The sequence below is a fragment of the Bufo gargarizans genome, chromosome 1, assembly GCF_014858855.1.
Source record: "Bufo gargarizans isolate SCDJY-AF-19 chromosome 1, ASM1485885v1, whole genome shotgun sequence".
Classification (NCBI taxonomy): Eukaryota; Metazoa; Chordata; class Amphibia; order Anura; family Bufonidae; genus Bufo; species Bufo gargarizans.
This window is the reverse complement of record NC_058080.1, coordinates 278,232,310-278,520,667: the sequence shown is the minus strand read 5'-3', so window position 1 is coordinate 278,520,667 and position 288,358 is coordinate 278,232,310. Positions and strand designations below refer to the sequence as shown.

The 288,358-nt window shown below is 50.2% G+C and overlaps 5 protein-coding genes and 1 long non-coding RNA gene across 11 annotated transcripts; 3 read left to right on the top strand and 3 right to left on the bottom strand.

The window, feature by feature from the left end:
• Positions 1–11,038: 11,038 nt before the first annotated feature.
• Positions 11,039–49,495, bottom strand: RHOG (ras homolog family member G). The gene is made up of 3 exons (XM_044303964.1): positions 49,290–49,495; positions 48,755–48,890; positions 11,039–12,326 (listed from the first exon to the last, which is right to left on the bottom strand). Exon 3 carries the CDS (start codon positions 12,296–12,298, stop codon positions 11,723–11,725), a length of 576 nt encoding a protein of 191 aa, XP_044159899.1. The 5' UTR covers positions 12,299–12,326; positions 48,755–48,890; positions 49,290–49,495; the 3' UTR covers positions 11,039–11,722.
• A 69,401-nt stretch (positions 49,496–118,896) lies between these two features.
• STIM1 (stromal interaction molecule 1) lies at positions 118,897–158,661 on the top strand. 5 transcript variants are annotated; one of them, XM_044303871.1, is made up of 13 exons: positions 118,897–119,275; positions 134,728–134,858; positions 136,768–136,882; positions 137,671–137,782; positions 138,784–138,899; positions 141,131–141,308; positions 143,671–143,848; positions 148,837–149,004; positions 149,089–149,189; positions 149,275–149,510; positions 149,645–149,725; positions 150,223–150,559; positions 157,707–158,661. In XM_044303871.1, exons 1-13 carry the CDS (start codon positions 119,167–119,169, stop codon positions 158,194–158,196), a joined length of 2,352 nt encoding a protein of 783 aa, XP_044159806.1. In that variant the 5' UTR covers positions 118,897–119,166; the 3' UTR covers positions 158,197–158,661. The 5 variants fall into 5 exon arrangements, with proteins under 5 accessions (XP_044159806.1, XP_044159816.1, XP_044159824.1 ...); XM_044303881.1 differs by having other exon boundaries at positions 118,898–119,275; positions 150,223–150,550; XM_044303897.1 differs by having other exon boundaries at positions 118,899–119,275; positions 150,223–150,280.
• Positions 158,662–160,821: 2,160 nt separating this feature from the next.
• On the bottom strand, positions 160,822–188,649 carry LOC122945073 (sodium-dependent proline transporter-like). Of its 2 annotated transcripts, none has more exons than XM_044303915.1 (15): positions 188,516–188,649; positions 179,819–180,035; positions 177,236–177,367; positions 177,018–177,166; positions 176,889–176,938; positions 172,602–172,740; positions 172,354–172,527; positions 168,762–168,865; positions 168,433–168,557; positions 168,244–168,356; positions 165,210–165,344; positions 164,954–165,053; positions 163,626–163,744; positions 162,497–162,670; positions 160,822–160,980 (listed from the first exon to the last, which is right to left on the bottom strand). In XM_044303915.1, the coding sequence occupies exons 1-15, from the start codon at positions 188,615–188,617 to the stop codon at positions 160,822–160,824; spliced, it is 1,992 nt and encodes a 663-aa protein (XP_044159850.1). In that variant the 5' UTR covers positions 188,618–188,649. The 2 variants fall into 2 exon arrangements, with proteins under 2 accessions (XP_044159850.1, XP_044159859.1); XM_044303924.1 differs by having other exon boundaries at positions 172,393–172,527.
• A 1,580-nt stretch (positions 188,650–190,229) lies between these two features.
• On the top strand, positions 190,230–195,092 carry LOC122926333 (zygote arrest protein 1-like). Its single transcript, XM_044277711.1, has 4 exons — positions 190,230–190,757; positions 192,536–192,628; positions 193,644–193,718; positions 194,760–195,092. The coding sequence occupies exons 1-4, from the start codon at positions 190,230–190,232 to the stop codon at positions 194,898–194,900; spliced, it is 837 nt and encodes a 278-aa protein (XP_044133646.1). The 3' UTR covers positions 194,901–195,092.
• Positions 195,093–207,034: 11,942 nt separating this feature from the next.
• Positions 207,035–240,279, top strand: RRM1 (ribonucleotide reductase catalytic subunit M1). The gene is made up of 19 exons (XM_044303851.1): positions 207,035–207,260; positions 212,538–212,626; positions 212,734–212,911; positions 220,250–220,350; positions 220,993–221,052; positions 221,144–221,183; positions 221,636–221,798; positions 232,704–232,845; positions 233,399–233,482; positions 233,581–233,742; positions 233,867–233,946; positions 234,024–234,225; positions 234,537–234,686; positions 234,794–235,015; positions 235,330–235,406; positions 237,913–238,048; positions 238,158–238,253; positions 239,373–239,561; positions 239,888–240,279. Exons 1-19 carry the CDS (start codon positions 207,242–207,244, stop codon positions 240,077–240,079), a joined length of 2,382 nt encoding a protein of 793 aa, XP_044159786.1. The 5' UTR covers positions 207,035–207,241; the 3' UTR covers positions 240,080–240,279.
• LOC122945043 lies at positions 212,921–280,384 on the bottom strand. The gene is made up of 3 exons (XR_006391082.1): positions 280,344–280,384; positions 279,783–279,827; positions 212,921–213,755 (listed from the first exon to the last, which is right to left on the bottom strand). It is a non-coding gene; the product is annotated as an uncharacterized LOC122945043 (long non-coding RNA).
• Positions 280,385–288,358: the final 7,974 nt, after the last annotated feature.

The following is a 288,358-nucleotide window of genomic DNA, read 5'->3' as shown; positions in this document are numbered from 1 at the left end:
TGTTATAGAGAGATATCTGAGTGTACGCAGTGTTATAGAGAGATATCTGAGTGTACGCAGTGTTATAGAGAGATATCCGGGTGTACACAGTGTTATAGAGAGATGTGTGAGTGTACGCAGTGTTATAGAGAGATATCCGGGTGTACACAGTGTTATGGAGAGATATCCGGGTGTACACAGTGTTATAGAGAGATTTCTGGGTGTACACAGTGTTATAGAGAGATATCCGGGTGTACTAAGTGTTATAGAGAGATATCTGGGTGTACACAGTGTTATAGAGAGATATATGGGTGTACAGAGTGTTATAGAGAAATATCTGAGTGTACACAGTGTTATAGAGAGATATCAAGGTGTACACAGTGTTATAGAGGGATATCCGGGTGTACGTAGTGTTATAGAGAGATATCCAGGTGTACACAGTGTTATAGAGAGATACCCGGGTGTACGCAGTGTTATAGAGAGATATCCAGGTGTACACAGTGGTATGGAGAGATATCCGGGGGTACGCAGTGTTATAGAGAGATATCCGGGTGTACCCAGTGTTATAGAGAGATATCTGGGTGTACACAGTGTTATAGAGAGATATCCGGGTGTACTCAGTCTTATAGAGAGATATCTGAGTGTACACAGTGTTATAGAGAGATATCCGGGTGTACCCAGTGTTATAGAGAGATATCCGGGTGTACACAGTGGTATGGAGAGATATCCGGGGGTACACAGTGTTATAGAGAGATATCCAGGTGTACACAGTGTTATAGAGAGATATCCGGGGGTACACAGTGTTATAGAGAGATATCCAGGTGTACACAGTGTTATATAGAGATATCTTAGTGTACGCAGTGTTATAGTGAGATATCCGAGTGTACGCAGTGTTATAGAGAGATATCCGGGTGTACACAGTGTTATAGAGAGATATCTAAGTGTACGCAGTGTTATAGAGAGATATCTGAGTGTACGCAGTGTTATAGAGAGATATCCAGGTGTACACAGTGTTATAGAGAGATGTGTGAGTGTACGCAGTGTTATAGAGAGATTTCCGGGTGTACACAGCGTTATAGAGAGATATCTAGGTGTACGCAGTGTTATAGAGAGATATCTGAGTGTGCACAGTCTTAGAGAGATATTTGTGTGTACGCAGTGTTATAGAGAGATATCCGGGTGTACACAGTGTTATAGAGAGATATCCGGGTGTACACAGTGTTATAGATAGATATCCGGGTGTACTCAGTGTTATAGAGAGATATCCGGGTGTACAAAGTGTTATAAAGAGATATCCGGGTGTACGCATCGTTATAGAGAGATATCTAGGTGTACGCAGTGTTATAGAGAGATATCTGAGTGTACGCAGTGTTATAGAGAGATATCTGAGTGTACACAGTCTTAGAGAGATATTTGTGTGTACGCAGTGTTATAGAGAGATATCCGTGTGTACGCAGTGTTATAGAGAGATATTCAGGTGTACACAGTGTTATATAGAGATATCTGAGTGTACACAGTGTTATAGAGAGATATCTGAGTGTACGCAGTGTTATAGAGAGATATCTGGGTGTACACAGTGTTATAGAGAGATATCTGAGTGTACGCAGTGTTATAGAGAGATATCCGGGTGTACGCAGTGTTATAGAGAGATATGCGGGTGTACTCAGTGTTATAGAGAGATATCCAGGTGTACACAGTGTTATAGAGAGATATCTGAGTGTACACAGTGTTATAGAGAGATATCTGAGTGTACGCAGTGTTATAGAGAGATATCTGAGTGTACGCAGTGTTATAGAGAGATATCTGAGTGTACGCAGTGTTATAGAGAGATATCCGGGTGTACACAGTGTTATAGAGAGATGTGTGAGTGTACGCAGTGTTATAGAGAGATATCCGGGTGTACACAGTGTTATAAAGAGATATCCGGGTGTACACAGTGTTATAAAGAGATATCCGGGTGTACACAGTGTTATAGAGAGATATCTGGGTGTACGCAGTGTTATAGAGAGATATCTGAGTGTACACAGTCTTAGAGAGATATCCGGGTGTACACAGTGTTATAGAGAGATATCTGGGTGTACTCAGTGTTATAGAGAGATATCCGGGTGTACTCAGTGTTATAGAGAGATATCCGGGTGTACTCAGTGTTATAGAGAGATATCCGGGTGTACTCAGTGTTATAGAGAGATATCCGTGTGTACTCAGTGTTATAGAGAGATATCCGGGTGTACTCAGTGTTATAGAGAGATATCCGGGTGTACTCAGTGTTATAGAGAGATATCTGAGTGTACACAGTGTTATAGAGAGATATCTGAGTGTACACAGTGTTATAGAGAGATATCTGAGTGTACGCAGTGTTGTAGAGAGATATCCGGGTGTACTCAGTGTTATAGAGAGATATCCAGGTGTACTCAGTGTTATAGAGAGATATCCGGGTGTACTCAGTGTTATAGAGAGATATCCGTGTGTACTCAGTGTTATAGAGAGATATCCGGGTGTACTCAGTGTTATAGAGAGATATCCGGGTGTACTCAGTGTTATAGAGAGATATCTGAGTGTACACAGTGTTATAGAGAGATATCTGAGTGTACACAGTGTTATAGAGAGATATCTGAGTGTACGCAGTGTTGTAGAGAGATATCCGGGTGTACTCAGTGTTATAGAGAGATATCCGGGTGTACTCAGTGTTATAGAGAGATATCCGGGTGTACTCAGTGTTATAGAGAGATATCCGGGTGTACTCAGTGTTATAGAGAGATATCCGTGTGTACTCAGTGTTATAGAGAGATATCCGGGTGTACTCAGTGTTATAGAGAGATATCCGGTTGTACTCAGTGTTATAGAGAGATATCTGAGTGTACACAGTGTTATAGAGAGATATCTGAGTGTACACAGTGTTATAGAGAGATATCTGAGTGTACGCAGTGTTGTAGAGAGATATCCGGGTGTACTCAGTGTTATAGAGAGATATCCAGGTGTACACAGTGTTATAGAGAGATATCTGAGTGTACGCAGTGTTATAGAGAGATATCCGGGTGTACGCAGTGTTATAGAGAGATATCCAGGTGTACACAGTGTTATATAGAGATATCCAGGGGTACACAGTGTTATAGAGAGATATCTAGGTGTACACAGTGTTATATAGAGATATCTGAGTGTACGCAGTGTTATATAGAGATATCTGGGTGTACACAGTGTTATAGAGAGATATCTGAGTGTACGCAGTGTTATAGAGAGATATCTGGGTGTACACAGTGTTATAGAGAGATATCTGGGTGTACACAGTGTTATAGAGAGATATCTGGGTGTACACAGTTTTATAGAGATATATCCGGGTGTACACAGTGTTATAGAGAGATATCCGGGTGTACACAGTGTTATAGAGAGATATCCGGGTGTACACAGTGTTATAGAGAGATATCCGGGTGTACACAGTGTTATAGAGATATATCCGGGTGTACACAGTGTTATAGAGAGATATCCGGGTGTACACAGTGTTATAGAGAGATATCCGGGTGTACACAGTGTTATAGAGAGATATCCGGGTGTACACAGTGTTATAGAGAGATATCTGGGTGTACGCAGTGTTATAGAGAGATATCTGGGTGTACACAGTGTTATAGAGATATATCTGGGTGTACGCAGTGTTATAGAGAGATATCCGGGTGTACGCAGTGTTATAGAGAGATATCCGGGTGTACACAGTGTTATAGAGAGATATCCGGGTGTACACAGTGTTATAGATAGATATCCGGGTGTACTCAGTGTTATAGAGAGATATCCGGGTGTACACAGTGTTATAGAGAGATATCCGGGTGTACACAGTGTTATAGAGAGATATCCGGGTGTACACAGTGTTATAGAGAGATATCCGGGTGTACACAGTGTTATAGAGAGATATCCGGGTGTACGCAGTGTTATAGAGAGATATCCGGGTGTACGCAGTGTTATAGAGAGATATGCGGGTGTACACAGTGTTATAGAGAGATATCCAGGTGTACTCAGTGTTATAGAGAGATATCCGGGTGTACTCAGTGTTATAGAGAGATATCCGGGTGTACACAGCGTTATGGAGAGATATCTGAGTGTACACAGTGTTATATAGAGATATTTTGTTGTCATATGTCAGGATCCAGAGGATATATTGCTGCATCTGAGTCTAAAGGACTTGTGCTCACTGGAGGTTCTCTGCTTTGCTCTGCCCCCTATCTCTTCTCACACTGTCCATGGATCTCTGATTGCTCAGACATTGTATCGCCCCCAGCAGCCAATCACAGATCAAGTTGTATAGGCTGAGCTGCTCTGTGATTGGCTGATACCTGATGATGGGGTGTCTTTGTGATTGAATAGTCTACAGCCACGTCCTGGGATTTAGAAGTAAAGGAAAGACAGAAGCTAAAGAGTGAGTCCTGCAGCCTTCAGTACACGTTTCTCAGTATACTAGACCACCAGGGACACTAGCATTACCCTTTCAATACACTAGACCACCAGGGACACTAGCATTACCCTTTCAATACACTAGACCACCAGGGACACTAGCATTACCCTTTCAATACACTAAACCACCAGGGACACTTGCATTACTGTTTCAATACACTAGACCACCAGGGACACTAGCATTACCCTTTCAATACACTAGACCACCAGGGACACTAGCATTACCCTTTCAATACACTAGACCACCAGGGACACCAGCATTACCCATTCAATACACTAGACCACCAGGGACACTAGCATTACCCTTTCAATACACTAGACCACCAGGGACACTAGCATTACCCTTTCAATACACTAAACCACCAGGGACACTTGCATTACCGTTTCAATACACTAGACCACCAAGGACACTGGCATTACCCTTTCAATACACTAGACCACCAGGGACACTAGCATTACCCCTTCAGTACACTAGACCACCGGGGACACTGGTATTACCCCTTCAGTACACTAGACCACCGGGGACACTAGCATTACCCCTTCAGTACACTAGACCACCGGGGACACTAGCATTACCCCTTCAGTACACTAGACCACCGGGGACACTGGCATTACCCTTTTAATACACTAGACCACTTGTCATTAACACCTTGCCTGCACTTGACCACCAGGGATGTTATAATGCTCCTCTTCAATATCCTAGACCACTAGGAACATTCTGATCTCTGCAGCGCTAGCTGATGCTGATTCGTTCCGTTTATCGTCAGGGACTGTTCGCAGATCACAATGGGAATATATTTTGTCGTCCATTGATCTGACTGCGTTTCTTCTCTTGTGTCAGGGGAAGGGTCAGCACGTGACGTCTTGTGGGCTTCTCCTGAGGTTAATGAGACACCAACCCATCCACCAAGATCACAACCGGCCACATGACTTCCAGCCGCATCTATAAGATGTTTGTTATTGAGGTCATATGAGGTGGCGGCGCAGACAATGGGGCCAGTGTCAGCGGTGGGGACAGAACCGTCACATCAGGGACACCATGACATGGCGCGGGCGGGGAGGGAGGCACATTTGCATCTGATTTGACCGGTGCAGATGGCAGCGACGATGAGGCCGGACTTATTCCTGTTGGCAGCGAGCCCGGGAAAGACACAATGAGAGGTTTCTTTCCACCGTTGTGGTGAACTTCTCCCATGACAAAGCCACCGCTCTACTGGAGTAGAGTCCTTACCGTGACATCAGAGGGAACTAGAGAGGAGCGAATTTCTGCTTATGAGATTCGTTATACAGGCCATAGACTTCTATTACTACGGAATGAATAGCGGAAGGCCTCTAAAGGCGTTCCGTCATAGAACTGCGTCATGGTCCGTGGTAACCGAATCCATGACGCTTTTACCAACAAACGAAGTGTGAAGGAATCTCATAAGCGGAGATTCGCTCCTCTCTAGAGGGAACCTGTCACCAGGACAATGACCCCCAAAGTGCCAATCAGGGGTCCGAAAAAGTGAGCACTGCCCCCGACTCCTGACAGAAGGCGTCATGTGACTCTAATATGATCTCATAGTGCACACCACAGCTGCTGCAGAACCTCCTAATACACACCTCAGCTGCTGCAGAACCTCCTAATACATACCTCAGCTGCTGCAGAACATTATAATACACACCTCAGCTGCTGCAGAACCTCCTAATACACACCTCAGCTGCTGCAGAACCTCCTAATACATACCTCAGCTGCTGCAGAACATTATAATACACACCTCAGCTGCTGCAGAACCTCCTAATACACACCTCAGCTGCTGCAGAACCTCCTAATACACACCTCAGCTGCTGCAGAACCTCCTAATACATACCTCAGCTGCTGCAGAACATTATAATACACACCTCAGCTGCTGCAGAACCTCCTAATACACACCTCGGCTGCTGCAGAACCTCCTAATACACACCTCAGCTGCTGCAGAACCTCCTAATACACACCTCAGCTGCTGCAGAACCTCCTAATACATACCTCAGCTGCTGCAGAACATTATAATACACACCTCAGCTGCTGCAGAACAATATAATACACACCTCAGCTGCTGCAGAACATTATAATACACACCTCAGCTGCTGCAGAACATTATAATACACACCTCAGCTGCTGCAGAACCTTCTAATACACACCTCAGCTGCTGCAGAACATTATAATACACACCTCAGCTGCTGCAGAACATTATAATACACACCTCAGCTGCTGCAGAACATTATAATACACACCTCAGCTGCTACAGAACATTATAATACACACCTCAGCTGCTGCAGAACATTATAATACATACCTCAGCTGCTGCAGAACATTATAATACACACCTCAGCTGCTACAGAACATTATAATACATACCTCAGCTGCTGCAGAACATTATAATACACACCTCAGCTGCTGCAGAACCTCATAACACACACCTCAGCTGCTGCAGAACCTCCTAAAAACACACCTACGCTGCTGCAGAACATTATAATACACACCTCAGCTGCTGCAGAACCTTCTAATACACACCTCAGCTGCTGCAGAACCTCCTAATACACACCTCAGCTGCTGCAGAACCTTCTAATACACACCTCAGCTGCTGCAGAACATTATAATACACACCTCAGCTGCTGCAGAACCTTCTAATACACACCTCAGCTGCTGCAGAACCTCCTAATACACACCTCAGCTGCTGCAGAACCTCCTAATACACACCTCAGCTGCTGCAGAACCTCCTAATACACCTCATCTGCTGCAGAACCTCCTAATACACACCTCAGCTGCTGCAGAACCTCCTAATACACACCTCAGCTGCCGCAGAACCTTCTAATACACACCACAGCTGCTGCAGAACCTCCTAATACACACCTCAGCTGCTGCAGAACCTCCTAATACACACCTCAGCTGCTGCAGAACCTCCTAATACACACCTCAGCTGCTGCAGAACATCATAATACATACCTCAGCTGCTGCAGAACTATATAATACACACCTCAGCTGCTGCAGAACTATATAATACACACCTCAGCTGCTGCAGAACCTCCTAATACACACCACAGCTGCTGCAGAACCTCCTAATACACACCTCAGCTGCTGCAGAACTATATAATACACACCTCAGCTGCTGCAGAGCCTCCTAATACACACCTCAGCTGCTGCAGAACCTCCTAATACACACCTCAGCTGCTGCAGAACTATATAATACACACCTCAGCTGCTGCAGAACCTCATAATACACACCTCAGCTGCTGCAGAACATTATAATACACACCTCAGCTGCTGCAGAACCTTCTAATACACACCTCAGCTGCTGCAGAACCTCCTAATACACACCTCAGCTGCTGCAGAACTATATAATACACACCTCAGCTGCTGCAGAACATTCTAATACACACCTCAGCTGCTGCAGAACATTCTAATACACACCTCAGCTGCTGCAGAACCTCCTAACACACACCTCAGCTGCTGCAAAACTATATAATACACACCTCAGCTGCTGCAGAACCTCATAATACACACCTCAGCTGCTGCAGAACCTCATAATACACACCTCAGCTGCTGCAGAACATTATAATACACACCTCAGCTGCTGCAGAACCTTCTAATACACACCTCAGCTGCTGCAGAACCTCCTAATACACACCTCAGCTGCTGCAGAACTATATAATACACACCTCAGCTGCTGCAGAACCTTCTAATACACACCTCAGCTGCTGCAGAACCTCCTAATACACACCTCAGCTGCTGCAGAACATTATAATACACACCTCAGCTGCTGCAGAACATTATAATACACACCTCAGCTGCTGCAGAACATTATAATACACACCTCAGCTGCTGCAGAACATTCTAATACACACCTCAGCTGCTGCAGAACTATATAATACACACCTCAGCTGCTGCAGAACATCATAATACATACCTCAGCTGCTGCAGAACCATATAATACACACCTCAGCTGCTGAAGAACATCATAATACATACCTCAGCTGCTGCAGAACCTCCTAATACACACCTCAGCTGCTGCAGAACATCATAATACACACCTCAGCCGCTGCAGAACCTCCTAATACACACCTCAGCTGCTGCAGAACCTCCCAATACACACCTCAGCTGCTGCAGAACATCATAATACACACCTCAGCTGCTGCAGAACATCATAATACATACCTCAGCTGCTGCAGAACCTCCTAATACACACCACAGGGGAGGGGAGCAGTGAATGAGGACATGAGCCAAGATGTTTTATATATTTTTTTATTCAGTAAAAAGCAGAAATAACAGAAAATCCGGCAGAGAAGTGAATGTTCTACTATAATGGGGAGTGCGCTGAGTATCATCCTATATAAAAGAGCTGGGGGTGCAGGGAGGAGGACTCCTAAATACCAGGACATGTGGAGGGAATGAGGGGTCCAGACCGGGGTTTAACATTGAAGATGTCTCCACCAGGATTACCAGTGCGGTCTGGCTGCAGATCAGGGTCTCTTGTCATGGCTCTGAACAGGCCAGACATTGACTTACAAGGTAGCTACCTATAGGTGGCAGTAGAGCGACAGCTTTCTTCCTCCAGGAGGAGAGCTCATTTGCATATTTTTCCCAGGGAGCATTCTCTGTAAGACTCCATAAAGCTGGATCTCCTCAAGGGAAACCATTACCAAGAACCAATGAACAATTCATTATTGTTATTACAATTAGGTACTGGGAGATTTCTGTATCGAGGCCTCTGCAACTGGTTTTACTGGAATGGTTGGCAGCCAGTTATTGTGGAGCTACAACTGCAAACATGGTCTTACAATTCCAGGCATGCTGAACATTCTTTTGCCACCACAGGAGGCGAGCCCCGGGTGGCAGACTACCAGCCTTCATACAGTCACTACATAACTGCCTTATGGGTTCCATCCAGGACTCGGGGAAAGCTGGGTGACAACCCCTGTGGGAGCTGTAATGGTGATGAGGGGTTATTGCGGTGGTTGGAGCTGGAAGATGCTCACTTCTCTAGGACATCACATCATGGTCAACTGAGCTTACTGGAACCGGCTGAGATGTCGTGACGGGTCATCTATGATGCATAATCCAGCTCCAGCCTTGTGACCACTGTGCTCATGTCACTAATCAAGTCCTCACATTCAATATCTGGCCTATTGGGGGCGCTCACACTCTGTATGTACTGAGTAACATAGTAACATAGTTTATAAGGCTGAAAAAAGACTTCTGTAGATCCAGTTCAGCCTGTTATCATGCGAATACCTAACTATTCGCATGAGTGATCCTATGTGGTAGGAGACAAGGAGGCAACATCTTCCATATCTTCTGTTCTTCTCTGCCCAATAATCATGGTTGGATGAAAGGAATATGACTTCTTGTCTTGGTTTTACATTTCCAGCCTTTGTTGGCCATGATATCTCTACAGTAGTGCCGATCGAGCACCAAAGTGCTCAGGTAGAACACTTTGCGATGCTCGGGTGCACCCGAGCACAATGGAAGTGAATGGAAAAACCGAAAACCTGCTCTGAAGAGGGGAGGGTGCCGGGTCCCACTGAGGTCTATGCAGAAGATCGCTGTACAGTAAGGGAATCCCCCAGTGTGAGTCCCTGCTCTGACTCCATATATATAGCTTTGTCCATATATTGAGTCAGTGTTTGGGGACACCCAGTGTATTTAATTCTAATTTAGCCTCTATTTCTGAAAAGTTTCTGCCAGGATTTGAACTCACAACCTTCTACATTAAATGCAAGGACTTTAACCACTCAGCTATAAAGGTGGATGATAAACTATGTCAGAAAAACCTCATAGTAGTTTGTCATGTAATAAGTATTCCTATACAGCAGAAGTATCATTTCATATTTCAGTGCAGGTTAACATGTAGCTGTATAGCGTAGTGGTTAAAGGGGTTCTGCAGTTTTTTTTAAACTGATGATCTATCCTCAAATGAACAGAGCTTAGCCCCGCCCAGGCCATTGATACTAGTCGTCACGTTACTGGGCCTGTGGTAAACAGCGAGAAGTCCACGGCGCTGCTGCCTTCTCAAACAGGTGATTGGCGGGGGTCCAGTGGATAGATCATCAGTTTAAAAAAAACTACAGAACCCCTTTAAAGTTCTTGGCTCTAATGTAGAAGGTTCTGAGTTAAAATCCCGGCAGAAATATTTCAGAAATAGAGGCTAAATTAAATTTAGATATTTTATATTTTTTTTAGTAATTGTAAAAATGTAATTACAAAAAAAAAAAAATATATATATATATATATGTATATAGATAAAATCATACTTCTGATATATATGAATGCATAATATGTGGGAAACTACTACTGATGTTTTTAGCCATAATATATTTACATATATTATAATATATCATATATTCTAAATATATAATAATAGCCTCTATTACTGAAAAGTTTCTGCTGGGATTTGAACTCACAACCTTCTACATTAGAGGCAAGAACCTTAACCACTACACTATAGAGCTGCATGTTAACCTGTAGTGAAATATGAAATGATACTTCTGCTGTATAGGAATACTTACTATATGACAAACTACTATGAGGTTTTTCTGACATAGTTTATCCTTCAGCTTTATAGCTGAGTGGTTAAAGTCCTTCCCTTTAATGCTGACGGTTGTGGGTTCAAATCCCAGCCAAAACTTTTCAGAAATAGAGGCTAAATTGGATTTAAACACACTGACTCGAGTATTGCGCTCGAGCACACAAGGTGTTCGGCCGAGCATGCTCGCTCAACACTAGTTTACAGTCTAATCTTCCATAAGAGAAGATGGTGGGTGAAGAAATGTTTTCCATTTGCAGAAATTCTCACTTCAGATCAGAAATTTCATCTTCTTTAATCATCTCTTGTCATCGTGTGGATACTGGTCCATGGAGGTCCATCATGTCTTCAGAAAAAGTTAAGATGGAGGAAGACATTGCAGAATTCATTATGTATATAGAAAGTACAGGTCAGTGGTGGACTTGGAGTTCCAGAAGGATTAGCATGTAGAGTACAGGATCCAGTGGTGAAGTCTTCATCTCAAAAAATTTTTGTTTATAAAGAAAAATTACTGCTGTGTACAGTCACTGATCCCAGGAAAGGAAGCTCTCAGTTCTTCATAGCCACAACTGATACTTATAAGAAGCAAAACGTCTCATTAAAAACTCAAAGAGGAACGTTGCCAACCAAAAATCCAATGTTCTGCATTCAGGTTCACAGTATTGCGCACGACATTGAATGAGTTGTCTTCACCCAACAGATATAAGATGTCTGCAAGTCTGTGAATGGGGAAAATCTCACTGATGGGGGGAAGGAGGATGACATCACAGTATGAAGCACGGGCTCTTCTTTTTGACTGGGCTTGGGTTTAGGACAGCTCTCACTGACTCACTGAAGACTTCTTTGATACCTTCATGGTTTAAGGCTGAGCACTCCATGTACTTCACGGCATGGATGTGCTTGGACAGGCTGACCCCTTGTTGGTAAGTGATTGGCACCTGGTTCTGCTCCTTCATCTTTTTGATGAACTCTTGGTTGCCCCTGAGATCCTTCTTAGTTCCTACCAGGAGGATTGGCACATTGGGGCAGTGGTGCCCCACCTCTGGATACCACTTATGCTTGACATTCTCATAAGATGGGGGGCTAGCGATGGAGAAGCAAATGATGAAGACGTTAGTCTGTGGGTAGGACAGTGTCCGTAGACGGTCGTATTCCTCTTGTCCCGCCGTGTCCCATAGATTTAAGCAAACAGTTCTTCCATCCACTGTACTTTGAGCACTGTAGTTGTCAAAGACGGTGGGGATGTACTCCTTGGGGAAGGCATTGGTTGTGTAGCAGATGAGGAGGCAGGTCTTCCCAACAGCTCCATCACCGACTACCACGCACTTAATGGTCTGCATCCTGGAGGTTGTGTTCTTTGTTAGCAATCTGAAAGACAAAAGTGGACAATGTCAGCAGTTTGGCACCAGCGTGTCATCTTTGTCATGTCATTTAAGAGGAGATGGAACTCAATGCACTCTATAGACATGGAGCATGGCGCCCAGTATATTTGGCCTGATCCTTGTTCAACATGGATTTGGTGAACACAGGCAGCACCTCCACACTACACCCTACCCATAGGAAACCGAGGGGCATATGGACCATATCACTCCAAAGAAGGGTGCAAGCAAACCTACCTGTCTGGGGATAGGATGGGAGCATGAACGAGCTCTAGGGGCCCCTGCTGTATGTTTGCTATTTCCAGTGATGGTGGTCATGACAGTGAGAATGGACACCTTCCTTTGGGGACTTTAGATCTGCAGACACTGGAGAGGAAATCATTCTTGTGGGTCAGACCCTACTCTTAGACATGGAATGGGTGAGGAGAGAAGCACCAGACCCTCTTCCCTACCAGTACAGGGTGGGGGTTGGGTTTTGGGGGGGAATCTACGTGCTTTTTTTCTATTTGTGAATGAAGAATTGCAGGTGAAGACTATATAGTGATATAACACAACGGTACGGCTACTGTGTCACCCAGCGTGAGAGACCTCCTACCACCACGTTCTCTGGTTTCATCACCTTCCAGTAATGTCCTGTCAGTAACGAGAATGAGGAAACTGACTGCAAAAGGAGAAGTTTCATATGAAATCCTCAGACCTCAACCTTCTCCTTTTCTATGTTAGTGACTGGTGGTGATCACTAATGAGCTGTCAGTGATGGTGGTGACTGGTGGTGATCACTAATGAGCTGTCAGTGATGGTGGTGACTGGTGGTGATCACTGGTGAGCTGTCAGTGATGATGGTGAGTGCTGGTGATCACTGGTGAGCTGTCAGTGATGGTGGTGACTGGTGGTGATCACTGGTGAGCTGTCAGTGATGATGGTGACTGCTGGTGATCACTGGTGAGCTGTCAGTGATGATGGTGACTGCTGGTGATCACTGGTGAGCTGTCAGTGATGATGGTGACTGCTGGTGATCACTGGTGAGCTGTCAGTGATGATGGTGACTGCTGGTGATCACTGGTGAGCTGTCAGTGATGATGGTGACTGCTGGTGATCACTGGTGAGCTGTCAGTGATGATGGTGACTGCTGGTGATCACTGGTGAGCTGTCAGTGATGGTGACTGCTGGTGATCACTGGTGAGCTGTCAGTGATGATGGTGACTGCTGGTGATCACTGGTGAGCTGTCAGTGATGATGGTGACTGCTGGTGATCACTGGTGAGCTGTCAGTGATGGTGACTGCTGGTGATCACTGGTGAGCTGTCAGTGATGATGGTGACTGCTGGTGATCACTGGTGAGCTGTCAGTGATGGTGACTGCTGGTGATCACTGGTGAGCTGTCAGTGATGGTGACTGCTGGTGATCACTGGTGAGCTGTCAGTGATGGTGACTGCTGGTGATCACTGGTGAGCTGTCAGTGATGGTGACTGCTGGTGATCACTGGTGAGCTGTCAGTGATGATGGTGACTGCTGGTGATCACTGGTGAGCTGTCAGTGATGGTGACTGCTGGTGATCACTGGTGAGCTGTCAGTGATGGTGACTGCTGGTGATCACTGGTGAGCTGTCAGTGATGGTGACTGCTGGTGATCACTGGTGAGCTGTCAGTGATGGTGACTGCTGGTGATCACTGGTGAGCTGTCAGTGATGATGGTGACTGCTGGTGATCACTGGTGAGCTGTCAGTGATGGTGACTGCTGGTGATCACTGGTGAGCTGTCAGTGATGGTGACTGCTGGTGATCACTGGTGAGCTGTCAGTGATGATGGTGACTGCTGGTGATCACTGGTGAGCTGTCAGTGATGATGGTGACTGCTGGTGACCACTGGTGAGCTGTCAGTGATGATGGTGACTGCTGGTGATCACTGGTGAGCTGTCAGTGATGGTGACTGCTGGTGATCACTGGTGAGCTGTCAGTGATGATGGTGACTGCTGGTGATCACTGGTGAGCTGTCAGTGATGGTGACTGCTGGTGATCACTGGTGAGCTGTCAGTGATGGTGACTGCTGGTGATCACTGGTGAGCTGTCAGTGATGGTGACTGCTGGTGATCACTGGTGAGCTGTCAGTGATGGTGACTGCTGGTGATCACTGGTGAGCTGTCAGTGATGGTGACTGCTGGTGATCACTGGTGAGCTGTCAGTGATGGTGACTGCTGGTGATCACTGGTGAGCTGTCAGTGATGGTGACTGCTGGTGATCACTGGTGAGCTGTCAGTGATGGTGACTGCTGGTGATCACTGGTGAGCTGTCAGTGATGGTGACTGCTGGTGATCACTGGTGAGCTGTCAGTGATGGTGACTGCTGGTGATCACTGGTGAGCTGTCAGTGATGGTGACTGCTGGTGATCACTGGTGAGCTGTCAGTGATGGTGACTGCTGGTGATCACTGGTGAGCTGTCAGTGATGGTGACTGCTGGTGATCACTGGTGAGCTGTCAGTGATGATGGTGACTGCTGGTGATCACTGGTGAGCTGTCAGTGATGGTGACTGCTGGTGATTACTGGTGAGCTGTGAATTTAGGAGGGAGTCTCTGGTAAGGAGGCCACAGACGCCACATTTGGTGATGGTGTATTAGAGCGGCCATCTTGGAGTCTGGTATGGTGAGAGAATGTGATGTCAGGATGGTGTGTGACTAGAGGGTTTCAGCGCTGAGGACAATGTACAGACCCCTGTGGATTATATCTTATGAAGCAGTGGAGGGAGGACGTCCTGAGAGTCTGCGCTGGTCTACAGGCCTGGAAGGAGAAGGAGATTCCTCGTCTTCCAGGAAGGACACGAACTTCCCAAAGTATTTCCCACAGGAAATCCGAGTTCCCTAAAGACACTGAGTGCAGCGTCCCGGGGGGCAAAAGAGCCAGGAAAGTGTCAGCTCCGCAGAAGGAGACGTTCTGCAACTTATCAATCACTCATCACTTTCAAAATCTTTGCTTGCTGTCAATGAATATGAACATTCACAGAACATTCACTCACCCTGACTTAAAGGGGTTTTCCAGACTTTTAATATTGATGACCTATCCTCAGGGTAGGTAATCAATATCAGATTGGCGGGGGTGTGACACCTAGCACCCCGCCGATCCTGAGGATAAGTCATCAATAGAAAAGCCTGGAAAACCCCTTAAATAAATCTCACAGCTGAGGTTTTGTTACAACTGTATCTAGTCTGGAAAATCTTCAGTGGTCTCCTGACTGATATAAGTTGATACACTGTAACAAAGTCCCAGCACAGGAGAGATTTATGGTCCTCATTTGTGTAGCCTCCTGGTGTACTCAATAATGTTTCCACTCACTAACTGTAAGCAGGGATCTTACAAATATTGAGGTGTAAAGCCCGAGTTCATTAGAAAGTTGTAGAAGTGAGGGCTATATAAACCTGGGAAATGCTTCATAAAGCTGAACCCTAAATATATTCACCATTTATTTTACAAATCATCACTTACATTGTGCTTTATACTCTAGTCACATCCAGAGCTGCATCAGACTGATACACACTCCCCCAACTCCATGGGAGTACCCCTATCAAATTACACTGGACAGCAGATATAATGGATAAAACCACGGCGCACGGTCTGCTGCAAACACTACATCTCCCAGAATACAGTGCAGTACAGATACATCACCAGCAGGGGGCAACAAAGTGACAAGGGGACTAGCAGCTATCAGAAAATCTGCAGCTTTGAATGTGACTGGAGTATAATACAGGATGGAACTCAGGATCACTACTCACGGGGGTGAGGCCAACCTCTGTGAGGAAGGCTGGGGACTGCGGAGGCCCAGGAAGTTAATTACCACCTATGGCTCTCGTGTCATCAGCCACCTCCGTGAGTACAAAGAAGCGAGTAAGACCACGAGGAGTCTCCAGGAGGAGCTGCATTGTGCCCATGCCAGGGCTAAGGGGGCCACAAAAAGAAGAGGCCAGAAATCCTCACCGAAATAAAGAGACTGGAGTTGGAGAGCAGCGGTCCTTTCAAGGAGAAACTATTAAACAAGGACAGATTTCACAATATGGCGGAGAAAAGGTTGATGGGGCTGAAACCTGAGAGCCAGGTGGTGGAGGATGGTGACCCGCAGCAGGAGCCACCTGGCAGCCTGCAGTCCCAACAGCAGGCCACGTGCAGGGGGCTCCCTGCAGGACAGGCACCAGTAACATCCCAGTGCGGTTCTGTCAACTTGGGGGAGGACATTGACACCAGTGCCCAGGGAGCGGCGCTAGTGGCACAGATAGAGCTGCTCAAGTCCCTAGTGTGCCTCCAGGACTTTTCCTTTGGAGATAAACTCCCGGAGGAGGCACCTGGGGGCAGCCGCAAGCTGAAGGCGAAGAAGACTGGGCCAAAGCTGCAGGAGGTGGTAAGCTATGTCTATGGTGCCCTTCCTGTGTCCCCTGAGTCGGCCACAGGGCTGGCCCGTTGAGCTAGCCCCGTTGTTCAGCCCAGCCCGGGTTCTGTTGTGGATACTGTTTGATATTGTTTTCTCTGGAATCCCCCGGATGGGGCAAGGCTTTTGGAGGCTCAATTCATCTCTCTTGAAAGAAACGGTGGTAAGACAATCCTTTGAGGACTTTCATCAGAGCCAAGTACCATTGCTGGATCTGTAGCAGTAAGTCAGAGTGGTGGGAGATGTCCAAGGAAGGGTGGTGAGATTCTTCCTCCAGCTCTTGAGCCTCAGAAGCCTTGACAAGTGCCGCTTGTATCAGGGGCTGATGAGGAAACTCAAGCATCTTCTCTCGACTGGGAGTAGCCGGTGGGAGATCTCCAGAGTGAAGTCTTTGCTCATAAGGTGTCAGTATGACAGACACGCATCTTTAGTTTTTGAGAGGGATTATGGGAAATACCGCTCGCCCGACCCTCACAGGAACTATAAGATGTCAGTTAGATCGTCTCAGGACTGATAGTACGAAATCCTTGAACAAGTCCAGATCAGGGATTCTGGAGGTCAGCAGATCCTTCTACTCACACCTCCTAGATGTGATGTTGGTTTTCCTGGCTGAAACGATCTCTGAACCAGGAGTAGATCTCTCTCTTGATGTTTTGGCAGAGATGATCAATGAAGAGGAAGTCAGACTGGTGATCGAAGGGCTTGCCCTCAAGAAAACACTAGGCCGGATGGCTTAACATCTGAGTTTTATAAGACCTTTGAGAACGCCTTGTTTCCCCTCTTGATGGAGGTATTTCATGAGTGTCTGTCCTCAGGCACTCTGCCAAAGTCAATAAAGAGGTATGGCCTGTTGGGGCGGTTTGTCGATTGGTTTAAGACCTTGTACGCAGGGGCAGAGAGTTTCCTGCTTGTAAACTGTTGGATTGGCCACTCTTTTAAGGGTTGTTCGTTGAGCCCACTGCTATATGTGATCGCTATTGACCCCTTCCTTAGAAGGGTAGATCGTGGGCCGTTGGCGAGGGTCAGGATCAGGATGGACCTGGTGGAGCTGGACTCCACTCTGAGAGTGGTAGCGTATGCCGATGATGTCACAGTCTTTGTGGCCTCGAGAGGGGAGGCAGAGTGGGTCATGTCTGAGGTGGATCGCTACTCAGAGGCCTCCGGGTCCAAGATCAACCGGGATAAGTGTTAGAGTCTCTGGCTGGAAGGGGGTCATCCTGGTTTTGATCTCCCAGACACCCTTCCACAGCCCCAGGAGTCCGCAAAAGTCCCCGACATTGAATTCAGCCAAGGGGATTACCCCAAACAAAATTGGGACTGCAGACTAAAGATCATTGCTCAGAAGGTGGACCATGGAAGGGGTGGTCTTTGACCCTCAGGAAAAGGGTTAACTTGATTAAAATATACCTGCTCCCTTTGATGATATATCTGGGCAGTGTTTGCATCTTGCCGGAGTCTCTCTGGACTCGGGTCTACAGTCTGTTCTTCCAACTGTTATGGGGGAATAGGCTGAACCTAGTCAGGAGGGAGGTTACTTAAGGCATGAGGAGGCTAGGGGGGTTGGTATGGTCAACCCCGTGGTGTTCCTGGTGAACACCTTCATTAAGGTTAACATTGCTGACCTCTGGAAAGAGAGGGAGGCTACTTGGGCATTCTCCTGTTGGAGATGGTTTCGGCCTTTCTTCCAGTAATGGGAGATAGGAGGGCAAGTGAAGGATTGTCGTACACTGCATGGGCATCTTCCGGCTTATGTTACCCCGGTTCTGAAGGTGATTAGCCTTGACCGAAGGGTTCTCTTAACCTATTTCCAGAAACCTCTGGCCTTCATGGATATATATTAAATATTTATACACAAACAATATAAACTGAACTACTGTATAAACACTATATACACCCATGCCCACCTACCCCCCACTAGCCAATGATCTGGTCCCGCCTCTTATGCTCGCAGTCCATAGACCAGTCTCCCCAAGTCCACAAAATCCCCACAATCACAAAATCCCGAAAGTCCCATGAACACACTCCTCCCCCCTTCCCCCTTGAATTACCACCCCACCTAACACCAAACCCCATATATACAATATAAACATAATAAACGAAAACTTAATTAAAACAATACAGAAACAAAATACACAAAAACCCAACGAAGCCCAAGTTCGGTGCCTGCAAGCCCTACATCCTATATACTGACCAAAACAAAACAAAAATCGACCGTGTCAAGATTAGCCCACCACCAGGGAAGGAGATGACAAGACTAGGGCACCCGAAAGGAAAAGCCCCTCCAGAGGAGGGAGGCCCTCCCTGCCCGCAGTCTGTCATATTCTAGAGAGCGCGCCTTTAGAGGCATTCTGTAATGGAATGGCGTTATAGTCCGTGGTAACGGAATCCATAACGCAATTCAGATTCTACCACAACACGAACCTGACTTCGAATTTCAAAATATGAAATTCTGTCATCCCGAGTTGTGATGATATAGGTGGTTTATTGGGCAACTTGACTAGTTAGTTTTTTTTGTGTGATCATTTGTATATAATTGGTGTAGAGTGATATTATGTATATAATATGATGGGTGTCCTGGGTGGGCATTGTGTATTAGAGTATTGGGGGGAAAAAATATGTTGTGGTGTAGGGTCGGTGTATATATGTATGTGTGTGGTAGGGGTATGCCTATAGTGCCATATCATGTACGATTGTATATATGTGTGTAAGTCTGATAATAGTATTAGTATTGGAGTGAGTGGCTGGACCTGCGTTAGTTTTATTCATTGTTCGGTTGTGTTTGTTATTACTAATATTGTTACATTGTGTTATTGTTATATATTATAATAACATAAATACAGGATGTAACTCAGGATCAGTACAGGATAAGTAATGTACGTACACAGTGACTGCACCAGCAGAATAGTGAGTGCCGCTCTGGAGTATAATACAGGATGTAACTCAGGATCAGTACAGGATAAGTAATGTACGTACACAGTGACTGCACCAGCAGAATAGTGAGTGCCGCTCTGGAGTATAATACAGGATGTAACTCAGGATCAGTACAGGATAAGTAATGTATGTACACAGTGACTGCACCAGCAGAATAGTGAGTGCAGCTCTGGACCAGCTGTTCCTGAGCTGCGATTACCTGTGGGTGTGGTCGCCTGTGGCTGTGTGTAGCTGCTGCTGCTGCTGCTGCTCCTGAGCGTTTGGAGGAAAATCTATCCACCTGAGGCCGGCTCTCTCCTCCCCAGGGGGAGAGTGGGTTCTCAGGCATGAGCGAGGGAAGCAAGCCCCAGGCTCCTGTTCCCAGCGGCAGGCCTTCAGGGGACAGGAGAAGCCAGCGTTTGGCCTGCATGGAGGACTCAGGGGTAAGAAGATCTGGCAGGAGTCGCAGTAATGTGGCTTCTGTCTCCCCTGAGTCTGAGGGTAGTCGGAAGAGCCGCAAGGCTGGATCCGCTAAGGAGGACCCGAATGCCAGCATGGATGAGAGTGGCCCTTCCGGGGCCCAGCAAAAGCCGAGTGTTCACGGAGGTGAAGCAGATCTTGAGGAGGAAGGCTGGGGCGTACTGAGGGCCCGGGAGTCCATTTCCACCTACGGATCCCGGGTCATGAGCCACCTCCGTGAGTACGAAGACGCGACTAAGACCCTGAGGAGGCTCCGGGAGGAGCTGCGCGGCTTGAGGTCTTGTGTTGGAGTGGCCCCAAAGAGGAAGAAGCAGGGGCTGGAGAGCCAAATAAAGCAGCTACAAGCTGACATTGGTGAGATTGAGCAAAGGCGGACTGTACTCCGAGATAAAAGCGGCCCGTTTAAGGAAAAACTCCTAAACGAGGAACGTTTTCGGAAGATGGCGGAGGAGAAGGGGCAGATGGGGCAGCAGCCTGACAGCCAGGTGGAGAAGGAACCAGTCGTGCAGGAGGAGGATGATGATGATGACCAGCAAGATCCACCTGGCAGCCTGCAGGAGCAGATTCCGTACAGTGGGCCCCCTGCACGCCAAATAGCAAGGTCACCCAGCTGCGGCTCGGGGGATGAGTATGAGACCTGCGGCCCGGGAGGGGCCCTAGTGGAGGAGATCCAGCTCCTGGAGTCCCCAGTGCGTTTCCAGGACTTATGCTTTGGTGATGAGTTGCCACCGGAGACGCCTGGGGAAGGAAAGAAAAAGGCTAAGAAGACCAAGCTCCAGGAGCAGGTAAGATATGTATACACCCCCCCTCCCTGGGACCCCCGGGTCGACCGCAGGGCCGGCTCACTGTATTAGCCCCTCTTCTCAGCCCAGCCCGTGTCCTGCAGTGGACTCGGTGCAGGAGAGAGGGGAGAGCGAGGTATCCGATATGGTGGTGAGCTCCGTCTCTGTTTGCAGTAACGGGGATGGAGCTGGTGCGACACCGGCTGAAAAGCCGGACAGGAAGGTTACTGCGGAAGATGAGAGAAAAATCTCTGGCGCTGGAGTTTGCTCCCTGATGGGAGGAGGGGGTGGCTCCACGCCACAGATGGCTGCAGGAGCTCCGATGGCTCCAACCGCTGATGACGCTGTTCCCTCGGGCCAGCAGAGGCATGAAGGAGCTGTCGGAGCTATGACGATTGCGCCTCCCAATGAAGGTCAAGAACTGAGGCCAAAGCCTTTGTTTTGTATTGGCGCTGCTGGTCCAGATGAGTGGCGCCATGAAAGAACAGATCAGCAGCGTTTGGATCAGCGGCGCCCGGTAATGGATCAGCGGCGCCCAAAAGTTGTAAATGGTAGTACTGAGGAAGCGGAGGGCAATGATAAAAGTGGGGTTGGGGCTGTGGCCTGTCTTTTGGGGGCAGCTCCGACCCCAGGGCCCAGTGATGCTGAGGTACCAATAATTACACCAAAACACACCGGTTCAGCCAGTATGAGTGAGGGAGCAGGTGGGGGGCAGAAAATTATTTTTAATAAAAATATGTCTGGGGGTTTGGATGGTGGAGTGAATGGTGTTAGGAGGGAAGGAAGGGAGGTCGCAGAATCTGTTGTAAGTAAGGCTGGTTTGGGGATGGAAGATATGGAAGTGGGTGGTGGAGGGTCTTTGGTAAGCGGGGAGGGTGTGGAACCTGGTCCGGTTGCCCCCCCGGCTGTGGCAGCCCCTGTGCGCAGTTTTGCTACTGTCACAGCCGGGGTGAGTAGGGGACCCTCCTTGTCCTCTGGCTCTGGGGACGGCGTTTTGCAGCGGCGTCTTCTGGAGGCTCTAAAGAGAGGGGAGAGCACAATCAATGTAGAGGGGAGGGAGGTTGATCTATCCTTTTGGATAGATAGGCATGGCCTCTCAGCCTTCCGAGAGCAAAGGAGCGGGGAGACCACGTGGTCCCTCCCGACAGCTGGGCAGGGTGCTCTCCGTAGGAATGTGGTCCGTCTGAGGTGGAGGGGCAGTGATACATGTCCTTCAAGATCAGAAGTTGTTGAGCTCCTTCTAAAGATGGGCTTCAAGGCGACAGACATCTACGCCTTGATACATCCCTATGGGACCCCTGAGTTCGATGTCAGCTTTGTTCGGCCGGAGGGACTTGAGCTCTTCTGGTCGAACTATGAGATGGCAAAGGACGAGCCCAGCTGGCGAGATTTTGCCGTCCAGGCAGTGTCTCGTCAGAACAATGTGAAGAGGGTGACCGTTCTAACCCGTAACGAGTCACTCTCGTGTATTGACATCATGACGTGGCTCGGCCGATATGGGGAGGTGGTGGAGGTTCCCAAGAAGAACAGGGATGAACATGGCATCTGGTCTGGGGCCTGGACGTTCATGGTAAAACTTAGGCTTTTAGGAAACACAGTTACTCACATACCATCTGCCACCTTCCTTGGAAGGGATCGCATCCAGATTTTCTACCAGGGTCAGCCGAAGCTCTGTCACAGATGCGGCAGCCCCACACACTTCAGTGCTAACTGCACTGTACAGAAGTGCGCGCTGTGTGGGGAGATTGGCCACCTCGCTGCATCATGTGCAGAGATTAGGTGTCACCTGTGTGGTGACTTAGGTCACCCATTCAGTCGCTGCCCTCATTCCTTTGCCAATGCGGTCAATGCCCCGGCGGGAGGAAGCCGTGAGGCCAATTCTACTGGGGCAGGGGCTGGCAGAAGTGAAGGAACAGAGGGGCCAGGGAAGAAAAGTAAGCAAAAGACGCCTGCCCAACTGAGGCGTCAGGAAAATCGCCGAAGGGAGAGGGAGATGGGTGAATCCCGGGAACCTCAGGCAACTGGGGAAGCTGGGATGACCCCTGATCTCACCCCTGAGACTGCTGCTACTGCTGAGGCCCAAAGGGACAGTGAGCTGGATGAGGAAATTAGGAGGATCCAGGAAGAGGAAGGTGCCATCTCCTCATTATCCCCCCATGACGGGGGAAGTGGGGGATGGCAAAAGCAGGGTAATAAACGTACAGGGAAAAAGGGAGATTTAAGATCTTCTCCCACCCGCCAGATGCCAAAGGAAGGTACAACCAACCCCCCTCTGATTAGTCTCTCAAACCGGTTCCAAGCCATTGGTGACACCTCCCCCTCCTCAGGGGAGGGAGCCGGTGGGGAGGTTTCGGGAGTCGCGGTGACACCTGGGCCTGCGGGGGACGCCGAGCCTCCTTCTACTGGGGAAAACATGTCCTCAGGGGTGGGGGCTGGCTTGGAGTCAGAGCACAAGGGCAGAGGTGAAATGGACACATCTGTTTGTTTGAAGAGGGGTAAGCCATCATCTGATGAAAAAGTTGGTGGGGGCAGTGGGAAAAGAAAGCCATCTAATTCAATCACCCATGATGGCGGCACTCACTCCGTTGACGCTGGCGTCCATTAATGTCGCCAGCATTAAGTCAGATACGGCTAGATTTGCGGCCTTTGATTTTTTCAGCCGGGTTGAAGCTGACATTTTGTTTTTGCAGGAGACCAGGCTGCCAGATTTGGCATCTGTATTTAAAGCTAAAAGGGAGTGGCGACGCGGATCCTCCTACTGGTCTCTTGCGGCCGAGCCGTATAGCGGGGTGGCAGTCCTTTTTACTGCACCGGTAGAATGCCGACGGGTTATTGAATTAGAAATGGGGAGGTGCCTGATCCTGGATGTCCTCATGAGGGGACAAGAACTTCGTCTAATTAACATCTATGGTCCCCAGTCCAAGTGGGACCGTAAGTGTCTCTTCATGAGGATCAAGCCCTATCTTTTTACAAGTCGGCAGGTGGTCTTTGGAGGGGACTTCAATACTGTCACGAGGCCCCAGGATAGGGGAGGTTCCAGGGACAAGCTGACTTACGACAGCATTGCGCTTAATAAAATAGCTAGTGAGGCTCGTCTGGTGGATGTCCACATCCGGCACACCCCAGGCCACCCGGGGTTCACCTATCATAGGGCTAGTTGTAGGTCTAGAATAGACAGGTTTTATTTAAAGGAGGAAGCCGTCTCTTCAGCCGTGTCCGCTGTGGAGGTGGAGTTCTCCGACCACTGTATGATTTTGTTTTCTCTGAATGTTGCAGAGACCCCCCGAATGGGAAGGGGCTACTGGAGGCTCAATTCGTCTCTCTTGGAAGAAGCGGAGATAAGACAGTCCTTTGAGGATTTCGTTCAGAGCCAGGTACCATTGCTGGATCTCTGCGGCAGTAAGTCTGAGTGGTGGGAGATCTTCAAGGAAAGGGTGGGGAGATTCTTCCGCCAGCTCTCGAGCCTCAGGAGTCTGAGTAAGTATCGCCTGTATCAGGGCCTGAGGAGGAAACTCGAACGTCTTGTCTCGACTGGGGGTAGCCGTGAGGAGATCTCCAGAGTGAAGTCTTTGCTTATGAGGTGTCAGTACGATAGGCACGCATCTTTGGTTTTTGAGAGGGATTACGGGAAATACCGCTCGCCCGACCCTTACAAAAACTGCAGGATGTCAGTGAGTAGTAAGATTGTGTCAGGACTGATTGATAGTACGGGTTCTCTGAGAAGGTCCAGATCAGGGATCCTGGAGGTTGTCAGATCCTTTTACTCACATCTCATGGCAAGGAGGGATCTTGATCGTGATAAGATATCGGCTTTCCTGACTGAAACTGTCCCTGAACCAGGGGTAGACCCCTCTCTTGACGGTTTGACGGAAATGATCAGTGAAGAGGAAGTCAGTCTGGTGATTGAGGGGCTTGCTCCCAAAAAATCACCTGGTCCGGATGGCTTAACATCTGAGTTTTACAAGACCTTTAAGGACACCTTAGTTCCCCTCTTGACTGAGGTATTAAATGAGTGTCTCTCCTCGGGTACTCTACCAAAGTCAATGAGGAGGTCGGCCCTGATCATCCTGTCAAAGGGTAAAGATCCTTTCCACATTGAGAATTGGCGTCCCATAGCGCTCCTCGGTGTGGACAGAAAGATTTTGGCAAAGGTGCTATTTAATCGGCTGGTGAAGTTTGCACCCCAGCTCCTTTCTGGGGCCCAGCATTGCTCTGTTCCCGGCCACAGTACTTTTAGTGCTGTGCTCAGTGTCCGGGAGGCCGTGGAGCAGGGCAGGGCAGGTCACTGGAAGGGGTACATGCTGTCCTTGGATCAGGCAAAAGCATTTGATCGTGTTAACCACGAGTACCTCTGGTCTGTCCTTCTGAGATATGGCCTGCCCGGGGGGTTTGTTGATTGGCTTAAGACCTTGTATGCAGGGGCAGAGAGTTTCCCGCTTGTGAATGGTTGGATTGGGCGTCCTTTTGGGGTGGGATCTGGGGTTCGCCAGGGTTGTCCTCTGAGCCCGCTTTTGTACGTGTTCGCGATCGATCCCTTCCTTAGAGGGGTTGATCGTGGGCCGTTGGCGGGCATCGGGATGGACCGGGCGGCTCCGGAGACTACACTGAGGGTGGTGGCGTATGCTGATGACGTAACTATCTTTGTGTCTTCGAGAGGGGAGGCAGAGTGGGTACTGTCTGAGGTAGAGCGCTACTCAGAGTCATCTGGGTCCAAGATCAACCGAGATAAGTGTGAGAGTCTCTGGCTGGGAGGTGGAGATCCTGGTTTTGATCTCCCGGACACCCTTCCAGAGCCCCAGGAATCTACAAAAGTCCTCGGCATTGAATTTGGCCAGGGGGATTACCCCCATCAAAATTGGGATAGCAGGCTTAAGATTGCCGCTCAGAAGGTGGACCAGTGGAAGGGTTGGTCTTTAACCCTCAGGGAAAGGGTGAACATTATCAAAACCTACCTGATCCCTTTGCTGTTATATCTGGGCAGTGTGTGCGTCTTGCCGGAACCTTTCTGGACTCGGGTCTACAGTCTGTTCTTCCAGATGTTATGGGGAAACAGACTGAACCTTGTCAAGAGGGAGGTTACTTACCGTACGAGGAGACTAGGAGGGTTGGGTATGGTCAACCCTGTGGTGTTCCTGGTGAACACCTTTATTAAGATTAATCTCTCGAACCTCTGGCAAGAGAGGGCTCCTCTGTGGGTAGCCTCCTGTCGGGGATGGTTTCGGCCTTTCTTCCAGGAATGGGAGACAGGGGGGCAAGTGAAGGATCTCCGCACACCACATGGGCATCTCCCGGCTTATGCTGCCCTGGTTCTGAAGGTATTACGTCGGTGGGGTCTGGGGATGTGGGAAATCAGGACTCAGTCAAGGAGACTCCTTGACCAGAGGGTTCTGTTGACCCATTTCCAGAAACCTCTGGCCCTCAGGGACTGCCCAGGTCGGGATCTGAGGGTTGGGTTACGGCTTTTAAATTCCAATAGGATCCCCTTGAAGTTCTTTGACTTGACTTGGCGCTGCTTCCATGGGAAACTGTGTGTGAGGGACAATCTGAAGTGTAGGAGCTCTGAGGACAGGGGGTGTCCCCGTGAGGAGTGCGGTGGTGTGCTGGAAAGCATGGACCACTTCCTGCTTCATTGTCCCTTTAACACAGAGGTTTACACCAGGGTGGGGACCTCCATTGGCTGGCCTAGGCTGGTCACTCTCTCCTATGCGGAATGGGCCTATGGAGCATTCAGACACCTGGGTGGTAGGGACCTTTGCACTTTATTCCTAGTCAGCTCAGTGGTCAGGTACTACACGTGGCATGCACGGTGTTTAGTTTCGACGCAACGCAAAATCCTCCCCGAGGATGAGGTGGTTAGGAACATTCTCGGAGACCTGGTGAAGGTGCGCTCTCTGGAGTACGAGAGGTTGGGGGCGGGTAGAGCCTCTCTCCTCTGGAGGGGTTTTGCCTTTAGGGTACCCTAGCCTGTTGTCTCCCCTCCCGGTGGTGGGCTGAAGCTGACACTGTAGATTTTTGTTTTGTTTTGGTGGCTGTATGAGGACATAGGGCTTGCAGGCGCCAAACTTGGGCTTTAATGGGTTGTGTGTGGCTGAAAAGCCTCACGGTGGGTGGTGAGGTTAAGGTCTACTATGTAATGTACTATGTAATGTAGTTTATATGTCTTTATGTCTATATATATATTTGTATATTTGTATAGGTTGAGTTGTCGGGTGTAGTGTTAGGTTGGGTGGTGGGTAAATGGGGGGAGGGTTCCATGGAACATTGGGGACTTTGGGACATATAAGAAAATCCTGGGCTGGTTCATGGACGTCTGTTATCATGTACTGGGGGCATGGGATGCGGGACCAGCTCAGGGACCCAAAAAAAAAAATAAATAAATAAATAAAATAAAAAAAATATATATATATAATATAAAAAAATAAATTGTGTGTTGCATTGGGGTGGTGGTGGGTGGGCTTTTTGTAAGTTTAACTTCTGTATTTGTTAAGTGTAGGTAGATGCAACCGGATCAGGAAGGTTAGTACATGTACATAGATATTGTAAATATTGTACATAGCTGGTGTTCTGTGGCGAGTGGGCTGGACCGGTGCTGTCTGCGCCGCGCTGAGGAGCATCATGTCCTGTATGGTTGGTTTGGTCTCTGTTTTATATATTTATTTATCTGTTTGTTTTAAAATTTTAATAAAAGAAATACAGGATGTAACTCAGGATCAGTACAGAATAAGTAATGTATGTACACAGTGACTGCACCAGCAGAATAGTGAGTGCAGCTCTGGAGTATAATACAGGATGTAACCCAGGATCAGTACAGGATAAGTAATGTATGTACACAGTGATTGCACCAGCAGAATAGTGAGTGCAGCTCTGGAGTACAATACAGGGTGTAACTCAGGATCAGTACAGGATAAGTAATGTATGTACACAGTGACTGCACCAGCAGAATAGTGAGTGCAGCTCTGGAGTATAATACAGGATGTAACTCAGGATCAGTACAGGATAAGTAATGTATGTACACAGTGACTGCACCAGGAGAATAGTGAGTGCAGCTCTGGAGTATAATACAGGATGTAACTCAGGATCAGTACAGGATAAGTAATGTATGTACACAGTGACTCCACCGGCAGAATAGTGAGTGCAGCTCTGGAGTATAGTACAGGATGTAACTCGGGATCAGTACAGGATAAGTAATGTATGTACACAGTGACTGCACCGGCAGAATAGTGAGTGCAGCTCTGGAGTATAGTACAGGATGTAACTTGGGATCAGTACAGGATAAGTAATGTATGTACACAGTGACTCCACCGGCAGAATAGTGAGTGCAGCTCTGGAGTATTATACAGGATGTAACTCAGTATCAGTACAGGATAAGTAATGTATGTACACAGTGACTGCACCAGCAGAATAGTGAGTGCAGCTCTGGAGTATATTACAGGATGTAACTCAGGATCAGTACAGGATAAGTAATGTATGTACACAGTGACTGCACCAGCAGAATAGTAAGTGCAGCTCTGGAGTATAACACAGGATGTAACTCGGGATCAGTACAGGATAAGTAATGTACGTACACAGTGACTGCACCAGCAGAATAGTGAGTGCAGCTCTGGAGTATAATACAGGATGTAACTCAGGATCAGTACAGGATAAGTAATGTATGTACACAGTGACTGCAGCAGCAGAATAGTGAGTGCAGCTCTGGAGTATAATACAGAATGTAACTCAGGATCAGTACCGGATAAGTAATGTATGTACACAGTGACTCCACCAGCAGAATAGTGAGTGCAGCTCTGGATGGGAAAAGGATGCTGAGACTTTCCACCACTCCAGTGTAATGAGTTGGGATTAGAGACCCACAAATAGAGAACACTTCCCAGGTGGTCAGTGGTGGGGTGTATGGACCACAGCTGACCTGATCATGGCCAGTGTCCTCCACAACTGAAGTTTTACTATTAAAGTTTAATTACACAAGTGCCACCGCCCTGTCCCCTCCAGTGCACTTCCTCATCATCACTTGCACCATGCATTAACCCCTCCCTTACCACAGTGTAGAGGAAACATTACATACAATAACAGCAGATAAAATAGAAACCACACTAAATGCACCTACCTAAAGCCCCAACTATTCTTGGCCCAACTATCTATGATTCCCAACTAAACTCAACCCCAACTACAACCGACCCCTCAAACTATAACCTCTGGCTATAGCTAGCCAAACTACCTACAACCCCAAGCCAAAACTAACCAACCTACCTATAACCAACAGCTATAAGGAATGACCTACCTATAACCTGCTGTTATAAAGAACCCAGCTGCATTCTGTATATTTCCATTAAGCAACCAACCTACTCATATCCCAGAACTGTACCAAACCACTTACCTATAACCTGCAACTAAATTAACCCACATTTCCATAACCCCAACTACAACCAACCTGCCTACCTACATATATCTCTCATATCTGTAAATCACCAACCTACCTGTATTCTTAGCTACACCCAAACCCTCTGCTATACCATTTCCAACCCCAGTTATTCTCAACTTATCTGTTCTGCCATTTCCAACCACAACTATGCCCATCTCCAGCTGTAACTATGCTAAACCACTCTACCATGCCACCTCTAACCCCACCATCATCTAACTTCTCTCCCATGCCACCTCTAACGCCACCTACAACCAACTTCTCTCCCATGCCACCTCTAACCCCACCATCATCTAACTTCTCTCCCATGCCACCTCTAACGCCACCTACATCCAACTTCTCTCCCATGCCACCTCTAACGTCACCTACATCCAGCTTCTCTACCATGCCACCTCTAACCCCACCTTCATCCAACCTCTCTCCCATGCCACCTCTAACCCCACCTTCATCCAACCTCTCTCCCATGCCACCTCTAACCCCACCTACATCCAACCTCTCTCCCATGCCACCTCTAACCCCACCTACATCCAACTTCTCTACCATGCCACCTCTAACACCACCTTCATCCAGCTTCTCTACCATGCCACCTCTAACGCCACCTACATCCAGCTTCTCTACCATGCCACCTCTAACGCCACCTACATCCAGCTTCTCTACCATACCATCTCTAACTACATCCATGCTCTACAGTGCCATCTCCAACCCCAACTATGCCAAACCACCCTACCGTGAGACATCCAACTTCTCTACCATGCCACCTCCAACCACATCTATGCGAAACCACTCTACCTCAGTGCCACCTCCAACCCCAACTACATCCAAATTCTCTACCGCGCCATCTCTAACCACAACTATACCCAACCACTCTACAGCACCATCCCCAACTCTAAGGCTAATTTCACACTCACGTTGTCAGAGAATCTCAATACCAGAAATAAACGGATCTGTTTTGATTTTGCACATCAGGATGCATCCGTTCAGTTAGGATACAGCTGTGTGAAATCAAAACGCAAGAAAACGGATCCGTTGAAAGTCAATAGGTGACGGATCAGTTTTTTTAAACTCCTAAAAAACCGTATCCGTGCCCATTGAGTTACATTGTTTTCAGTGACAGATCCGTTTTTTTTTTCCTATTTTATGACCGGACACAAAATGGCATCTAACTTGTCTACTGAGCAATATCCAACCACAACTACGCCCAACCATTCTACTGAGCCACCTTCAACCTCAGCTATACCCAACCACTCTACTGTGCCACCTCCAACCTCAGCTATACCCAACCACTCTACTGTGTCACCTCCAACGTCAGCTATACCCAACCACTCTACTGTGCCACCTCCAACCTCAGCTATACCCAACCACTCTACTGTGCCACCTCCAACCTCAGCTATACCCAACCACTCTACTGTGCCACCTCCAACCTCAGCTATACCCAACCACTCTACTGTGCCACCTCCTACCTCAGCTATACCCAACCACTCTACTGTGCCACCTCCAACCTCAGCTATACCCAACCACTGTACTGTGCCACCTCCAACCTCAGCTATACCCAACCACTCTACCGTGAGACATCCAACTTCTCTACCATGCCACCTCCAACCACATCTATGCGAAACCACTCTACCTCAGTGCCACCTCCAACCCCAACTACATCCAAATTCTCTACCGCGCCATCTCTAACCACAACTATACCCAACCACTCTACAGCGCCATCCCCAACTCTAAGGCTAATTTCACACTCACGTTGTCAGAGAATCTCAATACCAGAAATAAACGGATCTGTTTTGATTTTGCACATCAGGATGCATCCGTTCAGTTAGGATACAGCTGTGTGAAATCAAAACGCAAGAAAACGGATCCGTTGAAAGTCAATAGGTGACGGATCAGTTTTTTTAAACTCCTAAAAAACCGTATCCGTGCCCATTGAGTTACATTGTTTTCAGTGACAGATACGTTTTTTTTTTCCTATTTTATGACCGGACACAAAATGGCATCTAACTTGTCTACTGAGCAATATCCAACCACAACTACGCCCAACCATTCTACTGAGCCACCTTCAACCTCAGCTATACCCAACCACTCTACTGTGCCACCTCCAACCTCAGCTATACCCAACCACTCTACTGTGTCACCTCCAACGTCAGCTATACCCAACCACTCTACTGTGCCACCTCCAACCTCAGCTATACCCAACCACTCTACTGTGCCACCTCCAACCTCAGCTATACCCAACCACTCTACTGTGCCACCTCCAACCTCAGCTATACCCAACCACTCTACTGTGCCACCTCCAACCTCAGCTATACCCAACCACTCTACTGTGCCACCTCCAACCTCAGCTATACCCAACCACTGTACTGTGCCACCTCCAACCTCAGCTATACCCAACCACTGTACTGTGCCACCTCCAACCTCAGCTATACCCAACCACTCTACTGTGCCACCTCCAACCTCAGCTATGCCCAACCACTCTACTATGCCACCTCCAACCTCAGCTATGCCCAACCATTCTACTGTGCCACCTCTTACCTCAACTATACCCAACCACTCTACTGTGCCACCTCCAACCTCAGCTATGCCCAACCACTCTACTGTGCCACCTCCAACCTCAGCTATGCCCAACCACTCTACTGTGCCAACTCCAACCTCAGCTATGCCCAACCACTCTACTGTGCCACCTCCTACCTCAACTATACCCAACCACTCTACTGTGTAACCTCCAACCTCAGCTATACCCAACCACTCTACTGTGCAACCTCCAACCTCAGCTATACCCAACCACTCTACTGTGCCACCTCCTACCTCAACTATACCTAACCACTCTACTGTGCAACCTCCAACCTCAGCTATACCCAACCACTCTACTGTGCCAACTCCAACCTCATCTATGCCCAACCACTCTACTGTGCCACCTCCAACCTCAGCTATACCCAACTACTCTACTGTGCCACCTCCAACCTCAGCTATACCCAACCACTCTACTGTGCCACCTCCAACCTCAGCTATACCCAACCACTCTACCATGTCATCTCCAACCACAACTACGCCCAACCCCTGGACCCTGCCATTTATAACTATAACCAACTCTCTAATCTGCCATCTCCAACCCCATATATCCTTAACCTGTGTTCTTTTCCATCTCCAAACCCAAATTAAACCAACCCATCTGTTCTGCCATCTCCAGTGCATATATACCTAACCTATTTACCTTGCCATTTCCAACCCAACTATACCTAACCCCTCCAGCTCTCAATCTCCAATTATTACTTTGCCATCTTTAACCCCAACCTTGTCTCTAGAGCACCATCTGTAATCAACTATAATCAAGTTCTTCACCTCTAACTCAATCCTTACAAGACTCTGCATTCTGCCACCTCTAAGACCAAGTATGCCTTACCACCAACCTGGCCATCAGTAGTCAAGATCTGTTCTCATCTCCAGCTCATTATACCTGACCCATTGTCTGTGTCCTTCATCCTGACCTATATGACACCTCTACCACATCTATCCTCAGACTTTCTACACATGATGGATATAAAGTGGGAAACCTCTGCTTGTGAAATGTTCTCCAACTGGTAGAGAAGGAACCTAAGGAGGAGAACAGAGACCATCTTTAGGAAACAGATTGTACAAGGAGGAAACCCCAGCGGACACATGATATCAGAGAGAGATAATCCTCAGTGACATTGTTCTCACCCTGGATCTGTTTTACATGGACTTCATCCGCAGCCTGCAATGGACGCTCGGATGTGCTAGTGTCACAAAAGAGATGGACGAAGCTGAACCCAAAGCGATCCTCCTGAATGAACCCACATTCCCAGACTCATAAATTACAGAATTTGTTACAATGTATCAGCAGCACAAATCTCTCTGGCAAGTCTATGTCCTGGAACTCAGGCTGATACAATATTATCAAATGCAAGACTTCAGTGCAGGCGGAATGAATGTCCTGATCAGGACAATGGTCACAGTCAGACATGTTCCAGGAGGAAGATGGTCGGTCTGTAAATATTCTGCAGGGGAAGGCAACGTATGGTAGAGTCAATTTCTGACATTATGGCATCAACATAGAGGACATCAGCATTGGAAATAGTACATGACAAATAAGGGCCCCATCACAGAGCCGCTCTTCTTCAGGCTTCACCTCTACCCTTTTGATTGCAATAGAATGTTCCAGTAAGTTAATCAATAAAATTAGCATGTGAACCCCCAGATCTTCACATTAGAGGAGTTGCAGCTGCTGGGACCCCAACAATGTGACCCTTAATAATCAGAATAATCATCACTGACTCCTAAGAAGCTGAGGACAATGATAGGAGTATACCGTCTACAGCGGGGGTCTCAGGAAGGAATGTGGCAATCCCTCTGTCTGTGAGACCTCTCAGCGTCTGTATATACAGTACATTCTTTCCTGAATTGAACACCAAACAGACAAATATAGAAACCAGGCTACGGTGGCGATAACCTCAGACAAATATAATCACAGCAATATATAGTATAGAGGAAGGAGGCCCCAAGACCAGGAGCTTCCCCCTCAGACTAAACAAGATACAGGAAAATCCAGATATAGATGATATCCCAGAAACAGATATTCCTCATCCACATAGAATGTCAATTATCAACACTGCCCCTATGTACAAGAATATAACTACTATAATACTGCCCCTATGTACAAGAATATAACTACTATAATACTGCCCCTATGTACAAGAATATAACTACTATAATACTGCTCCTATGTACAAGAATATAACTACTATAATACTGCCTCCTATGTACAAGAATATAAGTACTATAATACTGCCTCCTATGTACAAGAATATAACTACTATAATACTGCCCCTATGTACAAGAATATAACTACTATAATACTGCCCCTATGTACAAGAATATAACTACTATAATACTGCTCCTATGTACAAGAATATAACTACTATAATACTGCCTCCTATGCACAAGAATATAACTAATATAATACTGCCTCCTATGTACAAGAATATAACTGCTATAATACTGCTTCTATGTACAAGAATATACCTACTATAATACTGCCTCCTATGTACAAGAATATAAGTACTATAATACTGCCTCCTATGTACAAGAATATAACTAATATAATACTGCCTCCTATGTACAAGAATATAACTGCTATAATACTGCTTCTATGTACAAGAATATACCTACTATAATACTGCCTCCTATGTACAAGAATATAACTACTATAATACTGCCTCCTATGTACAAGAATATAACTACTATAATACTGCCTCCTATGTACAAGAATATAACTGCTATAATACTGCTCCTATGTACAGGAATATAACTACTATAATACTGCTCCTATGTACAAGAATATAACTACTATAATACTGCTCCTATGTACAAGGATATAACTACTATAATACTGCCTCCTATGTACAAGAATATAACTACTATAATACTGCTCCTATGTACAAGAATATAACTACTATAATACTGCTCCTATGTACAAGAATATAACTACTATAATACTGCTCCTATGTACAAGAATATAGCTACTATAATACTGCTCCTATGTACAAGAATATAACTGCTATAATACTGCTCCTATGTACAGATACTGTATATAACCTATATATGTTATATTGTCACCTCAGTCACGATGAATTGGTTTATCTTACATGGACCTCTCTGTAGATCTACAGCTCCTGTCCTGGTAACTCATCCTGCATTTATCTATGGTTCTTCCTTACTGCCTCGCGATGTAGGAGTACAGTATAATAAATGTCCATCCTCGGTGATTAGACATCTCATCTAGGATGGAGGTCTTTCTTCAATTACTGACCTTGTACTGATCCGATAACATCACTGGTCCGTGTTGTGGTCCCATCTCCCTAAGCCTTCTAGGGACTCACGTTACATATGATAGAACATGTGGTTGTATGTTCTGGAGAACTTTATAGTGTGGAGCCAGGAGTCATTTCTGGTACAAGTCACACAATATACAGTGAGGAACAGAAGTATTTCAACACCTTGCGATTTTGCAAGTTCTCCCACTTAGAAATCATGGAGGGGTCTGAAATTGACATTGTTGGTGCATTCCCACTCTGAGAGACAGAATAAATAAAAAATTCAAGAAATCACATTGTATGATTTTTTAGGAATTTCTTTGTCTTGCACTGCTGAACATAAGTATTTGAACACCTGAGAAAATCCATGTTAATATTTGGTCCAGAAGCCTTTGGTCAAACGTTTCCTGCTGTTCTTGACAAGGTTTGCAGACACTGCAGCAGGAATTGTGGCCAACTCCTCCACACCGATCTCCTCTAGATCTGTCAGCATTCGGGGCTGTTGCTGAGCAACACAGAGTTTCAGCTCCCTCCAAAGATGTTGGATTTAGGTCTGGAAACTGGCTAGGCCACTCCAGAACCTTGATATGCTTCTTACGGAGCCACTCCTTGGTTATCCTGGCTGCTTGCTTCAGGTTGTTGTCATGTTGGAAGACCTAGCCACGACCCATCTTCAATGCTCTGACTGAGGGAAGGAGGTTGTTGCTCAAAAACCGTAAATGGCCCTATTCATCCTCTCCTTAATACAGTAAAAGCCCCCCCAAAGCATGATGTTACCCCCCTTCATGCTTCACAGTAGGGATGGTGTTCTTGGGATGCAACTCATCCTTCTTTTTCCTCCAAGCACGACGAGTGAAGTTTAGACAAAAAGTTTTACTTTGGTCTCATCTGACCACATGACTTTCTCCCCGGCCTCCTCTGGATCATCCAGATGGTCATTGGCAAACTTCAGACGGGCCTGGACATGTGATGACTTGAGCAGGGGAACCTTCCGTGCAATGCATGATTTGAAACCAAGACAGCGTAGTGTTCTACCGACAGTGACCTTTGAAACTGTGGCCCCAGCTCTCTCCATGTCATTGACCAGCTCCTCCCTTGTAGTTCTGGGCTGATTTCTCACCTTTCTTATCATCAGTGATACCCCACGAGGTGAGATCTTGCATGGAGCCCCAGTCCGAGGGAGACTGACAGTCATCTTTAACCTCTTCCATTTTCTAACAATTGCTCCAACAGTTGATCTATTTTCACCAAGCTGCTTGGCAATTGCCCCGTAGCCCTCTCCAGCCTTGTGGAGGTCCAGAATGTTGTCTTTGGTGTCTTTTGACAGCTCTTTGGTCTTGCCCATGGTAGTAGTTGGCGTCTGACTGACTGTGCGGTGGACAGGGGTCTTTGAAGAGCTCAGACAGGTGCTACTAAGTTAGATTAATTAGTGGAGTAGAGGTAGACTTTATAAAGGCGCAGTAACAGGTCTCAGGTGTTCAAATACTTCTGTTCAGCAGTGCAGGACCAATAAATTCTTTAAAAATCATACAATGTGATTTCCTGATTTAATTTTTTTTATTCTGTCTCTCAGAGTGGGAATGCACCTACAATGTGAATTTCAGACCCTCCATGGTTTCTAAGTGGGAGAACTTGCAAAATCGCAGGGTGTTCAACTACTTCTGTTCCCTCTCAGCACATACAGTGAGGAACTGATGGCTGGGTGAAACATCAGTAAGTAACATGGTGCCATCACTGACTGCACCCCATTCTATAAGGGCATTTAGGAGGAGCAGTACAAAGCTGTATCTGGTAGCCCCATGCATTTTTCAGCATTAAGAATGGTGGGGTCCATTGACTGGAGGTCTCTGAAATGCCACCACCAACACACTGAACACACGGGCTGAACAAGAGGGGGATTCTCAGCAGGGCTGCAGATGGTAGAGGCCGGGGGTTTATGAACAGGACGGATGTGTTTGTCCAAGGGGTACAGAAGCCAATGGTGCACTCCAGGATGGAGGACTTTGGACTTCAGTTGGTTGTATTAATTCAGGGATAAGGACCTTCTTGACGATTTAATGATTTATTTGCTCTGCAAAAACCTCTGGTGACTTCATCGCCTGACAGTCTGTATATTGTGTGGGCCTTGCACCTAGAAGGACGGCGAGGGGACAGCCATCACTTTATGATGGTGATGAAGGTGATCATGATGATAATGATGAAGATGGTAATCAGGGTGGTGATGATGATGAAGGTGATCCTGGTGATGATGATGATGAAGATGGTGATCATGGTGATGATGATGAAGATGATCATGGTTGTTATGATGACGAAGATAAAGATGATTATGCGGATAAAGATGAAGGTGTTCATGGTGATAATAGAAATGATGGTGATAATGAAGAAGATAATGATGACCTTGGTTATGATCATATTAATAATGGTGGTGGTGATGTTGAGGATAGTGATGATGATGATGATGATGATTATGGGGATGGTACTAGATGGATGTTGTTTTTCAACCTTTCTAAGTTATTGTGATGATGATGACGATGGAGGTGCAGATGGAACTAAATGGACTTATGTTATCTTTTAACCTCATTATGTTACAGTGGTGGTGATGATGATGGTCAGTCATAGTGTGTCCTGGTTGAATACATTGGGCCACAGAACATATGCCCCCCCTCGTGTGCTCAGGCAGCACACACCTCACTGATAAGAGAACAGGAAGCGCAGCGAGTAACGGAACTGCTAAGGGATTGTGTCTCGTCTCTTTGTTCTCTTGCTTCTGCGGTTCCTTCACGTCAAAAAGGAAAACAGAAAACAAAAGCCGCTCGGGGCCGCGTTATGTCACTAGCATCCTGCATGGCCCACGGGGGTATACACGTACAGCATGCAGAAGGTGACTGCCTGGAAATGAATGCCTTCTAGAAGATAATATTTATCCTTCTCTGCTGAATAAAGTCTCTGTTCTGTTGCTATGGGTTACAGCTGACACTGTTCCTATATGTTACCGCTGATCCTGTTCCTATCTGTTACCACTGACCCTGTTCCTATGGGTTACCGCTGACCCTGTTCCTATGGGTTACCGCTGACCCTGTTCTTATAGGTTACCGCTGACCCTGTTCTGATGGGTTGCAGCTGACCCTGATCTTATGGGTTACAGCTGACCCTGTTCCTATGGGTTACCGCTGAACCTGTTCCTATGGGTTACCGCTGACACTGTTCCTATGGGTTACCGCTGACACTGTTCCTATGGGTTACAGCCTACCCTGATCTTATGGGTTACAGCCTACCATGATCTTATGGGTTACAGCCTACCCTAATCTTATGGGTTACAGCTGACCCTGTTCCTATGGGTTACCGCTGACACTGTTCCTATGGGTTACAGCCTACCCTGATCTTATGGGTTACAGCTGACCCTGATCTTATGGGTTACCGCTGAACCTGTTCCTATGGGTTACTGCTGACCCTGTTCCTATGGGTTACCGCTGAACCTGTTCCTATGGGTTACAGCCTACCCTAATCTTATGGGTTACAGCTGACCCTGATCTTATGGGTTACAGCTGGCCCTGTTTCTATGGGTTACTGCTGAGTCTGTTCTTATGTGTTACCGCTGAACCTGTTCCTATGGGTTACTGCTGAGTCTGTTCCTATGGATTACTGCTGACCCTGTTCTTATGTGTTAACGCTGACCCTGTTATGTGGTGATACCACCCAAATCGTATGCTCTTAAACTCTGCAGAATAAACCAGAATGCAGATAATTGTGGTTATTATAATGACCTGCTGCCATGTTATAGCTCTGCACTTAAGAGTGTGATATGTATGCTACTCCAGAAAGGAATCGTATGTATACAGGTCCTTCTAAAAAAATTAGCATATTGTGATAAAGTTCATTATTTTCTGTAATGTACTGATAAACATTAGACTTTCATATATCTTAGATTCATTACACACAACTGAAGTAGTTCAAGCCTTTTATTGTTTTAATATTGATGATTTTGGCTACAGCTCATGAAAACCCCAAATTCCTATCTAAAAAAATTAGCATATCATGAAAAGGTTCTGTAAACGAGCTATTAACCTAATCATCTGAATCAACTAATTAACTCTAAACACCTGCAAAAGATTCCTGAGGCTTTTACAAACTCCCAGCCTGGTTCATTACTCAAAACCGCAATCATGGGTAAGACTGCCGACCTGACTGCTGTCCAGAAGGCCATCATTGACACCTCAAGCAAGAGGGTAAGACACAGAAAGAAATGTCTGAAGGAATAGGCTGTTCCCAGAGCGCTGTATCAAGGCCCCTCAGTGGGAAGTCTGTGGGAAGGAAAAAGTGTGGCAGAAAACGCTGCACAACGAGAAGAGGTGACCGGACCCTGAGGAAGATTGTGGAGATGGACCGATTCCAGACCTTGGGGGACCTGCGGAAGCAGTGGACTGAGTCTGGAGTAGAAACATCCAGAGCCACCGTGTACAGGCGTGTGCAGGAAATGGGCTACAGGTGCCGCATTCCCCAGAAACAGCGGCAGAAGCGCCTGACCTGGGCTACAGAGAAGCAGCACTGGACTGTTGCATGTCATTCGGAAATCAAGGTGCCAGAGTCTGGAGGAAGACTGGGGAGAGGGAAATGCCAAAATGCCTGAAGTCCAGTGTCAAGTACCCACAGTCAGTGATGGTCTGGGGTGCCATGTCAGCTGCTGGTGTTGGTCCACTGTGTTTTATCAAGGGCAGGGTCAATGCAGCCGCTATCAGGAGATTTTGGAGCACTTCATGCTTCCATCTGCTGAAAAGCTTTATGGAGATGAAGATTTCATTTTTCAGCACGACCTGGCACCTGCTCACAGCACCAACACCACTGGTAACTGGTTTACTGACCATGGTATTACTGGGCTCAATTGGCCTGCCAACTCTCCTGACCTGAACCCCATAGAGAATCTGTGGGATATTGGGAAGAGAAAGTTGAGAGACGCAAGACCCAACACTCTGGATGAGCTTAAGGCCGCTATCGAAGCATCCTGGGCCTCCATAACACCTCAGCAGTGCCACAGGCTGATTGCCTCCATGCCACGCCGCATTGCAGCCTCCTGGGCCTCCATAACACCTCAGTAGTGCCACAGGCTGATTGCCTCCATGCCACACCGCATTGAAGCATCCTGGGCCTCCATAACACCTCAGCAGTGCCACAGGCTGATTGCCTCCATGCCACGCCGCATTGAAGCCTCCTGGGCCTCCATAACACCTCAGCAGTGCCACAGGCTGATTGCCTCCATGCCACGCCGCATTGAAGCCTCCTGGGCCTCCATAACCCCTCAGCAGTGCCACAGGCTGATTGCCTCCATGCCACGCCGCATTGAAGCATCCTGGGCCTCCATAACACCTCAGCAGTGCCACAGGCTGATTGCCTCCATGCCACGCCGCATTGAAGCATCCTGGGCCTCCATAACACCTCAGCAGTGCCACAGGCTGATTGCCTCCATGCCACGCCGCATTGAAGCATCCTGGGCCTCCATAACACCTCAGCAGTGCCACAGGCTGATTGCCTCCATGCCACGCCGCATTGAAGCATCCTGGGCCTCCATAACACCTCAGCAGTGCCACAGGCTGATTGCCTCCATGCCACGCCGCATTGAAGCCTCCTGGGCCTCCATAACACCTCAGCAGTGCCACAGGCTGATGGCCTCCATGCCACGCCGCATTGAAGCCTCCTGGGCCTCCATAACACCTCAGCAGTGCCACAGGCTGATTGCCTCCATGCCACGCCGCATTGAAGCATCCTGGGCCTCCATAACACCTCAGCAGTGCCACAGGCTGATTGCCTCCATGCCACGCCGCATTGAAGCCTCCTGGTCCTCCATAACACCTCAGCAGTGCCACAGGCTGATTGCCTCCATGCCACGCCGCATTGAAGCCTCCTGGGCCTCCATAACACCTCAGCAGTGCCACAGGCTGATTGCCTCCATGCCACGCCGCATTGAAGCATCCTGGGCCTCCATAACACCTCAGCAGTGCCACAGGCTGATTGCCTCCATGCCACGCCGCATTGAAGCATCCTGGGCCTCCATAACACCTCAGCAGTGCCACAGGCTGATTGCCTCCATGCCACGCCGCATTGAAGCCTCCTGGGCCTCCATAACACCTCAGCAGTGCCACAGGCTGATTGCCTCCATGCCACGCCGCATTGAAGCCTCCTGGTCCTCCATAACACCTCAGCAGTGCCACAGGCTGATTGCCTCCATGCCACGCCGCATTGAAGCGGTCATTTCTGCAAAAGGATTCCCGACCAAGTATTGAGTGCAGAACTGAACAGAATTATTTGAAGGTTGAATTTTTTTGTATTAAAAACACTTTTCTTTTATTGGTCGGATGAAATATGCTAATTTTTTTAGATAGGAAATTTGGGTTTTCATGAGCTGTATGCCAAAATCATCAATATTAAAACAATAAAAGGCTTGAACTACTTCAGTTGTGTGTAATGAATCTAAAATATATGACAGTCTAATGTTTATCAGCACATTACAGAAAATAATGAACTTTATCTCAATATGCTAATTTTTTTAGAAGGACCTGTATGTCATGTATGTATTGCCATGTGCACAGCTGTATACTGTACTAGTGATGTCACAGGTGGCTTATTACAGGGGAGTGACGCCCCGGAAGTCAGGCACTCTGAGGCAGGATGTCGATGGATGCAGAAACTAGATGTGAACCATGCTGTTTATTGTAAGACTTGCACTGAAGCTGTGGCAGAAACGCCCTGTGAACACCCAGATACATGGCAATGCTGGGCTGTTAGAGGTCAGCGGAGAAGTTCTGCCTGATTGCTGGGAGTACGTTTATGAGAGCCAATAGTTTAAAGAGACAAACAGGACCTCATGGTCAGAGCATGTAGTGAGCAAGAGAGAGCTGGGAAATTGCTGCAGATGGTGCGACAGAGAGCCAGCCAACTCCTGCCTGATAGCTAGCTAGCAAGTGGAGGTGGGTGATGCGTGCAAATAGGTGTATCACCCAAAAGCCTAGAGAGGGTCCAACAGCTGAGCACCCATGACGAAGGAGGGAAAATACACTGCATTTGGAAAGTATTCAGACCCTTTTATGTTTTCTACATTTCACACTTCAACTTTTCAATCCCCACTAGTGACAAAGTGAAACTAAAATTTTAGAAATTAAATAAAAAGGAAAAACTAAAATTTGTTATAGACATAAGAATTCAACCTCTTTGCTATGACACTTGACATTTCTCTTGATCATCTTTAAGATGTTTCTACGCCCTGATTGTAGTCACCATTGGTAAACTCGGGCTACTGGACATGATTTGGAAAGACACAGCCCTTTCTATATAACCCCTCACAGCTAATAATCCTTATCAGAGCAAAAGTTAAGCCATGAGGTGGAAAGAACTGCCTGTAGAGATAAGAGACAGGATTGTGTGGAGGCACAGATCTGAAGAAGGGGACAGAAAATGTCTGCTGCACTGAAAGTTCCCAAGAACACAGTGGTCTCCATAATTCTTACACGGAAGAAGTTTGGAACAACCAGGACTCTTCCTGGAGCTGTTGCCCCTCCAAACTAAGAAAATGGGGGAGAAGTACTTTGGTGGGAGAGGTGACCAAGAACCCAATGGTCACTATGGCTGAGCTCCAAAGATCCTGTGTGCAGAAGGTTGACCATTACTGCAGCCTCCACCAATCTGGGCTTTACAGGAGAGCAGCCAGAGAGAAGCTTCTCCTCAGTCGCCTGAAGTTTACAGAAAATAGCACCTAAAGGACTCTGACTGTGAGAAACAAGATTCCCTGCTTCAATGGAACCAAGATGGAACTTTTTGGTCTCAATTCTAAGCAACATATCTGGAGGAAACCAGGTGCCGCTCATCACCTGCCCAGAAACATCCCTACAGTGAAGCATGGTGGTGGCAGCATCATGTCTGGAGGAAACAAGGTGACTCTCATCACCTTCCCAATACTGTCTCTACAGTGAAGAATGGTGTTGGCAGCATCATGTTTGGAGGAAACCAGGCAACGCTCATCACCTGCCAAATACCATCCCTACAGTGAAGCACGAAGGTGGCAGCATCATGTCTGGAGGAAACCAGGCCTGCTCATCACCTGCCCAAAACCATCCCTACAGTGAAGCATGGTGCTGGCAGCATCATGTCTGGAGGAAACCAGGTGCTGCTCATCACCTGCCCACCTGCTTAATGGATCAAAGAACAGAGATTTCTTAATGAAAGCCTGATCCAGAGATCTGGACCTCAGACTGGGTCAAAGGTTCACCTTCCAACAAGACAATGACCCTAAGCACACAGCCAGGACACCACAGGAGTGGCATAGTGACAACTCTGGCAATGTCCATGAGTGGCCCAGTCAGAGCCCTGAATGCAATGGAACATCTCTGGAGAGACCTGAAAATGGCCTTCCACTGACGACCCCCATCCAACCTGACAGAGCTTGACAGGAGGAGCAAAAAAGAATGGCCTTAAGACTTATGTCCTGTCTCCTGAGTACAGGGACTGAAGACTTATGTCAATGTGAAAGGGGCTGAAGACTCATGTCCCGAGTGAAGGAGCTGAAGACTCGTGCCCCAAGTGAAGGAGCTGAAGACTCATGCCCCGAGTGAAGGAGCTGAAGACTCATGCCACGAGTGAAGGGGCTGAAGACTCGTGCCACAAGTGAAGGAGCTGAAGACTCATGCCACGAGTGAAGGAGCTGAAGACTTATGCCACGAGTGAAGGAGCTGAAGACTCATGCCACGAGTGAAGGAGCTGAAGACTCATGCCACGAGTGAAGGAGCTGAAGACTCATGCCACGAGTGAAGGAGCTGAAGACTCATGCCCCTAGTGATAGCACAAGGAGCGAGAGAACAAAATGTGAGGACAGTGAGAGGGTGTGAAGACTTTTTGGATGCATTGTATATCCAGACAGCAGCTGGGACCTTCAGTCTACAGACAGCACCTCATTAAATAATTCCCACCACCAGCCGCTGAGTACAGGCTACCACTTGTTAACTCATGTTTAGCTGTAAAACTTAGTTTAACTGGAGGTAAGTGCTGAGAAGGACATTATTAAAGGACGTGAAGGGGGGGTCCCAAGGACATATCCCTGCCCTCTCTATGAGACCCTACACGTATGGGGTCACTTCCTGCTCTGTGTTTTAGCTTTACTTGATTCTGTGGAAGGGATTAGTGATGGTCTTGCTCTCCTATAGGAAATACCTCCGTAACATCACCCAAGTTACTGACATCAGGTCTGGACTAGGCAGTGACATATGGGGCAGTGATGTCATCCCGCCTGATGTGATGTCACTGAATGTGCTGATCAGTCAGTACAGTCATCCCCATCATTGACTGATGAAGTCCATAATCTACATGGGGTGTAAATGTAGCCTCTGCTTTCCCCAGCTAATTTCCCGATCCAGCCCAGATCGAGGTGAGAGAAGACAGTACAAGCTGTGGGTGTCATCACAAGGAGGAGCTCTGCAGTACTTCTTCTTTTGTACCTCAATCACAAGCGAAGTGTGGACTTGTGTCAACCACAAAGCAGAGTACAACCACCAGACGCTATGCACAGTACAATAACCATATGCCATATACAGTAAAATCAGTACACACAGTACTACTGCCACACACACTGTCTGAGTGTTGGATATAATGGTTTGATTCACATAAGAACCTGGCCAGTGAACTGAATGTGAAGTAGATATGGTCAATACAATGTAATAAGTATAAATAACAGGAAGGCACAGTGTAATTAATGTAGATGACAGATGGATACAGTTTAATAATAGTAGATGACAGATCGATTCAGTGTAACAAGTGTAGATGACAGGCGGATAAGGTGTAACAAGTGTAGATGACAGGCAGATAAGGTGTAACAAGTGTAGATGACAGACGGATAAGGTGTAACAAGTGTAGATGACAGGCGGATAAGGTGTAACAAGTCTAGATGACAGGCGGATAAGGTGTAACAAGTGTAGATGACAGGCGGATAAGGTGTAACAAGTCTAGATGACAGGCGGATAAGGTGTAACAAGTGTAGATGACAGGCAGATAAGGTGTAACAAGTGTAGATGACAGACGGATAAGGTGTAACAACTGTTGATGACAGGCGGATAAAGTGTAACAATTGTAGATGACAGGCAGATAAGGTGTAACAAGTGTAGATGACAGGCGGATAAAGTGTAACAATTGTAGATGACAGGCAGATACAGTGTAACAAGTGTAGAAGACAGGCGGATAAGGTGTAACAAGTGTAGATGACAGGCGGATAAGGTGTAACAAGTGTAGATGACAGGCGGATAAGGTGTAACAATTGTAGATGACAGGCGGATACAGTGTAACGAGTGTAGATGACAGGTTGACACAGTGTAACAAGTATAGATGACAGGCTGAAACAGTGTAACAAATGTAGATGAAAGGCAGATACAGTGTAACAAGTGTAGATGACAGGCGGATACGGTGTAACAACTGTAGATGACAGGCTGACACAGTGTAACAAGTGTAGATGACAGGCTGACACAGTGTAACAAGTGTAGATGACAGGTTGACACAGTGTAACAAGTATAGATGACAGGCTGAAACAGTGTAACAAATGTAGATGAAAGGCAGATACAGTGTAACAAGTGTAGATGACAGGCAGACAAGGTGTAACAAGTGTAGATAACAGGCTGATAAGGTGTAACAACTATAGATGACAGGCAGATATAGTGTAACAAGTGTAGATGACAGGCAGATACAGTGTAACAAGTGTAGATGACAGGCGGATAAGGTGTAACAAGTCTAAATGACAGGCGGATAAGGTGTAACAAGTGTAGATGACAGGCGGATAAGGTGTAACAAGTGTAGATGACAGGCGGATAAAGTGTAACAATTGTAGATGACAGGCGGATACAGTGTAACAAGTGTAGATGACAGGCGGATACAGTGTAACGAGTGTAGATAACAGGCGGATATGGTGTAACAAGTGTAGATGACAGGCTGACACAGTGTAACAAGTGTAGATGACAGGTTGACACAGCGTAACAAGTATAGATGACAGGCTGCAACAGTGTAACAAATGTAGATGAAAGGCAGCTACAGTGTAACAAATGTAGATGACAGGCGGATACGGTGTAACAAGTGTTGATGACAGGCTGACACAGTGTAACAAGTGTAGATGACAGGCTGACACAGTGTAACAAGTGTAGATGACAGGTTGACGTTGACACAGTGTAACAAGTATAGATGACAGGCTGAAACAGTGTAACAAATGTAGATGAAAGGCAGATACAGTGTAACAAGTGTAGATGACAGGCAGACAAGGTGTAACAAGTGTAGATGACAGGCGGATACAGTGTAACAAGTGTAGATGACAGGCAGATACAGTGTAACAAGTGTAGATGACAGGCGGATAAGGTGTAACAAATCTAGATGACAGGCGGATAAGGTGTAACAAGTCTAGATGACAGGCGGATAAGGTGTAACAAGTCTAGATGACAGGCAGATAAGGTGTAACAAGTGTAGATGACAGGCGGATAAGGTGTAACAAGTGTAGATGACAGGCGGATAAAGTGTAACAATTGTAGATGACAGGCGGATACAGTGTAACAAGTGTAGATGACAGGCGGATACGGTGTAACGAGTGTAGATGACAGGCGGATATGGTGTAACAAGTGTAGATGACAGGCTGACACAGTGTAACAAGTGTAGATGACAGGTTGACACAGTGTAACAAGTATAGATGACAGGCTGCAACAGTGTAACAAATGTAGATGAAAGGCAGATACAGTGTAACAAATGTAGATGACAGGCTGACACAGTGGAATAAGTGTAGATGACAGGCTGACACAGTGTAACAAGTATAGATGAAAGGCTGACACAGTGTAACAAGTATAGATGACAGGCTGACGCAGTGTAACAAGTATAGATGACAGGCTGACACAGTGTAACAAGTATAGATGACAGGCAGATACAGTGTAACAAGGGTAGATGACAGGGGGATACAGTGTAATAGATGACAGGTGGATATAGTGTAATAATGACAGGGGGATACAGTGTAATAAGTGTAGATACCAGGCGGATGCAGTGTAACAAGTGTAGATGACAGGCGGATAAGGTGTAACAAGTATAGATGACAGGCGGATACGATGTAACAAGTGTAGATGACAGGTGGATACAGTGTAATAATAATAGATTACAGGGGGATACAGTGTAATAATAGATGACAGGTGGATACAGTGTAATAATGACAGGGGGATACAGTGTAATAAGTGTAGATACCAGGTGGATACAGTGTAACAAGTGTATTTGACAAGTGAGTGCTGTGTGATAAGTGTATATGACAGGTGGATAGAATGTAATAATGACAGGTGGATACAGTGTAATAAGTGTATGTGACAGGTGGATACAGTGTAATAATAATAGATGACAGGTGGATACAGTGTAATATTGACAGGTGGATACGGTGTAATAATGACAGGGGGATACAGTGTAATAATAATAGATGACAGGTGAATACAGTGTAATAATGACAGGGGGTACAGTGTAATAATTGTAGATTTTAGGTGGATACAATGTCATTGTGGATACACTGTCATATACACAGACACTGTAAGTCTGTCTGTGCTGTTCTGTATATGAGGTCCTCTTGTAGCTCTGGTTAGTGTATGGGAAGGGGCAGCATACTGCTGTCATTGTGGAGACCCCCGGGGCAGTTTTTCCAGAGAAGAATGAGCTGATTTTCTTGAGTAACTTCCTGTCTGCTCTGGATCCGTTACATGTGAACGCAGGGCGGGCCGGGTTGGGTTCCTCATTCTGTATGTGTGAACTATGTCAGCAAAACTCTCACCATCCCCCTTCATGTCAGGCTTTCTTACAGGGAGACTCCAGATTTCTGCAATTTCTTCTGCTTCCCTCCCTGTGTCCCATGGGTAAACGCCCACAGTTTTATAGTCATTGGTTTCCACATTTACATCTGCTCTCAGCTCCTAACCATCAAACTAGCTAAGTTCATCTTTTTCTTGATACCCTTGGTTTTTTCTTTGCACACAATATCTCTCAATGTTCTATTGACACTAACTCCCAATAGTACCATCCACCCTCTTCATGGGTGCTTTTTGGGTGACCTCCCCAAGTCTTCATACTAGTTCACAAAATGTTCTAACCCCCACATACTATGGTTGCCCTCATGGGCTCAGTTGATGAGCCTCCCCCCCCCCCCCCCCCCCCACCTGATAACATTCATCATTTTTATCATTATTGGTGTCATTTGTGAGCTCCCTACACCCCTGTCCCCGTCCTCCACTCTCACACTTTTTGAGCTGGATGCACTGGCATTGCTGGGATTAGACTGCACATTTTTTGGACAGGACTTCTTGTTGATGGACATTGAAGTGGTTTGCATTTTCTTTTGCAGCCTGTGACTAATAGGACAAGCTGGAAGTTCTAATTTTACAAGGCTGGAGAGTTACAGGTTTGAGAGTACTGCTCTATAGGGTCGCTCTTCACATACCACTGTCCTCTGTTATGTTCCCATAGAAGAGGACCCTAAGAACATTTGCCCCCCTAAAGAACAGTCTTTATCTGGAAAGGTTCTAGGTTATCTCCATCATGTTTCCAAGCATCACACAAACACTTACCTCTCATATCTGTGGGCAAGATGTCTTCTGGATGACTTCAGATATCTTGCAGGTATGGACCACAGGGGTTATAGTAGATCTCAAGAAGAAGGTTGATAGTGTACAGTGGATGATCCCTTGGTGGTTTGATTGGCTTCTACAGATAGAAGAAGATAGTCTTAGGTCTGTTGACTACAATAGTCCACTGCACATCAGGAATGATCTCTGGTAGCATAAGCTGGTCTTGAGCACAGGTAATAGTCTCTCAGGAGATAATCTTTGGGTTTAGGGGCTGGTCTGTTGGCAAGTGACGGATATAGACAGGAGGATCGGGTTTATCATGGGAAAAAAATGATCTTGGCCGCAGAGGAGATGGTCTGTGAAGGAGCCTTTTGGATTCTGGTGGCAAGAGATTGTCTTTGTGGATTGAAATTGGTGAGGAGGGCTGGATATGGTCCCAGACTAACTAGAAGGACCTTAGAGATGCCCTCTGGATAACTTGAGGGGGACTCTATGTGGTGACTAGAAGAGTCTTCTGGACCTTAAGTGTCAGCACCTTTTCTCTGGTGTCAGCAGATGTTCTCGGGTGTCAGCAAGCGGTATATGCAGTGCTCAGCTGTGGAGATGCTGCTAAGAAGTGTCCAGGGCGTTCCGGGCTGGGAGAGTCATGGTGAAATACTCTGCAGAGCAGGAGGAAGTGAGTGAGAGGAGGAAGTTAAGAAAGAGAAGTAGTTGAGAGCCGCCTGCAGCCTCCGCTGGGTCTCTGCTCCCCTTCCTCCCTGTACATTACATCTGGAAGAGTCCAGTCTGCTGTGATGATTAACCCCTTCTTTAGTGACATTCCACAGGGCAGGGAATTTCAGGCAGGGTGGGGGTGGTTGGGGGGTCACATCTGGAGGGGATCAGAGGTCATGAAGTAGGCTGCTCTTCTGATCTCCAGTAGCCATCACATTTAACTCCTTCACCCCTGAACCAGCATCAGATAAAAAGACCTGTCTCGATTCTACAGGAATGTCTAAATTACTTAGCGGAAGTGCAGATTGAGCAATTTCCAAATGTAATTATCAGAAATGGTAAAATGTACCCGCATGAGCTGGCCATAGACTGCCCCAGGACTGTACATTAGGGAATGGTCCTTCATGTACACTCATGGCCGGTAACATTATCATTTCAGAGGGTCTTGGCGATCAATGAGGTCAATTTGTAGGGTTGAAGGATGGCGCAGTGAATGTTTAGTGGGGTTGTCTGATGTTCGGCCATGCTTTACCGTCCCTGGATATATCTACGTTATTCCCCAGATCTGCCATCCAGGAATCTACTAAAGCCGTGAGCAAAACTAGTGGACAAAGAGGTGGTCACCCAGCTTTCCCAGATTCCTGAACTGAATATTTACTTGGCTGTGCAGCTCAGCAGGATCCGGAGGGTGTCCGTATATGCTCTTATTCTGTATATATGGACTCTTTTAATTTGTAAATAAATAAACAAAAGGCCATAACATTATCTATACACAGAAACAGAACACATGACTAAACCCACCCCGACCAGTCCACCACCCCACTAGAACCTACAATACTATTCACACTTAAAACACTTTCGTAACCCCATACTATATATATTTACATATTTGCATCTTACACGTATATATATAAAATCCATAAAATATATACACAATATACATAAACTATATACCAACTATATACACAAACTGTATACAAATTATATAAAAATTATATACAATTTATAGATCTAAATCTAACTAACCCACCACCAGTCCACAGCAAATATGCAAACTGATAACCCCCAAAGTTCCAAGGGGATAAACCCCGAGCTTTGAGAAGTCCTAGTCTTTCCCCAGTCGGACTGGGGTCAGTCAGTTTGCAAAAAAAACACCCTTTTTTTTAAATAATTTAAAAAAAAATATACCTATATAATACAATATAGTACAATATAAATACACTATAAATACAATATAGACACCATAAACCAATACTATTACACCTAAACCAGCTATGGTTCGGTACCCATAAGCTTTTCCATACTTACATTACTACAAAACAAAAACCTATGAGCAGGGCCGGCCTTTGGGGTGTGCGGGCTGTGCGGCCGCACAGGGCGCCATAGCAACAGGGGCGCTGGGCGGCCGACAGCTCGCAATGTAATATGCGGCAGGCGAGGCTGCACTTGTGTTCTCCCTCGGGGCGCTCCCTCCATCTCGCCCTCCCCTGTCTGACCTGATTCGTTCCTCCTCCCCTGTGTCTGACCTGCCTGCTGCCCCCGCCGCTGCCAATAAGAAGAGAGATGGGAGGAGGAGGGGAGGGGCTGAGGCCACTGCGCCACCAATGAAGATAACTGACCTGTAATACAAATACAGGAGGCGGGTGCCGGAATCAAATAGCCGGCACCCGACCTCTGTGACAGGGAGCTGAAATCAGCTGCAGTTGAGTTAACCCTTCAGGTGCGGTACCTGAGGGGTTAACTGCCGCTGATCGCAGCTCCCTGTCACAGAGGTCGGGTGCCGGCTATTTGATTCCGGCACCCGCCTCCTGTATTTGTATAAGAAACGTTGGTGGCACAGATGCGCCCCCCCCCCCTCAACACCCCAGTATAAGAAACATTGGTGGCACAGTGCGGCCCACTCCCCCCCAACACCCCAGTATAAGAAACGTTGGTGGCACAGTGGGAAGTGCCAATGAGGGTTAAAAAATAATAAAAAAAATTAACTCACCTCCTCCAGTTGATCGGGTAGCTGCCGGTCTCCTGTTTCTTCAGGACCTGTGGTGACGTCACTGAGCTCATCACATGGCCCATTACCATGGTGATGGATCATGTGATGGATCATGTGATGCATCATGTGATGAGCACAGTGATGTCACCACAGGTCCTTTGACAGGTTCTGAAGAAAGAACAGGAGACGATCAATTGGAGGAGGTGAGTTAATTATTTTTTTATTTTTTAACCCTCATTGGCACTGCCCACTGCGCCACCAATGTTTATTATACTGGGGTGTTGGGGGGGCACACTGAACCACCAATGTTTATTATATTGGGGGGCGCACTGCGCTCATGTTTGTTATATTGGGGGGGCGCACTGCGCTCATGTTTGTTATATTGGGGGGCGCACTGCGCTCATGTTTGCTATATTGGGGGGCGCACTGCGCCAATGTTTATTATATTGGGGGGGGGCGCACTGCGCCACCAATGTTTGTTATACTGGGGTGTTGGGGGGGGGCGCACTGCGCCACCAATGTTTATTATACTGGGGTGTTGGGGTGGCGCACTGCGCCACCAATGTTTATCATACTGGGGTGTTGGGAGGGGCGCACTGCGCCACCAATGTTTATTATATTGGGGGGGGGCGCACTGCGCACAACGACGGGTTAGGGAAATTTCACAGTAGAGTGCGCATGCGCTGGGAGCCTCGCCGGTGGTTAGGGTAGGGAAAAATTATGGGCCAGTGCACAGGTGCGGTGATCGGATGGATGTTCTCAGCTGGACACCGGCCGACACTGCGCATGCGCTGGGAGCCTCACCAGCGGTTAGGGTAGGGAAAAAGCACTGGCCCGTACGTAATTTTTCCCTTCCCTAACCGCTGGTGAGGCTCCCGGTGCATGCGCAGTGTCGGCCGGTGTCCAGCTGAGAACATCCATCCGATCACTGCGCCTGCGCACTGGCCCATAGTTTTTCCCTACCCTAACCGCCGGCGAGGCTCCTGGCGCATGCGCACTCTGCTGTGAAATTTCCCTAACCTGTCGTTGTGCGCCTGTGTGGCGCTGCACACCTCCTCACGTCATGTCCGGTGCGACCGGAAGTGACGAGGGTAGGGAGATCTCACGAAGTAGGGAAGTATAACATTACACCGGCCTTTGGGGTGTGTGGGCTGGTAACTACTTGGTTGGATAGTCAGCCAGCCTATGCCATGATGCCAGCAACAAGCAGTGTTTTTTTTTTTTTGGGGGGGGGGGGGCGCCACAAGGTTAGCTCGCACAGGGCGCCTGAACACCTAAGGCCGGCCCTGCCTATGAGTGTGCTATATCAGCCCACCACCAGGAAAAGAGTACTACTCAGCTAAGGAACCCCAAAACAGAAGCCCCTCCACAGACGAGAGGCCTTGGGGTCCCCCCACCTTTCGTACTCAAGAGAGCGTACCTTCACCAGGTCACCCATAATGTTCCTATATACCGTCTCCATCAGAAGGATTTTGTGACTCTTTGTTGACACTAGACACCGTGCACACCAGATGTGATGCCTAACCACTGCACTAACTACGAATAAAGTGCGACGGTCCCTCCCACCAAGGTCTTTGAAAGCCCCATAGGCCCACTCCGTATAGGACAGGGCGGCCAGCCTAGGCCAACCGATGGAAGCCCCCACCCTTTTGTATACCTTTATATTAAAGAGACAATGAAGTAAGAAGTGGTCCATGGTTTCCAGCAGGTTTCCACACTCCTCCCGGGGACAACACCTTTCCTCAGAGTTTCTACACTTCACATTGTCCCTTACATATAGCTTACCGTGGAAGCAGTGCCAAGTCACATCCCAAACTTTCTTAGGGATCCTTTCTAAATTCAACAAAGACAGCCCACCCAACAGATCCTGACTTGGGCAGTCCCTCAAGGCCAGTCGGGCCTGAAAAAGGTAAGATAGAACCTTCCCGTCGAGGAAAAACCTCGACATGGTCTCCACCTCACCTCTCTCCAGACGCCACCGTCTCAGGATTCTCAGAACCGGGGCAACATAAGCCGGAAGATATCCATGTGACGCACGTAGGTCTTTCACTCGCCCTCCTGTCTCCCATTCCTGGAAGAAAGGCCGAAACCATTCCCTACAGGAAATTACCCACAAAGGAGCCCTCTCTTTCCAGAGGTTTGCAATGTTAATTTTCAAAAAGGTATTTGTTAAGAATACCACCGGGTTGACCATATCCAACCCGCCTAGTATCATTGTGCGGTAAGTAACCTCTCTCCTGATTAGGTTCAGCCTGTTTCCCCACAACATCTGGAAGAAGAGGCTGGAGACTGTACCCCAGAGAGACCCTGGCAAAACACAAACACTGCTTAGATACAAAAGCACGGGAATCAGGTAGGCTTTGCACAGGTGAACCCTTTCCCTGAGGGATAAAGACCATCCCTTCCAACGGTCCACCTTTTGGGCGACATCTTTTAGTCTACTCTCCTAATTTTTCTGATGATAATCTCCATCCTGGCCAAAATTGATGCCTAAGATCTTTACAGACTTCTGGGGTTCTGGAAGAGTGCCCTGGAGATCGAAGACAGAATCCCCTTCCCCCATCCAGAGAATCTTACATTTGTCCCGGTTGATCTGAGACCCAGAAACCTCTGAATAGCGGTCCACCTCCGACATCCCCCAGCTCACCTCCTCTTCTGAAGAGGCAAGAATGGAGACATCATCGGCGTACACCACCACCTTCAGAGATGGCCCCCGCACCGCCAGTTCCATCCCCACCACCGCCAACGGTCCACGATCTACCCTTCTAATGAAGGGATCAATCGCAAACACATACAGCAAAGGGCTTAAAGGACATCCCTGGCGGACACCAGAAGCCACCTCAAAAAGTCGACCCGACCAACCGTTAATCAACGGGAAACTCTCCGCCCCTTTGTACAAAGTTTTTAACCAGTCTACAAACCTCCTGGCTAGACAATACCACAAGAGAACGGACCACAGGTACTCATGGTTCACCCGGTCAAAAGCCTTAGTCTGGTCCAAAGATAACAGAATCCCTTTCCAAAGGCCCACCCTGCCCCGCTCCACGGCTTCTTGGACACTGAGAACGGTGCTAAAAGCGCTCCGACCGGGAACAGAGCAGTGCTGAGCCTCAGAAAGATGTCTCGGTGCAAACTTCACCAATCTGCAGAAAAGTATTTTTGCCAGAATCTTCCTGTCCACATTGAGAAGCGATATGGGTCTCCAGTTCTCAATGCGGGATGGATCTTTACCCTTTGACAGAATAATCAGGGCTGACTTACCCATTGACTTTGGCAGAGTGCCCGAGGAAAGACACTCGTTAAACACCTCGGTCAAGAGAGGAACTAATTGTTCCTTGAAAGCCTTGTACCACTCGGATGTTAAGCCATCCGGACCTGGCGATTTCTTGGGCCTAAGCCCATCAATAGCCAGTCCCACTTCCTCTTGCCTTATAGGTTCTGCCAAAACATCAAGAAGGGTCTATTCCTGCCCTGGGAATAGCTTCAGCCAAGAAAGCTGAAAAACTTTCCCGATTTAGTTCTTTCCTACCCAAGAGGTGAGAGTAGAAAGACCTTACGACCTCCAGGATCCCCGATTTGGACCTATTCAGGGAACCCGTACTGTCGACCAGGCCTACAACAAATTTACTTTTTACTGCCATCTTACAGTTTCCAAAGGGGTCGGGTGAGCGGTACTTCCCGAAATCCCTTTCAGCAACCAAAGAGGCGTATCTATCGTAGTGACACCTCTTGAGCAAGGATTTCACATGAGAGATATCCTCACGGCTACCCCCTGTCGAAACCGGCCTTTCAAGTTCATGGTACAGACAGTATCTGTCCCAGCTCCTGAGGTTAGAAAGCTCACGGAAAAACCTCGCCGTCCTTTTTTTGAATATCTCTCACCACTCCAACTTACTGTTGCAGAGGTCCACCAAGGGTTCCTGGATCTGAAGGAGATCGTCAAAAGACTGTCTTATTGTCACTTCATCCAGGAGAGACGAATCCAGCTTCCACATTCCTCTGCCCATACAGGGAGTCTCTGCAACATTCAAAGAGAAGATAATCAAACAGTGGTCGGAGAATTCCACTTCCACGGCTTCTAAAGCCGAGAAAACAGCCTCCTCCTTTAAATAAAACCTATCTATTCTAGACCTACGATTTCCATGATGAAAGATGAAAGGTGAAATCCACGTGGTCTGACTTATGCCGTAAATGGGCGTCCACCAGATGAGTATCCTCAACTATCCTAGACAACACAACGCTATCAGCATCCAGCCCACCTTTGGAGCCTCCCCTATTACAGGCCCTCGTCACATTGTTGAAGTTCCCTCCAAAGATCACTTGCCGGCTGGTAAAAAGACAATTGCGGTCCCACGTACTCTGATGGGTCCCACTCCAGAGAGGGCTTACGACCCTCTCCTTTCTTCTTCTTCTTACTCCGCTTGTTCCTCCTACGCTCCAACCACGCTCTGCCACCCTCGTCCAAGCTTTCGCCGTACGAGGAGACAGGGTTGGCGGATGGGTTAGCCTCCACAGGTTGGGCCTCTGATTCCCCATCGTCGCTGTACCCTGGGTCACTACAACCGGGATCCTCAGCCAGACCAGCCAAAAGACCAGCTGAAGGGTCAGCTGCCACTTGTTCCCTATCCTTGCAGCGTTGTTCTAGCCGCCTGATCTTGGATGGCCTTTGCTTCTTCGGATCCTGCCTGCTTCTTCCAGTGCTAGTAGTTACAGCGCTCATCCCCTCACCAACTGATTCAGTCCCGGCAGCAGGCTCCTCCCCAACCAAAGACCAGCCAGGCGGCTAGTGCCTGCCTGATCTTGAGTCCGGCCCTGAACCCTGTTGGCGAAGGCAAGCGGACAGCGACTAAATGGGTGACCTAGGACCCCACAGAAGTTGCACCGGATCCGCCTACAAGATGCGGCAAGATGACCAGTGTCCCCACACTTCGCACACTTGAGAACATGCAACAGAATTGCCCCGATCAAACAGCTCCACGCTGAAGGTCCAGACACCTGACCAGATGCCATGTTCATCGAGCACCTTGACGGGGAACTGCCCCACCCTACCATATCGACTAAGCCAAGTCATGATGTCGACACGAGACAGTGATTCATTACAGGTCAAAACAGTCACTGTCTTGACAGTCGATTAGCGGGTGATGGCCTAGACGGTAAAACCTCGCCACTCCGGGGTGTTCTTCATCAGCTCATATTTAGACCAGAAGAGCTCCAAACCCTCCGGCCTAACAAAGCTGATGTCGAACATAGAGGTGCCGTAGGGATGTATGAATGCAATGATATCATTCGCAACAAACCCCGCCCCCAGGAGAAGTTCCATAACAGTCTTCCTAGAAGGAACTGCTGCTTCCTTACTCCACCAATAGAGACGGGCCACATTCCTACGGTCCCTCCCCAGTGTGGGGTGAGTCCATACGATCTCACCCCTCCTTTGTTCTCGGAAGGCCCTAAAACCATGCCTTTCTGTCCAAAAAGCCAGGTCAACCGACCCTGTGTCTTCCTGTATGGAAGTCCGCGGTCCTTTTTTTAGGGCCTCCAGGAGGCAACGTTGCAAGTCACCCCCGCCCGAAACCTTGGGCAAAGAGTCACCTGAAACAACACCCGCATACGTCTTTGTTTTTGTTTTTGCCTTCCTCTCTCTCACATCCTTATTGCTTCCTTTCGCATAACTTCCTCCTCTTCATCCACTTCCATATCCGCAATATACTCCTCAATCAAAGCTTCCTCATCCACCATCTCAATTTCTTCCTCATCCACAATCCCATTCACCAGTTTTCATTTGTATCCTCATTTATAACCTCGTTCACGTACTCATTCACCCCCATAGCTACCTGCACATCATTACCCACAATTCCATTCACAACCACATTTGTATCCATATTTGTTTTTGCATCACCTTTCACTCCCCCTGGACTGGTCGGGTTCCCTAAAAAGACCGCAGTATCACTGGGGGCGGGCCCTGAGGAGCCCCCCGCAAAACCCGCAGGGGACTCCCCACCTCCCGCACCCTCCACGGCCCGTACAGTCCTGGGATACTCAACCATAGTGTTCTCCCCATGTTCCAAAGTCTTTACACCTTCCACTGATTTTAATGGTCTTTCCCAATTTTGACAGTTTTATCAGTTTCTAATGTTTTCTTTTCCTCTTTCACAGCACCACCACCTTGAACCTTGTCCACAATCATCGCATCCTTGTCCGCCACACTGTTTGGGGTTTTACCCCCTGCGCTTCTTGTGACCACCCTACCACTACAGGAAGGGGGGGGGGGCACCTCCCGTCACCATCTTAGAATCAATCTCCCGCACTGTTTGACCTGATTCCACTACAGGAACCGGGCTGGACACAGCAGCGGATTCAAAAGGCACAAATCGAAACACTTTTTCTATTACAGTTTTATTTTTCTCCTTTCTGATTTTCACCAGCTTATCCTCAGGGACCTCCTCATCCCCAAATTACAGTCTGCCCACCGGGGACTCCAGCTGCCTGACTTCCACCATTAGCCTTCCCCCAGCCCTGCTTTCATCCCCGGAGGCGGACGCAATCAGGTCTGAGGGGTCCCCCTGGCCACAAGGCAGAGAATCCGCCTCCGAATCCTGTTTTCCAGGTACCACCTTCCCCTGGGGCCAGGCGTACCGGATAGTCCAGACATACACTGAAACCTGCAGTCATTCCTGAATTTTTCCAAGAATGGGCCGCCATTTTCCTCAATGTCTGCCCTCTTCTCCTCCAAAACCGCGATTACCTCCTCCAACTTCACCAGTCTGGAGGATAGGATTGCCTTCTTTGTCTTAGGCGCCATTTTCTCTTGCATTTGTAAATTTTTATACTCCACATTAAGTCTTTTTAATTCCTTCCTGACCTCCTCATGCATGTTCAGAAAATATGCTACTCAGGAGGAAAAGGTTTTTGAAGACTCCTTAGGGCCCAAAATACCCCAATTATGCAGTCTCTCAACCGCTGGGCAGTAAGAACCCCCCACACCAGGCTTCTTTACAGTAACTTTGTCGCCGGGCTGAGGTACCGACACAGACACACCACATGCTGAATCACCTACCTCAGCCTCTGGCCTTGTCACCTTCTCCGCGGCCTTCCCTGTATCCCGTCCCACGGTCCGTCCGGCAGCTTGTCCAGCCACTGTACTTTTCATTTTTTCAAATTGTCCAGAGAGGGTCCCAAGCTGGCTGCTCTCCTGGGACCCCTCCGGACCTCACCTGGTACTCCATTGGGCTCACTGCAGGGATCACAGCTGCTCCTAGTAGCGGGGCCCCTCCTGCCCGCGGCACTTGCGGGGCTGCCCTCCATTACTTGCGACCTTGCGGCTGCTTGCAGCAGAGTCTTCATTTCCGCATTGTCGTCGGCCTCCAGTAGCGCCGAGGTATCTAAGCCCAGGTCTCTAGTTCTGGAGGCCCTCCTCTCCACTCGCGCATCTCCGCTGTCGACACGTGGTGAAGAACGCCGGCTGCCGGAGGCCTGGGGATCCATACCGGGAGAAACCGCCACCCCCTGGGGAAAGGGTAGCGATTCACCCGGCAAACAAAGCGCTGGTAAGCCTCCCGGACCTCACACACCCACACACAACAGGAAACAGGAACAGGAAGGAACAGCAGCTCCTCCCACCACTTCTCCTGTCCTGTATACTGGGTGTAATCCTCAGTATCTGCTCTTATTCTGTATATATGGACTTTTTATTAGAAAACTTAACAGAGATCTTACAGAAATCATACAAAAAAACATTTCCAATAAAATAACTTAGCCAAACCAGTCACCCTCCCCCCTTTCCCCTACATATATTCACTCATACTCATCTATACACTTTTTACATATTTGCAAAAGCGCAAAATAAACAAACATAAATATAAACATAAACATATTTACATATATTTACATACCCTTCACCCCCCCACATATTGCACAAAAAGCCGATCTCCCAACGGAAGTTGAAAAGAGGAAACCTCAAGCTTCTTCAGTCCCAAAGTTCAATTCCCCAGTAGGACTTGGTTAATCGACTTGATAAACATACATAACAAAAAAAAAAAAATTTCCTCCTCCCTTTTACCCTCCACCCAACCTAACTAGCCCCCAAAACCACTAAACCATAAAACAAACTATCTATACACAATTTATAATACTATATAATACTATAATATATATATATATATTTTTTTTATATATACATATACATATCATACACATTTCATTCCATTATCTTATAATTCATTATCTTATAATTCATTGCCAAAACATAGACAATACCTAAAGCCAAAACCAACTTTACAGCTATGGTTCGGTGCCTGTAAACCAAACCATCATGTTTCATCTCAAAACAAAACAAAAGGCTAAGAAAGTGTCAAACTAGCCCACCAGCGGGATTGAGGACTACTGAGTTAGGGTACCCCAAAACAAAAGCCCCTCCACAGTCGAGAGGCCTTGGGGGGACCCAACCTTTCGTTCTCAAGAGAGAGTACCTTATCCAGGTCACCCCTGATGCTCCTATACACCGTCTCCACTGGGAGGACTTTATGACCCGTCGATACTAAGCACTTTGCGCACCAAGTGTGATACCTGACCACTGCGCTGACTAGGATCAAAGTGCAACGGTCCCGACCACCTAAGTCTTTAAACGCACCATAGGCCCACTCTGCATAGGACAGGGTAGCCAGCCTAGGCCAAGCGATGGAAGATCCCACCCTTTTGTAGACTTCTATATTGAAAGGACAGTGAAGTAAGAAATGGTCCATGCTTTCCAGCACAGCACTGCACTCCTCCCGGGGACAACCCCTTTCCTCAGAGTTTCTACACTTCATATTATCCCTTACATATAGCTTACCATGGAAGCAACGCCAAGCCACATTCCAAACTTTCAAGGGGATCCTTGCCGAATTTAATAAGGTCAACCCACCATCTAGATCCTGACTTGCGCAATCCCTCAAGGCCAATGGAGGTTGAAAGAAAGTAGATAGAACCTTAAAATCAAGTGTGAACCTCAACCTGGTCTCTATCTCCCGTCTGCCAAGCCCCCATCGCCTTATAATTCTCAGAACTGGGGCAACATAAGCCGGGAGATATCCCTGCCTTGACAAGCGTAGGTCTTTCACACACCCTCCTGTCTCCCATTCCTAGAAGAAGGGCCTAAACCATTCCCTACAGGAATTTACCCAAGGAGTCCTCTCCATCCAGAGGTTTGCAATGTTGGCTTTCAAAAAAGTATTCGTTAAGAGTACTACTGGGTTGACCATATCCAACCCACCTAGTCTCCTTGGTCTGTAAGTGACCTCTTTCTTGACTAGGTTCAGCCTGTTTCCCCATAACATCTGGAAAAAGAGGCTGTAGACCGTTCCCCAGAGAGAGCCTGGCAGGACACAAACAGTGCCCAAGTACAATAGCACCGGGATCAGATAAGCTTTACACAGGTGAACCCTTTCCCTGAGGGTCAAAGTCCAACCCTTCCAGCGGTCCACCTTTTGACCGACATATTTCAGTCTGCCTTCCCAATTTTTTTGATGATAGTCCACATCCTGGCCAAAATTGATGCCTAAAACCTTTACCATTTTATGAGGCTCTGGGAGAGTGCCCTGTAGATCAAAATCAGGATCTCCTTCTCCCAGCCATAGAGTCTCACATTTATAACGGTTGATCCGAGACTCAGAAACCTCTGAATAGCGGTCCACTTCCGACATCACCCACCTCACCTCGTCACTAGAAGAGGCGAAAATGGTGACATCATCCGCGTACGCAATCACCCTCAGAGGCGGCCCCCTTGCCGCCGCCAGTTCCATCCCCACCCCCGCCAATGGTCCGCGACCTACCCTTCTAATGAAGGGATCGATCGCAAACACATATAACAAGGGGCTTAAGGGACATCTCTAACGGACGCCGGAAGCCACCTCGAAAGGCTGCCCCAACCAACAATTGACCAACGGGAAACTCTCAGCCCCCTTCTACAAACCTTTCAGTCAATTTCCGAAACTCCCCAGCAGACCATACCACAAGAGGACGGACCACAGGTACTCGTAATTCACCCGGTCAAAGGCTTCAGCCTGATCTAAAGACAAAAGAAACCCCTTCCAAAGGCCCGTCCTGCCCCTCTCCACAGCCTCTCGGACACTGAGAACGGCGCTAGGAACTGTGCAGTGCTGAGCCCCCGAAAGAAGCTTTGGTGCAAACTTCACCAATCTATTGAAAAGTATTTTCGCCAGGATCTTTCTGTCCATATTGAGAAGCGATATGGATCTCCAATTCTCAATACGGGATGGGTCTTTACTCTTTGACAGAATAATCAGAGCTGACTTACCCATTGACTTTGGTAAAGTGCCCGAGGAAAGACATTCATTAAAGACCTCAGAACAGAGGAACTAACTGTTCCTTGAAAGTCTTGTACCACTCAGATGTTAAGCCATCCGGACCTGGCGATTTCTTGGGCCTAAGCCCTTCAATAGCCAGTCTTACTTCATCTTCCCTGATTGGTTCAGACAAAACAGCAAGAGAGGGGTCTATTCCTGCCCTGGGAACCGCCTCAGCCAAGAAAGCTGAAAATTGTCCCGATCTAGTTCTTTCCTACCCAAGAGGTGATAGTAGAAAGACCTAACAACCTCCAGGATCCCTGATTTGGACTTGTTCAGGGATCCTGTGCTATCAATCAGGCCTGTCACCAACTTACTTCTTACTGACATCCTGCAGTTGCCATAAGGGTCGGGCGAGTGGTATTTCCCGAAATCCCTCTCAGCAACCAAAGATGCATACCTATCGTACTGCCACCTCTTAAGCAAGGACTTCACATGGGAGATATCCTCGCGGCTACCTCCCGTTGAGACAAGACTTTCAAGTTTCTTCCTCAGTTCCTGGTACAGATAATTTCTGTCCTGGCTCCTGAGGTACGAGAGCTCTCGGAAAAACCTTGCCGTCCTTGTTTTGAACATCGCCCACCACTTTGACTTACTGTTACAGAGGTCCACCAATGGTTCCTGGTCCTGAAAGAACTCCTCAAAGGATTGTCTTATTGCCGCATCTTCCAGGAGAGATGAATTCAGCTTCCATAAACCCTTACCCATACAGGGGGTCTCTGCAACATTCAAAGAAAAACTAATTAAACAGTGATCGGAGAAAACCACTTCCTCAGTTTTTAAGACAGAAAAAATAGCTTCCCCCTTCAAATAAAACCTATCTATCCTAGACCTTTTACTACCTTGATGAAAGGTGAAGTCCACGTGGTCTGGCTTATGCCTCAAATGAGTATCCACCAGACTAGCTTCCTCAACTATCTTACTCAGTGCGACGCCATCAGAATCCAGCCTGACTTTGGAGCCTCCCCTGTCACAGACTCTTGTCACATTGTTGAAGTCTCCATCAAAGATCACCTGAGGTTTAATCCTCATGAGAAGACATTTGCGGTCCCATATGGTTTGTGGACCATAGATGTTAATGAGCCTCAGCTCTTGAACTCTCATGAGCACATCCAGGATCAGGCACCTTCTCATTTCTAGTTTGAATACTTTCCTGCATTCTACTCTCCTAGCAGTTTTAAAAAGTACCGCTACCCCGCTACGTGGCTCGGTCGCAAAAGGATGGACCATGGCGCCACTCACTCCTCACTTTCTCTATTAACTCTGTGGTAGTCAACCAGGTCTCTTGCAAAAATAAAACATCAGCATCAAGACGGCTGAAAAAATCAAAGGCCACATAACCAGCCAAGTCTCACTTAATGCTAGCAACGTTAATGCTTGCTAGCGCCAACGGGGTGAGTTCTGCCATAATAAGTGATTGAACTAGATAGCTTTCTTCTTACCCCTCCCGCCACCCTCACCATCACCATCATCAGACCCCTCGCTTTCCTTTTGTCTTTTGGCAATGTGAAACATCCATTTCGCACTTTGCCCGCAGGATCTGACTTTGCCCTCCAGAAGATGGAATATCCACTGAAGGGTTGGACCCGGCAGCCTGCGAAGAAACCTCATCGCCCCCCGGCACTGCATCCCTCGCACCCTCCTTAGACAAGTTAGCCGTAGAGGTGTCACTCAGGACACAGTACCGGTTGGAGACCTCCACAAGAGGGGCCCCGGCCAAAACCTCTCTCGGTATCTGGTAAAGGGAGAGTGGGATGGACGGATCCCACTCAAGAGAGGCCTTCCTGCCCTCTCCCTTCTTGTTTTTATTCTTACCCCGCTTGTTCCTCCTCCTCTACAACCATTCACTGCTCTGATCGTCCACATTGTCCCCACCTGAGGAGGCAGAAACAGCGGAGAGGTCAGCCGTTTCAGATTGAACTCCCGGGTCCCCATCATCACCGCTGTCACCCGAGTCACTATTGATCAGATCCTCAGCCAAGGGACCAGTTGAGGGATCAGCTGCCTCCTGCTCCCTCATCTTACGGCGTTGTTCCCGCCGCCTGGCCTTAGCTGCTGTAACTCGCTTATTCTTACTAACCGGATCCTTTTTGCTTCCTCCAGTGCCAGAAGCCCTAGCACTTGTCCCCTCGCCAGCCTGCCCAGTCCTGGCAGCAGACTCTTCCCCAACTACAGGCTCAGCCTCGCGGCTAGTACCTGCCTGGTTCTGAGTCTGTCCCTGAGCCTGGTTGGCAAAGGCAAGCGGACAGCGACTAAACAGATGACCCAGGTCACCACACAGATTACACCTGATCCGCTGACAGGTTGCGGCAAAATGGTCATTCCCCCGAGCACTTCACGCACTTCTAGGTCTTACACTGTGCACTATAATGCGTGAGGTCGCCGTACCTGTGGCAGACGTCTGGCTGCCCCTGGTAGAAGACCATTATCTGATCCCTCCCTATAAAGGCCGAGGAGGAGACATTTCTTCTGGGTGTTTGCCATTTACTTTTTAGCATAAGATTGGCTAAGTACTCTTTTCTCCATCTATTACAAAACTGATCTGATAGATATTGAACTCTTCGCCATCTCTTTCTGACATATAAATCCTCTTTGGTGAACTTGCCAGGTGGTGGCTCTATGTAATCAAACTTAAGGTGAAGTAGATGGTTGGGAGTTAAAGCGTCCAAACTTGTTGGATCTTGTTAGATCTGACCAAGGATCTGACCAAATTAGATCCTTGGACAGATCTAAGCTCTCTGACAGTACCTCTAATGGCTATGAAATATCTCAAGGCATTGATAAATGTGTCAGTTGACATATCTTCTAACATTTCCAGGTGAATTTCTCTGGAGCTCAGACATGTATATATTAGTCCATATCTCTTGTACTCCTTGCGGTTCTGTTTGGGCCAAAACAATCCATTCCGCTATAAAGAAATTGTGGTGATAAGTTTACACGATCTGCCGGTAAATCTGCCGGTAAATCTGCCATTCTTTATTCTTCTGTAGGTCTACGTGCCTTTCTGCAAACTACACATTTACTTATATACTTTGGTTCCTTTCACAATCCAGTAACCGCCTTCTCTTAAACAGCTTTGGGTAAAGCTTCTTCCTTGATGCAAGGATTTGTTGAAGTAGTGATCAATAATCAATCTTGTGAAGGTAGAGTTTTTGGGTAGAATTGCTGGATGCTTCACGCTGCTAGGTAACGATGCATTTTCCAGTCTCCCTCCCACCTTCAGTATACCATCCTGCAGAACAAGATTAAGCTTGTACAATGGGTGGTTGTTTGGAAGCCTTTTAGGTTCTTGACTAAGTCTCTTCAACTCTTCACTGTAGAATCTCTGTTGAATGAGTCTTATGACTGTTTCTTCAGCCTTCAGTCTTTCTTCTACATTCAATGATTTCTTCTTTCTGATTCCCCTTGCCAAACGTTGAATTTGAGCTACTACGTTTATGACTGTATTCCATTTTGAACATCTGGCTAGTCTTTCAAGTATGTCATCTTGACACTTGGCACCAGAGCTCAATGTTTGTGCAACGTTTACTTCTGGATCACCCATAGACATAGAAAAAAATGTTTGTCTAGTTGCAACTTAATCTTCAATAGATACTTCAAAGAAAAACTTGTCGTTCTCTACATTCCATCCCAATCCAAGTACGTTCTGAACTGGAAGATAATCATAATTCAGATGAATTTGTGAAGGAGCAGGTTCTCTTGCGCATAACTCTAGGCTTTCTTTCACTAGTTTGATTGCAGATTCTGTGGACTCTCGACTTATACGACCATCATCTACATAAAAGTTTTTCTTCAGAAAATTTGCTGCTGATGGGCCATCCTTTTCATTCTGATTAGGTAGGTACTTCATACCATAATTGGCTCAACCTGGAGATGATGCTGCTCCAAACAAGTGTACTTTCATTCTGTATTCTTCTGGTCCTGAATCTGTATCTCCGTCCTCCCACCATAGGAACCTCAGGAAGTCTCTATCTTCATTCTTTACATGAAACTGGTGGAACATCTTTTCAACGTTACACTTGACCGCTACGGGATACTTTCTGAATCTACAGAGTACTCCAGGCAAAGTGTTTGTAAGATCCGGTCCTTTTGGTAGATGATCATTCAATGCAACACCATTGTACTTTGCTAAGCAATCAAATACTACTGTAATCTTATCTGGTTTCTTTGAGTGGTAAACACCACTTCTCCTTCTTTAGGCTGATTATTAACTTTCTCTGCATGTCCTTTTTCGAGGATGCCTTCCATGAATTTCAAATAATCCTGCTTGAATTTGGGATCTCTTCCCATCTTTTTCTTCAAACATTTAAATCTTGCTAGGGCAAGATTTCTGTTATTTGGCAGGCGAGGTCGTTCTCTAAAAAGTAAGGGCATTTCAAGATAACCTTGTTGATTCTGCTGAATATTTTCTTCTAGAGTGTATACGAACTTTATGTCTTCTTGAGATATACTCTTTTCTTTAGAACTTATGTTTGCAAAGTTGGATTCAAGGATCTTGATTACTTTTGCTGTACTTACAGTTGGTATCTCTTGGACAGCTATCCGATGACACAATCCTGTCACCTGTCTTGAGTTTGCGATCTGCTGTTTTCCTCCAACAACACCCCATTCTAGATCAGTTTGAACAGCGTAGGGTTCACCCTTTCCTCCTGTGATTACCTTTCATGGTACCAAGGCTTCGGGACAATCGTCACCTATCAACAGTCCAACACCAAATTCCTTCAGTGGGGACATTTCCTGAGATATGACAGATAGGTGCTCCCGTTGATTGGCTGTTTCACAGGTAGGTATGCGATCTCGATCCAGAGGTATATCGTCTATTGTATAAGCTGGAGGTAGATCCAATGTGCAGTTTGAATGGAGTCCTCTAACTCTCAGTCCTTTGACCCTTTGACTGTTCACTAATGTGTTTCTCCCCGTCATTGTGGTGAGTTTGAGCTTCACTGGTTCTGTAGCCACTTGTAATTTCTCAAAGATTTCTTGATCAATGAAGGTGACGTCGCTCTGGGCATCCAGTAGCGCATAGGCGTATACCTTCTTGTTCCTCCTTTTAGGATTTAATTTGCACACTGGTACAACCATTGATGTGCCATTGCTTTCTCCTTCACTCTCACTCTGCAAGAGAATACCGATACTTTCTTTCCTTCCTCAGTTTCTTTAGGTATTGAGGATCTTTGTATCTTTCTTTGGACGTTCTTCATGTAGTGGTGTAGGAGGGCGTCCTTTACAAATGCTGCATGTGGCCTTTTTCTTACACTCCTTAGTAACATGGCCTTTTCTTAGACATCCAAAACACAGTTGGTTATCCAGTACAAATTTTTTCTTTTCATCTGGGGACTTCTCCTTCAATTGTTGGCACTTGTGTATGGAGTGGTTCTCTCCACAGAACATACACTTGAAGGTAGTCTGAAGATTTGTTGGTTCTGTCTCTCTATTGATCCCAGTAGTGACTCTGAACTTGCTCTCGTAGGTATCTGGACCTTTAGCTGCTGTGTTAGTTGCTCTTGCATGTCTTATCTCTCTTGCAGGCCTTTCTTCTAAGGATTTTAAGACGTAAGATGTTACTGGATTACATGCTATCCGTGCTTCCTCATTGACAAACTCAGAGAACTCTTTAAAACTTGGGAAGTCCTTACCTAGATCTAACTGTTTAGTCACATAGCGATTCCATCTAGAAGCCACTTTCTCAGGTAGCTTGGCTAGCATCCTGTGGTTTTCTAGATAGTCGTTCAGTACTTCCTGTCCTTGAACATGTGGGATGGCATTGCTGCATGCTTGCAGGAAGTCACCATACCTTTGGAGTCTGAAGTGTTCTTTAGGACCTATTTTAGGCCAGTTATTCAGTTTCTCTCTAAAGGCTCTTTGTACTAAGAAAGGATGACCATATCTTGCATTCAATTTTTCCCAAGCTTGCTTGTAGGCTTCTTCGTCTTTTTTATAGAAGTTACCTTCAAGAACTTCCTTGGCTTCTCCACCAACATATCTCTGAAGGTAGAATAACTTCTCAATTGGACTAAAGCAATGATGCTAAATGATCATTTCAAAACTTGCCTTCCACTCTATGAACTTCAGTACATCTCCTGAAAATACAGTGGGTTTTGGAACGGGAAGTCTAGCGAGGACTGTTCTCTGTGGTATTGCTGGGACAATGGTTGTAACATTCTCCTGAGCATTGCTGTGGCATCTAGGAATAGAATTATCCGGTTCTATTTTCTCACTTACTTCTGAATTAAGTGAGTCCTTTTCTTCATCTTTTCCGGTAGAGATGGAGGGTAAATTAACATACCTTTTTCCTAACACTGGACTCAGGCCTCAGAAATCCGTGATATGGATTTCTGCACAAATTGGTCATAAAATGTGATCTGATCTTCATCTAAGTCACAACAATAGACAATCGCAGTCTGCTTAACTAATAACACACAAAGAGTTAAATGTTACCATGTTTTTATTGAACACACCATGTAAACATTCACAGTGCAGGTGGGAAAAGTATGTGACCCCTTGGATTTAATAACTGGTTGAACCTCCTTTGGCAGCAATAACTTCAACCAAACGTTTCCTGTAGTTGCAGATCAGATGCGCACAACGGTCAGGAGTAATTCTTGACCATTCCTCTTTACAGAACTATTTCAGTTCAGCAATATTCTTGGGATGTCTGGTGTAAATCGCTTTCTTGAGGTCCTGCCACAACATCTCAATACAGGTGCTCTTGTGCAAACTGTAAACATGCAGCAATGTTTTTTGGACAGCAGTGGCTTCCTCTGTGGTGTCCTCCCATGAAATCCATTCTTGTTTAGTGTTTTGCGTATCGTAGATTCGCTAACAGGGATGTTACCATATGCCAGAGACTTTTGTAAGTCTTTAGCTGACACTCTAGGATCTTCTTCACCTCATTGAGCAGTCTGCGCTGGGCTCTTGCAGTCATCTTTACAGGACGGCCACTCCTAGGGAGAGTAGCAGCAGTGCTGAACTTTCTCCGTTTATAGACAATTTGTCTTACCATGGACTGATGAACATCAAGGCTTTTGGAGATACTTTTATAACCCTTTCCAGCTTTATGCAAGTCAACAATTCTTAATCGTAGGTCTTCTGAGAGCTCTTTTGTGCGAGGCATCGTTCACATCAGGCAATACTTCTTGTGAAAAGCAAACCCAGAACTGGTGTGTGTTTTTTATAGGGCAGGGCAGCTGTAACCAACACCTCCAATCTCATCTCATTGATTGGACTCCAGTTGGCTGACACCTCGGCATTATAATTTCCGCGTACGCGCATGCGCAAATGCACTATAAAGAAAGTATATTGGTATATAACACCCCGCTTCAATCAGTTTTTTGGAGGGCCAACTGGTATATCACAGTAGAAATGATTTGTCCCAATAACGCTTGTCCCTCTATATACCTGCAGTATCGCAGCAGAACCGCACACGACTGCCGCACAATACAAATGCACTATAATATACTGTGTAACATAGAAAGTATATATAACATTGTACACGGAAGGCAATCCATTAGAATATACATAAAGATAAAACGTAACCTTTAATAATGTTACTATGAGGGTCCATTCACACGTCCATAAGTATTTTGTGGATCCGCCACACACGGACACCGGCAATGTGCATTCCGGAATTTGCGGACCGCACATCACCGGCACTATAATAGAAAATGCCTAATCTTGTCTGCAATTGCGGACATGTTCGCAAATGTGGATGCGGACAGCACATTCCGGCCCCATTGAAAATGAATGGGTCTGCACCCGTTCCGCAAAATTGCAGAACGGATGCGGACCCATTTTGCAGACATGTGAATCGAAAAGAAATCTTTTAAAATGAAAATAAATGAAATTATTAAAGTTAAGCAAAAAGCATAGATGTGGTCGGCAATAACAAGTGCTCGGCGGCACTAAATCAGGTGCTCGACGGCACCAAATCAGAAACCATATGTCCTACCACAATCCGGGGGGTTACAATGCACATCCATGAATCCAGGAGGGAAAGCAAAAAACACCTATCCCTGGGCCAGATGATGATGTGGTATTGAAGGACAGGGTGGGCAAAGAAATGTCCCTGATATTGCCCTACAGGGGGGGTGCTATTCTGGCCCTGATAGCCTAACCACAGACCACCCGCCCTGATAAGAGCGACCCCCGTCCGGAACCTTACCCTATATAAAAATGGCCCTAGTTAGCCCCTAGCCCCTAGGCCCCTGACTTCCCGGTTATCACTATATAGATCTATGTGTTTTTGACTCATTATAAAAGTATATTATAAGTATATCGCACCCCTCTGTGTATCACACCTATCGATAGCACACCTATACCAGTGCTTAAAAGGACTTTTGTGGCCCTATTAGCTAGCGTTTGGTGTCCCTAACAGCCTGTCCCTGCTCCACACAGCAACCTCTCCCTACACTGGCAAAACACTGAATGTAAAATGGCGGCCAGATCAGGTTTATTTATAAGGTAGGGGGTGTGTCCATGAGCTGAAACGTCTCCATTGGCTGTCCTGTCCCACCTGATGGATGTGTCATGGGTCAAAGTTCTTCACAATGTAAAAGAATATGGCAGGCGTGAATATCTCCATATGTTCGCATGTTCGGCGAATCGCAAACACGCAAAGTTTGAACGCCGGGCGAACCGCAAGGTCATCTCTACTGGCTACTTATGAACTTAACTTCAAGACATGGTTTGAATCTCTCTGTGACAATGGCCACACCCATCTGCCTCCCAGCCAAGCTCTTGAACCAATCCCTGCTTACCTCATTTGCATAGCCAATCAGAGGGGGTTTTCCAATTTACCAATTGAAAGAGGTGTTCCAACTGTCAATATAAATATATGTGCGGCATTCAATAAAGATTTGTCAGTTTGAACTCACATACAGCCTGACTGGTGTTAGTTCTGTGAGAATTAAAATGACACGAGCGGTCGTTTGAGGCCGGATCATCAACGGCGGAACCAGCAGATATTGTGGTCACATCAGGGAGTGCCGTGAGAGCAGAATAGAGCGAGCAGGGGCTCGTTACATTGGTGACAGCGGTGGGATTGGCTCTCCAGTTACTGGGACACTCCAAATCACAACTAGGAATAACCAGCTACGCAGCCTGCAGGAGAGACACGCTGAAAGATTTACTTGAGAGCCGAGGAGGATTTCGCTGGGACAAAGAACAAGGCCACCTTGATCAGTGAGTTAGCTGAGATGGATCAGAGGGATGGTGATGCTGGACCTCAGTCCGTGGAAGACTTGTTTCAGCAACGAGTTAGAGAGCGGTTGGCATTATATGGTGCCAACCGATCCGAGAACGCCATACAGAATGCCATCAGAGACATCCAGCTGCAGGATAAGCGGCAAGAGAGAGAACTAGAGCGACAAGAGAGAGAATTGGAGCGACATGAGTGGAGAATGGCGGAAATACGGAGATCAGAGACAACACCTAGAGATACAGCACCTGTCCGTAAGTTGCCCTTTCGCGCATTCAAATTATTTAAGGAAGGAGAGGAGGCAATAGAAGAGTTCCTCCAGGACTTTGAGAAACTGTGCCAGATACATAAAGTGCCGTCCCAAGATTGGGTCGCCTTACTGGCAAAGCTGCGGATGCGTATCGGGCCATGGAGGATGAGGACGCCATGGATTATGACCGGGAAGCCCTGCTAGCCCGATTTGCCATTACCCCTGAAGCCAGCCGGATTAAGTTTCGAGAATCCCAGAAACAAGGCAACCTAACCTATGTGGAGTGGGCACATCGTCTGCAGCGGAACCTCAAGGGCTGGTTCCAGGGAAGCCATGCTCATACCATAGAGGACATCACCCAGCTAGTTCTCTTAGAGCTGTTTTTTTTACCACACCCCTCCGATAGTACGGGATTGGGTGCGAGATAAGCGGCCACAGACGGTACAGCAAGCGGCGACTTTGGCCGATGAATTTTTGGACTCTCAGAGATCCATTGGAGGCCAGCGCTATACACTACCGCGGCCCAGTGTACCGACCTCAAGCCCAACTCCAGTATCTCAGTGGGCTGCCTCTAGACTCTTAGCCCGATCAAAACCTTCTACCGGGCCTAAGTGCTATACATGTAATCAGACGGGTCATCTGCAGCGTTATTGCCCTAACCAATCCCCGAGCTACCAAGAGACTGCCCAGTCATCCAGGTCAGCGACTTATTGCCTCCAGAACGAGGCCAACCCTCTAGATGTTCAGGAAGAGTTTGGTGAGCTGTTCAAGGCTTATCCCGTCCAGGCCACAGTGAAGATAATCGGCAGCACCATCGTCAGGCGGTATGGGTTAATGGGCAGCCGGCCCAGGGACGTCGTGATTCCGGGGCTACGATTACCCTTATTCAGCCTCACATGGTTCCTCAGTCGGCCCGAACCGGCCAGACTGTGGCAGTCACGGTAGCAGGGGGCAAGGTGCTGCGTTTATCCACCTCCAGAGTTCACCTGGATTGGGGCTCAGGGAAGCGACAAGTGCGAGTAGGGATACTCTGTGAGTTACCCGCGGAAGTACTTTTGGGGAACGACTTGGGGCATTTGACTTCTTCATTTGCACCAGAGACTGCCATGGCTGTGACCACCCGACAACAAAGCCACCTACAAGGCAACTCCACTCCTATGGGGACCCAGGTAAGACCAAATCCTCCCACGTTACCCCGACTTGACAACCGCATGTCCTGAGATTCTCCTTCCGACGTTACGCAAGAAACCCAGAGTGACCCTACTTTAGCGTGCTATCGGGACAGGGCGGGCAAGGATCCAGGGGGGTTAGGGGAAGACAGAATAGAGTGGGAGGGAGGGCTTCTTTATCGTTACACTGAAGGGGTGGGCAACGGGAAGCGCGAGGGCCCCCACAAACAGCTAGTCATACCCCAGAAGTACAGACAGGAGCTATTAAGGCTGGCTCACGATATCCCCTAGGCCGGACATTTAGGGATAGCTAAGACCCGGAGTCGGTTGTCTCATGCTTTCTTCTGGCCTAGGTTACATGCAGAGGTACGAGAATACTGTCGGACCTGTGAGACCTGCCAGAGGGTAGGAAAGGCGGGGGATCATCCAAAAGCCTCTCTGCACCCCATGCCGATAATTAGGGAACCCTTTAGCCGGATAGCAGTAGATATTATTGGCCCACTGGCCCGCCCCAGTGCCACTGGGAAGAAGTATATTCTTACAGTGGTGGATTACGCCACCCGCTACCCGGAAGCCATTCCCCTATCCAATATCTAGGCTGACACGGTAGCTGATGCCTTACTGCGGGTGTTCACTAGGGTAGGATTTCCCCAGGAGATATTGTCTGATCAAGGAAATCAGTTCACCGCCCAGCTGACCCAGAAGCTCTGGCGCCTCTGGGGTATTAAAATCCTCCAAAGCACACCCTACCACCCCCAAATGAACAGGCTGTGCGAGAGATTTAACGGGACCCTAAAGCAGCTACTTCGGGCCTTCGTGGAGAGTAGGAAGGATTGGGAGAAATATCTTCCCCACCTACTGTTCGCCTACAGGGAGGTACCTCAAGAGTCCACAGGATTTTCACCATTTGAGCTGTTGTATGGGCGAAGGGTTAAGGGACCCTTAGACTTAGTGAGGGCCCAGTGGAAAGGGGGAGAGGATCCGGAAGGCCTCCCCATCCTTAGTTACATCTTGGAACTCAGGGAGCAACTGCGGGAACTTACCGAGCTAGTCCATGAGAATATGCAATCAGCCCAGAGTCAGCAGGTTTGGTATGATCGATCTGCTCAGAATCGCACTTTTTGTGTCGGACAGAAGGTCCTAGTACTAAAACCCTTAAAGCAAAATAAATTACAGGCCTCCTGGCAGGGCCCCTGTCAGGTGGTAAAACAGCTGTGTGACACCAACTACGTGGTCGCCAGCTGTGCAGATACAAGAATTAAGAGGACATTCCACATCAATATGATGAAGGCCTATCACGAGAGGGCTGAGGCAGTAGCCGCCATATGCGCTCCTGCCACCGGGGACTCTGAATACCTCGGACTCTGAATACCTGCCGATGCTGGAGCTTCCTGCAATCAGTAACCGTTCTGGGGGGTGGAAGATGTTCAGTTAGGAGATGGGTTAGGACCCCAGGCACAAGAACAGGTCAGGGAATTACTCCAGGACCGGAAAGAGATGTTCTCAACACTCCCTGGATACACTCACTTGGCAGTGCACAAGGTGGAGACCGTCGGGCAGAAGCCCCTGAGACAATCAGCCTATAGGATTCCCGGAGCTGTGCAAGAAGGGATGAGAGCAGAGATTAGGAAGATGCTTGAGTTAGGGGTGATCGAACCATCAGCAAGCCCCTGGGCTTCCCCTGTAGTATTAGTCCCAAAATGGGATGGCACGACCCGATTTTGTGTGGACTATAGGCGACTGAATGACTGTACTGTGACAGACGCCTACCCCATGCCCTGAGTGGACGAATTGTTGGACAAAATAGCTCAGGGACATTATCTGACAACTATTGACCTGTGTAAGGGCTACTGGCAGATTCCCCTGGAGGCGGACGCCATTCTAAAGTCGGCCTTCATCACCCCGTTTGGCCTTTACCAGTTCCGGGTAATGCTATTCGGGATGAAAAATGCTCCGGCTACCTTCCAACGAATGATAGATCAACTCCTCGGTAGTCTGCAGGATTTTGCATGAGCATATCTTGATGACATCGCAATCTATAGCCAGACATGGGAGGAGCATCTCAGACACCTGGGCATAGTGGTAGACAGAATCAGAGTTGCAGGCCTGACCCTGAAGCCAGACAAGTGTAATATCGGGATGTCTGAGGTACAATATCTGGGACATAAAGTGGGATGTGGGAAGCAGAGGCCGGAGCCTGCAAAAATCGAGGCCATTTCCAGAACCAAGGCCCAGGTACTTGCATTTTTAGGGACAGCCGGGTACTACAGAAAGTTTGTACCCCACTATAGTGACATAGCCAAACCACTGACGGACCTGACGAAAAAGATTCTCCCTAAACAGGTGCTGTGGTTCCCGGAGTGCGAAACAGCATTTCAACTGTTGAAAACCACCCTAACACAAGCTCCCATACTGGCGGCACCCGATCCTAACAAACGCTTTGTCGTACATACAGACGCCTCCATGTTCGGACTGGGAGCCGTACTAAGTCAAGTTGGCGATGACGGGAAGGAGCACCCGGTGGCGTATCTCAGCCGCAAGTTGTTACCCCATGAAGTTGGATATGCTGCCGTGAAAAAAGATTGTTTGGCTTTAGTCTGGGCTTTAAAGAAATTGCAGCCCTACGTGTATGGATGCTCTTTTATCGTCATGACGGACCACAATCCCTTGATATGACTAAACCGGGTGGTGGGAGAGAATGGCCGATTACTAAGGTGGAGCCTGGCTTTGCAACCCTACAATTTCACCATACAATATCGGCCAGGGCCTCAAAACGGGAATGCGGATGGATTATCTCGGCAGACGGACCTGGAATGTTAAGACTACCTTTCCAACATCCTCGAGTTGACCCAGTGAGGGTCCCACTGTGGCTGTTGGACTGTTTCCCGGGAGGGGGGGTAATGTCATGGTTTGAATCTCTCTGTGACAATGGCCACACCCATCTGCCTCCAAGCCAAGCTCTTGAACTAATCCCTGCTTACCTCATTTGTATAGCCAATCAGAGGGGGTTTTACAATTTACCAATTGAAAGAGGTGTTCCAACTGTCAATATAAATATATGTGATGATTTCAATAAAGAATTTGTCAGTTTGAACTCACATACAGCCTGACTGGTGTTAGTTCTGGGAGAATTAGAACGACACGAGCGGTTGTTTGTGGCCGGATCATCAATAGCGGAACCAGCAGATATTGTGGTCACATCAGGGAGTGCCGTGAGAGCAGAATAGAGCGAGCAGGGGCTCGTTACAAAGACTTTTCATCTGTTGGCGCTGTGCATCTATTTTTAGCTTCCATCTGATGGCGTTCTGTATCCTTTTCAGCTTCTTTTTTTTTTAGCCATCAGTTGGCGCTGCGCCTCGATGGCAGCTTCCATTTCAATTTCTGCTCTCTTGACAGCTAATGCCTTTCTTTTGGCTGAAGTATTTGAGGACTCTGATATATGGGTGGCACTTCTGCTAGCGAAGGAAGTCACACTTTGAGTTTGTGGTTCCCCCTAAGGACCTAGCATAGTCTCTCATAAAAAGCTCATTCATTCTACTTCTTGCTTTAACTTCATCATAGTTTTCTGCAGATGATAGTTCGCTCATGAGCTTTACCAAATCTTTAGTGATCGCAGTACGTGTCCATGTTCCTTACAATGTCCTGGCAAGATGTCGTAAATGACCGCAGGTTGACATATGCTGCCATAAGCTCTGATTCAGATTCTTCTACCGTCTCTACCATATCACTCCCTTTTATACTTTCTTGTTTTAACTTTCCACGAATGCCTCTAATGTATAATTTCCACTTCTCATACATTCTGGTGAACTTTTTTCCTTTTAATGCTGCTTCTTGCTCCAAATGTTCCAGTATCTTTGGGGTCGGTTTTCTGGCACGTGGTAAACGACTTAGTTCATCTGTTTGGGCTATATTTGTTTGAGGCAAGACTAATGCTGCTTCAGATTCTTCTACCTCAAACAGGTTCCCTTGCTCTTCCCCCTCTATTCTATCTATCCTTGTATCCTCTATCAGTGGCATGGTAATACTAGGCTCAGACATGTTACTTTAAATGCTATAACAATCAATACAAATATTAAGAGTCCTTTCACTTTTAATGCAATACTGACAAATGCAGAAATACATGACTTTCACTCTAAATACAACAGCAATAAATGCAGACAATAAATGACTTTCACTTTAAATGCTTTAGAGTCCGTGTATTACAAACTATCCTTTGTTTTTATTTAAAGGGAACCTGTCACCGGGATTTTGTGTATAGAGCTGAGTATATGGGTTGCTAGATGGCCGCTAGCACATCCGCAATACCCAGGTCCCCATAGCTCTGTGTGATTTTATTGTGTCAAAAAAACGATTTGATACATATGCAAATTAACCTGAGATGAGTCCTGTACGTGAGATGAGTCAGGGACAGGAACACAAAAAAAGTCTCTTTATGCCAAAGCCTATATGTAATAATAAGTAATAAAAGGAAAGCTCTGATCTTATTCTGAAGAGCAGGATACTGCAATCTGAAGGTTGCTGAAACAAATGTTTTAAAGGAGACTTGTCTTTTTTTTATGTGATGCGATGCTCTGTGCTGACTTGCGATGCTCTGTGCAGACTTGCGATGCTTTGTGATGACTTGCGATGCGCTGGCTTGGATACGATGCTGCAGGCTTTGGGCCTAGTGGTGGGAAACTAGCTGACTGCAGTTTGTGGTCTCTCTGTGGATAGCGGTGCAGGCACTCTAGCTCTGTACTTTGGCCTCCCACCATGCATCTCTTTCTCTCTCTAGGGATCGCAGGAGGGTTGGCGCTCTCTCTCTGACTATCCTACCTTTGCCGTTCTGCCACTTTAAGAGTCGGCTGCAGTTTGACTAATGCACACATTTTTATGGCCTCTATGGTAGCTCCGCTGAGGTGTCTTTGCTTGCTCACTCAGGGAACAGTTGCTGTACGGCGGTATATGCTGGGGCTCCGCTGCTCTAATGCGCTCTTTACTGTGCAAGTTGAGGAGCGCTATCACTTTGCCCTCTGAGGGCAATAGTTATACTGTGGCAGGCGCAGCACTATGAAGTGCCTTTTGCGCTGTGGCATTTGAAGAATTCTGATATCTCTGACTTTTAGTCTAACCAGACTCTCTATTACTCTGTAATTCCTCTAGCGCCGTTCTATGGAAACAGTTGGTTTAAAGAGCACAGCAAATGCTTGAAATAACTTCTTTATTAACTTCAACTTTTCTTCATATAACACTGCCGCCTCCGCAGCAGATAGTCCATCTACAAAACACGTGTTGAAAGGATATCATAAAATGGCGGTATGCATAAGATGGTGGTTTAACTGTTCAATCTTGTCATTCAACATAAAATGGTGGATATATTTCTCTCTTCAGTATCTGTACTCTCACTTTAAGTTATTTAAGCACTTTATAATATCTCTGAGAGGAATATCTAAGATTTGACCGATAATTCTACTGATCTGTATGCAATTTGTATGGATTGCTATTTGTAGTTTGCAATTGGTGGAACTGCAAGTAAACACATATAACCAGTTCAGTATAGAGCTCGAATCACACTATTAACAATAGGAACACATCATAACTGTATTAAATACCTATTTTGGCCTCTTTGCTTCCATAAAACTGAACTCTGGCTGGATTTGTGTGTGTTCAGCTTCTGTCTGGTGAATAATGATTCCAGCAGCTCCTGCTATGGGAATTCCCAGACAGGCTGTGTGTGAGGCTGGCTGTGATTGGTGAAAACTCTTGCTGAGTGAGAAGCTGGCTGTGATTGGTCTAGACTTCTGCCCAGCAATAACAGATTAACACTATACTTTCTGTTGTTTCTGCTGTGTCACTGAGCTTACCTTACATTACAAAATGAATCTTAAAGGCATATTATCTTTTTCTGCTTCTGTGAACACAATATATAACAGTTATATGACATCCAAAACATGAAGTCACAGTAAATAAATCTGCTTTTGTCTTTAACACATAAACATAGGAACTGTATTAAGGTTATTAGCAGGTTTAGCTGTATACACATATAAGCTATACTAGCAACCTAGGACAGGTCTTAGCTGGCCAGCTACACCCCCTGTCCTGTATACTGGGTGTAATCCTCAGTATCTGCTCTTATTCTGTATATATGGACACTGCACAGTTGTCACGCCCATGGTTATGGTCGTGACTCCTTGGGAACCGTATGCAGTTGCCCACGGTCTGGGTGTTGTGTCAACCGCATCTGGGGGCACTTAGTTGTTTGCCTCAAGTGCGGTTGCCGCGGACAACAGGTATGCGTGTGGTTGCCTCTGGCTTTGTGTGTGTGTGTTTGTATGCACTTTCCTTGTCTGGTGTGCACTAGGTGTTATGTTAGGTGTGCACTGTGACAATTCCCTTCACTTGTGGCTGCCCGTGGCAACGTTTTGTATTGTGTACATGTGGTGGCAGTGTCTCGGCCTCCTGGCTGACTCCCAGGACATGGTTGTCAAGCATGTCCTGGCCTGCGGTAACAGCTGCAGTGTAATTGTTTTTTAATGCACGTCCCCTTTAAGTGGCTGTCTTCCCTTCCCTGGTTTGAGAAGGGTTAATTCCCTTCCTAGTCTGTGAGCACTGGGTGTGTCTGCGTGGGTGTGGCTACATGGGCTATTTAGCCTCAGTTGAGAGCAGAGGTCTGAGGGGTACTTCAGCCATGGTTAGCTGGAGTCATCCTCCTGGTCTTCTACCATCTGCCAGTGAGGGCCACCCTTGTGGTCATAAATGTTATATGTGATGTTTAGTTGATGTTGCTTTTCTTTCTTGTTTAATGCAGCTATGGATCTGGGTTCCTGTGTGTGTATGTGTGTTGGCTGTGTCCATTCAAATATGGTGTGGACATCAGCTTGTCAGCACGGGATCCAGTCAGCAAGGCTGTGGCAGGTAGGTTGAACTAGTGTAGTTCACCTGCCATATCCATAGGTCTGTTTTTGTACCCCTTCTCCTTGCAGCTTGGCCAGTGAGACTCCTGTTCCTCCGTGCCTAAGGGGAACAGGTCGTCTTACCCTGCTCCTTGTTCCAGGTCAATCCTGAGGGCTAGCAGGGACTATAGGTTCCGGTGTATGAGCCCTCCCACCATCAGGGTTGGCACATATGGTTAGGAGTCAGGGTCAGATTAGGGACGTGATAGGAGGTGACCTGCTCCCTAATTCTGTCATCCTGGCAGAGCAGCGACTAACATCTTCTGGCATCGCACGGCTGAGGCTTTTCCCCATCCTCAGCCGTGACAACAGTACCACTTCTCCTGTCCTGTATACGGGGTGTAATCCTCGGTATCTGCACTTATTCTGTATATGTGGGTGGAGGGGGTGGGGCCGCGGGTACAGCAGTGTCCCGATCCGGAGTTGCAGGGGGAGGGTGCGAGGTGGCTGCCTCCGCCCCTCCCAATTTGTGTGCCCAAGTCCTTGCCGGGGTTCCAGTCTCCTCTGCCCCGGTCTGCTCCGCTTCAGTCCCTTCCGCTGGTGTTGTTGTGGGGGGCGGGGAGTGGAGGCGCAGTGGGAGTGGTAAGGGGTAGGGGGGGTGGGGCTTTGAATATTCAGAAAGGAGCTGTGTGTAGGCAGAGAGGGAGGGGGCGGTCCTGATGCGAGTGTGATGTGCACCGCCCCTCCCTCCTGCACTGTCTATCAAGTGGATAAGGCCGGCGTGGCTGGGACCAGTGGTTCTACAGCCCGCCGGCCCGAAAAATCAGGAAAGACTGTTGAAAATGTGTCCAGCAAGGAGATGCTGGACAAAACGAATAAAGTGACCTCTGTCCCAGCAGTGTGTGTGGGGGGAGACGAGAGTGCGGTAGTGGCCACTGAAGAAGTGGTCACTTGTGTAAATACAGTTTATGTTAGTGGTGTTGCCCCGGGCCCTGATGGAGGGGTGAATGTTGGAGGTCGGCCGGCCACTGTACAAGTGGCCGGTGCGCCTCATGTAGCCCCTTCAGAGGGGTCTGGAGTGACACCTGCTGTAGATAGGTCTGGGGGGGTGGGGGTGGGCCCGGTCCGGCTGCCCCTCCTGCGACGGTTACGCCTGGTAGAAGTTATGCTGGTGTGGTCGCCGGCGCAGGGGGGGAGGGGCGGTCCCCATTGTCCTCCCCATTACCAATGTCTGGTGACGGTAACTTGCAGCGGCAACTTGTAGAGGCTCTTAGGAGAGGGGAGAATTCCATTACAGTAGAGGGGCAGCAGGTGGATCTTTCCTTCTGGATAGACAGGCATGGCCTGCGTGCCTTCCGAGAGCAAGGCGGGGGCGAGACCACCTGGTCCTCACCCACAACCGGCCCCGGGTCAACCAAACGGAACTTTTTCTGTCTGAAATGGAGAGGCAATGAAGTGTGCCCTACCAGGAAGAGGGTGGCAGAGCTTCTCATCAGGGCATGTGACATCCTTGCCCTGATACATCCGTATGGCACCCGGGAGTTTGATGTCAGAGGGTCTTGAACTTTTCTGGTCTGGGTATGAACTGGCAAAAGACCAGCCGGACTGGCAGGGTTTTTTTATGCAAGCGATAACCCGCCAGAATGAGGTCAAGAAAGTGACCGTTCTGACCCGTAATGAGTCACTTTCTTGTGTTGACATCTTGACCTGGTTGAGCAGGTACGGGGACGTCCAGGGTCTTCCTAGCAAGAACCTGGATGAGTTTGACATCTGGTCGGGTGCCTGGACGTTTATGATTAAGTTGAAACATTCAGGGGGGTCGGTTTCCCACATACCGTCATCTGCTTTCCTTGGTCGGGATAGGATCATGGTGTTCTACAGGGGGCAGCCTAAGCTGTGTTACAAGTGCGGCAGGCCTTCGCACTTCAGCGCCAGCTGCCGAGTGCAGAGGTGTGCGTTGTGCGGGGGTGAAGGCCATCTAGCTGCATCTTGTGGGCAGATTAGATGCAACCTGTGTGGTGAGCTAGGGCACCCGTTCAGTCGTTGCCCTCGCTCTGTTGCGAACGTGGCTTGTGCACGCGGGAGGCGAGACGGGAGGCCCCCAATGCCGAGGCGAGTGCTGGCGAAGGCGACAGGGCAGTGGGGTCGATGAAGAGAAAAGACAGCCCGTCCCGGCAGAAACGGAGGGAGAGCCGTCAAATGGAGAGGGGGCAGGTGGAACCCCATCCTGGGGTGATGCCTGTGCCCTCCCAAGAGAATGCCTCTCCTAGAGCTGAGACCCTGGGGGATATCGAGGTGAATGAGGAACTCAGGAGACTAGACCGTTCCGTGGTGACTCTGTCCTCTTGCTACGAGAGTTCAACAGAGGAGAGTGAGACAGAGTCTGAAAGAACAAGAAGGAAACGTCTGACCAAAAAAAGATCTAGCCTGACTAGAGTGCCTGTGGAATGCAAAGCCAGCTCCCCCCTGGACCTCTCTAATCCTGACTCTCTTCCCCTGGATCTTTCCAACCGGTACCTCACCTTGGATGAGATCTCCGCCTCCTCTTCTTCCGGGGAGGAGGTTGAAGGCGGGGAGCAGGAGGGGCAAGACAGGGAGCCTCTGGAAGGGCCCGCGCCTCCCTCCGGTAAGGATGCAAGGTCCTCGGGAGGTGGGGCGGGTCCAGACACTGGGAATGGGAATGACAAGGGTGGTGCGAAGGAGGAGGCGGTGGTGACTAATGAGATGGACACCACTGTCTCTCTCAAAAGAAATCGTGCCACCTTAGGGGGTAGCCCCTAGAGGGGTAAGAAGAAGAACAAGAAGGGGAAGGGAAGGAAGAAGGCCGTCTAACTTAATTACTCTTTATGGCATCACTCTCTCCGTTGACGCTGGCGACCATTAATGTCGCCAGTATTAAATCGGATGCGGCTAGGTTTGCAGCCTTTGATTTTCTCAGCCAGGTTGAAGCTGACAATTTATTTTTGCAAGAGACCAGGCTGCCAGATTTGGCGGCTGTGTATAAAGCAAAAAAGGAGTGGAGGTGTGGTCCATCATATTGGTCTCTTGCGGCTGAGCCGTATAGCAGAGTGGCAGTTCTTTTTACCACACCAGTAGAAAGCCGACGAGTGATTGAGTTAGAAATGGGGAGGTGTTTGATTTTAGATGTCCTCATGAAGGGTCAAGAGCTTTGCCTGATAAACATCTATGGTCCCCAAACCAGGTGGGATCGGAAGCGTCACTTTATGAGGATCAAACCTTTCCTTTTTACAAGTCGGCAGGTGGTCTTTGGCGGGGACTTTAATGCAGTCACAAGGTCCCAAGACCGGGGAGGCGCCAGAAACCGGCTGGCTTATGATAGTGTATCCCTGAATAGCATAGCTAGCAAGGCTCGCCTGGTGGATGTCCACATTAGGCACACCCCAGGTCACGGTGGTTTCACTTATTATAGAGGTAGTCAGATTAGGTCTAGAATAGACAGGTTTTATTTAAAGGAGGAGACTACTTTTTCACCTTTAGAGGTGGTAGAGGTGGAATTCTCTGATCACTGTCTAATTATGTTCTCTTTGAATGTTGCAGAATCCCCCAAATGGGAAGAGGCTATTGGAAGCTAAATTCGGCCCTCCTGGAGGAAGCAGAGGTGAGACAATCCTTTAAGGACTTCCTTCAGAGTCAGGTAGAGTTGCTGGATCTTTGTGAAACCAAGTCTGAGTGGTGGGAGATATTCAAAGATCGGGTGGCAAAATTCTTCTGCCAGCTCTCGAGCCTCAGGTCCCTGGACAAGTACCGCTTGTATCAGGGTCTGAGGAGGAAACTCGAACTGGTCTCGACTGGAGGTAGCCGAGAGGATATCTCCAGGGTGAAATCTTTGCTTAAGAGGTGCCAGTACGATAGGCACGCATCTTTGGTTTTTGAGAGGGATTTCGGGAAGTACCGCTCGCCTGACCCTTACAGAAACTGTAAGATGTCAGTGAAAAGTAAGTTGGTGACGGGACTGGTCGATGGTACGGGATCTCTGGATAGGTCCAGATCAGGGATCTTGGAAATCGTCAAGTCCTTCTACTCGTGCCTCTTGAGGAAGAAGGATCTGAATCGGGACGGGATTTGGGCTTTCCTGGCTGAAATCATCCCTGAGTCAAGAGTAGACCACTCTCTTGGCGTTTTGATAGAAGAAATCAGAGAAGAGGAAGTCAGCCTGGCGATAGAAGGGCTTGCCCTAAAGAAGTCACCAGGCCCGGATGGCTTAACATCCGAGTTTTATAAGACCTTTAAGGACTCCTTGGTTCCCCTCTTGACTAAGGTATTCAATGAGTGCCTTTCCTTGGGTTCTCTGCCGAAGTCAATGAGGAGGTCAGCTCTGATCCTTATATCAAAGGGTAAAGATCCGAGCCGTATTGAGAATTGGCGTCCCATAGCGCTTCTCAATACGGACAGAAAGATCCTGGCCAAGATACTGTTTAATCGGTTGGTGCAGTTTGCGCCCCGGCTCCTTTCAGAGACCCAACATTGCTCAGTTCCAGGCCGAAGCACGTTTAGTGGTGTGCTCGGTGTCCGAGAGGCAGTGGAGCAGAGTAGGGCGGGTAACTGGAAGGGGTACATGCTGGCTTTAGATCAGGCAAAGGCTTTTGACCGGGTTAACCACGAATACCTCTGGGCAGTCCTTATGAAATATGGCCTGCCGGGGGGGTTTGTCGATTGGTTAAAGATCTTGTATGCAGGGGCAGAGAGTTTCCCGCTGGTGAACGGTTGGTCTGGCAGCCCTTTTGAGGTCGGGTCTGATGTCCGCCAGGGTTGTCCATTGAGCCCGCTCTTATACGTGTTTGCGATTGATCCTTTTATTAGGAGGATTGATCGAGGACCGTTAGCGGGAGTCAGGAAGAGTCTGGAGGAGCCAGAAGCAACTTTGAGGGTGGTAGAGTATGCCGATGACGTCACAGTTTTTGTGTTCTCAGGAGGGGAGGTGGAATACATGATGTCAGAGGTAGAACGCTACTCGGAAGTCTCCGGGTCCGTGATTAACCAGGATAAGTGTGAGAGTCTCTGGCTGGGAGGGGGTGATCCATCTCTCGGTCTCCCGGAGCCCCAGTCGTCAGCCAAAGTCCTAGGCCTTCAATTCGGCCATGGGGATTATCCCACCCAAAATTGGGACAGCAGGCTCAAGATTACCGCTCAGAAGGTTGACCAGTGGAAGGGTTGGTCTTTGACCCTCAGGGAAAGAGTGAACCTGATCAAGACTTACCTTCTCCCTTTGCTTATCTATTTCGCCCGTGTTTGTGTCTTGCCAGAACCTCTCTGGACTCGGGTTTACAGTCTGTTCTTCCAACTGTTATAGGGGAATAGGCTGAACCTAGTCAAGAGAGAGGTGACATACCGTACGAGGAGATTGGGGGGTTGGGTATGGTCAACCCCGTGGTGTTCCTTGTGAACACCTTTGTTAAGATCAATCTGGCAAACCTCTGTAAAAAGAGGGCTCCTCCGTGGGTAGTCTCTTGCAGGGGTTGGTTTTGGCTTTTCTTCCAGGAGTGGGAGACAGGAGGGCAAGTGAAGGATTTGCGTGCACCTCATGGATATCTTCCGGCTTATGTCACCCCGATTCTGAAGGTGATCCGCCAGTGGGGTTTGGGAGTGAGGGAAATCAATGCCCAGTCAAGGAGATCCCTTGACGAGAAGGTCTTGTTGACCCACTTCCAGAAGCCCCTGGCCCTTAAGGATTGCCCAAGCCAGGATCTAGACAAAGGGTTACAGTTGTTAAAATCGGCAAGGATCCCCTTGAAGTTTTGGGACTTGGCTTGGCGCTGCTTTCACGGGAAGCTGTATGTAAGGGACAACTTGAAGTACAGAAACTCTGATGAAAGGGGTTGTCCCCGAGAGGAGTATGGCGATATACTGGAAAGTATTAAGCACTTCCTGCTTCAGTGTCCCTTTAATACAGAAGTATACAAACGGGTGGGCGCATCCATTGGCTGGCCTAGGCTAGCCAACCTCTCCTATGCAGAATGGGCTTATGGAGCATTCAAAGGTTTGGGAAGAAGGGACCCATGCACAGCTTTTATAGTTAGCATAGTGATCAGGTACTTCACATGGAACGCACAGTGTTTAGTTTCAACCCAGCAGAAAGTCCTCCCGGTGGAAGAGGTGTGTAGGAACATTCTAGGTGACCTGGCAAAGGTTCATTCTCTTGAGTGCGAAAGGGTGGGTACAGATGGGGTCTCTTACCTCTGGAGAGGCTTCACCTTTGATGTGCCTTAGCTTCAGTAGCACTTTTCCTGGTGTTGGGCTGAGGCTTTCACACTAGGTTTTTGTTTTGTATTTAAGATGAGTTTTTGAAGAATTTGTATAGATTTGTATATAGTCGAGGCTCAGCCGGATCGGATGTTTACGTTAGGCTAAGTTTCATTTATTCCTTTTTAGTAGGTATGAATGAGATAGTATGCATGTAGCTGGGCCAGTAGGGTAAGTGTATATACTTTATACCTTGTTTTATATCTTGTTTGGAAAATTTTATGGCAACGTTTTTGTATTTTTGTATAAAATGAATAAAGAGTTCCTCAGTATCTGTTCTTATTCTGTATATATGGACACTGCACAGTACCACTTTTCCTGTCCTGTATACTGGGTGTAGCTCTCTATGTATAGTTGTTCCCAGTATGCACACATATATGGGGGATCGTTCCCTTCTCATACTCTGTGTCCCCCTCCCCATGTATAGTGACCACCACTGTCCACGTCCATTCATGCCGTGTTTTCATGTTGTCTCCTGAGCCTCCATCGCCCTCTTGTGGTCAGTTATGGTCGGTTTCATTCCTGTTTACGGCTTCATGTCCTAGAGCAGGGATCAACAACCTTCAGCACTCCGGCTGTTGTGAAACTACAACTCCCAGCATACAAATGTGCTCTGCTGTTTTTTTTTACTCCCATAGAAGTAAATTAAGGATTCTGGGAGAGCTGAAGGTTGTTGATCCCTGAACTACAGTAATTTGATATGGAGGTCGGAGCAGCCTGGAGCAGTGTCAGATACTAGCGGCTGCTGGACTGATACACCATCATCTTCATGTCTGACTACTTACAGAGTGAAATATTCCAAATTCTATTTAACATTGTAGCAGAACAGCTATATCTGCACACCACCTTGCTGATGGTTTCCAGGTGTACAGAACTGTGAACTCTGCTCTGGAAGTAACTCTTAGGCCTCTTTCACACAGGCGTCCCGAATTTTCTCCACGCAATTTCAGTCAGTTTTAACTGCGATTGTGTTGCATTGTTCAGCTTTTATCGCGCGGGTGCAATGAGTTTTGCACGCGCGTAATAAAAAACTGAATGTGGTACCCAGACCCGAACCTGGACTTCTTCACTGAAGTTCGGGTTTGGGATCGGTGTTCTGTAGATGTTATTATTTTCCCTTATAACATGGTTATAAAGGAAAATAATAGCATTCTTAATACAGAATGATTACTAAAATGTTCATTGAGGGGTTAAAAAAATAAATAAATTAACTCACCTCATCATCTTGATCGCGCAGCCGGCATCGTCTTCTTTCTTCTTCTTTCAGGACCTGCAAAAGGACCTTTGATGACATAATCGCTCTCACCACATGGAAGGATCTTCTATCTTCATTCAGCCGGACCTGCGCTGACATCACCGCGCTCACCACTTTACGTCATCAAAGGTCCTTTTGCAGGTCCTGAAAGAAGAAGAAAGAAGACTATGCCGGCTGCGCGATCAAGATGTTCGAGGAGTGCTTGGAGTCCTCGGGAAGCACTAGGAGCATCCATCAACAGAGGTACCCGGTCGGGGTGCTAGGAGATCTGTTACATTGGTGTCAGCAGTGGGATGGCATCCTAGTGCGAGGAGGAGCAGCTCGGAGACACCGTTCGTGGAACATATTGAGGGCAACGCTAGTATCTGTACAGCGCCCCTGGCTACAACAGAATGGAAACAGCAGTGGAGTACGATGAGGGTGTCATGGATGACCGAGATACAGCCCGCAAAGGCATCTGGTACCAGGCACTGGGTATTGTGGAGTATCTGCGGGACGAGAGACTCCCCACAGAAGACCAGCGGTTGCAAAAGCGAGTAGCCCTGCGGATGCTCTTCCTGGGAGAGCAGCCCCAGGAGGAATGGGTAAAGGAATTGGAACTCCTAGCATGGCAGGAGCTGTGGCTGGAAGATGCCTACCAGGCTCTCTGGTGGTATGGGGCACAGTACCTACCCAGGACAGCTGAGCATGACAAGCCAGTGGGAGAGGAGTTTGATGGTCCTGGCTTGTTATGGGAGACTTTTTCAGAGATGGAGTTTGGGAGCCCTACACAAGCCCGGTTCAAAGACCTCTTTGAGTGGCGGGAGAGCAGGTATGACTGGGACGACACTCACAAAATTAAGCAAGACCTGGTCCACCTGGTGACCCGGGAGATGAAGCTGGAACAGGACTACTGAGATCTCTTCCACTCCATTGAAAGGGCTCAGTGAGAGAGCATAGTGTCAGACCCAGGTCCAGAGCCCTTCAGCTGGGAGGATATTGTGGAGGTTTACTGGGAAGACCCGACTGAAGTATCCCCTGCTTCAGTACCAGCTACAGAGGTAGGGAACCTCATAGACTGGTCCTGGGGGGAACCCCATATGGCAAGTTGAGATGGGACCGAGATCTCTCCACCGGCCCTACAGGGATGCTGGGCAGTCGGCCCAGATCCCCAATGGCAGCCGGATTTTCAGAGAGTAGGGACAGTCGGTCCTGCTCCCCAGCGGCAGTAAGTTTTGCAGGGAGAGGAGAGCATTGTCTCCATTCCCCAGCAGCAGTGTACCTTGAAAGGAGAGGAGACTATCGGTCTCTCTCCCCAACCACAGGGGGACAGCACCCCTAACTCCGATGGTGCAGATGGGACCGCAGTCTCTGCACCAGGCCTACCGGGATTCTGGACGGCCGGTACGGATCCCCCACTAAACCCGCAGGAATGCCAGAAGGAGGTAAACGATACCTCCTCTCCACAGCTGATCCGCAACAAGGTCCTGGGGGCAGGATTCCCTGACCCCATCCCAGCGGAAGAGCTGGCATCTGGGCAGAGCGCAGTTGGCCTCTGCCCTCCCCTATCTTCTTTTCCAGAGCCTGACTCCCCACTGGCTACCCCAGCGGAAGAGCTGGCATTTGGGCAGAGCGTAGTTGGCCTCTGCCATCCCCTATCCTCTTGTCCAGAGCCTGACTCCCCACTGGCTACCCCAGCGGAAGAGCTGGCATCTGGGCAGAGCGCAGTCAGCCCCGGCCCACCAAGTACCTACAGCTCCAAGCTAGAGAACAACAATGAAGCAAGGAGTAGCAGATGCCCACTCAACAGCTGGGGACATACAGAACAGAGACAGGCCCAAGATTTCAACAGGACCAGTGTTTGTTTATGGGTGGGCTACTCGACTAACTCAGGCACCGACCGACAGGAGGTCAGGTACCTGGTTAGTCTACTGTTAGGAGGGGAGAAATGTGACGGACTGAACCATCACTGGGGCTGCTGGAGAAGCCTGAGGGCCAGCCTCCTTCCTACAGACTATGGACCGAGAACTGTGGAGACCCCCTCAGACCTTTTGGGGTTACAAGGAACTATGAATCCTGATTTATGTGTGTAATTTATATGCCTCATATTTCCTATTGCCCATTAAAAAGGCATGGTGTGGATTCAGCAACACAAGAAGGGTTAACTCTGCCCTAAGACTTCCACTGATTATGTTAGTGATGGGATTAAGATAGTTGATTATAATAGCAGCCGACTCCTATGATACACTCAGGAGATAATCCCATGTGTCTCCTCTTCCCATTCATTCATTATGGAGGGGGTGAAGATATCTGTTTGCATGTTCATTGTTGATTGCGTCACAGACAATGCCAGTGTGTTTGTTAATTGCGTCACAGACAATGCCAGTGTGTTTGTTGAATAGGGTTAGTTTTGTGTTTAAACTGTACAGGATTGGCTGCTATGTCATGTGCTCAGTATGTCATGTGTATATAAGTCAATGCTGTGTGTTCAATAAAGAGATCCTGTTTTACCCTTCATCATGTTGAGGCTGGTGTTTGGGTAACTGATCGACACTGGGGATTGCTATACGCTGAAGATTTGCTATACTCCCCTGGCTATAACTACTAGCTCTTGTAAGAGCTGTTCCTGTTCAGTGCTTGGAGTCCTCGAGAAGCACTAGGTTCATCCATCAACGGAGGTATCCGGTCGGGGTGCTAGGAGATCCGTTACAATTCTGTATTCAGAATGCTATTATTTTCCATTATAGCCATGTTATAAGGGAAAACAATACAGTGATTAGACTTTAATGGGGTCCCTATAATTTCCTAGCAACCATGAGTGAAAATCGCACCACATCCGCACTTACTTGCGATTTTCACGCAGCCCCATTCATTTCTATGGGGCCTGCGTTGCGTGAAAAACGCAGAATATAGAGCATGCTGCGATTTTCACGCAACGCACAAGTGATGCATGAAAATCACTGCTCATCTGCACAGCCCCATTGAAGTAAATGGGTCCGGATTCAGTGCGGGTGCAATGCATTCACCTCACGCATTGCGCCAGCGCGGAAAACTCGCCCATGTAAAAGAGGCCTTAGGCCTCTTTCACATGAGCGTGACGGATTGGCTCCGGATGCGTTCAAGGTGCGTTCAGTGAAACTCGCACCATTTTGCAAGCAAGTTCAGTCAGTTTTGTCTGCGATTGCGTTCAGTTGTTCAGTTTTTTCTGCGCAGGTGCAATGCGTTTTGAGGCCTTTTTTTCACGTGCGTGATAAAAAACTGAAGGTTTACAAACAACATCTGTAACAGAAGCACTCAGTGCCAGCAGTCTCAGCCACCAGCCACATGCTTGAAAAAGGCTAACACACAGCCGAAACGTTGCATCTGGAATAAATTCCACTTTTTGCACCCTCTGGACGTGCTGTCTCCATTTTTTTATTTTTCTGGATACCTACGAGCCACCAGCCACAGTCAGCAGTCTCAGCACCTCCAGTCAGTGCCAGCCATCTCAGCCACCAGTCACAGCGCTAGCAGTCTCAGCCACAGCCACCAGTCAGTGCCAGCAGTCTCAGCCACAGCCACCAGTCAGTGCCAGCAGTCAGCCATAGCCACCGGTCTCGGCCACCAGTCTCAGCCACCATTCAGTGCCAGCAGTCTCAGCCACAGCCGCAGTCTCAGCACCACCAGTCAGTGCCAGCCATCTCAGCCACCAGTCACAGCGCCAGCAGTCTCAGCCACAGCCAACAGTCTCGGCCACCAGTCTCAGCCACCATTCAGTGCCAGCAGTCTCAGCCACAGCCGCAGTCTCAGCACCACCAGTCAGTGCCAGCCATCTCAGCCACAGCCAACAGTCTCGGCCACCAGCCATGACAATTAATAAAGCTCAGGGGCAAACCTTAGATAAAGTTGGCATTTACTTGCCAGAACCAGTATTCAGCCACAGTCCGTTATATGCTGCATTATCAAGAGTTAGAACTTTTTCAGATGTGAATATTTACAAGAAATATCTATAAAGAAATTTTATAGAAAACTTTCAAGAGGTAAAAAAACACAACATTTTTCCTGAATATCTGCTTCAGATATTGTACACTGCAGATTGTTACAAAGTTTTACACTAAGGCAATAATAATTATACGTACTGTATTGTGATATATACATTTCCATTTTATTTTTATTATTATTTTACTTTTGACTTCTTGCCAAAATATTTTTGACAAAAAATAAAATAATACAATGTGGTCAAATTCGCCTGCTATTTAATGTAGACGGCTCCTACTAATGTTTATGCACTACTGTTCTCGCGCCCGTTATTGGAACAGGCTTAATGTCTAGTTGTATCAATGAAAAGTACAGAGCGCCCTATAAAGAAATGAGCCCTGACACGGCTCCGTACACATAACTAAAAAAAAGTTATAGGGGTCAGAATAAGGCAATGAAAAGAGAAAAAAAAATTTTTTTTTTCAGTATTAAAAATGCAAGAAGTGTATATAAAATACATATGTGGTATCGCTGTAATTGTACTGACCTGGAGAATGAAAGTAACAGGTCAGTTTCACTGTATAAGGAATCCCGTAAAAGCTAAACCCATAAAACTGTCACGGAATTGCATTTTTTTTTTTTCCAATTTCACCCCATTTGGAATTTTTTTCCAGCTCCCCACTACATTGCATGCAATAATAAATGGTGGAATTAGAAAGTGCAACAAGCCCTCATATGGCTATGTAAACAGAAAGTAAAAAAGTTATCGCCCCAAAAAGGCAGGGAGTGAAGAACAGAAATGCAAAAATGAAAAACCCTCCGGGGCTGGAAGGGTTAAAGGCACGAGTTTAACCGCCATCATAGACGATACTATCCTCGCTTAGGGCCCCATAGGGCAATGATCCTATCGGGGCATCACATATTCTGGCAGACTAGCAAGACAGATCAAAAATGTAGACAACATAAAAATACACATAAGAGTAATAAAATAAGAACTAATAGACGGTCAGTGACTTATCTGCACGCTCCAGACGCCGACCATAAGGAGGACCGACTCTGCACTCAGGGACCAGCTCTAGTATTGGGGAAAGAGTTCAAACCTTGGAGGAAAGACCTACAATGAAATGCAAATAAACAGAGCAATTCAAGCTGGTCCGTCCACTACCGGCCATTCTGGAGGGACTTGGATCCAGTCGGTGCTTGATGATGGTCAGAACCCAAAAGGTTCCATATTCGGAGAAGTGAGAGTCCTTCAGCTGATGGGTGAAGAACATGCAATGTCCCATCTTTGCAAACAAGCCCATCTATGAGGGATCCTCTCAGGGTCGATGTGATTGATGAGGATTGTCGTCTAGCCTGGAGAGCTGTAAATCTGGATTTGGTGGTGGGGTCCTGGAAGAGACTTACGTTTTCTAGTCTCAGAGCGTAGAGAATCTTTCACATAGAAACAATGGGTTCTTGCAACAGTGTCCCTAGGGACATGGTCCAAGATGGATTTTGATTTAGGAGCCTGTGGGCCCGGTCAATTATTACATGCTGCGGTGGAAGATTTGGAATGACAATGTTAATCAATTCTTGAAGGTAGCCTGATGGATCTGGTGGCAGGACAGATTCAGGTATGTCTCCGAATATAAGATTATTTCTATGATTCTTGGCCTTAATGTCCACCATTTTTGTATAATAAGGGTCAGGGAGCTGTAGGCCAAGGTTTTAATAAAATATTCTGAGGCCATCTGGTCAGATGAAGGGAACTACTTTGCTCACTTCACTCCCAGCAGGGTCCGCGGCATCCAAGATGATGAAAGAGTCCAATCGGGTTGCCTGGTCATGCAGTAGAAGGATTTTCAGCGCTCATCCTGCCATGTGGTGACGCCATCTTGGCTGCGTCAGTAGACAGTATGTTTCCCTCATGCTGTGGATAAAGGCCCAGGAGTGACTTTTCATGTGACTGACGCCGGTCCGGAGGAGTAGAAGTAGCAGACACAGGAACACCAAGCTCCAGAGGAGAAGGCAGCTCATCATCAGCATCCCGGGGCTGTTCTAGTAAGTGCGTATGTCCGCTCACCGAGGCTCCAATGGGCCGCAGCTCATGCAGTGTGTGGGAAAAGGTCAGCCTCTTCTGACCGGATTTGTGACTCTTCTTGACGGTCATCGCGGCGAAGCAAATGAGTGCTCCCGAAGGTGGGTGTATAGAAGCTCTTTGGGTTGCTAATGAAGGTCTCCAGACCAAGTTCAGAGCACAGCTGCCATCTTGGTCTCCAAGCAGGCCATGCCACCATCTATTGTGGATTTTGAGGTGGCATGATCATTATCCATTTGTAGAAGCCATCCTCCTATCAGCTTCAGATTTTTTTTTATAGTTGGTGTTATGTTTGCTTCCAGAATTTGCTGGAATTTCATTGAATCCATTCTTCACTCTACCCATTAAAAGCGCTCCAGTGCCATTGGCTGCAACACAACCCCAAAACATTATTGATTCCCCCCATGCTTAATGGTTTCTCCATACAAACCAAAATGCATCATGCTTGTTTAGATGTTCTCCTTCTGACTCTGAACTGTGTGGTGAGGACGTAGCAGAGGTTTTCTTCTGAGGACTCCTCCATGAAGGCCATATTTGTGCAGCTGCCGCTGAACAGTAGAACAATGAACCCTAGCTCCAGAGTCTGCTAAATCTTCCTGAAAGTCTTTTGCAGTCAAGTGGGGCTTCTGATTTGCCCTTATAGCAATCCTACGAGCAGTTGTCTTTGAAATTTTTAGTCTTCCAGACCTTCTCTTGACCTCCATTGTTTCTGGTAACTACCATTTCTTAATTACATTTCAAACTGAGGAAATGGAAACCTGAATACACTTTGCTATCTTCGTATAGCCTTCTCCTGCCTTGTGGGCCTCAACCATTTTCCTTTTTAGAGTGTTAGGCAGCTGTCACGGACGGTGTACAGGAAACAAGGCAAAGCAACATGTATAAACGACTCGCTGGATCCCAAAACTAAGGAACAAAGGGAGACCCCTGCAGAAGACCTGGCACTTTCCCTGGCTGCTCAGCCTATGCAAAGATCCGAATGGTGGAGGTTTGCATATCCACGAACCTTGACTATAAAGCCCTGAGCACCCTACAATAGTGAGGGGACACGACCACCGGCTCCCTACACTAGATACGGAGGGAGTCAGGGTCACCTGGGATCCAGCAAACAGAAAATAACAGATAAAGGTACAACAATTAGCTTTGAAGCAAACAGGAGGACAGAGTCAGCGAGCACACACACTCCAGGAAGTAGTATAAGCCGCCCAGAAAAGCCTTCTGGGGAAGAATTTAAAGGGAAGCAATTAGTCCAACACATGACAGCTGAGAGAGGCTAACGAGAGGAGGAGCTGAATACCACAACACAGAAACTCAAGGAGGAGGTTCTGAATAGCCTCTGTCAGAGCTTCTCAGCTGTCTGGTTGTGACAGTACCCCTCCCTCTACGAGTGGACTCCGGACACTCAGAACCCACCTTCTCAGGATGGGACCTATGGAAAGCCCTGATGAGACGAGAGGCTTTAATGTCCGTCACTGGGACCCACATCCTCTCCTCAGGACCATACCCCTCCCAGTGAACAAGGTACTGAAGAGAACCACGGACAAGACGAGAATCCACAATTCTAGAGACCTGAAATTCAAGATTCCCATCAACCATAATCGGATGAGGAGGCAAAGGCGAGGGTACAATGGGTTGAACATAAGGTTTCAATAAGGACTTATGAAAAACATTATGGATCTTCCAAGTCTGAGGAAGATCAAGACGGTATGCAACAGGATTGATGACAGACAGGATTTTGTAAGGCCCAATAAACCTAGGACCCAACTTCCAGGAGGGAACCTTCAATTTGATATTCTTGGTAGACAACCACACCAGATCACCAACATTCAGGTCCGGACCAAGCACACGTCTCTTATCAGCCACACGCTTATATCTCTCACTCATGCTCTTTAGATTATCTTGAATCTTTTGCCAAATAGATGACAAAGACGAGGGGAATCTGTCCTCATCAGGTAAACCAGAAGACCCCTCTCCCGAGAAAGTCCCAAACTGTGGATGAAACCCATATGCACCAAAAAATGGTGACTTATCAGAGGACTCCTGACGACAGTTATTTAAAGCAAACTCAGCAAGGGACAAAAAAGAACACCAATCCTCTTGATTCTCCGCCACAAAACAGCGCAGATATGTCTCCAGATTCTGATTGACGCGCTCTGTCTGGCCATTCGACTGCGGGTGGAAAGCAGAAGAGAATGACAACCGAACCCCCAAGCGAGAACAGAAAGCCTTCCAGAATCTGGAAACAAACCGCGTGCCCCTATCAGAGACTATGTCTGAAGGAATACCGTGCAATTTGACAATGTGATCAACAAATGCCTGCGCCAGCGTCTTAGCATTGGGCAAACCAGGAAAAGGGATGAAATGCACCATTTTGCTAAAACGGTCCACCACCACCAGAATCACAGTCTTCCCCGAGGAACGAGGCAGATCCGTTATGAAGTCCATGGACAGATGTGTCCAAGGACGGGAAGGAATGGGTAAGGGAAGGAGAGGACCTGATGGCCGTGAATGAGGGACTTTGGCACGAGCGCAAGTCTCGCAGGCTGCCACAAAACCCTCAACCGACTTACGAAGCGCAGGCCACCAGAATCTCCGAGTGATGAGATCCAGTGTGGCTCTTACCCCCGGGTGCCCAGCAAGGACCGTATCGTGGTGTTCTTTAAAAATCTTGTGTCTTAAAGCGAGAGGCACAAACAACCTCCCAGGAGGACAAAGATCAGGAGCCTCTGACTGGGCTGCCTGCACCTCTGCCTCCAATTCAGGAAAAAGAGCAGAGACCACCACACCTTCAGCCAAAATGGGACCCGGGTCTTCAAAATTCCCGCCTCCCGGAAAACAACGTGACAGGGCATCTGCCTTCACATTCTTAACTCCAGGGCGGAACGTGACAACAAAATTAAACCTAGAAAAGAACAACGACCATCTGGCCTGTCTCGGGTTCAGACGCTTGGCTGACTCCAAGTAGGCCAGATTTTTATGGTCAGTAAATACGGTAATAGGGTGTCTGGCTCCCTCTAGCCAATGGCGCCATTCCTCAAAAGCCAACTTGATGGCCAACAATTCCCTATCTCCCACATCGTAATTTCTCTCTGCGGAGGAGAGTTTTCTTGAGAAAAAGGCACACGGTCGCCAATTGGCAGGAGAGGAACCCTGAGACAAGACCGCCCCCACACCCACCTCAGAAGCATCAACCTCAACTATGAAGGGTAAAGAAACATCCGGTTGCACCAAGATGGGAGCGGAAGCAAAACTCTCCTTGATATCAGAAAAAGCCTTACGCGCCTCTACTGACCAAGAAGAAAAATCTACCCCCTTTCTGGTCATATCAGTGAGTGGTTTAACAATAGAAGAATAATTCAAAATGAACTTCCTGTAATAATTGGCAAAGCCCAAAAAACGCATCAGCGCCTTTTGATTCTCAGGAAGCTCCCACTCAAGCACAGCGCGGACCTTCTCGGGGTCCATGCGAAAACCAGAAGCGGAGAGAAGAAACCCCAGAAATTGAATTTCTGGAACCGCAAACACACATTTTTCCAGTTTCGCATATAATTTATTCTCCCGCAGGATGAGCAAGACCTGACGTAAATGTTCCTTATGAGTTTTGAAATCGGGAGAAAAAATCTAAATGTCATCCAAATACACCAATACAAATTTTCCCATCAAATGATAAAAAATGCTGTTCACGAAATGCTGAAAAACGTCTGGGGCATTCATCAAACCAAAAGGCATAACCAAGTTTTCAAAATGGCCCTCAGGGGTATTGAAGGCCGTCTTCCATTCGTCTCCTTCTCTGACCCTGACCAGGTTGTATGCCCCTCTTAAATCTAATTTGGAAAAGACTTTAGCCCCAACAACCTGGTTAAACAGGTCCGGGATCAGAGGAAGCGGATAAGGGTCACGAATAGTGATACTGTTCAGCTCCCTGAAATCCAGACAAGGTCTTAAAGAACCATCTTTTTTCTTAACAAAGAAAAAACCAGCGGCAACAGGTGACTTCGAGGGTCGTATGTGTCCCTTTCTCAGACTCTCAGAGATATAAGCACGCATAGCGACCCTTTCAGGTTGGGAAAGATTGTATAAACGAGATTTAGGCAGCTTGGCGTCTGGGATGATTTTAATAGGGCAATCGTACTCCCTGTGCGGGGGCAAATCCAGGACTCTACTCTCAGAGAAGACATCCGAAAATACAGAGAGAAAAGATGGTACAGTCTTAGTAGCAACCTCAGAAACAGATGTCGTGAGGCAATTCTCTCTGCAAAAGTCACTCCAACCATTTATTTGCCTCGCTTGCCAATCAATGGTGGGGTTATGTTTAGTGAGCCAGGGTAGCCCCAACACTAGAGGAGTAGGCAAACCGCTAAGGACGAAACATGACACATCCTCAACATGAGCATCACTCACAATTAAATGGATATTGTGAACTATGCCCTTTAATGATTTTTGAGAAAGTGGAGCGGAATCGATAGCAAAAACAGGAATATCCTTTCCCAAAGTGCACACCTGGAAACCATGGGTTATCGCAAATTGACTATCAATGAGATTGACCGCTGCTCCACTATCCACAAAAATCTCACAAAAAATGTTCTTGCTCTCTAGCGCCACCCTAGCCGGCAGGACAAAACGGGAACTACAAGCAAATGGAAAACCTTCAATTTCCGCCTCAACCCTGCCAATAGTAACAGACGGAACATTTTTAAAAGATTTTTTCCTGTTTGTTTCTTTATTACTCCCAGAAAACTGCCTGAATCTCCTAGAGGGACAAACATTTGCCAAATGATTTATACCTCCACAACAAAAACAAACCCTCCCATGCGAGCTGAATCCTCTATTGTCAGAAGCAATCAACCCCAGCTGCATGGGCTCCTGCTCAGAAGGGGCTGACGGCGACTGAGACCCCTGCGCACAGAGCGGGACCGCTGCACTGTCCTGGGACTGCGTATGACAGGAAGGGGACATCTCTCCTCTCTCTCTAAGACGCCTGTCAATACGAACGGCCTGAGACATAGCAGAGTCCAAAGAAATAGGCCTTTCATGAAAGGCAAATGCATCTTTCAATCCCTCTGAAAGACCATGGCAAAATTGACTTCGGAGTGCAGCATCATTCCAACCAGTATCAACTGCCCATCTCCGAAATTCTGAGCAGTATATTTCTGTGGATTGTTTACCCTGGCATAAGAGACGTAGTCTAGACTCCGCCAGAGCAATACGATCCGGATCATCATATATCTGACCCAGGGCTAAAAAGAATTCATCCACTGAACGGAGGGGCCGTGACCCCACCGGCAGCGAAAAGGCCCAGGACTAAGCGTTACCTCTGAGCAGCGATATAATGATCCCCACCCTCCGTTCCTCATCACCAGAGGAATGGGGAAGAAGGCGAAAATGGAGTTTGCAAGCCTCTCTAAAACGCACAAAATTCTCACTACCCCCGGAGAACGTATCCGGGAGCGAGATCTTAGGCTCAGAACAAACTCCATGAACGCCAGCTGAACCGGTCACTTGAAGCTGAGAAAAAGTCTTACGGAGATCAGCTACCTCCAATGAAAGACCCTGGAAGCGTTCAGCCAAAAGTGAAACCGGATCCATGCTTGAGACGGTTATGGCGGCTTATAATGTCACGGAAGGTGTACAGGAAACAAGATAAAGCAACATGTATAAACGACTCGCTGGATCCAAAAACTAAGGAACCAAGGGAGACCCCTGCAGAAGACCTGGCACTTTCCCTGGCTGCTCAGCCTATGCATAGATCCGAATGGTGGAGGTTTGCATATCCACGTACCTTGACTATAAAGCCCTGAGCACCCTACAATAATGAGGGGACACGACCACCGGCTCCCTACACAAGATACGGAGGGAGTCAGGGTCACCTGGTATCCAGCAAACAGAGAATAACAGATAAAGGTACAACACTTAGCTTTGACGCAAACAGGAGGACAGAGTCAGCGTGCACACACACTCCAGGAAGTAGTATAAGCCGCCCAGAAAAGCCTTCTGGGGAAGAATTTAAAGGGAAGCAATTAGTCCAACACATGACAGCTGAGAGAGGCTAACGAGAGGGGGAGCTGAATACCACAACACAGAAACTCAAGGAGGAGGTTCTGAACGGCCTCTGTCAGAGCTTCTCAGCTGTCTGGTTGTGACAGCAGCTTCTTAGAAGAACCCATTGTTGCACAACTGCGCCAGGAGAGACGCACTGCTAAGCCACGCCCCCCTGGTGACGAGACAGCATCCTTAGCAACAGGATGCAATGCACTTTCTCCTCATAGCGGGTATGAACTGGAGGAGACTAGCGGTGGGCTGATTGCTCAGCTGCTCTATTACTGTGCACTAGTGCTTCTGACTAATGGAGCTCCGAGTCATGACCTATCAGGTTCTGATCCCGGGAGTTGGTGCTCTATTTAAACCCCCTCCTGGCCATAGACCAGTGCCAGCGGTAGCCTTGTTTGGGCTCACTGGCTAGGTTCCTGGTTCTTTGATTTATTTCGATTTGTTTCTGCTTTTGTCCTGCTTTTTGTCTGTCTCTGCACCTGAGCATAGGGACCGTCGATCAACTGCAGTCTAGCTACCTAGGGCTTGAACTGCAAGTAGGTAGGGGAAGCGGGCAGGGTTCCAGGTGAGGGCCTGTCCATGTCTGTCCTAACCTACAGGCGTTACATATTGCTCAAAATGTTGAAAAGTGTGTTTTGGCTGGCACTCTGTCTAGGGCACCCATGTCTGGAACTGTGGGGCACCTGCGGCTGGCACTGTGTCTGGGGCACCCATGGCTGGCATTGTGTCTGGGACATCCACGGCTTGCACTGTGTCTGGGGTACCTGTGGCTGGCACTGTCTGGGGCACCCACGGCTGGCACTTTGTCTGTGGCATCCACAGCTGGCACTGTGTCTGAGCACCTGCGTCTGGCACTGTCTGGGGCACCCGTGGCTGGCACTGTGTCTCGGGCACCTGTGGCTGGCACTGTGTCTGGTGCACCTGTGGCTGGCACTGTGTCTGGTGCACCCAAGGCTGGCACTGTCGGGGGCACCCATGGCTGGCACTGTGTTTGGGGCACCCATGGCTGGCACTGTGTCTGGAGCACCCATGGCTGGCACTAGCTGGGGCACCCATGGCTGGCACTGTGTCTGGGGCATCCACAGCTGGCACTGTGTCTGGGGCACATGCAGCTGGCACTGTCTGGGACACCTGTGGCTGGCACTGTGTCTGGGGCACCCACGGCTGGCACTGTGTCTGGGGCACCTGCAGCTGGCACTGTCTGGGGCACCCGCGGCTGGCATTATGTTTGGGGCATTCATGGCTGGCACTGTGTCTAGGGCACGAGCGGCTGGCATTGTGTGGCACCCATGATTGGCATTGTCGGGCACCGTGGATAGCACTGTCACTGGGGCACCAACGGCTGGCATTTTGTCTGGGGCTTCCCGGCTGGCACTGTGTCTGGGGCATCTGCGGCTGACACAGTGTTTGGGGCACACGTGGCTGGAGCACCCGCAGCTAACACTGGGTCTGGGCACCCATGGCTGGCACTGTGTCTGGGGCACCCGCAGCTGGCACTGTGTCTGGGGCACTCGCAGCTGGCATGGGTCTGGGGCACCCGCAGCTGGCACTGTGTCTGGGGCATTCGCAGCTGGCACCGTGTCTGGGGCACCCGCAGCTGGCACCGTGTCTGGGGCACCCGCAGCTGGCACCGTGTCTAGGGCACCCGCAGCTGGCACCGTGTCTGGGGCACTCGCAGCTGGCACCGTGTCTGGGGCACTCGCAGCTGGCACCGTGTCTGGGGCACTCGCAGCTGGCACCGTGTCTGGGGCACTCGCAGCTGGCACCGTGTCTGGGGCACCCGCAGCTGGCACCATGTCTGGGGCACCCGCAGCTGGCACCGTGTCTGGGGCACTCGCAGCAGATCTCAGCTGTTTGAGCTGCATGTAGTCAGGAGTGAGTGAAGTCATCAGCAATATAGAGACCCCGGATATATAAGTGCCCCCGTCCTGCTTGTGCCATCATCCTCTGTTGAACCTGCCCTAATACATTATGACCATCCCCAATACATACTGAATGTGGAGCAGCGAACCCCAAGGAGATCATCCCAGAACCATCCACCGGCACTGACCCCTGGACACCATAGAGGGGGCGACTCTGACCCTATAGAATGAGGAATGTTACTCTGAGGTCTGCCAGTCCTGTCCTGAGGAATAAAGCCGGGCAGGTTGGGAGCCGCCTCATCAGGAGATACCGGACTGGAAACTACACACCCTGGAGCCACCTGTGGGTGACCTCCTACATGGCCACCATTACAGTCCCCCAGGGTTCATCACCCAGCTTAACCTTCAAGGTCTATAGAGCAGAGAATAGAAATTACCTGTGCTGACCTATTATGTTCTCACAGCTGAGGGTCTGTTACAATTGTATCCAGTCAAGAAAGTCCTCTACGGAGTCCAGACTGATACATTTTATCCTTACTAATACATTGTAACAAACTGTCAGAACAGGAATATGTGCTGCAGTGTTTATGTGCTAGAGGACGGTCTACACTGATACACTATAACAAACCTACAGCTGTGAGATTATGCAGTCTCTGGACAGAAACAGTAAAGGTCCAAAGAAAAACAATCAATGCCACAGGGGCAAGCCTCTAATATGGAAAGGGGGGTCCTGCGGGGGCCCTTCACTAGTCCCTGACACATGTACACTCCTGCCCCCCAATAACTAGTCCCTGACACATGTACACTACTGCCCCCCAATAACTAGTCACTGACATGTACACTCCTGCCCCCCAATGACTAGTCCCTGACATGTACACTCCTGCCCCCCAATAACTAGTCCCTGACACATGTACACTCCTGCCCCCCAATAACTAGTCCCTGACACATGTACACTCCTGCCCCCCAATAACTAGTCCCTGACATGTACACTCCTGCCCCCCAATAACTAGTCCCTGACATGTACACTCCTGCCCCCCAATAACTAGTCCCTGACACATGTACACTCCTGCCCCCCAATAACTAGTCCCTGACACATGTACACTCCTGCCCCCCAATAACTAGTCCCTGACATGTACACTCCTGCCCCCCAATAACTAGTCCCTGACATATATACACCCCTGCCCCCCAATAACTAGTCTCTGACACATGTACACTCCTGGCCCCCAAAAACTAGTCACTGACATGTACACTCCTGCCCCCCCATAACTAGTCCCTGACACATGTACACTCCTGCCCCCCAATAACTAGTCCCTGACATGTACACTCCTGCCCCCCAATAACTAGTCCCTGACATGTACACTCCTGCCCCCCAATAACTAGTCCCTGACACATGTACACCCCTGCCCCCCAATAACTAGTCCCTGACAAATGTACACTCCCGCCCCCCAATAACTAGTCACTGACACATGTACACTCCTGCCCCCCAATAACTAGTCCCTGACACATGTACACTCCTGCCCCCCAATAACTAGTCCCTGACACATGTACACTCTTGCCCCCCAATAACTAGTCCCTGACATAAGTACACTCCTGCTCCCCAATAACTAGTCCCTGACATGTACACTCCTGCCCCCCAATAACTAGTCCCTGACATGTACACTCCTGCCCCTCAATAACTAGTCCCTGACACATGTACACTTCTGCCCCCCAATAACTAGTCCCTGACACATGTACACTCCTGCCCCCCAATAACTAGTCCCTGACATACATACACCCCTGACCCCCAATAACTAGTCACTGACATGTACATTCCTGCACCCCAATAACTAGTCCCTGACACATGTACACTCCTGCCCCCCAATAACTAGTCCCTGACACATGTACACTCCTGCCCCCCAATAACTAGTCCCTGACACATGTACACTCCTGCCCCCAATAACTAGTCCCTGACACATGTACACTCCTGCCCCCCAATAACTAGTCCCTGACATGTACACTCCTGCCCCCCAATAACTAGTCCCTGACACATGTACACTCCTGCCCCCCAATAACTAGTCCCTGACATGTACACTCCTGCCCCCCAATAACTAGTCCCTGACATGTACACTCCTGCCCCCCAATAACTAGTCCCTGACACATGTACACTCCTGCCCCCCAATAACTAGTCCCTGACATGTACACTCCTGCCCCCCAATAACTAGTCCCTGACACATGTATACTCCTGCCCCCAATAACTAGTCCCTGACACATGTACACTCCTGCCCCCCAATAACCAGTCCCTGACATGTACACTCCTGCCCCCCAATAACTAGTCACTGACACATGTACACTCCTGCCCCCCCAATGACTAGTCCCTGACACATGTACACTCCTGCCCCCCCAATAACTAGTCACCGACACATGTACACTCCTGCCCCCCAATAACCAGTCCCTGACATGTACACTCCTGCCCCCCAATAACTAGTCCCTGACACATGTACACTCCTGCCCCCCAATAACTAGTCCCTGACATGTACACTCCTGCCCCCCAATAACTACTCCCTGACACATGTACACTCCTGCCCCCCAATAACTAGTCCCTGACACATGTACACCCCTGCCCCCCAATAACTAGTCCCTGACATGTACACCCCTGCCCCCCAATAGCTAGTCACTGACATGTACACTCCTGCCCCCCAATAACTAGTCCCTGACACATGTACACTCCTGCCCCCCAATAACTAGTCACTGACACATGTACACTCCTGCCCCCCAATAACTAGTCACTGACATGTACACTCCTGCCCCCCAATGACTAGTCCCAGACACATGTACAGCCCTGCCCCCCAATAACTAGTCCCTGACACATGTACACTCCTGCCCCCCAATAACTAGTCACTGACACATGTACACTCCTGCCCCCCAATAACTAGTCACTGACACATGTACACTCCTGCCCCCCAATAACTAGTCCCTGACACATGTACACTCCTGCCCCCCAATAACTAGTCCCTGACACATGTACACTCTTGCCCCCCAATAACTAGTCCCTGACATAAGTACACTCCTGCTCCCCAATAACTAGTCCCTGACATGTACACTCCTGCCCCCCAATAACTAGTCCCTGACATGTACACTCCTGCCCCTCAATAACTAGTCCCTGACACATGTACACTCCTGCCCCCCAATAACTAGTCCCTGACACATGTACACTCCTGCCCCCCAATAACTAGTCCCTGACATACATACACCCCTGACCCCCAATAACTAGTCACTGACATGTACACTCCTGCACCCCAATAACTAGTCCCTGACACATGTACACTCCTGCCCCCCAATAACTAGTCCCTGACACATGTACACTCCTGCCCCCCAATAACTAGTCCCTGACACATGTACACTCCTGCACCCAATAACTAGTCCCTGACACATGTACACTCCTGCCCCCCAATAACTAGTCCCTGACATGTACACTCCTGCCCCCCAATAACTAGTCCCTGACACATGTACACTCCTGCCCCCCAATAACTAGTCCCTGACATACATACACCCCTGACCCCCAATAACTAGTCACTGACATGTACACTCCTGCCCCCCAATAACTAGTCCCTGACACATGTATACTCCTGCCCCCAATAACTAGTCCCTGACACATGTACACTCCTGCCCCCCAATAACCAGTCCCTGACATGTACACTCCTGCCCCCCAATGACTAGTCACTGACACATGTACACTCCTGCCCCCCCAATGACTAGTCCCTGACACATGTACACTCCTGCCCCCCCAATAACTAGTCACCGACACATGTACACTCCTGCCCCCCAATAACCAGTCCCTGACATGTACACTCCTGCCCCCCAATAACTAGTCCCTGACACATGTACACTCCTGCCCCCCAATAACTAGTCCCTGACATGTACACTCCTGCCCCCCAATAACTAGTCCCTGACACATGTACACTCCTGCCCCCCAATAACTAGTCCCTGACACATGTACACCCCTGCCCCCCAATAACTAGTCCCTGACATGTACACCCCTGCCCCCCAATAGCTAGTCACTGACATGTACACTCCTGCCCCTCAATAACTAGTCCCTGACACATGTACACTCCTGCCCCTCAATAACTAGTCCCTGACATGTACACTCCTGCCCCCCAATAACTAGTCCCTGACATGTACACTCCTGCCCCCCAATAACTAGTCCCTGACATATATACACCCCTGCCCCCCCAATAACTAGTCCCTGACATATATACACCCCTGCCCCCCCCCCCAATAACTAGTCCCTGACATGTACACTCCTGCCCCCCAATAACTAGTCCCTGACATGTACACTCCTGCCACCCAATAACTAGTCACTGACATGTACACTCCTGCCCCTCAATAACTAGTCCCTGACACATGTACACTCCTGCCCCCCAATAACTAGTCCCTGACACATGTACACTCCTGCCCCCCAATAACTAGTCCCTGACATGTACACTCCTGCCCCCCCAATAACTAGTCCCTGACATGTACACTCCTGCCCCCCAATAACTAGTCCCTGACATGTACACTCCTGCCCCCCAATAACTAGTCCCTGACATGTACACTCCTGCCCCCCAATAACTAGTCCCTGACATGTACACTCCTGCCCCCCCAATAACTAGTCCCTGACACATGTACACTCCTGCCCCCCAATAACTAGTCCCTGACACATGTACACTCCTGCCCCCCAATAACTAGTCCCTGACATGTACACTCCTGCCCCCCAATAACTAGTCCCTGACATGTACACTCCTGCCCCCCCAATAACTAGTCCCTGACACATGTACACTCCTGCCCCCCAATAACTAGTCCCTGACACATGTACACTCCTGCCCCCCAATAACTAGTCCCTGACATGTACACTCCTGCCCCCCAATAACTAGTCCCTGACACATGTACACTCCTGCCCCCCAATAACTAGTCCCTGACATGTACACTCCTGCCCCCCAATAACTAGTCCCTGACATGTACACTCCTGCCCCTCAATAACTAGTCCCTGACACATGTACACTCCTGCCCCCCAATAACTAGTCCCTGACATGTACACTCCTGCCCCCCAATAACTAGTCACCGACACATGTACACTCCTGCCCCCCAATAACTAGTCCCTGACATGCACACTCCTGCCCCCCAATAACTAGTCCCTGACATGTACACTCCTGCCCCCCAATAACTAGTCACTGACACATGTACAGCCCTGAACCCCAATAACTAGTCCCTGACACATGTACACTCCTGCCCCCCAATAACTAGTCCCTGACACATGTACACTCCTGCCCCCCAATAACTAGTCCCTGACACATGTACACTCCTGACCCCCAATAACTAGTCCATGACACATGTACACCCCTGACCCCCAATAACTAGTCACCGACACATGTACACTCCTGCCCCCCAATAACTAGTCCCTGACATGCACACTCCTGCCCCCCAATAACTAGTCCCTGACATGCACACTCCTGCCCCCCAATAACTAGTCCCTGACATGTACACTCCTACCCCCCAATAACTAGTCACTGACACATGTACAGCCCTGAACCCCAATAACTAGTCCCTGACACATGTACACTCCTGCCCCCCAATAACTAGTCCCTGACACATGTACACTCCTGCCCCCCAATAACTAGTCCCTGACACATGTACACTCCTGCCCCCCAATAACTAGTCCCTGACACATGTACACTCCTGCCCCCCAATAACTAGTCCCTGACACATGTACACTCCTGACCCCCAATAACTAGTCCATGACACATGTACACTCCTGACCCCCAATAACTAGTCCCTGACACATGTACACTCCTGCCCCCCAATAACTAGTCCCTGACACATGTACACTCCTGCCCCCCAATAACTAGTCCCTGACATGTACACTCCTGCCCCCCAATAACTAGTCCCTGACATGTACACTCCTGCCCCTCAATAACTAGTCCCTGACACATGTACACTACTGCCCCCCAATAACTAGTCCCTGACATGTACACTCCTGCCCCCCAATAACTAGTCCCTGACATGTACACTCCTGACCCCCAATAACTAGTCCATGACACATGTACACTCCTGACCCCCAATAACTAGTCCATGACACATGTACACTCCTGCCCCCCAATAACTAGTCCCTGACATGTACACCCCTGCCCCCCAATAACTAGTCCCTGACATGTACACTCCTGCCCCCCAATAGCTAGTCACTGGGCGCTGTATGACGTCCTCCAGTAATATGTGCAGTATTTATCTGGGCGCTGTATGACGTCCTCGAGTAATATGTGCACTATTTATCTGGGCGCTGTATGATGTCCTCCAGTAATATGTGCAGTATCTATCTGGGCGCTGTATGACGTCCTCCAGTAATATGTGCAGTATTTATCTGGGTGCTGTATGACGTCCTCCAGTAATATGTGCACTATTTATCTGGGCGCTGTATGACGTCCTCCAGTAATATGTGCAGTATTTATCTGGGTGCTGTATGACGTCCTCCAGTAATATGTGCAGTATTTATCTGCGCGCTGTATGACGTCCTCCAGTAATATGTGCACTATTTATCTGGGCGCTGTATGATGTCCTCCAGTAATATGTGCACTATTTATCTGGGCGCTGTATGACGTCCTCCAGTAATATGTGCACTATTTATCTGGGTGCTGTATGAAGTCCTCCAGTAATATGTGCAGTATTTATCTAGGTGCTGTATGACGTCCTCCAGTAATATGTGCACTATTTATCTGGGTGCTGTATGACGTCCTCCAGTAATATGTGCACTATTTATCTGGGCGCTGTATGACGTCCTCCAGTAATATGTGCACTATTTATCTGGGCGCTGTATGACGTCCTCCAGGAATATGTGCACTATTTATCTGGGTGCTGTATGACGACCTCCAGTAATATGTGCAGTATTTATCTGGGCGCTGTATGACGTCCTCCAGTAATATGTGCAGTATTTTTCTGGGTGCTGTATGACGTCCTCCAGTAATATGTGCACTATTTATCTGGGCGCTGTATGACGTCCTCCAGTAATATGTGCAGTATTTATCTGGGCGCTGTATGACGTCCTCCAGTAATATGTGCAGTATTTATCTGGGCGCTGTATGACGCCCTCCAGTAATATGTGCACTATTTATCTGGGCGCTGTATGACGCCCTCCAGTAATATGTGCAGTATTTATCTGGGCGCTGTATGACGCCCTCCAGTAATATGTGCACTATTTATCTGGGCGCTGTATGACGCCCTCCAGTAATATGTGCAGTATTTATCTAGGTGCTGTATGACGTCCTCCAGTAATATGTGCAGTATTTATCTGGGCGCTGTATGACGTCCTCCAGTAATATGTGCACTATTTATCTGGGCGCTGTATGACGTCCTCCAGTAATATGTGCAGTATTTATCTGGGCGCTGTATGACGTCCTCCAGTAATATGTGCAGTATTTATCTGGGCGCTGTATGACGTCCTCCAGTAGTATGTGCAGTATCTATCTGGGTGCTGTATGATGTCCTCCAGTAATATGTGCAGTATTTATCTGGGCGCTGTATGACGTCCTCCAGTAATATGTGCAGTATTTATCTGGGCGCTGTATGACGTCCTCCAGTAATAAGTGCAGTATTTATCTGGGCGCTGTATGACGTCCTCCAGTAATATGTGCACTATTTATCTGGGCGCTGTATGACGTCCTCCAATAATATGTGCACTATTTATCTGGGCGCTGTATGACGTCCTCCAGTAATATGTGCACTATTTATCTGGGCGCTGTATGACGTCCTCCAGTAATATGTGCACTATTTATCTGGGTGCTGTATGACGTCCTCCAGTAATATGTGCAGTATTTATCTGGGCGCTGTATGACGTCCTCCAGTAATATGTGCAGTATTTATCTGGGTGCTGTATGACGTCCTCCAGTAATATGTGCAGTATTTATCTGGCCGCTGTATGACGTCCTCCAGTAATATGTGCACTATTTATCTGGGCGCTGTATGACGTCCTCCAGTAATATGTGCACTATTTATCTGGGCGCTGTATGACGTCCTCCAGTAATATGTGCAGTATTTATCTGGGTGCTGTATGACGTCCTCCAGTAATATGTGCAGTATTTATCTGGGCGCTGTATGACGTCCTCCAGTAATAAGTGCAGTATTTATCTGGGTGCTGTATGACGTCCTCCAGTAATAAGTGCAGTATTTATCTGGGCGCTGTATGACGTCCTCCAGTAATATGTGCAGTATTTATCTGGGCGCTGTATGACGTCCTCCAGTAATATGTGCACTATTTATCTGGGCGCTGTATGATGTCCTCCAGTAATATGTGCACTATTTATCTGGGCGCTGTATGACGTCCTCCAGTAATATGTGCAGTATTTATCTGGGTGCTGTATGACGTCCTCCAGTAATATGTGCAGTATTTATCTGGGTGCTGTATGACGTCCTCCAGTAATATGTGCACTATTTATCTGGGTGCTGTATGACGTCCTCCAGTAATATGTGCAGTATTTATCTGGGCGCTGTATGACGTCCTCCAGTAATATGTGCAGTATTTATCTGGGCGCTGTATGACGTCCTCCAGTAATATGTGCAGTATTTATCTAGGTGCTGTATGACGTCCTCCAGTAATATGTGCAGTATTTATCTGGGTGCTGTATGACGTCCTCCAGTAATATGTGCACTATTTATCTGGGCGCTGTATGACGTCCTCCAGTAATATGTGCAGTATTTATCTGGGCGCTGTATGACGTCCTCCAGTAATAAGTGCAGTATTTATCTGGGCGCTGTATGACGTTCTCCAGTAATATGTGCAGTATTTATCTGGGCGCTGTATGATGTCCTCCAGTAATATGTGCAGTATTTATCTGGGCGCTGTATGACGTCCTCCAGTAATATGTGCACTATTTATCTGGGCGCTGTATGACGTCCTCCTGTAATATGTGCACTATTTATCTGGGCGCTGTATGACGTCCTCCAGTAATATGTGCACTATTTATCTGGGTGCTGTATGACGTCCTCCAGTAATATGTGCAGTATTTATCTAAGCGCTGTATGACGTCCTCCAGTAATATGTGCAGTATTTATCTGGGCGCTGTATGACGTCCTCCAGTAATATGTGCACTATTTATCTGGGTGCTGTATGACGTCCTCCAGTAATATGTGCACTATTTATCTGGGTGCTGTATGAGGTCCTCCAGTAATATGTGCAGTATTTATCTGGGCGCTGTATGACGTCCTCCGGTAATATGTGCACTATTTATCTGGGCGCTGTATGACGTCCTCCAGTAATATGTGCAGTATTTATCTGGGTGCTGTATGACGTCCTCCGGTAATATGTGCACTATTTATCTGGGCGCTGTATGACGTCCTCCGGTAATATGTGCACTATTTATCTGGGCGCTGTATGACTTCCTCCAGTAATATGTGCACTATTTATCTGGGCGCTGTATGACGTCCTCCAGTAATATGTGCAGTATTTATCTGGGCGCTGTATGACGTCCTCCAGTAATATGTGCAGTATTTATCTGGGTGCTGTATGACGTCCTCCGGTAATATGTGCACTATTTATCTGGGCACTGTATGACGTCCTCCGGTAATATGTGCACTATTTATCTGGGCACTGTATGACGTCCTCCAGTAATATGTGCAGTATTTATCTGGGCGCTGTATGACGTCCTCCAGTAATATGTGCACTATTTATCTGGGCGCTGTATGACGTCCTCCAGTAATATGTGCAGTATTTATCTGGGCGCTGTATGACGTTCTCCAGTAATATGTGCAGTATTTATCTGGGCGCTGTATGACGTCCTCCAGTAATATGTGCAGTATTTATCTGGGCGCTGTATGACGTCCTCCAGTAATATGTGCAGTATTTATCTGGGCGCTGTATGACGTTCTCCAGTAATATGTGCAGTATTTATCTGGGTGCTGTATGACGTCCTCCGGTAATATGTGCACTATTTATCTGGGTGCTGTATGATGTCCTGCAGTAATATGTGCAGTATTTATCTGGGCGCTGTATGACGTTCTCCAGTAATATGTGCAGTATTTATCTGGGCGCTGTATGACGTCCTCCAGTAATATGTGCACTATTTATCTGGGCGCTGTATGACGTCCTCCAGTAATATGTGCAGTATTTATCTGGGCGCTGTATGACGTCCTCCAGTAATATGTGCACTATTTATCTGGGTGCTGTATGACGTCCTCCAGTAATATGTGCAGTATTTATCTGGGCGCTGTATGACGTCCTCCAGTAATATGTGCACTATTTATCTGGGCGCTGTATGATGTCCTCCAGTAATATGTGCAGTATTTATCTGGGCGCTGTATGACGTCCTCCAGTAATATGTGCACTATTTATCTGGGCGCTGTATGACGTCCTCCAGTAATATGTGCAGTATTTATCTGGGCGCTGTATGACGTCCTCCAGTAATATGTGCACTATTTATCTGGGTGCTGTATGACGTCCTCCAGTAATATGTGCAGTATTTATCTGGGCGCTGTATGACGTCCTCCAGTAATATGTGCAGTATTTATCTGGGCGCTGTATGACGTCCTCCAGTAATATGTGCAGTATTTATCTGGGCGCTGTGTGACGTCCTCCAGTAATATGTGCACTATTTATCTGGGCGCTGTATGATGTCCTCCAGTAATATGTGCAGTATTTATCTGGGCGCTGTATGACGTCCTCCAGTAATATGTGCAGTATTTATCTGGGCGCTGTATGACGTTCTCCAGTAATATGTGCAGTATTTATCTGGGCGCTGTATGACGTCCTCCAGTAATATGTGCAGTATTTATCTGGGCGCTGTATGACGTCCTCCAGTAATATGTGCAGTATTTATCTGGGCGCTGTGTGACGTCCTCCAGTAATATGTGCAGTATTTATCTGGGCGCTGTATGACGTCCTCCAGTAATATGTGCAGTATTTATCTGGGCGCTGTATGACGTCCTCCAGTAATATGTGCAGTATTTATTGGGGCGCTGTATGACGTCCTCTCGTGTTATGCGTGTTGTGCCCCTTGTACATGGCTGTGTGACTGCACTCGTCCGAGCTCCATCAGGAGCCCCGTGTCCCCCACAGGGACCGCTGAGCTGGGGATCTTATGGGGGCGCTGTGGATGTCACTGTTATGGGGGCCCTGTGGATGTCACTGTTATGGGGACACTGTGGATGTCACTGTTATGGGGACACTGTGGAGGTCACTGTTATGGGGGCACTGTGGATGTCACTGTTATGGGGGCGCTGTGGATGTCACTGTTATGGGGGCACTGTGGATGTCACTGTTATGGAGGTGCTGTGGATGTCACTGTTATGGGGCACTGTGGAGGTCACTGTTATGGGGACACTGTGGAGGTCACTGTTATGGGGGCACTGTGGATGTCACTGTTATGGGGGCACTGTGGATGTCACTGTTATGGGGGCGCTGTGGATGTCACTGTTATGGGGGCACTGTGGATGTCACTGTTATGGGAGCACTGTGGATGTCACTGTTGTGGGGGCGCTGTGGATGTCACTGGTGTGGGGGCACTGTGGATGTCACTGTTATGGGGGCACTGTGGATGTCACTGTTATGGGGGGGCACTGTGGATGTCACTGTTATGGGGCACTGTGGAGGTCACTGTTATGGGGGCACTGTGGATGTCACTGTTATGGGGCACTGTGGAGGTCACTGTTATGGGGACACTGTGGAGGTCACTGTTATGGGGGCACTGTGGATGTCACTGTTATGGGGGCACTGTGGATGTCACTGTTATGGGGGCACTGTGGATGTCACTGTTATGGGGGCACTGTGGATGTCACTGTTATGGAGGTGCTGTGGATGTCACTGTTATGGGTGTACTGTGGATGTCACTCTTATGGGGGCACTGTGGATGTCACTGTTATGGGGGCACTGTGGATGTCACTGTTATGGGGGCACTGTGGATGTCACTGTTATGGGGGCACTGTGGAGGTCACTGTTATGGGGGCACTGTGGATGTCACTGTTATGGGGGCACTGTGGATGTCACTGTTATGGGGGCACTGTGGATGTCACTGTTATGGGGGCACTGTGGAGGTCACTGTTATGGGGGCACTGTGGATGTCACTGTTATGGGGCACTGTGGAGGTCACTGTTATGGGGACACTGTGGAGGTCACTGTTATGGGGGCACTGTGGATGTCACTGTTATGGGGGCACTGTGGATGTCACTGTTATGGGGGCACTGTGGATGTCACTGTTATGGGGGCACTGTGGATGTCACTGTTATGGGGGCACTGTGGATGTCACTGTTATGGGTGTACTGTGGATGTCACTCTTATGGGGGCACTGTGGATGTCACTGTTATGGAGGCACTGTGGAGGTCACTGTTATGGGGGCACTGTGGATGTCACTGTTGTGGGGGCGCTGTGGATGTCACTGTTATGGGGACACTGTGGATGTCACTGTTATGGGGGCACTGTGGAGGTCACCGTTATGGGGGCACTGTGGAGGTCACCGTTATGGGGGCACTGTGGATGTCACTGTTATGGGGGGGCACTGTGGATGTCACTGTTATGGGGCACTGTGGAGGTCACTGTTATGGGGACACTGTGGAGGTCACTGTTATGGGGGCACTGTGGATGTCACTGTTATGGGGGCACTGTGGATGTCACTGTTGTGGGGTCACTGTGGATGTCACTGTTATGGAGGTGCTGTGGATGTCACTGTTATGGGGGCACTGTGGATGTCACTGTTGTGGGGGCGCTGTGGATGTCACTGTTATGGGGGCACTGTGGATGTCACTGTTATGGGGGCACTGTGGATGTCACTGTTATGGGGGCACTGTGGATGTCACTGTTATGGGGGCACTGTGGATGTCACTGTTGTGGGGGCACTGTGGATGTCACTGTTATGGGGGCACTGTGGATGTCACTGTTATGGGGGCACTGTGGATGTCACTGTTATGGGGGCACTGTGGATGTCACTGTTATGGGGGCACTGTGGATGTCACTGTTGTGGGGGCGCTGTGGATGTCACTGGTGTGGGGGCACTGTGTATGTCACTGTTATTGGGGGGCACTGTGGATGTCACTGTTATGGGGCACTGTGGATGTCACTGTTGTGGGGACACTGTGGATGTCACTGTTATGGGAGCACTGTGGAGGTCACTGTTATGGGGGCACTGTGGATGTCACTGTTGTGGGGGCACTGTGGATGTCACTGTTGTGGGGGCACTGTGGATGTCACTGGTGTGGGGGCGCTGTGGATGTCACTGTTGTGGGGGCGCTGTGGATGTCTCTGTTATGGGGGCGCTGTGGATGTCACTGTTGTGGGGACACTGTGGATGTCACTGTTGTGGGGACACTGTGGATGTCACTGTTATGGGGCACTGTGGATGTCACTGTTATGGGGGATCTGTGGATGTCTCTGTTGTGGGGGCACTGTGGAGGTCACTGTTATGGAGGTGCTCTGGATGTCACTGATATGGGGGCACTGTGGATGTCACTGTCATGGTAGCATTGTGGATGTCACTGATATGGGGGCACTGTGGATGTCACTGTTATGGGGGACTGTGGATGTCACTGATATGGGGGCACTGTGGATGTCACTGGTATGGGGGCACTGTGGATGTCACTGGTATGGGGGCACTGTGGATGTCACTGGTATGGGGGCACTGTGTAATTAGACAGCTGGTGTGAATTCCTGCCTTCCCATCCCCCACACCTGAACAGTCAGCATGTTCTCTGTCCATTCCGGATGCTGGGAAAGCTGGGTGATTGCGCTGTAACCGCTGATGGCGCCACATCCTGGGCCGGCGGCTCACACCGTATATGGCGGCGCCTTGTGCCACGCTCCACATCTGCTTCCTGTTTCTATATGACTTCCTGCGTCTGATCTGGTGACAACACATGCTGCACCCGCAGCAAAAACCGCCACCTCCCCCCCTGCAGTGCACCTCTTCGACTCCTGCCACCTCCAGAGCTGCACTCACTAGTCTGCTGTTACATCATCTTCTACTCCAGTCACCTCCAGAACTGCACTCACTAGTCTGCTGTTACTGTATCTTCTACTCCAGTCACCTCCAGAGCTGCACTCACTAGTCTGCTGTTACTGTATCTTCTACTCCAGTGACCTCCAGAGCTGCACTCACCATTCTGCTGATTCATCATCTTCTACTCCAGTCACCTTCAGAGCTGCACTCACTAGTCTGCTGCTACATCATCTTCTACTCCAGTCACCTCCAGAGCTGCACTCACTAGTCTGCTGTTACTGTATCTTCTACTCCAGTGACCTCCAGAGCTGCACTCACTATTCTGCTGATACATCATCTTCTACTCCAGTCACCTCCAGAGCTGCACTCACTAGTCTGCTGTTACTGTATCTTCTACTCCAGTGACCTCCAGAGCTGCACTCACTATTCTGCTGTCACTGTATCTTCTTCTTCAGTCACCTCCAGAGCTGCACTCACTATTCTGATGATACATCATCTCCTACTCCAGTCACCTCCAGAGCTGCACTCACTAGTCTGCTGTCACTGTATCTTCTTCTTCAGTCACCTCCAGAGCTGCACTCACTATTCTGATGATACATCATCTCCTACTCCAGTCACCTCCAGAGCTGCACTCACTAGTCTGCTGTTACATCATCTTCTACTCCATTCACCTCCAGAGCTGCACTCACTAGTCTGCTGTCACTGTATCTTCTTCTCCATTCACCTCCAGAGCTGCACTCACTATTCTGCTGATACATAATCTCCTACTTCAGTCACCTCCAGAGCTGCACTCACTAGTCTGCTGTTACATCATCTTCCACTCCATTCACCTCCAGAGCTGCACTCACTAGTCTGCTGTCACTGTATCTTCTTCTCCAGTCACCTCCAGAGCTGCACTAACGATTCTGCTGATACATCATCTCCTACTCCAGTCACCTCCAGAGCTGCACTCACTATTCTGCTGATACATCATCTCCTACTCCAGTCACCTCCAGAGCTGCACTCACTAGTCTGCTGTTACTGTATCTTCTACTTCAGTCACCTCCAGAGCTGCACTCACTATTCTGCTGATACATTATCTCCTACTCCAGTCACTCACGATTCTGATCTTCTTTCCGGATGAGGACAGAGACGGAACCGTTGCCGACAGAGACAGAACCCGGGCGGGGGTGGTACCTCCTCCTGTAACTCCCAGATGGGGGCGGTCACTCCTCCTGTAACTCCCAGATGGGGGCGGTCCCTCCTCCTGTGACTCCCGGATGGGGGCGGTCCCTCCTCCTGTGACTCCCGGATGGGGGCGGTCCCTCCTCCTGTAACGCCTAGATGGGGGCGGTCCCTCCTCCTGTAACTCCCAGATGGGGGCGGTCCCTCCTCCTGTAACGCCTAAATGGGGGCGGTCCCTCCTCCTGTAACGCCCGGATGGGGGTGGTCCCTTCTCCTGTAATGCCCGGGTGGGGGTGGTCCCACCTCCTGTAACACCCAGATGGGGGCGGTCCCTCCTCCTGTAACGTTCGGATGGGGGCGGTCCCTTCTCCTGTAACACCCGGATGGGGGTGGTCCTTTCTCCTGTAACGCCCGGATGGGGGTGGTCCCTCCTCCTGTAACGCCCAAATGGGGGTGGTCCCACCTCCTGTAACACCCAGGTGGGGGCGGTCCCTTCTCCTGTAACGCCCGGATGGGGGCGGTCCCTCCTCCTGTAACGCCCGGGCGGGGGCGGTCCCTCCTCCTGTAACGCCCAGATGGGGGCGGTCCCTCCTCCTGTAACGCCCGGATGGGGCGGTCCCTCCTCCTGTAACGCCTGGATGGGGCGGTCCCTCCTCCTGTAACGCCCGGGTGGGGGCGGTCCCTCCTCCTGTAACGCCCGGGTGGGGGCGGTCCCTCCTCCTGTAACGCCCGGGCGGGGCGGTCCCTCCTCCTGTAACGCCCGGATGGGGGTGTTCCGTCCTTCTGCAACGCCCGGATGGGGGCGGTCCCTTCTCCTGTAACGCCCAGGCAGGGGTGGTCTCTTCTCCTGTAACGCCCGGATGGGGCCGGTCCCTCCTCGTATAACGCCCGGGCGGGGGGCGGTCCCCGCGTCTGGTGGTAGGTCTTTCAGAGTCCCCGCATCTGGTGGTAGGTCTTTCAGAGTCCCCGCATCTGGTGGGCGGGTCCTTCAGAGTCCCCGCATCTGGTGGGCGGGTCCTTCAGAGTCCCCGCATCTGGTGGGCGGGTCCTTCAGAGTCCCCGCATCTGGTGGTAGGGTCCTTCAGAGTCCCCGCATCTGGTGGTAGGGTCCTTCAGAGTCCCCGCATCTGGTGGTAGGGTCCTTCAGAGTCGCCGCGTCTGGTGGTAGGGTCCTTCAGAGTCGCCGCGTCTGGTGGTAGGTCTTTCAGAGTCCCCGCGTCTGGTGGTAGGGTCCTTCAGAGTCGCCGCGTCTGGTGGTAGGGTCCTTCAGAGTCGCCGCGTCTGGTGGTAGGGTCCTTCAGAGTCGCCGCGTCTGGTGGTAGGGTCCTTCAGAGTCGCCGCGTCTGGTGGTAGGTCTTTCAGAGTCCCCGCGTCTGGTGGTAGGGTCCTTCAGAGTCGCCGCGTCTGGTGGTAGGGTCCTTCAGAGTCGCCGCGTCTGGTGGTAGGGTCCTTCAGAGTCGCCGCGTCTGGTGGTAGGGTCCTTCAGAGTCGCCGCGTCTGGTGGTAGGGTCCTTCAGAGTCGCCGCGTCTGGTGGTAGGGTCCTTCAGAGTCCCATGAGTTGCTGTAGATCGGGCCTGCGCCCCACAATCCAGGAAAGGTCAGTGAGCGGCTCCTGTGCTGCAGGCTGTCCGTCCTCCTGTAACGCCCGGGCGGGGGCGGTCCCTCCTCCTGTAACACCTGGATGGGGCGGTCCCTTCTCCTGTAACGCCTGGGTGGGGGCGGTCCCTCCTCCTGTAACGCCCTGATGGGGCGGTCTCTTCTCCTGTAACGCCCGGGCGGGGGCGGTCCCTCCTCCTGTAACACCTGGATGGGGCGGTCCCTTCTCCTATAACGCCCAGGCAGGGGTGGTCTCTTCTCCTGTAACGCCCGGGCGGGGGCGGTCCGTCCTTCTGTAACGCCTGGATGGGGGCGGTCCCTTCTTCTGTAACGCCCAGGCAGGGGTGGTCTCTTCTCCTGTAACGCCCAGATGGGGGCGGTCCCTCCTCGTATAACGCCCGGGCGGGGGCGGTCCCTCCTCCTGTAACACCTGGATGGGGCGGTCCCTTCTCCTGTAACGCCTGGGTGGGGGTGGTCCCTCCTCCTGTAACGCCCGGGCGGGGGTGGTCTCTTCTCCTGTAACGCCCGGATGGGGGCGGTCCCTCCTCGTATAACACCCGGGCGGGGGCGGTCCCTCCTCCTGTAACGCCTGGGTGGTGGCGGTCCGTCCTCCTGTAACGCCCGGATGGGGGCGGTCCCACCTCCTGTAACGCCCGGATGGGGGCGGTCCCTCCTCCTGTAACGCCCAGATGGGGGCGGTCCCTCCTCCTGTAACGCCCAGATGGGGGCGGTCACTCCTCCTGTAACTCCCAGATGGGAGCGGTCCCTCCTCCTGTGACTCCCGGATGGGGGCGGTCCCTCCTCCTGTAACACCTGGGTGGTGGCGGTCCGTCCTCCTGTAACGCCCGGATGGGGACGGTCCCTCCTCCTGTAACGCCCAGGCGGGGGCGGTCCCTCCTCCTGTAACGCCCGGATGGGGGCGGTCCCTCCTCCTGTAACGCCCGGGCGGGGGCGGTCTCTTCTCCTGTAACACCCCGGCTCCAGCTCACTGCCCTTGTATTCTGTAGTTCTCCCCTTTAATATGTACAGCGCTATGGAATGAATGGCACTATAATAATAAATAATAACCTCCAGCGGATCGGCTACTACTACTCCTACCAGGCAATCTCACGCCACTCCCTTACTATGAACTCGACAAACGCCGCGCCTCTTACCTGTCAATCAGATGACACCACGCCCACTCCTCCCGCTGCAGTCACACCAAGCCACACCCAGTGTCGACCTCCCCTGCCTCCGCTGGTAACCAGAAGCCCCTCCCTTCTTTAGTTTAGAACCACGCCCTTTTTCCTAAATTGCTAAATAATCGTTAGGCGCTCCGCCTCTTCAGCTGTCAATCAAACCCTTGCCACGCAATCAACATCTCTACGCCCCACCCATTAATCTACCATCTGCCACGCCTACTTACAAAGTTCCAAGGGAGACGTCTTCCTTCTCAGTCCCGCCCACACCCCCCAGCGTCCTGACGTCAGTGTACGTCCTCCGTCCTGTCTCCATCGGGGGCGGGGCTTGTGGTGAGTCACAGGCCGGTGTGCGGTGGAGGTTGACGAGCCGCTCTGCCTTCTCTCCGGACCTCGGACTGCCGGCTGCGCCCCGGAGGAGGCGGCTGCTATGGACTGGCCCCTGTGGACGCCGCTTGGCATGACATGGGCACAGCGCCCTCTGCTGAGCCGCTGAGCTACTGCCGCTGTTCAGAGGAGTGAAGTGCGAGCTCTTGGGCCCAGAGGTCTCGCTCCTGTACGTCACCATCGCCGCGGACATGGATGTGTGGTCCCGCATCGCGGTGTGGATCCTGTGCGCCTCCCTCCTCCAGCACGGGCAGGCGGAGAAACCCGCGGCGACCCCGGCGGAGGAGTCCCTGCAGGAAGGTGAGCGGAGTCCGGGGGTCCTGTGTCTGGTGGTGGGTCCTTCAGAGGTCCAGTGTCTGGTGGTGGGTCCTTCAGAGGTCCAGTGTCTGGTGGTGGGTCCTTCAGAGGTCCAGTGTCTGGTGGTAGGGTCCTTCAGAGGTCCAGTGTCTGGTGGTAGGGTCCTTCAGAGGTCCAGTGTCTGGTGGTAGGGTCCTTCAGAGGTCCAGTGTCTGGTGGTAGGGTCCTTCAGAGGTCCAGTGTCTGGTGGTAGGGTCCTTCAGAGGTCCAGTGTCTGGTGGTAGGGTCCTTCAGAGGTCCAGTGTCTGGTGGTAGGGTCCTTCAGAGGTCCAGTGTCTGGTGGTAGGGTCCTTCAGAGGTCCAGTGTCTGGTGGTAGGGTCCTTCAGAGGTCCAGTGTCTGGTGGTAGGGTCCTTCAGAGGTCCAGTGTCTGGTGGTAGGGTCCTTCAGAGGTCCAGTGTCTGGTGGTAGGGTCCTTCAGAGGTCCAGTGTCTGGTGGTAGGGTCCTTCAGAGGTCCAGTGTCTGGTGGTAGGGTCCTTCAGAGGTCCAGTGTCTGGTGGTAGGGTCCTTCAGAGGTCCAGTGTCTGGTGGTAGGGTCCTTCAGAGGTCCAGTGTCTGGTGGTAGGGTCCTTCAGAGGTCCAGTGTCTGGTGGTAGGGTCCTTCAGAGGTCCAGTGTCTGGTGGTAGGGTCCTTCAGAGGTCCAGTGTCTGGTGGTAGGGTCCTTCAGAGGTCCAGTGTCTGGTGGTAGGGTCCTTCAGAGGTCCAGTGTCTGGTGGTAGGGTCCTTCAGAGGTCCAGTGTCTGGTGGTAGGGTCCTTCAGAGGTCCAGTGTCTGGTGGTAGGGTCCTTCAGAGGTCCAGTGTCTGGTGGTAGGGTCCTTCAGAGGTCCAGTGTCTGGTGGTAGGGTCCTTCAGAGGTCCAGTGTCTGGTGGTAGGGTCCTTCAGAGGTCCAGTGTCTGGTGGTAGGGTCCTTCAGAGGTCCAGTGTCTGGTGGTAGGGTCCTTCAGAGGTCCAGTGTCTGGTGGTAGGGTCCTTCAGAGGTCCAGTGTCTGGTGGTAGGGTCCTTCAGAGGTCCAGTGTCTGGTGGTAGGGTCCTTCAGAGGTCCAGTGTCTGGTGGTAGGGTCCTTCAGAGGTCCAGTGTCTGGTGGTAGGGTCCTTCAGAGGTCCAGTGTCTGGTGGTAGGGTCCTTCAGAGGTCCAGTGTCTGGTGGTAGGGTCCTTCAGAGGTCCAGTGTCTGGTGGTAGGGTCCTTCAGAGGTCCAGTGTCTGGTGGTAGGGTCCTTCAGAGGTCCAGTGTCTGGTGGTAGGGTCCTTCAGAGGTCCAGTGTCTGGTGGTAGGGTCCTTCAGAGGTCCAGTGTCTGGTGGTAGGGTCCTTCAGAGGTCCAGTGTCTGGTGGTAGGGTCCTTCAGAGGTCCAGTGTCTGGTGGCGGGTCCAGTGTCTGGTGGCGGGTCCTTCAGAGGTCCAGTGTCTGGTGGCGGGTCCTTCAGAGGTCCAGTGTCTGGTGGCGGGTCCTTCAGAGGTCCAGTGTCTGGTGGCGGGTCCTTCAGAGGTCCAGTGTCTGGTGGCGGGTCCTTCAGAGGTCCAGTGCTTCAGAGGTCCAGTGTCTGGTGGCGGGTCCTTCAGAGGTCCAGTGTCTGGTGGCGGGTCCTTCAGAGGTCCAGTGTCTGGTGGCGGGTCCTTCAGAGGTCCAGTGTCTGGTGGCGGGTCCTTCAGAGGTCTGGTGGCGGGTCCTTCAGAGGTCCAGTGCTTCAGAGGTCCAGTGTCTGGTGGCGGGTCCTTCAGAGGTCCAGTGTCTGGTGGCAGGTCCTTCAGAGGTCCAGTGTCTGGTGGCGGGTCCTTCAGAGGTCTGGTGGCGGGTCCTTCAGAGGTCTGGTGGCGGGTCCTTCAGAGGTCCAGTGCTTCAGAGGTCCAGTGTCTGGTGGCGGGTCCTTCAGAGGTCCAGTGTCTGGTGGCGGGTCCTTCAGAGGTCCAGTGTCTGGTGGTAGGGTCCTTCAGAGGTCCAGTGTCTGGTGGTAGGGTCCTTCAGAGGTCCAGTGTCTGGTGGTAGGGTCCTTCAGAGGTCCAGTGTCTGGTGGTAGGGTCCTTCAGAGGTCCAGTGTCTGGTGGTAGGGTCCTTCAGAGGTCCAGTGTCTGGTGGTAGGGTCCTTCAGAGTCGCCGCCTCTGGTGGTAGGGTCCTTCAGAGTCGCCGCCTCTGGTGGTAGGGTCCTTCAGAGTCGCCGCCTCTGGTGGTAGGGTCCTTCAGAGTCGCCGCCTCTGGTGGTAGGGTCCTTCAGAGTCGCCGCCTCTGGTGGTAGGGTCCTTCAGAGTCGCCGCCTCTGGTGGTAGGGTCCTTCAGAGTCGCCGCCTCTGGTGGTAGGGTCCTTCAGAGTCGCCGCCTCTGGTGGTAGGGTCCTTCAGAGTCGCCGCCTCTGGTGGTAGGGTCCTTCAGAGTCGCCGCCTCTGGTGGTAGGGTCCTTCAGAGTCGCCGCCTCTGGTGGTAGGGTCCTTCAGAGTCGCCGCCTCTGGTGGTAGGGTCCTTCAGAGTCGCCGCCTCTGGTGGTAGGGTCCTTCAGAGTCGCCGCCTCTGGTGGTAGGGTCCTTCAGAGTCGCCGCCTCTGGTGGTAGGGTCCTTCAGAGTCGCCGCCTCTGGTGGTAGGGTCCTTCAGAGTCGCCGCCTCTGGTGGTAGGGTCCTTCAGAGTCGCCGCCTCTGGTGGTAGGGTCCTTCAGAGTCGCCGCCTCTGGTGGTAGGGTCCTTCAGAGTCGCCGCCTCTGGTGGTAGGGTCCTTCAGAGTCGCCGCCTCTGGTGGTAGGGTCCTTCAGAGTCGCCGCCTCTGGTGGTAGGGTCCTTCAGAGTCGCCGCCTCTGGTGGTAGGGTCCTTCAGAGTCGCCGCCTCTGGTGGTAGGGTCCTTCAGAGTCGCCGCCTCTGGTGGTAGGGTCCTTCAGAGTCGCCGCCTCTGGTGGTAGGGTCCTTCAGAGTCGCCGCCTCTGGTGGTAGGGTCCTTCAGAGTCGCCGCCTCTGGTGGTAGGGTCCTTCAGAGTCGCCGCCTCTGGTGGTAGGGTCCTCCAGAGTCGCCGCCTCTGGTGGTAGGGTCCTCCAGAGTCGCCGCCTCTGGTGGTAGGGTCCTCCAGAGTCGCCGCCTCTGGTGGTAGGGTCCTCCAGAGTCGCCGCCTCTGGTGGTAGGGTCCTCCAGAGTCGCCGCCTCTGGTGGTAGGGTCCTCCAGAGTCGCCGCCTCTGGTGGTAGGGTCCTCCAGAGTCGCCGCCTCTGGTGGTAGGGTCCTCCAGAGTCGCCGCCTCTGGTGGTAGGGTCCTCCAGAGTCGCCGCCTCTGGTGGTAGGGTCCTCCAGAGTCGCCGCCTCTGGTGGTAGGGTCCTCCAGAGTCGCCGCCTCTGGTGGTAGGGTCCTCCAGAGTCGCCGCCTCTGGTGGTAGGGTCCTCCAGAGTCGCCGCCTCTGGTGGTAGGGTCCTCCAGAGTCGCCGCCTCTGGTGGTAGGGTCCTCCAGAGTCGCCGCCTCTGGTGGTAGGGTCCTCCAGAGTCGCCGCCTCTGGTGGTAGGGTCCTCCAGAGTCGCCGCCTCTGGTGGTAGGGTCCTCCAGAGTCGCCGCCTCTGGTGGTAGGGTCCTCCAGAGTCGCCGCCTCTGGTGGTAGGGTCCTCCAGAGTCGCCGCCTCTGGTGGTAGGGTCCTTCAGAGTCGCCGCCTCTGGTGGTAGGGTCCTTCAGAGTCGCCGCCTCTGTCCGTCCCTGCGCTGTCCCCGTGCTCCAGGTACATAGGTACTCTGATACATTGTGTCCATTGCAGCAGATACATTGTAGCGCCCTGCGGGGGAGGGGCAGCTTGGTCATTGCCTGCTCAGGGTGGTAATTGTGGCGCTGCCATGGCTCATCGCCTTACCCTGCGGGCGTGGGGCACACAAACCCTTATCTGCTGCCAGGTTACACAGGTCATCAGGAGTGGATGATAAGCGTCACGCTGCTGCCCGGCCGCTGTTCACGTGTGTTCAGAGCGCAGCAGCAGGTAGGTGTCAGTGGGTGTCCATTAATCCTGAATCCTCTGCCTCTCATGTAACCCGCTGATCTGTGGGTTACTGGCCCTTTAAGACTCGATGCACGTGGTCCTGTTTCTGGGCATGAAGCTGCCGGGGGTGGTTGGCATCAGATGGCAGGAAGTGCTGTCAGTGCGCAGCAGACGGGACTGCGCTGTGTGCCCGAGGCTGTCCGTGGTGGTCACTGACCCATGGGGGGTCCTGGATGATATCTTATAACGCTGCTGTACTGTAATAAGATGGGACTGATATCAGCCGCTCCTCTTATACCTCCGCTGTACTGTAATAAGATGGGACTGATATCAGCCGCTCCTCTTATACCTCCGCTGTACTGTAATAAGATGGGACTGATATCAGCCGCTCCTCTTATACCTCCGCTGTACTGTAATAAGATGGGACTGATATCAGCCGCTCCTCTTATACCTCCGCTGTACTGTAATAAGATGGGACTGATATCAGCCGCTCCTCTTTTACCTCCGCTGTACTGTAATAAGATGGGACTGATATCAGCCGCTCCTCTTATACCTCCGCTGTACTGTAATAAGATGGGACTGATATCAGCCGCTCCTCTTATACCTCCGCTGTACTGTAATAAGATGGGACTGATATCAGCCGCTCCTCTTATACCTCCGCTGTACGGTAATAAGATGGGACCGATATCAGCCGCTCCTCTTATACCTCCGCTGTACTGTAATAAGATGGGACCGATATCAGCCGCTCCTCTTATACCTCCGCTGTACTGTAATAAGATGGGACTGATATCAGCCGCTCCTCTTATACCTCCGCTGTACTGTAATAAGATGGGACTGATATCAGCCGCTCCTCTTATACCTCCGCTGTACTGTAATAAGATGGGACTGATATCAGCCGCTCCTCTTATACCTTCGCTGTACTGTAATAAGATGGGACTGATATCAGCCGCTCCTCTTATACCTCCGCTGTACTGTAATAAGATGGGACTGATATCAGCCGCTCCTCTTATACCTCCGCTGTACTGTAATAAGATGGGACCGATATCAGCCGCTCCTCTTATACCTCCGCTGTACTGTAATAAGATGGGACCGATATCAGCCGCTCCTCTTATACCTCCGCTGTACTGTAATAAGATGGGACTGATATCAGCCGCTCCTCTTATACCTTCGCTGTACTGTAATAAGATGGGACTGATATCAGCCGCTCCTCTTATACCTCCGCTGTACTGTAATAAGATGGGACTGATATCAGCCGCTCCTCTTATACCTCCGCTGTACTGTAATAAGATGGGACTGATATCAGCCGCTCCTCTTATACCTCCGCTGTACTGTAATAAGATGGGACTCATATCAGCCGCTCCTCTTATACCTCCGCTGTACTGTAATAAGATGGGACTGATATCAGCCGCTCCTCTTATACCTCCGCTGTACTGTAATAAGATGGAACTGATATCAGCCGCTCCTCTTATACCTCCGCTGATAAGATGGGACCGATATCAGCCGCTCCTCTTATAACGCTGCTGTACTGTAATAAGATGGGACTGATATCAGCCGCTTCTCTTATACCTCCGCTGTACTGTAATAAGATGGGACTGATATCAGCCGCTCCTCTTATACCGCTGCTGTACTGTAATAAGATGTCTGATATCAGCCGCTCCTCTTATACCTCCGCTGTACTGTAATAAGATGGGACTGATATCAGCCGCTCCTCTTATACCTCCGCTGTACTGTAATAAGATGGGACTGATATCAGCCGCTCCTCTTATACCTCCGCTGTACTGTAATAAGATGGGACTGATATCAGCCGCTCCTCTTATACCTCCGCTGTACTGTAATAAGATGTCTGATATCAGCCGCTCCTCTTATACCTCCGCTGTACTGTAATAAGATGGGACTGATATCAGCCGCTCCTCTTATACCTCCGCTGTACTGTAATAAGATCGAACTGATATCAGCCGCTCCTCTTATACCTCCGCTGCACTGTAATAAGATGGGACTGATATCAGCCGCTCCTCTTATACCTCCGCTGTACTGTAATAAGATCGAACTGATATCAGCCGCTCCTCTTATACCTCCGCTGCACTGTAATAAGATGGGACTGATATCAGCCGCTCCTCTTATAACGCTGCTGTACTGTAATAAGATGGGACTGATATCAGCCGCTCCTCTTATACCTCCGCTGTACTGTAATAAGATGTGTCTGATATCAGCCGCTCCTCTTATACCTCCGCTGTACTGTAATAAGATGGGACTGATATCAGCCGCTCCTCTTATACCTCCGCTGTACTGTAATAAGATGGGACTGATATCAGCCGCTCCTCTTATACCTCCGCTGTACTGTAATAAGATGGGACTGATATCAGCCGCTCCTCTTATAACTCCTCTGTACTGTAATAAGATGGGACTGATATCAGCCGCTCCTCTTATACCTCCGCTGTACTGTAATAAGATAGGACTGATATCAGCCGCTCCTCTTATACCTCCGCTGTACTGTAATAAGATGTCTGATATCAGCCGCTCCTCTTATACCTCCGCTGTACTGTAATAAGATGGGACTGATATCAGCCGCTCCTCTTATACCTCCGCTGTACTGTAATAAGATGGGACTGATATCAGCCGCTCCTCTTCTACCTCCGCTGTACTGTAATAAGATGGGACCGATATCAGCCGCTCCTCTTATACCTCCGCTGTACTGTAATAAGATGGGACTGATATCAGCCGCTCCTCTTATACCTCCGCTGTACTGTAATAAGATGGGACTGATATCAGCCGCTCCTCTTATAACTGAAGTATTATAGTGACTGATATTGGTTATTACTATACAGCAGGAGGGTCTCCGGAGCTGCTTCCGTGACTGGTTGGGCCCCTGCTCTCCTTGGGGCCCCGGCTCCAGCAGCCTCCAGCAATTAGAGGTTTTCTGGCTGATTTTGGAGATTTCGGTCGCAGCTGCTGACGGCGGTGAAATTGTATCAGGCGGCGGAGGTGGCGCCCGGGGCGGTCCGGACCCACAGACCAGGGACGGGGCCAGACCCCAAAGTCCTGAGGCTGCACCACTGAGACGTGCCTGGTCCGCTGTGGGCATCCATAACACCGTCTATGTGTGTACAGATTCTTATCTGATCTCCGATCACCTCCAAAGCTGCGTTCACCATTATTTGCATTGCTTCTGATGCTCCAGTCACAGCCGGAGCTGCTGCATTACGTCAGACAAGTGCAGATCTCTGCTGTGTTGCATTGTGAGGGAGACAACTGTGCAGCTCTCGGTGTGAGCGGAGCATGCTCAGTGCAGGTGCTGAAGAGTGAGGTGTGAATGCAGCCCTGGCCGGGACTGGGCCTCGCCAGGTATTGTGTGCACACTCCATCCTGCGGAGGATTGGGGGAGTAGTTCTTGTGCAGTGGTGCACCACCTGTCCTGGGGTGGGGATTAACCCTTGGCAGTGGTGCAGGTGGCTCCGCCCGGACCCCACCTCTGCCGCCCCTGGTGATTGTGTCCAGCTGCCATGCTGGCTGATGTGTCGCCATGGTGACGGTCTGTAGTTACAGGGCTGCGGGGTTTGTCACCGTGGAGACGCCCGGCTCTGCGCAGGGGCTGTGGGCGCAGAACGATAAGGCTCGCTGGCGTCACCTACATCCTGTTCTGTGGTTACTGCGCCGCTTCTGGTGGAGGGAAGTGACGCTGGCAGCAGGGGGAGGGGGCGGCCAACCTGTCAGCATTGTGGCTGCAGCTCTGGATGTGACTGCAGTATAAGACACCATGTAGTATGTGGCTGCTCTTCATATGACTGGAGTATAGGACATGATGTGGTATGTTGAGGCAGCTCTGGATGTGACTAGAGTATAAGACACCATGTAGTTTGGGAGGTCCTGTGCACCTGGCTGGACAGAGTTCCCATAGGGCCCTGCACTGCAGCTCTGGATGTGACTGGAGTATTAGACATGATGTCGGAGCTCCCCTCGGACCCTGCACCGCAGCTCTTGATGTGACTGGAGTATCATACACGATGTAGTATGTTGCTGCAGCTCTGGATGTGACTGGAGTATAAGACACTATGTAGTTTGGGAGGTCCTGTGCACCTGGCCGGGCAGAGCTCCCATAGGTTCCTGCACTGCAGCTCTGGATGTGACTGCAGTATAAGAGATCGTGTAGTATGCCACTCTTCATGTGACTGGAGTATAGGACATGATGTGGTATGTTGCCGCAGCTCTGGATGTGACTGGAGTATAAGACATGATGTTGGAGCTCCCCTCGGACCCTGCACTGCAGCTCTGGATGTGACTGGAGTATGACACCATGTAGTTTGAGAGGTCCTGTGCTCTTGGCCGGGCAGAGCTCCCATAGGGCCCTGCACTGGAGTATAGGACATGGTGGCGGAGCTCCCCTCGGACCCTGCTCTGCGGTCAGTATGGGGGGAGCCCCCTGGATTCACTGGCTGCAGCTCTGGATGTGACTGGAGTATCATACATGATGTAGTATGTTGCCGCAGCTCTGGGTGTCACTGGAGTATAAGACACCATGTAGTTTGGGAGGTCCTGTGCACCTGGCCGGGCAGAGCTCCCATAGGTTCCTGCACTGCAGCTCTAGATGTGACTGCAGTATAAAAGATCGTGTAGTATGCCACTCTTCATGTGACTGGAGTATAGGACATGATGTGGTATGTTGCTGCAGCTCTGCATGTGACTGGAGTATAAGACATGATGGAGCTCCCCTCGGACCCTGCACTGCAGCTCTGGATGTGACTGGAGTATGACACCATGTAGTTTGGGAGGTCCTGTGCTCTTGGCCGGGCAGAGCTCCCATAGGGCCCTGCACTGGAGTATAGGACATGGTGGCGGAGCTCCCCTCGGACCCTGCTCTGCGGTCAGTATGGGGGGAGCCCCCCGGATTCACTGGCTGCAGCTCTGGATGTGACTGGAGTATAGGACATGATGGCGGAGCTCCCCTCGGACCCTGCACTGCAGCTCTGGATGTCACTGGAGTATAGGACATGATGGCGGCGCTCCCCTTGGACCCTGCACTGCAGCTCTGGATGTGACCGCAGTATAGGACATGATGGCGGAGCTCCCCTCGGACCCTGCACTGCAGCTCTGGATGTGACCGCAGTATAGGACATGATGGCGGAGCTCCCCTCGGACCCTGCACTGCAGCTCTGGATGTCACTGGAGTATAGGACATGATGGCGGCGCTCCCCTTGGACCCTGCACTGCAGCTCTGGATGTGACCGCAGTATAGGACATGATGGCGGAGCTCCCCTCGGACCCTGCACTGCAGTATAAGACATCGTGTAGTATGTTGCCACTCTTCATGTGACTGGAGTGTAGGACATGATGTGGTATGTTGCCGCAGCTCTGGATGTGACTGGAGCATAAGACATGTCGGAGCTCCCCTCGGACCCTGCACTGCAGCTCTGGATGTGACTGGAGTATAAGACACCATGTAGTTTGGGAGGTCCTGTGCACCTGGCTGGGCAGAGTTCTCATAGGGCTCTGCACTGCACTGCAGCTCTGGATGTGACTGGAGTATAGGACATGATGGTGGAGCTCCCCTCGGACCCTGCCTGCGGTCAGTATGGAGGGAGCCCCCCGGATTCTCTGGCTGCAGCTTCAGAAGAGCCGGGCGCACGGGCCGCTCCTGGCAGCCGCCTCCGGGTGTTAATGTCAAGTGGTGTCTGTGCCAGTGTAAGCGGATCCGTGCCCCCATCGTGCCCCCCGCCTCTCCATGGAGACCGGCCACGTCACCCCCCACTGCTCGTCTGAACTGTCCGGGCTGCTATATGGGCTCCAGCGAGGAGAAGGGTGCGGCCGGGGCTCGGGGGTCCCTATTACACCGCTGACTATAGGAGGGGCTCGGTGCCCCCCCCCATTACACGGCTGACTATAGGAGGGGTTCGGTGCACCCCCCATTATGTCCTGCACCCCCCATTACACGTCTGACTGTGGGAGGGGTTCGGTGCCCCCCCATTACACTGCTGACTATAGGAGGGGCTCTGTGCACCCCCCCATTACACTGCTGACTATAGGAGGGGCTCGGTGCCCCCCCATTACACTGCTGACTATAGGAGGGGCTCGGTGCACCCCACATTACACTGCTGACTATAGGAGGGGCTCGGTGCACCCCCCATTACACTGCTGACTATAGGAGGGGCTCGGTGCCCCCCCATTACACTGCTGACTATAGGAGGGGCTCGGTGCACCCCCCATTACACGGCTGACTGTAGGAGGGGCTCGGTGCACCCCCATTACACGGCTGACTATAGGAGGGGCTCGGTGCACCCCCCCGTTACACGGCTGACTATAGGAGGGGCTCGGTGCACCCCCCATTACACGGCTGACTATAGGAGGGGCTCGGTGCACCCCCCATTACACGGCTGACTATAGGAGGGGTTCGGTGCACCCCCCCCATTACACGTCTGACTGTAGGAGGGGCTCGGTGCACCCCCATTACACGGCTGACTATAGGAGGGGCTCGGTGCACCCCCCATTACACGGCTGACTGTAGGAGGGGCTCGGTGCACCCCCCATTACACGGCTGACTGTAGGAGGGGCTCTGTGCACCCCCCATTACACGGCTGACTATAGGAGGGGCTCGGTGCACCCCCCATTACACGGCTGACTATAGGAGGGGCTCGGTGCACCCCCCATTACACGGCTGACTATAGGAGGGGTTCGGTGCACCCCCCCATTACATGGCTGACTGTAGGAGGGGCTCGGTGCACCCCCCATTACACGGCTGACTATAGGAGGGGCTCGGTGCACCCCCCATTACACGGCTGACTGTAGGAGGGGCTCGGTGCACCCCCCATTACACGGCTGACTGTAGGAGGGGCTCGGTGCCCCCCCCCATTACACGGCTGACTATAGGAGGGGCTCGGTGCCCCCCCATTACACTGCTGACTATAGGAGGGGCTCGGTGCACCCCCCCCCATTACACTGCTGACTATAGGAGGGGCTCGGTGCACCCCCCATTACACGGCTGACTGTAGGAGGGGCTCGGTGCACCCCCCCATTACACGGCTGACTGTAGGAGGGGCTCGGTGCACCCCCCCATTACACGGCTGACTATAGGAGGGACTCGGTGCACCCCCCCATTACACTGCTGACTATAGGAGGGGCTCGGTGCACCCCACCATTACACTGCTGACTATAGGAGGGGCTCGGTGCACCCCACCATTACACTGCTGACTATAGGAGGGGCTCGGTGCACCCCACCATTACACGGCTGACTATAGGAGGGGCTCGGTGCACCCCACCATTACACTGCTGACTATAGGAGGGGCTCGGTGCACCCCCCATTACACGGCTGACTGTAGGAGGGGCTCGGTGCACCCCCCATTACACGGCTGACTATAGGAGGGGCTCGGTGCACCCCCCCATTACACGGCTGACTATAGGAGGGGCTCGGTGCCCCCCCATTACACTGCTGACTATAGGAGGGGCTCGGTGCCCCCCCCATTACACTGCTGACTATAGAAGGGGCTCGGTGCACCCCCCATTACACTGCTGACTATAGAAGGGGCTCGGTGCACCCCCCCATTACACTGCTGACTATAGAAGGGGCTCGGTGCACCCCCCCATTACACTGCTGACTATAGAAGGGGCTCGGTGCACCCCCCATTACACGGCTGACTATAGGAGGGGCTCTGTGCACCCCCCCATTACACGGCTGACTATAGGAGGGGCTCGGTGCACCCCCCATTACACGGCTGACTATAGGAGGGGCTCGGTGCACCCCCCATTATGTCCTGCACCCCCGGTTACACGGCTGACTATAGGAGGGGCTCGGTGCACCCCCCATTACACGGCTGACTATTGGAGGGGCTCTGTGCACCCCCATTATGTCCTGCACCCCCGGAGGCCCTGACTGATGAGAGGGATTGGTCAGCACACGAGGAGTGCGGGAAAGCTGGGTGACCCCTGTGGGACCCGTGATGGCAGTGGCAGGTGGTCACCCAGCTTTCCCGCGCACAGATAAGAAATATCCCGCAGGGGTGGTGCGGGGGATATAGAGCAGCTTCGTCTTTGTTGCGGGGTCTTCTCGGCAGTGATGGGGCCCCGGCTGGTAGGATTTACGTCTTGAGTTATTCAGTCTGAGAGGACAGAGCGGGCGGCTCGCCCCGGTGTGTGTACACCCCTCAGGTGAGTCGCTGTAATTGTGGATGTTAGTGGTTGTAGTACCTCTCCTGGGTCCTGCCTGAAGCCTATGCATAGCAACCCCCCCTCCCCCCCTTATACACAGTCACTACTCCCATCATCCTCCCGTGCGCATAGAACAATAGTGCGCTGTTCTGGGAGGACACACCTGTGTTTACAGCACGCCGCCCTCATTGTGTGCCAGGTGCTGTGCCCGCCTCACTGCCTGCTGCACCCGATAGCCGGATGATCACTGCACCTCTGACTACACCACCCAAAAGGTGGACAAGCCTTAAACGTCTGCCGCTTTCTGACAGCTGAGGTTTTGTTACAGTGTGTCGGTGCAGGGAGGAGCTGACCACCTGGAGGATAGGAGAGGCTGCCGAGTCAAGGTCACAGATTGTCTGCCCTGATGCATTGTAACAGACCCTCAGCTGTGTGAGCGTCACACTGTGGCCGTGACCCTGACATTGTGTGGAGGCTTCACCATGGTCACCGCGTACACAGCGAGAAAACGGCGGCGCCTCTCCAGGAGCCTCTAATCCTCTCACAATCCCCCGTCAGCCGGCCTCCTTCATATAGAGTCCTTAAAGGGACCCGCTGCCTGTCAGCCTCCGCTGCATCCATTAAATAGACCCCCCGGGGGGCTGTATAGACTGTAATACAGATCAGGAGGAGGGGGTCTGTAGGGTAGGGGTATGGCGGCCAGGAGAAGAGGGGGTCTTTAGGGTGGGGGTATGGCGGGCAGGAGGAGAGGGGGTCTTTAGGGTGGGGGTATGGCGGTCAGGAGGAGAGGGGGTCTTTAGGGTGGGGGTATGGCGGGCAGGAGGAGAGGGGGTCTGTAGGGTAGGGGTATGGCGGCCAGGAGGAGAGGGGGTCTTTAGGGTGGGGGTATGGCGGGCAGGAGGAGAGGGGGTCTTTAGGGTGGGGGTATGGCGGTCAGGAGGAGAGGGGGTCTTTAGGGTGGGGGTATGGCGGTCAGGAGGAGAGGGGGTCTTTAGGGTGGGGCGGCCAGGAGAAGAGGGGGTCTTTAGGGTGGGGGTATGGCGGGCAGGAGGAGGAGAGGGGGTCTTTAGGGTGGGGGTATGGCGGGCAGGAGGAGGGGGGTCTTCAGGGTAGGGCGGCCAGGAGAAGAGGGGGTCTTTAGGGTGGGGGTATGGCGGGCAGGAGGAGGAGAGGGGGTCTTTAGGGTGGGGGTATGGCGGGCAGGAGGAGAGGGGGTCTTTAGGGTGGGGGTATGGCGGGCAGGAGGAGAGGGGGGTCTTTAGGGTGGGGGTATGGCGGGCAGGAGGAGGGGGGGAGTCTTCAGGGTAGGGCGGCCAGGAAAAGAGGGGGTCTTCAGGGTGGGGGTATGGCGGGCAGGAGGAGAGGGGGGTCTTTAGGGTGGGGATATGGCGGGCAGGAGGAGGGGGGGGTCTTCAGGGTAGGGCGGCCAGGAGAAGAGGGGGTCTTCAGGGTGGGGGTATGGCGGGCAGGAGGATGGGAGGTATTTAGGGTGGGGGTATGGCGGGCAGGAGGAGAGGGGGGTCTTAAGGCTAGACCTGTGATCCACAACATGTGGCTCTCTAGCTGTTGCCGAACTACAACTCCCATCATGCCAGAGAGCCGCAGCAGTGGACCCTGATGGGCAGAGTTATAAATCAGTAGGGGTGCTCTGCGCCATTGTCCATCGCGGTTTCTACATATTTATGATGATGTCATGTGACCGCAAAACGGACCTTGCTGCCCCCCGCAAAGGTGAGACCTGTACCCACGAGCCACTGTCTGGACCTGGAGGTTGTCACAGCCCCGCCCCTTGCTGATGACATCACTAGTTACTCGTTCCACCTTCTGCAGGTTGAGGAGTTTTCTCTGTTCCTGTGATGAGGTTTAATGACTTAGATCAGCATCTGTCTGTGGGCAGCGCAGGGTTAATGAGGTGGAACGAGACGTCTTGTGCCACCAGCCTCCCTCTAAGGAGGTGACCGGGATAGTGAGATGAGGTGTGATCTCGGTGGAGCTGGCACAGATTCGCTCTGATGGTGGCAGAGAACACAATGTGATATCAGTTCTGAGTAGGCCAGGACCCCCGTCGGGACCCGTGCTCGGGACGTTCTAAGGAGGTTTAGGAGAAAGCTCCTACTGAGCAGCGACAACGTCTCTACTAGTGAGAAGTAACCGCGCAGGAAAGCTGCGAATAACTGATAGAGACGTCTCCTTACTGTACCCACCGCCGTCATCTCTGCCAGCGATGATACCGCACAAGGGCTGCTCAACCAAGATACCGCAGAGATATAGAGGGCGTCGCGGGCTGTGTTTAAAAGAATATAATAAAGGTTATAAAATAAAAAGAATAAATAATTAGGCCTAAAACAGACTTGGTGCCGCCCGGTACTGATTTATCTGCATTTTCAGAACATTCTGGGCCAAAAGGCTCATTATTTTTTTCTAAAATTATTGTATGTTTTGTAGAACACGCCCCTCCAGCGACTGATGAGGAGCGTCGGCGCGCCACCCGGCTCTCCCGGGGCCCCGAGGAGCGTCGGCGCGCCAGTCCTTGCCGCGGGCCCCCCAGTCCTTGCCGCGGGCCCCCCAGTCCTTGCCGCGGGCCCCCCAGTCCTTGCCGCGGGCCCCCCAGTCCTTGCCGCGGGCCCCCCAGTCCTTGCCGCGGGCCCCCCAGTCCTTGCCGCGGGCCCCCCAGTCCTTGCCGCGGGCCCCCCAGTCCTTGCCGCGGGCCCCCCAGTCCTTGCCGCGGGCCCCCCAGTCCTTGCCGCGGGCCCCCCAGTCCTTGCCGCGGGCCCCCCAGTCCTTGCCGCGGGCCCCCCAGTCCTTGCCGCGGGCCCCCCAGTCCTTGCCGCGGGCCCCCCAGTCCTTGCCGCGGGCCCCCCAGTCCTTGCCGCGGGCCCCCCAGTCCTTGCCGCGGGCCCCCCAGTCCTTGCCGCGGGCCCCCCAGTCCTTGCCGCGGGCCCCCCAGTCCTTGCCGCGGGCCCCCCAGTCCTTGCCGCGGGCCCCCCAGTCCTTGCCGCGGGCCCCCCAGTCCTTGCCGCGGGCCCCCCAGTCCTTGCCGCGGGCCCCCCAGTCCTTGCCGCGGGCCCCCCAGTCCTTGCCGCGGGCCCCCCAGTCCTTGCCGCGGGCCCCCCAGTCCTTGCCGCGGGCCCCCCAGTCCTGGCCCCCAGTCCTTGCCGCGGGCGCCCCAGTCCTGGCCCCGGGCGCCCCAGTCCTGGCCCCGGGCGCCCCAGTCCTGGCCCCGGGCGCCCCAGTCCTGGCCCCGGGCGCCCCAGTCCTGGCCCCCGTCGGCCGCGGCGCCTCGTGCCTCATTGCTGGTCTCCTCTCACGGTTCCTTCTCTTGCAGTGTTCTGCCGGATCGACCAGCTGCTGTGCCAGCGGGAGGACGAGCTCCTGAGCTTCGAGGCGGTGGTCAGCATCCACAAGCAGATGGACGATGACGCCAATGGGAACGTGGACGTGGAGGAGAGCGACGAGGTATGATAGGCTCAGCGCCCATCTGCTCCAGTCACATCCGGAGCTGCAGTCATGTGCCATCTGTCAGCCGTGGACCGACTCCCATAATCCCCTGCATGCCTCTGAGAGGTGTGAGGTCCTGCATGACGAGACCTAGCAGAGTTGTGACTGCAGCTTTGGGTGTGACTGGAGATGACAGGATGTACATGGAGGAGGCACTTGCTCAGCGGTGCCTCTTCTCAGTGGCTCAGGCCTCGGGTTCTGGAAGATCACTTTACCTCTTCCCAGGCTAAATATACAGAAGAACAGCTGAGGGGGGGAGGGGGCGCCACGGGTGACCCTTTATATGCCTGCCAGAAATGAGCGACCGGGGGGAGGGGCTTGTACCCCGCGCAGGGCTGGTATACTGTATCTGCGCAGCCGGATATGGCGGGGGGGGGGGCGGGGGCCACTTACTGGATATAGTGGGGGACTCACTGGATATAGTGGGGGGGGAGGCAGGGGTCACTGGATATATTGGAGGGTGGGAAGGTCACAAGATTTATTGGGGGGTAGAGGGTTACCGGATATAGTGGTGCCAGGTGTGTGGCGGTCACTGTATATGGGGGACACAAGGTCATCGGATATGGTGGTGGGTGTGTCACAGTCACTGGATATAGTGGGGGGGCGCAGGGGTCACTGTATATGGTGGTGGGCTGGGGTCGCTGACTGGATGTAGTGGGGGGGCTCACTGGATGTAGTGGGGGGGTGCAGGGGTCACTGTATATGGTGGTGGGCTGGGATCGCTGACTGGATGTAGTGGGGGGGCTCACTGGATGTAGTGGGGGGGGGGGTGCAGGGGTCACTGTATATGGTGGTGGGCTGGGATCGCTGACTGGATGTAGTGGGGGGGCTCACTGGATGTAGTGGGGGGGGGGGGGTGCAGGGGTCACTGTATATGGTGGTGGGCTGGGGTCGCTGACTGGATGTAGTGGGGGGGCTCACTGGATATAGTGGGGGGGGCGCAGGGGTCACTGTATATGGTGGTGGGCTGGAGTCGCTGACTGGATGTAGTGGGGGGGCTCACTGGATATAGTGGGGGGGGGCGCAGGGGTCACTGTATATGGTGGTGGGCTGGGGTCGCTGACTGGATGTAGTGGGGGGGTTGGCGCAGGGGTCGCTGGATACGGCGGGGGTGCGGCAGTCGCTGGATACGGCGGGGGTGCGGCAGTCGCTGGATACGGCGGGGGTGCGGCAGTCGCTGGATACGGCGGGGGTGCGGCAGTCGCTGGATACGGCGGGGGTGCGGCAGTCGCTGGATACGGCGGGGATGCGGCAGTCGCTGGATACGGCGGGGGTGCGGCAGTCGCTGGATACGGCGGGGGTGCGGCAGTCGCTGGATACGGCGGGGGTGCGGCAGTCGCTGGATACGGCGGGGGTGCGGCAGTCGCTGGATACGGCGGGGGTGCGGCAGTCGCTGGATACGGCGGGGGTGCGGCAGTCGCTGGATACGGCGGGGGTGCGGCAGTCGCTGGATACGGCGGGGGTGCGGCAGTCGCTGGATACGGCGGGGGTGCGGCAGTCGCTGGATACGGCGGGGGCTCCTCACTAGGGGGCGGGTGTTTTATTGCTCTCTCTTTATCTTCCACTTCACTGGTAATTGGCGCTTATCTGAGGGGGGGGGGGGGTCAGTGCGCTGCGCAGGAGATGTTCTGTGTATTACAGACACGGTCGGGGGATTCATCACGGCCTGGACTGTCAATGTGATTTTCTTAAAGGTCCAGTAGCCCTGGATATCGTGTGGGTCGGCGCCCCTCATGGCTGACCAGTCGTGTCCGCTCTCTTCGTGGGTCGGCGCCCCTCGTGGCTGACCAGTCGTGTCCGCTCTCTTCGTGGGTCGGCGCCCCTCATGGGGGGGTCACTTACTTATGGCTGTGTCCTCTGCTTTCAGTTTATAAGAGAAGATCTGAATTACCACGACCCGACGGTGAAGCACAGCACCTTCCATGGAGAGGACAAGCTGATCAGCGTGGAGGACCTGTGGAACACGTGGAAGGTGTCAGAAGGTAGGGCGAGGTGGTGACTGTTACCATGACAACACGCTGGTAGTATAAGGGTTCCCATGGAAATAGAGGTACTAATTTCTGTGGTGATGATATTACTAAAGGTGCAGATTTTGTTTCCATGGTGATGCAGATATTTGTTGTGGGTCTTCTTGCTAGTTACCATGGTGATGCTGGTTTTGTGGGAGGTGGTTGCTAAAATGAAATGTTTGCTGGTTTCCATGGCAATATTGATGCTGGCCTCCAGTGTAGTGGTTTCCATGGTGATGTAGATGTTAGTCACCAAAATAATGGTTTTCATGGTAATGTAGTTTCTGGTCTCCAGGGTAGTGGTTTCCTTGGTGATGTAGTTGATAATCTCCTGGGTAGTCGTTTCCATGGTGATCTGTAGTTACCAACCTCATGTACTGGTTTCCATGGTGATATAGATGTTGGTCGCCAGGGTAGCGGTTTCCATGGTGATATAGATGTTGGTCGCCAGGGTAGCGGTTTCCATGGTTATGTAGATGTTGTTCTTGGTAGTGGTTTTGTGCATGTCGCCAGGCCCCTTTTGCCGTGCGGGTCGCCAGGCCCCTTTTGCCGTGCGGGTCGCCAGGCCCCTTTTGCCGTGCGGGTCGCCAGGCCCCTTTTGCCGTGCGGGTCGCCAGGCCCCTTTTGCCGTGCGGGTCGCCAGGCCCCTTTTGCCGTGCGGGTCTCCAGGCCCCTTTTGCCGTGCGGGTCTCCAGGCCCCTTTTGCCGTGCGGGTCTCCAGGGCCCTTTTGCTGTGACCATTCTCTTTCCTTTTTCCTCAGTGTATAACTGGACGGCGGACGAGGTGGTTCAGTGGCTCATCGCCTACGTGGAGCTTCCACAATACGAGGAGGTGTTCCGGAAGCTGCAGCTGAGCGGCAGGGATATGCCCAGGTAGGTGATCCATTTCACTAGGGGAAAGTATTCATCAAAAAACCCTTCAGGTGATCCCCGATGTTGTCCCTTCTCTGTATGCAGCGTCCTCCAGTCCCGGTTTATTCTCCTCCTTTGGCCCGGATCTCTTCTCTGGGATCTCCAGGAGAGTAATCCCCATCCTCCAGCAGGCTGGATCCCGGGTAGTGGTTCTGTAGTGGATTAACAGAACCTGTTTTCATGCTGGATCTCTGAGACCTTGTATGCCTGGCTGGCACATCACTGTTGGATCCCAATCTATGGTTGATCCCTGGGATCTGAGATGGGTGACGCTTTTACTATGCTGGGTCACAGGGATCTGCCATGAATTCTGGCTGCCTGAGTTCTGGTCTTGGTGTCCACACTGTTTCTGTGCTGGATCCTGTGGATTAGTAATGAGCGTCTGGCTGGATCTCTGGGATCTGAGATGACTGGCCCGGATTCTATGCTACATGCTCTGGATCACGTTGTCTCTGCTCCATTTGGGATCCGAGATCTATTTTCTATGCTGGATCCTCAGGATCTGGGATGAGTTCTGTGGGATCTGTAAGCAGCTGATCTCCTGAGATCTTCACCGCTGTTCACATTAGTCGTGGTCCTGGGATCTCCTCCTCATTGGTCAGATGATAATGCAGCCAATCCGCCCGCGGCTCTGGTACGCACACGCTTACATTGTCCAGTTGGGATCCACGCGGTTAAATGTCGACAGTCGCAGTCGTCTTGTAATAATGCAGCCGTTATATGGGGGGGGGGGGGGGGATCGGGCCGGTGCGTTATAGGCTGTAGATTATAACCTGTCCATGGCCTGATCTCTGGACCTACCTTGTGTTAAGTGGTTATCCGACCGTGCGAGGAATAGCGGCGCCGGGTGTGACGACAGTCTCCGTGGTGACCGGGATTGACAGAGCGTGTGATTGGTCGCCATGGTTTTGTGTTACTGTGAGCGCTCGCGTCACTGACCGCCATTGTCCTGCTCCTCTTAGGTTAGCGATAACGAACGCCACCATGACGGGAACGCTGCTGAAGATGACGGACCGCAGCCACCGGCAGAAGCTGCAGCTGAAGGCGCTGGACACGGTGCTGTTCGGACCCCCTCTGTGTGAGTACCCGTCACCCCTGCGCCGGGTCGTTGGTTATATCTGTGCCTGGGAAAGCGGAGTGTGAACCAATATGGCCGCCATTCCATGGGGTTTAACCCAGCTTTCCCAAGTTCTGGAATTACAGCACTGTACCCCAGCGCACCTCTGGTCACATACGCTGCGTACAGGAGTCTGTAGGAGCTGTGCTTTGTGGGGTTACCCGGGGGTTGGTTGGGGAGGTGGAGGAGCTGTGCTCTGTGGTGTTACCTCGGGGGCTGGTTGGGGGTATGGAGTAGCTGTGCTTTGTGGGGGTACCTCGGGGGCTGGTTGGGGGTATGGAGTAGCTGTGCTCTGTGGGGGTACCACGGGGGGTGGTTGGGGGGATGGAGTAGCTGTGCTCTGTGGGGGTACCTCGGGGGCTGGTTGGGGGGCTGGAGGAGCTGTGCTCTGTGGGGGTACCTCGGGGGCTGGTTGGGGGGGATGGAGGAGCTGTGCTCTGTGGTGTTACCTCGTGGGCTGGTTGGGGGGGATGGAGGAGCTGTGCTTTGTGGGGGTACCTCGGGGGCTGGTTGGGGGGCATGGAGGAGCTGTGCTTTGTGGGGGTACCTCGGGGGCTGGTTGGGGGGCATGGAGGAGCTGTGCTTTGTGGGGGTACCTCGGGGGCTGGTTGGGGGGATGGAGGAGCTGTGCTTTGTGGGGGTACCTCGGGGGCTGGTTGGGGGGATGGAGGAGCTGTGCTCTGTGGGGGTACCTCGGGGGCTGGTTGGGGGGATGGAGTAGCTGTGCTCTGTGGGGGTACCTCGGGGGCTGGTTGGGGGGATGGAGGAGCTGTGCTCTGTGGGGGTACCCCGGGGGCTGGTTGGGGGGGATGGAGGAGCTGTGCTCTGTGGGGGTACCCCGGGGGAGGGTGGGGAGCTGCAGGAGCTGTGCTCTGTGGGGGTACCCCGGGGGAGGGTGGGGAGCTGGAGGAGCTGTGCTCTGTGGGGGTACCCTGGGGGAGGGTGGGGAGCTGGAGGAGCTGTGCTCTGTGGGGGTACCCCGGGGGAGGGTGGGGAGCTGGAGGAGCTGTGCTCTGTGGGGGTACCCCGGGGGAGGGTGGGGAGCTGGAGGAGCTGTGCTCTGTGGGGGTACCCTGGGGGGTGGGTGGGGAGCTGGAGGAGCTGTGCTCTGTGGGGGTACCCCGGGGGTGGTTGGGGAGCTGGAGGAGCTGTGCTCTGTGGGGGTACCCTGGGGGGTGGGTGGGGAGCTGGAGGAGCTGTGCTCTGTGGGGGTACCCTGGGGGGTGGGTGGGGAGCTGGAGGAGCTGTGCTCTGTGGGGGTACCCCGGGGGTGGTTGGGGAGCTGGAGGAGCTGTGCTCTGTGGGGGTACCCTGGGGGGTGGGTGGGGAGCTGGAGGAGCTGTGCTCTGTGGGGGTACCCCGGGGGTGGTTGGGGAGCTGGAGGAGCTGTGCTCTGTGGGGGTACCTTCGGGGGAGGGTGGGGAGCTGGAGGTGCTGTGCTCTGTGGGGGTACCTCGGGGGCTGGTTTTGGGGATGGAGGAGCTGGAGCTGTGCTCTGTGGGGGGGATCTCTCCCGGGGCCCCTGTGTTGGTGTCGCCCTGGGAACCTTATTCTGTGTTTTCCTCTTTGTAAACATTTGCTCTGTGGTGTTTGCTCTTCCTTCAGTGACATTGATTTATCTTGCAGGGCGGTGACCCTGGGGGGGGGGGGGGGGGGGGCGCGTCGACCCTGTGGTCGGGGAGCTGAGGGGGGGCGATGACCTGGGCGGCGGGGGAATAGTTTTCATCGGGCCCCCGTTGTTGCGGGGGGGGGGGGTCACCCACCTCTATAGCACATCGTGCTCCAGGCCGGTGACGCTCCGATAAGCTCTGGATTATTTTTAGGCCGTTTACTTAATAATTTCACACGGAATGAAAGCCGACCGGAGCAGCAGAGCGCAGGATCCCGGCCAGCTCTGCATAATGGGAGGAAGCGGGGTCCTCGGGGAGGAGGCGTGTGGCTGTCGCATCCGCAGGTTACGTGCCGCAGGGCACAGCAGGGGGTGGCGGGCGCCCCAATACCCCCAGTGCGTTCTGGGGGAATACAGTTCTCCGTTATTACCCACAATGCCGCGTTTCTCTTTCTGACCCCGCATAGTGACACGACCGCGCGGCTCCCCCTCACCATATGGGGGCAAAGACTGCAGTATAATGGGGGGGCCCGGGTGGGTTGATATCACGGGCGGCCCTCACGCCTGTCCTGTCTCTCCTCAGTGACCCGCCATAACCACCTCAAGGACTTCATGCTGGTGGTCTCCATCGTCATCGGGGTGGGGGGCTGCTGGTTCGCCTACATACAGAACCGCTACTCGAAAGAGCACATGAAGAAGATGATGAAGGACCTGGACGGACTGCACCGGGCCGAGCAGAGCCTGCACGATCTGCAGGAGAGGTGGGTGATCGGGCCCCTGGACCCCTCCATATCATCCGCGATGTAGCTGAGCTGAGTGTGCGCACTGCTGCCCTCCTCTGTGAATATGATGTTATAAACACAGGACGGGCGCCAGGTCTGGAGCCGCTCTCTTCACGGGCGGCCGCCCTTCTATAGTTAGATCCTTCTGCCCTCACATCCGTCCCCTGTATTTACTGTATACACCCCATACTGTGCCAGCGAGGGGGGCAGCGCCAGGCACCACCTTACAGACTGGGAGGCTGGAGGCACATCGGGGGGCTCCGTACACATGGGGCAGGTAGTTGGGGGGGCTCCGTAGACATGGGGCAGCTAGTTGGGGGGGGCTCCGTAGACATGGGGCAGCTAGTTGGGGGGGGCTCCGTAGACATGGGGCAGCTAGTTGGGGGGGCTCCGTAGACATGGGGCAGCTAGTTGGGGGGGGCTCCGTAGACATGGGGCAGCTAGTTGGGGGTCCTCCGTAGACATGGGGCAGCTAGTTGGGGGTCCTCCGTAGACATGGGGCAGCTAGTTGGGGGTCCTCCGTAGACATGGGGCAGCTAGTTGGGGGTCCTCCGTAGACATGGGGCAGCTAGTTGGGGGGGGGGCTCCGTAGACATGGGGCAGCTAGTTGGGGGGGGGCTCCGTAGACATGGGGCAGCTAGTTGGGGGGGGGGCTCCGTAGACATGGGGCAGCTAGTTGGGGGGGCTCCGTAGACATGGGGCAGCTAGTTGGGGGTCCTCCGTAGACATGGGGCAGCTAGTTGGGGGTCCTCCGTAGACATGGGGCAGCTAGTTGGGGGGGCTCCGTAGACATGGGGCAGCTAGTTGGGGGTCCTCCGTAGACATGGGGCAGCTAGTTGGGGGTCCTCCGTAGACATGGGGCAGCTAGTTGGGGGTCCTCCGTAGACATGGGGCAGCTAGTTGGGGGTCCTCCGTAGACATGGGGCAGCTAGTTGGGGGTCCTCCGTAGACATGGGGCAGCTAGTTGGGGGTCCTCCGTAGACATGGGGCAGCTAGTTGGGGGTCCTCCGTAGACATGGGGCAGCTAGTTGGGGGTCTAGGAAATCAAAACACACACTCTCATCATCTTTGTGTTTACTCCACATTCCCAGACGCCCCTCCCCCTTCCTTTTTAAAGAGCACCTGTTTAGCAGCTGGTTCACCACCATATGTCCCCTTTAAATGGCGGTGACTCAGCGGGCACCGGACATTCCTTCTGGAGACCGCTCAGAGCCGCGCATCCCCTGATCACTCATCGGAGGAATGTGGCCTGTGAACTGGAAGCGAGCCTGCAGCCACAGGGACCTCTAGTTGTGAGCAGAGGGTAGTGCAGCCACAGTGACCTCTAGTGGTGAGCAGAGGGTAGTGCAGCCACAGTGACCTCTAGTGGTGAGCAGAGGGTAGTGCAGCCACAGTGACCTCTAGTGGTGAGCAGAGGGTAGTGCAGCCACAGTGACCTCTAGTGGTGAGCAGAGGGTAGTGCAGCCACAGTGACCTCTAGTGGTGAGCAGAGGGTAGTGCAGCCACAGTGACCTCTAGTGGTGAGCAGAGGGTAGTGCAGCCACAGTGACCTCTAGTGGTGAGCAGAGGGTAGTGCAGCCACAGTGACCTCTAGTGGTGAGCAGAAGGTAGTGCAGCCACAGTGACCTCTAGTGGTGAGCAGAGGGTAGTGCAGCCACAGTGACCTCTAGTGGTGAGCAGAGGGTAGTGCAGCCACAGTGACCTCTAGTGGTGAGCAGAGGGTAGTGCAGCCACAGTGACCTCTAGTGGTGAGCAGAGGGTAGTGCAGCCACAGTGACCTCTAGTGGTGAGCAGAGGGTAGTGCAGCCACAGTGACCTCTAGTGGTGAGCAGAGGGTAGTGCAGCCACAGTGACCTCTAGTGGTGAGCAGAGGGTAGTGCAGCCACAGTGACCTCTAGTGGTGAGCAGAGGGTAGTGCAGCCTGCAGCCACAGTGACCTCTAGTGGTGAGCAGAGGGTAGTGCAGCCTGCAGCTGGACAGCATGGGTCACTGGGTACTTATCAAGGCTTGGATGGTGGTGCCAAGTGTGTGTATCTCTGCTCAGGCTGGCACAATGAGGATACCTGCACCCCCACCCTGGATGTGTGCCCTCATTGAGAAAAACTCTACATGTTAATGCCAAGGTAAACAAAGTGGGAAAGGACTGAACCTCTCCTCCATGGGATTGGCCCTGAAGAGTTGTCCAGATGCCTGGCAGCTGTTACTCTAGTGCTTGCTCCACTTGCCGTCTCGTTTGCACCTTCACCCACCCTGATGATTATTTGCCCCTATAGTGAAAGCTCATCAACCTGTACCCGCACCTGTACTCTGTCTCCCTAACAAGCCCCTGTCCTGTCTGCAGACTCCAGAAGGCCCAGGAGGAGCACCGCACTGTGGAGGTGGAGAAGGTCCATCTGGAGAAGAAGCTGCAGAATGAGATCAGTTTGGCCAAACAGGAGGCGCAGAGGCTGCGGGAGCTGCGAGAGGGAACGGAGAACGAGCTGAGCCGGCAGAAGTACGCCGAGCAGGAGCTGGAGCAGGTGAGAACCCGCATGACTAGTGCCCAGGGCTGTACCCCTATGTTACCCGCATAACTAGTGCCCAGGACTGTACCCCTATGTTACCCGCATAACTAGTGCCCAGGACTGTACCCCTATGTTACCCGCATAACTAGTGCCCAGGACTGTACCCCCCCACAAGTATCACAGTGTTCAGGGGATATTATCTGTATTACTAGTGCCCAGGACTGTACCCCTATGTTACCTGTATTACTAGTGCCCAGGACTGTACCTCTATGTTACCTGTATTACTAGTGCCCAGGACTGTACCCCTATGTTACCTGTATTACTAGTGCCCAGGGCTGTACCCCTATGTTACCTGTATTACTAGTGCCCAGGACTGTACCCCTATGTTACCTGTATTACTAGTGCCCAGGACTGTACCCCTATGTTACCTGTATTACTAGTGCCCAGGGCTGTACCCCTATATTACCTGTATTACTAGTGCCCAGGGCTGCACCCCTATGTTACCTGTATTACTAGTGCCCAGGACTGTACCCCTATGTTACCTGTATTACTAGTGCCCAGGACTGCACCCCTATGTTACCTGTATTACTAGTGCCCAGGGCTGCACCCCTATGTTACCTGTATTACTAGTGCCCAGGACTGTACCCCTATGTTACCTGTATTACTAGTGCCCAGGACTGTACCCCTATGTTACCTGTATTACTAGTGCCCAGGGCTGTACCCCTATATTACCTGTATTACTAGTGCCCAGGGCTGCACCCCTATGTTACCTGTATTACTAGTGCCCAGGACTGTACCCCTATGTTACCTGTATTACTAGTGCCCAGGACTGCACCCCTATGTTACCTGTATTACTAGTGCCCAGGGCTGCACCCCTATATTATCTGTATTACTAGTGCCCAGGGCTGCACCCCTATGTTACCTGTATTACTAGTGCCCAGGACTGTACCCCTATGTTACCTGTATTACTAGTGCCCAGGACTGTACCCCTATGTTACCTGTATTACTAGTGCCCAGGACTGTACCCCTATGTTACCTGTATTACTAGTGCCCAGGGCTGTACCCCTATATTACCTGTATTACTAGTGCCCAGGGCTGCACCCCTATGTTACCTGTATTACTAGTGCCCAGGACTGTACCCCTATGTTACCTGTATTACTAGTGCCCAGGACTGCACCCCTATGTTACCTGTATTACTAGTGCCCAGGGCTGCACCCCTATGTTACCTGTATTACTAGTGCCCAGGACTGTACCCCTATGTTACCTGTATTACTAGTGCCCAGGACTGTACCCCTATGTTACCTGTATTACTAGTGCCCAGGGCTGTACCCCTATGTTACCTGTATTACTAGTGCCCAGGGCTGTACCCCTATGTTACCTGTATTACTAGTGCCCAGGACTGTACCCCTATATTATCACAGTGTTCAGGGTGCATTACCTGTATTACTAGTGCCCAGGGCTGCACCCCTATATTACCTGTATTACTAGTGCCCAGGGCTGTACCCCTATGTTACCTGTATTACTAGTGCCCAGGGCTGTACCCCTGTATTACTAGTGCCCAGGGCTGCACCCCTATATTACCTGTATTACTAGTGCCCAGGGCCGCACCCCTGTATTATCACAGTGTTCAGGGTGCATTACCTGTATTACTAGTGCCCAGGGCTGCACCCCTATATTACCTGTATTACTAGTGCCCAGGGCTGTACCCCTATGTTACCTGTATTACTAGTGCCCAGGGCTGCACCCCTGTATTATCACAGTGTTCAGGGTGCATTACCTGTATTACTAGTGCCCAGGGCTGTACCCCTATATTACCTGTATTACTAGTGCCCAGGACTGCACCCCTATATTATCTGTATTACTAGTGCCCAGGGCTGTACCCCTATGTTACCTGTATTACTAGTGCCCAGGGCTGTACCCCTGTATTACTAGTGCACAGGGCTGCACCCCTATATTACCTGTATTACTAGTGCCCAGGGCCGCACCCCTGTATTATCACAGTGTTCAGGGTGCATTACCTGTATTACTAGTGCCCAGGGCTGTACCCCTATATTATCTGTATTACTAGTGCCCAGGGCTGTACCCCTATGTTACCTGTATTACTAGTGCCCAGGGCTGCACCCCTATATTACTTGTATTACTAGTGCCCAGGGCTGTACCCCTATGTTACCTGTATTACTAGTGCCCAGGGCTGTACCCCTATATTATCACAGTGTTCAGGGTGCATTACCTGTATTACTAGTGCCCAGGGCTGTACCCCTATATTACCTGTATTACTAGTGCCCAGGACTGCACCCCTATATTATCTGTATTACTAGTGCCCAGGGCTGTACCCCTATGTTACCTGTATTACTAGTGCCCAGGGCTGTACCCCTGTATTACTAGTGCCCAGGGCTGCACCCCTATATTACCTGTATTACTAGTGCCCAGGGCCGCACCCCTGTATTATCACAGTGTTCAGGGTGCATTACCTGTATTACTAGTGCCCAGGGCTGTACCCCTATATTATCTGTATTACTAGTGCCCAGGGCTGTACCCCTATGTTACCTGTATTACTAGTGCCCAGGGCTGCACCCCTGTATTATCACAGTGTTCAGGGTGCATTACCTGTATTACTAGTGCCCAGGGCTGCACCCCTGTATTACCTGTATTACTAGTGCCCCTGCACCCCTGTATTATCAGTGTTCAGGGTGCATTACCTGTATTACTAGTGCCCCTGCACCCCTGTATTACCTGTATTACTAGTGCCCAGGGCTGTACCCCTGTATTACCTGTATTACGAGTGCCCAGGGCTGTACCCCTGTATTATCTGTATTACTAGTGCCCAGGGCTGCACCCCTGTATTATCAGTGTTCAGGGTGCATTACCTGTATTACTAGTGCCCAGGGCCGCACCCCTGTATTATCAGTGTTCAGGGTACATTACCTGTATTACTAGTGCCCAGGACCGCACCCCTGTATTATCACAGTGTTCAGGGTACATTACCTGTATTACTAGTGCCCAGGACCGCACCCCTGTATTATCACAGTGTTCAGAGTGCATTACCTGTATTACTAGTGCCCAGGACCGCACCCCTGTATTATCAGTGTTCAGGGTACATTACCTGTATTACTAGTGCCCCCGCACCCCTGTATTATCAGTGTTCAGGGTACATTATCTGTATTACTAGTGCCCAGGACCGTACCCCTGTATTATCACAGTGTTCAGGGTGCATTACCTGTATTACTAGTGCCCAGGGCCGCACCCCTGTATTATCAGTGTTCAGGGTACATTACCTGTATTACTAGTGCCCAGGGCCGCACCCCTGTATTCTCAGTGTTCAGGGTGCATTACCTGTATTACTAGTGCCCAGGACCGCACCCCTGTATTATCAGTGTTCAGGGTACATTACCTGTATTACTAGTGCCCAGGGCCGCACCCCTGTATTATCAGTGTTCAGGGTGCATTACCTGTATTACTAGTGCCCCCGCACCCCTGTATTATCAGTGTTCAGGGTACATTACCTGTATTACTAGTGCCCAGGGCTGCACCCCTGTATTATCAGTGTTCAGGGTACATTACCTGTATTACTAGTGCCCAGGACCGCACCCCTGTATTATCAGTGTTCAGGGTGCATTACCTGTATTACTAGTGCCCCCGCACCCCTGTATTATCAGTGTTCAGGGTACATTACCTGTATTACTAGTGCCCAGGGCTGCACCCCTGTATTATCAGTGTTCAGGGTGCATTACCTGTATTACTAGTGCCCAGGGCCGCACCCCTGTATTATCAGTGTTCAGGGTACATTACCTGTATTACTAGTGCCCAGGGCTGCACCCCTGTATTATCAGTGTTCAGGGTACATTACCTGTATTACTAGTGCCCAGGGCTGCACCCCTGTATTATCAGTGTTCAGGGTACATTACCTGTATTACTAGTGCCCAGGGCCGCACCCCTGTATTATCAGTGTTCAGGGTGCATTACCTGTATTACTAGTGCCCCCGCACCCCTGTATTATCAGTGTTCAGGGTGCATTACCTGTATTACTAGTGCCCAGGGCCGCACCCCTGTATTATCAGTGTTCAGGGTACATTACCTGTATTACTAGTGCCCAGGGCTGCACCCCTGTATTATCAGTGTTCAGGGTACATTACCTGTATTACTAGTGCCCAGGGCCGCACCCCTGTATTATCAGTGTTCAGGGTGCATTACCTGTATTACTAGTGCCCAGGACCGCACCCCTGTATTATCAGTGTTCAGGGTACATTACCTGTATTACTAGTGCCCAGGGCTGCACCCCTGTATTATCAGTGTTCAGGGTACATTACCTGTATTACTAGTGCCCAGGGCCGCACCCCTGTATTATCAGTGTTCAGGGTACATTACCTGTATTACTAGTGCCCAGGGCCGCACCCCTGTATTATCAGTGTTCAGGGTGCATTACCTATATTACTAGTGCCCAGGGCCGCACCCCTGTATTATCAGTGTTCAGGGTACATTACCTGTATTACTAGTGCCCAGGGCCGCACCCCTGTATTATCAGTGTTCAGGGTACATTACCTGTATTACTAGTGCCCAGGGCCGCACCCCTGTATTATCAGTGTTCAGGGTACATTACCTGTATTACTAGTGCCCAGGGCCGCACCCCTGTATTATCAGTGTTCAGGGTACATTACCTGTATTACTAGTGCCCAGGACCGCACCCCTGTATTATCAGTGTTCAGGGTGCATTACCTGTATTACTAGTGCCCCTGCACCCCTGTATTGTCACAGTGTTCAGGGTGCATTACCTGTATTACTAGTGCCCAGGGCCGCACCCCTATATTATCAGTGTTCAGGGTGCATTACCTGTATTACTAGTGCCCCTGCACCCCTGTATTGTCACAGTGTTCAGGGTGCATTACCTGTATTACTAGTGCCCAGGGCCGCACCCCTATATTATCAGTGTTCAGGGTGCATTACCTGTATCACTAGTGGTGCCCCACGCCGTGGCCCCCGGCTTGACTCGTCTGTCCCCCCCGCAGGTGCGCATGGCTCTGAGGAACGCGGAGAAGGAGCTGGAGTCTCACAGTAATTGGTCGGCCCCGGAGGCCTTACAGAAGTGGCTGCAGCTGACCCACGAGGTGGAGGTCACGTACTACAACATCAAGAAGCAGAGCGCGGAGAAGCAGCTGATGCTGGCCAAGGAAGGGGTGCGGATCTCGGGAGCGTTCCCTGTGCGGCCGCCGCTGCTGCCCTCTCCGTCTCATTCACCACATCGTGTGCTTTCCTTCCAGGCAGAGAAGATTAAGAAGAAGAGGAACACGTTATTCGGGACCTTCCACGTGGCGCACTCCTCCTCGCTGGATGACGTGGACCATAAGATCCTGTCTGCAAAGTAAGTGCGTTATAAAGGAGCCCTCCGCTCGCACTGCCCCCCCGTGTCATGTTCCGTGGCTGATCTGTCCTGTCCCCCTCCCCAGGCAGGCCCTCAGTGAGGTGACCGCAGCGCTACGAGAGCGCTTGCACCGCTGGCACCAGATTGAGATGCTCTGCGGTTTCCAGATTGTCAATAACCCGGGTCTGCATTCCCTGATGACGTCCTTAAACATGGACCCGGTTCTGATGGGCGGGGCCCGGCCTGCACCCACCCACTTTATCATGAGTGACGACCTGGATGACCTAGATGAGGAGATCATCTCTCCGATCAGCATGCAGTGTAAGTGTCCTGGCGGGGGGTGACGCTCAGTGGATGATGGGTGTTATGCCCGGGCTACACCGCTGCCGAGGTGGCCCTTCCGGGGGGCGGCCTCTGATCTCCCTCACTGAACATTTCTCTCCCGGTTGAGACAGACGCCGCCTGGCTCATGGGACGCCGGTACAGCGAGCGCCCGTCCACCTGCTCCGAGGATTCCGCCCTCTGGAAGTTTTCTGGTTTGGTCCATGTATCTGTACTATAACCCATCACCTTCCTGCTGCCACCGTGCACCGGGGCATCTAACCGCTGGCACAGCGGCGTCAGGAGGCTCGGGGGGGTGGTACACCTAAGACCCTGGTCACACCTGTCCAATATGTATCACTCCCATCATCCGTGACCCCAAGAGCTCCGTCTGACAGCCCACATCGCACACAATAGATCACTCTCATCATCCCTGGCCATTTCACACAGCGGGTCACCCCCATCATCCCCGATCCCATGGGAGCTCTTTCGGACCAGTACTCGCCCCATTGTCCTGGAGGGGCCCCGGAGGAGACGTCACGTCCTCTGCTTTCACGGATCTTCAAGACTAATGTTGTCTGTGGCGTCATGTGGCGGCATGTTCACTCACCCCACTGCTGTGCATGCTGGGAAGGTCTGGGAGTCACTGACGATACTGGTTTGTACTGGGGCACAGTCTCTGCTGACATCGTGTTGTCTCTTCTCTCCTCAGCGCCCTCGCTCCGCCACCGGCACACGGACTCGCCGCTCTCCACGCTGGGATCGCAGAGGTTGGTAGAAGGTCACGTGGTCGGCCAGTCTGAGGCCAGCCCCCCGGTCATGTACCGGCCCAGCAAAGTGTCGCTCCACCGTATGCGCAGCCTTTCTCACGGACAGTCCTTCAGCTCCGAGCATCATCCTCCCGGCTCCTCCGGCACCACCGCCTGCCCCCCTCCCCCACCGCACGCCCTGCCCGTCTATTTCCACCAGTCCACCACCTACTACCTGCAGATGGACTCTCTGCCCGACCTGCCCCCGCCAGACCTCACCTCCGGGACACCGTGCGTTGGGTAGAGCCGCATGGGCGTGCTGTGACGTGTGCGCTGCCTGGTTACTAACACCCGCCTGCACTGTGACTGCATGCTCCCCTCCCCCGTCAGTACAGCCGCCACAGGAGGGGGGGAACTAACGACCCCCGTGCCATGTGAAAGAACTAAAACATTAGGGAAAGTATGTGGACCCCCCGCGGCCCCCCAACGTGTTCATTGTCTAGAAACAGAGCTCCACCCTGAACATCGGTTATACTCCAGTCACATCCAGAGCTGCAGTCACAGACCTGCTATTACATCATATACTCCAGTCACATCCAGAGCTGCAGTCAGACCTGCTATTACATCCAGAGCTGCAGTCACAGACCTGCTATTACATATGATATACTCCAGTCACATCCAGAGCTGCAGTTACAGACCTGCTATTACATATGATATACTCCAGTCACATCCAGAGCTGCAGTTACAGACCTGCTATTACATATGATATACTCCAGTCACATCCAGAGCTGCAGTCACAGACCTGCTATTACATCATATGCTCCAGTCACATCCAGAGCTGCAGTCACAAACCTGCTTTACATCATATGCTCCAGTCACATCCAGAGCTGCAGTCTCAAACCTGCTATTACATCATATGCTCCAGTCACATCCAGAGCTGAAGTCACAGACCTGCTATTGCATATCGTATACTCCAGTCACATCCAGAGCTGCAGTCAGACCTGCTATTACATCATATGCTCCAGTCACATCCAGAGCTGCAGTCACAGACCTGCTTTACATCATATGCTCCAGTCACATCCAGAGCTGCAGTCACAGACCTGCTATTACATATTCTATACTCCAGTCACATCCAGAGCTGCAGTCACAGACCTGCTATTAGATACTCCAGTCACAGACCTGCTATTAGATACTCCAGTCACATCCAGAGCGGCAGTCACAGACCTGCTATTAGATACTCCAGTCACATCCAGAGCTGCAGTCACAGACCTGCTATTAGATACTCCAGTCCCATCCAGAGCTGCATTCACAGACCTGCCATTACATCATATACTGCAGTCACAGACCTGCCATTACATTGTATACTCCAGTCACATCCACAGCTGCAGTCACAGACCTGCTATTGCATCGTATTCTCCAGTCACATCCAGAGCTGCAGTCACAGACCTGCTATTATATACTTCAGTCACATCCAGAGCTGCAGTCACAGACCTGCTATTACATATTATATACTCCAGTCACATCCAGAGCTGCAGTCACAGACCTGCTATTAGATACTCCAGTCACATCCAGAGCTGCAGTCACAGACCTGCTATTAGATACTCCAGTCACATCCAGAGCGGCAGTCACAGACCTGCTATTAGATACTCCAGTCACATCCAGAGCTGCAGTCACAGACCTGCTATTATATACTTCAGTCCCATCCAGAGCTGCATTCACAGACCTGCCATTACATCATATACTGCAGTCACAGACCTGCCATTACATTGTATACTCCAGTCACATCCACAGCTGCAGTCACAGACCTGCTATTGCATCGTATTCTCCAGTCACATCCAGAGCTGCAGTCACAGACCTGCTATTATATACTTCAGTCACATCCAGAGCTGCAGTCACAGACCTGCTATTACATATTATATACTCCAGTCACATCCAGAGCTGCAGTCACAGACCTGCTATTAGATACTCCAGTCACATCCAGAGCTGCAGTCACAGACCTGCTATTAGATACTCCAGTCACATCCAGAGCTGCAGTCACAGACCTGCTATTATATACTTCAGTCACATCCAGAGCTGCAGTCACAGACCTGCTATTATATACTTGTCACATTCAGAGCTGCAGTCACAGACCTGCTATTACATATTATATACTCCAGTCACATCCAGAGCTGCAGTCACAGACCTGCTATTAGATACTCCAGTCACATCCAGAGCTGCAGTCACAGACCTGCTATTAGATACTCCAGTCACATCCAGAGCTGCAGTCACAGACCTGCTATTATATACTTCAGTCACATCCAGAGCTGCAGTCACAGACCTGCTATTATATACTTGTCACATTCAGAGCTGCAGTCACAGACCTGCTATTACATATTATATACTCCAGTCACATCCACAGCTGCAGTCACAGACCTGCTATTAGATACTCCAGTCCCATCCAGAGCTGCATTCACAGACCTGCCATTACATCATATACTGCAGTCACAGACCTGCCATTACATTGTATACTCCAGTCACATCCACAGCTGCAGTCACAGACCTGCTATTGCATCGTATACTCCAGTCACATCCACAGCTGCAGTCACACACCTGCTATTACATATTATATACTCCAGTCACATACAAGGCTGCAGTCCCAATCCTGCAAGTCCACAACAGCAGTCACATATAAGGCTGCAGTCACAGTCCTGCTTAAGTATCATATTTTACTCCAATCCAATATAGAGCTGCAGTCCCAATCCTATTACATAGTATACTCCAGTCCCATCTAGAGCTGCACTGACAATAGTACTATTCATGATATCTTGTACTCCAGTCACATCCAGTGCTGCAGTTCAATCATATAGTCTCTATTCACCTCCAATGCCTCAGTCACAGTTCTGGGGGCTGCAGCTTGGCATTCATCAGCGCGGCGTTGACGCGTTTCAAGCTGTTTGCTCGGTGCAGATACTGAACCAGCAGAAAGATCTAACGGGAAACAATTAGAATGTTAAATGCAGCTTTGAGTGTGACTGGAGTATAAGACCTAACAGCTGAATTGTGACTGAAGCTCTGGGTGAGATTACAGTATTAGAGATGATGTAAATGCAGAATACTGACTGCAGCTCTGGATGTGGCTGGAGTGTAAGACATGATGTAATAGCAGAATTGAGGTTGCAGCTCTGGATGTGGCTGGAGTTACTCCGTATTAGATGGGGGCTGTGTATATTACAACCCGTCCTGCTTATTCTGCTGCAGCGTCTAATGGGTTAAGGTCGGGTGACCCAGTGAGGAGGTGACACGGGGGTCAGCTCTGCACAATCCAGCGCTTGCTGAATTTTTGACATTTTAGTACATAAAAGGCAATGGCTGCCGGACGGGAGCGCTGCCGCGGACACCTGCGCGTTCCAGACTAAACATAGTCACAAGTCGTCGTCTGGGAGGATGAACGGCAGTAATTTGTAGAATCCCTCACAATCTGCTGGAGGCGCTCCTCCTGCGCAGCGCCCGCACCCTCTATAATACTGCAGGGGGGGACCCTCAGCTTTATGGCCTCTTACAGACACTTGGCGCAGCGCCCGCACCCTCTATAATACTGCAGGGGGGACCCTCAGCTTTATGGCCTCTTACAGACACTTGGCGGAGCGCCCGCACCCTCTATAATACTGCAGGGGGGGGGGGGGGGGGACCCTCAGCTTTATGGCCTCTTACAGACACTTGGCGCAGCGCCCGCACCCTCTATAATACTGCAGGGGGGGCCCTCAGCTTTATGGCCTCTTACAGACACTTGGCGCAGCGCCCGCACCCTCTATAATACTGCAGGGGGGACCCTCAGCTTTATGGCCTCTTACAGACACTTGGCGGAGCGCTCGCACCCTCTATAATACTGCAGGGGGGGACCCTCAGCTTTATGGCCTCTTACAGACACTTGGCGGAGCGCCCGCACCCTCTATAATACTGCAGGGGACCCTCAGCTTTATGGCCTCTTACAGACACTTGGCGCAGCGCCCGCACCCTCTATAATACTGCAGGGGACCCTCAGCTTTATGGCCTCTTACAGACACTTGGCGCAGCACCCGCACCCTCTGTAATACTGCAGGGGGGGACCCTCAGCTTTATGGCCTCTTACAGACACTTGGCGCAGCGCCCGCACCCTCTATAATACTGCAGGGGACCCTCAGCTTTATGGCCTCTTACAGACACTTGGCGCAGCGCCCGCACCCTCTGTAATACTGCGGGGGGGACCCTCAGCTTTATGGCCTCTTACAGACACTTGGCGGAGCGCCCGCACCCTCTATAATACTGCAGGGAGGATCCTCAGCTTTATGGCCTCTTACAGACACTTGGCGCAGCGCCCGCACCCTCTATAATACTGCAGGGGGGACCCTCAGCTTTATGGCCTCTTACAGACACTTGGCGGAGCACCAGCACCCTCTTTAATACTGCAGGGGGGACCCTCAGCTTTATGGCCTCTTACAGACACTTGTCGGAGCGCCCGCACCCTCTATAATACTGCAGGGGACCCTCAGCTTTATGGCCTCTTACAGACACTTGGCGCAGCGCCCGCACCCTCTATAATACTGCAGGGGGGACCCTCAGCTTTATGGCCTCTTACAGACACTTGGGGAGCGCCCGCACCCTCTAACACTGCAGGGGGGACCCTCAGCTTTATGGCCTCTTACAGACACTTGGCGCAGCGCCCGCACCCTCTATAATACTGCAGGGGGGACCCTCAGCTTTATGGCCTCTTACAGACACTTGGCGGAGCGCCCGCACCCTCTATAATACTGCAGGGGGGACCCTCAGCTTTATGGCCTCTTACACACACTTGGCGGAGCGCCCGCACCCTCTATAATACTGCAGGGGGACCCTCAGCTTTATGGCCTCTTACAGACACTTGGCGGAGCGCCCGCACCCTCTATAATACTGCAAGGGGGGGGGGGACCCTCAGCTTTATGGCCTCTTACAGACACTTGGCGCAGCGCCCGCACCCTCTATAATACTGCAGGGGGGACCCTCAGCTTTATGGCCTCTTACAGACACTTGGCGGAGCGCCCGCACCCTCTATAATACTGCAAGGGGGGGGGGGACCCTCAGCTTTATGGCCTCTTACAGACACTTGGCGGAGCGCCCGCACCCTCTATAATACTGCAGGGGACCCTCAGCTTTATGGCCTCTTACAGACACTTGGCGGAGCGCCCGCACCCTCTATAATACTGCAGGGGGGGGACCCTCAGCTTTATGGCCTCTTACAGACACTTGGCGGAGCGCCCGCACCCTCTAATACTGCAGGGGGGGACCCTCAGCTTTATGGCCTCTTACAGACACTTGGCGCAGCGCCCGCACCCTCTATAATACTGCAGGGGACCCTCAGCTTTATGGCCTCTTACAGACACTTGGCGGAGCGCCCACACCCTCTATAATACTGCAGGGGACCCTCAGCTTTATGGCCTCTTACAGACACTTGGCGCAGCACCCGCACCCTCTGTAATACTGCAGGGGGGGACCCTCAGCTTTATGGCCTCTTACAGACACTTGGCGGAGCGCCCGCACCCTCTATAATACTGCAGGGGACCCTCAGCTTTATGGCCTCTTACAGACACTTGGCGGAGCGCCCACACCCTCTATAATACTGCAGGGGACCCTCAGCTTTATGGCCTCTTACAGACACTTGGCGCAGCGCCCGCACCCTCTATAATCCTGCAGGGGACCCTCAGCTTTATGGCCTCTTACAGACACTTGGCGGAGCGCCCGCACCCTCTATAATACTGCAGGGGACCCTCAGCTTTATGGCCTCTTACAGACACTTGGCGGAGCGCCCGCACCCTCTATAATACTGCAGGGGGGACCCTCAGCTTTATAGCCTCTTACAGACACTTGGCGGAGCGCCCGCACCCTCTATAATACTGCAGGGGGGACCCTCAGCTTTATGGCCTCTTACAGACACTTGGCGGAGCGCCCGCACCCTCTATAATACTGCAGGGGGGGCCCTCAGCTTTATGACCTCTTACAGACACTTGGCGCAGCGCCCGCACCCTCTATAATACTGCAGGGGGACCCTCAGCTTTATGGCCTCTTACAGACAGTTGGCGGAGCGCCCGCACCCTCTATAATACTGCAGGGGGGGGGGACCCTCAGCTTTATGGCCTCTTACAGACACTTGGCGGAGCGCCCGCACCCTCTATAATACTGCAGGGGGGACCCTCAGCTTTATGGCCTCATACAGACACTTGGCGGAGCGCCCGCACCCTCTATAATACTGCAGGGGGGGGACCCTCAGCTTTATGGCCTCTTACAGACACTTGGCGCAGCGCCCGCACCCTCTATAATACTGCAGGGGGGGGGACCCTCAGCTTTATGGCCTCTTACAGACACTTGGCGGAGCGCCTGCACCCTCTGTAATACTGCGGGGGGGGACCCTCAGCTTTATGGCCTCTTACAGACACTTGGCGGAGCGCTCGCACCCTCTATAATACTGCAGGGGGGGGGGACCCCTCAGCTTTATGGCCTCTTACAGACACTTGGCGGAGCGCCCGCACCCTCTATAATACTGCAGGGGACCCTCAGCTTTATGGCCTCTTACAGACACTTGGCGGAGCGCCCGCACCCTCTGTAATACTGCAGGGAGGATCCTCAGCTTTATGGCCTCTTACAGACACTTGGCGGAGCGCCCGCACCCTCTATAATACTGCGGGGGGGACCCTCTGCTTTATGGCTTCTTACAGACACTTGGCGGAGCGTCCGCACCCTCTGTAATACCGCGGGGGGGACCCTCAGCTTTATGGCCTCTTACAGACACTTGGCGGAGCGCCCGCACCCTCTATAATACTGCAGAGGGGACCCTCAGCTTTATGGCCTCTTACAGACACTTGGCGGAGCGCCCGCACCCTCTATAATACTGCAGGGGACCCTCAGCTTTATGGCCTCTTACAGACACTTGGCGGAGCGCCCGCACCCTCTATAATACTGCGGGAGGGACCCTCAGCTTTATGGCCTCTTACAGACACTTGGCGCAGCGCCCGCACCCTCTATAATACTGCAGGGAGGATCCTCAGCTTTATGGCCTCTTACAGACACTTGGCGGAGCGCCCGCACCCTCTATAATACTGCAGGGGGGACCCTCAGCTTTATGGCCTCTTACAGACACTTGGCGGAGCGCCCGCACCCTCTATAATACTGCAGGGGGACCCTCAGCTTTATGGCTTCTTACAGACACTTGGCGGAGCGCCCGCACCCTCTGTAATACCGCGGGGGGGACCCTCAGCTTTATGGCCTCTTACAGACACTTGGCGGAGCGCCCGCACCTTCTATAATACTGCGGGGGGGACCCTCAGCTTTATGGCCTCTTACAGACACTTGCTGTATATATGTGTTTGGTGTGTACTGACATTACTGTGAAACCTCGCGCCTCATTACAGCGCCTCCCCCGCTACGTGTTCTGATGGTCTCCTCTATCCTTCTTTCTTAGGGAGTTGAGTCGTTCAGATTCGGATTCTTCCATCCCGTACATGGGTGATTCTCGTTTTGGAAAGATCCCCAAATCCTCGCTGTCTCAGCGAACCCTGGAAGAGCTGCCGTCCAGTAGCCAGACCCCCAACGGTGGGAACCGCCAGCTGGAACAGTCCAGCTCCGCGGGGGTCCTCCAGAGACTTTCCGACAGCCCCCAGCTGGAGAAGCTCAGTGAGAAGTCCTTCACCCTAGGAGAGATCAGCACGGGCGGGATGGGACAGCACCATTCCGACTCTTCCCGATCCCACAGCCCGAGCTCCACCGATGCCGACACCCCGTCCCCTGGCACCGAGGCCAAGCACAACCACTCCAAGAGCACGCGGATCCCACAGCTGGCCGCCAAGAAGAACCAGGGAGACGAGGACAGCGGGTCTACGGGCGAGGACAACGACCCCAACTCCGGCAAGAAGAAGCTGACGCTCAGTCTCTTTAAGAAGCCAAAGAAATAGAGACTTGGTGTGGTCTGCGAGAGCGAAGGAAGATGGCGGGTGCAGAGAGGAGCGCTGTCACCCCCTCATTACATGCAGGACAGAGGAGGCTGCGAGGTGGGAGCCAGGACCGGATGCTTCTCCCACTCCTCCCCCCGGAGCAGACCTTGCACGTAGCGTCCGTGGTGGGGGGGGCCGGAGGGCACAGGCTGCTCATCCTCGTGTATTTCGGGGCTGATCGCACTCGCCCCCCTTTGCCTCTCCCGCTTTGCTATGCATGGCTTTCGGGAACCTTTCCTCCCTTTGCCACTGAAAAAAACTGATAACCCCCTGAGGAGGGTGTAGGTAGGTTTTTACTTGGGTGTAGGTGGTGAGTTTTATTTGGCGGGGGATGTTTGTATGACGTTTTCTTCTGTATTCTTTGCTTCTGATGGGCATGCCGAAAAAACAACACAATAAAATATATATATATAGAAAAAACTGAAAGTTATTTATTAACCCTGGTGGTCGAAGCTAGCGTAGAGCCTGGCCCTCACACAGCTGAAGGTTCGTTACAATGAATCAGACAGTCCTCTGCAAGCTACACCCAGCAGCAGCTCTCCCCCCTGCACTGTTACAGTGTCACTAACCCTCAGCTCTTAGAAGTATGATGTCAGGGTTGGTTTTCAGTTTCTAATAGAACATGTTTGACACCAGAGCCGGCAAGCAGAGATCTTCAGAAGTTGCTTATTATAGCACAATACCTTCCATCTGGTCGGGGGGACCGCCATGGGTGTTACGTGCACCCCTGGAATGAGCAATAGCCTGCATGTACTGTGCTGGTGGGGCCCCACGGACGAGGCATTGGTCCCAATGACCCTGTAGTTTAGGGATTATTCTGTACATGAGGAGCAGCAGGTCATGGATGGACATCGGACCCATTGAGAAGTCATGGATGGACATCGGACCCATTGAGAAGTCATGGATGGACATCGGACCCATTGAGAAGTCATGGATGGACATCGGACCCATTGAGAAGTCATGGATGGACATCGGACCCATTGAGAAGTCATGGATGGACATCGGACCCATTGAGAAGTCATGGATGGACATCGGACCCATTGAGAAGTCATGGATGGACATCGGACCCATTGAGAAGTCATGGATGGACATCGGACCCATTGAGAAGTCATGGATGGACATCGGACCCATTGAGAAGTCATGGATGGACATCGGACCCATTGAGAAGTCATGGATGGACATCGGACCCATTGAGAAGTCATGGATGGACATCGGACCCATTGAGAAGTCATGGATGGACATCGGACCCATTGAGAAGTCATGGATGGACATCGGACCCATTGAGAAGTCATGGATGGACATCGGACCCATTGAGAAGTCATGGATGGACATCGGACCCATTGAGAAGTGTCAGTCTGCTGCACCTACAGCTAGAAGGAAGCTCGTGTAGACTTGAGAGCCATCCAGTCATGCAGAGGGTATACTCATTGTAGTGTAGACCCCCACAGTTCCTATAGACACTCCTCCAATGTTCAGTTAATCGGGAACCATGACTGATGACCAGCTGCTAGTATGGAGACCACACAGACATGGTGGCCCATGTCCCCACAGTGCAGGGTTCTGGACACTGCAGGAGAAGCAGTACCTTCTGAGGGTCTAACACTGCGTCTTCAATGTCAGGGGGTGACCAGAAAACCTGCAGAGCACCACTGCTCACCCCCCGGTGCCTCCAGGAACTCTGGAAGATGCCGATCTCTACAGAGAAGGAGCTTCAGCCGCCACCATTACTTCTTACAAAGGTTTTAATCCCGCTGTGTAATACATCCATGACAGGACCCGCATCTGCTCGCGGCCAAACACGGAACAGCAGACTTTATCCCTGTCCGGTGTTTGGAGGAAACTGGGCCCAACACCGGTCCGGACGAGAGCCTGTAGAGCGGACACGTTCACAGTCACGGTGTTGCAGAAGTGATGGCGCCCTGGATGTGAGCCTCTTACAGCCGACTCTCGGTGCATTCCGAAGACCAGATGAATTTTATAGTCGGCAAAACATACGTGTAACGTCCGCGTTGCATCAGTTTCCTATTCTTTTGTGGGGCTGCGGCATGGACATACAGATGCGGCCTGTACACGGGGGGCTGCCTGCATTTTATTTATTTTTTTGCAAAAATGAATAGGTTCACATCCGATCCACAAAATGCAGATGGGATGTGACCCTATCTGTTTAGGACCCAGACTGTATATCCAGGATGATTGTTGAACGCTGCAGTATTCCCGCAGTTACCGGTCAGCGCTTGTCCATGGTCTCCAGCGGAGCCGTCTGAGGTTGTCGTTACCTTGTAACCAGCGTCCATTTCTTATATAGAGGTAAGTCCCTTGCACAACAAGGATTTGTGAGGTCCAGATGCGTCCATCACTGGAGATGCTGCTGGTTGGACACCGGACCCTTCATCAGTGGAGCAGCCCTGGAGCACAGCGTTCATCTACCAGGGCTCCACCATGACCTTCATCCAGAGCTGATGGGACCAGACAGCAGGTGTTACTGCAGGAAGCTCCTGTAACACCTCCTGGCACGTGGCGCCATCATCGATATCAGGCAGGTGACTGAGAAGTGAGGTATTTATGGGGTCCCTGTCATGCTGAGGCTCAGACCTCACTGCTGCCCCCATTCTGCCAGACAAGGTCACTGAAGTCTTGGGTGGTCAGGTTCACGGTGTAAGGAACATCGATGACTTCACTGGACGGATCCCGCTGCTCGCTGGCCGTGCGCCAAGAGTTCAACGGGCGGAGAGAATTCTTAAATCTCTGGAAGCAAAAAACAGTGGATAGTAATCGGGGACAGGCTGATACGGGGGGCACAGGGCAGTGACGGGCTGACACTCGGGGGGGGCACAGGGCAGTGATGGGCTGACACTGGGGGGGAGGGGAGCGCAGGGTAGTGACGGGCTGACACTTCGAGGGGCGCGCAGGGCAGTGACGGGCTGACACTTCGAGGGGCGCGCAGGGCAGTGACGGGCTGACACGTCGGGGGGCGCGCAGGGCAGTGACGGGCTGACACGTCGGGGGGCGCGCAGGGCAGTGACGGGCTGACACGTCGGGGGGCGCGCAGGGCAGTGACGGGCTGACACGTCGGGGGGCGCGCAGGGCAGTGACGGGCTGACACGTCGGGGGGCGCGCAGGGCAGTGACGGGCTGACACGTCGGGGGGCGCGCAGGGCAGTGACGGGCTGACACGTCGGGGGGCGCGCAGGGCAGTGACGGGCTGACACGTCGGGGGGCGCGCAGGGCAGTGACGGGCTGACACGTCGGGGGCGCGCAGGGCAGTGACGGGCTGACACGTCGGGGGGCGCGCAGGGCAGTGACGGGCTGACACGTCGGGGGGCGCGCAGGGCAGTGACGGGCTGACACGTCGGGGGGCGCGCAGGGCAGTGACGGGCTGACACGTCGGGGGCGCGCAGGGCAGTGACGGGCTGACACGTCGGGGGGCGCGCAGGGCAGTGACGGGCTGACACGTCGGGGGGCGCGCAGGGCAGTGACGGGCTGACACGTCGGGGGGCGCGCAGGGCAGTGACGGGCTGACACGTCGGGGGGCGCGCAGGGCAGTGACGGGCTGACACGTCGGGGGGCGCGCAGGGCAGTGACGGGCTGACACGTCGGGGGGCGCGCAGGGCAGTGACGGGCTGACACGTCGGGGGGCGCGCAGGGCAGTGACGGGCTGACACGTCGGGGGGCGCGCAGGGCAGTGACGGGCTGACACGTCGGGGGGCGCGCAGGGCAGTGACGGGCTGACACGTCGGGGGGCGCGCAGGGCAGTGACGGGCTGACACGTCGGGGGGCGCGCAGGGCAGTGACGGGCTGACACGTCGGGGGGCGCGCAGGGCAGTGACGGGCTGACACGTCGGGGGGGCGCGCAGGGCAGTGACGGGCTGACACGTCGGGGGGCGCGCAGGGCAGTGACGGGCTGACACGTCGGGGGGCGCGCAGGGCAGTGACGGGCTGACACGTCGGGGGGCGCGCAGGGCAGTGACGGGCTGACACGTCGGGGGGCGCGCAGGGCAGTGACGGGCTGACACGTCGGGGGGCGCGCAGGGCAGTGACGGGCTGACACGTCGGGGGGCGCGCAGGGCAGTGACGGGCTGACACGTCGGGGGGCGCGCAGGGCAGTGACGGGGTGTGTGTGTGTGTGCGCGCGTGTGTGTGTGTGCCCCCAGGGCAGTGACGGGCTGACACTGGGGGGGGGGGGGGGGTGCGGTGCCCAGGGCAGTGACGGGCTGACATGCTGGTAACAATAGGGATGATAATTTACCATCAGATTTACTCACATCAAGCAGCGTCCCGGACTGTTGGAAGATTGCGACTCCGGCCCAGATGGGGATCTGGATGCAGCACAAGGTTCCCATACAGACCCCCAGTGCCTTGCCCCAGCGGGGGTACTCATAGCGGCCGTAGCGCAGTGGGGTGTTGTACATTTCCATGAAGATGTAGAACAGAATAAACTGCGAAAATAGAAAGTCACTGTCTAATACTATAAAATGAAGTGAAAAAGAGAAGAGCGCGGAGCCGCAGCCGGCAGCAGAGGTACGATCGCTGGTCGATCTGTTAAAGGGAACCTGCCAGTTCCAAACACCCCCATACTGGAGTAAGAGGAGTATAGTGTAAGTGACGCCAAGTCCGGTTATGTCACACTCGCATTCCGACGCCGTGCTCCACAAAACGGCAGCAAGATGTATCGAGAGGACGAATCGAAGAGCAGAAGATAAAAGTTACATAACCAGCCTCAGCACTGCTCACTTTAGTTTGGGGGCTGTTTCCCTTTAAACAGGCCTTGTGGCTTAACTTGGATATTAACTAAGCCAGTGACCTCTGCAGGCAGCTGTTTTGGGGTTATTGCCCTCTTCAATGCAGAGGGAACAGACTTAACTGGGTGAAAGACATTTGTCAGGCCATAACGAGAAATAGTACCCCTCCGAATCCTAACCTAGGCCTCTCGCCCAGTACTCTCTGCTCGGATGAGGGGCAATCACCCAGAAACAGCTGTCTGCAGATGAGGTGCTGGCTTATTTAATATCAGAGTCATGTCTCAAGGCCTAGTTAAAGGTTCGAACATTGACTCACAGGAGAGCTGCCTTACATCTGAGGTTCAGACTTTTTTTATTTTTGGAATGAGCTCATTTGCATTTATTTTTCTAGAATCCACACCCTGTACGACTCCTTATGCCTACTAGGTGAAGGCGCCTGGTGTCTCCGGGCACAGGGTGTTCCGCTGCATAAACAGTTATGACCACTAGATGGCGCCCGTGTCCTATATGCAGTCATTGTGTTGTGTTCTACATTGCCTGCAGAGGGCAGCAAACCGAACCTGCATAAGATTACACTAAACGCTCACTGGCTCCCATCACCCCAAAACATTTACACCCTCGGAAATAAAGCAATGACTAGGAGGTCACTCACCAGCAGCAGGACGGGGGTGCAGAAGACCCAGCATGCCTTGAAGAACAGAAGAAGCTTGGTGCACCATGGGGGACATCTGCAGATCATGTCTATAATGTCCTGACAGAACTGGTTAACACCTGGGAGACGAGGAAAGCAATGGGATGACTGAGACTGGGGGCAAACACCTGCACTGGCGCTCTGCTGAGGAGGCTCGGTGGGTTCACTGGGAACGTGCCTTCTGTCCTCCCTCGCCTCAAATGTACAATATCATATATAACAGATTGGACCGCGAAAAATATCTACAGAGACATGAAGGATGAGCACGTTTCTGCTGAAATCCTCTGTGCTGCTCCTTCCACTATATAACTCTCACCCTGTGACCTCCTACCGGATCAGCGCACTCCTCTCCTGAAATCCTCTGTGCTGCTGGGAACCTGCTTCTTCCACTATGTATCTCTCATCCTTTTGACCTCCTATTGGGTCAGCGCACTCCTCTCCTGAAATCCTCTGTGCTGCTCCTTCCACTATGTAACTCTCACCCTGTGACCTCCACAGGATCAGCGCACTCCTTCTGAAATCCTCTGTGCTGCTGGGAACCTGCTCCTTCCACTATGTATCTCTCATCCTTTTGACCTCCTATCGGGTCAGCGCACTCCTCTCCTGAAATCCTCTGTGCTGCTCCTTCCACTATGTAACTCTCATCCTGTCACCTCCACAGGATCAGCGCACTCCTCCTGAAATCCTCTGTGCTACTCCTTCCACTATGTAACTCTCATCCTGTCACCTCCACAGGATCAGCGCACTCCTTCTGAAATCCTATGTGCTGCTGGGGATCCTGCTCCTTCCACTATGTAACTATTAGCCTGCAACCTCCACAAGATCAGTACACTGCTCTCCTGAAATCCTCTGTGCTGCTCCATTATGCAACTCTAACCCTGTGACCTCCACAAGATCAGCACACTCCTCTCCTGAAATACTCTGTGTTGCTCCTTCCACTAACTAACTCTCATCCTGTCACCTCCACAGGATCAGCACACTCCTCTCCTGAAATACTCTGTGCTGCTCCTTCCACTATGCAACTCTCATCCTGTCACCTCCACAAGAACAGCACACTCCTCTCCTGAAATCCTCTGTGCTGCTGTGAACCTTGCTCCTTCCACTATGTAACTCTCATCCTGTGACCTCCACAAGAACAGCACACTGCTCTCCTGAAATCCTCTGTGCTGCTGGGACCCTTCTCTTTCCACTATGTAACTCTCATCCTGTGACCTCCATAGAATCAGCGCACTCCTCTCCTGAAATCCTCTGTGCTGCTGTGGGCCCTGTTCCTTCCCCATGTAACTCACCGTAGAAGAAGGCCATCCCGAGACACATGAAGAGGGTGATGATGATGAGTCCGAAGCTGGTGCTGTAAGAGTCTATCAGGGTGAACCAGTAAATGCCGCCCTGGGGGGAGATAACACCTCGGTACTGAGTGACGCCCCGGCTTCTCACCCCACTCACCGTTACCGCGCTGGTTTATGGCATCACCGCCTCTCTCCCCCCCCCCCCCCCCTCAATATTTCCAGTCGCCCTTGTTGGGGGGCAGTTCTGCCGTCTCACCTCAGTAACCAGCAGCAGTCCCATCAGGAAGAAGAAGAAGCAGAGTCCGGCCAGGAAGACCACCTTACGCTTCCAGTGCCGCAGAGACGGAAACTCGTCCAGAGCGGCGGTGGTGATCCCCTCCATGTTCCCGAACTGATCGGAGAGAAGAGGAAGCAATCAGCACCCCAATACTGTGCATGGAGCAGGGCTAGGATAGTACTACCGGACCCAGGACATGGAGGAGGATTGGGATAGTAGTACCAGATCCCCCCAAATCTGTGTGCACCCCAATACTGTGCATGGAGCAGGGCTAGGATAGTACTACCGGACCCAGGACATGGAGGAGGATTGGGATAGTAGTACCAGATCCCCCCAAATCTGTGTGCACCCCGATACTGTGCATGGAGCAGGGCTAGGATAGTACTACCGGACCCAGGACATGGAGGAGGATTGGGATAGTAGTACCAGATCCCCCCAAATCTGTGTGCACCCCGATACTGTGCATGGAGCAGGGCTAGGATAGTACTACCGGACCCAGGACATGGAGGAGGATTGGGATAGTAGTACCAGATCCCCCCAAATCCATGTGCACCCCGATACTGTGCATGGAGCAGGGCTAGGATAGTACTACCGGACCCAGGACATGGAGGAGGATTGGGATAGTAGTACCAGATCCCCCCAAATCCATGTGCACCCCGATACTGTGCATGGAGCAGGGCTAGGATAGTACTACCGGACCCAGGACATGGAGGAGGATTGGGATAGTAGTACCAGATCCCCCCAAATCTGTGTGCACCCCGATACTGTGCATGGAGCAGGGCTAGGATAGTACTACCGGACCCAGGACATGGAGGAGGATTGGGATAGTAGTACCGGATCCCCCCAAATCTATGTGCACCCCGATACTGTGCATGGAGCAGGGCTAGGATAGTACTACCGGACCCAGGACATGGAGGAGGATTGGGATAGTAGTACTAGATCCCCCCAAATCTGTGTGCACCCCGATACTGTGCATGGAGCAGGGCTAGGATAGTACTACCGGACCCAGGACATGGAGGAGGATTGGGATAGTAGTACCGGATCCCCCCAAATCTATGTGCACCCCGATACTGTGCATGGAGCAGGGCTAGGATAGTACTACCGGACCCAGGACATGGAGGAGGATTGGGATAGTAGTACCAGATCCCCCCCAAATCTGTGTGCACAGCGATACTGTGCATGGAGCAGGGCTAGGATAGTACTACCGGACCCAGGACATGGAGGAGGATTGGGATAGTAGTACTGGATCCCCCCAAATCTATGTGCACCCCGATACTGTGCATGGAGCAGGGCTAGGATAGTACTACCGGACCCAGGACATGGAGGAGGATTGGGATAGTAGTACTAGATCCCCCCAAATCTATGTGCACCCCAATACTGTGCATGGAGCAGGGCTAGGATAGTACTACCGGACCCAGGACATGGAGGAGGATTGGGATAGTAGTACTAGATCCCCCCAAATCTATGTGCACCCCAATACTGTGCATGGAGCAGGGCTAGGATAGTACTACCGGACCCAGGACATGGAGGAGGATTGGGATAGTAGTACTAGATCCCCCCAAATCTATGTGCACCCCAATACTGTGCATGGAGCAGGGCTAGGATAGTACTACCGGACCCAGGACATGGAGGAGGATTGGGATAGTAGTACCAGATCCCCCCAAATCCATGTGCACCCCGATACTGTGCATGGAGCAGGGCTAGGATAGTACTACCGGACCCAGGACATGGAGGAGGATTGGGATAGTAGTACCGGATCCAGGACATGGAGGATGATTGGGATAGTAGTACCAGATCCGCCCAAATCTATGTGCACCCCGATACTGTGCATGGAGCAGGGCTAAGATAGTACTACTGGACCCAGGACATGGAGGAGGATTGGGATAGTAGTACCGGATCCCCCCCCCAAATCTATGTGCACCCCGATACTGTGCATGGAGCAGGGCTAGGATAGTACTACCGGACCCAGGACATGGAGGAGGATTGGGATAGTACTACCGGACCCAGGACATGGAGGAGGATTGGGATAGTAGTACCGGATCCCCCCCAAATCTATGTGCACCCCGATACTGTGCATGGAGCAGGGCTCGGATAGTACTACCGGACCCAGGACATGGAGGAGGATTGGGATAGTAGTACCGGATCCCCCAAATCTATGTGCACCCCGATACTGTGCATGGAGCAGGGCTAGGATAGTACTACCGGACCCAGGACATGGAGGAGGATTGGGATAGTACTACCGGACCCAGGACATGGAGGAGGATTGGGATAGTAGTACTGGATCCCCCAAATCTATGTGCACCCCAATACTGTGCATGGAGCAGGGCTAGGATAGTACTACCGGACCCAGGACATGGAGGAGGATTGGGATAGTAGTACCAGATCCCCCCAAATCTATGTGCACCCCGAGATATCCTGTTGTCCACAGAGGAGGGCTGGGATAGTAGTACTGGACCCTGTACACAGAGGAGGATTGGGATAGTAGTACTGGGTCCTCCAACTGAATGTGACTGAAGAAATCAGGGAAATTTGGTTGCAGGGTGGGGAATGTGAACCGGAGCCTTGGAGAGTCCGACTACTGACAACTTGGTCTGACTTGTATAAACTACAAAGAATGGGCAAATGTGTCCCCCCCCCACCCCAGGGGGGCGACTTAATAAACCAGATCCTGGCACTCGCCCCATTATTGATCTGCTTCCAGTCACAGTTGAGGGATCGGGGGGGTCGGCCATATCTGAGGGTGTGCCCCCGAGGAGTCAGAAGGCCTGGAGCAGGGAGTGCGGGCCCCTAGGGGCCGCGTGTATCTGGGGTGCATGGACTGTTTTGGGGTGTGAGTTACGCTCGGTTTGCAGTGAAAGGTGAGTGCGAGACTGAGTGGAGTAAATTAACCCCTTGCAGTCACACCTGTGACAACCCAGAGATACCGTACACAGAGGAGGTTTGGGCTAGTAGTACCAGGTCCTTTGTGCTGGGACTTGTGGTGGTCAGGAGTAGGAATCTGGGGGTCACTTACCAGAGTGTCCACTCCCAGAGTAAAGAGCATCAGGAAGAACAGGATGGACCAGAAGACGGAGCCGGGCAGCAGAGCCAGGGCCTCTGGGTAGGCGACAAAGGCCAATCCTGGACCTGGTAGAGGACAGTGGACAGTCACGTGGACATGGTCACCACAATACAGAGGGACCTCCATACTACATGCACTGACCCGATTCTGCCACTTCCCCCACCGGAACCTTCTTCTTCCAGGCCATGTGACCCAGCACCGAGAATATCGCGAATCCAGCAAAAAAGCTGGTGCTGCAGTTACCGATGGCGATGACCAGAGTGTCCCTGCGCGACAGAACAGACATATTACATCCAGGCCGGGGCCGACAGCAGCCAATCAGGGCAGGCACCGAGAAATGAGAGCTGGGATCTGATTGGTCGCTATCTGCAGCCCCCCCCTCCCCCGCCCCTTTCTCCTTATATAAAACCTGCGAGTAGTCCTGCACAACTATCACCCCCAGCGGATGCTCTGAAGTCACCACCACTTACCGGATCACGTTGTTATCAAACTTGTTGTAGGAGGCCATGGAGAGCAGCCCCCCGAAACCGATGCCCAGGGAGTAGAAGATCTGAGACGCCGCGTCATTCCACACCTGAGACACAAAGATGGCCGAAGTCAGGAAAAGCAGGAGGAGAGTAAAGCACATATGTGGGTGTATATAGGGTAGCGGTGGTACCTGGGCGCTCTGTGTGGGTGTATATAGGATAGAGGTGGTACCTTGGTGCTCTGTGTGGGTGTATATAGGGTAGCGGTGGTACCTGGGCGCTCTGTGTGGGTGTATATAGGATAGAGGTGGTACCTTGGTGCTCTGTGTGGGTGTATATAGGGTAGCGGTGGTACCTGGGTGCTCTGTGTGGGTGTATATAGGGTAGCGGTGGTACCTGAGCGCTCTGTGTGGTTGTATATAGGGTAGAGGTGGTACCTGGGTGCTCTGTGTGGTTGTATATTAAGTGGAGGTGGTACCTGGGTGCTCTGTGGGTGTATATAGGATAGAGGTGGTACCTGGGTGCTCTGTGTGGGTGTATATAGGGTAGCGGTGGTACCTGGGTGCTCTGTGTGGGTGTATATTAAGTAGAGGTGGTACCTGGGTGCTCTGTGGTTGTATATAAGGTGGAGGTGGTACCTGAGCGCTCTGTGTGGGTGTATATAGGGTAGCGGTGGTACCTGGGTGCTCTGTGTGGGTGTATATAGGGTAGCGGTGGTACCTTTGCGCTCTGTGTGGGTGTATATAGGGTAGCGGTGGTACCTGGGCGCTCTGTGGTTGTAGATAAGGTGGAGGTGGTACCTGGGTGCTCTGTGTGGTTGTATATTAAGTGGAGGTGGTACCTGAGCGCTCTGTGTGGGTGTATATAGGGTAGCGGTGGTACCTGGGTGCTCTGTGTGGGTGTATATAGGGTAGCGGTGGTACCTTGGCTCTCTGTGTGGGTGTACATAGGGTAGCGGTGGTACCTGGGTGCTCTGTGGTTGTATATAAAGGTGGAGGTGGTACCTGGGCGCTCTGTGTGGGTGTATATAGGGTAGCGGTGGTACCTGGGTGCTCTGTGTGGTTGTATATTAAGTGGAGGTGGTACCTGGGTGCTCTGTGGGTGTATATAGGGTAGAGGTGATACCTGAGCGCTCTGTGTGGGTGTATATAGGGTAGCGGTGGTACCTTGGCGCTCTGTGTGGGTGTATATAGGGTAGCGGTGGTACCTTGGCGCTCTGTGTGGGTGTATATAGGGTAGCGGTGGTACCTGGGTGCTCTGTGGTTGTATATAGGGTAGTGGTGGTACCTTGGCGCTCTGTGTGGGTGTATATAGGGTAGCGGTGGTACCTGGGCGCTCTGTGTGGGTGTATATAGGGTAGCGGTGGTACCTGGGTGCTCTGTGTGGGTGTATATAGGGTAGCGGTGGTACCTGGGTGCTCTGTGTGGGTGTATATAGGGTAGCGGTGGTACCTGGGTGCTCTGTGTGGGTGTATATAGGGTAGCGGTGGTACCTTGGCGCTCTGTGTGGGTGTATATAGGGTAGCGGTGGTACCTGGGTGCTCTGTGTGGTTGTATATTAAGTGGCGGTGGTACCTGGGTGCTCTGTGGGTGTATATAGGATAGAGGTGGTACCTGGGTGCTCTGTGTGGGTGTATATAGGGTAGCGGTGGTACCTGGGTGCTCTGTGTGGGTGTATATTAAGTAGAGGTGGTACCTGGGTGCTCTGTGGTTGTATATAAGGTGGAGGTGGTACCTGAGCGCTCTGTGTGGGTGTATATAGGGTAGCGGTGGTACCTGGGTGCTCTGTGTGGGTGTATATAGGGTAGCGGTGGTACCTTTGCGCTCTGTGTGGGTGTATATAGGGTAGCGGTGGTACCTGGGCGCTCTGTGGTTGTAGATAAGGTGGAGGTGGTACCTGGGTGCTCTGTGTGGTTGTATATTAAGTGGAGGTGGTACCTGAGCGCTCTGTGTGGGTGTATATAGGGTAGCGGTGGTACCTGGGTGCTCTGTGTGGGTGTATATAGGGTAGCGGTGGTACCTTGGCTCTCTGTGTGGGTGTACATAGGGTAGCGGTGGTACCTGGGTGCTCTGTGGTTGTATATAAAGGTGGAGGTGGTACCTGGGCGCTCTGTGTGGGTGTATATAGGGTAGCGGTGGTACCTGGGTGCTCTGTGTGGTTGTATATTAAGTGGAGGTGGTACCTGGGTGCTCTGTGGGTGTATATAGGGTAGAGGTGATACCTGAGCGCTCTGTGTGGGTGTATATAGGGTAGCGTTGGTACCTTGGCGCTCTGTGTGGGTGTATATAGGGTAGCGGTGGTACCTTGGCGCTCTGTGTGGGTGTATATAGGGTAGCGGTGGTACCTGGGTGCTCTGTGGTTGTATATAGGGTAGCAGTGGTACCTTGGCGCTCTGTGTGGGTGTATATAGGGTAGCGGTGGTACCTGGGCGCTCTGTGTGGGTGTATATAGGGTAGCGGTGGTACCTGGGTGCTCTGTGTGTGTGTATATAGGGTAGCGGTGGTACCTGGGTGCTCTGTGTGGGTGTATATAGGGTAGCGGTGGTACCTGGGTGCTCTGTGTGGGTGTATATAGGGTAGCGGTGGTACCTTGGCGCTCTGTGTGGGTGTATATAGGGTAGCGGTGGTACCTGGGTGCTCTGTGTGGTTGTATATAGGATAGCGGTGGTACCTGAGCGCTCTGTGTGGGTGTATATAAGGTGGAGGTGGTACCTGGGTGCTCTGTGTGGGTGTATATAGGGTAGAGGTGGTACCTGGGTGCTCTGTGTGGGTGTATATAGGGTAGAGGTGGTACCTGGGTGCTCTGTGGTTGTATATAGGGTAGCGGTGGTACCTGGGTACTCTGTGGTTGTATATAGGGTAGCAGTGGTACCTGAGCGCTCTGTGTGGGTGTATATAGGGTAGCGGTGGTACCTGGGTGCTCTGTGTGGGTGTATATAGGGTAGCGGTGGTGCCTGGGTGCTCTGTGGTTGTATATAAGGTGGAGGTGGTACCTGGGCGCTGTGTGTGGGTGTATATAGGGTAGCGGTGGTACCTGGGTGCTCTGTGGTTGTATATAGGGTAGCGGTGGTACCTTGGCGCTCTATGTGGGTGTATATAGGGTAGCGGTGGTACCTTGGCTCTCTGTGTGGTTGTATATAGGGTAGCGATGGTACCTGAGCGCTCTGTGTGGGTGTATATAGGGTAGCGGTGGTACCTGGGTGCTCTGTGTGGGTGTATATAGGGTAGCGGTGGTACCTGGGTGCTCTGTGCTTGTATATAGGGTAGAGGTGGTACCTGGGTGCTCTGTGTGGGTGTATATGAGGTGGTAACTGGGCGCTCTGTGTGGGTGTATATAGGGTAGCGGTGGTACCTGGGTGCTCTGTGTGGGTGTATATAGGGTAGCGGTGGTACCTGGGTGCTCTGTGTGGGTGTATATAGGGTAGCGGTGGTACCTGGGTGCTCTGTGGTTGTATATAGGGTAGCGGTGGTACCTGGGTGCTCTGTGTGGGTGTATATAGGGTAGCGGTGGTACCTGGGTGCTCTGTGTGGGTGTATATAGGGTAGCGGTGGTACCTGGGTGCTCTGTGTGGGTGTATATAGGGTAGCGGTGGTACCTGGGCGCTCTGTGGTTGTATATAGGGTAGCGGTGGTACCTGGGCGCTCTGCAGTCTCTTCCAGTCTGCTGACAGGTAGAATCGGACGCCGTCTATAGACCCCTCCAGCGTTGCTCCCCGGATGATGAGCACAATCAGGACGACATAAGGGAACGTGGCCGTGAAGTACACAATCTGCAAAGAAGGGACGCAGGTGAGAGCTCTGAGGTGGAGGAGGAGATGATGGGAGTAATGGGTCAATCTCTCACCTTTCCAGAGCTGCGGATTCCCTTTATCATACAGAGGAAGATGATGATCCAGGCGGCGAGCAGGCACAGGGCGAGCTGCCAGCGCACGGGGCCCGGGTCACTGAGGCCTGAACTGTGCACAACACCCAGCACCTTCTCACTGCAACCACAGGGGGCGCAACACGTTATACAGAGAGCATAATATGCAGCGCAAGCAGAGTGTGTGAGAGGTAGGCGGGGGGGGGGGGCAGGCTGCGCTCTACAGGCACAGGTCAGGGGGGGGCAGGCGCACAGGTGGGGGGGGCAGGCTGCGCTCTACAGGCACAGGTCGGGGGGGGCAGGCACACAGGTGGGGGGGCAGGCTGCGCTCCACAGGCACAGGTCGGGGGGGGGGGCAGGTGCACAGGTGGGGGGGCAGGCTGTGCTCCACAGGCACAGAAGGGGGGGCAGGCACACCGGTGGGGGGGGGGGGGCAGGCGGCACTCCACAGGCACAGGACAGGCGGGGTGAGGCAGGCCGCGCTCCACAGGCACAGGACAGGCCGCGCTTCACAGGCACAGGACAGGCGGGGGGGGGGGGGCAGGCCGCGCTCCACAGGCACAGGACAGGCGGGGGGGGGGGGCAGGCCGCGCTCCACAGGCACAGGACAGGCGGGGGGGCAGGCCGCGCTCCACAGGCACAGGACAGGCGGGGGGGGGCAGGCCGCGCTCCACAGGCACAGGATAGGCGGGGGGGGGCAGGCCGCGCTCCACAGGCACAGGATAGGCGGGGGGGGGGGGCAGGCCGCGCTCCACAGGCACATGATAGGCGGGGGGGGGCAGGCCGCGCTCCACAGGCACATGATAGGCGGGGGGGGCAGGCCGCGCTCCACAGGCACAGGATAGGCGGGGGGGGCAGGCCGCGCTCCACAGGCACAGGACAGGCGGGGGGGGGCAGGCCGCGCTCCACAGGACAGGCGGGGGGGGCAGGCCGCGCTCCACAGGCACAGGACAGGCAGGGGGGCAGGCCGCGCTCCACAGGCACAGGTCAGGCGGGGGGGCAGGCCGCGCTCCACAGGCACAGGACAGGCGGGGGGGGGGGTGCAGGCCGCGCTTCACAGGCACAGGACAGGCAGGGGGGCAGGCCGCGCTTCACAGGCACAGGACAGGCGGGGGGGGGGGCAGGCCGCGCTCCACAGGCACAGGACAGGCGGGGGGGGGGCAGGCCGCGCTCCACAGGCACAGGACAGGCGGGGGGGCAGGCCGCGCTCCACAGGCACAGGACAGGCGGGGGGGGGGCAGGCCGCGCTCCACAAGCACAGGTCAGGCGGGGGGGGGCAGGCCGCGCTCCACAAGCACAGGTCAGGCGGGGGCAGGCCGCGCTCCACAGGCACAGGACAGGCGGGGGGGGGCAGGCCGCGCTTCACAGGCACAGGACAGGCGGGGGGGGGCAGGCCGCGCTCCACAGGCACAGGACAGGCGGGGGGGCAGGCCGCGCTCCACAGGCGGGGGGGCAGGCTGTGCTCCACAAGCACAGGCGGCCGTCTTTAACAAGGGGCAAAAGGGTCAGCTGCCCCGGGCCCAGTTGCTCCTGGGTTAGGGTTAGCCACTGCCCCGGGTGTCAGACTGTCAGCTACACAGGGGGTGCTGCCATGCCATGCCTGCCGGCACTCCAGGCAGCGTACTGTGAGAGCTTTGATTCTCTAGGACCTTCACCATGTGACCAGTAACCTAGCAATATTACTGGTCACATGGCTATGAGTTCATCAAGGTCCTTTCTACCAGGAGTGTTGCTGTAGAAGTTTGCCTTAACAGTGGAGCTTTTTTTTGTGAAGATTACATCAGAAAAAGGTGACAGGGGCTGTTATGCTAATATACTGTAAACTACTACTGTATAGTGGGGTGCTGTATACTGCGGGGTCCTGTATACTGTGGAGTGCTATACTGCTGTACTGTATACTGTGGGGGGCTGTATACTGTGGGGTGCTATACTGCTGTACTGTATACTGTGGGGGGCTGTATACTGTGGGTGCTGTATATTGTGGAGTGCTATACTGCTGTACTGTATACTGTGGGGGGCTGTATACTGTAGGTGCTGTATATTGTGGAGTGCTATACTGCTGTACTGTATAGTGTGGGGGGCTGTATACTGTGGGTGCTGTATATTGTGGAGTGCTATACTGCTGTACTGTATACTGTGGGGGGCTGTATACTGTGGGTGCTGTATATTGTGGAGTGCTATACTGCTGTACTGTATAGTGTGGGGGGCTGTATACTGTGGGTGCTGTATATTGTGGAGTGCTATACTGCTGTACTGTATAGTGTGGGGGGCTGTATACTGTGGGTGCTGTATATTGTGGAGTGCTATACTGCTGTACTGTATAGTGTGGGGGGCTGTATACTGTAGGTGCTGTATATTGTGGAGTGCTATACTGCTGTACTGTATAGTGTGGGGGGCTGTATACTGTGGGTGCTGTATATTGTGGAGTGCTATAATGCTGTACTGTATAGTGTGGGGGGCTGTATAGTGTGGGGGGCTGTATATTGTGGAGTGCTAAACTGCTGTAGTGTATAGTGTAGGGGGCTGTATAGTGTGGGGTGCTGTATCATGTATAGTTTGGGGTGCTGTATACGGTGAGGTGCTATACTGCTCTACTGTATACTGTGAGGTGTTGTATACTGTGGGGTGCTATACTGCTCTACTATATACTGTGTGGTGCTGTGTACTATAGGGTGCTATACTGCATACTGTGGGGTGCTGGGGTGCACTGTAACGCTAGGGTGAGCTGAGCCCTGGTCTCCTTCCTGCAGAGCGGTGCCCACTTCCAGCCTGAGCCCAGCTGCCCAGAGCACTGATCCTGAGCCGCTGGAGTCTTCAGAACTGGAAGTATTTATATCACTGGACTCTACCAGGTGTGTGGAATTTTGTGTGTGTGTTGTGGTGGAGGGCGTGATTGCCTGCTAGGTTGTGGGAAGGCGGGATCCAGGGGGCCCAAGTACATTTTTGCCCAGGGTCCAATCAATATTAAAGACGGCCCTGGCTCCATAGGCACAGGTGCAGGGGGGGCAGGCTGCGCTCCACAGGCACAGGTGCAGGGGGGGCAGGCTGCGCTCCACAGGCACAGGTGCAGGGGGGGCAGGCTGCGCTCCACAGGCACAGGTGCAGGGGGGGCAGGCTGCGCTCCACAGGCACAGGTGCAGGGGGGGCAGGCTGCGCTCCACAGGCACAGATGCAGGGGGGGCAGGCTGCGCTCCACAGGCACAGATGCAGGGGGGGCAGGCTGCGCTCCACAGGCACAGATGCAGGGGGGGCAGGCTGCGCTCCACAGGCACAGATGCAGGGGGGGCAGGCTGCGCTCCACAGGCACAGATGCAGGGGGGGCAGGCTGCGCTCCACAGGCACAGATGCAAGGGGGGCAGGCTGCGCTCCACAGGCACAGATGCAGGGGGGGCAGGCTGCGCTCCACAGGCACAGATGCAGGGGGGGCAGGCTGCGCTCCACAGGCACAGATGCAGGGGGGGCAGGCTGCGCTCCACAGGCACAGATGCAGGGGGGGCAGGCTGCGCTCCACAGGCACAGATGCAGGGGGGGCAGGCTGCGCTCCACAGGCACAGATGCAGGGGGGGCAGGCTGCGCTCCACAGGCACAGATGCAGGGGGGGCAGGCTGCGCTCCACAGGCACAGATGCAGGGGGGGCAGGCTGCGCTCCACAGGCACAGATGCAGGGGGGGCAGGCTGCGCTCCACAGGCACAGATGCAGGGGGGGCAGGCTGCGCTCCACAGGCACAGATGCAGGGGGGGCAGGCTGCGCTCCACAGGCACAGATGCAGGGGGGGCAGGCTGCGCTCCACAGGCACAGATGCAGGGGGGGCAGGCTGCGCTCCACAGGCACAGATGCAGGGGGGGCAGGCTGCGCTCCACAGGCACAGGTGCAGGGGGGGCAGGCTGCGCTCCACAGGCACAGGTGCAGGGGGGGGCAGGCTGCGCTCCACAGGCACAGGTGCAGGGGGGGGCAGGCTGCGCTCCACAGGCACAGATGCAGGGGGGGCAGGCTGCGCTCCACAGGCACAGGTGCAGGGGGGGCAGGCTGCGCGGCACAGGTGCAGGGGGGGGCAGGCTGTGCTCCACAGGCACAGGTGCAGGGGGGGGCAGGCTGCGCTCCACAGGCACAGGTGCAGGGGGGGGGCAGGCTGCGCTGCACAGGCACAGGTGCAGGGGGGGCAGGCTGCGCTGCACAGGCACAGGTGCAGGGGGGGCAGGCTCCACAGGTGCAGGGTCAGGCTGGGCTCCACAGGCAGGGGCAGGCTGGGCTCTCCATATATCACTTACTTCCAGAAGGCCTCGCTGGCGCTGAATCTGGAGCCGTTGCTGGAGACGTTCTGCGGGGTGGACACATAACACGTATGAGTCATACGACCCGTCCACGTGATCATCCGCTCCCTGAAGACCCCCGCTTACCTGGCACAGCGCCGCATACTCCGGGGCTTCGCAGGACCAGGGCAGGGGGCTCTGGAAGGAATTGCCCAGGTAAAAGAAAGTCCAGGCGATTATAACATTATAATATAAGGAGACCAGAGCGGAGACCAGGAGCATCCCGATGCCGATACCTGCGGAGAGGAGACGTGTCACACCAGGGGACGGGCCGGCTGCAGGGGCCACTCACACTCACCACTCACCCTTCAGGATGGGGCAGCACTTCCACACGGTGATGGGTCCGGCCGCTCCGTACTGACCCAAGCTCAGCTCCATGAGGAAGAGGGGGAGGCCGGCAAAGAAGAGCATGATGGAGTACGGGATGAGGAAGGCTCCTGGGAGGAAGAGAGAAGAGGCTGAGCACACAGCGGCCAATCAGATGAGGGGTTTTATTTTCTAAGGAGTCTGTAAAAAATAAGAGCTGGAATCTGATTGGTTGGGAGACAAAGCCTGTGATGTCACCGCGATCATTACTGCATGGCAACAGTTTCTACATCACTACCTACAGAAGGGGCGTGGCTAAAGCAATCGGCGCAATCTGGATCAATTAACCAAGATGACGCCGGGGGGTGACGGCTTTGCTGCAGCACGAGATGCCTCCCTCCCCCATGCCTGATCATGCCAGCTTCCTGTAAATGCGCACCTGCTGCGCCATGCGATCTATGTAAACCTGCCGATTTCTCCGAGCCGTCCGTCACATGCAGATAGAGACGTGGCAGGGACCACGGGCAGACACATTCCAGGGGCCAGGTCCAGGCCTGTCCGCTCTCCTACCTGGCGCATTCCGCAGTGGATTACACCGCGCACTCCATACATCCTGCGCAGAGGGGTCACCGCTAAGGGTTAATTCACAGGCCGGGCGTCCTGACTGAGACCTCTGACAGATGCCTCCACCTGGGGGCCATCAGCAGCCTCCACTTGGGGGCCATCAGCAGCCTCCACCTGGGGGCCATCAGCAGCCTCCACCTGGGGGCCATCAGCAGCCTCCACCTGGGGGCCATCAGCAGCCTCCACCTGGGGGCCAGGGTTAGGATGCGTTTATCTAAAGCAGTTTTGTAGACTACTACCCTCATCATGGTCAGTGGAGCAGACAGCAGAGCCTGTGGAGCGGGGGAGGGACGGCGTGTCATGATTTCATGTATACAGTAATTGGCGGCACAGGTCGGGCCGGTTCCTCCCGTAAATAATTTACTATAAATACGGACAGCTCAGCCGGTAATTAATGGAAATTAACAGCAGATCTGGCGCCACGCGCGTCCTGCGCTGCCGTCTCCGGGGGGTCAGCCGCCTATCACGCTGTTAGACGCAGCGAGGCGATCAGTCGGGGGCCAAAGGGGTCTTCTGTCCCTTCAGTGTGCACTACATGGAGGCAGCGGAGAAAGCTAGGGGTCACAGGGGTCCCCGCACAACACCAGGGACTGGAAAAGTAATCCCCCGCACAACAACATCAGGGATCGGGTGGGAAAGTAATCCACCGCACAACAACACCAGGGACTGGGAAAGTAATCCACCACACAACACCAGGGACTGGGAAAGTAATCCACCGCACAACAACACCAGGGATCGGGTGGGAAAGTAATCCACCACACAACACCAGGGACCGGGAAAGTAATCCCCCGCACAACACCAGGGACCGGGAAAGTAATCCCCCGCACAACACCAGGGCCCGGGAAAGTAATCCCCCGCACAACACCAGGGACCGGGAAAGTAATCCCCCGCACAACACCAGGGACCGGGAAAGTAATACCCCGCACAACACCAGGGACCGGGAAAGTAATACCCCGCACGACACCAAGGACCGGAAAAGTAATCCCCCGCACGACACCAGGGACCGGGAAAGTAATCCTGCGCACAACACCAAGGACCGGAAAAGTAATCCCCCGCACGACACCAGGGACCGGGAAAGTAATCCTGCGCACGACACCAGGGACCGGGAAAGTAATCCTGCGCACGACACCAGGGACCGGGAAAGTAATCCTGCGCACGACACCAGGGACCGGGAATGTAATCCACCGCACGACACCAGGGACCGGGAATGTAATCCACCGCACAACACCAGTGACAGGGAAAGTAATCCTGCGCACGACACCAGGGACCGGGAAAGTAATCCTGCGCAAGACACCAGGGACCGGGAAAGTAATCCTGCGCACGACACCAGTGACCGGGAAAGTAATCCTGCGCACGACACCAGTGACCGGGAAAGTAATCCACCGCACATCACCAGGGATCGGGAAAGTAATCCACCGCACATCACCAGGGACCGGGAAAGTAATACCCCGCACAACACCAGAGACCGGGAAAGTAATCCACCGCGCACTACACCAGGGACCGGGAAAGTAATCCACCGCACAACACCAGAGACCGGGAAAGTAATCCACTGCGCACAACACCAGAGACCGGGAAAGTAATCCACTGCGCACAACACCAGAGACCGGGAAAGTAATCCACTGCGCACGACACCAGGGACCGGGAAAGTAATCCTGCGCACGACACCAGGGATTGGGAAAGTAATCCTGCGCACGACACCAGGGATTGGGAAAGTAATCCTGCGCACGACACCAGGGACCGGGAAAGTAATCCTGCGCACGACACCAGGGACCGGGAAAGTAATCCTGCGCACGACACCAGGGACCGGGAAAGTAATCCTGCGCACCTTCTGGCACAAAGCAACCAATTCATAGGCGGTGTAAGGTCAGACTAGACCACGTGCAGGTGCCCCAGGGGTCAGATGCTGTGATAGACGTAAGTACACAAACAGTAATAGTAAATCCCCTCCATCCACTCACCTCCTCCATTCCTGTAACACAGATATGGAAACCTCCAGACATTGCCCAGACCCACGCAGTAGCCAATGCAGGAGAGCAGGAACTCATACTTTCCGCCCCAGGTCTCCCGGGGGGGCTCAGACAGCAGGGTTGGGGCCACAGATTGGACATGTGACGGCGGCTGTGTGACATTATTGGCATTTTCTGGACCTGGGATCTCCTGAGCTGATGGTGACTCCTGAGAGACAAGACAGAAACAACCTGTTATTGTAGGAACTGGTGTGTGCAGCTCAATGCCAGTCCTCAGCTCATGTAGAAAGGTCCTTGCACTGTGTAGGGAAGCCCAGGGCTACTTAGGGCCTATTACCAAACATGACAGTATTATTCACAGATGAGACTAGTCCAACCATGACACGTCCCAGGTTTGCACTTTGTTTATGTTTGTGCCGTGTACTTTGTGATCTGCGCTTTATGTTACTACTATCTGCTATGTAAAGCGGTGGTGCATGTGCCCCTGGGGAGGGTTAACCTGGGTGGCACGGGCATCCTAACCATCCAGCAATGTCATGTTGGCACAGAAGCATTTTGCCATGCCATAGAATTTTGGGGGAGAGGCTGATGACCTGATATATATAGGATTGGGTTTGGTGCTAAAGGGTAGTTGGGAGGATGCCTAGGGTTGAGCAAAACCCAGCGATGTTGGCCAGATCCCTCAGAGAACGCGAGTCTGACACAACCGGGACAGAAGTGTCCAAGTGCCAACTGATCCATTACAGAAGAAGGCAGTACTCCTCACAAGACTGATCCCACACCAAAGGTGACAAACACCACCTGAGGTGCCACTGTGTAAATACTGCTCCTGAAGAGGTGGTTGGTTTGCCATCTAGAGAATGAGTGGCCCCAAACACAATCATAACCTACACGCAGGAAAGGTAGCATCACCAGAGGAACGTGTGCCATACTTCATGTTCCAGGACATCATGTGTCCTGGGGGTCAGGTCTCAATGCTCAGCTAAAGGACCCTGCCCATAAGAGTTTACTACTGATGTTGTGTGCCCAAAGGACTGTGGGGGCAACCACCAAGATCTGCGCTTTAGTGCTATTTTGAACCATCTCCTCCATGTCTGACACATTCCTTTAAGGGAATCTATCCCATCTCCTATGACTTTTACTGAGTGATCTCCTGGATCCATGAAACAATGAGCAGGAAAGAAAAGATGGAGAAACGACAAACAGGAAGCAAGAACGGTAGACAAGTGATGAAAGGATCAGGTGGGGAAGACCAACATAGCAGAAGGAGAGTGGAGCAGCTGCAAGAAAGTATGGACAGGTGAAGATGAGGAATGATGGACAGGAGAGAAGAATAGATAGGAGAAACAACAAGGAGTTATGGAAGAGCGATGAGGAATGATGGACAGGGGAGAAGAAATGATGAGGGTGATAAGGAGTAGGCCGCCCTCCTAGGCCCTTACTTAGCATAAGTTATTGTAGAAGGAATTCCTGGAAGACGTCTTCTGTGTGCAGAGTCATGGAAACATCCACCTCAGAGACAATAAGCCCTGGAAAGCACCAAACAGGAGCTTGAAAAGTCCATCGAGGCGCATAGAGATCTCATCCATCCACAGCGACGCAGAACAGCGCCCCCTCTGGACAAGCTACAGTTCTGCAGGAAATTCATGGCCACAAGAACTGCTCCTCCAGAAACAAGTCTGTGGGAATGAACCTTCCAGGAGATCCCCGAGAAGAGACACCAGAGGACAACTGCTCAGCACTGACTACACAGCCCGGAGACCCTACTGCTCCCCGTTATCAGCCATTTCAGGGGGGAGGATGACTGTAGGACAGGAGAATACAGTCTATTGCCCCCTGTTATCAGCCATTTCAGGGGAGAGGACGACTGTAGGACAGGAGAATACAGTCTATTGCTCCCTGTTATCAGCCATTTCAGGGGAGAGGACGACTGTAGGACAGGAGAATACAATCTATTGTCCCCTGTTATCAGCCATTTCAGAGGAGAGGATGACTGTAGGACAGGAGAATACAGTCTATTGCTCCCTGTTATCAGCCATTTCAGGGGAGAGGATGACTGTAGGACAGGAGAATACAGTCTATTGCCCCTGTTATCAGCCATTTCAGGGGAGAGGATGACTGTAGGACAGGAGAATACAGTCTATTGCCCCCTGTTATCAGCCATTTCAGGGGGGAGGATGACTGTAGGACAGGAGAATACAATCTATTGCCCCCTGTTATCAGCCATTTCAGGGGAGAGGATGACTGTAGGACAGGAGAATACAGTCTATTGCCCCCTGTTATCAGCCATTTCAGGGGAGAGGATGACTGTAGGACAGGAGAATACAGTCTATTGCCCCCTGTTATCAGCCATTTCAGGGGAGAGGATGACTGTAGGACAGGAGAATACAGTCTATTGCCCCCTGTTATCAGCCATTTCAGGGGAGAGGATGACTGTAGGACAGGAGAATACAGTCTATTGCCCCCTGTTATCAGCCATTTCAGGGGAGAGGATGACTGTAGGACAGGAGAATACAGTCTATTGCCCCCTGTTATCAGCCATTTCAGGGGAGAGGATGACTGTAGGACAGGAGAATACAGTCTATTGCCCCCTGTTATCAGCCATTTCAGGGGAGAGGATGACTGTAGGACAGGAGAATACAGTCTATTGCCCCCTGTTATCAGCCATTTCAGGGGAGAGGATGACTGTAGGACAGGAGAATACAGTCTATTGCCCCCTGTTATCAGCCATTTCAGGGGAGAGGATGACTGTAGGACAGGAGAATACAGTCTATTGCCCCCTGTTATCAGCCATTTCAGGGGAGAGGATGACTGTAGGACAGGAGAATACAGTCTATTGCCCCCTGTTATCAGCCATTTCAGGGGAGAGGATGACTGTAGGACAGGAGAATACAGTCTATTGCCCCCTGTTATCAGCCATTTCAGGGGAGAGGATGACTGTAGGACAGGAGAATACAGTCTATTGCCCCCTGTTATCAGCCATTTCAGGGGAGAGGATGACTGTAGGACAGGAGAATACAGTCTATTGCCCCCTGTTATCAGCCATTTCAGGGGAGAGGATGACTGTAGGACAGGAGAATACAGTCTATTGCCCCCTGTTATCAGCCATTTCAGGGGAGAGGATGACTGTAGGACAGGAGAATACAGTCTATTGCCCCCTGTTATCAGCCATTTCAGGGGAGAGGATGACTGTAGGACAGGAGAATACAGTCTATTGCCCCTGTTATCAGCCATTTCAGGGGAGAGGATGACTGTAGGACAGGAGAATACAGTCTATTGCCCCCTGTTATCAGCCATTTCAGGGGAGAGGATGACTGTAGGACAGGAGAATACAGTCTATTGCCCCCTGTTATCAGCCATTTCAGGGGAGAGGATGACTGTAGGACAGGAGAATACAGTCTATTGCCCCCTGTTATCAGCCATTTCAGGGGAGAGGATGACTGTAGGACAGGAGAATACAGTCTATTGCCCCCTGTTATCAGCCATTTCAGGGGAGAGGATGACTGTAGGACAGGAGAATACAGTCTATTGCCCCCTGTTATCAGCCATTTCAGGGGAGAGGATGACTGTAGGACAGGAGAATACAGTCTATTGCCCCCTGTTATCAGCCATTTCAGGGGAGAGGATGACTGTAGGACAGGAGAATACAGTCTATTGCCCCTGTTATCAGCCATTTCAGGGGAGAGGATGACTGTAGGACAGGAGAATACAGTCTATTGCCCCCTGTTATCAGCCATTTCAGGGGAGAGGATGACTGTAGGACAGGAGAATACAGTCTATTGCCCCCTGTTATCAGCCATTTCAGGGGAGAGGATGACTGTAGGACAGGAGAATACAGTCTATTGCCCCCTGTTATCAGCCATTTCAGGGGAGAGGATGACTGTAGGACAGGAGAATACAGTCTATTGCCCCCTGTTATCAGCCATTTCAGGGGAGAGGATGACTGTAGGACAGGAGAATACAGTCTATTGCCCCCTGTTATCAGCCATTTCAGGGGAGAGGATGACTGTAGGACAGGAGAATACAGTCTATTGCCCCCTGTTATCAGCCATTTCAGGGGAGAGGATGACTGTAGGACAGGAGAATACAGTCTATTGCCCCCTGTTATCAGCCATTTCAGGGGAGAGGATGACTGTAGGACAGGAGAATACAGTCTATTGCCCCCTGTTATCAGCCATTTCAGGGGAGAGGATGACTGTAGGACAGGAGAATACAGTCTATTGCCCCCTGTTATCAGCCATTTCAGGGGAGAGGATGACTGTAGGACAGGAGAATACAGTCTATTGCCCCCTGTTATCAGCCATTTCAGGGGAGAGGATGACTGTAGGACAGGAGAATACAGTCTATTGCCCCTGTTATCAGCCATTTCAGGGGAGAGGATGACTGTAGGACAGGAGAATACAGTCTATTGCCCCCTGTTATCAGCCATTTCAGGGGAGAGGATGACTGTAGGACAGGAGAATACAGTCTATTGCCCCTGTTATCAGCCATTTCAGGGGAGAGGATGACTGTAGGACAGGAGAATACAGTCTATTGCCCCCTGTTATCAGCCATTTCAGGGGAGAGGATGACTGTAGGACAGGAGAATACAGTCTATTGCCCCTGTTATCAGCCATTTCAGGGGAGAGGATGACTGTAGGACAGGAGAATACAGTCTATTGCCCCCTGTTATCAGCCATTTCAGGGGAGAGGATGACTGTAGGACAGGAGAATACAGTCTATTGCCCCTGTTATCAGCCATTTCAGGGGAGAGGATGACTGTAGGACAGGAGAATACAGTCTATTGCCCCCTGTTATCAGCCATTTCAGGGGAGAGGATGACTGTAGGACAGGAGAATACAGTCTATTGCCCCTGTTATCAGCCATTTCAGGGGAGAGGATGACTGTAGGACAGGAGAATACAGTCTATTGCCCCCTGTTATCAGCCATTTCAGGGAGAGGATGACTGTAGGACAGGAGAATACAGTCTATTGCCCCCTGTTATCAGCCATTTCAGGGGAGAGGATGACTGTAGGACAGGAGAATACAGTCTATTGCCCCTGTTATCAGCCATTTCAGGGGAGAGGATGACTGTAGGACAGGAGAATACAGTCTATTGCTCCCTGTTATCAGCCATTTCAGGGGAGAGGATGACTGTAGGACAGGAGAATACAGTCTATTGCTCCCTGTTATCAGCCATTTCAGGGGAGAGGATGACTGTAGGACAGGAGAATACAGTCTATTGCTCCCTGTTATCAGCCATTTCAGGGGAGAGGATGACTGTAGGACAGGAGAATACAGTCTATTGCCCCCTGTTATCAGCCATGTCAGGGGAGAGGATGACTGTAGGACAGGAGAATACAGTCTATTGCCTCCTGTTATCAGCCATTTCAGAGGAGAGGATGACTGTAGGACAGGAGAATACAGTCTATTGCCCCCTGTTATCAGCCATTTCAGGGGAGAGGATGACTGTAGGACAGGAGAATACAGTCTATTGTCCCCTGTTATCAGCCATTTCAGGGGAGAGGATGACTGTAGGACAGGAGAATACAGTCTATTGCCCCCTGTTATCAGCCATTTCAGGGGGAGGATGACTGTAGGACAGGAGAATACAGTCTATTGCCCCCTGTTATCAGCCATTTCAGGAGAGAGGATGACTGTAGGACAGGAGAATACAGTCTATTGCCCCCTGTTATCAGCCATTTCAGGGGGAGGATGACTGTAGGACAGGAGAATACAGTCTATTGCCCCCTGTTATCAGCCATTTCAGAGGAGAGGATGACTGTAGGACAGGAGAATACAGTCTATTGCCCCCTGTTATCAGCCATTTCAGGGGAGAGGATGACTGTAGGACAGGAGAATACAGTCTATTGCCCCCTGTTATCAGCCATTTCAGGATGACTGTAGTGTTCCTCCATGGGCTCATTTAATATCAGAGTCATATCTCAAGGGCATTTTAAAGGGTTGAACATTGTCCAGAAGTTCCGAACTGTAGGGTTACTGGCTCTTTTGAATGAGCCCTCCGCAGGATGATGATGAGGGTCACGTGTAAAATTCCAGAATGTAAATGAATCACCATACAATGACTGCAGTATCGGTGATGTATCTAATCCTGGGTGTATCGCGCCGCGTCCTAGGTCATGACTCACACATCTTTACATTGCTGGACACCACAATGCTTTACACACCTTCTACAGCTGTATAAGGCTACTTTCACACCTGCACAGACGGATCCGCACCTATAATGCAAACGCTGGTATCCGTTCAGAACGGATCCGTCTGCATTATTCTCTCCAGAAAAAGTCTAAGTGTTAGTCAAACGGATCCGTCCTGACTTCACACTGAAAGTCAATGGGGGACGGATCCATTTACAATTGCACCATATTGTGTCAGTGAAAACGGATCCGTCCCCATTGACTTGCATTGTAAGTCAGGACGGATCCGTTTGGCTCCGCATCGTCAGGCGGACATCAAAACGCTGCAGGCGGCCTCCGGAGCGGAATGGAGACGGGACGGAGGCAGACTGAGGCATTCGGAGCGGATCCTTATCTATTCAGAATGCATTGGGGCTAAACTGATCCGTTTGGGGCCGCTTGTGAGAGCCCATGACGGATCTGACAGGCGGACCCAGAAACGCCAGTGTGAAAGTCGCCTAAGCAGTATGAACCGCTGACAGCACCATTCTGAACCTCTGGATGTAAATTCTAAATGTTCTCATTCATTGGCAGTAAGCAGAGATCTTGTGAAGACAAATGACAGTCTGCAGAGCTCAGAGGACTGTCCCCGGCTGTTATCTGGAGGGCAGGGTGTTCCTCACAGTGACGTCATCGGGTGCTGTATACGGGGTTATTTATAGAGCGCGGTGATGAGGAGGAGGAGGAAGGAATATACTGACACCCCAGCACCCTGCTGTCTCTCTCTCTCACACCCCAGCACCCTGCTGTCTCTCTCTCTCACACCCCAGCACCCTGCTGTCTCTCTCTCTCACACCCCAGCACCCTGCTGTCTCTCTCTCTCACACCCCAGCACCCTGCTGTCTCTCTCTCACACCCCAGCACCCTGCTGTCTCTCTCTCACACCCCAGCACCCTGCTGTCTCTCTCTCTCTCACACACCCCAGCACCCTGCTGTCTCTCTCTCTCTCACACACCCCAGCACCCTGCTGTCTCTCTCTCTCTCACACACCCCAGCACCCTGCTGTCTCTCTCTCTCTCACACACCCCAGCACCCTGCTGTCTCTCTCTCTCTCACACACCCCAGCACCCTGCTGTCTCTCTCTCTCTCACACACCCCAGCACCCTGCTGTCTCTCTCTCTCTCACACACCCCAGCACCCTGCTGTCTCTCTCTCTCTCACACACCCCAGCACCCTGCTGTCTCTCTCTCTCACACACACCCCAGCACCCTGCTGTCTCTCTCTCTCTCACACACCCCAGCACCCTGCTGTCTCTCTCTCTCACACACCCCAGCACCCTGCTGTCTCTCTCTCTCTCTCTCACACCCCAGCACCCTGCTGTCTCTCTCTCTCACACACCCCAGCACCCTGCTGTCTCTCTCTCTCTCTCTCTCACACCCCAGCACCCTGCTGTCTCTCTCTCTCTCTCACACCCCAGCACCCTGCTGTCTCTCTCTCTCTCTCACACCCCAGCACCCTGCTGTCTCTCTCTCTCTCTCACACCCCAGCACCCTGCTGTCTCTCTCTCTCTCTCACACCCCAGCACCCTGCTGTCTCTCTCTCTCACACCCCAGCACCCTGCTGTCTCTCTCTCTCACACCCCAGCACCCTGCTGTCTCTCTCTCTCACACCCCAGCACCCTGCTGTCTCTCTCTCTCACACCCCAGCACCCTGCTGTCTCTCTCTCTCACACCCCAGCACCCTGCTGTCTCTCTCTCTCACACCCCAGCACCCTGCTGTCTCTCTCTCTCACACCCCAGCACCCTGCTGTCTCTCTCTCTCACACCCCAGCACCCTGCTGTCTCTCTCTCTCTCACACCCCAGCACCCTGCTGTCTCTCTCTCTCTCTCACACCCCAGCACCCTGCTGTCTCTCTCTCTCTCTCACACCCCAGCACCCTGCTGTCTCTCTCTCTCTCTCACACCCCAGCACCCTGCTGTCTCTCTCTCTCTCTCACACCCCAGCACCCTGCTGTCTCTCTCTCTCTCTCACACCCCAGCACCCTGCTGTCTCTCTCTCTCACACCCCAGCACCCTGCTGTCTCTCTCTCTCACACCCCAGCACCCTGCTGTCTCTCTCTCTCACACACCCCAGCACCCTGCTGTCTCTCTCACACACCCCAGCACCCTGCTGTCTCTCTCTCTCACACACCCCAGCACCCTGCTGTCTCTCTCTCTCTCTCTCACACCCCAGCACCCTGCTGTCTCTCTCTCTCTCTCACACCCCAGCACCCTGCTGTCTCTCTCTCTCTCACACCCCAGCACCCTGCTGTCTCTCTCTCTCTCTCTCACACCCCAGCACCCTGCTGTCTCTCTCTCTCTCACACACCCCAGCACCCTGCTGTCTCTCTCTCTCTCTCACACACCCCAGCACCCTGCTGTCTCTCTCTCTCTCACACACCCCAGCACCCTGCTGTATCTCTCTCTCTCTCACACCCCAGCACCCTGCTGTCTCTCTTAGTTTGACCCCTGTCCATGACACCTCAGCCCACCCCACTGTCTCTGACCACTCCATACTCTTCTGCCTTCGATCTCACCTGTGCTGGGGATGTGTTGGCAGCAGTCTCTCCGGCGGTCTCATCGGGCTGCATGTCTCTCTTGTGCAGCCCCTCACTCCAGTGCTCGGGGGGCAGCTTCATGTGTCTGTGCCGGATGCCGCTGGTTTGGAACAGAGTCGGCGCTGACTTCCCAGACACAATCTCACCTGAGGCCAGGTGTGCTAAGTTCCGCCCCCTCCTATGTCATCACTCCATCACCATGACAACAGGACCTGACCCAACCTGTACTGTCATTCACAATGATGATCCCTTCCTCCACCCCCGCCTGTCCCTGCGGAGACCCTCCACAACTTGTATTGTACTGGGCACGCCCTGAACACCCAGGGGCGAACCGCCGAACCGCAACACTGTAATAAACTGCTACAATGTGATAACCCGCAACACTGTAATAAACTGCTACATTGTGATAACCCGCAACTATGTAATAAACTGCTACAATGTAAGAAACTGCTACAATGTGATAACCCGCAACAATGTAATAAACTGCTACATTGTGATAACCCGCAACACTGTAATAAACTGCTACATTGTGATAACCCGCAACACTGTAATAAACTGCTACATTGTGATAACCCGCAACTATGTAATAAACTGCTACAATGTAAGAAACTGCTACAATGTGATAACCCGCAACTATGTAATAAACTGCTACAATGTAAGAAACTGCTACAATGTGATAACCCGCAACAATGTAATAAACCACAACACTGTAAGAAACTGCTACAATGTGATAACCCGCAACAATGTAATAAACCACAACACTGTAAGAAACTGCTACAATGTGATAACCCGCAACTATGTAATAAACTGCTACAATGTAAGAAACTGCTACAATGTGATAACCCGCAACAATGTAATAAACCGCAACACTGTAAGAAACTGCTACAATGTGATAACCCGCAACTATGTAATAAACCGCAACAATGTAAGAAACTGCTACAATGTGATAACCCGCAACAATGTAATAAACCGCAACAATGTAAGAAACTGCTACAATGAAATAAACTGGTGCAGTGATAAAAACTGCTACATGGTTATAACCTGCAACAATGTAACCTGTAACACTATGAAGCAAGGTAACACTACCTGATATAAACCGCAACTATGTAGTAAACTGAACACTGCAACAATGTAACAAAACTGCTGCAATTATATAAACTGCAACAATGTGGGGATATAGGGTAATACCAGCGCTGTAATTCACTGTTCTGCTGAGTTCTGGATACAGCCTCCGGGTCTGAGGCGTCTGGCGCACCTCTGCGCGCCTCCGATTTAAGGTGGGGGGGGGCTTCTCTGGTGTGAGCCCGATAGAAGTGCGACTGTGACCGGCTGGTGCCCGTGCGGAGGTATGCGGGAGCACTCCGCTATGGGGCACCATTTGTACGGCACGCGCTACAGTCTACGGCAAGCATCCTCAAACTGCGGCCCTCCAGCTGTTGCAAAACTACAACTCCCAGTATGCCCGAACAGCCTACAGGTATCAGCCTACAGTGGGGCATTGTGGGAGTTGTAGTTTTACAACAGCTGGAGGGCCGCAGTTTGAGGATGCCTGGTCTACGGTGCAGAGATGCTCAGGTGTGGCTGGCAGTGAAGGGGTTAAGGCGGCAGGGCTGCCGGTCGTTATAGTAACGAGCCTGATATAAGGGGCAGCCGCGCAGCACACCCACTTGTTGCAGGACTCTGCTCATGCACTATGGCTGGAGTCATGTACCCGCCCTATCCGCCCTTCCTGAACTATGGGCCCACTTACCGGCAGCAGCCCCCCTACTACAAACCCAGGGGGCCCTACTGGAAGGCTCCCTACAAGGTGGCCCCAGGGCCCATGAAGTCTGCCCTGCCCTTTGACTGCCTGGACAACTACCGGTGGGCTCAGCTGAAGGCCTTGCTCAGCCAGCTGGGCCCGGAGCTGGGGCTGAGCCGCTCCTACACCAAAGAAGTGGGGGTCCAGGTCAACCCCAGAGTGGACGTGTCTGTCCAGTGTTCACTGGGGCCCCGTACGCTGAAGAGCCACAAGGGATGGCCCCTACTGTGCCGGGCCACACCCGGGCAGCACGCCGGGCTGCGTATCGTCACCCCGGTCCGCTTTCCCCGCACCGTAGCCGTGTACTCCCGACTGTCAGACCGGAGACTGTTCACACTGCCCCCTGCCCAGAGGAGAGAGGGGGAGCAGCCGGAGGACGACTGGGGGAGTAGTACTGGGACCAAGAGACCCACAATCCAGGTGAGACAGGGGCTTCACAACGGGGGTGAAGGTCAAGGGTGCCCTAAACAAACTGGTATCCCTGCTTAGTAACACATCGCCTGTCCCCAATACAAAGGACGTGAGCCGCCCCATAAGAACTGGTGGTGGAGCGCCCCCTAGTGGTCCACCCTGCATCCACAGCTGCTACATCAGACCTGTCCTAGAAGTACCTGTGCTAGGCTACTTTCACACCTGCGCTAGGTGCGGATCCGTCTGGTGTCTGCGCAGACGGATCCGCACCGATAATACAAATGCTTGTATCCGTTCAGTGCGGATCCGTCTGCATTACTATGTAAAAAAAGTGTAAGTCAAACGGATCCGTCCCCCATTGACTTTCAATGTAAGTCAGGACTGATCCGTTTGACTTGCACTTAGACTTTTTTTTTCTTTACATAGTAATGCAGACGGATCCGCACCTAACGCAGGTGTGAAAGTAGCCTCAACCTGCACTGATCCTGTATTATACTCCAGAGCTGCGCTCACTATTCTGCTGGTGCAGTCACTGTGTACATACATTACTTATCCTGTACTGATCCTGAGTTACATCCTGCATTATACTCCAGAGCTGCGCTCACTATTCTGCTGGTGCAGTCACTGTGTACATACATTACTTATCCTGTACTGATCCTGAGTTACATCCTGCATTATACTCCAGAGCTGCACTCACTATTCTGCTGGTGCAGTCACTGTGTGCATACATTACTTATCCTGTACTGATCCTGAGTTACATCCTGCATTATACTCCAGAGCTGCACTCACTATTCTGCTGGTGCAGTCACTGTGTGCATACATTACTTATCCTGTACTGATCCTGAGTTACATCCTGTATTATACTCCAGAGCTGCACTCACTATTCTGCTGGTGCAGTCACTGTGCGCATACATTACTTATCCTGTACTGATCCTGAGTTACATCCTGTATTATACTCCAGAGCTGCACTCACTATTCTGCTGGTGCAGTCACTGTGTACATACATTACTTATCCTGTACTGATCAGGAGTTACATCCTGTATTATACTCCAGAGCTGCACTCACTATTCTGCTGGTGCAGTCACTGTGCGCATACATTACTTATCCTGTACTGGTCCTGAGTTACATCCTGTATTATACTCCAGAGCTGCACTCACTATTCTGCTGGTGCAGTCACTGTGTACATACATTACTTATCCTGTACTGATCCTGAGTTACATCCTGTATTATACTCCAGAGCTGCACTCACTATTCTGCTGGTGCAGTCACTGTGTACATACATTACTTATCCTGTACTGATCCTGAGTTACATCCTGTATTATACTCCAGAGCTGCACTCACTATTCTGCTGGTGCAGTCACTGTGTACATACATTACTTATCCTGTACTGATCCCGAGTTACATCCTGTATTATACTCCAGAGCTGCGCTCACTATTCTGCTGGTGCAGTCACTGTGTACATACATTACTTATCCTGTACTGATCCTGAGTTACATCCTGTATTATACTCCAGAGCTGCACTCACTAATCTGCTGGTGCAGTCACTGTGCACACTACTGATCCTCAGTTACATGCTGTATTATACTCCAGAGCTGCACTCACATTAGCTTCCAGAGCTGCTGCTGTGTAGCGTCTTCTGCTCACATGGTGACTGTGTCCTTGGTCATGGCAGACCAATGATTGGAGCCTGGCCAGTGTTGTGCTGCCCCCTATGGCTGAGAAGTGGAGGGTTTGGGGCATATAACGGTAGATGTTTAGTTCTGACCTGCGGTTTGTGTCGTCTTCAGTTTCTGGAGCAGAAGTATGGCTTCTTCTACTGCCGGAGCTGCCAGGTGCGGTGGGAAAGCGCGTACGTGTGGTGCGTATCTGGAACCAACAAGGTAAGATGCTGCTGCTGCTGGTCAGCGAGGTGAGCGCCCCCTGCTGGTCACTGTAGGAGGTTCAGTGCTGGGACTGCACCTGTCGAGGGTCTGTAAATGTGAGGCATAAAGGGGTATCCTGTCACTGACCGATCCTGAGGGGCTGACCTTCCCTGCGCAGCTGAGGGACGCAGCGCTGCACCAGGAGTTGGGAATACTCAATCCCGTCCTTAAAGGGGTTGTCCAAGTTAATGCTAACCCTATGAATGGTGGGGTGAAGGCGGACTCCTTTCTTGGCGCTGTTCATTGCAGTGGGTACAGTATGTGACCGCTGCAGCCAGTTGCTGTCCTCAGCAGTGTACCAGAGGGCAGCGACTGGCTGCAGCATCACATAATGTACCCACTACACTGCGCGCAGGAGGACGGGGGACACCAGGTAGAATTAGCTTTACACCATTTGGGGGCTTGTCTGAGGCTTTAAGGGGCTCTCCCGGCATTTCTTACTGGTATGGGGTAAGAACCTGTGGAAGGAAGAGGCTTTATATCGGATCAGCGCCTCCAGCACCCCATCTGAGAACTCCCAGAATCCTCCTCCTATGGGAGCTGAGTGCATGCTGGGAGTTGTAGTTTCACAGCAGCGGAGATGCTGTTTATATGGTGCTGGGGGCTCCTCCTCCTGCATGTGGCCACTGCATTCCCTGTTGTAGAGGGATCGGGGAGGGCTGTGGGATCGGGGAGGGCTGTGGGATTGTAGTGGGATCCGTCTTCCTTCCACAGGTTATTAGAATGGCGCAGGAGAAATGGCTGAAGGCCTTTAATTTTAGCCCGCCCCTTTAATGCTCCTCACTGCTGAAATGTTACAATGTATCAGTGTATACAGCAGCAGAACCGATACATTGTAACAGACTCTGATGTACTTCCTGTAAACAGTTTATCATGACCTCAGTGGGTGGTGCTGGCCATGCTGGCGGTCTCCTCCATACTGACTGCATCCTGATGTGGGGCTCGGGGTCTCACCATCTCCCTCCTCCGTCAGGTTTACTTCAAGCAGTTCTGCCACAAGTGTCAGAAGGGCCACAACCCCTACTACGTGGAGTCCATCGAGTGCAAGGTACCAAATCTATGGGGGGGGGGGGGGGGGGTCGGTCGTCGGTCCTGTGTGTGTGGGGGGGGGGGGGGGAATACATCTGAGGGGGTCGGTCCTGTGTGTGGGGGGGGGGGGGGAGAGACATCTGAGGGGGTCGGTCCTGTGTGTGGGGGGGGGGGGGGGAGAGAGACATCTGAGGGGGTCGGTCCTGTGGGGGGGGGGGGGGAGAGACATCTGAGGGGGTCGGTCCTGTGTGGGGGGGGGGACATCTGAGGGGGTCGGTCCTGTGTGTGGGGGGGGACATCTGAGGGGGTTGGTCCTGTGTGGGGGGGGGGGGACATCTGAGGGGGTCGGTCCTGTGTGGGGGGGGGGACATCTGAGGGGGTCGGTCCTGTGTGGGGGGGGGGGACATCTGAGGGGGTCGGTCCTGTGTGGGGGGGGGGGACATCTGAGGGGGTCGGTCCTGTGTGGGGGGGGGGGACATCTGAGGGGGTCGGTCCTGTGTGGGGGGGGGGGACATCTGAGGGGGTCGGTCCTGTGTGGGGGGGGGGGACATCTGAGGGGGTCGGTCCTGTGTGGGGGGGGGGGGGACATCTGAGGGGGTCGGTCCTGTGTGGGGGGGGGGGGGGACATCTGAGGGGGTCGGTCCTGTGTGGGGGGGGGGGGGACATCTGAGGGGGTCGGTCCTGTGTGGGGGGGGGGGGACATCTGAGGGGGTCGGTCCTGTGTGGGGGGGGGGGGGACACATCTGAGGGGGTCGGTCCTGTGTGTGTGGGGGGGGGGGGGACACATCTGAGGGGGTCGGTCCTGTGTGTGTGGGGGGGGGGGGACATCTGAGGGGGGTTGGTCCTGTGCTGCAGCCCGTTACTCTAGTTGGGGGGGTGATGGGTGTAACGCTCTGCAGCCCGGTACTCTAGTTGGGGGGTAATGGGTGTAACGCTCTGCAGCCCGGTACTCTAGTTGGGGGGTGATGGGTGTAACGCTCTGCAGCCCGGTACTCTAGTTGGGGGGTGATGGGTGTAACGCTCTGCAGCCCGGTGACCTCTGCGCTTTGCCCTCTTTCAGACCTGCATGAAGGCCTGGTGCTCGTGCCCGGAGAGGCGCCATCTGGACCTGAAGCGCCCCCACTGCCAGGAGCTGTGCGGCCGCTGTAAGGGCCAGAGACTGTCCTGCGATAAGACCTACAGCTTCAAGTACATCGTGTGAGGCCGCGCTGAGCGCAAACCTGTATAGTTTGTGATTTTTGTGTAAAATGTGTAAATAAAATGCTTATTTTTGTTACTGGATGGATGTATAGATGCTGCACTGTCCAATCAGACGGCGGCTGCAGCTTGTGGCCCCTGGCGCTGTGCCCGGCGCCCGCCGTCTGACCTCCTGTATATATCACCTTTCACTGACTTAAACCACTGCAGTCTTAAAATAAACAAAAATAAAAATGAACCAGTCTCATTACTGAGTATACAGCTTCCAGGGCTGGAGGGGACTCCGCGCGCACTTACACGGTACTCGCCTCAGATTGATGGCGAAGCGGCCTCACACGGGCAGAGTTATGGAAGAGTCCGCACTAATATCTGAGAGGTAGCGGCTTCAGGGGAGGACTCTGTGCTTCACATTAACCTCACCAAACCTGCAAACAGTAAAGGGTTCATGTACCTACAGCCACCACCAGAGGGAGCTCACTACATACAGATTATACAGCCACCACTAGGGGGAGCTCACTACATACAGATTATACAGCCACCACTAGAGGGAGCTCACTACATACAGATTATACAGCCACCACTAGGGGGAGCTCACTACATACAGATTATACAGCCACCACTAGGGGAGCTCACTACATACAGATTATACAGTCACCACTAGAGGGAGCTCACTGCATACAGATTATACAGCCACCACTAGAGGGAGCTCACTACATACAGATTATACAGCCACCACTAGAGGGAGCTCACTACATACAGATTATACAGCCACCACTAGAGGGAGCTCACTGCATACAGATTATACAGTCACCACTAGAGGCAGCTCACTACATACAGATTATACAGCCACCACTAGAGGAAGCTCACTATATACAGATTATACAGCCACCACTAGGGGAGCTCACTACATACAGATTATACAGCCACCACTAGAGGGAGCTCACTACATACAGATTATACAGCCACCACTAGGGGGAGCTCACTACATACAGATTATACAGCCACCACTAGAGGGAGCTCACTACATACAGATTATACAGCCACCACTAGAGGGAGCTCACTACATACCGATTATACAGACACCACTAGAGGGAGCTCACTACATACAGATTATACAGACACCACTAGAGGGAGCTCACTACAAACAGATTATACAGCCACCACTAGGGGAGCTCACTACATACAGATTATACAGCCACCACTAGAGGGAGCTCACTACATACCGATTATACAGACACCACTAGAGGGAGCTCACTACATACAGATTATACAGACACCACTAGAGGGAGCTGACTACAAACAGATTATACAGACACCACTAGGGGGAGCTCACTACATACAGATTATACAGACACCACTAGGGGGAGCTCACTACATACAGATTATACAGACACCACTAGGGGGAGCTCACTACATACAGATTATACAGCCACCACTAGGGGAGCTCACTGCATACAGATTATACAGACACCACTAGAGGGAGCTCACTACAAACAGATTATACAGACACCACTAGGGGAGCTCACTACATACAGATTATACAGCCACCACTAGAGGGAGCTCACTACATACAGATTATACAGCCACCACTAGGGGAGCTCACTGCATACAGATTATACAGACACCACTAGAGGGAGCTCACTACATACAGATTATACAGCCACCACTAGGGGGAGCTCACTACATACAGATTATACAGCCACCACTAGAGGGAGCTCACTACATACAGATTATACAGCCACCACTAGGGGAGCTCACTGCATACAGATTATACAGACACCACTAGAGGGAGCTCACTACAAACAGATTATACAGACACCACTAGGGGGAGCTCACTGCATACGGATTATACAGACACCACTAGAGGGAGCTCACTACAAACAGATTATACAGACACCACTAGAGGGAGCTCACTACAAACAGATTATACAGACACCACTAGGGGGAGCTCACTACAAACAGATTTTATTACAAGACCCGGAGGCTCATATTGCTATTCTCCTTCTTTACTCTGACCAATAGCAGCAAAGATAAAAAATAAATATTGAACATTTGAACAGCCCCTCCCCATAGTCCCAGTATAACAGGCCACTCCGCCTGCAAATCCTCCTCTTTCTTTGCTGCTGACCGCAGAGATAAGTACCTGTGATATTTGTCTGATTCTATTACTGTTTTCTCTTATTGTAGTTTTTTCCCTTTTGGGGTTTTATGTGATACTCTATTGTTTGCAGGTTGTTTTGTGGGATCTCCCATGGCCTGATGCTGTGTGATTCCTTAGCACAGCTCTGGTGACCCTGTGCTTCAGGAGTACCCTGTGTGTCCGATTCTCTCCTTTGGGGTTATCATCCCCTTTTGTCTGTCCCTTCCCCTATCAGGGTTTTTACTTTTTGACACCTCACTGAGTTTTTTCTCTCTCCCCTGCTTGCCGTTCGCACTGCGCACTTCCCCTCGGTCTCCCTTTCCCATCCGCTTATCTTTCGCGCCGCGGCTCACCTTTGATCCTGCCGCCGGCGCTCCTGCTTGCCGCGCTTCGCTCCGCCCGAGATCTCGCGAGATCTCGGGCGCTTCCGCTTCCGGTTTCAGTGCGGCGCTCCGTAGTCTCGGCGCGCACTGTCCTGCATCTGCTCTCCGGCTCCTGTGCTCGGCGGCCTCCCTGCTTACCGGCTCCTGTTTTTTCTATCAGGTTTTCTCCCCCACTCTAGTTCCTCTCCCTGGCTGGGGAAAATCCTCACCAGCGGAGTTCTTAGGGTAGGATTAGTTTGCAGATTAACCCTTTCACTACTGATATAGAGGCGGGCTGTGTGACTATGCCCAATACAGATCTCAGTGGGCAGGGCCCTATGGAAGAGGATATGCCTCAGGCTGATTTAACCCCTTCTGGGGACGATTGTGATATGGGGATGCCCTCTGCGGATCCTTCCCTGGTTTTTCAAAATACTTTATCTAATGTGATTGCTGCGGCCATGGGATCAATGACTTCGGTCATTTCCCAGTCTATTGCCCAAGCCCTTGCAACCCATCCAGCTGCCTCTCCCACCCCACAACCCGCTACGGTTTCTAAACCTACCGGGCCAGGGCCTGCCTCCAGAACACGCTTGACTGGTGACGTTGTCTCCACCAATGTTGGCGCGCTGGGTTCGCGCAAGAGAGCCTGTACGCGTCAGGCAGAACATACGCGCAGTTGGAAAAGTGCTAGAGCACTACAGGATGCAGCTTCCGGCTCTGAAGTCGGTTCTGATGAGGAGGCGATAGATGACGCCTTTGAGGAGGCAGAGGACGACCCTTCTGGGGTCATAGATTCAAACCCCTTACCCGGGTGCAGCTCCATGCTTTCGGCAGCAGACGTGTCCTTGACGGACCCATCAGGGCAACCTCTCTTTGACCCGGATTCCCTACACCACCCTCGGTCTGCGGAGTGGTTGCCGTTGGAGCATGTCTCCAAATATTTGGAGGCCCGAGTGCGTTGCCCCCTCTCCAAAGAGGCGCGCAACAAGCTTAGGGCGGAATGCCCCAGACCCGTTATTCCCAACAGGGTGTGCGAGACTCCAGCGGTAGACCCTAAAATGACCCAATTCCTGCGCATCACCTCGGACCAATGGATTCTCTCCACGGTCAGGGGTTTCCACATAGAGCTGACATCTTCTCACCTATCCATTCCGCCCCCACACCCGGCAGTGCTGTCGGTAGAGAGCCGTATACTTGTGGACTCAGAGCTATCAGATCTCTTCCGCAAAGGGGCCATAGAGCCGGCTCCGGCATCCACTGGTGCGATAATCAGCAACATTTTCTTGGTGGCGAAAAAAGGGGGCCAGCTTCGGCCCGTCATCAATTTACGCGCTCTCAACGCGTTCGTCAGGTACCGCCATTTCAAGATGGAGGGCATCCATCTCCTGCGGGACCTACTTCAGGTGGGCGATTGGATGGTCAAGTTGGACCTGAAGGACGCGTATCTTACCGTCCCTGTCGAGGACGCGTCCAGGAACCTTCTATGTTTCCTTTGGAAGGACAGGATTTGGCGGTTTACATGCCTCCCTTTCGGCCTCTCTTCTGCCCCGTGGTGCTTCACCAAACTGATGCGCCCTGCTATGGCCTGGCTGCGCAGTCGGGGAGTTCGCCTCATCGTCTATCTGGACGACATCCTGATCATGGCACAGGATCATGCAGTGTTACTGAATCACCTTCGCTGGACGATGGATCTCCTGTCGGATCTGGGTTTCCTTCTCAATCAGGAGAAGTCCTGTCTCACCCCGGCTCGCGAGATGGAGTTCCTGGGGTTTCTGGTGGATTCCACGGCAGGGACTCTCAGCCTACCACCGACCAAGGTCCGGTCCATTCGGAAGGAGTTGTGCAGAGCCAGGTCGTCTTCCCAGATCCCGTTGCGTCAACTGGCCAGGATCATAGGCCTTCTGGCTTCTTCTATCCAGGCGGTCTTCCCAGCCCCACTACACTACCGGGCCCTCCAGCGACTGAAGATTTTCCACCTCCGGAGGGGGGCTTCCTATGCGGATTGGATTTCCCTGGACGAGGAAACCAAGGAGGAGCTATCCTGGTGGATCCACAATTTACAGGCTTGGAACGGCAAGGCTATTTTCGGTCATCGTCCAGACTTCGTGGTGGATTCGGATGCCAGCCTGTCGGGCTGGGGAGCTCACTGCGAGGGGATCTCAACCGGAGGCGGCTGGTCAGCGGACGAAGCGGGATTCCATATCAATGCGCTGGAATTGTTGGCAGGTTCGTTCGCAATCAAGAGTTTCACGAGGGACACGGCCAAGGCTTGCATTCAACTTCGCATGGACAACGTGTCGGCAGTGCGTTACATCAACGGCATGGGCGGTACACGTTCCACCATCCTATCTCGGTTGGCGAAGGATTTCTGGGACTACTGTCTAGACAAGGAGTTGATTGTCTTGGCGGAATATCTTCCGGGCGTCCAGAACATTCGGGCGGATTGGAGCTCTCGATATCTCTCCGACTCCAGCGACTGGCAGTTAGATCCAGCAGTGTTCCGTTCCTTAACGTCTCTTTGGGGGCCTTGCTGTATCGACCTGTTTGCCTCCCGCCTGAACACGCAGCTGCCACGTTTCTACAGTTGGCGCCCGGACCCGGAGGCCGAAGCTGTGGACGCGTTCCTACAGGATTGGTCGCGGGGTCTGCTTTACGCATTCCCCCCCTTTCAGCTGATCCCCAGGACCCTGATCCACGTACGCCGTCATTCAGCGGATCTGGTTCTGCTGGTCCCGTTTTGGACTTCCCAGTCGTGGTTTCCTCACCTTCTGGAAATGATGATAGAGACCCCGTACTTGCTCCCGACATCTCAGACTCTCCTCCGAGGTCCGAATCACCAGCTACATCCTCTCCTCCTGGACGGATCTCTGCGCCTGTTGGCGTGTCGAATTTCAGGGGACCCTGGGAGGTCCCGGGAGTTTCGGGAACAGCTAGAGTCCTGTTGGAGAACGCTTGGGCCCCAGGAACCAGAAGATCTTACAGATCTGCCTGGGGATCTTGGGATCGCTGGTGCGTGGCTAGGGGCTTGGATCCCGTTTCGGCACCTGTGACGGAGATCTTACACTTCCTATCTTCTCTTTTCGACCAGGGCAAGGCCTATCGCACGATCAGCCTTTTCAGGTCGGCCATTTCTGCGTCCCACCAGGGGTTTGACGGTACTCCAGCGGGGCAACATCCTTTGGTGTGCCGTCTTTTGCGTGGCTCTCGGATGTCTCGGCCTCCTAGACCTAGATTTTCGGCTACTTGGGACGTGTCTTGTGTCCTCTCGTTTCTATCTTCTTGGCCTCAGAATTCAGACCTATCCTTAAGGCAACTGTCGGCGAAGCTGGTCACTCTTTTCTGTTTAATTTCCTGCAAGCGGGTGTCTGACGTCCGGGCTTTGGATTATGATGCCCGCTCGTATACTCCGGAGGGGGTCTCCTTTGACATCTCTAGGAGGACCAAGTCTCACATACGCTCAGTCGCTTATCCGGCTTTCCCGGCCTCGCCTTCTCTCTGTCCGGTGGAATGTCTCAAGGAGTATGAAGCTCGCACTTCCATTCATCGATCACGGGAGTTTTCTCATCTTTTCCTCTCTACCATTCGTCCGTTTGCCCCGGTGACCACTCCCACGCTGGCTAGGTGGATGAAGTGGATCATGGAATTGGCGGGCGTGGACACTTCCATTTTTTCGGCGCATTCTGCTAGGGGGGCATCCGCTACCTCTTTGGCGGTGGCTGGCGCCAGGTTGGAGGACATTTTGAAGTTGGCGGACTGGTCCAGAGTGTCCACGTTCAGAGAATTTTACTTTCGGCCAGGTCCTCACGTTTTCTCATCAATCATTGAGAATTTGTCTTAACTTTGAACTCGCAATATGAGCCTCCGGGTCTTGTAATAAAATCAGGTGATTTTCCTATTTCATGACGTAAAGTCATGATTTTATTAAAGACACGGAGGCGAGTATTGCCCACCCTGAGTTCCCTCCCTATATGTATGTTTATTATTATGAATGATGTTTATTCTGCAGATAGTATTGATTTGTGTCATACGCATGTTGTTCTTAACTCTATGAGTTTTTCCTGAGTAGGTTTGTTCGCAACCAGTTGATTTTGGATGCCATGTCCCAATTTTGTTACTGTCATTTTCTGTTTTTTCACCTTTTCAGGTTGAGACCGGCCCGGTGTGCGGTGTCTGTTGGTCTACGTCGTCGGCAGTTTGGTTCCGACCGTTTGGTTGATGTGGACAAGTCGAGGAGCATCCTTCGGCGCTGTTTCCGGCTCTTCCCGTTTCGCTTCCGGATGGAAGGCGGTTGTTGTTCCATGATGTTCTGGGACTCTTGGTTTTTCCGGTTCTGTTGGATGTTCGGACTTGAGTTACAAAGAAAGAGGAGGATTTGCAGGCGGAGTGGCCTGTTATACTGGGACTATGGGGAGGGGCTGTTCAAATGTTCAATATTTATTTTTTATCTTTGCTGCTATTGGTCAGAGTAAAGAAGGAGAATAGCAATACTCGCCTCCGTGTCTTTAATAAAATCATGACTTTACGTCATGAAATAGGAAAATCACCTGATTATACAGACACCACTAGGGGGAGCTCACTATATACAGGTTACACTTTGATCTTTATAGTGAGCTCCCCCTAGTGGTGGCTGCAAGCAGAATTTTATTAGACTTTCTGCTGGGGCTTTGGTGCTCTGTATCGGACGGGTCTATAATAAGGACTGTTGGTAGACGCCCACCATCCATACGCTGTGTCCCCTGCTGGCTATAGTGCGGTGTAGCAGTCACATCGGACAATGTGCAGGATTAGAACCACAGTCATATGGATGGCGGGTTGAGGGGCTTCAGCCTGCCCCTCTAAGGCCATGTTCAGACTGGAGTGGTTTTGATGTTCCTACAATGCCATCTATAGAAAACTGTATGTTCCTGCAGGTAAAATAGTGACATGTAATAGCATAACTCTGAATGCAGCTCTGGATGTGACTGGAGTAGAAGACCAGGTGTAAAATAATAGACTGTAGTTCTGGATGTGACTGGAGTGCAACACCACATGTAACAGCAGAACTCTGCACACAGCTCTGGATGTGACTGGAGTAAGAGACTAGGTGTAAAAGAATAGACTGCAGCTCTGGATGTGACTGGAGTACAAGATCACGTTTAAAGGAATAGACTGCAGCTCTGGATGTGACTGGAGTACAAGATCACGTTTAAAGGAATAGACTGCAGCTCTGGATGTGACTAGAGTAGCAGACCAGGTTTAACAACAGAATAGTGACTGGAGCATAAGACATGATGCATCTCGGGGTCTGGCAGAGGAGCTTACGCTTCTTTCCGGCGCTCGGCAGCTGTCGTCCCCCCCCCCCCTCCTAATCTGAGGGCGGCCCCAGTCTGCAGCTGCTGGGGTCAGGGCGGGAAATTGAAAATTCCGGATAATGAGGAGAGCGTCATGGCTGGTGAGTAACCTGTGCGGGCTGGTTAACCCTTTACTTACACGGCAGAAAACGGGGGATGATATAACATGCAGGGGTCTCCTGTGTACCAGAGAAGGCATGGCTCACAGCAAGCAGAGGTCTTTTAATGACGGAGGCATATTAGGAAGGTGCAGAACTGACTACAGAAAACCCTTTAACCCCTTAACACCCAGGCTATCATGGGTCTCAGGGCTCATGCACACGAACGGATTTTGTTTCCGTGTCTGTTTTTATTTTTTTGCGGCTTGTAGGCGGAAGCATTCACTTAAAAGGGGCCGCAAAAAACGGAAATAGTAAGTGTGCGTTACGTCTCCGTATGGCCGTAGCGGAAAAAATAGAACCTGTCCTATTGTTTGCATTACAGAAAAAGATAGGACTGTTCTATCGGGGGCCGCTGTTCTGACACTTTTCTATACCCGGAAGTGATGTAGCTGCGCCGGAAGTCAGGTGGACGCGCTGGACTCAGCTGGAGGAGGGGGTGTCCGCAAATCCGGAGACGCGGGACGGAACCCTACTAAAGCATTACGGAGCCGTCAAAAAGATAGAACTTGCTCTATATTTTTGCGGAACGGAAGGATCGCGGACCCCATACAAGTGAATGGGGTCGCGATCTGCATGCGGCTGGCCCACGGTTGGCGCCCGTGCATTGCGCTCCGCAGCACACCTTCTTGTGCGGGAGGCTTCGATGCTATAAAAACCGCATGTAGTTTTTTTTTTGGGCTTTCTTTAAAATTTTTGTTCTAAACATGTTTTTATGGAGCCGCCTGTGCGTCCGGCGCTTCGCATTCCGCACACTTTCCGTTATTATCTGGAGCCGGCAGATTTCCAGAAAAAAACACGTCAAAGGCGACCCAAAAATTAAGGGGGAGATTTTTTAAACTGGGAGAACTGGTGGAGTTGCCCAAAGCAACCAATCAGATTCCAGCTTTCATTTCTCAGCGCACGGCCGCAGCAAAAACCGCCAGACGTTCCTGCAAAGGGTGAAATCCGTGACACAAACTGATATAATAGAGATTCCAGGCGGGATGGATATGCGGCCTCGTTCACACAGCGGATGTTCTGTCTTCTCTCGCGGTCCGTCCACGCCGCAGGGGTGCGGGCAGCGCCTTACAGTAACGGCGGTGTCAGTAAGTCGTGCGCGGATTCTGCAGCCATAGTAGTTTCAAGGAAGCTGCGATCCGCGATGTCGCCCTCCACCCCGTGCACCGCCGGCCACTATTCTCTATGGCAGGTCTGCGCCGAGACCCGCGTGGACTGATAATAACCCGTAGCCTCCTGTTCATTACCGCTGCGGATTCCTCGTGGAGACTCCCTAAAATCCACACCCAAAAAAAACACTTCAAACGCAAAACGCTATAAAAATAGAGCAGAAACGCAGATTTTGAGTTATATTTCCGGAAGTGGACGCGGCCGTGCGGTTTCTCACTTGGTTTAGGCTTCAAAAACTGTATAAAGACCTGAACAAAACCTGCTGGTGTGAATACACATTTACAATGCGCGGTGGGAGGAGCCGGGACACAGCGCTTGTAGGCCGCGGTGGGAGGAGCCAGGACACAACCCTTGTAGGCTGCGGTGGGAGGAGCCGGGACACAAGGCTTGTAGGCCGTGGTGGGAGGAGCCAGGACACAACCCTTGTAGGCCGTGGTGGGAGGAGCCGGGACACAACGCTTGTAGGCCGCGGCGGGAGGAGTCGGGACACAACGCTTGTAGGCCGCGGCGGGAGGAGTCGGGACACAACGCTTGTAGGCCACGGTGGGAGGAGCCGGGACACAACGCTTGTAGGCCACGGTGGGAGGAGCCGGGACACAACGCTTGTAGGCCGCAGCGGGAGGAGCCGGGACACAACGCTTGTAGGCCGCGGCGGAAGGAGCCGGGACACAACGCTTGTAGGCCGCGGTGGGAGGAGCCGGGACACAACACTTGTTGGCCCTGGTGGGAGGAGCCAGGACACAACGCTTGTAGGCCGCGGCGGAAGGAGCCGGGACACAACGCTTGTAGGCCGCGGTGGGAGGAGCCGGGACACAACGCTTGTAGGCCACGATGGGAGCAGCCAGGACACAACTCTTGTAGGCCGCGGCGGGAGGAGCCGGGACACAACGCTTGTAGGCCGCGGCGGGAGGAGCCGGGACACAACGCTTGTAGGCCACGGTGGGAGGAGCCAGGACACAACGCTTGTAGGCCGCGGTGGGAGAAGCCAGGACACAACGCTTGTAGGCCGCAGTGGGAGGAGCCAGGACACAACGCTTGTAGGCTGCGGTGGGAGGAGCCGGGACATAACGCTTGTAGGCCGCGGCGGGAGGAGCCGGGACACAACGCTTGTAGGCCGCGGCGGGAGGAGCCAGGACACAACGCTTGTAGGCCGCGGTGGGAGAAGCCAGGACACAACGCTTGTAGGCCGCGGTGGGACGAGCCAGGACACAACGCTTTTAGGCCACGGTGGGAGGAGCCAGGACACAACGCTTGTAGGCCGCGGTGGGACGAGCCGGGACACAACGCTTGTAGGCCGCAGTGGGAGGAGCCAGGACACAACGCTTGTAGGCCACGGTGGGAGGAGCCAGGACACAGCGCTTGTAGGCCGCGGTGGGAGGAGCCAGGACACAACGCTTGTAGGCCACGGTGGGAGGAGCCGGGACACAACGCTTGTAGGCCACGGTGGGAGGAGCCGGGACACAACGCTTGTAGGCCACGGTGGGAGGAGCCGGGACACAACGCTTGTAGGCCGCGGTGGGAGGAGCCGGGACACAACGCTTGTAGGCCGCGGTGTGAGGAGCCAGGACACAACGCTTGTAGGCCGCGGCGGGAGGAGCCAGGACACAACGCTTGTAGGCCACGGTGGGAGGAGCCGGGACACAACGCTTGTAGGCCACGGTGGGAGGAGCCGGGACACAACGCTTGTAGGCCGCGGTGGGAGGAGCCGGGACACAACGCTTGTAGGCCGCGGTGTGAGGAGCCAGGACACAACGCTTGTAGGCCGCGGCGGGAGCAGCCGGGACACAACGCTTGTAGGCCGCGGCGGGAGGAGCCAGGACACAACGCTTGTAGGCCCTGGTGGGAGGAGCCGGGACACAACGCTTGTAGGCCCTGGTGGGAGGATCCAGGACACAACGCTTGTAGGCCGCGGTGGGAGGAGCCGGGACACAACGCTTGTAGGCCGCGGTGGGAGGAGCAAGGACACAGCGCTTGTAGGCCACGGTGGGAGGAGCCAGGACACAACGCTTGTAGGCCACGGTGGGAGGAGCCAGGACACAACGCTTGTAGGCCGCGGTGGGAGGAGCCAGGACACAGCGCTTGTAGGCCGCTGTGGGAGGAGGCGGGACACAACGCTTGTAGGCTGCGGTGGGAGGAGCCAGTACACAACGCTTGTAGGCCGCGGTGGGAGGAGCCAGGACACAGCGCTTGTAGGCCGCGGTGGGAGGAGCCAGGACACAACGCTTGTAGGCTGCGGTGGGAGGAGCCAGAACACAACGCTTGTAGGCCGCGGTGTGAGGAGCCAGGACACAACGCTTGTAGGCTGCGGTGGGAGAAGCCAGAACACAACGCTTGTAGGCCGCGGTGGGAGGAGCCAGGACACAGCGCTTGTAGGCCGCGGTGGGAGGAGCCAGGACACAACGCTTGTAGGCTGCGGTGGGAGGAGCCAGAACACAACGCTTGTAGGCCGCGGTGTGAGGAGCCAGGACACAATGCAGCTTTACTTGTAAATTTTTTTATTTTTTTTTCAAGTTTTAAATTACTGTGAGGGAGGGGCTGCGGTCACACCTGATATACAAATACCTTAATCACCTAGGGCAGGGATCAGCAACCTCTGGCACTCCAGCTGTTCAGAAACTACAACTCCCAGAATGCTCCATTCACTTCTAAGGGAGTTATAAGCACAGCCGAGTATGTTTGCATGCTGGGAGTTGTAGTTTTACAGCAGCTGGAGTGCCGAAGGTTGCTGATCCCTGACCTAGGGGAATGTTCACACCTAGCAAATAAGATGCGGTTATTAAAAACAAACAAAAAAATCAGCTCAAACTCTTCGTGTGACATAAACTGCTCCTAAGTCTATTATCAGCGACACTTCTGAGATGTCACCTCATTTGACTTGCCTCCAATAAGATGGCGGCCTCATGAAGACAGATGTCACCCTGGTTTCCGGTCACTAGAGCGCGCGCAGGCGCAGGCGCAGGTCACTAACCGTTCCCGCCAGAAGTTGGGGCGGGGCCTCGACGGCCTTTCAGGCCACAGTCGCAACAGTAACGACTCGAGCCCTTCAACAAGCCACGCCCCCCGTAGCTCATGACGTCACTCTGCCGGCTTTGGCGGGACTTTTTGTTTGTGCCAGTTCGCGCTCATTTCACTTCTGAGGAGAATTCTGTGAGGGGAAAGCGTCGTGAGGTCTGTGGAGCACAATGCACGTCATCAAGAGAGGTGAGGAGCCCACATTTACCTCATGTCACCTGTACGACTAGTCTCATCCCGCAGCAGACGCCGATATTTACCTCATATCTGCCAAAAGTGTAATGAGGACCCAGAGATAACCCCCCCCCCCCAAGTATTGTATCCTTCATCTGCTGCCCTGAGACCGGTCCACGGGTGTCATCATATGGTCTAATTCATCTCCACACCCAAAATATCATTCTACACCCCCTCATACACCTCTGTACCTGATGTATCCCCCCCCAATATCATTATACACCCCCTCATACACCTCTGTACCTGATGTACCCCCCCCCATATCATTATACACCCCCCTCATACACCTCTGTACCTGATGTACCCCCCCCCCCATATCATTATACACCCCCCTCATACACCTCTGTACCTGATGTACCCCCCCCCATATCATTATACACCCCCCTCATACACCTCTGTACCTGATGTACCCCCCCATATCATTATACACCCCCCTCATACACCTCTGTACCTGATGTACCCCCCCATATCATTATACACCTCTGTACCTAATGTATCCCCCTAATATCATTATACACCCCCTCATACACCTCTGTACCTGATGTATCCCCCCAATATCATTATACACCCCCTCATACACCTCTGTCCCTGATGTATCCCCCCAATATCATTATACATCCCTCATACACCTCTGTCCCTGATGTATCCCCCAATATCATTATACACCCCCTCATACACCTCTGTACCTGATGTACCCCCCAATATCATTATACACCTCTGTACCCGATGTATCCCCCAATATCATTATACACCCCCTCATACACCTCTGTACCCGATGTATCCCCCCCAATATCATTATACACCTCTGTACCTGACGTATCCCCCCAATATCATTATACACCCCCCTTATACACCTCTGTACCTGACGTATCCCCCCAATATCATTATACACCCCCTTATACACCTCTGTACCTGATGGATCCCCCCAATATCATTATACACCTCTGTACCCGATGTATGCCCCCAATATCATTATACACCCCCTCATACATCTCTGTACCTGATGTATCCCCCAATATCATTATACACCCCCTCATACACCTCTGCACCTGATGTACCCCTCATACACCTGTACCTGATGTATTCCCCCAATATCATTATATACCCCCTCATACACGTCTGTACCTGATGTACCCCCCAATATCATTATACACCTCTGTACCCGATGGATCCCCCCAATATCATTATACACCCCCACATTCATCTCTGTACCTGATGTATCCCCCAATATCATTATATACCCCCTCATACACCTCTGTACCTGATGTACCCCCCAATATCATTATACACCTCTGTACCCGATGGATCCCCCCAATATCATTATACACCCCCTCATACACCTCTGTACCCGATGTATCCCCCCAATATCATTATACACCCCCTCATACACCTCTGTACCTGATGTATCCCCCCCAATATCATTATACACCCCCTCATACACCTCTGTACCTGATGTATCCCCCAATATCATTATACACCCCCTCATACACCTCTGTACCTGATGTACCCCCAATATCATTATACACCCCCTCATGCACCTCTGTACCTGATGTACCCCCCAATATCATTATATACCCCCCATACACCTCTGTACCTGATGTATCCCCCAATATCATTATACACCCCCTCATACACCTCTGTACCTGATGTATCCCCCAATATCATTATACACCCCCTCATACACCTCTGTACCTGATGTATCCCCCAATATCATTATACACCCCCTCATACACCTCTGTACCTGATGTATCCCCCCTAATATCATTATACACCCTCATACACCTCTGTACCTGATGTATTCCCCAATATCATTATACCCCCCTCATACACCTCTGTACCTGATGTATCCCCCCAATATCATTATACACCCCCTCATACACCTATGTACCCCGCCAATATCATTATACACCCCTCTTATACACCTCTGTACCTGATGTATCCCCCCTAATATCATTATACACCCCCTCATACACCTGTACCTGATGTATCCCCCCTAATATCATTATACACCCCCTCATACACCTGTACCTTATGTATTCATTATACACCCCCTCATACACCTGTACCTGATGTATCCCCCAATATCATTATACACCCCCTCATACACCTCTGTACCTGATGTACCCCCCAATATCATTATACACCCCCCTTATACACCTCTGTACCTGACGTATCCCCCCAATATCATTATACACCCCCCTTATACACCTCTGTACCTGATGGATCCCCCCAATATCATTATACACCCCCTCATACATCTCTGTACCTGATGTATCCCCCAATATCATTATACACCCCCTCATACACCTCTGCACCTGATGTATCCCCCCAATATCATTATACACCCCCTCATACACCTCTGTACCTGATGTACCCCCCAATATCATTATATACACCCCTTATACACCTCTGTACCTGATGGATCCCCCCAATATCATTATACACCCCCTCATACACCTGTACCTGATGTATTCCCCCAATATCATTATATACCCCCTCATACACCTCTGTACCTGATGTACCCCCCAATATCATTATACACCTCTGTACCCGATGGATCCCCCAATATCATTATACACCCCCTCATACATCTCTGTACCTGATGTATCCCCCAATATCATTATATACCCCCTCATACACCTCTGTACCTGATGTACCCCCCAATATCATTATACACCTCTGTACCCGATGGATCCCCCCAATATCATTATACACCCCCCTCATACACCTCTGTACCTGATGTATCCCCCCAATATCATTATACACCCCCCTCATACACCTCTGTACCTGATGTATCCCCCCAATATCATTATACACCCCCTCATACACCTGTACCTGATGTATTCCCCCAATATCATTATACCCCCTCATACACCTCTGTACCTGATGTATTCCCCAATATCATTATACACCCCCTCATACACCTATGTACCCCCCCAATATCATTATACACCCCTCTTATACACCTCTGTACCTGATGTATCCCCCCTAATATCATTATACACCCCCTCATACACCTGTACCTGATGTATTCCCCCAATATCATTATACACCCCCTCATACACCTCTGTACCTGATGTATCCCCCCAATATCATTATACACCCCCTCATACACCTCTGTACCCGATGTATCCCCCAATATCATTATACACCCCCTCATACACCTCTGTACCTGATGTATCCCCCCAATATCATTATACACCCCCTCATACACCTCTGTACCTGATGTATCCCCCCAATATCATTATACACCCCCTCATACACCTCTGTACCCGATGTACCCCCCCAATATCATTATACACCCCTCTTATACACCTCTGTACCTGATGTATCCCCCCTAATATCATTATACACCCCCTCATACACCTCTGTACCTGATGTACCCCCCAATATCATTATACACCCCCTCATACACCTCTGTAACTGATGTACCCCCCAATATCATTATACACCCCCCTCATACACCTCTGTACCTGATGTACCCCCCAATATCATTATACACCCCCCTCATACACCTCTGTACCTGATGTATCCCCCCAATATCATTATACACCCCCTCATACACCTCTGTACCTGATGTATCCCCCCAATATCATTATACACCCCCTCATACACCTCTGTACCTGATGTATCCCCCCAATATCATTATACACCCCCTCATACACCTCTGTACCCGATGTATCCCCCAATATCATTATACACCCCCTCATACACCTCTGTACCTGATGTACCCCCCAATATCATTATATACCCCCATACACCTCTGTACCTGATGTATCCCCCAATATCATTATACACCTCTGTACCCGATGGATCCCCCCAATATCATTATACACCCCCCTCATACACCTCTGTACCTGATGTATGCCCCCAATATCATTATACACCCCCTCATACTCCTCTGTACCTGATGTTTCCCCTAATATCATTATACACCCCCCTCATACACCTCTGTACCTGATGTACCCCCAATATCATTATATACCCCCCATACACCTCTGTACCTGATGTATTCCCCAATATCATTATACACCCCCTCATACACCTCTGTACCTGATGTATCCCCCAATATCATTATACACCCCCTCATACACCTCTGTACCTGATGTATCCCCCAATATAATTATACACCCCCCCTCATACTCCTCTGTACCTGATGTATCCCCCAATATCATTATACATCCCCCTCATACTCTGTACCTGATGTATCCCCCAATATCATTATACACCCCCCTCATACACCTCTGTACCCGATGTATCCCCCCAATATCATTATACACCCCCTCATACACCTCTGTACCTGATGTACCCCCCAATATCATTATACCCCCCTCATACACCTCTGTACCTGATGTATGCCCCCAATATCATTATACACCCCCTCATACTCCTCTGTACCTGATGTATCCCCCAATATCATTATACACCCCCTCATACTCCTCTGTACCTGATGTATCCCCCAATATCATTATACACCCCCTCATACACCTCTGTACCTGATGTACCCCCCAATATCATTATATACCCCCCATACACCTCTGTACCTGATGTATCCCCCAATATCATTATACACCCCCTCATACTCCTCTGTACCTGATGTATCCCCCAATATCATTATACACCCCCCCATACACCTCTGTACCTGATGTATTCCCAAATATCATTATACCCCCCCCCTCATACACCTCTGTACCTGATGTATCCCCCAATATCATTATACCCCCCCTCATACACCTCTGTACCTGATGTATCCCCCAATATCATTATACACCCCCTCATACTCCTCTGTACCTGATGTATCCCCCAATATCATTATACACCCCCCCTCATACACCTCCTGTACCTGATGTATCCACCCAATATCATCCTCTGTACCTGATGTATCCCCCCAATATCATTATATACACCTCTGTACCCGATGTATCCCCCCCCCCCAATATCATTATACACCCCCCTCATACATGACTTGGGTGTCGGTTATGTGACTCTCGCCCTGCAATGTCTGGTGTCACGCCCGCATCTTGCTGTTCATTTTCAGAAGGTGACGTCTTATTTGGGGTGGGGGTCGCTTCTGTCCAGGTCTGTGTATTATCCTCCCTTCCCCCACCTCCTCATCTGCAGTATTTACTCTGAGGTCTGACCATTGCCCCGGACCCCCCAGTATAAGAGTGCCCTCCGCTGTCCTGTGGCTCCTTCTGAGACTCCTCATAGATTTCTCTCCTTTCTCTGCAGATGGAAAGCAGGAGCGCGTCATGTTCGATAAGATCACGTCCCGGATCCAGAAATTATGCTACGGACTGAACGGAGACTTTGTGGATCCGGTGAGCGAGCAGTGATTGGGGACGTGTTCACACTGCCGATGGGGGGGGATCTGTGCTATAAATGCTCCGCTCTGTCCTGGGGCTCATGATTATTTCTGTGTCTTCAGGCTCAGATCACAATGAAGGTCATACAGGGGCTGTACAATGGCGTCACCACCGTGGAGCTGGACACGCTGGCAGCAGAAACCGCGGCCACGCTAACCACCAAGTACCCAGACTATGCCATCCTGGCAGCGCGGATCGCCGTCTCCAATCTACATAAGGAAACCAAGAAAATCTTCAGCGGTGAGCTCTCGATCGCGTTACTGGGACCACCCTGTGTCCCTGATCAGACGCCTCTCGTCTCTAGAGCTGCGTTTTCTTAAGAGCAAGCCATGTTCTGCTCTGGATCTGTCAGGCTGCGTTCACACTGGTCATTATTGTGTCTGTCTGAGCGGAGATTGCAGAAAAGGGTGAACGGTGGGGGTTATTTCTGCATCCAGTCTGCCATGTGCCTCGCTGCTCTTAAGGCATTGGGCTGCTGCTCCCTAGTAGATCAGTAAGTGCCCAAAACTGCTCTGCATGTGAAGATAAGTACATGGCATCAGACCCCCGCGCCTAGCGGCAGGTAAGTCCTTCACAAATCGGGCTTTCTAATCGTAGTCAGCCAGTGCGGGGAGTCCTCGGGTATATCCTCTGTCCACTTGCTGTAATGGGACTTCGTTGTCCAGGGTGTACAATCAGGTGATTTTCCTATTTCATGACGTAAAGTCATGATTTTATTAAAGACATGGAGGCGAGTATTGCTATTCTCCTTCTTTACTCTGACCAATAGAAGCAAAGAACAAATAAAAATATTGAAACATGTGATCAGCCCCTCCCCATAGTCCCTCTGACAGGCCACACCGCCTGCAAAACCTCCTCTTTCTTTTGTAAGTCCAAACCGAAAAGTCCAACTGAACCGCCAACCAGGAACCGGAACAGCCTGGGAACAAAAGCGCCATCCATCCGGAAGCGAACTGGAACAACAGGAACAACGCTGAAGAATCTCCTGAAGCCGTCCACATCACACGATCGGCTGGAACCAAACTGCCGACCCTCCGAACCAGGATGTAGACCCAAGGATACCACTGAATAGGCCGATCTCAACCTGAAAAAAGGCAAAAAACAAAGCCATGATAGAAGCAAATTGGTGCATTGTATTCACAAACAATTGGTTGCGACAAACCTACTCAGGAAAAAACTCATAGTTAAAACAATATGCAAATGACACACACAATCAAAATCGTTCCTGTTTTAAAACCCACATAGGGAGGGAAAAACATAGGGTGGGCAATACTCTCCTCCGTGTCTTTAATAAAATCATGACTTTACGTCATGAAATAGGAAAATCACCTGATTTTATTACAAGACCCGGAGGCTCGTATTGCAAGTTCAAAGTTAAGATAAATTCTCAATAATTGACGAGAAAACGTGAGGACCTGGACGGAAGTAAAATTCCCTGAACGTGGAGACTCTGGACCAGTCCGCCAGTTTCAAAATGTCCTCCAGTCTGGCGCCAGAAACCGCCAAAGAGGTAGCAGATGCCCCCTAGCGGAATGCGCCGAAAATATAGAAGTGTCTACGCCCGCAAGTTCCATGATCCACTTCATCCACCTAGCCAGCGTGGGAGTGGTCACTGGGGCAAAGGGACGAATGGTCGAAAGGAAAAGATGCGGGAACTCACGTGACCGATGCAGAGAAGTGCGAGCCTCATACTCCTTGAGGCAGGCCACTGGGCAAAGTGACGGTGAAGCCGGGAAAGCAGGATAAGCGACCGAACGTATGTGGGTCTTAGTCCTTCTCGAGATGTCAAAGGAGACCCCCCTCCGGGGTGTACGAGCGTGCATCATAGTCCAAAGCCCGGACGTCTGAAACCCGCTTGCAGGAAATCAGACAAAAGAGTGACTAGCTTCGCCGACAGTTGCCGAAGGGAAAGGTCCGCATTCTGAGGCCAAGAAGATAAAAAGGAAAGGACACAAGACATCCCAAGTGGCAGAAAATCTAGGCCTAGGAGGACGAGACATCCGAGAACCGCGCAGGAGACGACATACAAAAGGATGTTGTCCCGCAGGGGTACCATCAAACCCTTGGTGAGAGGCAGAAATAGCCGATCTGAACAGGCTGATTGTGCGATAAGCCTTGCCCTGGTCAAACAAAGAAGATAGGAAATGTAAGATCTCCGTCACAGGCGCTGATACGGGATCCAAGTCCCTAGCCACGCACCAGCGAGCCCAAGATCCCCAGGCTGATCTGTAAGATCTTCTGGTGCCTCGGGCCCACGCATTTTCCAAAAGGACTCTAGCTGTTCCCGAAACTCCTGGGACCTCCCAGGGTCCCCTGAACTAACCTCTCCACCGCTCCAAGCGCTCTCAGCTGGAGCTCATCTTTAAACCATGTCACTTCCTCCTGAAGCGCCTGCCTCCTCACCACCCAGGTCCCGGTCATCACACCAGAACCACTTTTAACTTAGCCGGCCGATGTGCGCTCCACTCTGGAACGCATACCGGAAGTGACATCACTTCCTTTCCCCGCTGCTGCTGCCCTGCAAACAGGTTTTTGGCGCCCTTTTTGAATATAAATACATGAGAACCATTGTAATTTACTTATGCTCCTGATGAAGGGGATCCTTGGTGACCCCGAAACGCGTTGAGCCTACCTTTACCTTTATCCTACCCTGTGCTAATAAAGAGGAAATTTACCAGACGTTCCAGCTGTGACTGCCGTTTATTTCCAGACGATCTTATAGGCGACCCAGGCGCAGGAGGAAGCAGAGTGGGTGTTATGTGCTTTATCCCACCCTGCCCCTCCTGGGTGAAGTGAGTTTCTTTACTTGATAGTTTTTTACTTGAAAATTTCCATTTGAAAAATGCATTTTATAGAAGATTTTTTGCAAAAAGAGTATCTTTTTTTAAAAAAAAATTCTTCGGTTCCAACGGGGACATTTTTAATAAACCTTTTTAATATACCTTTCTCAATTATACCATTCTAATAACCCTGCTGAGGTACACAAGCATCTGGGATTTTTTTATAGCGAGTTTTGATGACCACCTGTTTTCAACATTCAAACCCCCCCCCTCCTTTTTTACTTTTTTTACTATTCTAAAATCAGCAACTGACTACCTCTAAGGGATTTGGCGCCTTATACAGGTCATTTTCTTCATTTTGTGTTGTCCTTCTTGTACCAGGTCCATTTTAGATTAATTATATCTGGACATTGCACCTGTGGCAGCCTTACACTTCCCCAACAACCGAATCAAATAATAAAAATAAAAAATATACTAAAAATAAATATTTATAAAAAATACAAAAAATAACATACAGAAAGAAATAAGTATTCACCCGAAATATACACTTTTGGACCCGGGATATATCATATTACCACCTAACGGTCCGTTCCCTTTGGCGCCCTGCCTGGATATCCCAGACTCTCTAGACACCAAGGAGTCTGCGACTAATCCCCTCTTTTTTTTCCCTATATCTCTGTCCCCTGAAATCCGACATGCCAGCAGGTGCAGGGATCTGTCTAGGAGAAGAGGATGTAGTTGGTGATTCGGTCCTCGGAGGAGAGTCTGAGATGTCGGGAGCAGGTACGGGATCTCTACCATCATCTCCAGAAGGTGGGGAAACCATGACTGGGAGTTCCAAAATGGGACCAGCAGCACCAGATCCGCCGAATAACGTCGCACTTGAATCAGGGTCCTGGGGATCAGCTGGAATGGAGGAAACGCGTAAAGCAGATCTCTGGACCAATCCTGCAGAAACGCGTCCACCGCTTTGGCTTCCGGGTCCGGGCGCCAACTGTAAAAACGTTGTAGTTGCGAGTTGAGACGGGAAGCAAACAGGTCGATGCAGCAAGGACCCCAGACTGACATTAAGGAACGGAACACCGCTGGATCTTACTGCCAGTCGCTGGAATCGGAAAGATACCGAGAACTCCAATCCGCATGAATGTTCTGGACGCCAGGGAGATATTCCGCCAAAACAATCAACTCCTTGTCTAGACAGTAGTCCCAGAAATCCTTCGCCAAACGAGACAAGATGGTGGAGCGCGTTTCGCCCATGCCGTTGATGTACCTCACCGCTGACACGTTGTCCATGCGTAGTTGGATGCAGGATCTGGCCGTGTCTCTCGTGAAGCTCTTGATCGCAAATGATCCAGCCAACAGTTCCAGCTCATTGATATGGAATCCTGCCTCGGCCTCTGACCAACCGCCTCCAGTCGTGATCCCCTCGCAGAGAGCTCCCCAGCCCGACAGGCTGGCATCCGAATCCACCACGAAATCCAGACGATGGCCGAAGATCGCCTTGCCGTTCCAAGCTTGCAGATTGTGGATCCACCACGATAGTTCCTCCTTGGTCTCCTCGTCCAGCGAGATCCAATCCGCATAGGAAGCTCCCGCCCATAGGTGGGAGATCTTCAGGCGCTGCAGAGCCCGGTAGTGGAGCGGGGCTGGAAAAACCGCCTGGATAGATGAGGCCAGCAGACCTATGATCCTGGCTAGTTGGCGTAAAGGGATCTGGGAAGATGACCTGGCTTTGCACAACTCCTTCCGTATGGACCGAACCTTGGCCGGAGGTAGGCTGAGCGTCCCTGCCGTGGAATCCACCAGAAACCCCAAGAACTCCATCTCGTGAGACTGGGTGAGGCAAGATTTCTCCTGATTGAGGAGGAAACCCAGATCCGACAGAAGATCCATGGTCCAGCGAAGATGATCCAGCAATACTGACCGATTCCGGGCCATGACCAGAATGTCGTCCAGATATACGATGAGACGAACTCCACGACTGCGTAGCCACGCCATAGCCGGACGCATCAGCTTGGTGAAACACCAGGGAGCTGAAGATAGGCCGAATGGGAGGCAGGTGAACCGCCAAATCCTGTCCTGCCAAGAGAAACAGAGAAGGTTCCTGGACGCGTCCTCTACTGGGACAGTAAGATAAGCGTCCTTCAAGTCCAGCTTGACCATCCAATCGCCCATCTGTAGGAGGTCCCGAAGGAGATGGATGCCCTCCATTTTGAAATGGCGGTATCTGACAAACGCGTTGAGGGCGCGTAAATTGATAACAGGCCGAAGTTGGCCCCCCTTTTTTGCCACTAGAAAAATATTGCTGATTATCAGGCCAGGGGACATTGGAGCCGGTTCTATGGCTCCTTTTGTGGACAAGATCCGACAGTTCTGAGTCGACCAGTATGCGGTTTTCCACAGAGTATTGCCGGGTGCGGAGGTGGGATGAATAGTGGGGAGGACGTCAGCTCGATATGGAAAACCCTGACCGTGGACAGGACCCATTGGTCTGAGGTGATACGGGACCAAGCTGGAGAAAAAAAGACGTAGCCTGCCCCCCTACACAAGCCTTTAAAGAATTGAAACGAGTTGGTAGACTCACCGTAGGGACGCCTGGAAGAAGGATTTCCTCTATATCCTCTTGGACGCCAGGAGTTTCCTCGTGAAGGGAAGAACGATGACTGTTCTCGTCTGTGCTCCTGGAAGGAAGACCTGGGAGAAGGAGCCTCGGCCCGAACCACGGGACTGAAACTGGGCACGGCTGGACAGGCGGCCCCTGAAACTGCCGGCCCTGGTAGAGACCCTACCGTGAAAAACTCTCTTCATAGAGGTTTGGGCCTTGTCTAGGGCCGTGAAAGCCCCCACAAACCTCCCTAGGTCCTTAATGAAATGTTCTCCAAATAAAAGGCCCTGGGCCTCCTTGCCAGCCTCCGTAAGAGCCAGGTTTGACAATTTTGGCTCAATTTTGAAAAGGATGGCCTTTCGCCTCTCTATAGCCAAGGACGTATTCACGTTCCCTGCTATGCAAATGGCCCTCTGTACCCATTCGCATAATTCTAGCGGATCAACCTGTTTTGTTCTCGGCTTTTGCCACCTCCGCCAGGTCAAAAAGTTTAGCCAGCGGGCCAAATATGTCCAGGAGTTTATCCTGGCAGGACCTTGGCGCCGACTCCAGACCCCTACGCGGGTTCCAACCGTATTTGGCGAGGAACTGCGTCATTTTGGGGTCGACCGCCGGAGTCTCGCATACCCTGTTAGGGATGACTGGTCTGGGGCATTCCGCCCTAAGCTTATTGCGAGCCTCTTTGGAAAGAGGACATCGCACTCTAGCCTCCAAATATTTGAAAACGTGCTCAAACGGTAACCACTCAGCCGAGCGGGGGTGGTGGAGCAAATCTGGGTCGAACAATGGTTCCCCAGAGGGATCCGTCAAAGGTGCAGGCATACCTTCTGCAGCAGATTTAAGGGAGCTACACCCGGGTAGGGGGTTATCATCCATGACCCCTGATGGGTCCTCCTCAAAGGCGTCAATAGCCGCCTCCTCGGATCCGATTTCAGTCGGAATCCAATTCCTGTAGTGCTCTAGCACTTTTCCAGTTGCGCGTGCGTTCTGCCCGACGCGTACAGGCTCTCTTGCGCGGACCAGGCGCGCCAACATTGGTGGAAACATCACCTCTATTTCTCTTTCTGGAGGCAGATGGCCCTGGCCCGGTGGGTGAGGACACCATGACGGGCTGTGGGGTTTGGGAGGTAGCGGGATGGGCAGCAAGGGCCTGGGCAATCGTTTGGGAAATGACCGAAGTCATAGATCCCATGGCAGCAGCAATGGCGCTAGACAGTGACGCCTGAAAATCAATAGATTGATCACTAGGGGTCAGAGCATGACCATCCTCCCCCGAAGGGGTTAATGCAACTAGAGGAACATCCTCTTCTGCAGGGCCCTGCCCACTATGCACAGTCTTAGGCATGTTGACCTGCTGGCAGATATGGCTGACGAACTGCTGACTAATATATATATAGTATATATAACCCTGAACCAGCTCTGAGTTAATTATGCTGGCGTAGGGTTAATGTGCTGGTGATGGGGGAGTGAGGGTTAATATGCTGGCAATGGGGATTTGCCCCAAGCCAGTAAAGGAGAAGAAACCTGGAAAAAAACCGAGCCGAGGCGCAGGCAGCTCCGATCGGTACAGACACAAAGCGGAAGCGCCCGAGATCTCGGGCGTGCCTGCAAGGATGAAAGAGAGCCGCCGCAGCTGCACGGAGGTAAGTGGCGGCGGGAAAAAAAGGGCCGTCCGACAAAGGGGGGGAACAGAGAGGGCACGGAACGGCAGAACAAGGGGGAGATGCAAATGAAAAGCGCCCCACAACAAGAGAGGGAAGGCGCCGAATTAACCACCTGATAGCCACAGGCTGAGCGAACAACCTAAAAAGAAAAGCAATCTATATCCACATAAAAATATATATACACTCAGATAGCCCCAAAAGGGGGGAAAAGCAAGTACAGATAAAAAACTGAAAACCCCAAAATAAAACCAAATCTATATGTGGGACACAATGACACAAGCAATAAATCCCACTACTTATCTGCGGTCAGCAGCAAAGAAAGAGGAGGTTTTGCAGGCGGTGTGGCCTGTTATAGGGGGACTATGGGGAGGGGCTGATGACATGTTTCAATATTTTTATTTGTTCTTTGCCACTATTGGTCAGAGTAAAGAAGAATAGCAATACGAGCCTCCGGGTCTTGTAATAAAATCCCTTAATTGCCTTGGTTTATTAGTAATCTGTTTAAAGCTTTTTTTCCTCTTGTTTGCAGAGGTGATGGAAGATCTGTACAACTATGTGAACCCCTTGAACGGACTCCACTCCCCTATGGTTTCTAAAGAGACCCTGGACCGTGTGTTGGCCAACAAAGATGTAAGTTGTCAGTGTAATTCCACTGCCATGTGAGATTTCAGTCTGGTGTGACTGGATATACGTACATGGACGTCTCCTGTGTACTGTCGAGCTGATGATTACTAGAATGAACTTATTCGGCTGTTTGGAGGCTCGGTTAAAGGGGATGTCCTGTAATATACAGTATATTGATGACCCAATATCTTATTGGCGGGGCCTGACCCCTATCGGTCAGGTAATAAACACTGTGGCTTTTTCCTGGGCCATGTGATGTCACCATACATCAACCTCTTAGCCTAGTTGCAGCTTAGCCCCATAGAAGTGAATGGGGTTGAGCAGCAATACTGAGCACAGCCACTATACGATGTACGGCGCTGTGGGAGCCGGCTGCGCTCACCAGAGCTCCCTGAAACAGCTCATCGGCAGGGGTGCCGGTGTAAGACCCTCTCCGATCTGACAGTGACCTACCCTGAGGATTATCCTTTAAATGGGGCTTCCACTGCAGCGTTGGTGTTTTGTGGACTTATTAGTACTTATTGGTGGGAGTCCGGATGCTCCAGGGCCGTTGGGGAGCCCCCCACTTGCTTTCTCCACACCAGTGTCTGTGATGTGAGCTGTCCTCATTAGGTTTCCAGATGTTCTTATGTCTCATCTTTTCCTCAGCGTCTCAACTCCGCCATTATCTACGACAGAGACTTCTCCTATAACTTCTTTGGATTTAAGGTAAGGATTATGGGGAGGTCCCAGTCCTGAACTGTGTGACATTGCTGCGTATCCCTACAGGTCTCCACTAACTGTCACCCTTTTGTTTCAGACTCTGGAGCGCTCCTATTTACTGAAAATTAATGGAAAAGGTAACTGACTAATCAAGTATCTCTGTAGCTTCGCTGGCGCTTCCTGGGTGGCGGATATGCTGTCCGTAGGGTTACAGTGCACGAGACTCTGAGAAATCTCATCCAAATGCTGCAAAACAAATCCTGTGCTGAGAATCTTAAATCCGCAGTAAATCCATAGCATTTTTCAAATCACTGCGCAAACTGATACGTGGCCAGATCTGTTCAATGCATCAGTACAGTCTTAATATTATGTCTGTATTTTGGCCACAGGTATAACCTGAATTTACAGCATCAGATCCCTCTAATCTTAGTTTGTGATGGGCTCTGAAATGTGTCCACGTTATTGGCGTCTGAGGTCACGCACTAGTATCACCCTATAGTTGGTGCCGCCTTTATTCGTTGCCTTTGGTGATAGGTGATGCTACATGGGTGCCATTGTTTTATGTAAATGAGAACGTCTCCTCCTGCAGTGGCAGAACGTCCCCAGCACATGCTGATGAGGGTGTCTGTAGGAATCCATAAAGATGACATCGAAGCAGCAATAGAAACCTATAACCTTCTGTCCGAAAGATGGTTCACCCACGCGTCGCCCACTCTGTTCAATGCGGGCACCAACAGACCCCAACTCTCCAGGTAGGTACTTTCCTGGGTGCTGCCAGTGTATTACTCCCTGCACTTTTCTGTGTAATCTTGCCCGTTAACCTGCATTTTTCTTTTATAAAAAGGATAATTTATTTTAATCATTTTCAACCCTCGATAGACTGAGGTGTGCTGAGGTGTGGCAGGTTATGGGTCTGTTCATTTTGTGTTGTATATTGTTTGTATCCTCTGACCTCTTCCTGGGTTGACCTTTAGTGTACTTTCACACTAGCGTTATTCTTTTCCGGTATCGAAATCCAATAAATGGTCTCAATACTGGAAAAAAATGCATCAGTTTTCTCCTAATGCACACTGAACGGATTGCTTTCCGTTCAGTATGCATAAGGTCAAAATCCCGGAAAAGTACCGCACTTGTCGAAACCGGCATTAATTTCCATAGAGATGTTTGAATGCCGGATTCAAAAACATCTTTCAATTTGCATACGGTTTACTGAATCCGAACAACGCTAGTGTGAAAGTACCCTTATTCGCTCAGTGTTGGACTTCTAGTGGTCATTTTAGATTAAGTCCCTAGACGTCCATTTACTCTCCAGTATTATAGCTTGGCATTAAAGGGGTTCTACATTTTAAACTGATGATCAGTGGGACCCCCGCTGATCAGCTGTTTGCGAAGGCAGCGGTGCTGGTAATAGCGCCGTGGCTTTCTCGCTGTTTACCACAGGCCTAATGATGTCACGACTAGCATCACTGGCCTGGGCCTCCATTCAGGTGAACAGAGCTTAGCCCCACCCAGGCCAGTTATGCTAGTCGTGATGTCATTGGTCTGGTGGTAAACAGCGAGAAGGCCACGGCGCTACTGCCTTCTCAAACAGCTGATCAGCGTGGGTCCCGGTTGTCGGACCCTCACCGATCAGATGCTGATGATTAGGGATGAGCGAACTCGAACTGTATAGTTCGGGTTCGTACCGAATTTTGGGGTGTCCGTAACACGGACCCGAACCCGGACATTTTCGTAAAAGTTCGAGTTCGGTGTTCGTCGCTTTCTTGGCGCGTTTGTGACGCTTTCTTGGCGCTTTTTGAAAGGCTGCAAAGCGGCCAATCAACAAGCGTCATACTACTTGCCCCAAGAGGCCGTCACAGCCATGCCTACTATTGGCATGGCTGTGATTGGCCAGAGCACCATGTGACCCAGCCTCTATTTAAGCTGGAGTCACATAGCGCCGCCCGTCACTCTGCTCTGATTAGCGTAGGGAGAGGTTGCGGCTGCGACAGTAGGGCGAGATTAGGCAGATTAACTCCTCCAAAGGACTTGATTAATCGATCGATCTGCAGCTGTGGGTCATTAAGCTGCTGAAATTCAATTGCTCACTGTTTTTAGGCTGCCCAGACCGTTTGCCAGTCACTTTTTTCTGGGGTGATCGGCGGCCATTTTTTGTCTTGTGGTGCGCCAGCACAAGCTGCGACCAAGTGCATTTAACCCTCAATGCTGTGGTTGTTTTTTGGCTAAAGCCTACATCAGGGTGAAGCTGTCACACCAAGTGCATTTAACCAGCAATAGTCTGTTCATTTTTTGGCCATATACTAAATCAGGGGCAAGCTGCGCCCGTCACCAAGTGCATTTAACCAGCAATAGTCTGTTCATTTTTTGGCCATATACTAAATCAGGGGCAAGCTGCGCCCGTCACCAAGTGCATTTAACCAGCAATAGTCTGTTCATTTTTTGGCCATATACTAAATCAGGGGCAAGCTGCGCCTGTCACCAAGTGCATTTAACCAGCAATAGTCTGTTCATTTTTTGGCCATATACTAAATCAGGGGCAAGCTGCGCCCGTCACCAAGTGCATTTAACCAGCAATAGTCTGTTCATTTTTTGGCCATATACTACATCAGGGGCAAGCTGCGCCCGTCACCAAGTGCATTTAACCCTCAGTAGTGTGGTTGGTCAAGCTCTCACACCAAGTGCATTTAACCAGCAATAGTGTGGTTATTTTTTGGCCATATCCCAGTCTAATTCTGTCACTAAATCCATACCGGTCACCCAGCGCCTAAATACTAGGCCTCAAATTTATATCCCGCTAAATCTGTCGTTACCGCTGTACTGTTGTGGCTGGGCAAGTTATTTAGTGTCCGTTAAAGCACATTTTTTGTTCTGGGTTGAAATACAATTCCCAATTTAGCAATTTCATAATTTAGTGGTTTCTGCTGTATCAGAGCTATTTGAAATCTATCCCTAAAAGGGTATATAATATTCAAGGTGCACATAGGGTCATTCAGAATAACTTCACACACACGCTTCTGTGCATATCCCAGTCTAATTCTGTCACTAAATCCATACCGGTCACCCAGCGCCTAAATACTAGGCCTCAAATTTATATCCCGCTGAATTTGAATACAATACATTGGGCCAAATAATATTTTTGTTGTTGTGGTGAACGATAACAATGAGGAAAACATCTAGTAAGGGACGCGGACGTGGTCGTGGTGGTGTTAGTGGACCCTCTGGTGCTGGGAGAGGACGTGGCCGTTCTGCCACATCCACACGTCCTAGTGTACCAACTACCTCAGGTCCCAGTAGCCGCCAGAATTTACAGCGATATATGGTGGGGCCCAATGCCGTTCTAAGGATGGTAAGGCCTGAGCAGGTACAGGCATTAGTCAATTGGGTGGCCGACAGTGGATCCAGCACGTTCACATTATCTCCCACCCAGTCTTCTGCAGAAAGCGCACAGATGGCGCCTGAAAACCAACCCCATCAGTCTGTCACATCACCCCCATGCATACCAGGGAAACTGTCTCAGCCTCAAGTTATGCAGCAGTCTCTTATGCTGTTTGAAGACTCCGCTGGCAGGGTTTCCCAAGGGCATCCACCTAGCCCTTCCCCAGCGGTGAAAGACATAGAATGCACTGACGCACAACCACTTATGTTTCCTGATGATGAAGACATGGGAATACCACCTCAGCATGTCTCTGATGACGAAACACAGGTGCCAACTGCTGCGTCTTTCTGCAGTGTGCAGACTGAACAGGAGGTCAGGGATCAAGACTGGGTGGAAGACGATGCAGGGGACGATGAGGTCCTAGACCCCACATGGAATGAAGGTCGTGCCACTGACTTTCACAGTTCGGAGGAAGAGGCAGTGATGAGACCGAGCCAACAGTGTAGCAAAAGAGGGAGCAGTGGGCAAAAGCAGAACACCCGCCGCCAAGAGACTCCGCCTGCTACTGACCGCCGCCATCTGGGACCGAGCACCCCAAAGGCAGCTTCAAGGAGTTCCCTGGCATGGCACTTCTTCAAACAATGTGCTGACGACAAGACCCGAGTGGTTTGCACGCTGTGCCATCAGAGCCTGAAGCGAGGCATTAACGTTCTGAACCTTAGCACAACCTGCATGACCAGGCACCTGCATGCAAAGCATGAACTGCAGTGGAGTAAACACCTTAAAACCAAGGAAGTCACTCAGGCTCCCCCTGCTACCTCTTCTGCTGCTGCCGCCTCGGCCTCTTCCTCTACCTCTGGAGGAACGTTGGCACCTGCCGCCCAGCAAACAGGGGATGTACCACCACCACCTCCGTCACCAAGCGTCTCAACCATGTCACACGGCAGCGTTCAGCTCTCCATCTCACAAACATTTGAGAGAAAGCGTAAATTCCCACCTAGCCACCCTCGATCCCTGGCCCTGAATGCCAGCATTTCTAAACTACTGGCCTATGAAATGCTGTCATTTAGGCTGGTGGACACAGACAGCTTCAAACAGCTCATGTCACTTGCTGTCCCACAGTATGTTGTTCCCAGCCACCACTACTTCTCCAAGAGAGCCGTGCCTTCCCTGCACAACCAAGTATCCGATAAAATCAAGTGTGCACTGCGCAACGCCATCTGTAGCAAGGTCCACCTAACCACAGATACGTGGACCAGTAAGCACGGCCAGGGACGCTATATCTCCCTAACTGCACACTGGGTAAATGTAGTGGCAGCTGGGCCCCAGGCGGAGAGCTGTTTGGCGCACGTCCTTCCGCCGCCAAGGATCGCAGGGCAACATTCTTTGCCTCCTGTTGCCACCTCCTCCTTCTCGGCTTCCTCCTCCTCTTCTTCCACCTGCTCATCCAGTCAGCCACACACCTTCACCACCAACTTCAGCACAGCCCGGGGTAAACGTCAGCAGGCCATTCTGAAACTCATATGTTTGGGGGACAGGCCCCACACCGCACAGGAGTTGTGGCGGGGTATAGAACAACAGACCGACGAGTGGTTGCTGCCGGTGAGCCTCAAGCCCGGCCTGGTGGTGTGTGATAATGGGCGAAATCTCGTTGCAGCTCTGGGACTAGCCAATTTGACGCACATCCCTTGCTTGGCGCATGTGCTGAATTTGGTGGTGCAGAAGTTCATTCACAACTACCCCGACATGTCAGAGCTGCTGCATAAAGTGCGGGCCGTCTGTTCGCGCTTCCGGCGTTCACATCCTGCTGCTGCTCGCCTGTCTGCGCTACAGCGTAACTTCGGCCTTCCCGCTCACCGCCTCATATGCGACGTGCCCACCAGGTGGAACTCCACCTTGCACATGCTGGACAGACTGCGGCAGCAGCAGGCCATAGTGGAGTTTCAGCTGCAGCACGCACGGGTCAGTCGCACTACAGAACAGCACCACTTCACCACCAATGACTGGGCCTCCATGCGAGACCTGTGTGCCCTGTTGCGCTGTTTTGAGTACTCCACCAACATGGCCAGTGGCGATGACGCCGTTATCAGCGTTACAATACCACTTCTATGTCTCCTTGAGAAAACACTTAGGGCGATGATGCAAGAGGAGGAGGAGGAGGAAGAGGGGTCATTTTTAGCACTTTCAGGCCAGTCTCTTCGAAGTGACTCAGAGGGAGGTTTTTTGCAACAGCAGAGGCCAGGTACAAATGTGGCCAGCCAGGGCCCACTACTGGAGGATGAGGAGGATGAGGATGAAGCATGGTCACAGCGGGGTGGCACCCAACGCAGCTCGGGTCCATCACTGGTGCGTAGCTGGGGGGAAACGCAGGACGATGACGATACGCCTCCCACAGAGGACAGCTTGTCCTTACCCCTGGGCAGCCTGGCACACATGAGCGACTACATGCTGCAGTGCCTGCGCAACGACAGCAGAGTTGCCCACATTTTAACCTGTGCGGACTACTGGGTTGCCACCCTGCTGGATCCACGCTACAAAGACAATGTGCCCACCTTACTTCCTGCACTGGAGCGTGATAGGAAGATGCGCGAGTACAAGCGCACGTTGGTAGACGCGCTACTGAGAGCATTCCCAAATGTCACAGGGGAACAAGTGGAAGCCCAAGGCCAAGGCAGAGGAGGAGCAAGAGGTCGCCAAGGCAGCTGTGTCACGGCCAGCTCCTCTGAGGGCAGGATTAGCATGGCAGAGATGTGGAAAACTTTTGTCAACACGCCACAGCTAACTGCACCACCACCTGATACGTGTTAGCAGGAGGCAACATTTCACTAACATGGTGGAACAGTACGTGTGCACACCCCTCCACGTACTGACTGATGGTTTGGCCCCATTCAACTACTGGGTCTCTAAATTGTCCACGTGGCCAGAGCTAGCCTTTTATGCCTTGGAGGTGCTGGCCTGCCCGGCGGCCAGCGTTTTGTCTGAACGTGTATTCAGCACGGCAGGGGGCGTCATTACAGACAAACGCAGCCGCCTGTCTACAGCCAATGTGGACAAGCTGACGTTCATAAAAATGAACCAGGCATGGATCCCACAGGACCTGTCCGTCCCTTGTCCAGATTAGACATTAACTACCTCCCCTTAACCATATATTATTGGACTCCAGGGCACTTCCTCATTCAATCCTATTTTTATTTTCATTTTACCATTATATTGCGAGGCTACCCAAAGTTGAATGAACCTCTCCTGTGTCTGGGTGCCGGGGCCTAAATATATGCCAATGGACTGTTGCAGTGGTGGCTGACGTGAAGCCTGATTCTCTGCTATGACATGCAGACTAATTCTCTGCTGACATGAAGCCAGATTCTCTGTTACGGGACCTCTCTCCTCTGCCTGGGTGCCGGGGCCTAAATATATGAGAATGGACTGTTCCAGTGGTGGGTGACGGGAAGCCAGATTCTCTGCTATGGGACCTCTCTCCAATTGATTTTGGTTAATTTTTATTTATTTAATTTTTATTTTAATTCATTTCCCTATCCACATTTGTTTGCAGGGGATTTACCTACATGTTGCTGCCTTTTGCAGCCCTCTAGCCCTTTCCTGGGCTGTTTTACAGCCGTTTTAGTGCCGAAAAGTTCGGGTCCCCATTGACTTCAATGGGGTTCGGGTTCGGGACGAAGTTCGTATCGGGTTCGGATCCCGAACCCGAACATTTCCGGGAAGTTCGGCCGAACTTCTCGAACCCGAACATCCAGGTGTTCGCTCAACTCTACTGATGATCTATCCAGAGGATAGATCATCAGTTTAAAATAGCTGCAGAACCCCTTTAAGTGACATGGCATGGTTTTACAAAGTACGCTTTCTGAGGGCGCTCTGTTTGTGCCATTTTGTTGCTTTTCTTTTTTAACCTCTTAAGGACTCGGCCATTTTCACCTTAAGGACCAGGCCATTTTTTGCAAATCTGACCAGTGTCACTTTAAGTGCTGATCACTTTTAAAAAACTTTGACTTATCCAGGCCGTTCTGAGGCAGTTTTTTCGTCACATATTGTATTTCATGACACTGGTAAAATGGAGTAAAAAAAAAAATCATTTTTATATAAAAATAGCAAATTTACCCCAAATTTGGAAAAATGTGCAAATTTCCAAGTTTCAATTTCTCCTTCGATAATACATAGTAATACCTACAAAAATAGTTATTACTTTACATTTCCCATATGTCTACTTCATGTTTGGATCATTTTGGGAATGATAGATCTTTTTTTTGGGGACGTTACAAGGTTTAGAAGTAAATCTTGAAATTTCTCAGAAATTTTCAAAAACCAACTTTTTAAGGACCAGTCCAGGTCTGAAGTCACTTTGTGAGGCTTACATAATAGAAACCACCCAAAAATGACCCCAGTCTAGAAACTACACCCCTCAACGTATTAAACTGATTTTACAAACGTTGTTAACCCTTAGGGGGCTCATTTTTTGCGGGATGCGGTGATGGTTAGATTGGTACTATTTTGGTGGGCAAACGCCTTTTTGATCGCTTGCTGTTGTATTTTTTTGTGATATAAGGTGACAAAAAATGGCTTATTTAGCACAGTTTTTATTTTTTACGGTGTTCATCTGAGGGTTTAGGTCATGTGATATGTTTATAGAGCCGGTCGATATGCACTCGGTGATACCTAAAATGTCTATTTTCTATTCTTTTTTTTCCCCCTATTTTTTACCAATTTTTTTTTACTTTATTTGGGGAAAATTACGTGTTTTGTTTAATTTTTTACTTAAAACTTAAAAAAAAAAAATTAAAGGGAAGCTTTTTTTTAATACTTTCACTTTTTTTTTAATTTTTTTTTTTTGTACCACTTTGGGACTTTAACTTTTGGGGGTCTGATCCCTTTTACAATGCATTCCAATACTTCTGTTTTGGAATGCTTTGGCTGTATGAGTAATAATGTGTGTATTACTCATACAGCTTCCGGCCTGTGAGATCCAGGGGGCTGGATCTCACAGGCTCTTAACTGGAAGGCATCGCGCTGCCTTCCATGCTTTCGGTTCCCCTCTACAGCCCCATGGGGACCCGATGGCACCACCGCAATAGGTAAAAGCCGCAAACCGCTGTTCTGAATTGACCTGCGGTTTGCGGCAATCGCCCGCGCATTTAGCCGAGGTGCCTGCTCAATGATTTGAGCAGGCACCGGCGCCCGAACACCGCCCGCTGCGCTGAGGCATGTCCTTGAGTACCAGGACATAAGGGCGTACCTGTACGCCCTGTGTCCTGAAGAGGTTAAACCAAAGCAAGTGGATAAAAAAAATAGATTTTTTTTTTTTTATCTGTACGCTTTTCCTTTTACTACCCAGTAATGGCATTTAAATATCAAAACGTGCATGTGTAAATCGTACTAACTACATACACATGGCGCGCTACGAAGCTGTAATGCACATCTGAGCTTGCTGACATTAACCCCTTAATGACATCCATGTCAGGTCTGGACGGAGCAAGCGTCATATTTAGCGGGTGCCTGTTTAATACAACAGGCACCCACAGCTGGTGTCCGTGATCGGCAGTAATGCCAACCGCAGACCTTTAACCCCCTCAGATGCCGTGGTCAAAACAATCATGGGCATTGCCGAGCACGACAACACCAGTACTATTAAGACGTGTCCAATACGGTGAAAAAAAAAAGTGGCTGATTCACTTTATTCAATTTTTTGGGGAGGTTAAGTGATCAACAATGGCATTAACAGAAACTACAGACCGTCCTGCAAAGTCCCCACTCATCTTTAAAAGGGGTTATGGAGCTCATAATATAATGGTGAAAAGCAACATTTTACAATTTCTATATTTTCAGTATTAAAACAATAAAATCTATACATATTTGGTATCGCCTTAAAGGGGTTCTGCACTTTCATTTAACTGATTATCTATCCTCTGGATAGATCATCAGCTTCTGATCGGCAGGGGTCCAACACCCGGGACCCCCGCCGATCAGCTGTTTGAGAAGGCAGTGGCGCTCCAGCAGCGCCGCGGCCTTCTCACTGTTTACCGCCGGGCCGCCAGCCCACTGACGTCACGACTAGTATCAACTAGCGTGGGCGGGGCTAAGCTCTGTTTACTTGAATGGAGCTTAGCCGTGCCCCCGCTAGTTGATACTAGTCGTGACGGCACTGGGCCGGCGGTAAACAGTGAGAAGGCTGGAGCGCCGCTGCCTTCTCAAACAGCTGATCGGCGGGGGTCCCGGGTGTCGGACACCGGTCGATCAGAAGCTGATATCTATCCAGAGGATAGATAATCAGTTAAATTAAAGTGCAGAACCCCTTTAATCATACTGACCTGGAGAATGAAGAGCACTAGCGCTGCAGCTAATGATTATTTAAGTAATCGATTAGTTGTCGATAATTTCATCAATTGGGGGAAAAAACACCAATGTCAAAAAAAGGGGTTTATGATTTTACTTGAAAAATGATGTTCAGAGGCCATATTAAAACAAATTGTGGATGACACACTGTTATGTGGGGGGCATCTGTGGATGGCTCTATATAGCATCCTATGCTATATGTGCCATCCACAGATCCCCCTCCCCATAACGGTGCCATCCACAGATCCCCCTCCCCCATAACGGTGCCATCCACAGATCCCCCTCCCCCATAACGGTGCCATCCACAGATCCCCCTCCCCCATAACGGTGCCATCCACAGATCCCCCTCCCCCATAACGGTGCCATCCACAGATCCCCCTCCCCCATAACGGTGCCATCCACAGATCCCCCTCCCCCATAACGGTGCCATCCACAGATCCCCCTCCCCCATAACGGTGCCATCCACAGATCCCCCTCCCCCAAGAGACCAATGGATGGAGTTTTGGGAGAGGAACATTGTCCTATTCTTGTCTGATGTAGGATCCTAGCTCCTCCACAGTCCTTGGTCTTCTTTGCCGGATTTTTCCTTTTCTATGGGTGAAATGTCTGGACTGCAGGTGGCCGGTTCATCACCCGGACTCCTCTTTGTGATGGATGCAGTATTGTCTTGCTAAAATATGTGAGGCCTTTCCTGAAAGAGACCGTGTCTGGATGGGAGCATACAATATTCTAAAACCTCTACATACTGATCCGCATGGATAGAGCCTTTCCAGATGTGTAAGCTGCCCCACACAAGCACTAATGCAACCCCATATCCTAATAGGTGAAGGTTTTGGACTGTGACTGATAAGCTGGATGGTCCCTCTCCTCTTGAGGCTGCAGAACACAGATTGTGGATGACACACTGTTATGTGGGGGGCATCTGTGGATAGCTCTATATAGCATCCTATGCTTTATGTGCCGTCCACAGATCCCCCTCCCCCATAACGGTGCCGTCCACAGATCCCCCCCCCCCCCCCCCCCATAACTGTGCCGTCCACAGATCCCCCCCCCCCTCCCCCATAACTGTGCCGTCCACAGATCCCCCCCCCCCCTCCCCCATAACTGTGCCGTCCACAGATCCCCCCCCGCCACTCACAGCAGTATTCCTTAACTGGCAGTAACTTGAACTTTAAATCCTGCATCTTTATTACCTTGCAATGAAGCTGCAGTAACAGGCAGAGCGGACGGCGGCGTAACGTCACTTACGTGATGCGCAAGATCCGCCTGCTTCATTCATAAAGTAGGTGGAGCAGGCCCATCACGTGAGTGACGTTACGCCACTGCCCGCTCTGCCTGTTACTGGAGCTTCATTGCAACTTTGCAAGGTAATAAAGATGCAGTGATTTTAAAGTTCAAGGACCCGCAGGCATAGCTTATGGAATGCAGTGCTCCTCTGTACTCGCCGCTCCCTGGTCTTCACATGCTGTGACCTGCCCACAGTGTGAGGATGCAGGCCAGCTCTGGGACATCGCGCTGAATCTCAGGATCGGCGCTGTCTGGGACTGGAAAGGGTTGTGTTCACTTTAAAAAGCTTGTCCAGGATTAGAAAACATGGCTGCTTTATTCCAACTACTTGTCTGGTATTGCAGCTCAGCTCCATTGAAGTGAAGGGGGCTAAGCAGTGATTCCACAATCGGAAGAAAGCCTCTATTTCTAGTCCGGCTCCTGCCCACCTTTTATTTTAATTATTTTAATTTTTTTAATTCGATGATATCAGAGGATGTAAGGAACATCTTTAGGACCCGGCACAGGAAAGTCTTCCTTAGTTTCTGGCCTTTACCACTCTCTGCTTGTTACTTCATTGGTGTTGAGGATGAGACAATTGTAGAATAGATTCCAGTGTTACTGTCCCTTCTGTCACTGTAATATTAACCAGTAATCTTCTGTTGCTTCCTAGCTGTTTTCTGCTCTGCATGAAGGATGACAGCATTGAAGGCATTTACGACACTTTGAAGCAATGTGCTCTGATTTCCAAGTCCGCTGGAGGGATTGGTCTTGCCGTCAGCTGTATCCGGGCCACTGGCAGTTATATTGCGGGGGTCAGTGTACTGTGGTACTCATCTCTATTAAAATGGCTGTCCAGACAAATTCTGCTTCCTGTCTGACATCATGTGTGGAGAGATGTCACTGCAGTTTATGTGGTTATTTGTCTATGCGGCTGGTATCATGCATGGGTCCTAGTTCAACCTGAAGGCGTTTGCAGTGGAAACCACTTAGCGTGGCATAGGTTGACTTTTTAGGGGGCATCTTAAGCTCTGCCACCTGCGGCAATCAACGGCTTGCAAACTTGTGTGTTCATTTGCAGCCACCTTATGGTAGCCTAGCCTTAATGAAGGATCATTGAGTGGTTACAGGGCTTCCTGGACCATGTAGTGACACATTGGCAGTCAGCTATGGGGTAGTGTCATGCCGGGCAGAGCCACCTCCTTTGCAGTCACTGCAGTGAATAGCTTTTTCTGTGAAGTGATAACAACGTAGAGCCGTGACACCATGTTAACACCCTGCTGAGGAGACTTGTAAACCTGCAGCTATTAAACATGCCTTCCATCAGCTGAAGCTTTAATATCGTGCTTTAACTATTTTTCTTTATAGACCAATGGTAATTCCAATGGCTTGGTTCCAATGTTGCGTGTCTATAACAATACCGCTCGCTATGTGGATCAAGGAGGAAACAAGGTTTGTAGCTTTGTCTTCAGTCGTTTCATCTGGTTGAACCTCTCCTTATGTGGTAAAGTTCTCTCTAGAGCTTAGACGTGACTGACATTTTTCTACAGAGACCTGGTGCATTTGCGATCTACCTGGAGCCATGGCATTATGATATCTTTGAGTTCTTGGACCTGAAGAAGAATACTGGAAAGGAAGAGCAAAGGGCAAGAGATCTCTTCTTTGGCCTGTGGATCCCTGATCTGTTCATGAAACGAGTGGAGTCTAATCAGGTGCGGATAACATCTCGGAGATAAATTATAGAAAGCCGCTTCTCTCTGTCGTATGAGCTGCTCTTTAAGGGGGGCATGTAGTGGAGGCCTGGTTTTATCAGTGGTATATTGTCTTTCTCTGTAGGACTGGTCCCTGATGTGTCCTCATGAGTGTCCAGGTCTGGAGGATGTGTGGGGTGAGAAGTTTGAAGAGCTCTACGAAAGGTGGGACCTGATTGACAATCGGATGTACGTTATTACTTATTGCCGTGCGGTTCCATTAGAGGCCTATTGTATTTCAGGTACGAGAAAGAGGGTCGGGCTCGCAAAGTAGTGAAGGCGCAACAGGTGTGGTACGCCGTTATTGAATCTCAGACAGAAACTGGCACTCCATACATGCTCTACAAGGATTCGTGTAACCGGAAGAGCAACCAGCAGAATCTTGGCACCATTAGGTGCAGTAATCTATGTACTGAGATTGTGGAGTACACCAGTGAGAAGGAGGTGAGGACATCATGATGGGAATTATTTTATTTCATTTAATTTTTTTATCTTTATTGGTTGCACTGTGCATGGTTTTGTGTGCTTTTGAATCGGCGTCTTGGATTTCATATCCCTTTCATAGATTAGATATTTTACGCTAGTGGTCAGTGGGCATTCCCTTGCTTCCCATGTGGTGCTTACACTGTAGGTGGAGTTAAATAACTTGGAGAGGGTAGTGTGAATGCCGGTCTATCTGGTATATACCTGCCAATACATTGTGTAGTCTGTTATATTTTAGTATGTCCTAATAGAACATTAATATCTGTTTTTAGGTTGCTGTATGTAACTTGGCATCTCTCGCACTGAACATGTATGTAACTCCTGAGCGGACCTATGACTTCAAGAAGCTGGCAGATGTGACCAAAGTCATAGTCAGAAACCTGAATAAAATCATTGATATCAACTTCTATCCAGTCCCTGAGGTAAGCATTGTAGCGGGCTCTGCCCAGCACTCATCTGACGCCTCCTCAGCTCACGGCTTCATTGTGTGAAGGCTGCAAAGCTGTCATCCATCTCTCAATTCCTGCAGGCTGAATACTCAAACAAGAGGCACCGACCCATCGGAATTGGAGTGCAGGGCCTTGCCGACGCGTTTATCTTAATGAGATATCCGTTTGAAAGTGAAGAAGCTCAGCTACTGAACAAGCAGATCTTTGAGACCATCTACTACGCCGCTCTGGAGTCCAGCTGTGTGCTCGCCAAAGAACTGGGAACCTACGAAACATACGAGGGGTCTCCAGTTAGTAAAGGGGTGAGGAACAGTGAGGTTTCTCTTCAGTCTGGTGCTTTCATCTCTGATAAGGCCTCATTCAGACCAGTGTCCAGTACAGAAAACATGCTCTGTGTTGGGGGCGAGACTTCCTGTTATGGACGCTGCTCGTTTCACTGATATAAATGTAATTCTGTAGAAACGCAGTTAGTTACAGACAGTGTTATAAATCATTATAATGCCGTGTGATCCTGTGAAACGAGCAGCGTCCCTAATGGAAACTGCACGCACGTATGGAGCGTTTCCCACACTGGACACTTTTCTGAAAGAGGCCTAAGTTGGGTTTCTCTCTGCAGATCTTGCAGCACGACATGTGGAATGTGACCCCTACTGAGCTCTGGGACTGGAAATCCCTGCGGGAGAAGATTGCCAAGTGAGTGCCACTAAGAGCGCGCTTTTACGGTCTACTTAATGTAATCCATCGCTCCTTGTAATAAACTGTAACCACTTAATAACCAGCGATGCTTGAGCCAACTGCACTTCAGCAGCCGTAACGTGTGGAGAAAATGCATTCTGCACCAGATGTGTTTGTAACTTTTGAATACTTTTTTAAATTAAGTTTGGACTCATTAAGATAGTAGTTTGATATCTTTACCCTCTGTATTAGTGTCCCCCTGTGGCAGGCTTGGTGAACAGACGGCACTGAGGTCCTTTCTAGGTCCCTAGGGTCAATTACACAGTGGTTCCCAGTCTCCAGTTGCATCATTGGAAAATGTAATGATCAAAGAGGGATTCCCCTTTAATTTTGCATCAGTCACCCTTGACTACGTTAATAAAAGGGGTAAACTTTGAACGTTCCACAAGTCCCTACCATTAGAGCAGGGGCTGGACTGGCATTAGACAGCTGAGCAATCGCTATTGGGAGGCATAGGACCCTCGCTATATGGGACCCTTGTGCAGGACTTTCTGTAGTGCCGGTTACAGCGGGACAAGGGGCTCCTCCTGGTGGACCAGTGGATTAGGCAGAAATTCTAGAAGCATGGTGTCCTGCCCGGGCACTGCTTCAGTTTACAGATCTTCAGAAAATCTTCTTATTCATATCCGTAAAGATGTGTGGCTATAAAAAGTGAGCGCACCTATGGCTACTTTCACACTTGCGTTTGGGGTTCCGCTTGTGAGATCCATTTGAAGACTCTCACAAGTGGCCCCGAACGGATCCGTACATCCCCAATGCATTCTGAATAGATGCGAATCTATTCAGAATGCATCAGTTTGGCTCCGTTCCGCCTCCATTCCGCTCAGACGGACACCCAAACGCTGCTTGCAGCGTTTTGGTGTCCGCCTGGCCGTGCGGAGCCAAACGGATCCGTCCTGACTTACAATGCAAGTCAATGGGGACGGATCCGTTTGACGTTGACACAATATGGTGCAATTGCAAACTGATCCGTCCCCCATTGACTTTCAATGTAAAGTCAGGCGTCCCTATTAATATACCATCGGATCGGGGTTTTCTCCAATCCGATGGTATATTTCAACTTGAAGCGTCCCCATCACCATGGGAACGCCTCTGTTAGAATATACCATCGGAATTGAGTTAGATCGTGAAAACTCAGATCCGACAGTATATTCTAACACAGAGGCGTTACCATAGTGATGGGGACGCTTCAAGTTAGAATATACTAAGAACTGTGTACATAACTGCCCCCTGCTGCCTGGCAGCACCCGATCAGGGGTCTGAGATCTGCCAGGCAGCAGGGGCCAGACCCCCCCCCCCCCTCCCCAGTATTAAATGCATTGGTGGCCAGTGCGGCTCCCTCCCCAGTATTAAAAGCATTGGTGGCCAGTGTGGCCCCCACTCCCTCCCCAGTATTAAAAGCATTGGTGGCCAGTGCGGCCCCCCCCCCATCATTGCGGCGCATCGCACAGACCTGTCACTTACCAGTAGGAGGAGTGCCGGCCGGTCACAGACAGCGCAGGTAAGTATAAGCCAAGTAACCATGGCAGCCAGGACTGCAGTAGCGTCCTGGCTGCCATGGAAACCGATCGGAAATGCCACAGATGATGATGGGGGGGGGGTGTTAGCCTGTGGCCACCGATGCTTTTAATACTGGGGAGGGAGGGGGGGCGCCTGCACTGGCCACCAATGCTTTTAATACTGGGGAGGGAGGAGGGGGGCAGCACTGGCCACCAATGCTTTTAATACTGGGGAGGGAGGAGGGGGGCCGCACTGGCCACCAATGCTTTTAATACTGGGGAGGGAGGAGGGGGGCCGCACTGGCCACCAATGCTTTTAATACTGGGGAGGGAGGAGGGGGGCTGCACTGGCCACCAATGCTTTTAATACTGGGGAGGGAGGAGGGGGGCTGCACTGGCCACCAATGCTTTTAATACTGGGGAGGGAGGAGGGGCTGCACTGGCCACCAATGCTTTTAATACTAGGGAGGGAGGGGGGTCTGGCCCCAGCTGCCTGACAGCACCTGATCAGGGGGCTGAGATCTGCACAATTAACCCCTCAGGTGCGGCTAATTGTGCGGATCTCAGCCCCCTGTAAGAGATCGGGTGCTGTCAGGCAGCAGGGGGGCAGTTATGTCCACAGTTCTTAGTATATTCTAACTTGAAGCGTCCCCATCACCAAGGGAACGCCTCTGTGTTAGAATATACTGTCTGAATATACTGTTTGATTGTGAAAACTCAGATCTGAAAAAGCTGTTAGATCTTAAAAGCTGCTCCTGAAGAGCGCCCTGGTAAGCACTCCTCATACCGGTCACCCCCCCCCCCCCCCCCCCCCCATAGCAACCAATAGGTAGCTGAATCAACAAAGGCAAATAGTGCCCAAATAAGGGGGAAGTAATTAATAGCCTTATACTTTTTTGCCTCGTCTTCTGTGGTGACCTGTATAATCTGTGGTTAGTGCGTGAATGTCGCTGTTCTCCTTACAGGTATGGGGTTAGAAACAGCCTCCTCCTAGCTCCAATGCCCACAGCGTCCACTGCACAGATCCTGGGGAACAATGAGTCCATTGAGCCGTACACCAGCAACATCTACACCCGCAGAGTCTTATCCGGGGAGTTCCAGGTACACTCCATACTTCACCTTGTGTCTCAGTCAAATCTGGAGCCTTGAAGCCGTATCTGCCTGGTGTTCTCACCGTTCTTCATCCAGGATTCTGCTTCTCTTCCCTTAGATTGTGAACCCACACTTACTAAAGGACCTGACAGAAAGAGGGTTATGGAATGAGGAGATGAAGAATCAGATCATTTCCTGTAATGGATCTATTCAGGTAACCCCTTAACTGCCGGGACGTATTGGTGCTTGTGTTCAGGCCAGTCATTGCTGCAGAGAAAGTGACGTGATGACCGGCTACCTCAGAACACCTGGGTGCCAGCAGTAGGACTTGGTATGAACAGCTGGTTACAGTGGGGAACCTTTAAAGGGCATCTGTCAGCCCTGAAACTGGTTGACCTGTTGCATGTGCAATTGGCAGTTAGAGGACCTTTCACTGGTCCTGACGTTACAGTATTGGTACCTGGTAGTGTGGGGAATGATTAGTAGATATCAGATGGGCTGCTGTTAACCCCTCCCATTCACTATTGCCTCCCTTTTTATGCTAATTAGTAGCATCAGTACAGGGAGAAGATGGCCACGTCTCCCTGCCCAATCACAGCACAGCCATGGAGAAGGAAATGCCAGTTGAGAAATGCGGCTGTCTGCCCGTCCCTGTACCGATGCGGCTAATTGGCATACAAGGCGGCAAAAGTACACGGTGGGGGAATGGAGCTAAAAACTATTTTTTTGAATTGGTCTTTATTACTAATATGGAATCCTTTTTTTCTGTCCAGAGCTGAGATGCTCTAGTAGCAGCCTGTGGATTTTATTTTCCGTCAGTTGTGGAGCTGACGGCTCCTTATCTCTGCTCTCTCACCTTGTAAACACTCATTACAGCTCAGTTCTTACTGGTAATTTGTGTTTCTGACCTCTCAGTCCTTTAGAGATGAGGATTATTAGATGACGGCACAGAGTGAAAGTACCAGTCACACAGCTGGAAAATTAACCCTTTTACAGTACGGCTTAATATTTTTAATAAAGGCCAATTGAAAATATGATTTATAGCCAGAAATGAGTAAAATGCAATCGTAGGCAAAAATTGCCTCCGAAGGTGTCACCGCCTTAGACAACTGTTGGTACCCTGCTTACATATGCCTGCGTTGCTGAGTAAAATTAAGCTTTAAGTAATGCCAATGAGCCTCTAGGAGCAACGGGGGCGTTGCCGTTACTCCTAGAGCCTCCGCTCTCTGCAGCTGCCGTGTCCTCTGCACTTTGACAGGTCCGGGCGTGATGATTTTTCCCCTGGATGTAGTATTTAAGCAGAATTGACTTCACTGGATTCCTCTATGTTTAGAGCATCGCAGAGATCCCTGAGGACCTGAAACTACTCTACAAGACAGTGTGGGAAATTTCTCAGAAAACCGTCATCCAGATGGCGGCAGACAGAGGAGCGTTCATTGATCAGAGCCAGTCTCTGAACATCCACGTGGCGGAGCCCAACTACGGCAAGCTGACCAGCATGCACTTCTATGGCTGGAAGCAGGTGCGTCTCATGTAGGGGTAAAAGCTTTCCAAACCCTGAAGCCTTCTAACCATTGTCTTAATGCGGCGGAGACTTTACATGTCGGACGTTGCTGCGGTAATATCTGCGTCCGTTACATCCGGGCTGTGCTGCAGACTTGCCACAGGTTTCACTCCTGCCACACTGAAAATGGTGAAATCTTCAGGGGAAAGAATGAGCTGCAGATTTGAATATCTACACCATGAGTGTAGTGGTAACATGTAATCCACTTGTATTCTGCCAATCTGCCCTGTGAGAATTCACCCTTACTAGTGCACTTTTAGCCACTTTACGGTTTCTCTTTCCAGGGATTGAAGACTGGCATGTACTATCTGCGAACGCGGCCGGCAGCAAATCCCATCCAGTTCACACTAAATAAGGAACAGCTAAAAGAAACCCTTTCAAAGGAGGCCGAGAAATTGGAAGAGAAGGAACGCAATAAAGCCGCCATGGTGTGTTCTCTAGAAAACCGTGATGATTGTCTAATGTGTGGATCCTAGAAGAGATTGCAGCTCCTACTCTGTATAACAAACTCAGACTTTTACGCCTTTTGTGACCGGCAGTCCCTGTGAAGCCTTTTCCTACACGCGCACATAATCTGCAGTCTATTGGGTTGGGCCTTAGTTCTCTGTTCATTATCTGGAGGTCAAGAAAGCTCCTTCTCATGCACTAGAAAATAATGAATTGATCTCTTTTTCTACAGAAGGTTTGAGAGTTTTTATTTAGTGTTTGTGAAGCCTAAAATCATACCCATTCAGAGGTCAGCACAATGGTCTCGTTTGCAAACCGGAGCAATGTAAAGCTATTGGCTCTTCGGTATGTGCCGTACAGTTGTGTACTTTTAACCTTTTGCCTCCTGTTCTATCTTGAGCCCAGCACACTCAGTACAGTGCAACCTTTGGTAGACAATTACCAAAGTTGCATTGAGTAGTGGTCGTCTGGTGAGTGGTATTATCAGAGATGGGCTCTATGGTTGGCGCTGGTTCTATATTACTCGCCTATATTGTTTTGATACAAGGTTTGTTTTCCACTGAGGATGTAGCGGTGCAGATTCTCTGATCGCCAGTCGACCCTCCGGTTAGGTACCAAAACTTACGAGGTACTAGTTTCAACTAGTGATCGACCGATTATTATATATTTTTAGTATAAATTAGACCCTCCTTCAGCTCTTCCTCAGTGTCTTGCTGTCCCTCCAGGTAGGAGATGGGCTCATAGCATGTGCCATGAGGATGATCCGTTTCTGTTACAGGCAGAGGCAGTAAGAAGAGAAGAAATGCCTTAAGCACATGAGGGAAGCAGACAGCAACCGTGCCCTAGTTGGGTATTGAGGGGCTGAAAAGACTGCCAGGATCCCTGCTCCTTACCTCCCGCACAGCGTGTCGGGCATGGAGGTCCATGTGCTACCGGACACTCAGGGAGTCCCTCTGGTCTGTTTAGAGCTCCTCATCGCGATCCGATAGTTTCGGCTCTCGCAATGAACGCCACCGGAAGTCCTATGCGGTTCACGTGCGTTCCAACCGTAACTTCCGCTCTGTGGAATGCACGCGGAGGGGGCCGAGTGGCAAATCGGCATGCTGATCATGGCGGAAGTCTGCAGGTGAGAGTATTTAAGGGGGGTTTTGTAGAAAGAGGGTTGCTGCAAACATGTCTGAGCAACCTGGCCAGATGGAAATCTTAAGGTCCTGGGGGTTTGGTGAGTGCTGGTTGTATTGCCTTGCTAACCCCAGTATGTGCCTCATCTTTCTCGCCCCCTCTGTCTCTCCCTGTGTGAATGCAGAGTGATAAGGATATAGCTCTGAAAAAAGCTTGTCCAAAAACTAAAAAAATGTGGTGTTCAGCTAGATTGCCTGACACTTATAACAAAAAAACTTTGCAAAAAATGTACCTCTAATATGGTGAAGGACTTAGTTCCATCAATTAGAGAGGAGCTGCGAGATGTAATACGGGAAGAAATGAGATCTGCTATGGCAGAAAGTCCGGTTGTTACTCCTGGAGCATCTAGCTCTAAACAGAGATCCTAAATTGAGCATCTCCGGGTCATCCTCCGACTCAGAGCCTGAGTTGGATTCGGAGGATGAAGATTCTGAGATCTCTTCCGGGTCTGACTCAGAGTATAAAAACGTCCTTTTTTCCTCTGAGGACATGAAGGAGTTAGTAAAAGCCATTAAGGCTACTATGGGGCTCTCAGATGAGAGAGTGCAGAGGTCGGGCCAGGGCCAAATGTTTAGCGGTCTAGAACAAAGGAAAAGGGGTGTTTCCGATCCATAAAAACATGATCGAACTAATTAAAAGAGAATGGAAATCCCCAGATGAAAAACTATTTATTCCAAAAACAATGAAATGTTGCCTCCCATTCTGTAAAGACGAGGCCCTATTAACAACTTGCCCCAAAGTGGATGTATCTCTAGCCAAACTCGTTAAAGGGGCTAATGCTCTCCCATTTGAAGATATGGGGACCCCATGGACAAAAAAAACAACTCATCAGGTTCTGTCTGGGAGGCTAGCACAGCACTATTTAAACCTAATCTGGCGGCCACATCTGTATCAAGGTCTCTAAAACAGTGGCTGTTACAGCTAGAGATTCTCCTGACAGAAAGAGCCTCTTATGATACTTTAAAAGACTCCTTTCCCCTACTAGTGAAAGCAGGTGATTTCCTGTCAGACTCCACGGCAGAGTCAGTCAGAATGGCCGCTAAGACCTCGGGCCTAGCAGTTGTAGCTAGAAGAGCTCTCTGGTTAAAATCCTGGTCCGGTGATACCGGTTCAAAAACAAGGCTTTGTACTTTGCCCTTTCATGGGAACCTACTGTTCAGCCAAGATCTTGAATCCATTTTGGAGAAGGCCGCGGACTAAAAAAAATCATCTCCCAAAGATACAAACAAAAGGAAATTTCCCTTTCGTAGGAATAAAAAAGGATTTCTTTCCAGGCCAAGAGAACCTCTAGGGCAGGCATGGCCAACCAGTGGCTCTCCAGCTGTTGTAAAACTACAACTCCCACCATGCCCTGCTGTAGGCTGATAGCTGTAGGCAGTGTGGGCATGCTGAGAGTTGTAGTTTTGCAGCAGCTGGAGAGCCTCAGGTTGGCCATCCCTGCTCTAGGGACACTTCTTGGTCAAAAGGGAAAAAAAAAAAATCTATAAAGTGGTAAGAGGTTCCTATTTACTCCCAAGAAATACAGATTCCACTAAACAATGACGCCAGAGAGGTAGGAGGAAGACTGAGGCTGTTCTTAAAGGAATGGGAAGACATCACAATAAATCCCTGGGTGTTAAACATCATTTCAAAAGGTTACAATATTACCTTCCTCCTCCCCAAAATGTATTCAGAATAACCCCCATCCAAAGATCAGCTGTGTTACAGAAAAATTTGGAAAGGGGGATTCGGTAGTTGTTGGCCCAAAAGGCCATTGTCCCGGTTCCTCTCTCTCAACAGAGGAAAGGTGGTTATTCAACCGTTTTTCTGGTAAAAAAAAAAAAAAAAAGACTGAAAATCTCAACTAATAATAAACTTAAAAAAATTTATCAAATTCATAAAACACGTCCGGTTCAAAATGCAAACAATAAGGTCCATAATAAACCTGTTAAAAGGAGATTTTTTTTAGCATCAATCGACCTAAAGGATGCTTATTTCCATATCCCAATTTGCGAGGAATCTCAAAAGTTTCTCCGCATAGAGGTTTTCTTAGGAAAAAACCCCTGTAATTTCCACTTTCAGGTACTCCCATTTGGAATTGCCTCCGCACCAAGGGTATTTACCAAAGTAATGTTGGAGGTAGTAGCTCACTTAAGAAAGATCCTGATATTCCCTTACTTAGACGACCTGTTGATCGTGGACAATTCAGAAACAGATCTCAAAAACAATCTGTTTCTGACTTGCCAAACTCTGTACTGTACAGGGTGGCTAATAAATTGGAAAAAGTCAAATCCTTGCCCATCTCAGAACCTAACCTTCCTGGGGGTTTGTCTAGATATGATTCACCAAGAGACAGTTCTTACAGACCAGAAGGTAATGGGAATAAGCGAAAAGGCTACAAATTTCCAAAATCAACCTGTATGTACAATCAGAGAAGCAATGAAACTACTGGGCTCTCTGACCTCATGCATCCCGGCTGTAAGATGGGCTCAGTTCCACAACCGGATCCTGCAACAATGGATTTTAGAGTGTTGGAACAGAAGCCCGGATTCTCTATTCTAGAGGAAAAAATTTGAATCTCCGTACCAGTGTTTCAGTCCCTACAGTGGTGGAAACAGTCAAAGCATCTGTTAAAGGGCGTTCCTTGTACCCCGAGCACTTAGTTGTTATCACGACAGACACAAGTCTTTGGGGATGGGGAGCGCGTTGTTCTCCTCTCTATTCCCAAGGAGAGTGGTCTGTCACTCAAAAATCTGTCGTCAAATCAAAGGGAACTCAAGGCAGTCGGGGAAGCGATAAAGGTGTTTGCCCACCTTATACAAAACAGACGTTCAGGTAAGAACGGACAATACAACAGTAGTTGCTTACCTGAACCATCAAGGCCTGAGAGCTAAGGGTCTATCAGAAGCAATTATTAACACTATGTCAGCCAGCAGAAAAGATGTAACTTCTAAAATTTATCGTAAGGTGTGGAATAAATAAAAAAACATTCGCAGAAGTTCTCAGTCCAAGCAGTCCTAGGTTTCCTGCAGTCCGGCTTTGAAAAAGGTTTACGCCCAAGCACATTAAGAGTACACGTATCAGCCTTAAGCGCAGTGTTCTGTGAAAAAATAGCGGAACATCCCTGGGTTATCCGTTTCCTAAAAGGAGCAGATAGGTTAAGACCGTTCCTAAGACCTACAGTTTCCCCTTGGGATCTCAATGTAGTGCTATTAGGTTTGACAAACGCCCCGTTTGAACCTCTCAGAAACCTCGTTGAGATATTTATCTCTAAAGACTTTATTCCTGGTATCAATCACCTCGGCGCGAAGAGTGAGTGAAATCCAAGCTCTAAAAATAGTGGAACCTTTCTGCACCATATTCCAGACAGAATTGTATTCAGACTGGACAATTCTTTTCTTCCTAAAGTGGTATCAAACTTCCACAGGCTGGAGGAGATTATTGTCCCATCATTCTGCTCAAACCCAAAAACAGAAGGGGGGAAAGGAATTTACACAAGCTGGATGTACGTAGGGCCGTGTTACTCTATCTAGAAGTCACAAAAACGTTCAGGAAAACAGACTATTTGTTCAGTGGAACACATAAAGGGCAAAAAGCCACAAAAAACTCCTTATCCAGATGGATAAAAATGGCAATTTCAGAGTCATACAAAGTGTCAGATATTCCTTCACCAAAGTCCTTTACGGCACATTCCACAAGATCCGTGGCTGCATCCTGGGCAGAGAGGGCGAGCGCCTCATTAGAACAGATATGCAAAGCAGCGACGTGGTCAAGTCCTCATACATTTATTAAACATTATAGAGTGGATACTAGAGCTAGTCAGGAGCTCGCTTTCGGCAGGAAGGTGCTTCAGGCCATAGTCGTCCCCCCCCCCCCCCTAATAAGAGTATTAATCTGTTATATCTCATGGTATGCCGTCATGGAGGATTCATGAAAAGGGAATTACCGGTAAGTAATTTGGTTTTTTAGAGCGGATACCGATAATCTGAACTTTCAGGCTGATAATTTATACTGATATTTTATCTCATAATATATATTGGTAGTCACCAAGGTGGTGGACATTTGCATTTGGCACTAGTATATTTTAAATGTAAATTAATAAAGCCCTTAGTTTGTAGTCCATTTATAATATACTAGAGCCAATTCCCCCCCCTCCCCTCACTGACTCTCTATTAACCCCTATCAGACCTCAGATCAGCCCTTTACTTTAAATCCGCGCATCTTTACTTTACCTTACATTAAAGCTCCAGTAAGTTAACAGGCAGAGCGGACGGCGGCGTAACGTCACTTACTCACGTGACGCGCCTGCTCCGCCTCCTTCATTCATAAAGTGGGCGGAGCAGGTGCATCACGTGAGTGAGTGACGTTACACCGCCGCCCGCTCTGCCTGTTACCTGAGCTTCATTGTAAGGTAATAAAGATGTGCTGAGTAAAAGTTACTGCCAGAATAGTCTGCTGTGAAGAGCGGGGCTGGGGCTGTTGTGGGGAGAGGGGGGGGGGGGGAATCTGTGTATGGCACTGCTAGGGGGAGGGGGATTTGTGGATGGCACTGTTATGGAGAGGGGGATCTGTGCACTGTTATGGGGAGGGGGATCTATGGATGACACATATAGCATAAGATGCTATATAGTGTCATCTATAGATTCCCCCCCCCCCCATATCAGTGTCATCTATAGATCCCCCCCCCCATATCAGTGTCATCTATAGATCCCCCCCCCAATATCAGTGTCATCTATAGATCCCCCCCATATCAGTGTCATTCACAGATTCCCCCACCCCATATCAGTGTAATTCACAGATCCCCCTCCCCATAACAGTGCCATCCACAGATCCCCCTCCCCATAACGGTGCCATCCACAGATCCCCCTCCCCATAACGGTGCCATCCACAGATCCCCCTCCCCATAACGGTGCCATCCACAGATCCCCCTCCCCATAACGGTGCCATCCACAGATCCCCCTCCCCATAACGGTGCCATCCACAGATCCCCCTCCCCATAACGGTGCCATCCACAGATCCCCCTCCCCATAACGGTGCCATCCACAGATCCCCCTCCCCATAACGGTGCCATCCACAGATCCCCCTCCCCATAACGGTGCCATCCACAGATCCCCCTCCCCATAACGGTGCCATCCACAGATCCCCCTCCCCATAACGGTGCCATCCACAGATCCCCCTCCCCATAACGGTGCCATCCACAGATCCCCCTCCCCATAACGGTGCCATCCACAGATCCCCCCCCCCCATCATAACAGTGCCATCCACAGATCCCCCCCCCCCATCATAACAGTGCCATCCACAGATCCCCCCCCCCCATCATAACAGTGCCATCCACAGATCCCCCCCCTCCCCATAACAGTGCCATCCACAGATCTCCCCCCTCCCCATAACAGTGCCATCCACAGATCTCCCCCCTCCCCATAACAGTGCCATCCACAGATCCCCCCCTCCCCATAACAGTGCCATCCACAGATCCCCCCCCTCCCCATAACAGTGCCATCCACAGATCCCCCCCCTCCCCATAACAGTGCCATCCACAGATCTCCCCCCTCCCCATAACAGTGCCATCCACAGATCTCCCCCCTCCCCATAACAGTGCCATCCACAGATCCCCCCCCTCCCCATAAGTGCCATCCACAGATCCCCCCCCTCCCCATAACAGTGCCATCCACAGATCCCCCTCTCCATAACAGTGCCATCCACAGATCCCCCTCTCCATAACAGTGCCATCCACAGATCCCCCTCTCCATAACAGCGCCATCCACAGACCCACAGATAAGGATTGAGCTTTGGGTGTTTAGAAGGTCTGAGAGCAGAGATAAGGAGCCCTGTCTGACGGAGCAGAGAGAAAATTCCAATCCTGCTACTAGAGCATCTTGGCTCTGTACAGAAAAGTCTCCATATTTTTTTATTTATTTTTTTTTAGCTCAAAATGAGTACAGTTTACTAATAAATAAAAATTTGGTCCCAAAGGTGTGTATAGCCTTTAACCGCCTCCGGACTGCCTAACGCAGGATTGCACGCGTTCACAGGAACTGGAGGTAAACTAGCTGATCTACAGCCTGCCTGCGGCGATCGTTCGCTGACAGGCTGTAGTTTTTAACCCCTAAAAGGTATATTAGACGCTGTTTTGATAACAGCGTCTAATATACCTGCTACCTGGTCCTCTGGTGTCCCTTTTGCTTGGATCGACCACCAGAGGACACAGGCAGGTCAGTAAGTAGCACCAATCACCACACTACACTACACCCTCCCCCTGTCACTTATTAACCCCTGATCACCCCATATAGACTCCCTGATCACCCCCCTGTCATTGATCACCCCCCCCCTGTAAGGCTCCAATTCAAACGTCTGTGTTTTGCGGATCCGCAAAACACGGACACCGGCAATGTGCTTTCCGCATTTTGCGGATCCGCACATTGCCAGAACTATATCGAAAATGCCTTTTCTTGTCCGCAATTGCGGACAAGAATAGGACATGTTCTATAGGCTCTACAAAAAACGCAGTGTTCGCCAGATCAAGCCTGATCTTGTGCGCACACTTGCGTTCAGTCCGCCCCACCGCAGTGACAGAATTTTTTTTCTGATCACTGTAAAAACACTGTAAAATTGCTGCGGCGCTATAAAAAGATCACTTTTGAGGGGCATGGCGAGTTCATAGATTTTTTTTTTTTGTGTCAAAAGTTAGCAGAAATTTTTTTTTTTTTTTCTTACAAAGTCTCATTTTCCACTATCTTGTGACAAAAAAATAAAATCTCACATGAACTCACCATACCCCTCACGGAATCCAAATGCATAAAATTTTTTAGACATTTATATTCCAGACTTCTTCTCACGCTTTAGGGCCCCTAAAATGCCAGAGCAGTATAAATACTCCACATGTGGCCCCATTTTGGAAAGAAGACACCCCAAGGTATTCGCTGAGGGGCATATTGAGTCCATGAAAGATTGAACTTTTTGTCACAAGTTAGCGGAAAGGGAGACTTTGTGAGAAAAAAATAAAATAAAAAATTTCCGCTAACTTGTGCCAAAAAAACCTTCTATGAACTCGCCATGCCCCTCACGGAATACCTTGGAGTGTCTTCTTTCCAAAATGGGGTCACATGTGGGGTATTTATACTGCCCTTCTCACGCTTTAGGGCCCCTAAAATGCCAGAAGTCTGGCATCCAAATGTCTAAAAATGCCCTCCTAAAAGGTACTCATTGGAATTTGGGCTCCTTTGCGCACCTAGGCTGCAAAAAAGTGTCACACGTGGTATCGCCGTACTCAGAAGTTGGGCAATGTGTTTTGGGGTGTCTTTTTACATATACCCATGCTGGGTGAGAGAAATATCTCTGTAAAATGACAACTTTGTATATAAAAATGGGAAAAGTTGACTTTTAGAGAGATATTTCTCTCACCCAGCATGGGTATATGTGAAAAGACACCCCAAAACACATTCCCCAACTTCTGAGTACGGCGATACCACGTGTGACACTTTTTTGCAGCCTAGATGCGCAAAGCGGCCCAAATTCCAAAGAGTATATTTACGATTTTACAGGGCATTTTTTTACGCATTTGGATTCCAGACTTCTTCCCACGCTTTAGTGCCCCTAAAATGCCAGGGCAGTATAACTACCCCACATGTGACCCCATTTTGGAAAGAAGACACCCCAAGGTATTCCGTGAGGGGCATGGCGAGTTCATGGAAGTTTTTATTTTTTGTCACAAGTTAGTGGAATATGAGACTTTGTAAGGAAAAAAATAATCATTTTCTGCTAACTTGTGACAAAAAATAAAAAGTTCTATGAACTCACTATGCCCATCAGCGAATACCTTAGGGTGTCTACTTTCCGAAATGGGGTCATTTGTGGGGTGTTTCTACTGTCTGGGCATTGTAGAACCTCAGGAAACATGACAGGTGCTCAGAAAGTCAGAGCTGCTTCAAAAAGCGGAAATTCACATTTTTGCACCATAGTTTGTAAACGCTATAAATTTTGCGCAAACCAATAAATATACACATTGCATTTTTTTTAAATCAAAGACATGTAGAACAATAAATTTAGAGAAAAATTTATATAGAAATGTAGTTTTTTAACTGAAAAATTATTTTTTTTTTCAAAAATCTCGGTAAATTTTGATTAAAAACAGCAATGAAATGCCACCAAATGAAAGCTCTATTAGTGAGAAGAAAAGGAGGTAAAATTCATTTGGGTGGTAAGTTGCATGACCGAGCGATAAACGGTGAAAGTAGTGTAGTGCAGAAGTGTAAAAAGTGCTCTGGTCATGAAGGGGGTTTCAGCTAGCGGGGCTGAGGGGGTTAAAGGCGTTTTTTGGAATGTTTTTGGTGATATATCCTCTGGATTGGTCATCAGTCTCTGATCAGTCTGATCCTCACCAATCTGTTGTTTTAGAAGGCATCGGCAGTTGTAGTAGTGCAGCGTCCATCTCGCAGCTTTCTGCAAGCCATGTGCCGTCACACAGCGTAGACGCAGCTCAGCCCTGGTGTGACCGCAAGCACAACCGCTATACGGTGCACGGTGCAGTGGTTGGGGAGCAGAGAGAAGCCTGTAAGTGATGAAACCTTCTCAAACAGTTGAGCGGCGCGGTTCTGAATCATTAATGCATATATTACACAGATGATATGTCTTGGAGGTGGACTTCAGGGGCCATGGTACGCCACACACGCAGCCCGCTCTAACGAGTGGGTGATGACTTATCAATTATTTACACATAGTCATTTAGACGAGTAGTTGCCTTATTTTCACATATGTTATGACTCATTAATAAAACATAACGTTTAATTACTGATGTGTAGAAATAACTTGGACCAATTAAATCGTTAACCCCTTCGCTACCAGCGCTGTACATGTTCGGCGCTGGCGCGATGAGTAAACATGGCGGCCACTCACAGTTGCAGTGGGCGCCATTTCAAACATCAGAGACCTGCTGCTAATTACCGTGAACGTCAATAATGCCCATCGCTGTAATTAAATGCTTTTAGATGCCGTGACCAAGTGAGGTCACAGCATCTTAATGCACAGAAGCCCGGAAGCTTGCGCTTGCTACCGATTCCCCTGGTGGGCATCGGTACTTGTGCTGAATACTTTCAGCCTCGCTGACGAGGCCGAAAGTATTCATGCTGCAATTCTTATTTTGGCCACCAGATGTCAGGCCAGGATACGAAAGGAGCACAATAGGGTTTCAATGTCAAACTAGAAAAGGTACAATTTCTGGGGAAATTGTGTGATGTGTTCTTGCCTCCACCAGTAGCTTACAACTGGAGTGGGCGGAGTAACTGGGTGGATTGTAGACTCCGCCCACTTTTATAAATTTTGACCTTTGTCTCACACTGACCCACCCTGCCGAGTTTGGGTGCTGTGGCTTAAATACTGTGAGAATGTCAGCTGTTTAAATGTTTCTTATTGAAGTCAATAGGGAAAATCTGATTGGTTGTTTGTGGCTCCGCCCACTTTTTAGCGTCCCCAAAATGAGATATACATTGGCACAGTCCTCCAGTGACCAACTGTGCCAAGTTTCAGAACCCTGCCATTAACAGTCTAAGAGCAGCGGCAGTTTGAATTTTTCCCATTTAAACAAATGGCTGAAATTTGATTGGCCGTTGTAGACTCCGCCCACTTTTTTTGTAAATTTTTGAATCCAGTCACCCAATGACCTACGGTGCCAAGTTTGGGTATTCTGGCTTAAATACTGTGAGAATGACAGCAATTTAAAGGTTTCTCATTGAAGTCAATAGGGAAAATCTGATTTGTTGTTGTTGGCTCCGCCCACTTTTTAAATTTTTGAATCCAAAGTAATCTATCACCTGATTTCAGAGATTTGAAGCCCCTGACATCAATCATGGCAGCATTTTTCAATTTTCAGAATTTTTTTTTTTTCCATATTGAAATCAATGAAAGAAATCTGATTGGTTGTTTTTGGCCCCGCCCACTTTTCAAAATTTTAATCCTAAATTGTCCAACTGTACCAAGTTTGGGGAGCCTGCCATTAACAGTCTAAGAGAAGCGGCAGTTTGAATTTTTCCCATTTAAACAAATGGCTGAAATTTGATTGGCCGTTGTAGACCCCGCCCACTTTTTAAAAAATGTTGACCCCAGTCACCCAATGACCTATGGTGCCAAGTTTGGGTATTCTGGCTTAAATACTGTGAGAATGACAGCAATTTAAAGGTTTCTCATTGAAGTCAATAGGGAAAATCTGATTTGTTGTTGTTGGCTCCGCCCACTTTTTTAATTTTTGAATCCAAAGTAATCTATCACCTGATTTCAGCGATTTGAAGCCCCTGACATCAATCATGGCAGCATTTTTCAATTTTCTTAAAATTTTTTTTTCCATATTGAAATCTATGAAAGAAATCTGATTGGTTGTTTTTGGCCCCGCCCACTTTTCAAAATTTTAATCCTAATCCTAAATTGTCCAACTGTACCAAGTTTCAGAACCCTGCCATTAACAGTCTAAGAGCAGCGGCAGTTTGAAGTTTTCCCATTTAAACAAATGGCTGAAATTTGATTGGCCGTTGTAGACTCCGCCCACTTTTTCATTATTTTTTGAATCCAGTCACCCAATGACCTACGGTGCCAAGTTTGGGTATTCTGGCTTAAATACTGTGAGAATGACAGCAATTTAAAATTTTCTCATTGAAGACAATAGGGAAAATCTGATTGGTTGTTTGTAGCTCCGCCCACTTTTTAATGTCCCCAAAATGTGACAGAAACTTTCAGGTTGACCCCATGACTAAGTGACCCAAGTTTGGTGAGTTTCACTCCGAAGCTGTACGAGTGACAAACATTTGCATTTTTCCAATAAAACTCTATGGGAGAAAAAAAGAGGTTTTCGGGGGCCCGCCCCAGGGGCCCGGAGGGTGGGATCGGTTAACAAAGCACAAGCAAGATCCTCGGGTATGTGCCGACCAAGGGTGCAAAGTTCGGTATTTATACTCCTAAATCTGTGGGAGGAGTAGCAATTTGAACGTCTCATTGTAGTCAATGGGGAAAATTTGATTGGTTCTGTGTGGCCCCGCCCACTTTTTCGGGTCTCCGAAATGTTCTAACAAATTGCGCGTTGACCCCATGACTAAGTGACCCAAGTTTGGTGACTTTAGTTTAAAATCTGTGCGACTGGGAGAGATTTGAAAATTGTCCCTGTCAAAGTCAATGGGAAAAACATGGATTTTGGGGGCCCTTTCCCAGGGGCCCGGAGGGTGGGATCGGTTAACAAAGCACAAGCAAGGTACTCGGGTGGGTGCCGACCAAGTCTGCAAAGTTTGGAATTTGTACTCCTAAAAATGTGGGAGGAGTAGCAATTTGAAGGTCTCATTATAGTCAATGGGGAAATTTTGATTGGTTCTGTGTGGCCCCGCCCACTTTTTGGGGTCCCCGAAATGTGCCCAAAATTTTCGGGTTGACTCCATGACTAAGTGACCCAAGTTTGGTGACTTTAGCGTCAAAGCCTGGCGAGTGGGAGCGATTTGAAAATGTACCCTGTCAAAGTCTATGGGAAAAAAAGGGGCTTCCGGGGCCCGCCACGGGGGCCCCGGGGGTGGGATCGCTCCACAAAGTAATAGCAATCCGATCGGGAACAATCTGCACGTTTTGGTAAATTTTTGTCTATGTAGTGTAAAAACTGTGGGAGGAGTTAGGGTGGCAAATTTGGCTATAATAAGAATAATAATAATATATATGTGAGATAACAATATGTGGTCTTGCTATGCAAGAACACATAATTAAAAACCCCTGATAGGACAAAATAAAAAAAAAACATTATTTATAGGCTCATATAAGACCTTCAAAATCACAAAAAAAAGTTAAATGTATAAAAAATAAGTTTAAATCCACCCCCCTTTCCGTATAATTAAAAAATAAACACCTAAATAACAAATGTAAACATCATGGGTATCATTGCGACCAAAAACGCCCATACTATTAAAAATATAAATATTAAATTCCAATACGGCGAATGGCGTAACTGGTAATTTTCCATTTTTTCATCGCTTCTATTACCCCAAAAAAGTTATAAAATGTGATCATAAAGTCACACAAATGGTATCAATAAAACTGTATAGTCCTGCAAAAAAAAAAACGAGCCCCTAAACAGTGCAGTAGACATAAGTATAAAAAAGTTATGGGGGTCAGAATATGGTGATGTAAAAAAAAATTAATGTATTTTTACACTATTTAGACTTCGTTGTAATCGTACGGACCCAGAGGCATGGGGCAGTTTTGCTCTAAATGAAACGCCGTGGGAACAAAACCTGTAAAACCGTGGCGGGATCGTGTTTGTTTTCCAATTCCACCCCATTTAAAAAAAAAAATGTCCTGCTTCCCACAACATTTTATGCCGTAATTAATGGCATTAGAAAGTACAACCGTAATAAGCCCTCATACCGCTATGTGACTGGAAAAAAAGTGTTATGGCTCATGGAAAATAGGGAAGAAAAATAAAAAAGCAAAAACGAGGCGACTACCTGATCGATGAGGTTCTGACCGCTGAGACCAGTAATCACAATAGTTTCCATAGAAGTCATCGGTCACGTGGCCTATGTGCAGCACAGCTGTGAGGAGGCCTCTTCAGACAGCTGGTCAATGTCCAATCCCCACCAACCAGATATTGATGGCCTATCCTGGGGATGGGTCATCGGTGTTCTGCTCCCGGAGGACCCCTTTTCTGAGCCTTTGTTACTGATTGTCTGTCCTCTGGATGGGTCATCTGTGTCTGATCGGTGGGGGTCCAACTCCCGGAACCCTCGCCGATCAGCTGTTTGAGAGGGCAGCGGCAGCTCGCCAAGCACAGCGCCGTACAATGTATAGTGGCTGTGCTTGGTATTGCAGCTCTGCCCCATTTACTTGAATGGGGCTGAGCTGCTCCTGGTCCACGTGACAGATGAACGTGTGGTCACTGGCATAGGAGAAGCTTTAAGAAGGCCACAGCACTACTATGGGCATCGCTGCTTTCGTAAACAGCTGATCGGACCCCCACTGATCAGATGCTGATGACCTGTCCACAGGATGGGACATTAGTATAGGAGTCTCGGAAAACCACTTTAAGTTTAGGGAATCTGAGAACTTTTCTCCTCAAGTAGCAAAACACAGAAAGACCACTCGTGTATATACTTTACTAAGGCTACTTTCACACTAGCGTTAATATTTTCCGGTATTGAGTTCCGTCATAGGATCTCGATACGGGAAAAAAAAAAAAACTCTTCCGTTTTGTCTCCATTCATTGTCAATGGGGACAAAACGTAACAGAACGGAGCGCTCCAAAATGCGTTACGTTCTTATACTGGAGAGCAGCATGCAGCGGTTTGCTTTCCGTCCTGGGATGCGGAGCAAAACAGATCCGTCATGACCCACAATGCAATTCGATGGGGGATGGATCCGTTTTCTCTGCCAGAATAGAAAACAGATCCGTCCCCCATTGACTTTCAATGGAGTTCATGACGGATCCGTTATGGCTATAGAAGACATAATACAACCGGATCCGCTCATGACGGATGCAGACGGTTGTATTATCGGTAATAAAGCGTTTTTGCTGAGCCCTGCCGGATCCAGAAAAAAATGCCACTGTGAAAGTAGCCGAATAGCATTTATTTGCACAAAAAAAATTCAGGAATATTTATCTAGAGTAATGAAAATGAAATGTGTCATTTCCCATCGTCACCAGTCCTGTATAATGAGAGCTGGAATGTGACCGATGGAATGCGTCTACTGTTCCCTTGTAGAAGTTTTGATAACGCTTTGCCATTGTTCATTACTTTGGGATAACAAAGGGAGAGCAACAGCGCCACAATGTCTAGTGGACACAAAGAGAACTGCACTTAACAATTCAGAAACTGAATCCGTTATCGTGATCCATATTGCCGGTATAAGGACTTACCAACTACAAAAAGATCATTGAAATAATGATATCTGTGAAGAGCAAGCAGAATTTCAGCTAACATGCACTCGCATTCACACTTCTATATTACAGATCAATATTAGGGGGCATCTGTCCTGCTGCATGTGCACTTGGCAGCTGGTGTTATAGGTACAAATCTGCTGACTGATGCCCTTTACTTATGTTTTCTTTAACTGAAAAAAAAACCTCAGTTGCGTTGCATTCTTTTTCCTTTAGGCCTCATGCACACAGCCGTTGTTTTGGTCCGCATCCGAGACGCAGTTTTTGCAAAAAAAATAGAACCTGTCCTATAGGCAGTTATATCAATGGCTGTCTGTGCCGTTCTGCAAATGGCGGAACACACACGGACGCCATCCGTGTTTTATGGATCGCAAAACGCACAACGATCGTTTGCATGAGGCCTAAGTATGTGAGCACTGAAAACAGCACTCACCTACTAAAGGAAAAAGAATGCGAAACAACTGAGGTTTTTAACATGATTTAATTGCTGTAATAGTTATTTCTACACATCAGTAATTAAAAGTTATGTTTTATTAATGAGTAATAACAGATATATGTGACAATAAGGCAACTACTATTTGTAAAAATTCCTTTACGTACAGTACAGACCAAAAGTTTGGACACACCTTCTCATTCAAAGAGTTTTCTTTATTTTCATGACTATGACAATTGTAGATTCACACTGAAGGCATCAAAACTATGAATTATCACATGTGGAATTATATACATAACAAAAAAGTGTGAAACAACTGAAAATATGTCATATTCTAGGTTCTTCACAGTAGCCACCTTTTGCTTTGATTACTGCTTTGCACACTCTTGGCATTCTCTTGATGAGCTTCAAGAGGTAGTCACCTGAAATGGTCTTCACTTCACAGGTGTGCCCTGTCAGGTTTAATAAGTGGGATTTCTTGCCTTATAAATGGGGTTGGGACCATCAGTTGTGTTGTGGAGAAGTCAGGTGGACACACAGCTGATAGTCCTACTGAATAGACTGTTAGAATTTGTATTATGGCAAGAAAAAAGCAGCTAAGTAAAGAAAAACGAGTGGCCATCATTACTTTAAGAAATGAAGGTCAGTCAGTCCGAAAAATTGGGAAAACTTTGAAAGTGTCCCCAAGTGCAGTCACAAAAACCATCAAGTGCTACAAAGAAACTGGCTCACATGCGGACCGCCCCAGGAAAGGAAGACCAAGAGTCACCTCTGCTGCAGAGGATAAGTTCATCCGAGTCACCAGCCTCAGAAATCGCAGGTTAACAGCAGCTCAGATTAGAGACCAGGTCAATGCCACCCAGAGTTCTAGCAGCAGACACATCTCTAGAACAACTGTTAAGAGGAGACTGTGTGAATCAGGCCTTTATGGTAGAAGATCTGCTAGGAAACCACTGCTAAGGACAGGCAACAAGCAGAAGAGACTTGTTTGGGCTAAAGAACACAAGGAATGGACATTAGACCAGTGGAAATCTGTGCTTTGGTCTGACGAGTCCAAATTTGAGATCTTTGGTTCCAACCACCGTGTCTTTGTGCGACGCAGAAAAGGTGAACGGATGGACTCTACATGCCTGGTTCCCACCGTGAAGCATGGAGGAGGAGGTGTGATGGTGTGGGGGGGCTTTGCTGGTGACACTGTTGGGGATTTATTCAAAATTGAAGGCATACTGAACCAGCATGGCTACCACAGCATCTTGCAGCGGCATGCTATTCCATCCGGTTTGCGTTTAGTTGGACCATAATTTATTTTTCAACAGGACAATGACCCCAAACACACCTCCAGGCTGTGTAAGGGCTATTTGACCATGAAGGAGAGTGATGGGGTGCTGTGCCAGATCACCTGGCCTCCACAGTCACCGGACCTGAACCCAATCGAGATGGTTTGGGGTGAGCTGGACTGCAGATTGAAGGCAAAAGGGCCAACAAGTGCTAAGCATCTCTGGGAACTCCTTCAAGACTGTTGGAAGACCATTTCAGGTGACTACCTTTTGAAGCTCATCAAGAGAATGCCAAGAGTGTGCAAAGCAGTAATCAAAGCAAAAGGTGGCTACTTTGAAGAACCTAGAATATGACATATTTTCAGTTGTTTCACACTTTTTTTTTAAGTATATAATTCCACATGTGTTAATTCATAGTTTTGATGCCTTCAGTGTGAATCTACAATTGTCATAGTCATGAAAATAAAGAAAACTCTTTGAATGAGAAGGTGTGTCCAAACTTTTGGTCTGTACTGTATGTCTAGGGTCTCTTGCCTTTTATAAAGGTGATCACTTATTACACGCTCAGATTTTTTTAAGCCGCTGAAAGGTCACGATCAGAGAATCCGACCATTTTGTGATCACTGGAAACTATCACACAGTGCAAAGATAACTCTTTTGAACGATATTACAATTTTTTATTTTTTATTCTCACAATGTCTAATAGAGGCTTTAGACCACATCAGCGATTGTCATAGATCTTATGAGATGTGATCACAACCTCCATGTAGTTTATGAAATACATTAGGTTTTAACTATTGGTGGCCGCAGCAGGATAGCGAACAGAATACGGTCTGAATCTTTACAGAAATATTACTGAAACGTGTACGGCCTTGTTAGATTTATAATATACTTGGATTTGTTTGCTTTCTCCATTTTTGTCTGATCTGTGTTTTTTACCGGTCTGCCCTGGGATGCAGGTACTTGTCCACATTCCCTTACATCCTAACCAGTGGACTGGTAGGACAGGTGCAAATTTTATCGACACTTAATAATTAAATAATTACCTAGACCCTCCCATCTCCAATAAAGAGGGGGATCACCCCCTGTCCCCAGGTTTGGACTGGTGGAGATCCCCCTCTGGGGGGGGATCCCTGTTCTAATGAACGCAACACTTACCCTTTGGGTTCGGCTTTGCCGTCTCTGGTGGCTGTTTCTCCCTCCTGCGGTTGCCCGCGGGGTGTTCTGTTCCTCTTCTGTGCTGCGTCGAGGGGGGGGGTGCATGTGGTCGGCCCGCTTGTTCGCGCACCTCTGTTTCTGGGCGTTCCTGGGGAGCGCTGGGAGCTAGAAATTGGCGGCCCCACGTGTTTCCTGTGGGCGCCGCCATTTTGGGAGTGACGTCTCCGGCATGTGATGTCACTTCCTGTTTCTTAGGAGGAAGTGTTTCCCTCCTTTATAATGTATTTCTTTTCGCCGGTTTTGGTGAATTAAGCTATTATAGTCTCCCCCTTAGTTGTTTACCTTTATTTTCTTTATTCTGAAGTAATTTTTATTGATTATATTTTAGCGCTATTTATAGGCGCCAATGTTGCTATTTAAATCCTGCACCAGTGGTCATTCGCCTCCTGGAGCACAGGTGTATAGGTTTCCTTACTCTGCTTATCTTGGATATTGGTGAACCAATTTCCCTTCTTCCAAGCGGTTTTGCTTTGTTCAGCTAGTGCTGTCCTCTGCTAATTACCCTTGCGGGTTTGCTTGAAGCAGGTCTCGGTTTTTCTGGGTAAAAGCCTATTTGCTTGGACTTCCTTTCCTCCTTCCAGACTCAACAGTTAATTCTGTTTTGTTTCTTGCAGCCATGTTGTCTACAGTAAATCGTGATCGTGATCCATGCAGGAAGAGTTCTGGCAAAAGATGCCATCTTCAATGCCAAGACTGTCAAATTGTCCTGGAGGACAATTATTTATTTTCTCGATGTCCGCCCTGTAGAGCTAAGCTTCTTCCCCAGCAAGAACCTATGGTTCATGATGTAGTTGACTGGGTGAAAAACTACATGGAGTCCAACATGAACCAGGTGAACTCCTCTATAGAGGAGCTGAAGCAGGCCTTTAGATCTAAGCGCCAAAGACCTTCCTCTCCTCATCGGGCCATGGAGGTATCGGGGGCTCAGGATGCTAGAGAGGGATCTATTTCCTCTTCTTCCGAGGATGGGTTTTCCTACTTCTTCCCTCCCGCGAAGGCCCAGCGGCTGCTGAGATCCATCCGGTCGGGGGACCAGGATGTTGATCAGGTTGAAGCCTCAACCTCCGCCTCTAAGGGGCCCAGGGCCTTTAAAGCAGACGATTCCCTCCTGTCATTAATGAGGACGGAGTGGAAGAAACCAGAAAAAGGGCCCGTGCTGACCAAAAGATTTAAGTCTGTCTTCCCGTTAAGAGAAGATCAATTGTCCTCTTGGGGGCCAGTACCAAAAGTGGATATGGCCATTTCCAAGAAGACCATGGTACCATCGGACAACGGATCAAGTCTTCAGGATCCGATGGACCGCAAGGCTGATTGCGCCTTTAGGCGCATTTATTCTACTGCCTCGGTCGCAATTGCGTCCTCTGAAGTGGCAAACTTTCCACAGGCCAGGGTCACCCAAGTTTAGTCTGACCTGGACCAGGGGGTCTCTAGGGATGACATCTTGGCCTTTTGTAAGACGGCCGGTCTGGCCATTGATTTTTTTTGTGTGACGCTGCTCCACAACAACTAAAATTGGCTTCCAAGACCATGGCGCTCCCTGCCGGGGGCAGGTGTCCGCTCTGGCTAAAACCCTGGAAGGCTGATACAACTTCCAAGCATAATCTCTGCGCCATGGCATATAAACCTAGCAAACTTTTTAGGGGCAGAGCTTGACCATATTATGCAGGGCAAGTCCTTCCCCCAACAGCCCTTTCATGGTCGGGGCAAAAGGTATGGGTCCAGGCCTAGACCTCAGCCCAAAGCCCAGAGAGATTGGAGCTCCCGTAGAGGAGGGAAATCCTCCAGGGTCTCTAAGCACCCCAAGAAATCCTCGACGCTCTGATTGCGGGCCTCCTTGAGGCTCTTTTATACCATGCTGGTCTGACTTGATTCTCAGAACTCCCTGCTCCCCATATTCCTGTAGGTGGTCACCTACAACACTTTCTAGAATCTTGGCAGATCCACATCCAAGACCCTTGGGTGCTTTGTATTATTTCTCAGGGATACATTTGTAGACTTGGACAGTCACCCATCGGACAAATTTGTTCTAACAATACTGCTTCCATCCAGCAAACAGAAGATTCTAGAATACTATATCCTGGAGTATCTTCGGAAAGGGGCCTTAGAGGAGGTGCCTCTTCAGGATCAGGGAGAAGGTATCTATTCCCCAGTCTTCCTGGTACCCAAGGTGACCGAAGACTGGAGGCTGATCATAGATCTGAGATATTTCAATCAGTTCATCAAACGCAAGCATTTCTGGATGGAAGCTATCCAGTCTTACCAATTTTCTATTGGTTCTTGGATCTCAAGGATGTTTACCTCCATATTCCCATCCATCCAGGGTCCAGAAGATTTTTAAGGATTGCGGTGCAAGTCAGGGGAGTCCTAAAACACTTTCGGTTTGTGGCCCTCCCGTTTAGAAATTTCTTCGGCCCCACACATATTTACCAAAGTGGTGGTTTCCGTGGTGGCAGCTATAAGACTTCAGGGTCTGAGCATCATTCCATACCTGGATGACTGGCTCTTCAGAGCTCCTTCCCAAGCGATCCTGCCCAACACATTCAGCGGACTGTAGCCTTCCTCCGCCAGCTAGGATGGATAATCAACTGGGACAAGTCCCATCTACTGCCATCGTGGTGGACTCAGTAGAAATGACTATTCATCTTACTCCCGAAACAAGGCTATTTGTTCAAGAGACAGCCCGCTCTTTTAGTACCTCGGAAAGTAACCATTCATACTTTGATGAGAGTGTTGGGCATAATGACATCAACTGCAGAGGCGGTTCATTGGGCATTATGGCACCTATGTCCGCTACAATCGGAGGTACTAGCCAAGTGGAATCACAGTCCGGTGCAACTAAATTTCGTGCACTCCCTGTCTTACCGTGCCCGGTCCTCCCTAAGATGGTGGACCCATCTGGAGGACGGCAAGTCCCTGATCCAACCCTTTTGGATCATACTTACCACAGATGCATCCCTAGTAGGCCGGGGAGCACATCTTTTGAACAAGACAGTTCAAGGAGCCTGGACATCTCGGGAGAAGTTATTGTCATCGAATCTCCTAGCAATCAGGGCGATCAAACTATCCCTTCTTCATTTCGCTCTCTGCATTCAAGGCAAAGCTGTGAAGGTACAGTCAGACAGCATGACCGCAGTAATGTACATCAACAAGCAGGGAGGCACTAAGTCACAAAGTCTCCTGAGAGAGATGGGTGTGATATTGGATTGGGCAGAATTGAACATCACCCATTTATCAGCCGTCCACATTTGTGGAGTCCACAATATGATTGCAGATCGCCTGAGCCGAGGTCTTCCAACCGGAGAATGGTCTCTCCATCCAGATGTCTTCAAGGAGATAACGCTCAGATGGGGCATGCCAGAGATCTATCTCATGGCCGCAAGGTTCAACACCAAGGTGGAGAGGTATTGCTCCCTTTACAGGGAGGACAACCCGATGGCAATAGATGCACTGTTAATCCCATAAAAGTAGAAGATGAGTCCACCTTGCGCTCCCTACTGGTGGGTCTGCGAACAATCAGCAAAACTGACTCCGCTGCTAAGTGTCAAAAGGAGCTGTTGTCCTCCTTCAATTTCAAGATAAGAAGAATGGTTAAGTCACCCGAAGGTGACGTGGGACACCAGCGCTGGAATAGCAGAGCCCACCTGCTGCCACCTTCTACGTCTGGGATTAGTTGGTAAGTATTGATAAGAGGAGGAAATGGAAGGGGCGGGTAGCGGGACCGGAGCGAGAAAAAAAAAAAATATATAGTAGAGAAGTAAGCAGCCTGATACGCTGGCCTGTTTATATTGAATTGAGGGAGAAGGCAAGTTCAAGCAAGAAAAAATCTCAGTGTGCAGTGTACAATGCGATATGTAATTTGTACCTGGTAAGATCCTGCCTGATGACGGTCTGTATTGTATCCTCTCCGGTTTGTTTCTTTCTTTTAAAATCCAAATGGGTGTGCTGTGATGAGTCCGTCCTGTGTGCTCACCTTCTAGCACAAACGCTGCCCCGGCCGGAAGCAAGCGTGGTGCGAGGGAGCTGGTTGTTGCCGTCGTCCTGGAGACCGCTGCGGTGACGTCACCTGTATAGGTACTGTAGCCGTCGTAGGACAAAAACCTCCAACGCGTTTCGGAGCCTATCGGGCTCCTTCGTCAGGGATGGTTAGCGCAATGTCCGTGCAGGTTTAAGTAATCTATCCGGTCTCCATGGTGACGGGAATCGGCTTGTAAAGGGCAGATATATAAGGCGGAGGACTGAGATTTTTTCTTGCTTGAACTTGCCTTCTCCCTCAATTCAATATAAACAGGCCAGCATATCAGGCTGCTTACTTCTCTACTATATATTTTTTTTTTTTTCTCGCTCCGGTCCCGCTACCCGCCCCTTCCATTTCCTCCTCTTATTAATACTTACCAACTAATCCCAGACGTAGAAGGTGGCAGCAGGTGGGCTCTGCTATTCCAGCGCTGGTGTCCCACGTCACCTTCGGGTGACTTAACCATTCTTCTAATCCCATAAAAGTTCGGGCTGGCCTAAGTATTCCCTCTAATTTCCTTGATTCCGAGGGTAAAAATCAGGCAGGACCAAGCATCAGTCATCGCCATCATTCCATACTGGCCTAAAAGAGCTTGGTTTACCCAACTCATTCAAATGGGGTCAATTTTGGAGGCTTCCCCCAGAGTGAGTACTGGTGTCGGGGGACACTCAGATCTCTTCAAATGCTCAACCTGACAGCCTGGAGGTTGATCAGTCCCTTCCAAGAATAGAAGGGCTATCAGGGTCAGTCTTGAGAACCCTATAACACTCCAGATCTGATACTACTAACAGATATTATTCAAGAATTTGGAAGATTTTTTTCAAATTGGTGTTCCAGTCGTCAACTGTCATCCACAGACGCTTCCATGCCTACCATCCTACAGTTCATGCAGGATGGTCTGGACAAGGGGTTGTCACCGTCTACCCTCAGAGTGCAAACTTCTGCTATCTCGGCCAGGTCCATTTCTCAAGAACCCCTTATCAAGAGGTTCCTAAAGGTAACTTGAAGGTTAAAGCCTACAGTAATCAGACCTATCCCGGTATGGGATTTAACGGTCGTGATCAGGGGGTTATCTTCCCCCCCCCCCCTTTGAGCCTTTAAAGGAGGTGGAGTTTAAATTTCTTTCCTGGAAAATAACTTTTTATTGGCTATCACTTCTGCAAAGCGAGTTGGGGAACTCCAAGCTTTTTCTGCTTTTGAGCCGTACACCAAGACCGGGTGCTGCAAGACCGGGTTCTTTTGAGCCGTACACCAAGACCGGGTTCCTGCAAGACCGGGTGCTGCTCAAGTTCTTGCCTACCTTTATTCCAAAGGTGCCTTCATTCAGCAACATCAACCAGGTAATTTCTCTTCCAGTTTTGGCTCCACTCCCCTCCTCAGAAGAAAGAGGGCTCCATACCCTCAATATCCTTTTTTTCCCGGTACCCACAGGAAAGCCTCTAAGCTCTCCATCAGTCGATGGAATAAAGAGGCAATTCTGAAGTCTTATGTGTCTCAGGGTTCTGAGCCACCTGAGTTTGTAAAGGCCCACTCTACTCGAGCGGTGGCTACTTCCTTTGCAGAAAAAAGCTTGATTCTACTGGATGTCATCTTTAAATCAGCTTCCTGGAGTTCTCACTCCACTTTTATCTCACACTATAGAGTGGATTCTAGGATAAATAGCTATTCCTCATTTGGTCGGACAGTGTTATCCTCCGCCAGACATGAGGGCCCTCCCTTGGGGGTTTCTACTTGCTTATCCCCATTTGTGCCACTGGTTAGGACGTAAGGGAATCGTTAATTTCTAACGATAGGTTGTTTTCCCTTAGTCCTAACAGTGACACACAAATATCCCCCCCCCCCCCTTAGTTATTGGTTGGTAAATTGTTATACATTATGGTTGCTTATTTCCATTTATAACTACACAAGGGGACTGGGGGTGATCCCCCTCTTTATTGGAGGTGGGAGGGTCTAGGTAATTATTAAATTATTAAGTGTCTATAAAATTTCCACCTGTACTACCAGGCCCAGGGGGGGCAAAATACCTGATCTGTGCCACTGTTAGGAGTAAGGGAAAACAAATTATCGTTAGAAATTAATGAAGAGCGGTAAATCCCTCCAGATGATGGGGCTTCCACTACAGGATCACTGAGTCACTCAGATACTAGCTCTCTGCTTCATGTTTCCTTTAGTTTTTTTTTAGTTTTTTACCAGCTGCACAATAATGGGGTGTTTATGACCCCGTCTGCTGACGGGACAGATGCAACCTTTAATTGAATATTCTAAATAAACTCGCCCCTCCCCAGGCTGGTGATCTCACTACTTAGTTTCTTTCTGTCCTGTGTGGATGAGGACAGATTGGGAGTCCTGGGCTTGTCCTGATGCTTTTTCTCTAGCTTGTGGAATGAGCAGCTACAGAGGGAAAATGAATTCTCTCCTGTTCACATATACATGTAATTGAGTAACACAAATCACCACATCACAAGAGATCCTGCTTGAGATAGGTAATCTGGCAGGCAGGTATTAGTGCCCTCAGTGTTATGCCACTTGCTCTGCTTAGGATTTGGTAGAAGTTGCCTCTAGTGAGGTGGTGATGGTCCTCAGGAAAACTCTTGATATTGATGAGAGTATACCCGGAGATGACATCCTGGTCACTGACGACGTGTGACGCTTCTATCTGGTAAGCTAAGGTTAAGCCACCTTGACGCCTGGTGGATGGTCTCGACACGTATGTGAGCTAAGAGCTTCTATTATTCATTTATAGTCGGGATTGTACCACTTTTATCTAGAATGACCCCCATTTCTTAGCTCTATTGTTTGTATATATAACGGTGTGCAGCCGTTTTGTTTTTTGTAATTATGTTTGCTTCATGGATATGCACCTGTGATTCTGAAGGTTCTAGTCTAAATTTTCTTGCAATTTATTCAGACCAGTCACTTTTCTGCCAGGAAGCAAGGCTTGCAAAAAACTGGCCTCATGCACACAAGCGTATTTTCCATACGCTTCCCCAATGGCACTTAGCAGGAGGTTACCTGGCTTCCTCGGGACAGGGAACAACGTGGAGAACAGTGATTAAAAGCCCCCTGCCCTTTACCTGCTCCAGTTTCCTGTCTGTCCCTTGGGATATGTGGAGAACCTGCCTGCAGGTGGATCGCCTGTACTTCTTTCTTACACTGCCATTGTTCTTCCTGGCTGAATCAGGTGGGCTGTTGCTGTGGACTAAGACTCTGGGATAGCAGTTGCGGTTCTTTGGCACGAAAGTCTGGCATTTGCAGGTGGCCCCCAGCTAACCCACCGCTCTATGGAGCTTCCGGTGAGAGGATTATGCCTTGCGATAGTGGCTGCAGCGAGGGATTCTCGGGGCAGGGATCTTCCTCATCCGGGACGTCAATTCCAGCGTGCCATGACCAGGTTTGCACATGACTTTATGGGAACTGGAAAATGTGCCTATGAAAGCAGTGGGTAGAATGGTGATCAGAAATCTCAATGCCTGGCTCATTGTTCGGTTCTGCATCTGGAGTACTATGCCATCGTTTGCGATGTCTCTACTTTCTGAAAATGAAGCCTCCTAGGGCCTTCAGCCCAGTAAGCTGCCTGTCATTTTTCTAATGTATAGAATGCTGGGTTGCACCTGGTTGGTGGTGGTTTTTCAACACCTTGTTCATTGGTGGAGGTTCTCATAAAGGGTTTCTGGCTATTGGCTTAGGAAAAAAAAAAAATCTTTATTTATAGGGCAAAGATGCCATAAGAATTGGAGGAGAACCTTCACAGAGGAACAAAAAATTTGACTTTTGCAGGAAATCGCTGGCAGCATCTTACAAGAAAAAACACTTTGTGCTAAATGTACACACTAGTGTCAGAGGAATCACCATCATTACTTGAGAGCATGAGATATTTTAAAAGAGGATAAGAGTTCTGCTATTGATGCAAGATTATATGTAATTTCCCCAAAACCATCTACCTCTAACGAAGACTCCAGTTCGTCCTGGTCTATTTCTAGATCCATCAGGAGAAATTTCATCCATTTAGTCAGATGGTGATTTGGTTGGCCGCTCTGCTCTGTAGAAGAGACTGCTCCACTTCTAAAAACCATTAGAGCCACAATTAATGAAGAAGAAGCTGAAGAATCACATTCCATACAAGATCAGCAGTTTCGGGCATAGGAGATTAAAAAAAGTCCAGTGCATGATAACATTAGAAAATTGATATCTAATGAGCTGAAGGACCTGGAAAAAAGATCAGGCATTTTCAGACTGTTTAAAAGTAGGTATCTCTTTAATGAAGAAAGTTCTGCTTATTGGGATTAAACTTCTAAAATAGATGCCCTGGGGCTAGGATAAAAAAAAAAAAAAAAAAACAACCCTCCTTACCCTTTGAAGACATGGGTTCTCTATGGGATCCGATTGATAAAAAAAAATACAATGTAAAACTCTTCTAAAAAGATAAAAATCCTCTACAGCCATGTTAAAGCCAAGCATTGTGGCTACATCTAAGTCCAGAACACTATCTTTATGGCTTTCTCAATTAGAAGAGCAGCTGGTGTCAGGCACGCCAAGGGAGGACATTTTCCACTTTTCTACCGCTTCCACTTTTAAAACGAGCCTCAAATTTTATTGCGGACGCCTCTGCAAATTCAGTAAATTTCTTGGTAAGATCTGCGGCCCTGTCAAATGCCTCACACAGAGCACTATGGTTAAGATTGTGGTCAGGTGATACAACATCAAAGAACCGTTTATGCGGTAACCTCTGCGTGGGTTATACATTTTTTCCAGGACATCCTCCATGACAGCACCACATGGAGGATGTCTCCCTGCCCACTATTGGTACAGCAACAGAGCAAGGTTAAAAGCTCCCCCTCCCTCACACCCACCAGTGTTTTTTTTTCTGTCCCAATAATGGACGGGGCAGAGATAGGGTCTCTGAACTTGGACTAAGGCAGGGGCTTAGATTGGGGGGGCATGTTCCTGTCCTTCTCTTTTCGCCTGACTAAAACCTCCTAAACTGGGGGTACAGTAACTTCTCCCCCAGTCCCTTCTGGTACCTGACGGCCAAGTGGCTGGCTTGAAGGTAGGAGTGTGTGGAGGCCATGGGCTGGGTAATTGGTAGCTGCATCTGACATCACTTCCGGCCAAGTAAGGGCAGCCAGAATTAATATGGCGCCCATAGGAGTCTCAGGGAACAGCTGGTAGGTGGAAATGCTCAGCATAGGCCGTGGCAGGGGATGCTTGAGGCCTGGCTGGCCGGCCTCGTTTCCCATCCAGTGGACGCTTGGGATGAGCCCTGAAAGGAAGAGGAGGAGCATCGCGGCAACAGGAGGGCCAAGGGTATTTAAACCAGATGGGGTATAGCAATAGGGTCCTTCACTATGGATAACTCAAGCTCTATTCGCAGAGAGAAATCCCCAGAGCCTCCTATTTGGGGTCATGTGAGTAAATAACTTCTTGATCCCTTATGTTTAAAATTTGGGAAAACTATTCTAAAAAATTGTTCGTCATATCTTCCTAGGGGAAAAAAGACACTACCCATATGGTGGAACCTAAAAGATGTGCTGAAACAAAAGGCTTCAAGATACATACACTAAAAAGTTATGCAGTGATTGTATCAATAAAATAATGAAAGAGCAGCCGTCACTATTGATGGACCTTAGGTCAATCATAAGGGAAGAAGTAAAAGCATCCATGTCATCCCTTGTGCCCTCTCCAGCTATTGGTTATGCCCCGAGAGCCAAAAGACTCAGAGGATATGGGTTTACAGAGGAAGAAGATTATTTTTTTCACCCTCCACATCCTATGACAAGCAGCGGAAATACTGCTTCTCATCAGATGATATGGAGAGTCTTCTCGCTGCCATTAGAGAAACTATGGCTATAGAAGAACAACAAAAAAAGTCTGTTCAGGACGAAATGTTTGCAGGCCTAAGAGCAAAAAAGAGAAAAATATTCCCAATAATTTCTAATCTAATAGAGATTATTTTAGAAGAATAGTAGGATGTGGAGAAAATACTTTTTATTCCTAGGGAATTTAAAAATCATCTAACCTTTGATAAGCAAGAGACGAAACTGTGGAAGAAATTCCGAAAATAGATATAACAGTGGCTAGGAAAACGGCAATGGCCTTTGAAGATTCATCACAGCTAAAAGAACCGATGGACTGGAAAGCTGACTGTCTCTTAAGGAAAACTTGGGAGATAGCTGCAGCTTTAGTCAGTACAAATATTGCCGCTACTTTGGTGGCAACAAGGTCTGTGCTTTTGTGGTTGTCCCATTTGGAAAACCATTTAAAGATGGGGACCCCTAGGGAGGATATACTTGAATCTATTCCTCTTCTAAAAATGGCTACTGCAGTAGTAGCAGATTCATCGGCTGAATTTGCCGCCAAAAACGGAGCCGTTTTGAACACTGCAAGGACAGCCTTATGGCTAAAGAATTAGTCGGGGCGACCTGGCGTCCAAAAATAAATTGTGTGCAATTCCCTTTTCTGGGGCTTATGTCTTTGGTCCGGTATTAGATAATATCCTTGAAAAAGCCTCAGACAAAAAGAAAGGCTTCCCGAAAGAAAAGCCCAGAAAAACAGTTTTTTCGTAGGAGATTCCAACAAAAGAAAAAAAAATTTTTAAAGACCAGGGAAAATCAAGAAGATGGTCTTATACCAAAGGAGGGAAAGGGAGGGGGTTTTTACTTAGCCCCAACAACTCCCCAAAAATTCTAAGAAATTTAATAGAAGACATGACAAAATTAAAAAATCTAGGGGCAGTGATACAGGTCCCAAAACATCAGGAAAGCAAGGGGTATTCAAGACTGTTTCTCATTAAAAAATAAAATAAAAAAAATGAATGGTTCATTCAGGACCATAATAAATTTGAAGCGTCTGAACAAATCAATAAAATATTGACTCTTCAAAATGGAGTCTATCAGATCTACCATACCTCTAATTCCTCCAGGAGCAGTAATGTGCACCCTGGACCTGAAGGATGCATATTATCATGTACCAATCCACCCAACTTACCAGAAATATTTAAGGTAAAGGAGTATGGCCAGGTGAGTCATTATCAATTCCAATGCCTTCCATTCAGAATATCATCAGCCCCTCGTGTATTCACAAAATGAATAATAGATATTGTGGCTTTTCTCAGGGGGAAAGGAATAAAAAATGTACCATATCTGGATAATTTTCTTCTGATTGCATACTCCGTGCACACGTTAGTCGATCACACTCCGATTGTGATTTCTCTTCTACAAGACTTAGGTTGGATCCTGAATGTGGAAAAGTCAAAACTAACTCCAGATACCAGGAAGATTTTCTTGAACTATACTAGACTCCATATTGCAGAGATCCTTCCTTCCGGTGAACAGACAGGAAAACCTAATAACAAAAACAGGGCTTTTCAAAAGAAATCTGTACAATGAGAGGCAATAAGCATCCTAGGTCTGATGACGGCTTGTATCATGACAGTCCCATGGAGTTAGTTTTCATGCAAGATTGCTTCAGAAGATTATCCTCTGTTTGAGATGGAAACCATCAATCCTTAAATCAAAAAATTCTTATCAAGATGCTTGGGAATCTTTGGAATGGTGCAAGAATGCTGGGAACTCATTGACCGGGGTCAAGATCTTCTGATTGGTCAGCACATAAGAATCTTGTCAGACAACATAACAACGGTGGCGTTTCTCAAGCATCAACAAGGGACAAAATGCCCTCTACTTCAGAGCCTCTCCCACCGGATTTTTTCTTGGGCGGTTCATTTAAAAGGATTACAAAATCAGTCAGCAGACTTTTTGAGCAGACATTATGTAGACCCAAGCGAATGGTCCCTAAACAAACAGGTGTTCAGGGATTTGACCAGGAACTGGGGATATCCCGAAATAGACCTTTTTGCCACACGGAAAAATGCTCAAGTAAGTTCCTTCTTCTCCCTAGACCCCTTATCTCAAATATGGGATATGAAGCTGGCTTATCTGTTTCCTCTAATTCTGGCTATTCTCAGGAAAATCAGGATGGAGTCATCAAAAGTGATTCTAATAGCACCGTTCTGGCCGAAACAAGCGTGTTTTCCTCTCCTAAGCTCGATGGCTTTGGAAGATCTGATAACTCTCCCTCTAAAGACCAGCTACTGTCCCAAGGTTCAATCTGTAACCCGAGATCCGCAGGCTAAAGTTGACATTGTGGATCCTGAAAGAGACTTGTTAAAATTGCAAGGATTATCGGACAAAGTAATATCAACCCTTCAAAAAGGTCATAATCAGGTAACCTCAGCTATTTATAATAAGATATGGAAAGAATTTTGCTCATGGACATTATTAAGGAATGGAATCTGCTGCTTCATGATTTGGCGTAAATCTTGGACTTTCTACAAGATGTCTTTAATAGGGGTCTGAGACCAAGCACCCTGAAGGTTCAGATAGCAGCCTTAAGTTGGTTCAGAGAATAGATGGATAAGTGGGTGTATAAAGGCAACCACAAGGATTAGGCCAACTCTGAAATCCTCAGTCCCTCCCTGGGACTTGACAACAGTTCTCAATGGTTTAATAAAATAACCCATTGCACTTTTACAAGATTGCTCTCTGAGACATCTATGAGCGATCTACCGTCTTTCTAGTGGCAATAATATCTGCCTGCAGGTTTGGTGAAATACAAGCCTTTAACCACCTGGGGACCTTAACTTAAAATCTTAACTGATAGGGTCATCCTTAGGCTAGATCCAACCTTCTTACCAAAGGTAGTCTCTACGTTCCATCTAAATCAGGAAATTGTATTGGCTACTTTTGTGTGGATCCAAAAAATGACACGGAAAAAAGCTTCCATGTGCTAGATGTCAGACGTTGTCTTCTGATCGATTTAGAGGCTACCAGTAGGTTTAGAAACAACGCAAATATGGTCATATAATTCTGGCCGAAACAAAGGCAGGAAAACTTCCAAAACAACGTTAGCCAGATGGATAAAATCGGCAATCCGGGATTCCTACCAGCTTCAGGGAATAGCTTGTCCTCAAAACATTAAAGCCCATTCCACCAGAGTGGCAGCAGCCTCGTTGGCAGAGCATGCGGAAGCCTCTATCGACGAGATTTGCAAGGCTGCAACATGGTCAAATTCTCATACCCTGAAAACACTATAGATTAGATATTGCGGGAAACCATGAGCAGACGTTTAGACAAAAAGTTCCCCAAGCTGTGGTCCCTCCCTAAGTCTGTATACTAATCTGGAATTTCTCCATGTGGTGCTGTCATGGAGGACGTCTTGGAAAGTAGGAATTAGACCTACTGGTAATTGTATTTCCAGGAGTCCGACATGACAGCACCCGGATTTCCTTCCCCTATCTTCCTTGTGGTTATTCTTTGGCTGTTATATTAATTTAAAGGGTTTTCAGTTATAGACATCCATTATAGTGTGATATTTTAAAAAATACTGGGGGGGGGGGCTTTTAACCTCTCTCTGTTCCTGTCCCAATAGTGGGCGGGGAGGCATCCTCCATGTGGTGCTGTCATGTCGGACTCCTGGAAATACAATTACTGGTAGGTCTAATTTCTGCTTTCTGTTAATATTAGACAAAGCCTCTGATAAAAGGGGTTCTGTAACGGCCACGTACACACACACAGGGGGGAGGATAGTGACCACTGTGCTCACCCCTGACCCTACCTACTTGCCACACGAGTCCTGATGACAGGGGACAACTGGAAGCAGTCCCTAACTTAGGATACGTGCGGGAAGGACAGACAAGACAAATAACGGATAGTGAACGGACTGGGTCAAAACCAAGAGGACAACGCAGTACAGAGGGATAAGCAAAGAATGGTCAGGAGAAGCCGGGGTCATAAATACCAGGAGAGTCGAAAAGTACCAAAGGAGTCTGCAAAGAATAGTCAGGTGAAAGCCGAGGTCAATATACCAGGAGGGATGCGCAGTACAAGAGGAGCAGGCAAAGGATCGTCAGGAAACAGGATCAGGTAAGTACACAGGTATCCAACAACTGCCAGGAACCTAAATTAATAGGCAACCTGTAGCCAGCAGGCTGCCTGTATTTATAGTGGGGAGTGAGGGTCATATGACGTGGCCAGCGTCACATGACCGACAGACCGACCAGTCGAGCACAGAGTGATCAGCTCGGCGCTCAAGGCAGACCTAGGAGCAGGGAGCCTCCCAGCTAGCAAAGCCGCCCTGGGAACGAGGTCAAACACAGATCCTCGCTCCCGAAGCTAAGCAGCAGGTCTGCGGCTGATGGGAGACCGAGTGCCCCTTCGGCACCCTGTTACAGTACCCCCTCCTTTTACGAGGGGCCACCGGACCCAAGACTTCAGGCGATGGCCTTTCAGGGTGTTCTAAATGAAATTTTCGAACAAGTCTAGGAGCATGAACCTCCCTGGCAGGTACCCAAGATCCCTCTTCAGGTCCATACCCCTTCCAGTGAATCACGTACTGCAAGGAATTACGCACCTTCCTGACATCCACTATTTTAGACACCACATACTCAACAGTATCATTAACAAGAACCGGCAGAGGCGAGACTTTCAATGGTACTACCGGTTCAAAATATTTTTTAAGTAGAGATTTATGGAACACATTATGAATGTGGAATGACTCCGGCAGCTCCAACCTAAATGATACCAGGTTAATCACCTCCGTGATCTTATATGGTCTAATAAAACGAGGAGCAAACTTTTTAGAATCTACCTTAAGAGAGAGATTCTTGGAGGACAACTATACCTTATCCCCAACCTGAAAATTCACCCCCCTTGAACGTCTCCTATCGGCCTTGAGTTTCTGAGAACTTTGAGCCTTTTCTAAGTTTGATTGAACTCGGGCCCAAACTGTGCACAGTTCAGAGGAGAGCCTATCCGCCTCAGGGTTAGAGGAGGAGATGGATAACCTAGAATGAAAACAGGGATGGAAACCATGGTTATAAAAGAAAGGTGAAACCTCAGCAGAAGAATTGACACGGTTATTCAAAGCAAATTCAGCCAATGGAAGAAATTTAACCCATAATTGCTGGTTATCAGCAACATACAACCTCAAGAATTGTTCCACAGACTGATTAAGGCATTCAGTCTGCCCATTACTCTCAGGGTGGTAGGCAGAGGAAAAAGACAATGAAATTTGACATTTTTGACAGAAGGCCCTCCAGAATTTAGACACAAACTGCACACCCCTGTCAGAAACAATATTTTCCGGGATACCATGCAATCAAACAATTTCTTTCACAAAAATAGACGCCAGGGTTTTGGCATTCGGAAGTTTAGACAGGGGAATGAAATGGACCATCTTGCTAAATCTATCGACCACTACCCAAACCACAGTCTTACCCTCTGCCGGCGGTAGGTCAGTTATAAAGTCCATCGAGATATGGGACCAGGGTCTACTGGGAATGGGTAGGGGTCGTAGGTTACCAACAGGGTGAGTCCTAGGTGTCTTGGACCTGGCACAAACCTCACAGGCTGACACGTAGGATTCAACCTCTTAGCAGACTCGAGAAACATAAGGTTTTTATGGTCAGTGACAACAGTTACACAATGCCTTGCCCCCTCCAGAAAATGCCTCTACTCCTCAAATGCCCATTTAATGGCCAGCAGCTCCCTATTCCTTATGTCATAGTTTCTCTCTGTGGGAGAGAATTTCCTGGAGAAGAAGGCACATGGTCTCAGGTTAGTGAGGCTAGCAGGACCTTGTGAAAGGACTGCTCCTGTGCCGTCCTCTGACGCATCCACCTCCACAATAAAAGGTCTCTCCTGGTCAGGCTGGATCAGAATGGGAGCGCTACAGAATGTCTTTTTTAATTTTTCAAATGAAGAAATGGCATCAGTGGACCAATTCTCCAAATCTTCCCCTTTCTTAGTAAGGTCGGTCAACCGTTTAGCAATTACAGAAAAATTCATGATAAATTACGATAGTAATTGGCGAAACCTAAGAACCGTTGTAAGGCCTTTAAGGATGAAGGTCTTACCCATTCCTTAATTGCTAGTACCTTACCAGGATCCATCTTGAAGGCGTGAGGAGTCAGAACATGCCCTAGAAACAGAATCTCCTGTACACCAAAGACACATTTCTCTTGTTTACCGGATAGCTGATTCGCCCTCAACACCTCTAATACTTGTTTAACATGAGACACATGGGATTCGAAGTCAGGAGAGAATATAAAAATGTCGTCAAGATAGACAATTACAAATTTACCTAAGAACTCCCTAAGAATGTCATTCATAAAGTTTTGGAACACAGCTGGGGCATTGCTGAGTCCAAAAGGCATCACCTGATATTCAAAGTGTCCTGCCGGAGTATTGAACGCCATTTTCCGTTTGTCTCCCTCCTTGATTCGTATTAGATTGTATGCACCTTTCAGGTCAATCTTGGAAAACCAGGTTGCCCCCAGAACCTGGTTAAATAAATCCGGAATCAATGGGAGGGAGTATCTATTCTGGACAGTGATTTTATTTAATCTCCGGTAATCGATACATGGCCTAAGACCACCATCTTTTTTCTTAACAAAGAAAAACCCCGCCCCCATAGGAGAGACAGAAGGTCTAATATGCCCTTTACCAAGGCTCTCCTTTAATATAATCTTCCATGACCTTGCGTTCGGGCTTAGGAAGATTATAAATTTGCCCCTTAGGAAACTTGGCCCCCTCTACTAGCTCTATAGTACAATCATAAGGTCTATGGGGGGGTAGAACCTCCGGGGTTGGTGATGAGAATACATCAGAATATTCCCTAACAACAGTGGGTAAAGTATCAGACTTTACTGAGACCCTAGCCTGTACCACGGACAAGCACGAGTAACACTTAGGCCCCCATCTCACCAACTCCCCTTTGGACCAATCTATAGTGGGGTTATGTAGTTGGACCAAGGCAACCCTAGTACCACCTCAACTGGTAGGTTCTCCAGGACTAAAAAGGAACATCTCTCTGAGTGGCACACACCCACGGTTAGAGAAATCTCTGTGGTACATGAGCTCACTGTACCACCAATAAGAGGAGTAGCATCAATAGCCATGACATGGATAGGAGTTGGTAAAACAAACATTGGAATACCCAATCTTACAGCGTACTCAGAGTCAATAAAGGAAGCTGGCTGCTGAGCCAGAATCAATAAAGGCCTTACCCGGCCATTTATCTACCCCCAGAGAAATCGTAATGGGTACCAAAAGCTTACATTTAGAAAACTCTTTACTTTCTAACGATAATTTGTTTTCCCTTAGTCCTAACAGTGGCACAGATGGGGTATTCTGTGGACTGGTTAGGACAGGTGGAAGTTTTAATGAAATAAAAGAACTGAACATATACACGCCCTCCCTGCCCCCAATAAAGAGGGGCGTGACCCTCAGGACATCGTGTAATTACAAATAGACAAAAATAACCACAATTAGGATAAAACTAAAAAAGGGGGGGGAAATTTGTGTGCCACTGTTAGGACTAAGGGAAAACAAATTATCGTTAGAAATTAACGATTCCCTTACGTCATAACCAGTGGCACAGATGGGGATTTAGCAAGTAGAAACCCCCATGGGAAGGTCCTCATGCCTGGCGGAAGATAACACTGTCCGGCCAAATGAGGAATAACTATGTATTCTAGCATCCACTCTATAGTGTGAGATAAAAGTGGAGTGAGAACTCCCAAGAAGCTGACTTACAGATCATGTCCAATGGGATCGAGCTTCTATCTGCAAAAGAAGTGGCCACTGCTCGAGTAGAGTGAGCCCTTACAAATTCAGGGGGCTCCGAGCCCTGAGATATATAAGACTCCCGAATTGCCTCTTTAATCCAACGACTGATGGAGGGCTTAGAGGCTTTCCTCCCCTTATGGGTACCGGAAAAAAGGATAAGGAGGTTTTCATCCTTCCTAAATACCTTGGAGCGTTCCAGGTAAATCCTAAGACATCTCGAAATGTCGAGGGTATGGAGCCCTCTTTCCTCAGAGGAGGAGGGTGGAGCCAAAGTTGGCAGGGAGATCACCTGGTTGATATTGTCAAAGGAAGGGACCTTTGGAATGAAAGTAGGCAAAAATTTGAGAAGTACCCGATCCTGCAGGAACTTTGTATAAGGCTCAAAGGCAGAAAAAGCCTGGAGTTCCCCAACTCGCTTTGCAGAGGTAACAGCCATCAAGAAGGTGATCTTCCAGGTCAGGAACTTGAAACCCGCCTCCTCTAGGGGCTCAAAGGGGGGAGATGATAACCCCTCGAGCACGACCAATAAATCCCAAACAGGGATAGGTCTGATTACTGTAGGCTATAATCTTCAGGCTCCCTTCAGGAATCTCTTGATAAGGGGGTCTTGAGAAACAGCTCTGTTGAGACAAGCAGAGATTGCTGAAATCTGCACTTTAAGGGTAGCGGGTGATAGCCCCTTGTCCAGACCGTTTTGTAGAAATTGGAGAATTATCGGGATGGAAGCTTCAGCGGATGTTTGCTGATGCCTAGTACACCAGGATGAAAAAAATCTTCCAGATTCTGGAGTAGGCCTTATTGGTAGCTTCTGATCTGGAGTGCTCTAAGGTTCTCAAGACAGACCCTGATAGCCCTTCTATCCTTGGAAGGGACTGATCAACCTCCAGGCCGTCGGGTTGAACATTTGAAAATTTGAGGAGATCTGGGTGTCCCCCAACACCAGTACTCTCTCTGGGGGAAGCCTCAGAAATTGACCCCGACTCATCTGTAAGAGTTGGGTAAACCAACCTCTTTTTGGCCAGTATGGGATAATGGCGATAACTGACGCTTGGTCCTGCCTGATTTTCATCAAGACCCTTGGTATCAAGGAAATTGGAGGGAAGATGTAGGCCAGCCTGAACCTCCATGGGATTGACAGAGCATCTATAGCCACCGGGTTGTCCTCCCTGTAAAGGGAGCAATACCTCTCCACCTTGGTGTTGAACCTCGTTGCCATGAGATCGATCTCTGGCATGCCCTACCTGAGCGTTATCTCCTTGAAGACCTCTGGATAAAGTGACCATTCTCCGGTTGGAAGACCTCGGCTCAGGAGGTCCGCGATCGCATTGTGAACTCTGCGGATGTGAACGGCTGACAAGTGGGTGAGGTTCATTTCTGCCCAATCCAGTATCACCCCTATCTCTCTCAGGAGACTTTGTGACCTCGTGCCTCCCTGCTTGTTGATATATAGTACAGCGGTCATGCTGTCTGATTGTATCTTCACGGCCTTCCCTCGAATGGAGGGAGCAAAATGAAAAAGAGCTAGTCTGATCGCTCTGATCTCCAGGAGATTCGATAACAATAACCTCTCCTGAGGTATCCAAGTTCCCTGGACTGTCTTGTCCTGAAGATGTGCACCCCAGCCTACTAGGGATGTGTCTGAAGTAAGTATGATCCAAGAGGGCTGGATCAGGGACTTGCCGTCCTCGAGGTGGGACCCCCACCTTAGAGAGGATCGGACTTTGTAAGGCAGGGAGAGCACGGAATTTAGTCCCACTGGACTGTGATTCCACTTGGCTAGTACTTCCGACTGGAGCGGACGTAGATGCCATAATGCCCAAGGTACTGCCTCTGCGGTTGAAGACATTAGTCCCAACATCTTCATCCATGTTCGAATCGTTACCTGTTTTGGTACAGAGAGAGAACAGGCTGTCCGTTGCACGGATTGCCTTCTTTCGGGAGTGAGATGAATCGTCATCCTGACTGAATCCACCATGAACCCCAGGAACCTTACCGAGGTGGCTGGTTGAAGTTGGGATTTGTCCCAATTGATTATCCATCCCAACTGATGCAGGAATGTAACAGCCTGTTGGATGTGTTGGGACAGGATCGCTTGGGAAGGAGCTCTGAGGAGCCAGTCGTCCAGGTATGGAACTATACTCAGGCCCTGAAGCCTTAACGCGGCCACCACAGAGACCACCACTTTGGTGAAAGTGTGTGGGGCTGAATAAATCCCAAACGGGAGGGCCACAAACTGAAAATGTCTTAGGACCCCCCCGATGTTTCCCGCGATCCTTAAGAATCTTCTGGACCCAGGATGGATGGGAATATGGAGATAAGCATCCTTGAGGTCTAAGGTTGCCAAGAAATCTCCCGGCAAAAGAAGATTGGTCACCGACTGGATAGTTTCCATACGGAACTTCTTTTGTTTTATGAAACGGTTGAAGAACCTCAAATCTATAATCATCCTCCAACCTCCGGTATTCTTGGCTACCAGAAAAACTGGGGAGTAGATAACTGTTCCCCTCTCTTGGAGAGGAACCTCTTCTAAGGCCCCCTTCTGAAAGTATTCTAGCACGTAATTCTCTAGAATATCTTGCTTGTTGCTGGGAAGAAGCCTTGTTTGGACGAACTTGTCCGGAGGCGGACTGCTCAAGTCCACAAGGTAGCCCTGAGAAATTATGCGCAGGACCCAACTGTCCTGGATATGATCCTGCCAACAAGGTAGAAAATGCTGTAGGCAACCGCCAACGGAAATGTGGGGAGAAGGGAGCCTGGGATTTCCAGTCAGACCGGCTAAATACCAAGAGCCTCGAGGAGGCCCGCAATCAGAGCGCCGAGGATTTCTTGGGGGGGTCTAGAACCCTGAGAGGATTTTCCTCCTTTACGGGAGCCCCAATCCCTCTGGGCTCTGGGTTGAGGTTCCGACCTGGAACCAAACCTTTTGCCCCGACCATGAAAGGACTGCTGGGGAAGGGACTTGCCCTTCTTGTCTGACAGCCCTTCCATTATTTGGTCAAGCTCTGCACCAAAGAGTTTGCCGGGTTTGTATGCCATGGCACAAAGATTGTGCTTCGAGGTCGTATCGGCCTTCCATGGTTTCAACCAAAGCGGACGCCTGCCCACGGTTGAGAGAGCCATGGACTTAGATGCCAGCTTCAACTGTTGTGGAGCTGCGTCACACAGGAAGCCTATGGCAAGGCTGGCCGTTTTACATGAGGCCAGAATGACGTCCCTAGAGACCCCCTGGTCTAGGTCAGATTGAATCTGGACGAATCTTGTCTTTAGGAAATTCGCCACTTCAGAAGAAGAAATTGCGACTGAGGCGGAGGCTGAGGAATAAGCGCGCCTAGGGGCGCAATCCGCCTTCCGATCCATTAGATCTTGCAAACTTGACCCGTCGTCTGATGGGATTAGGGTCCTTCTTGATAATTTCGAAATCGCCATGTCCACTTTTGGGACAGGCCCCCAGGAAGATACCTGATCCTCTTTGACCGGAAATACTGACTTAAATCTTTTGGTCAACACTAGACCTTTCTCCGGCTTTCTCCATTCCGTCTTCATCAGAGATAGATCTAGAAGAAGATACAAGCGGCACTTCTGCTGTCAGCGATGCGGTGCGCGTGTCCCGGAGAAGATCCACAGATAATTGTATAGAAAGGACCAGCACTCGCTCTAATTGTAATTTCAAGCAAATTTAATGGTCACATACATGTGGTAAGTGACGCGTTTCGGCTGCTGAGAGCCTTTGTCAAACATAATGAATACAGGTTACAAACAAATTTAAATAGCCCACGATAGAGCCGGAAGTGACGTAGGTAACCATAGCAACGTCGTAAACAAAGAACACAACAATGCTGAGATAATGACTTAACAAGTAAATGAACAAGTGAATGTCATTAGTTAACAGGGCACCATGCTTTGCAGTGCTACATTCTGCTGATCATAGTTATATTGTAATATATTACTCAATATTGGATGCTACAAACTGTAGCAAACTTGTAGAAAAAAAGAAAACATCATTAATTCTCAGTGCACCATGCTTTACAGTGCCACATTTTGCTAAACATAGAATAATAATGCAAAATACTGAATGCAACAGTGCTACAATATTGTGTGGTGAGACTTACGCCCTGATCAAGCACTAAATGACATGGGATTTGGAATCAAGTTCTCTGTGGAAGAAAGAGAGAGGGAACATGTTGAAAGGGTTACAGCACACTGTATCTTACAGAAAACTATTTAAATCATAATCACGATTTAACCCCTTTGGTTCTAGGGTTTGCAGGCGATGAATCCAGTAGGCTTCTCGTTTTTTGAGCATTTTACACCTGTCTCCTCCTCTCCTGGGTAGTGATACGCGCTCTGTGATCTGGAAGCGCAGCTGGGAGGTGGCGTGTCGGTGTTTCTCAAAGTGATGTGGGATGGGAAGTAGTAGATTTTTCTTTCTAATGGTGGATTTATGTTTACAGAAACGATCTTTCATCCTCATGGAGGTCTCACCGACAAGTACACAAGAAAAACTTACTACTTCCCATCCCACATCACTTAGAGAAACACCGACACGCCACCTCCCAGCTGCGCTTCCAGATCACAGAGCGCGTATCAGTGGCAGATAGGAGACAAGAACATGGGTAAAGCCGTACGGCAGGTAAGTCACACAGCAAAATAACAATGTTATCTACTCTTACCTGCCGCAGCCAAGATGGACGGAGGCTCCAGGCTGGGAAACCCACGGTCTTGCCTTCGCTTAACCCCTCCGGGAAAGCACGCCCCTTCCGGAGCAAAGACACCACCAGAAAACCTCCATACACCAACCACACCAATACAACATACACCAGGTGGGGGAGGAAAACAGAGACACACCGGAGGGGAAACACAGCCAGGGTAAGGAAACAATATAATAAATAAGGGTGACTCACACAGACACAAAGACATACCGCCAGGGAGCAGAGCTCCTACACAGGCAGACAACAAAATAAGAATGACCACAGGCTCCAACACACCATCTTATAAAGAGGCCTGAGGTCACACCCACCACACCTAGCAGACACACCTAAATTAACCCAGTGACAACCAAAACGGGGAAAGCACCAAATAAAGGAAAGTGTACGTGCAAACAGAAACCTACACGTTGCCCCCGGCAACCAGTCTGCACGCAACAGCGTCACGGTCAAACCTAAATTGGCCGTGACAACAGTGCACTGTAACCCTTTCAACATGTTCCCTCTCTTCTTTCTTCCACAGAGAACTTGATTCCAAATCCCATGTCATTTAGTGCTTGATCAGAGCGTAAGTCTCACCACACAATATTGTAGCACGGCTGCATTCAGTATTTTGCATTATTATACTATGTTTAGCAAAATGTGGCACTGTAAAGCATGGTGCACTGAGAATTAATGATGTTTTATTTTTTTCTACAAGTTTGCTACAGTTTGTAGCATCCAATATTGAGTAATATATTACAATATAACCATGATCAGCAGAATGTAGCACTGCATAGCATGGTGCCCTGTTAACTAATGACATTCACTTGTTCATTTACTTGTTAAGTCATTATCTCAGCATTGTTGTGTTCTTTGTTTACGACGTTGCTATGGTTACCTACGTCACTTCCGGCTCCATCGTGGGCTATTTAAATTTGTTTGTAACCTGTATTCATTATGTTTGACAAAGGCTCTCAGCAGCCGAAACGCGTCACTTACCACATGTATGTGACCATTAAATTTGCTTGAAATTACAATTAGAGCGAGTGCTGGTCCTTTCTATACATTCATCAGAGATAGGAGAGAACTATCTGCTTTAAAGGCCTTCCTCCGGATCAACGTCCTGGTCCCCCGACCGGATGGATCTTAGTAGCCACTGGGCTTTTTCTGGCAGAAAAAAATACGAAAAACCGTCCTCCTCCTCAGAGGAGGAAGAGGCTGAACCGTCTCTCGCATCCTGAATCCCCGATACCTCCATCGCCCGATGGGGAGAGGAGGGACGACGGCGTTTTAGAAACCAGGGCATGTTTCAACTCTTCTATGGAAGCGTTCACTTGGTTCATATTGGTCTCCATATAGCCCTTTACCCAATCGACAACGTCGTGGACCGACGGCTCCAGCTGGGGGAGTGTCTTGGCCCTACAGGGTGGGCACCGGGAAAAGGCATAGGTGTCCTCCAGCACGATCTGGCAGTCATGGCACTGCAGGTGGTGTCTCTTGCCAGAGGACTTCCTGCTGGGCTCTCGCTCACCGTCCCCAGTAGAAGACATGGCTGAAAAATAGAAGAGATATGAATTAAGCATAAATTCAAATAAAAAAAAACCTTTAACAGCAAGCTTCAGGATCTTTACCCAGAAGATCCTAGCAAGGTCAAAGAAAAAAGGCTTTTTAGCAATAACAGAGGATTGCAGCACTAGCAAACCAACACACACGGACAATCTCAAGGTTGACAGAAATCTGCGCTCCAGGAGACTGAACCTAGAGCCTCACCACGTTTAAATAGAGTGTTTGATCGCCAAAACAGAAGCTCTGCCCACTAAAGGGGCGGGGTAAACCTTTAAAGCCTACTTCCTTAGCCTTATATAAAAACATTCTCTGGGACCCCAGAGAGGGCCCCCTAAATCTGATAAAGGCGCAAAAAGCCCACCTGACGTCACTTCCGCAAGATGGCGGCGCCCAGCAGAACATGCGGGACGCCGTTACCGCCGCTTCAGTCCTTGGAACGAGGTAAGGCCGAACGCTCCAGAGACTAAGGGAGCATTAGACCTCAGGCGGCATAGAGGGAGCGGAAAAAGCTCTCCCAAAGGGAAATAAAAACACTCTCTCCACCGCTAGGGATGGAGGAGTAGACCACCCGTCCTGTCTTGTCCGCAGGACAGAAAAAAACACGATGTTCTGAGGGTCACGCCCCTCTTTATTGGGGGCAGGGAGGGCGTGTATATGTTCAGTTCTTTTATTTCATTAAAACTTCCACCTGTCCTAACCAGTCCACAGGGGCAGAATACCCCATCTGTGCCACTGGTTAGGACGTAAGGGAATCAGGGTGTTCCTGGTCTTTAGGTTGCCTTGCCTTAGGAGACTTGACAGAGAGGACCTTCTTAGGACACTGTTGATCCTATGGTCAGGATCTCCACAGTAAAAGCATTCTCCACGTCTGTGGCGAAGATTCCCTCGGGTCATGCCAACCTGCATGGGTTCCTCGGTGGAGACCTCAGCGTTGTCTCTGGGATAGGCCTCTGGCTGGACCACCATCTGTGAAGAGAACTGTTGTTCCTGTCGTCTCTCTCTAACCCGGGCCGTCGGTCAAGTCGGACAACAAGGGTCATCATCTTCTCTAAGGTCTCTGGAAGTTGATAACTGACCAGAAGATTCTTTAAATTATCAGACAGACCTGACCTGAACTGACTCTTCAGGGCTGGTTCATTCCATCCTGAGGGGACACACCACCTTCTGAATTGGGTGCAATAATCCTCCGCAGGTAGATTGCCCTGAACCAGTGCCTTTAGAGCCGTCTCGGCTACCAGAGCCCTGTCTGGTTCATCATAGAGGGTACCCAGGGCCTGAAAGAACCCCTCCACAGAAGTTAAACAACTGGCGCCAGCAGGTAAAGAGAACGCCCAGCTCTGGGGATCACCCTGTAGTCGGGAAATGATAATGCCCACGCGTTGACTCTCGGGGCCAGAGGACACGGGGCGCAAACGGAAGTAAAGTCTGCAACTCTCTTTAAAAGAGAGAAACTTCTTCCGGTCTCCAGAAAAGGGTTCTGGGAGCTTAATCTGGGGCTCAAAATGCGGACTGGAGGCCTGAGGAGTGGGAGAACCTTGCCCTAACTCTCCCTAGCTCCTGCACCATCTGTGTCAGATTAGAGACATGGTCAGTCAGGGTCACCAGAGGATTCATTATACAGTGGTTATTGATTCTTCTCTAAAGACGTTCCTTTCAAACCCGAAGAAAAAAGAAAATCCCTCTAGTTGGCAGTCCATAAAGGGAAAGGCTTCCTTTTTAAACCTGAAAATCAACTAGACAGTCAAATCAATGATGCCACAAGTCAAGTAGAGGGAAGGCTAAAAAACTACCTCGCCCTGGGTCCTTTCCATTATCTTCCAGGAATACACGCTAGAATTCATTGCACCTTCTTCAGGTAGATTCTTTATGAACAGAAGACTTCAGGGGGACAGTCAATGGTAGCTCAAATACTTTTCTTACAAACAAAAATGCACTAGTTCAAGTGCCAGAAAATCAGAAATTATATTCTCCAATATTCTGGAAACTAAATGGCTCTTAAAAGGTGATTAGGAACAAGTACATCAGTTACAAAAAAATATAAATGGAAACAGTTAAGTCAACATGCTGATGCAGGATTGCTTGATGGTGTCCCTGGACCTGGTGGATGCATACTATCATGTGCCTGTTTACAAACACCATCATGATTCCTAAGGGTTGCACTTTTTCTAAACAATTGCCCATACCATTTCCAGTTTCACATCTACATCAAGCATCCTCCAATGTGAAAGAATTGACTACAGTTCTCAGAGCCCTCAGAGCTTTTCTTCCAAAAGTCCAGTCTCAAAAATGTAAAGATTCTTCAGGACAATGTGACTACGGTTGCTTATATCAAGCAAGGAGGTACAAGAAGCTAGATGATGTTGGCTTCAGTAGCCGGGGTCATATTTGCATGGACAGAGAAGCACCTAGTTTAAATCTCTGCAGTCCATCTAAAAGAAAATGAAAACTTCTTTGCAGACTTCCTGAGCAGACAGCAGACAGAGGGAGAGTGAAGTTTAAAGGGGTTGTCTCACCTTATAAAATGGCTCACAGAATGTCCAACTTGTCAATAGAGGCCACTTCCTAAAATAGGTCCTTTAGCCAAACTTCCTCCTGGCTAATTTTGTAATTATTTAACCCCTTTATTCATTGCTTGTCAGGGGTTACGGTCACCGCTGCAATCTGGCTGCGGTGTCCGCGCTTGCACACTGCCAGACATGCCTCCGTCCTCTATAGTGGCCGGGAGCGCGCATAGGCACACAGACACACCAGCTCCTGTCTCGGCTACCTCACATCAGCACTGGTATTCTGTGTAGAACTGCTTCAGGTCCGGGACTCGCTCAGTAGTTCCGGATCTGTAATCCACATTACTACAGCAAGCTGTCATCATGCGCTTTAGCCCTGGAAGTTTATTACACAGCAAGGCAGAAGGATTGCAGCTGCCATTATCAGGGGTCCCTCGGAAGCACTGCACCGTTATCGTGCTGCAAAATGTGCAGGCACTGGTTTGCCTGTGCCATCAATCAAACTAGAAGTCTCCACCCCCCAGGCAGCAGTTAGTTCAGGGCTGGGAACCAGCACCATCCCTGGACTGCAGAGTTGAGACAACCCCTTTAAATTGGTCAATCTTCAACCAGATCTGTAAGAAAAGGGAAGTTCCGATACTAGGCAGGTTCTGCTCTATATCTTACTAAGACCAACTATTCCTAGTGGATTCATTCTCAAAACTGTGGCCAAAAGGACTACTCCATGCGTTCCCTCCATCTTTGTTAATTCGAAAAGTACTGACAAAGGCAGTAGAAGATCCTAATTGCCTCATGTTGGCCAAAGAGATTGTGGTTTCTGCTTCTGATATTATTGAAGGGGACTTATTGGACTCTTCCTCGAAATCTGTATCATCTCAGGATGTGGCTCAAGTATTCCCCAGCTAAGACTAACAGCCTGGAATATGAATGGACCATTCAAGGGAATGATGGGCTTTCAGAGGCAGTTATAGGTTTTCTGCTCTCCATTAGAGTAGATATAACATCTAAAATCTACCTCAGGACCCGGAAGACCTTCGATCATTTTTCTGCAGGATCCTGGGATCCCTCCATGAGTCCAGATGTCAAGATTATGCTAGATTTTCTTCTAGAGGATTTGGAAAAGTCCAGATTGCTGCCCTTAGTGCTTTCTTGGGCATAAAAGTTGCAGCTGTAGAATTGATCAAGCGTTTCATTAAGGAAGCAAGCAGAATTTGGCCATCCTTCCATTCCACAATGCCACCATGTGATCTCAATATGGTACTGACCATACTTATGAAACCTCCAATTGAACCCATCAATGAAATTTTGTTCAGGTTACTTTCTCTAAAAAAAGTCTTCCTGGTATAAATTACTACAGCTAGGAGAGTGAGGGAGATTCAGGCTTTCTCTTGGAAACCACCTATCTATCTAGACTTTGAGAATAAAATTGTTCTAAAACATTCTTCCTTTTTTGTCAAAGATCGTCTCTAAATTTAATTGTGAACAAGAAGTGTCTCTACTTTCTTTTTGTTCACCGGCCAACTCACCTGAAGAAGCTAAATATCATAGTTTGGATGTAAGGAGATGTCTGTTGAATTACGTAGAGGTTACTAAAGAATGTAGAATCTGTCCCAGATACTGGACAAAGAACAGGCAGCAAGTAACATAACTATTGCCCCCTGGATCAAAATGGCCATAATTCTATGCTATAACACAAAGGGCGTTACTCGTTATTAGGACTAAAGGCACAGTCAACTAGGGCAATATCAGCTTTGTGGGTCCAGGGAGCATCGGCCACTTTGGACCAAATCTGCAGGATGGGAACCTGGTCCAGCCTATTTTTCAGACATTACAAATTAGATGTCCTATCTAACAGGGACTTATCCTTTGGTTACAAGGTCTTATTGGCGGCTGTCCCACCCTAACAATTTAGTTTCTCTGTAAATCTTCCTGTTGTTGTGGAGGCTAACTGGAAAATCCAATTACCGGTAAGAATAATTTTTATCTTTTGCAACGGTGTCTGATCTGCATTTTTTATTTTATTTTTATTTTTAGATTGCACACAGATCTCATTCGTGTGCTGTCCGCATTCAGAGGTGCAAAAAATGCGGGCAAGAATTTCTATTTTTCTATTCCAGTCCATATTTTCCAGTAGTTTGCACACCACAATATGGACATGGTCGTGTGGCAGAGATCCTGCAGAAAAGTGTCCTAGACAAGGTTCCCAATTCTGAGCAGGATCAGGGTGCTTATTCTCAAGCATTCCTACTTCCAAAACCCTCTGGAGACTTGAGAATAATCCTAGATCTCAGTTTCCTCAATTGTCACACCAGGAAAACAGACCATAAGATCTGTCACTTCTGTCCTGGACCAAGGAGATTACATAGTCACATTGGCCTTAAGATGATACATACCTTCACGTTACTATTGCTATTTAACACAGGAGGCCATGCTTGCCCACTATAAGAAAAAGTGCCAGCCTCTCTAGTGGCCAGGACAGTGGGATCTCACATAGGCTGGTGCTTTTTTTTCCATAGTGTGCAAGCATGGTCATAACTAGGGATGAGCGAACTCGAACTGTATAGTTCGGGTTCGTACCGAATTTTGGGGTGTCCGGGTTCGGGTTCGGTGTTCGTCGCTTTCTTGGCGCTTTTTGAAAGGCTGCAAAGCAGCCAATCAACAAGCGTCATACTACTTGCCCCAAGAGGCCATCACAGCCATGCCTACTATTGGCATGGCTGTGATTGGCCAGAGCACCATGTGACCCAGCCTCTATTTAAGCTGGAGTCACATAGCGCCGCCCGTCACTCTGCTCTGATTAGCATAGGGAGAGGTTGCAGCTGCGACAGTAGGGCGAGATTAGGCAGTGATTAACTCCTCCAAAGGACTTAATTATTGATCGATCTGCAGCTGTGGGTCATTGAGCTGCTGATACTCAATTGCTCACTGTTTTTAGGCTGCACAGACCGTTTGTCAGTCACTTTTTTCTGGGGTGATCGGCGGCCATTTTGTGTCTTGTGGTGCGCCAGCACAAGCTGCGACCAAGTGCATTTAACCCTCAATGGTGTGGTTGTTTTTTGGCTAAAGCCTACATCAGGGTGAAGCTGTCACACCAAGTGCATTTAACCAGCAATAGTCTGTTTATTTTTTGGCCATATACTACATCAGGGGCAAGCTGCGCCCGTCACCAAGTGCATTTAACCCTCAGTAGTGTGGTTGGTCAAGCTGTCACACCAAGTGCATTTAACCAGCAATAGTGTGGTTATTTTTTGGCCATATCCCAGTCTAATTCTGTCAGTAAATCTATACCGGTCACCCAGCGCCTAAATACTAGGCCTCAAATTTATATCCCGCTAAATCTCTCGTTACCGCTGTCCTGTTGTGGCTGGGCAAGTTATTTAGTGTCCGTCAAAGCACATTTTTTGTTCTGGGTTGAAATACAATTCCCAATTTAGCAATTTCCTAATTTAGTGGTTTCTGCTGTATCAGAGCTATTTGAAATCTATCCCTAAAAGGGTATATAATATTCAAGGTGCTGATAGGGTCATTCAGAATAACTTCACACACACGCTACTGTGCATTTCCAAGTCTAATTCCGTCAGTAAATCTATACCTGTCACCCAGCACCTAAATACTAGGCCTCAAATTTATATTCAGCTGAATTTGAATACAATACATTGGGCCAAATAATATTTTTGTTGTTGTGGTGAACGATAACAATGAGGAAAACATCTAGTAATGGACGCGGACGTGGACATGGTCGTGGTGGTGTTAGTGGACCCTCTGGTGCTGGGAGAGGACGTGGCCGTTCTGCCACATCCACACGTCCTAGTGTACCAACTACCTCAGGTCCCAGTAGCCGCCAGAATTTACAGCGATATATGGTGGGGCCCAATGCCGTTCTAAGGATGGTATGGCCTGAGCAGGTACAGGCATTAGTCAATTGGGTGG

Coding starts and splice junctions, on each gene's coding strand:
- LOC122945073 (XM_044303915.1), bottom strand. CDS start 188,617: ATGAAGCTGCCCCCCGAGCACTGGAGTGAGGGGCTGCACAAGAGAGAC. Junction 163,745..164,953: donor CGGGATGGCCTTCTTCTACG/GTGAGTTACATG, acceptor CTCGTCTCCCAG/GTGTTAACCAGTTCTGTCAG. Junction 162,671..163,625: donor GCACCCCCGTCCTGCTGCTG/GTGAGTGACCTC, acceptor CTATTTTCGCAG/TTTATTCTGTTCTACATCTT.
- RRM1 (XM_044303851.1), top strand. Junction 232,846..233,398: donor CTGGCAGTTATATTGCGGGG/GTCAGTGTACTG, acceptor TTTTCTTTATAG/ACCAATGGTAATTCCAATGG. Junction 239,562..239,887: donor ACTTCTATGGCTGGAAGCAG/GTGCGTCTCATG, acceptor TTCTCTTTCCAG/GGATTGAAGACTGGCATGTA.
- STIM1 (XM_044303871.1), top strand. CDS start 119,167: ATGGATGTGTGGTCCCGCATCGCGGTGTGGATCCTGTGCGCCTCCCTC. Junction 134,859..136,767: donor ACGTGGAGGAGAGCGACGAG/GTATGATAGGCT, acceptor CTCTGCTTTCAG/TTTATAAGAGAAGATCTGAA. Junction 150,560..157,706: donor TCCGGGACACCGTGCGTTGG/GTAGAGCCGCAT, acceptor CTTCTTTCTTAG/GGAGTTGAGTCGTTCAGATT.
- LOC122926333 (XM_044277711.1), top strand. CDS start 190,230: ATGGCTGGAGTCATGTACCCGCCCTATCCGCCCTTCCTGAACTATGGG. Junction 190,758..192,535: donor CCAAGAGACCCACAATCCAG/GTGAGACAGGGG, acceptor TGTCGTCTTCAG/TTTCTGGAGCAGAAGTATGG. Junction 192,629..193,643: donor GCGTATCTGGAACCAACAAG/GTAAGATGCTGC, acceptor CTCCTCCGTCAG/GTTTACTTCAAGCAGTTCTG.
- RHOG (XM_044303964.1), bottom strand. CDS start 12,298: ATGCAGACCATTAAGTGCGTGGTAGTCGGTGATGGAGCTGTTGGGAAG.